General features: G+C 43.6%; 2 protein-coding genes across 4 annotated transcripts; both read right to left on the reverse strand.

The window, feature by feature from the left end:
* Positions 1–29419: 29419 nt before the first annotated feature.
* LOC104349699 (uncharacterized) lies at positions 29420–30699 on the reverse strand. The gene is given in 11 exon segments (XM_086465997.1): positions 29420–29539; positions 29541–29707; positions 29710–29809; positions 29812–30006; positions 30008–30061; positions 30063–30167; positions 30169–30225; positions 30227–30424; positions 30427–30492; positions 30494–30556; positions 30559–30699. Coding segments are annotated over 11 exon segments (1266 nt in total).
* A 3822-nt stretch (positions 30700–34521) lies between these two features.
* On the reverse strand, positions 34522–154429 carry LOC104349698 (histone deacetylase 4). 3 transcript variants are annotated; one of them, XM_086465674.1, is made up of 24 exons: positions 154220–154429; positions 137985–138135; positions 133625–133745; positions 127875–127996; positions 112570–112701; positions 109508–109620; positions 104650–104766; positions 104371–104569; positions 100783–100997; positions 89131–89388; positions 87564–87750; positions 80811–80944; positions 72777–72897; positions 68229–68275; positions 59927–60034; positions 59306–59361; positions 58191–58278; positions 56794–56913; positions 54531–54628; positions 45801–45919; positions 44014–44147; positions 37032–37116; positions 35072–35213; positions 34522–34561 (listed from the first exon to the last, which is right to left on the reverse strand). In XM_086465674.1, exons 1-24 carry the CDS (start codon positions 154412–154414, stop codon positions 34522–34524), a joined length of 3102 nt encoding a protein of 1033 aa, XP_086321800.1. In that variant the 5' UTR covers positions 154415–154429. The 3 variants fall into 3 exon arrangements, with proteins under 3 accessions (XP_086321800.1, XP_009953617.2, XP_086321799.1); XM_009955315.2 differs by having other exon boundaries at positions 100783–101012; XM_086465673.1 differs by having other exon boundaries at positions 100783–101012; positions 112561–112701.
* Positions 154430–288358: the final 133929 nt, after the last annotated feature.

Raw genomic sequence — 288358 nt, forward strand, 5'->3', positions numbered from 1 at the left:
ATCCCTTTCGACGTACTCACTGGGAAGAGAGATTACAATTACAGATATCAAGAAGCAATGCCCACCACCCCGAGAAAGCTTTACCAGTGTTTCCATGGGACTCAGTGTTGAGCCCTGCCTAGATGGCCAACACAGCCAGTGGTTTGGGAGGAGCAAACTCTCCCCTTGGGGCCCTCCTCCATCTTCTTTAAGCAGACAAAACCTCTTCCAGCAGTTGCTTCAGCAGCAGATGGACTGCTGGAAGCCATGAAAGGGAAAAGTAGAGGACAAATCCAGCAGAAGACCCTCTTCCACAACCCATCACTTCATCACTCAGGCATGTTGTCTTCATAATGCATTAAAAATCATAAGTTTAAGTCTCATCTTTAACCCTTTCTCCCACTTCTAGCACCAAATCAGTAGCTATAAGCTGGTGACCTACCCCAATAAGAAGCAAATGCCAGACATTACCAGCATTTCACCCATGTTTTAATAGAATAATTCAAGCTGATGTAGGTTTTTCAGCTGTATCTTAATGCTTTTTGTGGTTTTGATGCCATTCCACTTGCCTTTGTAGTCTCAGAATTTGTTTTGATCGTAGTAAAGTGCACTCAGCCCTTTTATGATTTCCTGTTTTGTTTCAGAGCCCTGTACTGAAAGACTTCAGTTGCTTCCTAAATCTTTTTCCAGAACTCTCCTGTCACTTTAAATATTGGCCAGCATTTTGTGAGCGTCAAGACTTTGAAATAATATCAAAGCAAACCTCAAAGGAAAATAACGAAGTAAAGAGTAAGTTTGGAGCTTAATTCATATTTAAATAAAGATCTTCCACTTCAGCTTGAGTTACTGTGTAAAATGACTGGGAGCAAATGGAGCTTTTAAAGGTCTTATTCCCCGGGGGTCTATTTTGAAATGATTGGTGAGCCTACCAGGCAGAAGAATGAAATTGCCTTCCCATGAAAAATTCCTTACCGCTGGGAAGAAAAAAATTTGAAATTCTCCAGAATCGAGATGGACTTCCACCAACCGCTCCCACAACCTTCCCCCACCCCACCCCCGAACTGTGACCCTGGAGGACAATTGCAAATGCTACTTTCTCCCTGCAGGCATACAGGAACGTTGTCAAAGCCTTTGCAGAAGGAAACAAGGAGCTAGGGATTGATTTGCAAGTCAAAACTTAGCTTTTTCTTTATTTTTTTCTTTTTTTTCTGGGGTGAACGGCACATTTTCTGAAACGTGAACAAAAGACAGCCCCCGCCCAAAATGCTAGTTTTCAGGAAAGAAAGAAAGAACTAAGGGCTGGTTTCCAATGAACCTCAGCACCTGACAGGGATTTGTACAAGGCGGTAAAGGCAGTTTTGGAAGCTGACTGCCCAGAACAGGTATGTTTGCAAGAGCAGCCAAGCACACAGCTCTCCTTGACTTTGTCTGAGGATCTCCTTTGAAACTTACCTTTAAGCTTCATATCCTGCTGCAGTGCACAGCAGAAGTGGTGATGGATTTAGCCTTCCACATACCCTCTCCCTTTATTTCTTATTTCCTATTCAAGTCCCAGGAACAGTGGGCGGAAAGGATAGCTTTTGCTAACGCCAGTAACTCCAGATCTGCCAAAACCCCAAACAAAGGCTGTGAGAAAAATATTTCTGCAGGAAGCATTTGTTGAAATATAATTCATTTCTTTAAGATAAGTCATATTTCCTCCGGCCAACACTTACAAAAGGTTTAGACTCCCTTATCCGTACTCCAGCCTGGATGATGAACACAGCCAGAGCGTGTGCTTCCAGTTAAGCCTTTCCAGTTGCACCACGCTCGACAGCATGGCACACCAGTGTAAATCTGGTCTCATGTAATGGTACTTTGAGGCTGGGGACTTGCATGGTTTGCTCTGGGTTTTTCCTTATTATCAGTGTCATGTCTCCCCCTCTGCACCAAGTCATGTTGCTGAAGGGGACTCTCCCAGTCAGCTTCACACCACCACTTCAAGCAGCATTGTTTTCAACTCGGGTCTGACATCCCTGCCTCAGTCGCTGTGGCTTTTTCACCAGCTACTAGAAACAATGGGCTCCGTGGGTCATTCACAGTTCATCACGTCTTTGAGTTGTCTGGGTAGTTATTTGAAAAAAACATTCCTGCCTCGCACATGGCCGCAAGATATATAATGAAATTTCCTAACATCCCTTATTTCAGAAACCTCTTTCAAGAGTGGCCTGCCAGACTGCAGCTTGCTTTCCCAAATTAGTGATCTGGTGGAAACTCAGCAGGAACTGGGCAAGGGACCAGCTGGCACGGTCCTGGTGATGCGCAAGACAGAGGCTCGCAAAACACCATGGGAGGTGGGGACTCTAACCACGATCCTCCGGCCCACCTGGGTCTGGTGCCAGGGCTGGACTCCAGCACCTGCACTGCTGGATTTTGACCCCAACCCATCTCCTTCGGACAGCCCTTTGTTTCGTCATGCATGGCATGAGGGGCTGGCTGAGCATATTCCTCCTCCTCGTCCCTCTGGGTGCTCAGCAGAGGCTAGAGGCTGCATGGGGCTCTCCAGCCAAGCAGCAGGCACGGGAAGTCCTGGCGGGGTGATGGAACAAAAACACTGGGCAGGGAGCTCCATGGGCACAGCCCCTCTCACCATGCTGGTGTGGCTCATGTCAAAGCTAGCAGATCCCATCACTGGGCCCAGCCACACACCCGCCACACCCAGGCATGAGCCTCACACATGGCCAACCTTTGTCGCTCTTTAGCATCCGTCCAAGATGAGGCCTCTGACCTCTGTATTTGCTCTGCTTTTTCTCCATCGCTTTCCGCTGGACACCTTTATCCTACTCCACTGGTCTCCACCTGACCATGTTTCATCAGAGCTTCCTCTACTCAACAGTGACAATCACAGCCAGTCCCTGTTCAGCCCTGTGGCCACTACCCTGCCCCACCAATGCCACCTTCACTCCAACAGATATGTGGCACCAGGCTGTAGTACCTGGTGGGCATTGAAGCTCCTGCAGAGCATGAGGACATCTGAGCTCAGACAGGTCCTTGCAGTTCGCTGCAAGTGATGCGATCCAAGAGTTATGGTCTCCTCGTGGCCTCATGGCATCCCCAGCACCCCAGGTGGGAACCCAGGAGAGATGCTGCTGGGAGAGTGGGCAGGTAAGCATAGGAATGCCTTTTGCTGCTCCACCCCAAAGAGGGGTGGATGTGAGAGGCGTAGATGCGAAAGAGGCGTGGATGCAGTTGTGCCTGCACTCAATTTTTAACATCTTGGCCATGAAAAGAAGTCAGTTTCCTTTCAATTGTTTTTTTTTTTTTTTCTCCCCCCAGTATACTTGAAGTCAGAGGACTTGGACGGAGAGACGTTTGCATGAGTTATTACCTGGCTTACTCTCCCCGCAGCCAGGTCTCCCTGTGACACGTCATTCGGCAGCAACAGGACTGCACCATCACCACCAGCTACATCCAGGCATCGTGCCCCACGCCACCACCACGCATCTCTAGGCACATTGAAGCAGCTGGGAATGACTGGTGGTCCATGGTCCACTTGTGCTGCTGTTTGGGCTTGTGCTTCAGTTGCCAGAGCATCCCTGTCCCATCGGGGTGTAAGGGCAAGCCAAGTTACTGGGGGAGTTTGCACCACCTAAAAGCCAGCAGAGAAATAAATATCCATCAAATCTTGAGTCTCAGTCTTCTCGCATTATATCAGTGGGCTGATGTGGGGTGATATTTGTCCCTTCTTGAGAAACAACACTGAGCACTATCTTCCACAGCCACAAAAAAGGAACCACGAACATGAAAGAAGAGAAAGGTGCAGAGGAAGAAGAGGATTAGCATGCAGTATGGCAAGGAAGGTAAGCAAAGACCTGCTTGCTCTTACAGACCACACATGAATACCTTAGTGTGGAGACAGATGGCTCATTCAGGCTTCAACTCAGACCTATTTTCCATATATAGAGTGTTGCTCTCAGGTTATAGTTTCATTCATGCTAAACTCTGCTTCTTTGCACTGGGACCTCAGCATCGCCTTTGTAAGCCTGTACTTGTTAATGCTGCATTAAAATGCCAGCATTTTTGTTGCAAACGCTGCAGGAACAATGTGTTCCTACTAAAGGAGTGAGTCTAGGTATTTTACGTTATTAAAAATTGCTCTTTCCTGCTAGTCCTTTGCAAGAAATTCCTCAGGATGTCCATCAGTTCTGCAGAGCTCTCACTCCACACGCCTTCACAACCACCTAGGATGAGTGGGAACGAAGCACTCTGTGGATGTGTCCCTGCCCTACCCTCCAGCTGCCATCCTGTGTAATGTGGTGCATGGGGTCTCCTCTGTCTACATTACATCCCTCTCCATGATGGGTGACGTTAGGGCACTAGGCGAGAAAGAGAATGACACAAAAATGCAAAAGCTCTCTGAAAGGAGGCTATAGCACATACATCCCCAGCCCTGTTAGGGACAGCCTCTCAAGGCAGGATGGGGAGAATCCAGCCCCAGCACCACAGCAGAGTGTGGACTGGGAACTGCTACCTCTGATACATCTCTGCTGGGCTGTAATCAGATCTCACCCCACTGAACCTCATGCTGTGATATGTTTATATGACCAGATCCTTTCCCCTTCATTAGTATTGAGGTCAGGAGAAGCCAAAGGTCAGGCTTGAAGCCAATGATTTCACTTCTAAACAAAACCATTGCTTCCCTCTACCTTCCTCCTCAAAGAGCTTGGCTCATAAATTTTCATTTAGTACCACCAAGCTGACTTCCCCCCCCCGCCCCCCCCCGTCACATTCTCTTTAACAAGAGGGATATTTCATTCCCAAAAAACAGAGGGTAGTTCCTTATTATCCTGAGTTCCAAGCTACCAGGGAAGCTTTAACCAGTATCCTGCTTCATGCTTCAGTTGACAAAGTGCCAGTCAGGACTGCCAGAAAAATAGAGGCGGCAGAGGGGTGAAACCTCACGACTGTCTCTTGCTAGATCAGCTGTCCTGCTGCCCAGTTTTAATGGCTCTGCCACCCATGTTCCCACAGCATCAGCAGCCCGTATGACACACTGGGGGCTGGAAACTGCAAAGCCAAACCCCCACTGTCAGAAATGCACATGCTTGCTTTGCTCTGAAGAGAAAACAAGGAAAAAATAAGCAGAAAGTGCATCTGGCTTTCAGGTTTGATACTTACTATCATTTATATCCTAGAGTCTAGCTAGATCTCAGTGTCAAAGAGCAAACCAAACTACACAAGCCAAAGCATCTGTGTTTCTCCTTGGGAACCACACGTCCCAGAGAAGAACGATGCTGCAAAGCCCCTCTGCCCTCCACTGCCGTGGACAGCTGTGAGTCTCCCCAAAATTACAGACTTACAAATCCTGCACACTCTTACTGCACTTTTTCAGTGGTGGTTCTTGGTGCTTGCTCGTCTGACAGCACCCTCCTGTTTCGAGGGAAGTTTCAGAGCTCAGCTAGTATGGGAAAAGAAATTGGCTCCTGCCATGCAAGTAGGAGGTGATTTAGACAGCCAGTTTCAAAAGAGGTTAAGGGATTTGGGTGCTCAAATCCTGCTGAAAGCAATGAGCTGCTTTTCACACTTGCTTGTGAAAAGCCAACTGGGACAACCTGACCCTTCTTGGAGTTGAATGCACATTCTGTCCTGGAGCTGCAGGTTCACATCATACAGGCAGGCCATGGTTAAAAAGATGTTTGATGGTTTCAGCTGGGTCTCAGCTCCCGTTGACCACACTGAAATAGGACAGTTCAAAACCAGTGGGTGATTTCTGAGCCGTGGGGTTCGACTCCTCCAAAGTCTTACACCATCTTCAGGATTCCTGCATCAATCTGGCCAGGGACCAAACTGTTGTGGATGACTGCTCAGCAGCTGCTGCAATCCCTGCACAGCCCAATGTTTTTATTTATGCCCTAATTATGACATAATCAATGTGAACAAGTGGCCATCACAACTAATGAGAAACTTGCTAACAACAGCACCTATAAATCCCCCGGAACCAGGAGTAAATGTGTGCATCTCCCACCCAACACAAGTGGTGGGGGTTGTACCCAGCTCAACCAGCTCTGCTTTTCCAGCCCACTCGGCCAGAGCTGTTAAGGAAAATTTCCCCCGACTAGGTCACCCTCACCTCCCCAGCCTAGCTCAGCACGAAGGACAGTGCCATCGTGTGGATACAGCTGCAAGAGAAGGAGGAGAAGCAGGAGGAAGAACGCTGAGAAAAGGACAAATTTGGCATTGTCCAAGTCAGGGGCTAAGCCTACTTCCCTCCTAGTGGTATTGACGAGCTTAAGTGGGACCATGCTGCTTCCTCCAGCAGGTTGAATAAATACAATAACAGCAAAAGCATGCACCACCTGCACCTTATCTACCCTATGACATCTCCTAGTGCCGACAACAGATCTTCAGTTTTCCCAGATGATGCCCTAATGAAAGCAGCAGCAGCAGCTGAGATTAAGATCTCTGCCGTGCTTGAAAGGCTCAGAAGCTGAAATGGAGCTGTGAGTGATACTTGCTTCACCTTACTCAGGCTTTCACGTTTGAAAACAGGGCTGGAACACACTCATGCATATATCATCCCCTCCAGGATCTCCAAGACTGTCTGGCCTACCAACACAAATATACTCTTGAACCTGGAGGAAAATCAGGCTGTGGATTTTGGCTGGTAGCAGAGGGTGGTTTCTTTGCTCTGGGCTTGCATCCTGTCCTGGAAGTCACACAGTCCCCAACCTCCAACTCTCTTGCAAAACTGAAAAGCAATCCCAGCCCAGGAAAAAAATAAAGGGTCCAGAGGGACCTGTCTCTCTGGGGTCAACTGACACAGCGGACATGCAATCAAGCTCCTTCATGTAATTTTTCCACCGCCTTTTACAGGCTGGATCTGAAATGGAGCCAAATGATGAGCAGGGGGTAACGAACATGAGCCTGAGGTTTCCTTTGTACAGTCAAAATCCCAAGGCAATTCCTGCTGGCTGGGATGTTCCCATTATCTTGCAGAATAGAGCACTGAACTCCAGTGGGCTCCTTCCAAAACCTCATCCTGTGTGATGGAGAGCAACCTGCCCCGACTCAATGCTTCACTCCCGGGATGAGGAGGGGGGGTGAGCTCAGTTCCCACCAGAGGGGGAGGAAGCCTGTGAGGACTCTGTCCAGGCACTACTCAGCCTCCATTCTCTTCAGAGGAGGCAGTCGTGTCTCTGTACAGACCTCTGTACCTCCCACACACATGCTGTGCCTGTCCACCCTTGTCATATTTTTGGCTTCCCCCTGAATTCACATTGCCAAGGTCTTTGCAGAGCGCTTGTAGCATTGGAGCGGAGTGACTTCCCACTCGCAGGCGTGCTGTCTCTGCCAGGTTGGCTCTGGAGGAGATCTGGAACTTGGCTCTGGAAAAGCTGGCCGCTGGGGACCTACTTGGACGAGGTGTGAGGGACACACAGGTGGTCGGCACTCAACCCTGAGTGCCTGAACAACCCACGCTTGCACTGTGCTGGTTGTCATGGGTCGGACCACCAGCCTGTAGGTGCAGGTGGGACCTCATTCAGCGATCCATCAGGGCACATCCATCCTTAGCTAGCTGGCGCCCCGTTCCAGCTGGGTATTGCAGCATGTGGATGACTGCCTCCAAGATTCATTAATGACCCAACCCCACGTTGCTGTTTCAGATTAAATTGTTCCCAATGCTATGCATTGTTGTTTGGGAAATGTATGAATTTCTCCCATATGTCTTTGACCTATAAAATGAACATCCCTCAAAACTGAAGGTTATTGCCAACTACGACGTGTTTTCATTTCTCGTCTTTAAGCACATTTCATGGTTTGCCAAAACTTTTTAGGAGGTTGAAACTGAAGGCCTTGACTCAGGAAAGCATTCCAAACATGTGCCAAATAGGACTTATGCACATACTTGCATCTAAGCACATGCTACAAGCCTGCGTTGGACTGAGATATTTTCCCAAATTGGTGCCAAAACCATCTTCCTCTTCATTAACCCCTAGACTCTCAGATTCCGTCCTTTGCTTTATTGACAGTCACTTACAGGTGAAATTTGGCTCGCAGATGTGCAGCTCCTAGATCGCAAAGAGCAGCTAATTATTTGGGGATTGCTGGCTGGGGCTTTGGGAAGCCATAAAAAGCCAGAGTAAGTAGAGGTGGGTGATATTTTTTAAATGGATATTTCTAAAAACACAACAATTTGCAGAAATTTCACAGAGTGGTTGGTTTGAACAACAACAGAATCTGGCAAAAAATCAGGAAGGCATATTTCAAGTGTTTCTAAGTGAAAACTCTAAAAGGAGTTTAAATCAAAAGTTATTTTTTAAAAAAAAAATTTACAGTATAAACCAGTCGATATCATAGAATGGTTTGGGCTGGAAGGGACCTCAAAGATCATCCAGTTCCACCTCCCCTGCCATGGCAGGGAAACCTCCCACTAGACCAGGTTGCTCAAGGCTCCATCCAACATGGTCTCGAACACTGCCAGGGAGGCGGCAGCCACAACTTCCTTAGGCAACCTCTTCCAGTGTCTCACCACCCTCAGGGTGAAGAACTTCTTCCTCGTATCTGGTGTCAAACCTGCCCTCTCCCAGCTTCCAACCATTACCCCTCGTCCTATCACTACATGCCCTTGTAAAAGTCTCTCCCCAGCCTTCTCGTAGGCCCCCTTCAGGTACTGGAAGGCCCCTGTAAGGTCTCCCCAGAGCCTTCTCTTCCAGGCTGAACAAGCCCAACTCTCTCAGACTGTCCTCATAGGAAAGGTGTTCCAATCCTCTGACCATCTTGGCAGCCCTCCTCTGGACTCTCTCCAAAAGCTCCATGTCTTTCTGTGTTGGGGACTCCAGAGCTGGATGCAGTGTTCCAGCTGGGGTCTCACAAAGAACAAGCAAAATATTTCATTTCAGGCTGACTCAAATATCTTGTTTGAAAAATAATGTATCTTCTTCCTTTTTTTTTTTTTTTAAAAAAAAAAAAAAATTTTGGTTTGCCAAAAATGTCTAACATTTCATTATTCAGTTAATCCCAAATCGGTGTTTCAACTTTTTGAAATTTTGCTGCTAGAAAAATCAGTGCTCATTTACCTATGTATATCCTGAGAACTGAAAACAGAGCTGGGTAAACGAAGAGGGAATGCAAAAGTCCAACTAAAATTTAAGAACTTGCCAGTCATTCGGGAGAAATTCAAGCTACAGAAGACACTGTAGGTATCAAAAGACAAGAGAATCTGTACTCCGCTTCCAGGAAAGAAACATTTCATTGTTACAAGGAAAAATATTGGATGGAGACCTGCCCGCCCACCCACACCCCTCCCCCCGCCCCAAGTTTGCAGCATTCCTACCTGCACTGCTAAATCCCCAAATGAAGCCTCTTCTGCAGCACGTCTTTTATCTCAGCAGGACCACTCTCTGCAAGACAGAAAACCTATATTCTGTTTCAACACATTTCTAACATAGTTACACCGTTAACCCGCAGAGCACAGTTCTCACAGGAGATGTCTGAGATGGGGAATGGATGACCATAGCTTCCTTCTTGCAAGCAGTCCTTGTCTTTTTGAGGTGAGGTCTTCAGACCAAGACATTGGACAACCATAACAAGGCTTTGCCTGTCCTTTCCAGCTGCAGAGAACAGACAGAGAAGTGTGTTTAGTTAATGACCATACGTGACTTGCCCTACCGTGGGACCTTAGGAAAGGCTGCTATGATGTAAGATGCAGAACAACATAGTCCAAAGCAGCACATAGTAATCCCCCCCTGCAAGAGCATGGTGCAGTGCACAGACCAACCAGAGCAGTGATGGCAGCTCAGGAGAAGCTGCCTACAGTGGCTGCTCTAAAAGACATCAGCATCATCACCACTGAGCATCCCATCCCACCTCTGAGCCCAGTTTGAGCCGGCTGGAGAGGGGGCTTCTTTGCTAAAGTGCATCCACAAGCAGCGCTTTGCAGATGGTCTTCACCATGCACAGAGCCTGTATCAGCAAAGCAATCAGAGCTCATCCACCCATATGGCTATTATACAACAAGATGGCCAACAGAGAGGGGATAAATGCCCAAATCACATTTTTTGATCCTTAAAAAGTTTGGTCGCTCCTGAAATCAATTAAAAATGAAGACGCTTTTAACAGAGAGTTGAAAGAAGCAGTAGGGCAGGTCATTTGTTTTTATTCCTATTGTCAAATGGTAAAATTGTTCTCTTATTTGAGATGTCAAAAGCCTGTGAAGCAAACAAACAAAGCCCAAAGCGCCAACTTTCCAAAATCCAACCACAGTGACATATTCATGGACACAAGGAAACGGGCTGCAAAACTTGCACAAAAAAACCCCAAAAAAAACCCAAAAAAAACCCACCACCTCCCTGAGAAGGGCTCTGCCAAAGTGAAGGGGAAAAGAGGTTATGAGCATTTGTGGGAAACAGTGCTAAAAAAGAAGGATAAAAGAGACAGAAAAAAAAAAAAAAAAAGAGGAGGAAAGAGCAGAGGGAGAGAGGACTGGGGCTAGGGCTGTGCCAGTCAGGAGGGATTTGGCCGGATGATGGTTTTACTGCATTTAAATGTGTAAGATATACTTTGATTAATTCTACTAGACTACACCAAAGTCATACTTGCAACTCCCAGTGTGCTAATTATGGAGAAGAGGCGGACAGTGACTCATGTTGGAAACTTCCCAACTTCCAAAGGGATTAAAAAAAAAAACAAAAAGGAATCTCAGTGCTCAGGCAACCACAATGGTCCCCAGACCGATGCTGGGATAAAGGTTGGGGCAGACATGGCCGCAGTGAAGGAGCAATGGCTGGGCTGTTCCCAAGGAGAGCTGATAGAGGAGCCCCCCTCCAGGAGGGTGGAGGGCATGGGGAGAGGTAGGGGTACCTGGCCGTAGGGTGCCTCTCTGGGGCTAGGTTTGCCCCAGCATGTCATTGTCCGTGCAGGCAGGGTGGATGTTTCCCTTCGTGCTAACCCCACCAACTGGAGGCATGAATGCTGCCATCCCAGAAGAGATGCCCTTGGGAAGATGGCAGTGAGGTCTGCCCTAGGTAGGATATTTCTCCTCCCCGACACCCAAAAAACCTTCTGCCAGGCAGTGAAATGCAAAAGTGTTGGAGCTAGGAGGTTGCTATGCGTCCCTGCCTCTACCCCCACCCTGTCACCAAGCCTTTCAAAGCCAACCCCAGCTGAAGTGCTGGAGCCATGGTCTTGCAAAGACACAGATTGAGCCCACCAGCTCTGGATTGCATGAAGGCCAGGTCTGGTGGGTCACAGAGAAAATAACAAAGTCACAGACCCCATGTTAAGCCTCAGGTGTCCTGCTCAGCTTCTGCATGGTGAGGAGTTCCCTCCCTCCATGAAATATTTAGCAAGAAAGAGATGCGCGCGCACACACACACACACAGATGTTTGCTCAGCAATGATTACTGCCAGCTCTGAAACATCTCTTGGGGTGACAGCCGAGAAACTGAGGGGGGTCCTTGTCTGATATTTATTATCCCATCTCAGCTCCATTCTCATCTACTCATTTTTAGCTCTCTGAGAAGCTGACAGCATCAGAAACTAAAGCCAGAGCATCAGATTAACGTCTTTCTTCTCCAGGCTTTCAGCCACATGTTTGAATTGGTTCAGTCCATGAATAAAAGCAAAACCCCATCTTACAGGCTCAAGACAGAAGCGTGTGTGGGGGGGATGGGGATGACAGATTTAATGCCTTTTTAGCCAATTGTAGTTCCATTTCTTTAGCTTCTTTCTTTAGGGTGAAAAGAAAACTACTTTTTAAAAAAAATATATTTGTATTTATTTTAAAGAAAGCAAGAAAGGAAGCTTCAGGGTGTGACTCCATCTCCATCACCCTGGCTCATGGCTCAGCCTGCAGCTTGGCAATGCCAAGGATGTGTCGCATGGGTACGCATCTCTCTAGACCTGAGCAGGAACCCATCTTGTGGCCTTCAGATGGCATTAAAAGTGAAACAAGGCATTAACAAGCCATTACTCTGCAACACTGTGCTCCTCTGCCTCCCTGACTTCACCACAGACCCAACTGGCTCCCTAACCACTAGAGGGGGGTGGAAGGTAACTAGTTGAGGAGAATATTTCCTCCTATTGTGTCCTCCTGGGAAACATACATGACAGTGGGTTGAGGAGCTCTGCAGTTCTGGGCAGGGTATGGACGCCCACCACACTCCACAGCATCCACGTGAGGAGGTTTTCCCATCATCCACAGCATCAGCATGTTGCTGAAGCAGCCTTCAAAATGGAGAAGCCACATGGGATGTCAAGCTTCTTCTCCAGAGAGGGCTGTTGTGATGCTGGCTGGGGAATGAAGCTCCTTGGGATTCTTCCTTTGGGAAGGGAAAATTAACCAAACGGCAGGCCGGAGAGCTGCAGAAAGAGCTATGAAATGCAAACAGCATGAGAAGGAGTTAAAGGCGTTCTAATTCAAAATGTATGTGATCGTCCATGCCTCGGCCCCCTTCCAGAGAGGTTCCAACACCCTGCAAGCAGGCAATCCTATACTGCAAGCCCAGGGCAGGCGTCTTGTGGAGATACGAATCAAGCTGCTCTGCAAGACTCTGTTTTCTGAGAGGCCACAGAAATGGAGCAACCACTGGATGAGAGGAATGCTGCTTCAGGCAAGAGAAACCCACCACAGCCCCAGGAAAAGATGAAACCTTGGGTCTCCTCTACCCATCCTCCTTTTAAGTGAAGAATAAGCAGTCAATTTTGTTTGGCAACCTCTGAGATCTTCTAAGGGTGAAATAAACCATTTTCCTGCTGGAAAAATAGTTTAAGAAAACAAGAGTTTGGTAACATCCATTTGGCAGAATTTTCCATTGGGAAACATCACTGGAGTTGTGCTTTTGGGCTCCCCACATCTTCCTTGCTTTCCGATTCATGCCATAGGACAGCACCTCCTATCCCCAGCATGCTGCTGGGCTCTGGCAGTGTCTGTCCTGCTTCACCAGCCAGGAGACATGGGGCAGCAAGGTGGATGAGGCTCTAGGCCACAGGCTGGCCACCTGCCTAAGGGCAGATGCTGGTGCTGACCTGGAGCATGTCAGTATGGCTTGATCTCCATAACTCATACTGTCTCTGAAGTTCATTAATGTAAATAAGCAGAAAGCAGATCACTTGCAAACTCCCATAAAGCTGTCCATAGATGAGATGGGAGGGGTCTCCCTGTGACCAAAACACCCACAAAACCCTTCAGGACGCTCAAAAGCAAATCACAGCCCCCTGCAAAGGTCCGACTGAGCCTTCCTAATTGCTACAGCAGAGAAAGGGTTACTCAGGAGCCATGGGAGGCCACCTCCACCTTTCTGGGTCCCTTAGCTCATCCTTGCCTGGTGACGTCCAATGGCATCCACAGGGCACAGGCACTATGGGCTAGAGGCGACCACCACAACCCCATGTCCTCCTGGTCCCTCTGTTGTCTTTCTGTGGGGTCTCAGTAAGGCCCAGGGCCACTCCTGTCCTGCACATGTTGGTCAGATGTTCTCCTAGACCAGGAGCATGGTGGAGCTTGGACAAGAAGCTGTTGACACCTCACAGGCGTCTTGGTTTGAAAGACAGGTTTCTGCTGAGGAAGGCAGGAGCCTCCCTTGAAATGGAAAATGCAACTCCCTTCCCTCCAAATTTTTATAGTTTTGAAATTAAGGGGCCTTCAGGCAAAGATATGGGGAATAGGAATAACAGTTTTTACTAATATAGATATATATATATATATATATATACATAACACAAGGCAGGGAAAAAACCCAAACAACCCACTGGTTTACACTGACAGAGTCAGAAATACAACCTGACACCCTGTTAGGGTGGCAGTAGCAGTCCGATAAGATGCTGGCTGCAGTCCTCCTGAAGTGATGGATGTAGTTCTGTTGAAGCAGCAATCAGGTAAAAGAGTCTGGTCTTCCTCCGAAGGTCCAGTGGTAGGTAGGTAGCTCTTGTCCCCTGGAACTCCAGTGGGGGGAAAAAACTCCTCTGGGAATCCAGTGGAAGAAGGCTGCTAGGGTGTTCGAGATCTCGGTTTTTATTTAGCATGGACTGCTTGGCTCCTTCCCCCCCCCCCCCCCCCGCCCCCGAGCGGAGCATCTCACCATGGGATGGCGAGTCGTGAGGCAGTTCCTTGATGGGCCATTAACAGGAGATAGCCCAGGAGCGAGTTATCGATGGGTCAGGCGATAAGGCATTGTTGTGCCCAGTAACAGAAGATAGTCCGGAGGGGGGAGGCAGGGAGCACCGCCCCACCTGGTCTCAACAGCTCCTGAAGATGGTAATAGAATACTTTTTTTGGGGCACATCTTACACTGTAACCTAGGACAACAGGGCACAGTGACACCTGTGCTGATGTTCTCCTTTCAGTGAGGAGCTGCTACCCGCAGGCAGTCAGCCATGGGGGAAAAACCTCCAGGCTTTCAGAGATGCTGCTTGCTCTGCCTTCCCTTTTCCTACCCTCTCCAGTTTTCCCTCCTTGCTATTGCAGCTGCAGGACAGACAGCTGATGAGATAGGATTAGGTCCAACCCCAGTTAGTCTTTTCCCAGTAATTACTTTGGGTTACCAGAGAAAGGACACCAATGTTTTCTCAGGTCTCTGCTGAGACTCCCAACCACAAGTATGCCAGGGAAAATGGGCAATGCTGGTATGTGGGGTACCGAGCCACACGAAAGTAGCACAGTCCTCTGCTCTGGGCTGGGAGACAGAGTCCTGCTGCGTATAGCACTTCTCTAGCACCCAAAACACCTTGTTGCATTAGACAACATAGGAGCCCACGCCTTTGGTGCCTGGCCCAAATCCCTGTTAATGCTCCCATTGCTTACAGGGATGTTTTGTCTCTGTGTTGCCCATGATAATACTGACTGAAGCGGTACATGCAGGCACACACGTACTGCACCGTATCAATCATCACAGAGCTGACGAAAGATCAAAACCATTTGAAGCTGCTAATGTGTCATTATTTTTCATGTGAAGTTCCTTGAGCCTCTGCTGCCTGGGCCCTATAACCAAAAATCACCCTCTAACTACTGCATACAGCATAGCTCATTTTAACTTCACACCATGATGTTCCCTGTGTTGGGCTGGTCTGAATATCCATTTGTCTGGGGAAAACAGTGGACTCTGGGTAGGAATGAGAGTAAGACAAGCAGATGCTCTGCAAGCACAGCAAAGCACAAAATTTTTGGCATGGGAAGAACCAAAATTGTGATGTGCAAGAGGTACCTCGTGGCACATTTCAGGTGGCATCTCTCAGTTCCACTGCAGGGACTTGGGCCACGCCATCTGCCCGCGTCTCTGAACATGGGGTTGTGCCTAAGCCATTTGTGGCTGAGATAGTGGAGAAAGGGTGCTTTATCACAACCTAAGCCTGACATGACAAATTGCCCTCTGAGGTGCTTGTTTTCCCAAGAAAGTACCTGGAGAATGAGTGGAGGTAGATGAATACATGGTTATATTGGGATGAAGCCCACCCTGCCGTTTATGCACCTCCATGCTAGCTCCCCACCTGCAAACTGGGGAGGACAGGGCTTGTGTTCCCATGCATCTCTCCTATCTTTTGAACCTTTTGGAACACAGGTTGCCTCTCCCCACCTTCCTCGCCTGAACCCCATGCAACGGGGCTGTGCTCTCAGCTGGGAGGCTCCTGGGAGAAATCTTCAGTGGCAGCAAATAGATTCAAAACCAATTCAAAACCAATGCAAAAGCCCATCTTGTGAGAGACTATCGCACCTCGTAGACCACCCTTGGGTCAGCAGCAATGGCCTGGAGCAGCATTTGTAGGTTGGTGGTAAACAAAGCTGGATGATGAAACCCAGACTGGACTTACCTTGTTCAGTAATTACAGTTCTGCAAATTATCATGGTTGAAACAATTCCTGGACAGATGCATGGGCTGTAATGTACATTTTGATCAATTCACTGAGGTCAGTCTTGGCTTCACAAGGGTCCTAGGTCTCCACGGTACCTCATCAGAGATGACATAAAGCCACGAGGTCATCCAAGCACTCATCTCACTGTGGGACTCGAGCAAGCAAAATCTTGTCCTATGCATTCACCTAGGAAGAGCTCAGGCACTAGGGCTTCTCCTTTTCATGCTGGCATCATAAAAATAAATGAATTTTTAAAAAGTTAAAATGAACCCTAAATAAAAGGCCTGTGTTGACCAGAGCAAATTTCCATGTGCAAAACCTGAAAGAAAGGGTTGAACATTTTTTTCAGTCTGGAAGTCCTTGAGTTACACTTTTTTTTCCCCCTCTCCAAATAATTTAGCGTGTGTCTCAGTGTGTCTGAGCCAGCCCAAGTGTTCCTCTTGGAGCACAAAACACAAGCCTTTGGGAAATGCTGGGGACGGTGGAGATGTACATTATATACAGGCAATTAAGTGCCAGCCCCGTGACACAAAGAATATTTCTGGTTTTGCTATTGGGAAGCTATGCTTTACATTTTACTGCCTTGAGTCCTCAACCCACAATGAAGCAATTATTAATGTACTATGATATTAAGATACAGAACAAGTTTAATAGTTCAATTGCCCAAATGTGGTGAGCAGGGAGAACTATCCAATTAATACAGTCTTTCTGTGGTTCTGGGAAATGTGAGAGGGGTCTCTTAGGAGCAGCATCTTTGTACCACCAACACAGCAGAAGCAAAGACATGCTAGCTGGAGGAAGGGGCAATGCAGTGAAACTTCTTTTCAACTTATTTTTTTTAAAAAAAAGATCTTTTGGTTTGGGATGCCACTTTCCAGAAAGCACTGTGCTTGTACTACCCTGGCCCTGCTTCTCTCTCCCGGCACGCTCTCCTTGCTTTGAGGACTCACTGGCAGCCCCCTGGGAAAGGTAGCTGCAAGGAAAGCAAGATTTCTTGCTTGGCTTTTACACACAAGCCCTGCTGTGCTCCCCTGTTTGACAAGTCCTGTCCCCCCCAGAGAAAAGCTTTTATCAACAGCCACGTAAGGAAGCAGGGAGCTCTACAGCTGAGCAGCGTGTTGCTTGGCTTTATTGCTAGCAAACAGGTCAATATTCTGCTTGTGTGGGTGCATCCCCCTTGGGTCACTGAAACATATGCCTTATAGTGCAATTCAGCATGCTCTGATAAGGTCCAGCTTGGTTATGGTAGCTCAAAAAGCTTTGCCTTTCTGGACTGCAGCGTTTATTATCATCATCATCCCCCCCCCCCCCCCCCCAAATTACTTCTTCCCAAGGTGATTGGTTTGGGCTCTGGTCTAATCAGACAGTTTCCCCCTTTTATCTCTCCCCAATCTGTCCAAGCAGCTCTGGAGTCCGTCAACCCTGTGATATCATACCTTGGCACAGCCCCTGCCTGTTTGCTTTTTAGCCAGGATGAATCCTGTAAACACTCGCAAGAAATCACAGCAGGCCCCAGGGGAAGGACTTCTTTTCCTCCCCCTGCCTCCAGAGAAACAGCCCATCCTTCACGGCTCACATAGGATGCCTGGGAGGGAGAGGAAGAAACGGAGGCTGAAGGGAAAGCAGGAGGAAAGTCAGGGATGGAGGACCGTGCCCCGTTTTTTCCTGGAACGATGGAGCGGCGAGGATGACCTTGATAACTACAGAAAATAAACAAATCCAAGGATGAAGGAGCCATCTGGGTTCTCTGCCAGTCACTCAATTTTTTTTTCATCTTTTATTTTGCTCTGTTTGTTGATGTGTTTGTTGAAAAAGCTTTTCCTTGATGTGTCAGTATTGCAAAGTGTAGGGCAGCCAACACCCAGCTGGGACTAACCCTAACCTATCAGCCTTGATCTGGTTACTTAAGTAAATGAGGCTTTTGGGATTAACAAGGAATGTATCTGTCTGGTTGTTTCCTTTCCTCTGCCCTCCAGACAACTTCTGAGCCCACTCCTTGTTTGCAGAATAACCTAAATGAGGGCAGTGATCTCGGAAACATTAAATTTCTGAAAGTTCCTTGAAAATGCTCCAGCAGATGATTGGGCAGCCTTGGGGCTTGTGGAGTCGGGGCTGGCTGCAGCCTGAGCCCAGCCCAGCTTACCCCAGCATGGCAAAAGCCACCTAATGAGCAAACTGGAGCCCACCAAGGGCTTGCAGGATGCTCATAGCAATGTGGGAGGAAGTAGCCCATAGCCATCTCATCCCAGTCACACTGGTGCTGCTGTGTAATGCCACACCATGCAGGCATTCCTATTAACAACCAGGGAACTGTGGCCTGATGCCAGTGAAAATTTTAGTCTGTATGATCACACCAGGTGCCTGTAGCACCGCTGGGAGTTTCCTCACCTCAAGTCTCCTGTGGCTGGAGAGACCCCAAGGATACCTACAGGATAGTTGCTTTGAGCTGCCAACCTTCCCAAGCCTCACACACAACCACCTTCCAATGGACAGAGGGAAAGGAAAAAACCTAAACCTGTAAGCACCATAAAGATTTTATTATAAACAAACCTCTGAGAGCTCTTTGGGAGCTGGGATGATTAACATTCCTTAACGAAGAAGATGGGAGTGGAGCAGGAGCTGGAGGAGGGGAGACGCAACACCCTCCTGCGGGTCCCACCTTCCCACCTAATCCCCCCATTGCCATCTGGCAGATTTACTGGCCCCAGTAATGTCGCTCCCACTGATACAATGAGGAATTGCAGGCTGTGCTATATTTCCTCATGAATTTTGCTTTCCTGCCAGAAAAGTTCAGGGCTGGGTCAGACTTTTATATATATTTATGTATATAAATATATGTATATAAAAATACATAAGTGTATTTTTCTTCTTTCCAGGTGATTTCTACCTTTTCCTATCTGAGGACTCATTCATCCTCATTTTCCATACTCACCAGGTGTTTTTACTGTTTGCCTGGGTTGGGTTAAAGAAAATAATCGAAGGACCAATCACCACACTCATCCACTCCAGGGTGGGGATGCTCCACAGGTGCTGCTTTCCATGGGTGCCGGGGGGCTGTGCCGGATGCGCAGCCCCCCCTGCCCACACCACAGGACCACTGAGCCTGGTGGCAGCCTGCCCTCACTGCGCTTCCAGCCGGGGAACACTAATTCAATCAAGCTCAGCCCTGGCTTAATGGGCTGAAAAGGAGAGGTGGGTGGTTTGGACTTCAAATGGTCCTGTCCCTCCTCCCCCACCGCAGGCACACATCACCTTCACAGAGTCATGATCAGAAAGGGATGTGCACTGGCATCCTAACTCACTGCTCTCTGAGCTCCTACCTGCTGATTTATCTTATGCCTACATCCACCATCCCAGCTCAAGGCAGGATGCTGAGAAACAGATGGAAGATTTAGGGGGGTACCCATCATCACATACCTGTCTCTCCTTTCAGGGATGGGTCCATGTTAGTGTTGCAGAAGGGACAGCCAACAGCCTCTGTGCTGGGGACCAGCAGTGACAGGGACCTCAAAGAAATGAAACTGCAGCAGAAAAATGAAAAGTCATTTGCTCTGCACCAGATCTGGACTTGCTCCCCATCACATGTTCTTCTGGGAAGAGAGGGGGAGAAATGAGTTTTACCCTCTCCATTGGGATGATAGGATAGGTAGACAGGGAAAGGGAGGTCTCAGAGGACACAGCTGCCCTGGGCAGATGAAAAGCACTAAAACCCCTGGGCACAAAGTGACAAAGAACCTTCAAGCAGCAGCATGTTGCACAACCTGAGCTGTGGCACTGGTACTCCACCTGCAGCTCAGACACGTAGCTTTGCAGTCCCATTTCTCCCATCCCGTAGGAGAAAAGCAAACACAAACAGGTGGAAATCACCTTTTCCTTCATCCCTTGTCCAAACCATGCACCCCCCATCCAGCTTTGATGCATCCACCTCAAATCCTCCTTCCTTTGCAAACACATTTCCCTTGAAGATGCAATTGTTTTTGGAGAAGCAACTGTCCAGGCCAGGAGTTCAGAAAACAACCACATCCCACAGATTAAAACTCACCTGAACAGTGGAGCTGCTTTCCCCAGATGGCACGAGGCTGCTAAGCCCAGCAGCAAATGTCCAGGGATGGTCTCAGCTTTGTTGTTCACATCCTTCCTGCACAGAATATGGCCATGGCCAAGCCATCCTGCTGCAGTAAGAGGAGACCAAGCCCCTTCCTTTAGGGCAAGAAGCCCTAAATTGTGTTTCTAGGTGAATTTTGCAATGAACAAAGGCTCTTAGCACTGCCACTTATGAAGGGCTCTCTACTCTTGTTTCACTAGAGGTCTGGCAGGAGCCTGGTGGTGCAGGCATCGTTCCTGTTGCCTAAAGGTTTTAGGACGCTAATTCTGGGTACAGCCTGTAGAGGTACATGCCACCCCTGCTAATTAAGATTTTCCTGGGTCCTTTCTGTAGGTCACCCTATTTTATAACCAAGAATTGCTGTTCTGCAAGGAAGGCAGTCAAAACCTGGGAGGTGAATCCCATGCGCACACAGGCAGGCAAATGAGGCCAGGCATCTGGGATAACTCTCACCCTACCCCAGGGTTCAGGGGGATCCAAATGGCTCCATGTAGCTCTGTTTCATATGACCCAGGGGCTCATGGAAAATTTCAGGTATAATACTCATGGGTTTCCTCTCCCCCTGCTCAGAATTAACGGTACCTGCCTGATGGAGGGATGCACGCTTTACTCACAGGACTTTCTCATTGGAGAGCAGGTTGTCTGGACACAAACAGGGTTTTGCACCTGAATTTCAGCAGTCTTCCTCTTTTAGCTATCAAGCAGAAGCATGGGCGGCATCATTGCCACTTGACAGTGGCTTCATAAGATCCTGTTTTCCCATGACTGGTGTAAGCAGAACCCTTACTGGCTGGTATTTTACAGCCCTGCCTGCTAACACTTTCCTACATCAGCATCACAGGAGAGCTGATTTGGAGCTGAATCTTTGTGTTGCTTCCTGTGCCAGGGAGATGAGTGACTTTCCTTGCTAGCAGCTGGGAGACCTGATGGAGCCAGCCTGGAGGGACTCTCTTGCCCAGGAGGAATGGCCACCACCAGCATCCCTGTTCCTCAGCTGAGACAACATGGACAGGCTAGGTCTGCATCCTGCTCCCAGAGAACAGCCTGACTCCCCCTGCCAGTCCAAACTGGGAGGAGGACCTCCATTCCACCACCAGTTCAACTTTGAATGCATGACCAAGCGCACCAGACCGGAGATTTTCAGCATCCCAAGGAGAGGTAGCATGTTCCCAGTCCTGAGCTTTGGTACCACTGGAAAACCCTCGGGAGGTGATGAAGGATGCCTTTCATGGCTCTTGTGGTGCAGGGGAAAGACAGGAAAGCTGAGGAACAGGACAGCGATGTGCCCTTTTGGCAACAGGAGGGGAAATCAGAGTCTGCATTTCTGGTGGATCACCTGCTGTAGCCCAGGCTGTCCCGTATCTTCGTGAACATGTTCTCAACCATGGAAACCTGGATCACACCCTTTAGGAGGGGAAGGAAAGGACTTGCTGTACTTGAGGCACTCCAGCTCCTTCATAAGAGGGGGTCATCGGACAGTTTTTAGGATGCTTTTGTTAAATACAAGGCTGTTGCCCTGAAAGAGCTGCTGGAGACTTTGCCTTTCCAAACACCATCCTGGAACAAGCTGCACACCTTCTCACCAGAAGCTGGCTCTAAGCTGCCTTTTTCCCACAATTTCAGAGTTTTATGGTCAGCATTCCTCATTTTCCATGTCATTAATCTCCATGGGCCCCAGCTCCAAGCAGGCTGGAAGCCAAATCCTGCCAGACAGGTTCCAAGGAAATCCAAGTTATCTGGAGAAGAAAATTAAACTAAAAATTCGAAAAGCATGTGAACTGTATCCTGGCTCTTCGCAGATGCCCAGCAGGGCAAGTGCGAGGCTGCTTAAGCCAACAGATCGTTTTGGTGGCAATGTGCCTTTTCGCATTCCACTTGAATTTTCCAGCAAATAGACAAAATATGAAGGGTCTGTTTGAGTTAACACCTTTAATTTTGCCCAAGGAGAAAAAACCCAAAAAACCCAAAAAAGCCCAAAACCCAAACCAAAACAAAACTGGGAGATTATTTTTAAGTTTCTCAAGGAAGATTTTCTTGCTTTGAGAGCTGCCCTTGAGCACTGCCAGCCAATGCATTTTTTGCAGAATTTTTGCAGCAATTTTTAATTTCCTCTGTTTAGCATTTGAGCTGTTCTACTGTGCAAGTCCAATTCCCCAAGGTCCCAAATCTGAGGACGAGGCAGGCAAAACCCCTTTCAGAGAGACCAAGGGAAAAGAAGAAACCTGTCCTGTGGCAGGACAAGGGAGAAGGGAGAAGAGCAAAACATCTAGACATCTCCAGAGGTGACCTACTGCCTTCAATACCAGACAGCTTCTACAGGTTGTCTCTGCTCTGGAGGATGAGACTCAATGCTGCAGGAATAATACTGATCTTCACCTCTCCTGCAAGCTGCAGGTGACTCACAACTTGCTGGTTTTGTTTTTTTTTTTTTTTTTGTAATTACTCTAAATTTGAGATTTTAGGCAGGAGGTCTGCCTGTCATTGGGAGGTCATTCGCTCTCAGGGACGTCTTTCCAGCATCTCCACACCAATGGGGTGGCCCTCAGAGTTTTGGTGTGGGCTTTGCTCAACCTCCACCCAGACTGCATGGCCCATGCCGAGGCCACTTCGACTACCTGGCTGGCAGTGACGGCTCCCTTTCAGCCAGGGCTGTGCAAGCTGCCTGCCAGCTGTCCTGACGATGAACTTGGAAAACCAGCTATGTGGGACCCCACGACAAAAATTAAGGCGTCGTGTTTTTCGACCAAGAGGAGGCTGGGAGCCGCGACGTTGCGTGTTTGCATATTATTTTCCTCCCTACAGAAACAAATGCCAGCATGGTTTAACTAGAGGAGCTGTATGGCACTGCACCAGGAATAAATTGCTAAACAGACAAGCAGCACCAGCACGTTGAGCTGGGATCCTTAGGAGTCCATGGTGTGATCCATTGCGCCTCTGTGCCAGCTCCCTCATACAGCAAATCCGAGATGCGCCCTAATGAAATCTGCAGATACTTTGCAGCTCTGGTTGAATTGCTCTTCCTTCCCTCCCCCTCCAAGCCTCTTCAAAGCAGAGCTTGGAAGCAGCCTGTGATACTTAAGTCCTAAGTCCTGCCTTTCGCGACTCACAAAGGGAACCAAAAGGAATTGTTTTGAAATAACAGTGCAAATCAAATTACTCATTGCAGATAAGGGGGAGAGAGGTCAAATATGAAAAGGCTTTAGATGAAAGAAGAATTAGCCTGCAACCCGCAAGGAATAACTCAACTCAAGTCTCATTTTCAGCACCCCCAGAATCTGGCGCAACAGAGGTCCCTAATGAAGCCTAACAGATAAACCTGGCCAAGACAATTTGTTATACCGCCAAACACAGAGCCATTTCACCAACCACATGCTAAGCATCAACTGTCCCCTAAAATGGGGAAAGTATATCAACGTATTAGAAGCCATCATCAATCACCCCAGAGGAAACCAAGCAGCCCTGATCAGGTTCCAGCCAGAGCTATGGGAGGCCACTCTGTGGTTTGAGTTTGCAGATATTCAGCAGCCTCGTGTGTACCTCCTCCTCCCAAGCTGCGTCCATTGGAGGCGGGGTTGTGGACCTGGCTGCCCCAGTCTGCAGACATTCCTATGACACCCAGGCCAAAAAGAGCCAGTGGGGGGACTTTGCAGACCCTCTTCTCTTGGCTGCACCAGCATTCGTCCGGAGCTCCCCAGACTTGGCAGGATTATTGATGGGCTTGAGACACGCCTAAGGCTCCCAGAGGAGCTTTTCCACTGTCTCCGCTTCAACTTTCTTCCCTTTTCACAGAAAAAGTTCTCTCCACCTTTCCCGAAGACATATTTTATCCCCTTTGGTCACAATCTTCCTTCTCCCGGAGCGCAGCAGAAAACAATTTGAGACCAGACCCAACACAGCCCTACCAAGGCAGGGCTTGGCTTGGAAGCCAGGCAGGGACCCTCATCAGCGTTGAGACCCACCTCCTGGAAGAATAAGCTCCAGAAATTCCTGTCGCTCAGCACCAAATGAACCCAGCTGGCTAAAAGGTGGTTGCTAAGCTTGCTCTGGCTGTATTATTCACAGGGATTGGAGAGGATTTCAGAAATTGCTCTATGCAGTGGGATAGGATATTTTTTGTTGTTGTTTGTTTTTCTCCTTCAAACTAAAACACTTAATTGAAGAGTGAAATTCTGAAAGATTACTCAAGGACTCTGGGTATTTAATTGCCTTTAAAGTACAGGAATTTCTCCCCATTCTGTTCCTGATTTAATGGGAAACAGGTCTCATTCCTGCAGGCCCTCTGAAACTGTTGACCATTTGATAATTGTGCCTTAATAGAGCACAAATACAAATGCATGATGCTGTCCCGCATCCCTCTAAAACAGTAAAACCTTTTCTTTTTCTTTTTTTTTTTTTTTAAAATGGCATTGAATTTGCAGACTTCAAACCTTTTCCCCCTGGGGCAGGGGAATGAACTAATGAAAAAAATAGATGAAAATGACTTAAAAGGCCCATAATAAAGCAGATACAGGGCACCGGTCTGTGGCTGGCGTGCACTGCTGTCCTGTCTGTGCGATCTGACATGTTTTCCCAAATGCTGCCCTTCACGTAGTGCAAAAGTGAGCTTTTAGGGTGGTTTTCTCTAAACCCCCATACACTCACTTCAGAGGAGCAGCAGCTTGGCCAGGTAGAGAGGTCCTGCAGTAGGGGAGCAACATGTGCCACCGCCTTTTCTCAGGACCTGGTCCATTACGTCTTGTTGTTGCTCCTGAATTTAAGGTGCTTTAAATGTGGGGATGGAGGTTCTCTTTTACCTACTGCACATCCGGAAGACACCTGGCCTATTGTCACAGTCCCCCCCAGGCCCGAGTAGCAGGGGTGTTTCTTGCACAGAGGTTTGTCCCCAGCCTGGAAGATGCAAGGTTAATGCCTTAGCCAGGAGAGCAGCTCTGAGCCGCTGCCGTCAGTCAAGACCAGGGCCTCATTGCTTGCCCTGTGGGCAGCCCTGTTCCTCTCCAGGCTCAGCCTCCTGGCCCTGCTTCATCTCCAGCCCTGTGTTTTCCTTTCAGAGATAATAATCTGTTTTAAGATGGAAGCATGCGCTGCGCTGCCCACTCCTCCAGAAGCCAGAGAAACGGCTGGCTGCAGCTGCTGTCCTGTCGCATCAGGATGGGGATGTGCAGGATGCTCGGGGACCAGCTCCCTGTGCAGGTGGCCACGACAGAGAGCAGATCCCTGCCATTCCCACTGCCCTGAACAAAACCCCATGGCTCTCCCAGAGAGGTTTATGGTCCTTTTCTGAGCTCAGAAAGCAAAGTATACGATGGCAGTGTCTACTACAAGGCAGCCCCCCTCCTGCTGCTGTTCCTGTGCTGCCGTCAAGCTGGTCCCAAAAAAGGTGGTTCCGTGTCTACAGCTGAGGAGGGTGTGAGGGTCTCCTGGCCAAGCACTGGTTGCTTCTGCTCTAGCCCTGGCTTTTCTGGGCACTGTCAGGTTTGGGTAGAGTAAGAGATTTCAAGAAACAAATCCAAACCCTGTGCAATCACCTCCCAGGTGTCTTCCCAGATTTCCATATCCTTATAATCACAGAGAAACCCCACAGTCCAACCTGCTAAGTCCCTCAGTAAACACAGAGACAATCCCTTTTTCTCAGAGTCTGTAATTAGTTCTTCTAGATTCGTTTTGTCCCTGCTGAAGCCTTTCATTAGTGCAGCCAGAGAGACACTATTTGCACAGCTGTGAAACATGAATATATTCTGAATCCTCAGCAGGAACCATTTTTGCTAAATTATGCTGTTGTAAAAAAGGCAAGCTGTGACTTCCCCACAACCTATAGAGTTGGGTTTTTATCACTTTTACAATTATTAAAATATATTCTCTCTTAATCTGCGAACGGTATTGCATAGCCCTGCTGAGGAGTCCTGGTTTTCACACACCTCCAGAGATTTGCTCCCCACTGCTGTTGCCTGAACAGCTCCCGGAGGAACAGCTTTCCCTTCAGGGACAGCTCACCATTGCTTTCCTCGGCTTTTCCTTCCTCCATCTGCTTTGCAACACTCTCTAGCCAAGCCTTTGTAGCTCGACCCCCCTCCAGCCCCACCTACAGCCCGCCCCTTGACTCAAGCTTTTAGGATCTCGAGTTAAATTCTTTTCATACATGATGCTTCTTTGGAGTTGGATTTGCTGTTGACAGATCTCACACGGGTCACTGCTGTCTGCAGGCAGGACACAAGAACATCAGCTTCAAGGGCCAGCCACTTGTGCTGGCTGGTCTTGCTTGTTTTTTGTTTTTTTTTTTTAAACCTACCACTCTTTTCCTTCCACTATTTATCTGGGTGGCCTGAAGTGCATCCTCTTGCTATAATACTACCTATCTGGGGACGAGACTCTCGAAAATGGCAATTCACACCCTCCCACTTACCAGTTACTGTGATTATATCAACATAGGACGTGAGACTGTCGCTTTTCCTTAATGTTGAGGAGGTCACGGCGGTCACACCCATGGAAGCAGATTCCTGCTGTCTTGGCCAGGCTTCAGCCTTTCCTCTCATACACAGGCAGAAAACTCTTAAATTCCTGGACATGATCATGTTATTGTACCTTCACCAGGCATCACAACACTTTGCTCCAAGGGAAACAAGTGTGAAACACCTCCCAGCCTCTTCCTGCTGGGAACTTGAGCTCAGCTCCCAGCCCCCTTGCAATGTCCCGCAGCACCTGGTCCAGTCCCCTTGCTGTGAGGGCATCAACGTTCCTGAGCACCTGGCTTTTAGCACACATGCCTTTTTTTCCAGCACCATTATCACCAAATGGATGTTTTCCCTAAAGCCATTACTACTTAAAGGCAAATTCATTTCAATTCCCACCTACTGAGTTTCGCTAATAATTCTTCCTTACTTAGCAACATTTGCTTTTGCAGCGGAAAGCTCTAAGCTGAACTTTACCTGGAAAAAGAGCAGGCAGGATTCCTGGAAAAGGACCACAGGAGAGGAAACAGCTTTTAGAGCCAGCCCTGTTGCACAGCCATCCCCAGGCTCATCCACCAGGACCTCTTCCCGGAGCTGGGGAGCCCAGGGAGGGCAGCAGCACCCTTTGCTTACAGCTCCCTGTCCTTCTGCAAGCAGCAAACCCACTCCTGGAGAAAAGCAAATGACCCTCCAGGGCAGCTTTGCAGACTACACTGACATTTTTTGCCTGTAAGATCCAGGCAGGGGGAACAAATGAGTTCCCAGCTCCCTTAGGGATCTTCAGAGCAGCCCTTAAGAGATCAACCATGCACCAGCCTTAGGAGAAAGTTCCCACTCAGCACAAATCCAAATCCCGTCGTAAAAGCAGACCATTTTGCTGGCACCAGCTGAACTCTTGCCCCCTGTGTGCTCAGGCTGTGTATTTAATACCAGACTCTGTTCTTTCCACTGCAGCACTCCCATTGCTACAGACACATTCATTTAAAGCACAAAGCCTTGACTTGTTGCCCAGAGTGAGAAACAGCCTCCTTCTCCTTTAATAAAATTAAATAAATGAAAAACCTCATCTAACCCTGGAAGAGCCTTGGGAAGGGTGTGGAGCAGCACCCACACTGGTGTCCAGCTGTGCATCCATCCCTCGCACCCAGCAATGGGCACCCATCAGAGGAGCTAGGAGGGAACCACCTCAAAGGGGCTGGGGCACATTCATTCCAGAGCAATGTTGTTTTCTTCAGGATTAACAGATTTCTGGCTATGAAAATTTCTACGGCTAAAGCAGCAGTTATTGAAACATGTTATTTCATGCTGAGACCCCGGCGTGGGTGCCACGCCATTGCGTTCAACCCTCCCTGCTGTGTCAGGTTTACTTCCACGTACTCATGGCGAGCAGCGAGCCCAGAGCGTTTCAGGCAAGATTTAGGCAGCTCAGGATCACAGATGCATTTGCAGGCCTGACACATCAACACTCACAGACCAGGTCTCACTCCCCAGCAAGCTGCATGCCTGGGGCTGGACCAGCAGGTTTTAACCTGCAGATTTGGAGAAGGAAAAAGTATTGCTGCAGTTGTGAATAATCAGATACGGTGGGTCCTGGGGACACCAAAGGAAGCCGTGTCACAGGCTGCCCTCCAAAACATCCAGCCCAGCACTTTTAAACAGCCTCCCTCCATTCTCCTGATTTGTAGGGTCTCAAAACCACTCAGCAATGGGTATTTATCAGAGCCCAAAGTGCACATTTGGCTTCGCAGAGCAAGACCTGGGGCTTCATAAAGGATTAGCAGCCTCTGACAAATGCACTGCACAGAGACTGAAATTGTATTTGAAATGATCCCCACTCGCCCCAAAACAAGCCCTCGGCCTCAAGGCTGTAAGAGCTGGGCTGGATCACCCAGTGGTGGGATTTCACACCAGCAGTTGAAGTCCCCCAGCTCTTGGAAGACCCTTCCCAACCTTCTGCCCAGGAAGGCCCTCATGCCTCCTCTTGAAGGAGCTGCAGCCGCCCTCCCAGCTGCGTGTTACAGCCGGCTGCCACCCCCATGCTGCTCATGGGCCCAAAGCAAGCTCCATCCCAGGGCCGTCACCCTGCCTATGGGCTTTGCCTGCTCAGACCTTCCCACGCTACAGCTAGAGCTTAAATGTGAGCACCAAGGACTTGCCTTCTCCATCCAGGAGGGAGACAGTGAAAGGATATCAGAACTGAAGTGTAGCTAGTTGCGTTTTAATCAAGAGGATGCTTCCAGTTGACATAGGTGGAGAAGCTGGATTTTAGATGGTTCAGTGGGCTCCAGGGACAAGCAGGATGATACAGAGGCTAGAGGGAAACCATGTCTGAATGAGACCATGAAAGAAAACGGGTGGATCTGCTTTACCCATCTGAATTTGAGGGCAACACGGAGAACCTCACCTGAGCCACGGACAATGTGGGCAAGTGAGGAGGATGTGCTCAGATGGGGCACAGACACGATTCGTGGGTTTGTGGGAGAGCCTCCTATCCAACCTGCACATCTGGGCAGAGCAGACCCAGACAATCAGGAATGGAAACAGGACTTACCTTAGAGGTGAAGGACGTCTGCTGGAGGGGGGACAGGCCACAGCCCTGCGGATGGATACAGGCACCACGTGAAACAGCAACAAGGATGTCTCACTCCCTACAGAACCAGCTGGAGAGCAGGCAGGTCCGTACCCAGCTGTCTTCAAAGCGCTTGGCTACAGCGAAGTAAAGTACTAACAACTCCACGAGGCAGACCAAAGCCAGACACACAATGTCAGTTCTCCCCTCTGTTGATTTTACTGGTTTTCACTTGCTGGTGGCTTTTGTGGGAAATTCAGCTGCTGTCACGGACTTCATGCTGGAAATTGAATTTCAGTGGGTTTTTATTATTCTACAATCCCTACATGCAGGCACTTGTCAACACACATCTTGGAGCAGCAAGGAAACTCTAGCAATTTTTCTACCATGGACGTCCTGATATACACATGCGTATCTTTTGACCAAAAAGCTGCTTTGGTGCCGAGACCCCCTTCCACGACACCAAGAAAAGTTTTGTTTAAAGTGGATGAAAGATCACATCACACCAAAGGCACCAGATAAAAAGAAGATCAGTAACAGAAACCAAGGTGGTACTATAATTAACTTTTTCTTTTTATTTACACCACAAGAATAACAAGTTGTCATAATGTGGTACAAAATACTGGACTCCTAATAAAGTTGAAATTGAAGTTGGAACTGTCAGAGAAAAACACCATTGGCCAGTAAAAAAAAAAAAAAAAACAAAAAAACACCAAAGATAAAACAGAATTAAAAACAAAACAAAAAAACCCAAACAAAAACAAGAATGTGAAAAATATTCAACTCCAACAAGTAAAAGAAAGGACCATCAGAAAATTTAGCACAAAGAATGCTACAATCACGTAAAGTAGGGTCCATACAATAAGAGTGAAATTGTGTCTAAGTTACAGCATAAACTGGTAGCTGCTACCAATGGTGACATCATACTGAGCATGTATAGGTATAAAGTAGAATATAATATAGTTACAGCTTTTTGATACTACATATCTGTAATAAGCTCTTGGGTGAATAATGTTTCAACCCCTCCCCCCCTTTTATATATATATTATATATATAAGTCTGTCATCCTCATAAATTGGAAAATAGCGCCTCCACTATGGAGCACAGAAAAGTGTTAATTTATTTTCTTTCAATAGGATACTTTTTCATCAATATCAAAGACAAAATGAAGTTGAGCTGAGAACGAGCTCAACTTCATGACAATGAAGAAACATGTTTTCCTTTTGATGTAAAGTCTCGTTTTAAACCACAGTGTTGCACAGTACACGACTGTTTAAAGTGAAACAGAGCAATAATACATCATGTAAAAGTAATTTTAAAAAAGTTAACGCAGCTGTGCTGAAGAGTTAACTCTTTAAAGTCCTCGTCATTCATCTCCTCAGAATTAATGACTACGCGTGTTGACAAAGGGTTGCACCCAATCTCCCCACCCAGCCGAGAAATCAAAACAAAATACCAACCCAAATTAAAAGGAAATAATAATAATAATGACACAGGCAGTTTATTTTGTGTGTTCTGTGTAGTTTCCCTAAAAACACTGTTTCCACATAAATACAATAAACTCTATTATTGGTAAGTCACAAGTGCTAGATAAACATCTTTTTTTTTCTTCTTAAAATGAGAAATGTTTAAGTAGTCCTTTTTATTTACTTTTTTTTTTTAAACAATAAAAAGCACAATTTCTTATTGAGTTCAGTAAGACGCAAAAAGATGTTCCCACTCTCCTTCCTTTGTTTGTAGCTGTGTGGGTGTGTGCGTGTGTGTGACAACAACATCCCAACCTTTAGTCTCCACAAACGCCATGAGAGGAAGAAAAAAAAAAAAACCCCAACAAAAAAACCAACCCAAAAAAAACCCAAACCACAATTTTTTTTCATTTTCAAAGCTGCCAAGTTTGGCGTGCAAAATCTGTATACAATATAAAGACATGCCAACCTTACAGACCATGCAACCTCAAGGTGTAGGAAACTTAAAAAAATATATTCATATATATTTATATATATATTTATATATATCAATGCCCATAAAAGATGTGGGCCCAAAAAAGTTTACAAAAGGAAGAATGGAATGAATACATGACTGTGACTAATAAAAAAAGGAATGTTTTGTATTGAAAGGAAAAGCAACAAAAGCAAAAAAGATCCAACAAAAACCCCCAATGATTACTTGTGTACTGCAAACTGGGCCTTGCTTCGCTGTAAAGAGGATTTAAAGATGCTCCTTTCTTTCCAAGCAGGTCTGAAGGATGCCCTGGGCAGCACCACGCTGGGATGCAGGAGCATCCCAGGCTCCTGCCCCACCGGCGCAGCAGCCCTACAGCAAAGTCATCTGAAATGAAGAAGCTAACGGCTCAAAAGGTGAAAAAACCCTAGCAAGCCTCAAAAAGAGGGCTCCTTCCCCCCTCTCCACGCCTGCGCCGGCCCCAAAGAACATCCCCACCTTGCCTGGGGAGCAGGTGCTGCTGCGAAACAAATCCACGTGGCTGGGAGTTTGGAGGAGACAGGCTCCGATGTCTTACGAAAAATCTTTCCGTCCCTGGCAAAAAGACGAGTGAAACTATGGAAAGAAACGAAGGTGGCATCATGACAAGCTCCTCCAATTTTCATAAAGAAACCGGCCCAGCACGGCCAGCCGGTGGCTCCCAGGAACACAAAAAAGAAACGAAAAAGCTTTGCCACGACAGGGAGGAGAAATACAAAAACTCTCCAGGGAAGAGCTGACAACAGAAACAATCATGTAAACATGGTCACTACCCACAGCATGTACACAGCAAAAGGAAAATTTAAAGTCAGTCACCAGATTCGGCAGCCAGATTCATTTTAGATCACAGCAGCCAAGCGGTCGGTTGAAAAAAACCCAAACCACAACATCTCCAGGTACGTCATGTTTTTACATGGGAAGATTATTTTTAGAATATGCTGAGGATGGTCCTACGCGACCGAAGCTATTCATAATTTTAACACGTACTTGGGTTTGCAAAACTCAAATACAGTAGTGTCTGGTTTTTAAACTGCATTACAAACGGAGGAATAAAACAAAAGCCTCTTACATTTGCTCACACATATGATTACGCTTCAAATTCCTCCTGCGAGCGAGTCCTGAATGGAATGAAAACGGCCGCTTCAAGAACTGGAAAAAAATAAGTTACTGGAAGCGACCCCGTCAGTCGTCATCGCAACAGAATGAAATAATAATAAAAAGAAAAGCTACCCTTGGTTGTTCAGATGAGGGGTGTGCGCTATCCTACACTTACGCACTCTCCTCTCACTGCTCCAACTCGGCGGCAGGGCTTCGCTGCTTCCCCAGCCCGCCCTGCGCAGGAGGTGACCGCTGAGGCTGGCGCAGGGCAACGACCTCCTTGGGGTAGGGAGAAAAATACCTTTGTGAAAAGTTCTCCAACCCTACCAGTGATGGGAAGAAGAAGAGGAGAGAAAGAGGAGAAAGAGGATGCGGGGAGGAGGTGTGCGTGCGTGTCCGTCTGTCCAGAGGAGAGAAAATGCCAGCTGTCCCGCAAGCCTTCCCAATGGTGGGCAGCTACCAGAGCTGCCCGCAATCCTCGCTACTGTCCGCGCCAAGGACAAAGACATCGCCCATTGGAATACTACTGTGTTGAAGGTAAGAAAACTCCTTATTTTCTTTACATAGCTACTATAACAGAACTGAAGAGATATACAGTCGGTGGTATCGGTACACAAAAGAGCCCATCGCGTTCCCTCCTTCTCAATAAAACGCACTCTTTCCAAAAAATAAACTCTGACAATCTGCCACAGCTCCTTACACCTGCAGAAAGCTGCTCACTGTACAAAAGACTTCAGAAAAACGAGGGGAAAAAAAAAAAGGAAGAAAAAGGAAAATAAAGTACAAGCAAGAAAAAGGGGAGGAAAACAGGTTTAGACACTATTGCCGTTTGGAAACGAAACCTGCCAAATAGAAAATAAATGTCAGAGTCACACAAACAAGGCTTCTTTAGGGTTTTGTGAAATATCGATATAAAAATTAACAGCAAATTCATAGTCTTTGCTATAAAAAACTCTTTTTTTTTTTTGTTAGAAAAGGATCACAACTAAAAACCTTAAATTAAAAAACAAATGTTTAGGGTAGTTGCCCAGTGGCTAACGTGTTGGCTTTCTGAAAAACTTTCCAACCTGTTCTCTGAAAGTCCTCGAGTTTCAACCTGGATCCTTTTCCAAAAGCACCTTTTACGTTCCAATTCACAAATCTGTCCCTAGGGAGCTTCCAATGGCTACTGTTATAGTATGCATTTATTATATAGATTTTTCTATAAATGCATCATAAATATTTTTATCAATAATTCATAGGAATCCGGTTTCTAAGCTTGGAATACATTTGGAATATACATTATACACATATATATATTTATACCTAACAATTTAAGCAATATCTCATGCTAGTTGCTTTTAATAAAAAGCATTCCAGTCTTAAACCTGCATTGGTGTCTAATACATGCTTCAACAACCAAATTGATAAGTTCAATTACTAGATAATGTAGAAGAGAGAAAACATTTGAAAATTTGTTTTTAAAAATGGTTGAATTTCAAAGACCCAACAGTATTTGCCACTTTCTTGGCAACTACCTTAATTTTTTTTTTCTTTTCTTTTTTTTTTTTTTGAAACAGCACTGAAAGGAAACAAAACAAATCCAAACTCGTAGACAGTTTTTGGAGACGCTCTGTTCAGCTGATGCCTGCTTCCCACCATCATGCCAGCACAAGCCAAAAAGTCTTCCTTCCTGACGGCAGTTCTTGGCTTTCCCAACCAGAGGAAAAATATTCATGAACTGCTGTGTTCTTTGTGGGTTTGCTTGTTTTGTTGGGTTTTTTTGTTTGTTTGTTTGTTTTTGTTTTACTTAAGGCATTGTTCCTCAAACTTCAGAAAATCCAGCTGCACCAAATCCATCAATTAAAAAAAAAGGCACAAACTCATCTTCAGATGGCTTTGGAGACAATAAAGCCGACTCAATCTGGGCTACCGTTCCCCCCTTCTCTTTCCCTTTCCTTTAGATGTAAGATGAGTCTCTCTTTCCCTGTCCCTCCCTGTTAAAAATACACCATCTCCCATTGTTCTGGTTTCAACAAGAATGTCGTTGACTCACAGGCAGGCAAGAGCCATTTAAAAAATCCAAGAAATGAAACTACAAGATGGGTCGAGTGGTTCAAGCGGAGATTGCTGAATTGTGGATAATCAAATTGTAAGCACCAGTTTTATGTTAAGGTTTGTTTGTTTTATTTTCATATGTGTTGTTGAATCTTTGATTTTTAAATTTTTTTTTTGGCAACTCTGCCAAAGACTTCACAGGCATCGTTCCCCTTTCCGCTCCCAGTGAGGATCAGGGGAAGAGTGCCCAGCATGTCAGTCCTTTACTGCTCTTCACTGGCATTTTTCTTTTTCGGCAAATATATACTGTAGATGCATATAGATATGGAGAGATTTTTTTTTCCGTTGCCTTGTTTTACACCTGGTTGTCCTTCCGTATTCTGGAAAAAACCATGACAGGACGCAGGAGTAACGAGAGAAAGCTTCTTGGCAGAGCTTCAAGACAAAGACGAACAAACAGAACTCCAGCTCGAAGGTTAATGCTACAGGGGAGGTTCCTCTTCCATGGGTTCATCATCGGGTCTGAGTGATTTCACAGCCAGGCATGATGGGAAGGGAGGGAAGAGAGAAAAGAGGGTTGAGCACTACAGAGTCGGACAATTTGTGGTGCTAAGTCTCATGCCTTATGTTCCCATTACCTTCCCACCCAGGCAGCTGTGCTCAGCTGGCTCACCCGGAATTAAAACTTGCCACCAAGAAGGGTTTTTGGACAACCAGTTTTCACTTGTCCAATGTTAACATTTTTCGCAGCAAAATCAAGTTCCTCCCGTGGTCCAAAACCATATTCAGCTCTGGTTAGAGCAGAGGGGTCAGGCACACCATGCACTGTACTAAGGTTGCACACAGAGGTCATGGCACTGCTGTTCTCCTGCAGCCCAGGAGGTCTTTAGAGAACCCACAGAGGACAGGAGATGGGGAGAATGAGTGCAATGGTTAAAAGAAGAGAATTAACCCAGAAGACTGTCCACCACAGCTCCTCCTGCCTGGGTAAACTCCGAGATGTGATGATAAATGAGAAGGAAAGCAACTCACCTCTTCTCAGCTGGCTTCACGCCCACTGACAAAGATGCCATGGCTGTTACCGTCTCTGCCTCCTCGTTCTCGCACTTCTGAGCCTCAACCAGGGAGTAGCCCACCGTGGAGGCGTAACGCTGGAGTGAATGCCAGTACTTGCCTGGGGTGGAGGTGAGAAGAGAGGCAGTCAGGGCACCTGCACCATTATGAGATTATGGGTCCAGTATTGCACTCCTGCTTTCCCGGGCCTAACAGATGGCCGAGAACTGCGCAGGGAAGGCTCATCGTGCCAGTGCAAAAGGCAACCTTGATCCGCACTCACTCTCACTTCAAGGACTGCCTTGAGGTCCCAGGAAGCCGCAGGTGGAAGCGGGTTCCTGGGAACGTGTGGCCAAGGGAGTCCCAGCTTGCAAGGCGAGGCTAGAGAGACCCCTGCGAGCTACATGCCATGCTACTGTACTAACAGAGGAGCTGCTGTGCAGCTGTGTCTTGGAAAAGCTAGGTTTTAAATCCAAAAGGTATTGAGAGCACTGATAAACATGCACCTGTGCATCCCTTAAGGACACCTAGGATGCCAAAACACAGCTGAATCACTGTCTGGCAATGAAAGACACTCTTCTTTGGCTAGGGAAGAAAGGCGGGAGGCAGCAACTGCATTTTCAAAAGGACAAATATGCAAGGAGTGCTGGAGGCGAGGATCCAAGCTCCACAGAGGTGTACAGCATCCCTCTGCCTTGACGAAAGGAGGAATTTAGGGGCTCAAAAAGCAGTAACATTTCCTTTTCCTCTTCCAAACACTCAGAAACTTTTAGACCTAAGGAAAAATACGCAAGAGGGAAGGATGTAGTCCAGATTTGGACCCGACATCTGCATTCAGTTGCTACCTGCCACATTCTTTTTGTGGGCAAATCAGTCTAAGTTATATTTATTTTTTTATGTTGGCAGTTTGCCACCCTTTTTTAGAGAAAAGAGCACAGGGAAGGCTTCAGAGGGAGAGAATAAAGGATGTTCTCTTTGCCACCAGGCAGGACCCACCGAATTTGCTGGTACCCAAGAAGCCACAGCAAAAACCCTGAAAGCAGAACCGGTACAGTGAGGCCAGCAGATGGGGAGGAGGAACTTGTTTTCAAACATCTTCACCACTTCTGTGCTGGGCAGCAAATCTGAGGGTCTTACTTAAAGCCCCTTTCAATTTGCTGTGCTCATTTTAACAAAAAAACCCCAGAGATCCCTGGCTGGCTCAAGGTGCTGCTGAGGTATCCCACTGGTGCTGAGCACTCACTCTACAGAGTAGCTTCTGGAAATGGAACTGAAATTCCTAAAGCCACCAGGCTTTTTTCAGGAAACAAAAAAAAGAGCTTCACTGTCTTTTAAGCTCCATTTTCACCCTATAAAATTGAGACTAGCCCACTCCAGTTTTAGACTACATGTTTGAAGCGGGAAGGTGTCAGGACACAGTGGTGGGATTCCCATGTTACTCAAGCTCTTCTGCTCCCAAGAATGTCCTCAGGAAAGCTTCAACTACAATGATTTTAACCTCCCCAGCTAAACAAACCTACAATATCAGCAACTTCATGCAATACTCTGTTTAACTTTCAGGTCTATTTATTCTTAATTAATGGGTGCCACAACACCTACCGAGACTTATGTCATTCAGAGACACTTGACTTGCTTTTGAAGAGATAAGGGCACGCTAAGTGCAGGACAGCCTGTCCTTTACATAGATTTTATAGGTTTTAACACTAATTCCTCTTCAAGTGCTAAAGTGTTTCCCTGAATCAACCACTCCCCGTGTATTGCTCGATCCACTACGGCACGCACAGTAAGACCGGCTCACGGCTTGCACAAATCCAGTTCACAGTGCAGTGACCACCCGTAAACTAGGACAAGGGAGTTGCCAGGATGATGGAGAAGGCAAACACGTGTCCCACAGTGCAACCCAACAGGGAACCAGCTGGGTGAATGGGGCTATACTCACTGTGTATCTCGATAACTTTCTCCATTGAATGCACTGCATTAGCATTTGCTCTCTGCTGAAAAATCTTTTCTGGAAGAGGGTCAAGCTGGAAAGAGAGAGGAACACCGAAGAAATTCTATCTCAAGTTAGAGACCAGACATTAAGCGTGATTTAGCAAATGGCTCTGCTATATCAAGCCTCCTCTCACCTCCCCTGGTTCCTGTTATCCACATTTAGTTATATATCCAAAACATACAGAGTTTCTAAGTGCTCTTGGGATACTCAGTGCAGTCTCCTCTACCCTGATGCTCCTCCACACACAAAATGCTGCAGCTCCACCAGGCTCGGCAGCCACCCAGCACAGGGGCTGTTCCTAAAGAGCCAGTTGATGTAGGCTGTATGAAGAGACATTATTACACAGACCAGAAAAATAAGGCAAGTGACGTTGGCTGCTTTTACAAACAATCTTTTGAAACTATTGCTCAGATCTACCTTTTTGAAAAGTTTTCACTATTAAACCAGAACAACATGCAAACAAAAGGGACTTAAAAATAAAACAACAGGCACACTTCTGGTTTTCCTCTAAGAAATAAAAGGGGCAGCTTTCTAATTCTTCTAAATACCTAATGCAGTGTATTTATTCACTCTTAAATGAAAAAAATCTGTACCCTAGGAGTACATGATTCTGGTACACAGAAACCGCAAAATACTGCTTTAAAGCCACACTCAGCATGACTACAACTTCAGTCACCATCAACGCCTCTTACCAGCTGCTGGGCTAGTCTAGCAGCACTAGATCTGTATGTTAAACTAAAACAATTTGCGTTGAAGTTACTGGTAAGGCTCATAATTGGGTATTAAAATGCAGGGTTTTTTTTCCCTTGCTCTTTATACAAAAGTTGACAGCAAGAACATGCTGCTGGTATTGAGGTTTCAAGTTGAAAGATGACACACAAAGCCTCCCCAGAAGTGATCAATGCGAATACCAAGTATCTTTCTGGGCTTGGCTGCTTTAATGCTGTAAATGCAAACAGCACGTAGCCAATTTCTGTTTTGCTCTGTCATACATCCCACCCTCAAAAAAGCAGTGCTGCCTCAGTTACCAACTGGCAAAAAAAAAAAAAAAATCAAAGCACTAATAACGATTTACATAACAAGGAACATGAGACAGTAAGAGTATCTTCATTTTTCTAGAGACATGAATTAGGAAACGCCACTCTAAAGAAGTTTCTCCAAGTCCTTCTTCCATTACTTCTCTAGGTCCATCTCCAGTTACACCGGAGCAAAACTCTGTGGTGTGGCTCTACCTGTGAAAGCCTGTGTATGAAACTCAGATGGGCAGTATGATGCTGATGGAGCTGCCTCACAGGACTGTAATGGCCAAGTGCTGGTTTGGATGCAGTTCCCATGGGCAAACCCGCATTGCCAGCAGGATAGACTACTCCAGCCTGTGGCTGTGAAACAAGCTGTTTCAGCAAGGAGGTGGTTTTGCCACCGGAGCTACGTCTCCATTAGAGGTCTCGGCCATCGCAGCTGTACCTGTCAGGGAGCACACACCTCTGCTGACTGAGCGGTGCTGGCTACCAGCAGTAGTGGAGACCACTGAGACCATGCTTTGATCAGCACAGCTCTTTTAAAGGAGTAAAATCGCTCCTAAAGTAATAGCGCTCAAGAGCAAGAAGCTTCTGCAGACTTGAGGCTTGCTATATAGAAAACTAATGTCTGAACTAGGTGCACATATCGCTTGGTTTTGGATGCAAGCTCTCATACCACCCAGGAGTTATCCTTTCAGTCTGCAGTCAGGAGGTTACAAAACTATCAGGGAATCCAGTTCCCCTTTCATCAGCATGGACAAATGCACCTGCGGTGACCAATGGACAGTAACTCCAGAGCTCCCTTCAGCAATGAAGGACATTACTTATCCCGCTTCTTTTTAGAGGCATGAAAGCACTCTGGCAGCCAGGGCAGGGGAAAGGAGTGAGAACGAGAAGAGGGAGAGCAAGAGAAATGCCCTCTCCTTGCTTGACAGCATTTCCTCCTATTTTCTAGAAGATGTCTTCCTCTTGCCTGATAGAGAGCTCTGCCCATATCCATCCCAGCCCCAGCAACCTTTGGTCAGTATAGAAAAAGAGAAATTAGATCAACACCCAGAAACAACATCCTTCTTCACGGTGCTTTTTACCCTGCTCATTTGGGAGGTGGGTGCCACAGAGCAGCAAGCCAAGGCTCTACTGGTGACAGAGAACATCGGTAAGGACAACGGGCCTCAAACATCCTCCTCCATCAAGACCACAGGGTCGCATACCCGGCAAAGTTTGTTCTACATCGGGAGCATGCATGTCCACTCCTGGAAGAAGGCCCCCGACAGCACTGCTGGAGGGTTGTTTCAGTTTTTATTTGCTTTCCTTTAAAAAATGGACCCAAGAAGATGAGAACACCTTCTTCGATTGGGTTACTCCTCTCACATTGAGGAGACTGTCCTCTGAAAAGCTAAAACTGTCCCCTTTGCCTTTTATGAAATTATTAAACCTTTTACTGTTATAGCCACAATGCTTGCTTTGATTCCCACCAGACAAGAAACCTGGGCTCAAATAAAACTAACCCACAGCTATTACTAGTTTGTTGGGTACTTTTTTTCGTGAAGAGCCAGTGAAAGCCCTCAGATACATTCGTGTGGCTCCTGCCATCCTTTGGAAACGATAGGCATGGCTCCAACAGCAGGCAGGAGTTAGGGCTGCCTCCCTTGGTGCCACCAGCACACCTCCCCAGGAAAGGAACTGGATCTGAAGTACAGAATGTCCAAGGGAAGGGGATGGGGTTATTTGCTTTCCACAGATGACACTGGGGAGAATACTGGTTTCCTCTGGCACAGCAGGGGCATCTGCTTGGCAGGTAAGGATGTCTCAGCAGAGCAGCTCTACTTGGCTCACATACAGCCAATGGCTTGGATTAGACTCACAAGTGCTCAAAACATCTCACAATCAACTAAATACTCAAGAAAAAACTTTCATCAGATCTGACATTCTCCAAGCCCATCTTTTTTTCTTTCTTCCCCTCACCCTGTCACCACCCCTGGTTCTCTACTAAGAGCACAAATTCGTCACAGACCTCCAAGGATGGGTATCCAAAACAAGAGATGTCCATGGCTGTTAATTATGTCTGAAAGTAGCAGTCAAGGCTCAGCCAGGGATATTCCCCAGGAAAGAAGCAGCCACAGTTTAATAGTTAAAAAACCCCCAAACTATAGCAAAGTTTAACTGCAACTTCTCAAAGCCAAGAGAAGCTCCAGCCAAGAGATCTGCTCTTGCAACCACATGGCAGCCATTTGATAGGTACTTCATGAGGACTAGAAATTGCTCCATTCCAGATTTAATAATTATGGATTGCACTTTCTATAAATTCTCAACTCTAAAAATTAAATTCTGGTCCAAACTGGCTTCTGTATGACATTAAATGAAGGCAAAAGAAATTCCTGGACAAATCTTTCAGCAAGAGCTTTCTAACGCCTCTCCGTTGATATTAAGCACGCAACATCAGGCAGCCTGGCCACATGTGTGAATCTTTTCCATAGCACGCTCCTCCTCCTGAAATAACACTCCCAGACAACAGCCTCACCCATCGCTCTCCTGGAAAAGGAAGGAAATACCTTGGGGCATTAGGCAAAGGTTTTAAGCAACTGCTTATTACCACTTTCTTGTTTACTCGGGATGTCTGGAGTCTGGTATCGGACACACCTCTGCTAATACTGCGTTTACACCAGTGACAGGCAGCACTGCAAGTGCAGCTGAGCTCCAGGACCACATGCCCCAGCACACACCACCCATCCCTCTCCCCAGCGCTAGCAGCTCCCATGACATAGGAGCTCCACACCCTGCTCCAGGCACAGTGCTGGCATGGGTCCTAGCCTGGGGCAGTGAATGCTGTGGATGTCCGGGAGCTGAAATGGCACCTTTGCTCTCTGGGAACAGACAGTTCACCAACAGCATTTGTCACAGGGCAGAAGCTGGTTTGAAGGGTAAAGGTTGGTGATGCCCATGATGGAGCGAGCAGCTCTGCATAGCTGCTGCTTCCTCTGCCCTCCAGTGATGCTGGCATGCTGCTGTCAGAGGCTGCTTTGAGTGATGAGGTAGGAACGGTGGCTTACTGGTCTAAATTTCCATCAGCAGATCTTCCCTGCATGATGCCCACCTTTGATTTTTCAACTGAAGTTGCATTAGTTCGACACAACTAAATTTGTAACTGAAGCAATGTACGTACCTTTTCAAGCAACCTCGCCCGGCACTTAACTTATTTCACATTAAAATAATCTGCTGCAAAGCTAAAGCTCTCTTTTAATTTCCTGGACAGTTAGGAACAAGCTGGCTCTAGCCTTTTTATAATGCTTTCTCTGAAGCGGGAGTTTTGATCTCCACTGGTGACTGCAGACGCTTTGGGGACTGGCACCATTTCTCTCATTTCCTACCATTTCCCCATGTCACTCCGGCACCGCTCTTCGGCCAGCAAACCTCCCTGCCGCCTGTTGCCCGCCACAGCTGCCTGTCCACGTGCACACATGCAAAATCTTCTAATACGCTGTATATTAAACTTCATCAAAGGGCCATAGGACAAAGCAACACCAGTTCCCTCCAACTTCCTTGCATTAAAAAGATTTTATAAAAGACGTTGATAAAACTAGTGTTTCCTGCTTTTTAATGTGTGGGTAAGTCGGAGAACATGACCATGGTATCTGCACAGCCTTATAGCCCACCTAGGAAAAGTGAGAACTTGTCCATCTCTAAGTATTTTAAAGTGCCTCAGAACTGTCCTGATGCAGCTGATTAAAAACATAAGTGTTTTTTGACCTTTAAGGATCAATATTCACTCTGTTAAACAAAACCACTCAGGCAGCTGACAACATCCAAGCTATCATGAGTGCTGAGATCTCCCCAAAGCTTTGCACTTCCAAACACATTCGTGGCTTGGATCAAGCCCTTATTTGTTGCACAAAGATCCTCACACCAGTCACTTGCCTGCATCATAGGAGCATGCTAAGCAAGAGGAATGACATCTTTCACACGTTATTTCCTCTGTCTCCCCTTCAAAGCACACCCTGCCATTAAAGCCAGCTGCACCCAAAGGTGGACAGAGCTAGAGGAATTGTCTGTGGTCACAGCAGTGCCATCAGCTGTCAGCTTAAGAGAGGTGGGTGCTGCAACAAAAACCTCCATTGCTTCCACGCTGATGTAGCAGCTGGCTCCCGAGTTTTCAGTTGTCCTGAGGGCTGAGCTCAGGCTAGTGTGCTGTATCAGTTACCTATGCTGAGAGCCTTATCAGAACTGCCTGGCCAAGCACAAGGAGCGGATGCTCTCTGGATGCTTGGAGATGGGATGTTGCATGATTGAAGCAGATGCTTTTGATGAATCCCAGCTGTTTTATCTCTTGGACTAGTTAGTGAGGTTTCCCCAGGCACTGTCGTCCTTCACGTGGTGCATGGATACTACAAGACAGAGCACTTCTCCAAGAGGCTGGAAGTCAAACATACCTGATCTGCACCTCCACGCAGATGCAAACTCCCTGCTCCAACTTCCCAGACCTTGAGAAAGGCTGATGGTCACTGAACTGCAACTGAGAGTCAGAAGCAATTCTGCTCATTATGGCTTACCACTACCCCCAGAAGTCGGCTCCCACTGGAGGCAGACCCAGAGTTGCAATACTGCTTGGCTTCTCCTCTCTGTGGTGCTGCATCATCAAGTGTTGACCAGGCATCCTCCCTCAGCTCCTGCCCCCAAGGGGTTCTTCAGCAAAGGGTGGTGATGACAGACCCTGGTTTTGCTCTCCAAGGCGGGTGAAAGCTTTAGGAGGAACCTCCTTCTTTCACCATCTGACAGGCAGGCAGATGTCTTGTGGAAGAGACCACTGCCTTCAGTGTCCTGTTTCTCTTACAGTGGCCTTTTGGGATTTGCTCGTTTCCACAAGGTACCGAGGACAATCTCTTAATTAAACAGGCATCCTAAAAAGATTCAAACACACTATCCAAGCCATTAATGCTGCCCGAGGTTTCACAGCCACCCTCAACTTCAAACTGGTGTAGCTGCTTTCCCCCAAGACTGAATTTTTTAGCTATATGTAGCCCAAAGAATCACATTGCATTGTTGTTTTAATTCATGCTATCAATCCTCAATGATTGTTCTGAACAGCCCCTGCTATACCAGGACACCCACAGCAGATACTGAGCGAGGCCCGTGCCTGGGGTTGCAGGTTGAGCCAGCACGGGCTTCTCTGAGCGAGGTGGAAAACTGATGCAAGGCACTTTTGCAGTTTATTGTGTCTGTCCGAGACTCAACCATTTGGACTGCATGTGGAGAACAGGTAACCAAAAAAGACCAGAAGGAGGGAGGCTTGACCCACTAACCAGTCACACTCAAAACCCCACAGATTATACACAAATATGCTTCTTGAACAGAAGCGTATGCAAAGGTACAGACATAGCAGATGCACAAGAGCCCCTGTGTGCTTCTCTGTCTTGCTCTTATCTTGCAATCACACACCCCGGCCTTTCCAGCCAATTTCTGTGACACAGCTGAGGCTTTTCCAACACAGCAACGTGCAGAAGATAGAAAATACAACAGCAGGGAAAAAATACATTTGAAAACAATGTCAAGCAAGCTGCCCAATGCAGCAGGCAGAGGGTGTAGTACTAGAGGGGGGGTCTGCAAAGAGAAGGGAAGGCTTGGACAACGGCTTCAGAAAGAAATTAAATTAATTAGTTATTTTCCAAAGAGCACAAAGCAAACTATGTGGATAAAGAATACACCCAAATTCAATTCTTAGCTATTTCAATCCTTATCACACGGATTGCCAAACACAGGCAGTTTTTAAACAAATAAAGCATGCACTCTTTAAATCAACGTGTCAAAAGGACCCAAAACCGACAAAAGCTTGGTGGATTGACTCTTTTAGAGGATGAGATGCTCGAATTCAACGGGGGTGGAGGATGTGGCCCTGGCTTTGCCTGTCTCTGTACCTCGTTTCCCAGCAAAGCAGAAACACACGCTTCCGAGGCATCGCAAATGGCCGTCAGGTCGTGGCCTCCTTCGAGGGCCAGGACGACACGCCCCCCGGCCAGGCCCATCAGCTGCTTTGTCAGGTACCCAAAGCCTGTAACAAGGGAAAAGAGGAAATGCAGGAGAAGTGCAAAGGTTGTGGCTGGGATCAGGCTCCTGGCAAAGGATCAAAGAATTGTAGAAAGGAATTACATCATATTAAAAACCCACAAGGGATCTGAAAGGACTCAATGCATAATATAAGCCAGGTTGGATTTTAATACGCTTGCTGCAGAATTACAGCCATGGTTTCCCGCTGGACTGGCTCAGCCGTGGGTGCTGCAGGACAGATCCATATCTCCCCGCCAAGCACTACGCTGGAGTTTGTCCCAGGTGAGAGGCATCACCATCCTCCCTGCCACGCCTGAATTAAATACAGCAGCAAGTATCTCCTTTGGAAGGGTGAAAAAGAGTGGAAGGAGGTGGCTTTTTGTCCTGCTTTGGAAGCTGCAAAGTCAGAGCAGTCACGGGGGAGGGAGGAGGGGAAGGGGAAATCAGTAAAATTGCTGCCGGTGCTTTCAATTGCAATAGCAGCATCGCAGTGCCCTAGAGATATTTGACATCTAGTTCTTAACAGATGTTTCTTCCCGTATATAATATGCTATAAAAATACCTGGGGCACCTGGGACTTTGATCGTATGACACACAATACATTTCTACCCTTTAAACAAAACAGAACCAAGCTGTGAGGATTTAAAAAACGTGTCCTCAAAGCAACCTTCCCCCTCCGAAAAAAAAAAAAAAAAATCCAAACAAAAGAAAATCCAGGGCATTTCTACCCTCCATTCAGGCTCGCTGCCTTCTGTTTTGCAGTGACCCCCATGAGCACCTTTGCAAACTGGCAAATTAACAGCCAGATAAAAAGATTCATGGCTGAGCCCATAACCATTTTGTGAGAGTAGTAGAGCATGGGAAATTCAACAAGCAGGTAAACAAGACCTTCTCATTACAAAGTGTTTCTGGATATCTTAAATAACTTCTCTCGTAAATCTATTCCACTTTATTCTTTATATAAATTTTATAGGTTCAGCTACCTTACAAGATTCTGAAGTTTGCTACAGAGAATAAGTTTCCCGGCTGAAACAAACTCTTAAAAAATTGTAATAAATTCCTTTTGCAGGAAAAACTGTCTTCTCGATTGACTTGAATGAAACAGTGCCAGATAAACCCAGCATCAATGGGGGGGCAGATTTCAGTGCATCTCCTGTGCAATGCAAAACATCACAGATCCAAAGCAAAAAGGAAGTTCTTGTGGGCTTGTATAATTGCTTCAAAGGTAGAGAAGAAAAATATTCAGCTCGAATTTTTAATAAGATATCCTGAAGGAAGAAATACACTTCAACTAGCATTCAGAGCAAGGTACGCTATTTACATCTGGCATTGCCTCCTTTTGCAATTTTCTCTAATTCAGCAGCCGTCTTCAGCAGAGTTGTGACTCCAAATGAATTGGTAAGTTCCTTAAATAATTTATTTGCACTCGAAATCGAAATATGTAATGCTTCAAGAAAATGAAGGCTTCAGCCGACCAGAATAAATACTGTGCAGTGACAAAACACAGGAAAATTCAAAGAAAAAGGCTGAAAAGTTTGCCACTGAAATGAAAGATCTGAAGATAGACCCCAAAATGTAAAACCTGTATTTTAGTCCCTAGGACAGCAGCAATTTACATCAGTTTTCAGATCTCTGCTCTTGTAAACCCGCAACTTACATTTCGCTGATAGATTGTATCCTCCAAGAGGTGTAGGATGGCCTTCCACCGCATCGAAACCAGATGACACCAGCACAACATCTGGGGCAAATTCATTGGCAATGGGCATTACTACCGTTCTGCAACAAAAATATAACAATGGCAGACACATTACTTTCACTCTTGAACAAAAGCAGGAACACTTAAACCATCCTGAACAAACCTGATATAAAACCTTGGTTTATATTATATTTATATTCCACGGTAGTGAAGCCCATCTTGTATTCTCTTACAAGGTAAGAGTCCAGCTGGCAGAACACCTTGCGCCGCCACGCAGTACAGTTTTAAAGTCATGATAGTTTTTTCACTGAGGTCTGTTATTTCCTCCATCAACAGCCTCACGTTTCAAATGGAGAAATAAGCTGCCATACGTCGTGTTTCCCATTGTGATCATATCTTGCTTTACACATAGGGCACGAGGGGATAAGGTGAAAATAAGAGGGCATCTGGCACAAGCTGGCTGCAAGATCACCTAGGAAACCCGTCCAACAGCAACCTTGGTTTGTAGCACTTGTCACCATGCTCTCCTCTAAATCACAGAATCACAGAATGGTAGGGGTTGGAAGGGACCTCTGAGGTTCATCTAGCACAACCCCGCTGCTAAATATCTCCTTGAGCCTTTCCAGCATCTGCAAAGCTATTTATTTTTTCCCTGCTGCATTTCTCATTTACCATAACGAAAGGGTGGAGATGCTACATGGGGCAAAAAGCTTTAATATACAAATATCCCACCCAAATACACCTCTCCAAACTCCACTTCCCCATCCTCTGACATTTTCTTCACTAAAAAATGGACTGAATTGCTTAGCATCCATAAACTATCGTCTGTTATGGCTGGTACTTAAATGCAACAAGAGGTTCCGTGTCTGTGGTTCCTCAGCAAAAGGCCTTTTCTCTCTGTTTTCTCTCTTCAATCTACTCAATTTCTGTTCAAAACCTACACAAAGTTGCAAAGACCCCATTTCCCATGTCAAGATGCCAACTAAGAAAAACTGGAAAGTTGACCAGAGAGCAAGTAATTGCTTCTTTGTCTAACAGCTCCAGCACAAACATGGCAGAACTGGAATTACAGCAAGGAAAAAAAGGCAAAGCAACAGAGCTTCTTAATAAACACGATGCAGACACCCACAATCTTTTCTGATTGAGAAAGCCCGTCGCAAGCACTCTTGGATGAACACCTTCTCACGCCTTCAGTTCACACCGGGGTACCTACGTTCATGGGCTTGAAAGTGGTTTTGAATCTTTTGACTAGGCACTGATAACTGCAGGAAATGGTGGAAAAGTGAGGAGGTGCACAGAGGGTTGCCCTTTATATAGAGTAGTATTTTCCAAATTACGATCTTTTTCCATTATAAATGTACCCACTGAATCTTGGATGTATCCCTAGGGCAACCTGACCAGTACTGGTTGGTACTGAAGATGACAGTATTTCCCCGTATCCCCATCCTAGGAACAGCTACTGGCAAGATTAACTTTCCAAAGCATGAATTGAAGTTATTCATATACCAAAGCTTGAACTTGTATCTCTGCATACATGAGAACTTCTTTTTTACTGAGTATAGTCATCATGTGATGCTCTGAAAAACAGAAAGAGCCCAGAAAGATCTGCTTAGTGCTGAGATCGCTCAAGTGCTATCAAGACACTCATAAAAATTCACATCTCTCACTACAACGATGTTTAACAGCCACAAGACATCTGGTAGTGTCAGTGACTTGTATTAGCTCCATCACCAATCTGAGCTCATACCATTTTGCCCTCTGCAGAATTTATTTTTAATGAAGAATCAATATCTATCACGCAATGAGCTACTTCCAGTGTTGGTCAAACCCATCAAGTAGTTTCCATTGCCACCACTGAGCAGACAGGCAGGGACACCCAGCATAACACAGGTCTGGTCAAGGCACTCAAACACCATGTAGTCCAAAAAAGCAGCCTTCTAGCTTTAATTTTTTGCCAACTATCAATCACAGTAACCAAACAGCCTCCTGTAATCTTCCCGCCTGCCAGTCTCTGCATACAGACACAGAAAAGTATGCAAAAAGGATCTTATTTTCTTTTAATTCTTACAAAATCTGAAAGAAGAATTTAATTTTTTTCCTCAAACGACATAACTGCCATATACATTTTGTCCTCAGGGAGCTGATTACATAAGGAAGAGAAAATAGCAGTTTTTGCTGATGACCTTATAGTCGAAAAAAATCTGAAACCCACAGACATTTTAAGTAGAAGCCACCTCTTCACAACAGACTAAAGCAGCATTTTCAAAGCAAATGCACACGGCAGAAGGTTTTTTTTTCCCTGAGCTCTGAAGTACTGCTGAGCTCTTTAATGTCTAACTGAAGAAAAACTGCTAAAATCACCAGATTTTTCCCCCAACTTCCCCTCCCAAGTTACTATACCATGGGAGTTGCTAGTACCTCCAATGACGTGTAGGATCACCACAAGCTGGTGGCAGAGCAAGCCCAAACCTGTGCCCCCAAGCTGTACACAAGGTGTGTCAGCACCGAGCCACCCACGCAATGCTGAATCGGTCACATCTTTTTGGCCGTGCACAGCTCATCTGCTGATGCCCAAGCATGAATATGCCTGAGGCCCAGGGACAGCTGGACAGAGCAGCACGATGGTGCTGGTGATGCTCAGCTGAAGGATCCCACACGGTGACAGCGGTTCGAAGATACCCTCTAGTGACACAGCCAACACAAAGGCAGCACCAAGAGTCAACCGTGAACCCTGTCTGTATAAATTTTAGGAGAGAACAAGCAGGGGTTGCTGGTAAATCAATGGGTATTTGACAACAGATAGAAGAAGCGATTTTGAGGATGTCCAGAGTTTTCTCCGGTGCAGGACAGGGTGAACTTACAGCCACAACTGGTTACTCCAGCAAGTACCTTCAACTCTGAGCAATTATTACTAGTGGTCTGTATGCACAGTAAATTTTATCAGGTCCCTTGGAGTTTTAAGAAACATGTGGCATGGGTGCCCTGGCTCCCCTATCCAGGAGAAGCCAGGAGGACAGCCTGTGCCCGTGGAGTGCCCATCCCAGAGAGAGGCTGCTCAGGCGCCGTGCGTATTCAGGGACAGCCTCAGATGTACAAGATGACAGAGTGTCAGAATAAATAAGTTAATGATGCTTTTGGTACCTTGACCATCACAAACCCATCCAAATTCAAGAATACTCTCAAATCCACACTCAAACCCCTTCCTTCACCCAGGACTCCTACCCAAACCCTCAAGGGCTGCTATTGCTTCCAACTTTCTCCTAATCCAGTATTACATCAGTACTCCAAAGTTGCAGTCCCAGCTCTATTCGATGCTCACCATGTACGCAAGCAGCTATATCTTTTGCCAAAGCCCTCCTGCCCCTCAGCACTCCCTCCCTGGTTTTTCCCTTTTTCATTGTAAAAAAAAAAAAAAAAGCTCACATGAAAATTTAAGACATGAGCAAACAAACCACTTTCAAACAACGTATTTATGAGATTTCATCTGTGGGCAGCATTTCAGGCACATCTAACCCAGTCTTTTGGTTTTTAGTTTTTCTTGTGCACAGATGAAAACAGCCTCTTCGCTCAGATCCATCACATAAGCTAATTCCTCAAGAGAAAGTAACAATTGAACTGCAAACAAACCTACGGCTTTGCCCTAGTAATGATACTATAAAAGTGACAGAAATTTAAATTGCTGTCAAGAAGGTGAGCAGTTTTGTATGGAACTGGGTCTTTTAACTAATGGCTCAGGCGGCGGTAAAGTTATTCACCAAGGAATGAAAGGGTTTGTAACACTTAATATTCATTCAAGACATGCAGAATTTTTTAAAATACAAGGGTTACCTTTACATTTCCTAAATTTTAGAGGGCTGTTTTGCTTGCTTAAAATAAAGTAAATCCTTTCATTTGACTCTGATTACAGATAAACTGAACAGCTATGTGTTAATCAACACTGATGGCTGCAAACAGGAAAAATTACTGATCACATTCTGCAATCATCCGGGGGAGAGAAAAAGCACCCTATGATTTTATATCTATTTTCCAGAAGACTGAATAATTTTCAGTGTGTTACTAGCCAATTCACCAATTAAATGCCTAATAAATGACAGGCAGATTAAACAATCCTACAGAGGATTTTTTTAAAATGCTCAATTGCAGCAAGCAAATCAGTGAAACTTAGAAGGCTGAACACTTTCTTTAGAGACTCTTTTCCCCATTGTTGTCCATATATCTATATCTATACCTATATCTATCTCCATCTTAAAACGTTATGCACTACTCCTAAGGCTAATTAGACTCCTGAAGACTCCCGTCTTTGTTTCTCCAAGCAGCCATCTCTACAGTCATTTACTACGTCGAAAGGTATTAGGAATTTGGGGACAAAATCAGTATCGGGAGAGCATGAAATGTAAAATACAGAAACAACCATTCCAGGCAAAACATCATCATATTCCCCCCCCTCCCTCTTACTCACTCCTGAAATGGTTTATGGATTGAAGGAAAAAACAAACACCCCCCCCTGTTGGCTCCTGAGCTCATTTAACACTTTCTGAGCAAGGATCTTTCAAATTTGGTCCTGGCTTTTGCTTCTAGGGTAGGTGTTTTAAATAAAAATAAAACTAACATGGAATCAAGCTGTATATGGAATTATAATTGTGGAGGAGACCTCAGGGTAGGGAAAAAAATTGTATGAGACAACACAACTGCTAGAATCATCAGGAAAACTTTCTTACAGTAAATTCAGAGGACAACTCCTGTGGATAATACAATTTAATTTCATTAAGTAATTGCTGTTCTTGTGTAATAAGGAACTAGCCGCGGTCTTTGCATTTTTTTCTGCAGGTCTCTCAGCCAGGTTTGTACACTCTGCTTTTGAAAATGTCACAAGGACTTACAGAAGCAAACACGATTTCTGCTTGTATAACAAGTTAGGGAACAAACCCTGACAAAAAAAACCCAAAAAAAACCCCAAAACAAACCTGAATTTTACAACCGTTTGTTTCTGTAATTACGGAATAACAGTGATGAATATCAGTAACATTTTGATGAGTTAAGAACTTTTAAAATTATACGTTCTGCATTTTTCGCATTAGAGTTTAATACATTTCTGCCTAATCTGTGAAATCTGTATTGCCCACATACTTGGGTGGTGAGTTCAGCTGTGGGACCTTCGCCCAGTGAACGGTCAGCTAAGTTATAATGTCATGTTGTCTCGGGCAGGCAGAGCTGCCGCTACGATGGGGTGGAGAAGCACCAAACTCACAGCAAACTCCCGAAACACCTTCTGCACATCTTATTAGCGACCAGCGTTGACTCCACCCTGTTGTATCCAACTCCCCCCCCCCCCAAAAATACAGCAATCATGGTACCACCCCAACCTCAAGACAGGGCAGCCGGTGATTTCAGCCCTCGGTTATGAAAACAATAAGCAACAAAGTGCACGGCAAGGCTGCTCTACGCTGTGCATTTTTAACTCTTGTTCTCACTTTTGAAACAGCTCAGCGGTATTAATAACCATTAAGAGGTCAGGCTATGCTGTCTAACCCAATGCTGCACTGCAAGCAGGGGGAAGCCAAGATTCGTAGAAGAAATTCTCAGTAGAAAAATCAATGATGTGAGTTACCGTCCTTCCTTCGGAAAGAGTAAAACAACACTGAAACAGGTTTTCAGTGCATGGATGATAGGTTTCATTGGGATTTATTTATTCACTCATCAGAAGACTAATTTATGAGGACAATTATCTCAGTTAATATCTCATTAGAGCACACGCGTTTATCAAATGCAGACACCAGCCCATCCTGAAACAGAACAAAATAAAAGGCAAAAAAAAAAAAAGCATGCTGCTTATTTTTCTTCCGCTCATTTTACATAGAAAGAGGGTTTTCTTCCCTAAAAGCTGACAAGCACGTGAAGAGTTAAGGCTTAAAGAAAAAAAAAAAATAAAAGAAGAAAAGTATATCAGTATCTTTGCCTAGCTCAAAGGATTTCCACTGATTCCTCTACAGACTTCAAAGCCTCACAGTTTGGCATTTGGACTGGTTTGAATTAAAGCTCAGTTCTCCACTGTGAGTTTCCAAGTTCATGGTGAAAATGCCTGCTGCTTCTGGAGTTCATTACGGCCAATTTTCTTATCTTTTCTTCATCTTAGGTTTGATCCCCAGCAAATGCAACGTGGCATTCGACAGGGTGGAATAACAAGGTGCTGCCTTGAAGGCATGCATTGTCTCAAGGGGCTAACTCAAGAAAAAGAAGAAAAAAAAAAAAAAAAAGGATATATGACCCATTCCCTTCACTTTCTAACTCTCAAGAGACTATAAATTGCAAACTTCAAAGCGCTATTTTACATTAAAATCAATAGAAAGATTCGGGAGGGGGGAATGTCTTTCAAAGAAGCTGGTTAAGATTTAAAAAGGTCACTTGATAATGTATTTTATCATGACCAAACTTGGCATAAGATTAAAAAAAGCTTCCAGTTTAACTTATTGACTGAAGGTGTGCACATGGAGCAGGCTACAGGACATGGTACCTAGGAAGACAAGTCACAACATCCCTTGGCTTCCTAATACCCTGGCAAAATGAGGGCTGTGACTAGCTCCAAAATATGTTCCCCAAATAGCTGCAGTCTCTGGGCAAAAAGAGACCAGTGCCTATTAAGGAATGGCTGGCAAAGGTCTTACTGTGCAGACTGAGCAATTTTCCAGGAGCCCTGAAACTCAATTAATATTTAATAGCAAGTATGTCACTCCGTCACGAACTACGAGTTCTCTTTATAATGAAGAGATCAGTCTTGTTGACTGCTGGAATAAACAGACTTCCACTTTGGAGGAAAGTGCTGCTTTCCTGCAACAGGAATAAAACATCGAGACAAATGACAGTTATTTGACTAGATGTTATTTTAAATTGTATACATTTTCTGAAGGCTTTTTAACAGCAGGCTAAAGAGTAAAAGCTCTTTTTGCTCAGTATAATGGAAGCACACAGGGAAGAACAGAAAATAACACTCCCAGATTTAATGCTATTCCATGAAGGCAATATTCCATCTGCCTGTCACCAGAAATTCGCATCCCATGTTTTGGCAAGTGTGTATCTCCCTGAATTTATGTGGGGTGGTCGCCAGAAGTGCACTAAATCTGGTTTGAGGACAGAAAATCACTTCAACCCATAACTGTTGAAAAAGATGCCAGTTGGAGAGGATGGACCCACAGCACAGAGGAGGCAGGGGATGGAACAGGACTGTTTCTAAGAGAAATAAAGCCTATATATCCGGCAGGTCAGAGAATTACATTCGTTCTCCAGTATCAGAAAGTGTGGTCTCACACTGACCTCTATTCACTAATGCATTACTCAAGTTCTCTGCTACCCAGAGATCTGCCTTCGTTTCATCTCTCTGCAGCGCTGGGAGGCAAATGCCTCACTCCAGGCTTGCAGCAAGTCCCCAGAACACCAATGACATACAATGGCCCTACTGGGGTATTTTGCCCTGTAGCTGCCCAGAGCACCATGATGATGTTCAATCCATAATCCTGCAGTGCTCTCATAGTGACACTGCTCAGAGAGACCACCGCCTGGGTGTGCGCGACTGTAGATCAGCTAACATGTGTTTTGCTTCACGCATCTCTTCTGATGATGCCAATATGAGGAGGAAAGTAAGGATCAGATCGAACGATTCCCTGCAGATACCTCCCTGTGATCCTCAGGTATCATAAGCTTCTGTGAGCAGGGCAGTAAGATCAGCAGGATATGAACAAGTAAGTTAACACAGTGTTTTCATCCCCTGCTCCATTTGGAGACTCCAATGATGCCAGTTTTTTGGGGCATGCTTGAATATGCTTGTACAACCCAGCACAGTGGTTTATCTCTGGCTTCATTATTACTGCTAATCAAGGAGGATATCCCAGCAACACATTAATTCAACTCCACAGCTTTGCTTACCTTAATTCACACCCTTGACAGTGAGTGATGAGTAACACTTATTTAAGAGATGGTTGTATTTTTATTCGTAACACACAATACGCTGCTTTTGAGGAGAAATCCGAACCCAGTAAGAAAAGCAAAAACCTGGCATTTCAGATGTTTCAATTTCCAATTGGTTGGAACAGGCATATTCGATATCTGGGGTGAATAATAATAAAATCTAAAGCTTATCAAAACGAGCCCACGTCCTTTTGCTAGGTACACTTAGGAGTGAGCTGTGGCGTAAATCATGAGCAGAGCTCTTGCAGGGGAGGGACTGCATGGCCAACTCGCCCAGAAGTTGGGTACCACCCTGTCTGCAGCACAGTAATGATGTCTCAAGCCTTGGGGCAGCTGCACTCCCAAGTTTCAACTCACGATGACTTGTTAAAAAGTTTTTCCAGGTGGAGTTACCCACAGAAATACTCACCCCAAAGAGGTAAATAGAGTTTTAGCCAAAAGAGCTTGTTCATATTAGTTGACATTTTATATTCATGCATCAATCAGTGCTAAGGAGTGAGTGTGTAAATCCTCTGATGTCACAGGCTCACATCTTATGGCCAGAAATATTCTATTTACCTAATTCAGCTTTATTTTTATTATGGTACTCAAAAAGTAAGTGCAACTAGATGTAAAATTTATATCTCTAAATTTAGCAAAAGAGAAACTCAAGGTTAAGGAGGACTGCATGAAGAAAAAGAAAACTCAGTTTAAGTGAAAAATATGTTTGTAACAAGAAAACTTCAATATTACCTGAAAGCAGTTAAGTATTCTGTGTCTCCCATCGGTGGATCAAGGCCACCAGTAAAGGCCATGTTAACATTGAAACCAACTCCTGCTCCTGTGCCAACCTGAAAAAGGGAGACAGTACTCTTAATTATACATACAGAAACAGCGAACTCTGGCAACACATCTCTGCTGTCCCAATATTCTTCCAGTTGAATATGGATTTTGATTCAGTAGCTTGCTGGTAGTGAGGTTAATTTTTCCTTCTAAAGCAACCTGGTCCCCAATACAAGAGTGAAAACAAAGCTCTGCCATGCTCTGATCTTTATGGGAGCTGTGGACCAGCAGCAGTTGATTGCTGCTCACCCAAAAAAGACCTCATCATGAATAGGATCCTCTTCCTCTTTTGTAGGAGAGCATGTTACATGCAATACCTTTCCTTAATTTGTTTTCAGCTTTATTTTTGCGTTAATTTAATTATTGCAATTACAGTTGCAACTAAGGGAAAAAACCTACAGCTTTAATCAGAGCGAGCTCCCCCTCTGCTGGGGAAAAACATGATTCACAGAGAAGAGATTTTCACTGCTTGAAGGACACATGGGTGGTAAATTTAAGTCCATTCCCCTCCTCGCACGTACTGCAAACGTCCCCATCTGCACTGACTGCAAGTACCTGACAAACGGGAAAAACTGAAAAATAAACCTGCGGTTTCTAGTAATTCGCTTGCCAAAAAGCAGGGCCATGTTTTCCCTATCCATACCAAACCCCAAAATCCTGTATTCAGTCCCTTTGTCACGTGGGGACCTTGCAGCTGCCTGAGCACGGTGGCCATGAGTGTGGGCTGTGGGTCCCTGGAGACAGCAAGGGAGCCAAGCAGTATGTGCTGCCACTGGCCATCAGCAGCTCCGCACAGGGCTCTGAGCTCCTTCACACACAATTTGGCTTTTGTGGGTTTTTTTTAGGTCTTGCATATGAAAAGCAAAAAAAAAAAGGGAAAACTAACATGTTATACAATACACAGCCAGATCATTCAGGCTAGATAAAGCTGCAGGGGTTTTATTGTACATTCTTCCTTGTGTTGGTGCAAGTGCTGCTGGTAGAAAAACACAGGGCGTTCATCCATTCATGGTGGGTTATTTATCCATCTGTGGCTTTAATTGAATTTACTTTGTATTCTTTGTTTTATTCGGTCTGGAATGACACTTCTAAAAACCATTAGAAATGGTTAAATACAGAGTGGATGGTATAGTCTAGTGTTTCCTTATAATACTAGGTATCTTATTAGCCAGATTACTAGATTATTAGAAGGTCAGCAAAAAAGTAGGTCTGAGACCTTTGCGTATTCCAATGCAAAGGGCTGCCATTTATTCACTACACCAGTAGTGCCCAAACAGGGTAATGATGCAGTATCACGTTACAAGTTTCTTTAGAAATTGAAATGGAAACATTAATGTTTGCTGAATGGGAAAATGTAAAACTGACAGGGTATGAACTCTGGGAGTTTTCAGATGTAATCTGGAGTGCCTCTTTCATATCATTTCCCTTTGATAAATCACACTGGAAGGACATTTCCCGCCAACCTAGAGGGAAAGGAAGGATGCAACAGATGTAGGAGCATCCATCCAGTGTTCAGGGAGAAAGGTCTCCCAACTTTATTGGCCCAGCCCCTCTGCTGCAGGCTCTGACGACATCATGAGGAACCGGTGGATTTGGTCCAGCAGCATCAGCGACCGGTGCCTGAATCCCACCATTGAGGCCGTGCAATGTGAACGCAGCAGTGGCACTGAGCCTTGGCAGGGCCAGGAGAAGAGGAGATGGACGTCTCCGAGGAAACCTGAGTGCTGGTGGCACAGCCATGAACAACCTGTTCCTCCTGCATCTAAGTAACAACTTATGCCTGTAAGGGGGAAATCCTGAGAAGTACATGGAGTGCTAGAACAGCTGGCAAAGGGCTCCACTGGAAGGTTGTCCCATAAGGGCTGGAGAGCCTAACTACATTGACTCATTTTCTGCTCGTTAGCCAAGGAACAACACTTTCCTGCCAGCTCGTGGGGCAGGACACAATGCCCACGGCTGTTAGGACTTGGGACAACAAGGAACCAAACATACAAACCCGAGCAACATGTTCCCCGAGGGGCACTAACAAGTGCAAGCATGGGAGTGGTGGCAGGAGCTTCTCTCCAAGCCTTGCCTGGCAGAGGCTCCCCAGGATTTTGGGGGGCACCCGAATCACAGCTGCGAGCAAGTCCTACCAGACATGGACAGATGCTATGCTGGTCCATGCTCTTACCTCATCAGGAGCACCACTGCCTGGAAAGAAGTTCCCATCATCATAGCGATGTAGTGAAATATAAAGAACATTAGGATCATTGTAGAAAGCTTGCTGAGTACCATTCCCGTGGTGAACATCCTTCGGGGATAGAGATTGCATTATATGAGGGAGGTTAGCACCTTAGTAAAAATGCAGATTAAAGCCATCAACTCAGGATTCAGAGGGCTTTCCTTCTCTGTGCTTCTCTGATCTAGCTGAAGCAGTTTTGTTGCACATGAGAGTAATCTGCTTTGCACAGCTGGCTTCAGATTACACTCCTTGTTTAACACACGGGATAAATGGGGGTAAACACAATTATCAAGACTGAGAACAAGATCAATTTACTTGGATGGAGAGAACTGGATTTATACCCAATCTTGGGGGATGGAAAGACTATACTAGTTACCCCAAATGTGCATCTTTAATCGGTCTGTGGGGCGGCAAGTGGCCAGCAAAGCTTTGTTGGACCCAACAAGGTTGAATGACACAAACCCATGACCCAGATATCCTCCTGCATTGCTACTTGGTGCAGAAGTGCAGTCTATAACAGGACAGGTATTCAAAATGCCCCTTCCTGACATGAAAAATGGTTGGTGGGAAGCGAGAAATTGGATGTCCATCCAATAGGTCAAAAAGACAAATACATCCATTTTAACTTGTGGGTCTAGCCCACGGAAGATTTGCAGCAATATAAGCAAAACTCTTGGCTGATATCCAGCAACTCAAATGCCTTCACAACCACATAACTACATTTTTAAATCTACTAAAAAAAAAAAAATCTCAGCCACATTTTTAAATTTGTACATTGCACAGCAAAATCCCAAACAAGCTCTTTCTCAACTGTCCGTGGAGTATTTCACTGTCTTGTTCCAATGTAGAGATCTCTTTTGACTGCCTGCCCACTTGCCTGGAGGCCACTGTGCTGGCCCAGAGGCAGGACACTGAGACCAGCCAGACCAATGGTCAAGCCATGCCAGACAGCCTGTCCCTCTCAGTAACCCACCTTCACATCTTGAAAAGAAAGCTGGGATGGATCGTAACAGTTAAGGTCGAAACCTTCAGAAAAAAATAACTAAAACCCAGCACCGTTTGCAGTTACCCATCCTTGAGACTGTGTTATGTTATTGTTTTAGAAAGCAACCACTTATTAACTACAACTTTATTCTGAAAACTATGGACTCTTTAAGAAATTTTTCTTTTATTAAAACACTTTAATGAAAAAAACCCAAACTTTAAAAAACAAATTTTGACTTGCAGCCCACAGGCAACACTTTTTTCACTGACTTACAAAGTCATGGTTGCCCTTGCAAGAAAAAAAAAACCCAGAAAAAATTTCCACCTGCTCTTCTGAAGGGTAAGAACTGGCATTTACTCACCCAGTCCACGATAAGGATTTTGCTAACGTTCAGCCTTTGCTGGAGCAGCTTGGCTGCGATTGCCACGGAGTTAAAATAGCAGAAACCCCTGGCATTGATCAGAGGGGAGAGACAAGAGGAAAAGGAGAGGTGTTAATTATAGGTTTCCTTGGTCCCAATGCATCTATCGTCTAGAGATAACACAGTGGGAAGAAATTTCTTCCGCTCTTAGTCTTGTTTCCTGCCTAGAAGATGCATGTGTGCTCCATTAGAGACACAAAATAGACATGCAGGAGCAGGCGTCCTGCGATCTCTCTGGAAACGGGGAATGTTTCACCCTTGTCCAAACCCACTGCCATGAGATGCTGCTCAGTGACAGCTGCCCATGGCACTTCCAGCACCTTGTGCGAGGGAAGGGGACAGGAGCTGACGGTGAGAGGATGTGGCAAGGGCAGAGGAAGGGAAAGGACCCAGGGCCGGAGCATCATGGTGCATTGGCTGGGAGGGAGCGGATATGCTTAGAGAGGCCTCAACGTGCCAAGTCAGCAAGCACTTATCTCCCTCCAAAGCATGTTGAAGCACCCAAGACACAAAACTTCAGCATGCATTAAGCCAAATATACAAAGCCAACGCAATTTGTGCACGGGACACTGATTTGAAAACAGTCTGATGGCAAAACCCCTGCTTTATTAAACACGTGCAAGATGCTCGACTTCTGTTTTTGCTTTGCGAAGCCTTCCCACTCTGACATTCTCCTAATTCAGTGCTGTGACCCCAGGACACAGTTATGTTTGCTATTAATACTACTAGTTGCATGCCATTGCTTTCCTCACGTTGGATGAGCCATCAACATTTAATTTAAAACAATTCACAAGAGTAAAGAAAAGCATCAGTGCTTTTTCAAAGCAGGACTGTAATGCTGATTCTTGCTAAAAAATACCCACCCGAAGCCACTAAGCGGGATCTTGCCCTCTTCCAGAGAACTACTGGGAGCTTTGAATACAATACTGTCTTGCATATCAATAAGCAAGAAATTTTGTAGTAATAACCTAACACACCACCTTTCTCATTTCCAGCTGCAGATCACACACAGACAAACACTGAAGCGTGTTGATAAAGCACATACGTGTACTTACATGGGTGTGCTCTCTTCTGCGTGGTGACCTGGAGGCCGAACAACAGCAAATCCATTCTACACACAAAAAATAAGAAAATGAAGAAGTGAGACAGAAAGGAAGGTTTATTGCACAAAGATGGATGTGCAGGTTGCAGCTAAAAGCGTTTCTTCTGCTTTGGAACTATGTAGTTGTTCTCAATGGTTTTCTCCCAAGACCATAGCAGTGGATGACGCTATTGTTTTGGAGGGGGGAAAAAAGTCCACATGAATTTTATGGGAACTGGTTGGTACAGCATTTCCTTCCATTCAGGGGAAAAAAAAAAAATACTCTGCATAGGGTCACTGAAACAGCAAACTAGCTGGCCCAGCTGAAGGCAACAGCAAGACCCTCGGATAACAGTGGAATACTGATTTCATTCACTGCTCTGGTTTCCTTCTTCCTTTTAATCGGTGCATAAGAACATTCACCAGGAGTCTGCTGTTCACTTGCTGATATCCTCAAAGATTTTCATGACTAAAGCCAGATGGTGCCATTAAAATGAAGCTAACTGGACCTCCTGCATAACACAGCCCTGAGCTGAGCCCTTTACAGAGCCTACATCAAAGCCAAGTGTTATTTTCCAACCTTGTGTATACCAACCTTCAGTTCTCCTGTGGCTACTTTGAAGACAAGCTCAATGACACAGCCCACAGCCAGGCGAGCGGCACCGGATGAGTGAACTTCATTCCAAATTGTGTCACTGTCAACCTAACGGATACACACAGGAACCATCTTTAGGAGCAATGAGGACAGCCAGGAAACAAAGACCCATGTTTTATAAAGAACTTACTAATCAGTGTTGAATGAATAAATGCATTCAATGCATATTTATGCATTAAATTTAAATGCATTAATTTTAAATGCATTAAACTGCAAGAACTGATCTTGGCAATACCAGGGCTGGGACCCCACCGATGGCTGTAACATCAGCACTATCAAGTGTCCATCCAACCAAACGACACTCAAGAGATGACCATCTGCAACAGCTTTTCACAGCTGAAGGGTCAGTGCCGTAACTGAGGAAATTTGGCATCTCGAGCACTGTAAATTTGCAGGTGTCTCCTACCAATACTCCTACCAACACCACAGTATCAGTATTCCTCTTTAATTGCTGGAGTAAACTGATCTCAGAGGAAATAAAAAGGTTTATGAAATGATTCAATGAATCTATTAAAAAACACCTGAAACACAACACAGTAAGGAAGGATGTTTAAAAATGGACGTTTAAAAGACGCCTGCACAGGACTGCCAGGGTAAGGTTACACTGATAGCAGCTTCCCTGGGGAACCATAAGATCAACCCTGTCTCATCAAAGCTAACAACAGACCTTCAGTAGCTAGCTGCTGACTGACTACAGACATTTACTTCAATGCTAAATATTTGACAGGACCATCATCCTCTATATTTTCCCCCTGAAAATGTGCAAATAGGCCAAAGGCAAGACAAGGCATTCTGCAGACATCCCCATGTCGCTATTATACGAGATCACATCCTAATTTAAAAAAAAAGTGAGAAGCCTTTGGCTTTTACCACACTCATCCCAACAACTGTACAAAGACAAGATTAGTTTGCAGCCACATGATGAAATGTGTTCTTTTTTTTTTACTGCCATTCAGCTCTGACTCTGCAGAAAGCAGCAGGGGAAGGACGGCTCTCGGGGGGCTGCTTCCAGGCCGGAGCTGTGGATCTCCTCTGCTGCACCCCCAGCAGTCTTGCACGCAGCGATGAAAGCCAATCTTGTTTGACTCTTGCAGTCACAGCCTTTGCAAAAGCCAGACTGCTGGGAACGTCCCCCGTCAGGCCAGCTTGGCTGCCTGGAAGCATCACAGGATAAATGTAACGTTTCTCAACATGGAAGGATCACCAGCTATTTTTCACATATTACTCCGTGTTGAGCATATTTATGGAAACAATGTGAAGGAGAAGGAAAGAAAGAGATCATTTGTTTTGTCTGCCATCCAGTCTGCTCACTGAGCTGTGAGGAGATGCAAGTCACCACACAGGAGATTGACTCACCTCCTTCACAGCTGTGCTAAAGCCAGTGGAAATCATCCCAGGCCTGTTATCAGGGACAGCTTCTGGCAGCATCTGCCCTGAGGATGCTTTTAAAGTCAGAGCGAACAAATAAAGCACTTGGAGAACACCAAAAAGCCATCTCTGTGTGGTAATGCTGCCAAGATGTGCAGTGTCTCAGACTCTGGGGAAAGCCACTGCATCGAAAGAAAAGCTCCACAGTGACTATTTGTGGTACGAGGGCTCCCCCAGACACCCATAAATTTGGGCAGTATCACAACAACAGAAGTACAATGGGGTCTGAGTAATGCACAACACATCCAGGAGTCCTGGATCAGTACTGCACACATGCAGGAAATGGTACCCATCTGACCACACCCCTCCAAAAGCCCCTAGCAAGGCAGCAAGATAATCACAGTTTCTTCTCACTACTGACCAGCACATGAGTGCTCTGCAAGGGTCTGTCTTTGGGCTCCTCATCAGCAGTCCTGTAAAAATGTTATGGGATGGTCAACCTGCTTTGCAATCAGGATAACACTGCTATGTTCCCTCAGGGGGATCCAGCAGTCTGCATCCTCAGATCTCCCCCCAGTATCTGTGAGACACTCATGGTTTAAACAACAGAGGACATCTGCTTGCCTTTTGCTAAGAGCTGACCATCTTAGTGCCCTCGGTCTCACTGTTCAAGTGAGATACAGCTGCACTGCGCAGTCTGGGCTGAGCATATCTAACCCATCTTTCTTGCTCTTGAAAGAAAATGCTGCAGGACACCAGTAGCTAAGAGCTTCCTTCTCTGTCCGGCCACAGCAAGTACCAGGCCCCTTCCACAGATGCAGAATTGCAGAGGGCCATCTTCATTTGCTGTGAGGCACCAGAGGAACGGAAACACAAAACCCTAAAATTAATATGTCCTAAGCACAGCTTCAGCTAAGGGACCAACAGACCCTTGGATTTCCTCAGATGTCTGTTTGTACCAGTCTTCCCCATAAAGAGCACAGAAGTCACCAGTGCCTGAGCCAAGCTCCATCACGTTCAGGCCCTCTGATGCCTGTGGAAACCGGGCTCGTGTTGGCAGCATTTCAAGAAGAACGAGGATGGCAAGACAGAGTGGTTTTAAAGAGTTATTATTTCTGCAGAAAGAAATTAAGTACTTTGAAAAAAGTATTCCACCTGTGATTTAGAAGCAAATTTCAAGGACTCTGCCATGCCCCCCCCATTCAGCTCGCCAGCAGGAGGAGGAGGACCAGATCCAGAGATGTCCGCTGCCACTCACAAGCTCTCCACTGCCCCATTCTGTGTGCAAACATCTTCAAGATAAGGATTTAACACCCAGTCACCTTCCTAGGAATGGATGCCTGGAGCCCACTGGGCCCTACTCCAAGGCAGCACTTCATCACCTGTGTGACTGTGTTTGAACAGTCCCACTGAAGTCATCAGTGCTCTGCAGCAGGGGGGCGTAGACTCTGCCATGGTGGAAAATGTTATTAATGTGGCCCTGAGCTGGACTGCTCTCTGGCTCTGAAGCTGCTGCTGTTTGGTGCACAGGCTGCTGTTGACCCCTCCATCATTCCTGAATTCTGAAGTTTATTACAGGGGAGACGCTATTTGGCTTTCCCTGCCTATGAGCTCTTTGATGTAGCTGCCATCACAGGAGTTGTTGCTGGAACAGCACATCAAGCCTTACCATCTGGAAGGACTTTACGGAGAGAGGAAGCATATTTCTTGCCTTTTGTTGATCCAACAGCATATATTTCTCTTTTTTCTCCTGAGCTGGAGGATACAGCTGCATCAGAGATACTGAGTCTTCCACATCTGCTGCTATTGGATGAGGAGTGGTTGTCCTGGTCAGCATACTCATCTTCTTCAGAATAGTACTAATGCCTTGCTCATTCTAATGAAGAAGCTGCTGTTTCTGCTAGGTGAGCCTGTAGGAAAGGGCTCCTTTGGAGGTGGGGAAAGGGAATTCACTGCCTGGGACCTGCTGCAGGCTCTTACACCACACAGCATGCACCATCATTAGAAAATGACAAGCGAATGCAGAAAAGGACGGGTCAACAGCTTGATGCAGGCTCTGTTCTATGGGGAATGTCTAAGATGTTTCAGGGTGAAACACAATAGACCTCCTCCTTCCTTATAAACTTGAAGTCTTTATTAACATACACGGTGCGGTTCCTACTCACACTGTATACTCTACTACACATTAATGTGCAGCTATTTCAAAATTAAATGAGTGTCCTATAAAATGTCTCATTATTCTTATATTTTCTTTAGCTGAAGAGCTATGCAGATAAGAAATTAAGCATAGATACAGGTAGAGATTAGCACAGCTCTAGCCTCTGCAGGGATGGGAGCACAGGAGTTCCGCTCTGCCCTCCCCACTACTTATAATCATGCTTTGGCGACAGAAGCACACACCGTCTGTGCTGCCAGTGAGTTGTCTTTACCTAACTGCATCTCCTACTGCTCTTAAGCACTGACTAAATAACTGTGCTCACATTCTGTTCTTCTAAGACTTGCTAATTAGTCTCTTCTCATTTCCATTCCACGGAAGCAATTTTCCTTGTCTCTGCTCAACGATAATGTATAAAAATCTTTACCTGTGCAAGCAAAGTACACTCTAATCAACATCTTACAATCAAAATAGAATAACATATTCTGGAAGAGACAATAATATTAAAACCACTTTTGAAAATCCTAGATCTTTAGATATTTTTAGAACATGCACAGAAAAAGAAAATACAATGCATGAAAAAACCAAAGTTGTAAGATCAAGTCTTTGAGTGTTCTGAAGAATTTGGATGCACACATGCTGGATTTTCAAAGCTCAAACTCCTTTCTCCAAAATCTTCTTCTGATTACCCTGCATTAGGTAATGGTCTGGAGCATGCAATTCATACATTAAGAAAAAAGTATGTGCTGCAGAAAAGTGAAGGTAACGTCCTAAGTAAAAATATCGCGTACTGCACTTGCAGATGCTGCTGAAGATCAGCAGGAATAAATTACTGTTAAATCAGAGCTCACATCTGTTGATTTAAATGCTTCTATGCTTTTTTTCCTTTCCCCCTACAATCAGGCGTCTGCAGATGCAAGGAGGTTTGTTAGTGTCAGCTACGGCCATGTGAAGCCTTCCTCACATAAAACAAACCGATGAAAAGAAAAAAACAACACAAAAATCGACAAGGGTTTCCAAGCACCGGGGAACAAAATTACACTTTTTCTCATTGATTTCGAGACATGGCGACTTAGTTTATAAAGAGAGAGGTTGAAAGATGTTATGTGATGAAGTCAGTTGCTCTAAACTTTTTCCTGCTCCTTTACTCTCTTTGACTTGCTTTGTCTTGCTTGCTGGGAAGAACTCATGGTTGCCCAAGCTCCAGACTTCATTCTGGAGCTTAACAGCTCTTCATGGGTTTCTCCCCCAGAAATCGCTCTACATCGCCTGTCACATCCGTCTAGTCTTTTAATCTACATAACATCCTTTGTGGAAGAGAACTGCCTTTTTTAATTGTTTGCAGAAGGACTTGGTTTCAAGCTTTCCAGCCCAGAATTTCATCTGACACCCTCAGCTCCTGAATTAGAAGGAACAGGAATCATTCAGCTTTCACCTGCTCCACGCCAGTCACCCTCCAGCCCACAGGCATTATTTTGCAGCCAACACTGACTTTAATGTGCTATATTACTATTCATGACCCCATCCATATTTCTTTGCAGACAATTTTCACTTTGAAGACCCCAAATAAATTTAATACCATCAGCAAAGGACACTTGCTTATGACTGATCCCCTGCATTGCAACACTTCAGTGAAGACACAGATTTCTCAGGGACTGTGATTCTGATCACTATTTCCTACCTTTGAACCAGTACTAAACCCCAGAGAGGACCGGTTCCACCTTATTGTACTAATTTTTGAAAAGTTTTTTTCTTTCCTTTTTTCTTTATGGCATCATGTTTGCCCCCTGGAAAGCATTTGGCAGACCAGTATCAACGTCTCCAGGGAAAAATCCTCCTTACAAAGCTGCCGGCCAGCTGGAAAGCCGTCTAGTGTCGTGGTGAGCTGAACGCAAAGATACATGAAGCATTCCCTAGACTGCACTTACCATTAAGTGACAAAGTCAAAGAAATAACCTGAAATAACCCCCTTCTCCTTCAAACCTGGGCTACCAACCATTGGTGGCCAAGATGATGTCCTACAGGTGCTCTGATCATCATGTGCACCTGATGTTCCTTCACCATTAGGCAATATTCACAGCATGAAATGACTGGAGCCCACACAAACTTCCTAGAGCACTAAGGCTGCCTCTCTACAACCTTCTCAACTTTTAAGAAAAAGATAAAACAGGGACCAATTACTGCTCAGCGATGAGTGATGTTCTGCCAACCTGGCAATCTTGAACAAGGGAGAGCCTAAATAAAACTCCATCACTCAAAAAAGCTATATGGCCACCTTGTGGCCTGAAAATGGCTTGCCAAGCAACAGCAGAAAAACACCCCTTAAGCTCTCTTACTAGAACAATTTGAAATAATTTCATTATACCATAACAAGCACTCAATCTCCAAGCAGCCTTCACATTTTGAAACTTCTTAGATTTACATTACACCTTCTCTCACACCAAAATTCTTCATACCTGATGTTTACTCTAGGCTCTGCTTTTTTAATTTTTATTTTTTTAATTATTTCCTTGAGAAAGAATATTGCATGCATCTCAAAAATGTCTTGTCATCCTTTTTGGTGCAGAAAATAATTTAGTTTTCATCTCCTCCTGAAAGGTGTGCTCTGTGGCCCCAGCTAAGATCCCCCTATAGGGCTTTTTCCAACAGTTTCCCATAGCAAATCAAATCAAGAGCAACTTGTCTCACAGAACTGGCAGGCTAACAAAAAGTAGAGTTTTCCCCCCTCTACTTCTTCAATAAGCATACCACGCTGCTAAGCCAGCTCTCTTGACAAATCTCACACTTCGAACGACAGGAGAAAGCAGGGTATAAAGGACCCCGTGAGATCACTGTACATCTCTTCTACCCCAAAGGAGACAGTCTACACTTAAACCCATCCAGGACACCTAAAAGCACAAAGCACTTAATATGCTACAGCCAATCGTTCTGCACCATGGCCTTCTTTTCCCTACAAATACATGGCTGGGGTGTTTATACTAACTAGAAATGCATCCCAAAAGCAGTGAAGACCATGTTCGCCTGCAGCAGCCATGAAAGCAGCAGAGTATGCAAACAGTCGGCACTGTATCCCCAGGTAACTGGGGAAAGAGAACCAAGCAAAACAACAGAAAGCCATTTTAATGAAAAATCTGACTATCACCTAGTTGATTACTAATAAATTACTGATTTTAAAAAGCTTTTCCTAGAAAACACGAGAGTTACCTGTTAGGATTGCTAAAACACTGTACACAAGTCAGCAAATGTTTTATTTAATACTTATGGGTCTGTGGAGACAGTCAACCAGGGAGTTAACTGCAAACGCTATCTTTATTCTGAGCGTATCAGTAATACCAGCACTGTGGCATTTCCTGCCTTGACTTAGGATTTAATGCAAGACTTCTGGGACGGCACTAGGCTCAGGCACTGTCTCTACTTGTTACCATTCAGTCTTCATTTGCAAATGACAATTTTTGCTTTGAATGGCATGCCTGACTGCAGGGCAGAGTAAATCCAAACCTTTTAAACTCTAGCCAAAAATTTGCCATGAATTAGGAGACTGCAGCATATTTACAATACAAAATAAAATATCTCTACGAGTGCTCAGCAGTGGTGGTATGAATAAATGCCGTTTATTCTCTTTTTTTTTTTTTGACAGGATAATTTTCAAAGCAGCGATTTTGCAAAGAAGGAAGAAAACAATTTTGTTTCATTTCCATAACAGAATCCAGACCTCTAAATTCAACCTCACGAGCTACAATTATGCATAAGAACTACCACTGTGAATTTTCAAGCACAATGCCTTTTATTGTCTTTTTTCATTCTTTTCCCTTCCTGTTCTCTGAGATTTTCTGTACTGTCACCCTCCACAGAACCTTTAGAGCAGAAAGTCTGACATGAAAGGAAAACTTTCAAGTTTTCACGCTCCAAAGGAAAACAACAACACAAACCTTCAACACAAGGTATTTGGAAGGTATTTGGGGTTCTTTTCAGCCTTATGGGAACAAACAACGAAAAGGCTTTTTATTATATGGAATCTTGAAATAAGAAAACTAATGTACAGCTTTTCTGTGACGGATGGAGGGGTATTTCGGTCAGCCCCCTCAGAATCCATGTGTGATTGTCCTGGAGCTCCAGAAATGAAAGATGCTGAATACTGAAGGCTGCAATTCCCTTGCGCTGCATAACCTGTGAGATGTTTCACTCGAGGACAGTAATGTAGCCCAGACCTAAATGCAGCAACTTACTATTTAGAGGGACTTCCCAAACACTGTCCTTCAATATCACTATTTTCACCCGCACCAGGAGGCAGGCAGCTCTGAAGTACAAATACTGAAGATGAAACACCTATGCAGTGCAAGCAGCATGAAAAGCACATCTTGCTTTCTATGTAGAAAGCATTTTTAGACACAAGGGTTGCTTTCAAATGTAGTAATCTCCAAGCCATTAAACATCACTGCCTGGGAAATGAGGTTTCTCCTCCTCAAAGCCAGAGACGAAACATGCCTATGAATGTCACACACGCTTTGGCTCTCCAAAATAGTTTAAAAATCTTCACGCTGCTTTTGAAGAAATGCACGTGAGGCTGTCACTGCAACCCCACACTGCAGGCAGACCCTGTTTATGGGCAACATCTGGTTGCAATTACCCACTTGATGGAATGCAAAGCAACAATTTCTGTTACCAATGGGACTGGGAGAACAAACAGGACATTATTTACACATTAAAGAGAGTACTCACCCCGACACCACCACATGGAAGCCTGACAAACATTGAGGTTAGAGAACCTGGAGGAAAAAAAAAAAAAACCACAACAGACCCTGTAAGTCAAAAAGTCAAAGTTCACTGGATTTTGGTCCAATTTTATGGCAATGCTGCAATCTTTCCTAACAGACTGGGGTTTTCTTGCAATTTTCAGAAAACACACAGCCAACCCTGTTACGTTACAACACATACATACACAATGTACACACTTGGGCTTGTTCAAAAGCCTTTGCAATATAAAAGCCTTCTATAAATCACATATTTTTATGCAAGATTTGTGTGCTGTCCTACATTTCAAGCAGTCATGCTAATTACAAATGATTGAGACGCTACCAATAACTGCTCAGCATGCCTTCTCAGGTGAACGTTTTAACCTCTTTCAACGGAAGGAGAATAGGAAATCATAACAACACCCTAATTATCAGTCATCTGCAGTTACTAGAAGACTTTGGAGTGCATGAGCTTCATAGAAGAGGAAGACAGAAAATAAACTGGTGGCAAGCAAAGAAAACATGTGCTTTGACTGAAAGAGGAAGCAACATTAAGAATTTGAGAAAAATGGAGAAAACATCTGTAGGGCTAATTTTGCATCTGTAAGAATTGCAACATCACTTTTTTGGCTTGCATATGAGCAAATTATCCTCAATTCAAAATTCTGCAGGTTTAGAAACCATGTACTGAAACAAGAACATGCTGTCTCATATCCATCACCACCCCACATGTGTGACTTGTACATGTGTCTATGCATCAACAGGCAAACAGGGAGAAGGAAATATGTGCACGCAGACACTGTAAAAGATCTGGAGTACACTGCCTGAGATTCATTTGCTTGAGACCTACTTAAAGTTAACGAAAGCTAACGGTGAAATAAACTGGGTTGAGGTTTTTTCTCTCCACCAAACCAAGTTCTTGTTCTGGACACGTCTATACTGAAAGAATCAATTCCCTTTAATGCTAACTACCAGCTTTGTAGAGCATGAATTAGCCATGACAGCAGACAGACGTTACTGGGGACCATGCTGGTGTCAAACGCATCGCAGACACATACGTTACCCCTGTGACCAAAAGCGGAGTTAATGCATCTGTATTATTAATCTGAGTGCACAGCGAGATTCACTCTTTGATTAGATCCACATGAAAGTTCTTAGACCATCCTGCCTCAGACCCCCATCACATCTTTCACTACTAATCCACCCATTATTTCGATATCTATCTTCTTGACAACAATTAATGATGGCTCTACACAAATTAAAAGCAGCCTTATTTGCCTAAATTTAAACTTGTTCAACAGGTCCCAAAGCTTTACATTGTCAAATGAGAGATGGATTTGTATTTTTCATCCTCAGACTTTCAAGGACTGCAGCAACACTTTCAGAGGTAGAGTTGTACAACCTGCCTTGAAGGCCACCACTTTCAAACCAGCCTGATAAAACCCCACAAAGCAAATCTCTGAGATGGTCGAGGTCCTCTGGGGAAAGTAATTTCAACATCAGTGGTGGGCTTCTGTTGCAAGTCCCTTCTACACATGTAAAGAAGGGCTCTCTTAGAGAAAGCAGTAAGACTCGGAAGTAACGAGCTACAGGACAACTGTAGGAGTAAAAGTAATCAGCAGAGGCACAATGACGCCTGCTTACAATTCTGAAAAACCTGAACTGTTTACCCCCTTCCGCTTTCTCCTAAAGAACTGCCAGATGAAGGGACATCCACTTATCATTTGCAGAAGCTTAAAAAGCAACATCCCGTGTTTTCATCCCCCAGCTTTACAAGCTCCTCCTTTTAGACCGAGGTTTCTCATGCTTTTCTTCCTCATAGACATATCAAAGGCAAAGAGTTTACGTGGAGTCAGCCACCAGAGTCGTACACATGTCAAGACGCTTGGGTCTAACAAACTTATATTTGCATATTTGAGCCTCACACAAAGCTTTGGTCTCAGACATCAAACCTGCCATACATTTACTCTCTAACACATTTAAAAGAACCCCACAAAGCTGTTTTGTAAATTTAAAAGCCTTTTAAACTCTCAACAGGAGAGGATGGCTGAAGAAGGGGCCGCTTACAGGCTTCTTCACTTCTACACACAAATGCACACCCTGAGGTTTTTCAGGGAGATTTTCCCAACACATCAGTGGCTGTTACTCTTGCTCAGGTCCAGCACTGTGGAAGTCATCAAGTTAAGAAACTAAATTGCCCTTCCCACCCTATCTCCAAAGGATAACTTCTCCCTGGGCACTATGTAGACATCCCAGCCAGGCTTACTCCTCTTGTCATTTTGGCTTGCCATGCTGTCCCTCCAGATTTGTGGCTGTCAAGCCATCGACTTCTTTTCTCCTGCCTGGTGGGATGACCGGCAGACATGCTGAATGGTGAAGCCGCTCTTCCTCCAAGCTTGGTGCTTGGCACGGGTGTCAGTGCCAGCTGTGGCCCATTCACAGCTCCATGTGCAAGAGGAAGACAACTGTGTGTTGTGGTGGGGAAGAAGCAATCTACTGCTGTCTGGGCAAAGATGGTCATGTGAGCCGGCAGTGAGTCCCACTGCTAGCAGCTCAAGGCTAAAACGGTGCCAAGTGGGTTTAGGAAGCAACATCTAAGCTCAGCTAAGAGCTCCTGGAAAGCCTTTTCTACTGGAGATCCTGTGCACCTGACTTTCTGCCTATGGCTGCATCTCTTTGACAACTTGGTCTTCTTTGCAAATTACACCCAAATAGGCAACATTTTGTACTGGAATACCCTCAGGTATTAGAATTATTTTTCTTTACTATGGCAATAAACTTGATCTCTACAGATATTTTAAAATCAGTGATTAAAAACACGGGGGACACACAGCAAAACTACAGAAGTACTCACAGGCACGGCAAGATCTCCTCCCGCAGGTTTGCTAAACAAACCATCAGGAATGGTTCAGCAAAGCCTGGGTATCCCCAGATCCAATACTAACCAAATAAACCATTTGTATCTCTAAATGTATCTGTGGAACTATGGATAAAGGCTGTGCCAAGAGTCAAAGAGGGAGCAGAAAACTATCTCAAGAGAATCTGACATTTGAACGAGCACAAAACACTCTGTTATCACAGTGCAACCTAAAAACCTCTCTTGCAAAGGGTACCTCCGAAAGGAGAGGGTTTAGGGTAACCCACTGCCCGCTCACCCCCTCCATGCAGTTGATGACCACTGCCAGAGGCAGGGTGCTAACCCTGCCTGCTCCAGGCTAATGAAGCCAATGGGTCAGATGCTGGAGGACTGCCTGGACCCCACCGCAGCAGTTGGGACACACGTCCTCACACACTTTCAGCAAGAACTGGCAGAGAAATCAATCAGTGTGCAGGTGGTGCAACTGCAAACAAGCAACCTTCTCAGATCTACTGGGGAAGATTTACGCACCATTTCTTTGGACTGGTGGACAGGCCTTACGCAAGGTGAGAGTTTTAGACTACCAAGGATATGACATCACAAATTCCTTAAACTTTACATACTAATTGCACTATCATTCAGCCAGAGGTGTCTACTTTTCATTTCTCTGGGTTTTAAAGAGGTGGTAAGTTAGCTATAAATACAGCACTAATTGCATGTTTAAACAACTGGCTAATAGCTTTCCTCTTTAGGGATCTAATACACATACTGAATATGCCGTAAAATCTTTTGCTGCAACTACTACATCATGCAGCCCATCAAGTTAAACCTCTTTTTATACCATCCAAAGTCAGGCTAATCGCAAAATGAACTTTCTCAGCTTTTAGGTTCCAGAACTGTCTTTTTGCTGATCCCCATGTGAGAACCTGCCAAACTGCCCCTCCAGCCTATCACCTACTGCTGCAAAAAGGCACAAAGTAAAGGGAAAATGTGATGTGTCCGCAGAGGTAAGGTGCTAAAATCAGTGTGGTTTGGTTGCTAGGGGGGGCTAGTTATCTGAACAACCAACCATCCCCTAGATTTTTTTCACAGAAAATGTCTTCATTTTACAACAGATGCAGCCCTGTTTCAGAAAGATTCAGTGTCCAGTGAAAGGGATAAACAATCACACTCAAATTAAACAAATATAAGACTATCTAAGAGGCCCCTGCACCTCTCTTGCAGATTATCCATACAAAACTGACAGCTATTTGTTGATGTCTATGCAGCTGATTGGCGCTGTAGATCCAGGTCCTTAGTAGGGTGTTCCAGTTCCCACCTAGCAATGGATAACTTTCTAACATGCAGAGAAGGTGTCGAAGGATAAAATAAAATGTCTGAATTACCTTCCCTTCTCAGGGAAACCTCCTTTTAGGTTTTGAAGACATCAAAGAAAGGAAGTTTTACTATCTGGGGTTTAGGGATCTACCTGAAGAAAGGTATATATATCTTGTACTGCTCTCGAGCAGACGTTGAATGGAGGTGGGAAGAATCCTGTTGGGAACTGCCAAGCGCTGAGGATGGGGGAAGTGCCACATCCCACCTTTCATACTGCTACATGACTGCCAGGTAGGGCTGAGGACAATAGCAGGAGTGCTAGAGGTCAGGAAGGGGATGCCCCGCAACAGGGAACAATACCTAGAAGTTTCTTGCTGTCCAGTTTCTGTCTGTTCAGAGGGTTTGTGCCATACAGCAGTGTATGAGCTTCCGAGTGAACTGTCTGCAGCTCTTCTAGAGTTGCTTTTCTTCCACGAATGCACTGAAAGAGGAAAGAAAAGGAGTGATGAAATCACTGCTTAACCCTCATTAAAGAACTTTTCTTTTTCCATAGCAAATCATAGAGTGAACAAAAAACTAAAAGTGGAAAAATTAATTGTAAAATAGATTTTGGTTTAATCCCTTACTCAAAACACTAGCTTGACTAGTAATTACTAGATATAGAGACATTGTTAGATTTATTTATGTTTGTTTTAAAAATACTTACCACAGAGCATTTGCTAAATTACACGCATATTGCTTGACTACTGAATATTGAGGATTTCAGTTATAAGCCATTATAAGAAAGTGATTCTTGGGTGGAAATGTGTCCCTCCAAACCACTCTCCCACATCCCTAACATGGTTTTTAAGCTATCCTAAAAATTTCTCCCAAACCGAACCTTCAAGCGTTAATTAAGGGTTAGTTATGAACTTTCTGCTCTAAAACTCATTTCAGAAATCCCACAAGACTCAAGCTGTTGTAAATTGTTTTCTTATATGATGATGCAGGTTGAGTTGGACGTATTGTAGCAAGCATGCTCATCCCTGCTTTTGTTGCCAGTTGAAACCCAGAAGAGCAGATACCTACCCAAGTCAAAACCCTGGCTTCACTGAAGAGCATGGCAATGTTTTTACTGATGTCAGCAGGACCCAACTTCACATTTTATGAATTGGGGATCTCTTCCCCTTTTTTTGTCATAGGGGTCCAGAATACTTTTGGGACTTATCTTTTGTTGCCATCACCCATTTGTGACAGAAAATGTGTTTCTAAGAACAAAGTGCTACTTGGAGATGCTAAATCTTGGGCATACAAGGACGATGCACAGGAGGGAGCGCTCCCCAGCAGGCAGACAGAGCCAATGGGATATCAGGTACACCAGAGAAGGCAATCAACTCCTGGCAGCAGCAAAAACACCTCATCTTTTTAACCGTGAACTTACAACTGCCTCCGAAATGTTGTCAGGGGAAATATGCGAGTTGAGAAAATGCTCAGGTTGGGGGTAAGTTGAGAGGTGGCCATGAGAGAGGGGAAGGAGTTATTTAGAAATGAGGATTGGTTTGCTTCAGAAACATGTGTGCCTTAGAATTACTTCATGATTTTTTGGTCATGATTTCATCTAAAAGACTTTAGAAGGAGCTGTCACTTTAGGAAGTTGATTCCCACAGAAGGAATGACAGGATTATTCCCCTCTGCAATAGTAATATTAAAATACAAATAGTTAACAGCAAAATGTTGGAAGGCTCTGAAAGCCTTTTGTAGAGGTCCCAGGGTCACCCAAGACATGAGCCACAGCAATGAGCATCCTGCTGCACAGCCCATGCAGGATGACCTGCACAGCTTCATCGAAGCCAGTTGTTTTTTTGACTCCCACGTTCCTGGAGAAGCAGAGTTTCTAATGATGACAAAAAAAAAATAGCTTAAAGGAAAAAAAAAAAAAAAGAGGGGGGGAAGAAACCACACTCCTAAAAAGAACAGACTTTCGAATAGAAAACTTGTTCTGAAGAGGAGGTCAAACTGTGCCACTCGCTCCTGAGAGCTGCTGCCGCTCAGAAAGCACTGCTGTGCGCTGCTTACTTTGCGGGAGAGTGCTAGAGATAAGATGCTTCAAAGGCATTGGCACTTCCAGCCAAGCAGTGCCTGCTTTCACATGGTGCCGCCATCTCGGGCTGCAGCCTGGCACAACCAGCACATCCCAGGGTGCAGTGCACTGGGGGGATGGGGACTCCTGGACCTCTACCTCTGAAGCACAGTCTGTAGAATGAACTAGATGGATTTTTTTGCTCTCAAACCTTCAGCATAAGCTTCCATCATGTGTTGCAAAGAGCACAGGAAATCACTTTGTGAAACCATTTGAGGTGTAAGGCAGCAGAAATCAAAGCATGGCAGGAGTGATCATGCACTCTGCCTCTCCTAATTTTAGCACTGCTGCTCTCCAGTTCCTCTTTCATTTTCTTCGTGCTCTGCTCCACCACCTAGCTTTCCTGAAGTTAATGATGAGGCAAAAATACAGCATCCCATTTGAAGAGGCAATAATCACAAAAATGCTAGACCCAGAAGGGATGGAAATATCTGGCAAATCCCCCTTGAACTTTTACCCTGTCTTCCTTTTTCGTTCGTGGTAAGCCTTCCTCAGTCCCCCCTTACAAGCTTTTACAGCTTCCCTCTAACCCATATGCCAACTCTTTCCCTTTGAACAAGACGTACTGACCCATTTTCAGCTGCTACATTTAAGGGATGTACAGAAATAGCATGTTGTATTTCTTGTGAAGACACCAGCAATAATGTGCTAGCTCCTCCATGGATACAAACGGCTTTAGCTCCCGGGAAGGGCTGTTCTTGTTTAATAGGTGGCCTTACCCAGGCATCCGAGCTCCGTGCTCTTTAGGAAGGTATCAACACAACCCTCCCCTCCATGTGGCACCCATAACTGAATAGAAACTATGAGTGGACGGAGAACTTCTTTCTGTGCTGCAAATAAAACACATTCAAGGAAAAAACTACTACTTACTGAAACAGCTACAGATCACAAACGTCACAGCAAACATTGCCTGGTTAGAAAGGACTATGCTTGAGAGGCTTTTGCACCTTTCTCGTTTCCCAGCTCACATGCCACAAACTTTGTCATCGGCTCTAGCACAAAGACACCATGAAAGTGAAATTGATCCCCCTCAAATAAGAGAGCACAACACATCCCTCGCTCCTGTTTCCAGACCCATCACGACTTGTATCTCTGTCTACAGCTCAGCCTGCTGTCCACGCTCCTAATTTGAGCAGTTCTTCACTTTCTAAGAGCTCTTAAGTCATGATATTCTTATCCTTGAGGCTTTGCTTTGCCTATTGAGCTTGCTCACTCCTATTACCCCCTCCTCTTGTCTAACCTCCTTCCTGGCTGCTTAACCCCGGCTTTTCAGCTCAGGAGTTGGTTTCTTAATCCCAACAAACTAGTTGGCTCTTCACCCCATTTCCTTTGTGCCTCTGCACGAAACCTGAGCTTCGCAACGCCACACCACTTCTGCTCTCCTACTGCTTTACACACGTCCTTCCATGTTCTTCATCCATTTCCTTGGAATCACCTTTGAACAAAAACCCTCCCAGTTAGCTTCTTCGTTTGCATTTTGTTCACCCTTTCACCTCACGATGTTTCAAAAAGACAGGGGATGAAACTTGAGAGACTGGGAGCCAGATCTTGTTCAAACTGTGACCCCAAAAAGCCACAAAAAGCCATGCAAATTAGCTATAAAATTTCTCTCCAGAGATCGACTTCCCAGGCACCACCGCCACCACCTCCTGCATGCCCTCAGTGATTTGCGATGGGACACCTTGGGCATGGAGCAGCTCTCCAGAGGCTTCACCGCCCAGACCTGTCCTGTGCTCCAACTGGACACCTGCCTGATGCTGTGCCAGCAATGCTGTGGACACCGCTCTGCTCCTACCAACAGCCCAGCCCTGGGTCTGGTTTTTCGTATCAGTGCTCCACAGCTGCAATTAACCTTCAGCTAAAAGTCCTCATGCTTTAAACAACGCAGGATTGGTGCCAAAATGTGCCTGCAGACAGACCCTACTTGAAGAACTCGTTCTTCCCCACCCTGGTTGAGCAGCCTGGGGATTTGATTACCTTTGAAACACATAGCAAAACCTGTTGGTGAAGGCTGGGAGGATCAGTCTATACTGTGATTGTGGGTTTTCATTTGAGGGGGTTGAGTCTTTTATTGAGATTGCCTCAATTAGTATAATTATTGCTTTTAAATTCCAAACGTACATCAAAGTAATTGCTGTATTTTATAAAGCTAACTTAATTAAACCAGCAAAACTCTAAACCACAGCTGTCGTTAAGTTTGGACAACTGCTTTCACTCCAAAGAATCATCTTTAACCTTATGTGACTCTGCCAGGCTCTCACCTATCACACCGCAAATCTGATGCACATTTCCCCCCCATCTAGATGTAAAACAGTTTTTGGACAACTTTAGCATATACGTATCTGTTTCACTGCTGAAAAATGAGAGGCTGAAGGGGAAGCGACGTGGGTTTTTCTTTTCTAAAAATATTCGTGCCCTTTCTGGATCACTTCTATTGCCTCCGAGAGAAATGGTAGGAACTCAGCACTTGGCAGGTTGTCTAGGAGCCTCTCGGCTGCCTGATGAAAAGAGGTTTTCACTTAGTTCGTTTCTGAAATTTCAAAGCAAGTATTTGTTTACATGCATGATAAAAATACTTATCTGCGAGCCTTTTACTGGCTTGGGGCATGTGTACAACAGAAACACCAAAAGAACATTTCCAGGAGACAGACACCAAGAATTGTTTGAGCTTGCACGAGAAAGCAGAGCTGGGATTTATTTTCAGCGTGCAGTCGTCGGGGGAATGAGAGCCGCTAAACTCCTTCTGGAAGAGGACAGGGATCCAGGAGTCTCACCTTATCCCACACAGAGTGTCAGGGATTATTTACTACGCAGGGACCTGTGTTTTTTATCCATGTCGAGTAACCACTTGCAACCAGCAGAATCAAACTGTACCCACCCAGACCACAGCAAAGGGCTGTTAAGGAAGGAAGGGTAAAGGTGAGGATATGGAAATGTCAAAGTTCAATCTGTCCTTTTACAAATATAAGTTGTATGAAATGCCTTAAACTACCTACTCACGAATGATTTTCACATCAGGCCCTTGGGCTTACTGAACTGGCTTATAATGTCTGAGGCACAGGACAGAGGATGACAGACTTGCAGTGATGAAGATAAAAATGAGCATGTACAGATGTGTCCATCAGCAAGACCAGCTAAAAAAAACCCAACATAGAATAAAACAGGAGCTCAGCAAAAAATTAAGTGTACAGCCTGGCATATTTCTGAGTGCTACAATCCAGGTGTTCCTGCTGACTCGCTGCAGATCTAGGAGTATTTCTGAAAATATTCACCTCCTTCCCCGTGCCTGTAGGGCTGCATCACCATCCTCATTTAAACAGCTCTGTTTTGAACATCACAGGCACACTGCTGTGGGTGGGGACAGAAGGCATAGCTCATGCTGTCCTGCATGGAGCTTCAACATCACAGAATCAAGAATGGTTTGGGTTGGAAGAGGCCTTAAAGATCATCTAGTCCAACCCCCCTGCCATGGGCAGGGACACCTTCCACTAGAGCAGGTTGCTCCCAGCCCCACCCAGCCTGGCCTTGAACACTGCCAGGGAGGGGGCAGCCACAGCTTCTCTGGGCAACCTGTGCCAGTGTCTCACCACCCTCACAGCAAAGAATTTCTTCCTTATATCTAATCTAAATCTCCCCTCTTTCAGTTTGAAACCATTACCCCAGTAAAGAGTCCCTCTCCATCTTTTCTGTAGGCCCTCTAAGCACTGGAAGGCTGTTTCAAGGTCTCCCCGGAGCCTTCTCTCCTCCAGGCTGAACAACCCCAACTCTCTCAGCCTGTCCTCACAGGGGAGGTGCTCCAGCCCCCGATCATCTTCATGGCCTCCTCTGGACTCACTCCAACAGGTCCATGTCTGTCTTGCGCTGAGGACTCCAGAGCTGAACACAGCACTGCAGGCGGGGTCTCACCAGAGCAAAGCAGAGGGGGAGAATCACCTCCCTCAACCTCCTGGCCACACTGCTCCTGATGCAGCCCAGGATGCGACCGGCTTTCTGGGTTGTGAGCGCATGTTGCTGGGTCATGCCCAGCTTTTCATCCACCAGCACCCCGACCGAGACACGGGACCTTGCACTTGGCCTTGTTGAACCTCACAAAGTTCACATGGGCCCATTTCTCAAGCTTGTCCGGGTCCCTCTGAAGGGCATCCTGTCCCTCAGGCATATCAATTGCACTACTCAGCTTGGAGTCATCAAAAGGCAACATAAATTTGAAAAAGTAATATAATTATTAAAAGGAAGCATAACTATTAGGCCAGACTCCAAAATTCCTTCTAAATCAGTCCTTTCATGGAATATGTCCCACAGAATGAAGCTTTCCTACTACAGCATTCCTGTCCTTGTAGTAAGGAGACAAGAGTCCATCATCCCAGGCAATGCCAACAGCTCACGCCCATGCTCCAACCTAGCAGCAGAGATCACTTGTGTCTAAAAAGCTATCCCCTTGCCATGCAAGTGTACCTGATGTGAAGGTAATCTTCCCTGAAGAAAAGCCCTATAAGATTGCACTCCGCTCTGCTCACTGACAGGTTCTAACTGAGGAGCTTCAGAAAAACTGTGAAGGGCAGGGAAGTGATCAAATGGCTTTGCAATGTGGAGAAGAATTACATCGGTCAAGGACAACAGAAAGCGAATGAGTGGCTGCAGAAAACACACTATCAAGAACAGAAGAGTGAAGTGAGGACGTAGGAAGGAGATGGAGAAACAGGGAAAGGTTCGGTCCAACAAGCCCATCAGAAAAGTTAAGTTAAAGAGGGAAACGTTAATGTAGGTCTGGGCAGGAGTAGGAGATGGTGGGGGTGAAGGAAAGCTAACTAGAGAGAGAAACAAGTGCAATTACAGCAGCTGGTTATCCTGAAACGGCAGTCAGACCTTGAAGAAAGCCATCAGAGAAGGAAACACCGGAATTAAGGCAGCAATCACTTATCTATTGCTTTCTGAAAAAGGAAGAGTCAAGATGAGGCTGAATGTCACCAATGGTCAGAAGGGAAACAGGTGGAAAGCAGGTGAACATCAAGAACAGCTCCAATTGTGACAGCAACCAAAAATATCAAATTAAGGAAAATAACAGTTGCCTGGATTACACAGTGAAGAACTTAGATATTAGAGAACATCTGTAACACAAATTTAAGAGACAAGGCAATTAGCACTGCACAATTTAACTCCCGTTTCTAAGCAGAGGAGCTAGACAGCAGTGGGGTACTTGGTTTTAGTTGCAAATAATAATCCCAAAATTCAATTAAATCCATCTCTGTAAACAGAAACAGGTTTGAAGTTCTTCCTTGCTCTCTTCAGGAATAAATACGGGTATGACAGGGAACTTCAGCCAATGGCAATGCTGCCACCACGTGGATATCTCTTCTGATTACTCAGAAAATATTTCTAGCCAGATGCTGACATAACTCAAATATATTCTGTGATTCGGTCCCCTCAGATGCTCAAAGAATTGATGAATGCACACTACCATTAGTTTATCATCACTGCTATTACTTATGATTAATAATCATTATTAATCACTATTATTAATCATTAGTCTTTTAATTTTAGTATGCAAGCTTTTCTCTTAGTTTGCCTTGCTCTTAAAATATGTATGTCCAATAAAGTTAATTTAACCTCTTGTGACAGAATAGTGCTTAGTTACATCCTCCTACCCTCATTCTTCCAGTATATATCTTCACTATAGGTTGACCGTTACTTATTAAAGAGTATTAAAAAAGTTATTAAACCACAGAAATGCAAACTTGTTGCTCCACAGCTTTTGTTCTTGATTGGAGTGATAACAAATAACAGTTACTTTATGTTGGCTGCTTCAAAATGCCTCACTTGGTAAGGACTTCCAGTTGATAGGGAATAGGACCAAAAATTATGGAGGAAGCTTCACTGCAACATCAGGCAAGAGCATTCTCCAACGTTTCATGAAATTTCTAAGAGTCATGGCAATGCAATGAAATCAGATTGCTAGAAAAGTACTCGTGACAGACACACACGCACAAGGGTAAGCAGTCATCTACGAATGGATTAAATTTAGGCCGCATATGGCAAAACATTGCCAACAGCTGGAGCTATAAAAATCTCAAGCCAGAATGCAGTATAAAGTTTGCACATCCAGGTAGCAGTCAACAGCCTGAGATGCAGTTTTGGTACGTACGCTATTGTCCAGACCAGAAATCAGCCCCCGCCCCCCCGCAAATGCTCATAATCCAGCAGTCAAATCGGCCAGACAAATCCAAATTCTCCCAGGCCCACCACCTCATCTTGCCCTTTGCTGGTATTTTTATTACCTCACACTTGCCACGGAGACCTGTCTCCTGGAGCCGGGACCAGATGCTCTGGATCCTCCCCGCATGTTCTGGGTGGCTGTTTGTGTTTCCACAGGTACACTGGTGTTTCAGCATCAAGGTGTCATATACAAGGCCTGCAGCAGAGGTTACAAAATTACTGTCAGTTAAAAAAATTTAAAAAGTTAAAACCTTTTTTTTTTCTTTTTTTTTACTATAGCAGTTTATAGTCAACTGAACACATTAGACAAAGACTGTGTGTTTTATCAGGAGCTACAGAGCTCTAAGAAATTGAAATTTTGAGACAGTACCAAACCTGCAACAATTGCTTCCTCTGGAAATCCTCAACAGATATGGAAAAGAACTTAAGTTACCAACACCTCTGCAGTCTGAAGTTGTGAGAGGGACAGAAAGAGGTGACAACTGAAAGCATCAGTACGAGTACAGAGGCGTAGGGATAGGATCTAGGAGGGGACTGACTTGGCAGCTTTTCCACTGGGTACTTTTATAATTGTGGCTAAAATGACTCTAGGTCTTGGGATTAAAACCCACAAGGAATAAGACATTGGCAGGCACTATGTTTCATAAAATAGTTTATGCTGAAGTCTTTGCACCAACATTATTTGACAACTTGCTAATTCAGGCTATTAGCACACACTTGGGCATAATTATTCAGCATGATATGTAGATATTTAGCAGTGTTGTCTCATTTGAACGTGGGAGTCAGGCAGCTAAACCTACTTGCATTACCAAGTATTTATGGCATGACAACAGCATAGGAGACTGATTCATGCTCCAGAGTTTCCCCGGTAACTTTTTGGAAGGGGAGTTATGATTTCATTGCCAATGTTCCACTGGAGGAAAACAGCACTTCCTCCACAGCTATGCAGTCCCGGTGACAAAAGACCTTTTATTTTTTTACTCAAGCAAAAGAGACATAGTTAAATGTTTAAACCTATCCTTCCCTTCAGCCAGAAGCTCCAGGAAACAAAACAAAGGTGTTGTTTATTTTTTTTTACCCTAAAGAGTAAGGTTTCTTGCAAGAACTATCTGTCTGAAAGCACAGTATAAAGCTGCAAATCGCAAGTCTCGACGAGAATCCAAAGCCTTTGAATTAGCAGCAAAGGCAGGAGCTATTCCCAGATCCAGATGTTAAAGGGTCTGCCCTCCCCTAGTGCCCCTCTGCAATCCCAGACGAGCACACCTATGCTGTGGCAGCTGGCGTGAACACAGCTCAAGGAGCTTTCAGTGTAGCCAGTCCAAGTACTGATAAACAGCACAATTTGCAGCTGCATGGAGCTCAAAGGGGCTTGTAAGAAACCAGACTCTGAGAACATACATGGTCACATGCTGCTTCATGTACCCAAACTTGGCTTGAGCTACAATCACACCTTTTGACTGAGTATCGGCATGTTCTGCCACTGAAAAATTTGGCTTTCTCCTCTGAGGCAAACCTTGGCACTGACACTTTCAGGTATTCAGCCTTAGGCGAGGTATCTGGCAGTTCCTTGCTTTGCTGTAGGTGAGTGCTAAGAAAAAAAACCCAACAAACCCCAAACCACATTCAGTTCTAGGAAGAGAACAGAGCCCTCGTTAATTGGCTGCCTTTGGGTTAGCCAAAGTTCAGTTAAAGAAGACTGTGCTGCAAAGCTCTGTAGAGGTCTTCCACATTTGACTTGTAACATCTGACTTCATTAGGAGCTACCAGGCAAAGCCAAGGACTGTAAATGCTACCTGAGAAGAAGCTGCAGGCCAATGGTAAGGCTGGCTGTCCATGAGAACTTCCCAGGCTGAGTTCATTCAGGTCTGCAGTAACCTCGTCTCAGGTTAATTTATTTTTGAAGGAAACTCATCTTCAGGGAACATCATGCATTTGGACAAAGTATTTGTTACCCAAAAGAACCCCATGTAGATGTCCTCCTAGACCATACGGGACTGCACTAGGTTTGGCTTACTCATTCATATTAAAGAAAGGAAAGTGGCTCTGCCTTCTCTGATTTCCAGACATATCTACAGGAACTACAACTAGGTTTTATAGATTTAAAGCCAAAAGTTGCATGTGCATCTATTCAACATACATATTCACAGACAACTCGCCTTGAAGTACAAGCAGCAAGTCATTTCATCAGACAGCTGCTGATCTGTCTGGGCGCAACTCCGGCTTCCTTCAGAACATGGGCACTCTGCTGCTGCCATCAGCGGGGCCTGGACTGCACCCTCTGAGGGCACTGAGGACTAAAAGACGGTGCAATTGAGGCATTCAGCTGATGGCCATAGAGAACGGCAACACGAAAGCACACTGCAGGGAGCGCATCACATAACTCACTAACAGAAATGGGAAAAGTAAAATATAATATAGGAAAGCTATGAACAAGAAGCTGCACCTCATTTGCAAAGGATACTCTAACCTCGAGACAAAGCTGAGGCAAGTTTATGCCATAACTTCCTAAGCTGGGGGAAAAAAAACCCAAGCATTTTCAAGCAAGTATTTTTTAAGCAGCCTTTTCTTGCTTGCCTCCTGGATTCCCAGATGATGCTTAATGCTGTTGCTCTAACAAATCTTTTCGCTACTTGGGAACTGGGCACAACCTGACAGTGAATTATACTGACTGCACTATGAAGTTGGAAGGGGTCTAAAACCATTTAAATAGCTGATACGTGAATCTGTATTGCACGTTTCTTTTTAAAGGGTGTTTTCCCCAAGTCTTTAAGCTTTAAATAGTAATTAACTCCTGAAAAACTATTGTGATGCAACTCTAGGTATATAGGTAAAGCAATGCCTAGCCAGACTGAAAGTCTCTGTCTTGTTATCCATTTTGTACCTGGGCAACCCTAGAGCCTGGTAGGGCAGAAGGCAGCACAAATCAAACCAAAGATAAACACACATGAAAAACCAGCTTTTTGCATTGATCTTCTATTCTTCTGTTCTTCCCTTGTCTTCTTACAGTGCATCAGATCTGCTGGGTACCTCCCAGGTGTTTTGGAGGAAGTTTGGTGTCAGCTCAGAAGTAGGCAGTGGTATTTATCATCTCACCCTCTTTGGTGCCAGCACTGCACCAATGAGGGCAAACACAGACAGTTGTGGGTGTGATCCCCAGCCACATAAACCAGGACCTCCTCATCTGCATGCGCAAGCACTGGAAAGCTCCACGACTTTAAAATACACGTGTACAGCTAAAATGGGGTTTGGTAACTGAGGCAATTCAACATACGTAGATGAAGGGGTTAAAGAAAATGTTTTCAGAAAGGGGGGTGGTAGGATGCCTACTTGTCTCTATTTGCTAACAGAGACTACAGTGGGATTTATAGAATTGGTTGATCTATAAAGTTTTTCCTTTCCAATGACTCAATGATAACAGCAGCGTCTCAATGAAGTTCTGCCGTACTGTAATCACATGTCACTCAACATTTCTCGTTCTTAAAAACTAAACCACTGGAAAGAAGGGAACTGTTCCAAGTTCTTTCCTGTGGTTGGGGACACTCAGAGGAAGACACACACACACACACAAAGGAAAGCTTGGCAATTTAAACTTAAAATACGAAACTTCATTGGCCATTACAAGTTAAATTAAGTGGTGCTGGAAGCAATACTCTTTAAGACATGAGAACAATAATTTTTAAAGGTCAGCACTAAAGCATAACCAACTCGCTTTTCTTGGCAGAACAAATATATGATTTGAGGTTCAGATAATTACATTGCTCTGCACAGGAGAGAATAAATGCCTTCATCAGAAATGAAAAATACTTTAATGCAGAACACCAGAATAATTTGTTGAACCATTTTTACAGGAGATCAGAGACTGGATAATTTGAGCTATGCAAATTAATGGCCTAACCTGAGAAGACTTACTCAAGTGTGCAGAACAGTGCATGCAGAAGTATTCATTAAAGTCAAGGGGGCTACTTGTGCTAGCGAGGGCAAGTTCAAGGACTAGCTTTCTTTTATATGCTGGTAGGAAGGAAAATTAAATGTCATGCTTCGGGACATAAAACTGACTGCCTGAAGGAGTCAGGAAGGGAGCTGTTTTCACTTTCATATGGAGTAACGCACATCATGTTTGAGGGGTGTATTACGTTGTTCTTTCCCTATACCTTTGAAGTCTCAGGTACCTGTCCCTGAGAGAGACAGGAAAATAAATTATACATAAACCCCAGAATTTCCAGCTGCCTGGTCCTAACTCTGTCCAGAGAATGTATTAGCGTTTTGTATATAACATTCTGAACATGAAAGTGATGAACAATTCCTTTGTCTGTTGGACAATAACTGATCTCTCAAGAGCCAGATTCGTGTCTAGAGTGATCACGGTTGGCTTCATTAGGGCCATTGACTGAGGCTTGGTTTCTCCAGCCCTCTCACAAATGATTACAACAATTCAAACCTTAATTCCTCTGAAATCCAAAGCACATAATTGAGTTAGGATCAGTCTCCAAAGCAGCCACTTACTGAACAGATGGATTTTGCTAGTGAAAAAGAAGCCTGACGCACTTCAGCACTGCTTGATTTGAAAAATACCCAAGACTTTCATTTCCTGCCTTTCAAAGAATAGTTCAATCCTAGCTATTAAGCTTTAGTATCCACCTCCAAAAACACAATTTCCGACACACTGCGGACAACTTCAAGAAAACATTGGCAATCTAACTTGCACACACATGCTCAGCAGCTGAAATGCCTGCTTTTCCTCTCAGTGCTTGCACGCCCATAGCAGTAGACTCTTTTTTCCTGTCACCATTAAGCAGACAGTGACGGTTAATTAAACTAGTCCTTCACCTTTTATGCGAGGCAAAGGACTAGTTATCCCCTTTTATGCTTTGCACCTTTATGAGTATCAGTGAATGCCCAACACCTCCTCCCTTGGCAGCATTTTATTGTGTTTTTCATCCTCCGCCTAGCATAAACGTAGAGAACTGCACGAGATAGACAGCAATGGAAAAATCAAGGAGAGTGGAGACTTAACATGGGTAAATTCCATGAAAAGGATATTTTCCAGGTGAATTACACTAAGCATTCTTCATATCATCGCACTGGACTGTGCAGTGATATATAGAGGTGATGCGATATTCCACCTTTTTGGTTTTTAAACCCTGCCTCCAAGGAAAATACAACATAACATTGTAACAGTGTCTTTTCAAAGCAGCACAGTTCTCAAAATCCACATTCTTACTGTTACCTGTAATTTTAAATGAAATTCAGGGGCACATACCTGAGCCAAACTTATATCCTCTAGTAGGAAATGTTATTGTATGTTCAAAGTCTTGTGTATGACTGACAAGGCAACTTAAATACCAGAGGAGGAGGAGAAGGGAAGAAAGAGAAGGAATGAATAATCTCTTAAAGTAGGGCCACACTTCCTTGTCTTTAAAGCACCAAGGTTTGGGTCTAAGTGTATTAGACGCTCAAGTTTCATCTGGTTTGACCGTGAGCCAGGGGGGACTATCCTTCTTTGCATCCTGTCCAGATGCCAAGATCTAGAATAATCTTGCTGTAACTGGCTGCATTAGAAATGCAGTTTTGCTGAAATTCAAGGTTTCAATATTAACAACAAACAGAGGCTTAAAGGGCTGATTTGCAAAAATGAGATACTGCTTGGCCTTTTACAGAGCTGCTCACACGTGCTTCCTACCCTGCAGCTAGCAGCTGAAGAACAAAGTCATATTTAAGATATCACTATTACTATACCACCAGTGTCTGAAAATAAACCAAATTCACAGTGCTGATTTTAATGATGCAAAAAGTGTGGGTTAAATAAGAGTAAATGGGTAAGTGAAAGAGAAACAAAATCATGAGTTGCTCCTATTTGGGCGTTCTGATATTTTTTTTTTCCCCTTCCTTCTTCCAGGGCACACACTACATTGCAAAATGTTCATTCACAAAATAAAGCTTGACATTTGGGGAAGAAAGCGGACTTCAAAATAAGTCCACCTAATCATCCAACATAGGACTTGAAAAGTTGAACATAAATTAACTTTCATCTGTTACTAAGGCTACTGAATAGACAGGATTTTAGTGGAAAAAAGTTAGCTGTCAGGATTCAGGAAGAACAATTATTTTTCGTCTTTAATCTTCGTAGGGAGATTAACATCTTTTTTAAACTTCTGGTTTTCACTAGACAAATGCAGAATTCCGCTCATAGTTCTCCTTCAAGATGAAGACTGAGCAGGAAAGAAAACACTCTTCAGTCTGTTTGTCTGTTCAAGACAACTTGAAATAATCAACTCACCTCATTTTTCCTAACCTATGGGCACAGACTCTTGGGCAGAGAAGGTGTTACAGAAGAAGGGGCAGGTTGGCACAGAGCCCAGCGTGGATAACTGATGGCACGAGATTGCGTAGGGACCGGAGAAGGTGCAGAAAATACAGCCAACAGATACTGCATTTGGCATGCTGTCCTTTTTCAATAACCTTGCCTCTCTCTGCCTTGCATCTAAATCAGCTTTGTCACAGCATATGACTCGTCCTTTTTTTCTGGAAATACATAATTAAAGTACTGTGCTATGCTTCTATTGATTTTTGCAGGTTATTTTCTGTTTGGACTGTAGGGTGTCTGTTCCTCTGGGGAAAGGACAAGCAGAACAACAAGGCATAAGATAACTGAATCTTATCTTTAAAGATGACAGGATATTATGGAGTCCTCAAACGCAGATGAGACACAGACCCCAAACAGATGGCTTTGCAGGGACAGGGCAGAAAAGCACAACTTAAGGCAAAATGGCAATCACAGCCCCACTGCTTCAGCCTCCAGTCCCCCGAGACTTTACCTGTTGTGAACCTTGGCTTAGTGGGTGGCTCCTGCACGGACATCGGGAAGGTGGCTGAGGCAGGCGAGGACTGTGCACGGGATAGAGGCCGATGCCCTCCGAAAGAGACGGGCATGCCAGCTGCCTCCAGTGACGCCTGGTAGTTCCTCAGCTGGTGAATACGTTGCTGCTCCAACAGAAGGGCTTGCTGCAGGGAAAAGAAGCAGGTAGCTGCTGAAAGGCTGTTTGGTGCCTTCACAAAAGGGTTTTTAAGAAATTTCAGAAGTTCACAGGCTTGGATTGCTTTCCCTGATAAACGACCGCGCACACACGTGTGCAGCAAATGAAACAGAGCACTTCCTCTATTTATTCCCTCTCATCTTCGAGGCAAAAGAATTGCAAAGGACATTTTATTTTAAAGACTCCTCAGCTGTGACGATGCATCCAGAACTAAGGCGGGGGGAGGGGGCTACACCTTCAGAGGAATGGTATCACCGTGGTCCATCACCAGCAGCATGTTACACTTATTAATTAATTAAGGCAATGAGGCTCAGATGTGACTAATTCAAGTAACACTTTGTACAAGCATGGCTGGCAATGGCATTGATCTTTCAAGGCAGCGCTGTTATGAAGATAACACTGTTCAACAAGGAATTGAAAATGTAGTCTCTGAGAAAAGACAGCCAGCAACATTCGTTGTGGGACAGGTGAATCAGCTCCACCATTCTAGGGAGACAGGAGGAAGCACCAAGATGGAAATGAGTACAGGGAGCAACCAATTTGCACGAGATCCACAGGCAATGCAACTGCAAACCTGGCACAAATTCACTTTCCTTAGCCAAGGGCTGTGGGTTTACTCAGAGAGCTACACCCTGGCATGGCTACAGCAATCAGCTCTTAGCTGCGGATCCCGTATAGGGGTTGGGCATGGCTGCAGGTATAGTCAGATGCTGAGTGCTAAAGGCTGTAAAGATAAGCAGAGCACAGATACCTTAAAAGAATCATGATCTTCTCACCTTCATTACTGCTACCACCACAGGCAGCTTTTGGGATACTGCCATATAATTGGGATGATTATGCTATGTTATGTTGTTACTGGATTTATTACTTGCAATCCTCAAGCCTCTGGCATTTACCGTCAAAAGTGAGCACAGCTGCAATCTCTGGGATCTCCAGATCCGAAGAAGAAACCCCTTCCAATGAACCTCATCCTTTGTTCCCTTATCCAGCCCTTCTCTGGTGCAGTGAATTTGTTTTAAACCATAAAATCTTCTGCTAGTATTTAGTGCTCAAAAATGTTAAGACACATTTTGTCTTCCCAAAGAAACAAAGTGGTTCAGTGGCTGCAAACACATTGACTGTGTTTTGTGCAGGTGATCCAGATTTTCCACCCTGGGACTTCCAAGTTGCTGTGATAATTCCAGGGAAGGATGGAGCTGATTTTACCTGCAGGTTTCTTCATGTAGCAAAACCTCAAGTTGGGTTTCCCCTAGCTTCTCCCTCTTAAGAGTAGTATAAGGTGACTACCAAAAACCAAACAATCTTCTATACAGAACTAAGTCCCAAACTTCATATTTTGCAAGCTCACCTGACGGAACAGCAGCTCCTGCTCAGCCTGCCTCTGCCCGGACTCCAGCTCCTGCTGCGGCTCTGCTTCCTCCTCATCACTCTCAATGGGTTCTTGCTTCACTTGCACCATGTTGGCCAGCCCTTGGGCCTCCTTTTGGCTTGTGACTCTGTCGCTGTATGGCTCCTCCAAAAGGGCTTGGTGTTCCCGTAACTCTTCTTCTGTCTCCTCAGGGTGGCTTTCATGCTGGCGAGCTGGTTCGTTGGGTTTTGATATAATCTGAAAAGAATTCATGGTTTAACTGATAAATAAAGGTAAAGTTCACTCTGTTCTCCTCAAAGAACCAGCTTCATGAAAAGAGCAATTGTGAATTAGAGCTTTTATCTTATAAACTAGGTCCAAAACAACTGCTCAAGGGAAAGGTCAGGACAACCTTGACATAAAGCACTATGAAATCCTGTGTCCCATGTAGTGACAGCCCCTTCATTTTGCACTTGATTTTCTCTCTTGAGAAGTAAGAGCCTCTTGTGCCTGCACACCTATGGATGTTACTCCATTCACAAACCCACACAAAAGAAGTATAACAACCACTGATACACACGGCAGTTAAATTCTGAAAAAGTAAGAGTGATGCAAACCATCTAAGAGGGTTTCTGCTACCTTGTTTGCCCAGCTGCTTCTTGAATCACCCCCCGAATTTTACTTGTAAAGTGAGAGGCCGTCTTAGAAATATCCCTCTGAAACTTTCAGCCTTATGAGGTTAGTGAGGAGGAAACTGAGGACCCTCAACTTAGAACATCTGTACAGAAGCAAACTGCAAGAGCAGCGTTGTTCTAACCAGATCTTCCTAAACAGAGGTAGTGAACTCTGAAAGCAGCTGGTAAAACAAAGGGAACAATATAATTTTCACTGTAATTCACACAGGCTCAGACTTTTTGAAAATTCATTGGTAAGGTAAAATTCACAGTTCTCCATCTCAGACTGCTTATGACTTTTATTTGGAACAAAAAAAATGTTTTTAAACCTAGCATAGGTAAATAAATAAATTTCCTTCCTTTAAAATAGCTCAGACTGTACCCGTTTCACAGGCTTATAAAGAAACTGCTGAACTTTGAAAGCTGTCAGGGCAGAGCTTTAATAAGGATTAGGTCATTAGTATGAAAAGCAATATTGATTTTAAATCTAATAAAGCTAAATCAAAACACGGTTATTGAAAACATGCAGAAGGAGTGACTACTTGTAAATAACTTGCTCTTTGAAGAACAGTGGGTCAAACCTGAAAATAAACCTTTTTCCCTAAATGTAGGAAGAGAAGTTCTGCTATATAACTTAAGCAAACCTATACAAAGCAGATTTAGGCAGAGAAAGATAATATAAAGGATTAACCACCTGTGCAATATCACAGCAAGGATGGCAAGAGGTTGCTCATAGCTACGGCAGAAGATCTCAAATAACTGGGGCTCAAAGCTTTTACAAAATGGAGCACTGCAAGGATCAGGACGCAGGGCCACAGCTTTCCAGCATTTTGTGGATTACTGTGTTTCAGATGCCTTGACTCCTGAGAGGAGCAGGACATGCAGAAGGCTAAGTGTAGGGTCCTGCACCTGGGGAGGAATAACCCTGTGCACCAGTACAAGCTGAGGGTCAACCTGCCAGAGAGCAGCTCTGAGGAGAAGGCCCTGGGAACTGTGGCAGACAACAAGTTGGCAATAAGCCAGCCATGTGCCCCTGTGGCCAAGAAGGCCAATGGTGTCCTGGGGTTCATGAAGAAGAGTGTGGCCAGCAGGTTGAGGGAGGTTCTCCTTCCCCTCTGCTCTGCCCTGGTGAGGCAGCATCTGGAGTGCTGTGTCCAGTTCTGGGCCCCCAGTTCAAGAGGGACAGGGTACTACTGGAGACAGTCCAGCAGAGGGCTACTAAGATGATGAGGGGACTGGAACATCTCTCTTATGAAGAAAGGCTGAGAGACCTGGGGCTGTTCAGCCTGAAGAAGAGAAGACTGAGAGGGGACCTTATCAACACTTACAAATATCTGAAAGGCAGGTGCCAGGAGGATGGGGCCAGGCTCTTTTCAGTGGTGCCTGGTGACAGGACAAGGGGCAACAGGCACACACTGGAGCATAGGAAGTTCTGCCTGAACATGAGGAAAAACTTCTTTACTCTGAGGGTGGCAGAGCACTGGAACAGGCTGTCCAGGGGGGTTGTGGAGTCTCCTTCCCTGGAGATATTCAAAACCCACCTGGACGTGATACTCTGTGACCTGCTGTAGGTGAACCCGCTTTAGCAGGGAGGTTGGACTAGATGATTTCCAGAGGTTCCTTCCCACCCCTACCATTCTGTGATTCTGTGATTATCTTGCCTAGAAGCTTAAGGCAAGACCCTCTCGAGTTCACATGGCCCCCCAGTACAGACAGGGTGCAGCCCACTCTTCTTAGTGACAAGAGCCCCTATTTTTGTTCTGATCAACAACTGGCTGCTGTTGGCAAGAGGGTTTCAGTTTCTACAACTGTGGAATCATCTTTGAGAGTCAACAGTTTCTTGGAAGAGATGAGATCCACCCAACTGAACAAGGAAAAAGCACCTTTGCCAACAGGCCGGCCAAGCTGGTAGTCAGCTTCGAACTAGAAACAACAGAGGAGGGAGCTATTCCTCAACAGTCAGCTAAGGAAGCTAGGGACAGGATAGGCAGGCCAAGGGCCTGGGCTGGTGTGAGCAGAAAGGACATGGCAATCAATAAAAAAGAGCTGAAGTGGCATCCTTTTAAGCACAGGCATTTAAAGAAGGATGTGCCTGCAGAACAGCCTAATGGGGAAAGTCTAAGCCTGTCCTGGGTAACAGGCATGCTTGGGTGTCTCTGAAATGCTACTACACTAGTGCATGCAGCATGGGGACCAAACAGGAGGACTAGAAGTCTGTGTGCAGTTACAGGGCTATAACCTCCCTGGGATCATGGGAGACATGGTGGGGCACAACACGTGACTGGAGTGCTGTGATGGAGGGGGAATACAGGCTTTTTAGGAAGGACAGGCTGGGAAGGTGAGGAGGGAAAGTTGCCCTTTATGTGAGGGAGGAGCAGGAATGCATGGAGCTCTGTGCCTTGGTACAGAACTGGAGTCAGTCAAGAGCTTAAACGTCAAGATAAATGGACAGACCAAGATAAGTGCTCTTGTGGGTAGACTGCTGTGGACCTCCTGATCAGGTAGAAGCAGATGAGGCCTTCTTCAAATACCTGGAAAAAGCCTCACAAAATTTTGCAGATATTGGTCTTCACTGGGGACTTTAACCACGCCACTATCTGCTGGAAGGACAAGACAGCAGGGCTCAAGCAATCTAGGAGATCTGAGTGCATTGATGACAAATTTCTGATGCAGCTGATCAAGATGCCAACAAGGAAGGTGCTTTCCTGGACCTGATGCTTACAAACAAGGAAGGACTATTCGCAGATGTGGAAGTCACAGAGGCAGCATTGGCTGCAGCGACCATAAGATGGTGGACTTGAAGATCCGAAGAGGAGGAAACAGGGCAAAAAGCAGGACCACAGCCCTGGATTTCAGCAGAGCAGACTTGGCCTCTTCAGGGATCAGTCCCATGGGATACAGCCCTGGAGATCACAAGGGTCCAGGACAGCTGGCTGATACTCAAGGAATCTACAAGCTCAAGCAAGATTCATCCCAAGAAATAAGGCTGCAGAAGGCCTGCATGGATGAGGAAGAAGCCTCTAACTGAACTCAAGATATAAATAGGTAGCGTACAAGAGTTGGAAGCAGGACAGATGACCCAAGAGGAGTAAAGTTGCTATCTGATCTAACATGTATGGTGTTAAGAATGGCAAAGCCAACCTGGACTTCAATCTGGCAAGGGACGTGAAGGGCATCAAGAAAGAAAAGAGGAAAACTAGGGAAATCACGGGCCCACTGCTGAATGGGGAAGGGACCTGGTGCCAAACGACATAGAAAAGGCCATGGCACTTAATGCCTTCTTTACTAGTGTTGCAGAAATCACCAGATCTAGGATTTTAGGATACTGCTTGGAAATCCCCTTACTTTTCCCATCTTGATTTCAATATCAAGAATTCTAATTAGTGGATATTAATAGGAGACACTAATGATTATTTTGGGAAAATGCCTCAAATAGAATAAATGATCAAATATAAAATAAAATCTGTATTGCTAATATTGCTAAGACACCCCTGTAAAGTCCCAGACCTAAGGTATTCATTAATCAATAATCTATTAGTGGTTAGAAACAAGGAAAATGTGTTGTAGTTCAACATGTCTGCTAGACAGGATTCATTATGGTACCCATTGTGTATAATCTTTGAATCATGACCAAAGTAGGTACGAGCCAAGAGCCTATGAGCCAAGGACATGTTCCTTGATCATACATGGTCAATTCGAGGAGTGGTCGAGACCTCTGACCCACAGACCACTTACCCAAATTATACCACCTACTGAAAAGAGAACAATAGAAGACTACGACAGAGGCTACATGCTAATTTGTATCAGAAGCGAGAAAAGAAAAACGAATCATCGAGAGAATGATAATGAATATGCATTGTACAGACTGAATATGTATGAATTTAATATATAAATATTTGTTGACTGCAATGTGCAGGCGGACATCTTTGGGAAGGATCCCATGTCCCCAGTGCGCATTGTTAATAAAGGACGTCTCTACTTATCTAACTTTGTGTAGATAAGTTTTTCTTACCCCTGCAGATTTGCAACACTAGTAAGAATGTCCTTCAGGAATCCCAGACCTCTGAGACCAGAGGGAAAGTCTGGAGCAAGGAAGACTTACCCTTGGTGGAGGACCACCAGGTTTAGGGAGCACTTAAAAAAACCTGGACATACATAATCCATGGGGCCTGATGGGTCACACTCACAGGTAAGAGGACAAGAAGCACTGGGCACAAGTTAAAACACATGAAATTCCTTCTGAATACAAGAAAACATATTTTTTACTGTGAGGGAGGTCAAACAGTTGCACAAGGTGCCCACAGAGGTTGTGGAGCCTCCATACTTGGAGATATTCAAAACCCAATTCCATATGGTTGCCCTGGTCTAGCTGACCCTGCTCAAGCATCTCATCTCTAAATGATCTCATGAGGTTCCCGCCAACCTAAACGATTCAGTGATCAAAACTTCTCAATGATTTTTGTGAGGTACCTCCCACTTCTACCTCCCCAGTTTCATTATTTGTAACACACACTGGACAACTAAACCACATTAAGCTAAAGGTAGTTCTTCCACCAATTTGCTTTAAGCTCCCTTAGGCTTGATGAATATAATCTATTTTAAAGATAATTAAATCATCATAAACCATCTTCTACTACTTTTTTTTTCTTCTTGGATCGAAGGTCTCAAGCTTTGAACTTAATATCTTTTGAACTCATGAACTACGCAAAGTAATTGCTGGGAAAATAACTTACAATGACATCGTCCAATCTAATGGAAATGAGAAGCAGTGTAATTCCCTAGAAGTTTTAAATTTTTCCAACTCCATAAAAATGTAAGAATTAAATGAAAAACACAATGAAGGTTGAAAGATCAAGTGGTCAATGGCAAGGACATTTGAAACATTCAGTTTGTTTTCCTAATACGAAGTGAAACTCTTAGCATGTCATTTGTTCTAGGTGCTGCAACCCTATTCTTCTTAAAGGATAATTATGTAAATAAAGCACTTTGTTATGAATATATTCCATATAATACATGAGTATATGCATCCCAGGCGCATCAAAACTCCCTAAAAATCTTCCATTTTTGCAATTTTATGAACACGTGTTTAAGAAAATTTAAGGTAATAAAAGTGCAAGCAAATGAATATAAAATTACAATAGCACTGAAAATGCTTACAAATATATCTAAAATAGTAAACAATTACACAATGCACCATAAATAACTTCTCCTTCCCTAAATTAGCTCTCTAGCTTCCTCTGCAATGAGGTTACCCCTCTGTTTTCAGTCACCTCTGGCTATCGCATACTGCCACCATAAAACATCATTAAAGGCACTGCCTCTCTAGCCTCAGACAGCTAACTACTTCAGTATGGAAGAAACTATAGATCTCTAGTCACAATCATTTTTACAAGGCTTAATGCAGCTGGCAAGATTTCTTATCTACGCCTTTGAAATACAAAGAACAGAGAAAAAAAATAGCAAACGTCAGATCACAATAAAAGAAAAAACAAAGAATCCATAATTTTTCTGTGGAATGCTTCATAAGTAAAAAAAAAATAATCTGCATTTCTTTGCTAGTAAGATTTCAGGTCAGCTGGCATCCAATTTGTCTACCAGATAAGATACAGCTACATTTTCATGATACCTTCTCAGTAGTGGTAATTTCTTAGCACACCAAAGACTTTGAAGATACTGCTAAACAGGCTAGAAATGTGTGTTTACTAATTCACAGACTAATAAAGAGTCCCCAACAGAAAAATGCTCGAGAAGCTCCCAGAAGGATAAAACTAACGCACTTTTTCTTTAGACAACAAGTGTCACATGACCTGTCTGGTTCCAAAAGCTGGCTGAAGAGCTCCTTGGAAAGCAGAAGCTGAGCTGAAGAACTTCCATAGGACTGCACAGCAAAGCTGCCTATCTGAACAGGCCACCTCTGATGAAGCTGTGAACGTCTGAATATTTCTCCTAAGACAACAAGCAGTTACAGAAGAAATTACTGGTCCTGCAGAATTAAAAGGACAAGGCTCCTTCAACACTGAACATGACAGATCAGATCAGCTGTCAAAGACTGACAGAGATGAAAGTTGGGCATGGCTTTAAGTAAAACTTGAGACAGATCTATTCTCAAGATCTTTTCCAGTTTAGGAATCCAACACAGGAACACGGCATTTCTCCAATGTCACTCATCATGGTAACGATTACTGAAAGAAGAGAGTAAGTTTGAATCACTAAGGGGATTGCTTTCAGATATGAGATTAGTGGATTGCTTTCAGATATGAGATTAGTAACAGTCTTGTGGAAAAGGGCATCTCTGCTGGAGGGAATATCTCAGTCACGCCCTTCAGAGACTTCAGTGTTACTGGACAGACTGGTGGGCATCAAAGGATACAGGCTGAAGCTTGAGAACAACCACACACATCTTCAAAGTTTAGGAGAAATCACCACATTTCCATACAAGTCATCCAGCGTTACCTACAGGTAGTAGAAGCTCAAAGAGATCACACTTGACAACCCACCAAAAACTCATTCCACTTCGCCAGATATGTACAGCTGGTCAAAACTTTGTGCAGACAGGGCTATGCTGGAAGGCAGTTGAGACTGCACGACTGTTGATAAACTATCCAGTTTATATCACAGGACGTGCAGAGCCCAGTGGGGTGGAGAGACTTCCCTGTTTTGGGAACGGGGTGGAGTAGCAGAAGGTACCAGCCAGGACCCAGCCAGTCTCAGCCTCTTCTGTGCTCGTACCATCAACCACGCAGAGTCCTGCTCCCCCTTGAACAGCACTGTGGGGGACACAGGTGTTGCTGGGGTGGCATACCATGCCCACTGATCAGAGGAAGAGAGAAGCCAGGAAGCAAGGGAGGACGACAAACTGGCACAGCCCTGACCATGCCATGCTGTGCAGAAGTCAGCAGAAACCTCCCTTTCCTCCTTCTGGAGATGAAGGACAAACTCAGGGAAGAAAGGGAACAACTATGGATAGCTGGAGACATGGCTCTGATGAAAATGAAGAAAAAAAAATAAGGGCGGGGGGGGGGAAGAGATGATAAAGGCTCAGATCAAAAGCATCCTGAGACAGATGGCCAAACTGTGTTGGTCTTGAGTCAAGGCTGTGGCCAGGAATTGAGAGGTGGGAGGTAGGCAGTGTGGAGCAGGTACACTGGCTGAGATGCTGAAAAAGAAGAAAAGCACCAGTAGAGAGCCAGAGAAGTACATGGCAGGAGTGCATCTGCAGGGGAGCGTGCATGTGGACAAGCACTCATAGAAGCAAACATATTGCTGGGGGCTTGAATTAATTACTCGGAAACAGTAACACAAGCCTTGCTTTTCTGGCTTTTCACATGACTCTTCCCACATGAGGTACCTCTTGGATTCTAATTTTTAACTTTTATAGTGTAAGGAGAATCAAGAGATGATAAGGGATGATGAGGAAAAGCCAAGTTGGGCATAGGCCGTGTAGGGAGCTGACAGAGCATTCTGCAGCCTAGTAAAATCTCGTTTGTTTTTTTTTTTTTTTTTCTCCCCGAAGTGATGAGACAGCAGGAAAAAAATAACTGTCTGAGGCAGCCTACCTGCTGGAATGACCACGAGACTGCTGACCCCTGTGCCTAGATGAGAGGGAACCACCCTACTGTAAAGAATCAAAGAAGAGGGACCGCCTGAAAAGGAGAGGGAGTGAGAAGAAAACACCGTGACGCCAGCAGAAGCTATGTTCTTTCCCCCCTCTCCCAAATGGGATTGATTATATCGGGTACACATGTACATATCGCCAGACACACAGCAACAAACACCCTGCAGAACAACGGCTCCTGGCAAAACCACTTAACGGTATTTACACAGTAATAGGTGTGATGATGCACAAGCACAAGAATGCCAAGCGTCTCACAACCTGCTGAATGGCGTTTCATATTCAACTGACTGAGATGCTGAGCAGGAACGCTGAACGAGGTTTCCCAGAGATTTTTTTCAATACTTGTTCTATCCAAAGTTATGTCTGGGTGCTTCAAAAACAGACTTCCCTGAAACTGTTCAAAGGGTAATAGCCCTACCTGAACGCTGTGCCATACAACCTACTACACTGTAATTTTCTAATATTACAAACTAAACATTACACAAGAAAAGCTACTCCAGGAGTCACCTGAGGCTAAACAACACGTTCCAAAAAAGATAAAAAATCAGGAAATAGCAAGGTTAAATTCTAGGTGTTAATAAAAATGTATCTACCCAATGCTGCTGCACCAGGCAAGTTGTGGCACTGTAGACTGGTGTATATATGTTGCCATATATATGCCAAGGCAGAAGAAACACCTCACTTTCCAGAATGTTGCTAAAAATGGGGTTTACCCAGAAGGACCATAATTTGATCACAGAAGCTCAGTATTAATCTGCTTAACAGTACAATTCAGGGCTAAAAGGGAGATTATCTGTTCTAGTAAGGCATCGTGAATTATATATCCAGAGGACTAATGCCAAAACACTCATCTTCACTACAGAAAGGTAAAAAGTTGAGTTTTCCAGCATAGAATTTACAGAAATCTCGCTTGCATATTTCTTTTTAGAAAGGGAACTGCTGCTTCAAGACCCATCACGCTGAAAAGGTAACACTCAACTCAAAATACTTGAGCCTGCTCAGAGAACAGCATCCAATTTAGTCCGTTCGCTATCACAACAAAAAATACCCGCCCAAATGCCGTCCTCCAGATGCCACAGAGAACCAGAGGCATGTCATGGCTCCTCTCTCTCACATATAAAACACTAAAATCTTAAAGTTTGAAAAAATCACAAGGAATTGAAAACAGCCTCATATTATTTACAGGAAATCCAACACAACCTAAACAGACAGTGCTGTCAGTTCTGATAATAATTAAAAGGCAGCAATCTATTCCATTATTTTTAGTTGTGCCCTTACTCCCCTACACATGAGGGTCTTAAAATATCCACACATCTGGGAAAAGTCTTTTTCCATGTCAGCACTTGGATGCTATCCCACAGGATAAATTTGCCACACGCATACAGTGCTAGTACCAAAACGATTTTAACTCATTACTTATATAAATCAAACACAGGGAAATCGTCCCTGTGCAATCAGTTTAATTATGCTCCCTCCCCGCCTGCCCCTGCTAAGGATGCGATAGATCACAGCACTAACAAAGCTGAAATTCAGAGTGCTGCAGAGGGACTCGCTTGGCTTTGGTCGCACACACTCTCCAGCTCCTGGGAGGTCCAAGCCGAAGTCTGAATGAGTTCAGTGGGTACGTCACGGCGAAGTCTTTGGACGCTTACAAGCGTTGGCAACGGAAAAGCCTTAAAAACCTCAAACAAACAAACCACCGAGCTGACATTTATTTCTGAACAAAGAAACCCTACCTAGCGCCCTGTGTCTGACGATCCTGATCATGAACCATTTGGAGAGGGGTAAGGGACATTTCTATGGCAGTGGCAGCTCCCCACCACCCCGGTGTGCGGGGCTGAATGAGGTCCAGGGCTGGCACATGCAGCGCGTGGTGGCAGCTCTCCAGAAGTACATGATTGACGTCAGCAACTTGTGTAATCATCCTGCCTTAGCTCAAGTCTATAAACAAAGTTTTGGGGGGTTGTGTGGTGGGCTATTTTTCGGTGGTTCTTTTTTTTTTTCTTCTTTCCAATCCAGCTCTTGGTAGTTGTATTTTCTCATAGGACTGGAACAGTGAAAATATTTCAAGAAACCTCCATAAATTAAACTGCAGCAATCTGAGAGGTCCGCCTGCCACCGAACTTACCCTCCTGAGCCTGAAACCTACTACTGGATTTGTTTGTTTCTGAAAGAAAACCACCATTGGCACTCATTGAGAAAACTCTTTAGAAAGCCTCAAACCAGTACAAATCAGAGACACAAAAATATCACACTGATTATGATTGATTTCCCTCTTCCCCAACAGCCTTTTTATATCAAAAGTCTAGCAACAGCCTGTGCCTTCTGAAATCCTGGAAGAAAACTTCAGCTGCGGTAGAACATCGTAACTCCAGTTGTACCATTTGGGATCAGACCAGTTGCACTTAAAAGATGCACTTACCTTTCCCTGGGCTGAAACATCATGATAGATTCTGTCTTTTTTTTAACGCATACTCAATGCAATCATCTCAAAGGAGCTTTGTTTCAGCGTTGGTGTAATACTAGGATGCCCAGACAGATTATTTTGGCCACACAACAATCGCAAAATCTGTGCGCTGATGAATGGGGCTCTGTAATGCTCACCTGATGTTCTCCGAGTGATTTACAGAAAGCAAGGTAATAAACACAGTGCCTGCTTTTTTCAAAGCAATTTTTGAATCACATCTAATTAATCTTCAAGACAACCTCTGCAGGATGCACAGCAATACTGTCCTCATTTTCAGGAGAAGGAATGGGTAGGACACTGCCATGCTTTACACAGCACCATAGTTTGGAGAATCTGGACTGGAGATCACAACAGCTTTTCTCTTTTCAAAGGCAACTCCAGTGAAAAATGCTTCAGTAAACCTGAATATCTTCACTTTCAATTATCTTCTGGTGTTGTCATGTCTGAAATCACTTATTTTTAATTTTTTTTTCCTCAAATCCATATTGCTGCCTTCTCCCTTTCGAAATTAATATATACACAGTAGCTATTTTCCCCATATTCCTTGACACCATTTTATGTCTTCTGCTACAAAAGATCTGACAAAAGATCCTGATGTGGATGAACGGCAGCAATGATAAGTTTAAAAAGTATTACTGGAAAGCCAGGAAGTTTGAACTGTACCGCCTTTCCACAGTCTGCACCACAGGTATTGAGCCTCGCCTTGGTAATGGATGCCCATATCCTTGTTGATCTATTTCTCAAAATCATGAAAAAGAGGTTCAAGGAAGGCGACCAGCTGATTATGGAGGTCGAGACCCAGGTACATTACTGCAGAAGAAACTCTGAAATAGTGTTGCCTAAAGTTGGTATTGATGCTGTATGAGGACGAAAGACTTTAAAAGCGTCATGCCTACCTTGTTGATGTGCAGTTGCTGTTGCTGGAATTGCTGTTTGTGTTTCTCCAAGAACTGCTGGTGCTGCTGCTGGATCACTAACTGCTGGAGGGCCTGGGCATTCTGGGGAAGTGGAGCAGACTGCGTGCGCCCCAGCGGGCGATGCTGCCGGAGTTTGTGTATTGAAGGGGAGACCCGTTCTCCACCAACCAGAGACTGTGCATGGAGGGGCAGTCCTGAAAGATACCAGTCTGAAGATAATATGGAGGAAAAAACAGCAGAGAAGAAAAAAAAGGAAGAAGAAAGGAAGGAAGAAAATGTCTGTTGAGTAATGCTGATGGTGACAACGATATATAACGTTAAAACCAGCCACCTCGCCATTTACAGGTGAAGCATCCTTAAAAGAGAACAGGTAACAATTAATTAACATTGGATGGAGTAATACTTTGCTTTATTTTGAATCCTTTGTTTGCTTGTTTACTCAAGCAAACATTACGGAAATGTTTCATTTCTTAAAATCAGTGATATCTTACGGACACTTCCATCGTTTGGTGGGTGACACGGATTAAGATCATGATGGTAGTTTGGAGAAGTTAAAAGTCTTACAGCTTGCCTTGGGAAGGTTCATTCCTAGGAAAGCACTGACCCAAGCTGCCACCCCGCAGCATCCAGCAATTATACCTTACAGGGGGCTCACTGGATATGCTGAAGGATGATGGATGCAGATGAAGCTGCTTCCCACTCTAGACCATGTAGGGAAGCACATCTGCCCTTGGCTGTGCTATACCCTGCCCTGTAGCAATGACTAGGGGTGAAACCTTCCATGTGATAAACCCCTGACCAGGTTTGCGTTGGAAAAAGGCACTCCCTTGAAGCACTTCAGGAATATGGGAGCCATCAGGCTTCGTTATTTCTGTAGAAAGAAGGTAAGTTAGAAGCCAAGATGACAAATAGCTAGAATTGTTTCCATCACTGTCCTATGTATACATGCTAGTAACTTAATGAAAACCTAAGGTTATTTTGGGATAAGTTGCATCACTTACATGCCCTTGGCAATTTAGGTGTCTCTGATGACAACGAGAAATACCTATCTGAGCTCCGGTAAGGGCATATCTTTAGGACACATCTTTTTAGCTGTTCTTGCGGTAAGCCAGTTCTTGCTCTGCTCTCCAAAAACGTACCTTCACATACTTCTTAGAAAGCTGGGACCTGAAGACATGCCCAACAGAAAGCCAAACCCAAGGGCGGAGGAGCAGAGGATAAGCCGTTACTATTGCATCTTACACCTTGGGATAGAAAGGCATCACTGGTGTGAACTGCTGTCTCTCTAACACGGATAAGGCTGCACACACTTTTAGGGAAGAAGTACTCTTCTGCTTTACTTCATTGTAGAAAACAAACTAAAGACAGCACAAGTGGTCAGTAACATTCAGAAATACTGCCCAGTTCACGGGTCAGAGAAGTTGTATCTTCTCTCTTTCTTCAGTCTTTGGTTGAGAAGAGAGAAAAGCTGCCCAGAAGCCTGCAGCCAGCTGAATACAGCTGTTTAGAAACACCTTGTCATTTCTGTCATCACCTCCTTTTCCCATTAATTCACAGAACTGCCCTATGTGGAAGGATCCGACTCATTCAAAAGTGTCTCTCTTGGGGAAAGATTTACTGAGTTTCTCCCACCCTTTGCTTGCTTATGTGATACCATGTAAAAGGGTATCTGATTTTATAAAAGTGTGTGTGTATATACACACACACACGTTTGTGTGTGCATGAATATATGAATAATTTGGAAAGATGTGGTCCATCTCCCTTGTAGCACAGTTTTGCTTCCCCAAAGTTCAAATTGGACAGTAGAGGAAGGGATCCCATACAGGTTGCATAGGACGCCTTGGAAGACTACCTTCCTCCAAGTGAATGACCAAGGTTCCCTTGTGAAGGCTTTCCAGGTGGATGCCTCGTTCCTACTCAGAACATACATGTCAACGTGAAGGGTATTATCCAAAGTAACCTGTCACAAGAGGAACAGCAGACCTAAGGAATTGTGCTCTAGTTTTCCAAACCCCCCGCGTCTACCTTCCTGCACAGAAAGAGCATGCCATCGTGCTGAATTATTTTGCAGCCACCTCCAGAGCTGAAGGCTATCAGTAGAATGCTAATAAACTCTACTTTGCTCCCAAGGAAGTTTGAAGTACTAAGTGTAGTTTGGCAGACAGTCCACTTAGCGCTTTTGAGACCATGTGTTAGCTTGCTCTCTTTTAGTTGCTGCATCTGGAACGCGTGTTTCTTCTTGTTGCTCTATTGTATTGTGAACATTTCTCCTAAGTGTTGGTTTACAACACGTTTTACTTGCTCTAAAAACACCACACGTAGCAGGTGGACTAGAAGGAATATGCTTGGAAGCAAACACAGTACACTGTAAACTGAGGCAAGCTTTAATAGAAGTTGAGCAGGAAACAGCACCTCTTCCTACGTGTGCTTTAAAGCAAACACCAGCACGAATGCAGAAGAAAGCTTTGGTTATAGGGTAAGAGGGGAAGTCTTCTTCAATGGCTCTTCATCAACAGACGTTGGGTAAAGGACAAGGTGAAGAGCCATGTCATGACTCTGGGTAACCTCATCATGCCACAAAAACCATGGCAGGAGGAGGCAACATAAAATTATGTAAAGGTTCAAGGAATCTGCACACGCCACCTCACGGCTCAGAGTGCTGGCTAAATACCACACTTCTGTGCTTCAGCTTCCCCACGTGTACATGCTTATAAGCTTATCACAATCCCACATATATTCCTGGGATTTGAATGTAAAACCAGACATGAGCCAAACCAGTGAGCTGTGCTGTAATGCTTCAGTGATGGACATCTCTCAAGAGTTTCCATTAGCAACTGAATGAAAGAAATAAAAATCAATACGTCTATAACTTACGCAGAGCATCCTTTGTCCCAACATTACACACTGTAAACCAGAAACACGTCCTGCTGGGGATTATTGCTTTGAATCAACCCTATTTATAGAAATATGCCTTCCCACAGGTACTTAGCTCTGAAAATATGACACAGGGAGTGATTCAAAGCAATTAGCATACTGAAAATGTAACATATGCAAACAAATACAATCTGTTTGAGTGCAGTTGATTTTGCCATTTATAATAAAGATGAAAAGCAAGTATTTTAATCCGGGATTTTGTAAATGCGTGCCTTTCATAGAGAGAATAGAAACCATTTGTGACGAACAGGAAGGGTAATCATAAGACATAATGGTTTTGTCTCTGCTCTAAAGTGGTTAGACCTCTAACAACATAGTTTTAAATTGTGATCTACAAACTTACACTTTACTTATGGAAGTAAATACTATTTATTTTCATTTCCCTAAAATGAGAAGGCAGCTTCCCCCTACCTCTGGATGAGGTGGGCAACCTCTGATTTTGCAAATGTTGCCACTAGCCAACGTATCAATGAACACATCCTAAAGGCTCCATGCTATACCTACCTACGGAATGTATAGATGATGCAGTATCTCTTTTGTACAAGAGACAGACTTTACCAAAAGCCAACAGATGGTTTTGCTCTCTTTCCCCAGCTGGGACTGAGTTTTGCACTTGAGCTACAGAGCGCTCACCTGTGACTAAGGGAGTTTGTGCAGCTGGCTGTTCCAGTAAGACCATGTGTTGCAGAAGAGGGTTATGTGCAGTTCCCCCATCTCTTTCCAACGTTGTAGTGCTCAAGTAGGGAGTGAGGTGAGTGCCAGGAAATAAAGAGATCCGCTGCTGTAAGGCCGGGATAGCAAGTCTCTCTGCATCCTGCTGCGCTGATCCTCCCTGCAAAGGCAGGGCACAGTGGGTTAAGGGACAAGATGCTGCAAGCAACATTTCAAAGGCTGCATCCCCCCACCACTTACACTGGAAGGGCCAGTTGCGGGCAGTCCTAGCGTAATGTTGGGCAAAGAAGGAGATGTGTAGAGTGGAAGCTGCGTTACTGAGCCTTCACGATTCACAAGTCTGTGAGCCAGGTTGGTCTGGAAACAAAAATCAAGAACATTGTCCTGGTGAGAGAGCAGTTCAGATCAAGGCCACAGTACATGTGCCGTGAGAACACATCAGAAACATACGGAGCATGTAACTTCACTGCTGACATTGGAAATACTGAACAGGGGAGCTAAGCTGTGCTCAGATCCAGCCTAAACAGGCACGGAATAGGTGCATGCCCTGAATGCTGCTGTTGTGGCCATGCAGGGGTGGCGAGACCAGGATAACCAACACAGGGCTGGGCTTGCTCTGCAACTGCCACCAACCTCACTGCTCTACAGAGAGACCTTTTACAGCTTATGTGATTGTTCCTGGAGACTAAAGTTCAACCCTGCATCCTCATCAGTACTCTGCTTCTGCTCAGTCTTCATGCAGTGCCCCTGCAAAAAGTTTTTGCAAAGAAGATTTAACAGCTTACTTCTTCTCAAGTATTTGCCCTTTTAAAGCTAAAACAGATTACCTTAAAAAAAAAAAGGCATTACAATGGCTGTTGTACTCTTTAGCAAATCACAGACAATTTATGCTATTTACTGGTGTGCTTTAGCTTAAATCAGACTTCACAATTTCATCAAAAAGCCTTAAGATTGCATTTATGTAGCTATTTCCCGATTTTCAGGGTGAAAGGCAGGATTTACTGAATTATCTTATGGCCATTTAAAGCAGGAACACTTAAGTAAAAATACCTTTAATTTCAAAACAAGATTGATTTGAAGTATGTGCTAGAAAACCCATTATAAAAATTACAATAAACTGTTAGGAAACAAGTGTTCTGATCACCCCAAATTCTCTGCAGGTGATTTTCCAACTTAAATAAGAGTTTAGATTTCAAAAAGACTTCTACAGAATTTCTACTGTTTAACTTAGGTGCTACTGTGAGAAAAGGGATTATGATTAACTTAGTATTACACTATGGAACAATCTATATCTATGTAACAGAGATCTGAAGAATGACTTTATACATTTTAGACTTAAGTTAATAGTCCTGTAAGTCAATGAGACTTTGCAGGTTATTTCCTTTGTAGCAGGGCTGGGCCAGCTCTGGATAATAAAAACCTATTTCTCTCCCTCAAAGGCTCTTAAGGTGAAACTTCCAAAAACCCTGCAACAACCTATGGGGGAAAAAAAAAAAAGGCACGTAAGAACTAATATTGAAAACGAAACACTTTCTACAGAACGATCTTCGAGACAGTTCTTTGAGAATCCTGCCTCCTTGATTTATCAAAATTTAATGGGACCAGCTGACAGCTTTAACAGGACACCCCACCTCTGGATATGAGGTTGGTGTTGCTCAAGCAAGAAGGACGGATAAAGTCTTCCCACAACTGTGTCTGTCACCATTACCAGACATGGTGCTGCCTTGCAAATGCGCCCTTCAATGTGCCACTAACTTGCCAGCCATTCTCCCTGTGTCCAACGGTGCCTAAGTTCCAAGCATTCCAACAGAATGACCTAGTTTTCATGTGACCCTGTGCGAAATTTCATCTGCAAAGTGAACTTCATCTTATTCCCTTTTGCCTTCTTGTGCTTTCACTAATGTCATTCAAGCTTATTGAAAATGTATTACAGATCAGTTCTCCTGTAAAAAGAGTAAATCTGTTTTAAAGATCCCAGCTGACACTTTGCTGCCTTAAAGGAAGAAATTTGCAGGGAGCATTTTGCAGTACCTGGTAAGGACACGTGATTGTGCATACCCACACACCACTTCTTCCGAGTAATTTTGAGTGCCACTGGCAATTTTGCTTTAATTTAAATTACATAATGTTAGTGTGCCACATCAAGAATAAAGATATTGTCAGCAGAGTAATGAAATATTTTACTGATATCATAAATGAAACAAAACTACATCCATTTTCTCTTTGAACAATCAATACTCTGTAGTTGTGCCTCAAACTATCTCCTGGGGATTTGTTTTAAAAACGGTGAAGAAAAAAACGCAGCAGCTTGATGCCATCAGCATATGGTATTTAACAGCATTATCATCACTTTAAATATACAAATCCCATCTACGGGTTGTACACAAACGGTTTTTGAATTGCACAGAAGAGAACAATTTCAGCAGGCACAATTTCTGTCTGTAGTCAAGTACTTTTTATAGTCTTGCATCAACTGCAATGGCAATGACTATCATGTACCTTTCAAAGATGGAAAAACCTTTAAAAAAATCAGTATTTAAAAATAGATATTGCCTATTTTAAAAGGAGGCAGAGAGCTGTAGTCTTTCCACACTGAAGGCAAGCATTGAAACTTAAATAATGAAACTTAAATAATGAAATACTGTCTTCCAACATATCTAATATGGTTCAAGAGATGACCTAGAAAACTAAAAGGCAAATAGACATATTTCTCATTTAAAATAAAACATGACAGTAAGCATGAAACACGTGAAGTTGGAAACATTATTTTTTTAGAAATACTTAAATATTTCTAAATATTTAAAAGTGTGAACATGAGAAAGCCTGGTCAGCTGGTATTAAAGAATCTCCAACACTTGGACTACCAGGCAACACTACTTCTACTGAATAAGATTTTAAAGAAGCCAAAACCCTAGCTTGCCCCGTTATTTTTTTCCCAAATTAACCTATGCAGGCAAATGGATCAGCTAGTATCACACAACAGGAAATGCTGGAACAAAGTGCAGAGTTATTTTTCCCCAAAAAACAAATGCAAAGGACTGGGACATTTAGCTAAGCCATTCAAGTACGCCTGAAACACTGGGAGGAGAACAGTTTGTGCAACAGGTTATCGATGTTCTGTTTGCCATCACACAGTGATTTATGTTTCATTCTGTTCTGTGGTAGCAATGTTCCAATATACATAATACAGTCCTGGGCAGTTTTAAAACTGGAACTGCACAATCATTTGTATGTTATATTTTTCTTATTTTTCAAAAATTATAAAAAGCGGGTGAAAAACCCTCTAGACATTATTTTCAGGGAAATGAGAACTAGATATTCTTCCTCCTTTATGCATAGGCTGTTTGGAGATCATGCATCAAATGTTGCTCTTGTTAAAATTCTAGATGAACACGTTTCTTTCCTCGCATGCAGCAGCGTTGCTGTGAATTACCCACTGCGGTACAGTTGCAAAAGAGGCAAAGATGACTCCCAGGGAAAGGCTTTGGCAGTACAGAATTTTTTTCACATTGTCTGTGCAGCTTATGCCTCAGCCTAACTTACAAAACTGCTGCATTACGAGCAGTTGATGAAAACAGTCTTTCTTACAGTCTGTGTCCATTTTATTAGGTACTGGTGGTCTAGTCACAGATGATTAGCTCAAATTATTTAGTTGAAAAGTAAAATGGTTAAGGAGAGTATCACAGCTTCACAAGCTAACACTGACTTGTGGGAAGCTGCCTGCTTTGTTTATATCACAAGAATTTGTCAAATCTGGTAGTTTTTCCATCAGCAGTAGCTGGGAATTTGTGGTTTTCTAAGTATAGACAAGATTGACAGCTCCTGGATCAGCCAAACTGGTAACTCAGCACTAGTCTTCCCGGGGCTAACACAAACATACCTAAGATGTGCCCTCGGCTCAGCTGATCTTCAGTTCTGCAAACCAACAGATCACCTGTATGTGAGATACATTTTCCCCAGTCTGCTCCAAACTACTACGTGGTCAGTGTGCATCTCAAAAGCCATCGCTCTTTAAAGCGGTTTCAACTCCCAGCGTCAAGTGAAGAGTCTACCTTACAGGGTCTTAATCTTTACAATACTTGTCTAAGTCTCGTAAGGTCTACAATAGACTAGAGGGGATGTAGATACGTGTTGGATAATTTGGCAGAGGAGAGGGTGGAGCAGAAAGCATATCGCCTATAGTAAATGCTGTTAACACTACATTAGAAATAAAAATAAAGTGAAAATCTGTACAAAACTAGAAAGCAGCAAGGGCTTACATTTATACTCTTAAGAAGTCCTTTTCAGTTCTAAATGACAATTTGGGGAGAACAAGCCCAAGGCTGTTTTTACAGTCCTGATGTTCAGACACACATTATATTCATGGAGAGAACAGTTAATGGTAAGCTGGAGAAAAAGAAATGCACCAGTGACATGACAAAACCACACTGGTTTTCTACATGTAAGGCTTATGCTGGGAGCCAGTTAACATGGCCCACACCTCAATATCTTCCTTAGAAAATGGTGGGTTTCAGTAATCCTCAACACAGGAGCCTCTGTGTTGAATTAAACCAGCCCTTGATGTGCATAGCAGATGCCTCAAGTGATGGTGAAAGCTTATGGGATTATAAACTAGCACATGGCATCGGGCATCAAGCTTTCAAATCCCTAAGTGGAGAGCAAAAGGTTAAATCCGTTCCCTTTAATCCAGTTTTGGTTTCGCTGTATTTAGACTAACCTAATGCCCACAACAAATTCACACTATATACAACCTATGAGAGCAGATTTCCCAAATTTTAAAATACTTGCACTTGGCCAGGAAACGATCTTCATGCTTTACCTTGCTAAATCACTTTATCTTTACTCTCTCCTCACAACAAAACCACTACAAGTCACCACAAGCAGCTTGTGAGCTGGCTCAAACTAGATTTAATAAACAGATAATGCATCCTGTCAGCCCAGAGAGAGAGGTAATTCCCAAAGTCCACTCCAAGTCACGATCGGGGTTTTCCTTTTTTAGTGTGGTGTGCACCGGTCTGTACACTCAAATTCCCAAAACTTTGCGAAAACTGATTAGAAACCCAAGCATTAAAAATCAGAGTGAGAAAGGGCTCTGTACCTCTGCTTGAATACTCGTGACTGATCCTGCAATTCCGTTCTCGGCACTTATGTTATTGGAGCTGTTGTTTGGAGAGCTGGGACCAGATCCAGGAGCACTGTTGCATGCAGAGTCTAAAAACACATCCAAACCCAACTTTTAGTGTTACAAACAATCTCTGCGATGGTATTTAGATAGGTAACAATCCCTTGAGTTTTGTTTTGGAGCAAAGCAACCCTCCTCCTCCCCATCTCTCTCCTAAATCTTCCCAGGGCTCTTAAAATACTGACAAACACTTTCAAATGGTCTGTCTGAGTACCTACTTACCATATTTATGTCTTACTCCTTATGGGAATTTATCTTCTAGTGTATTAATAGCTTTAAATACAATTTGAAGATAATATAAGACATGGAAGGCTTCAAGAGGTCAAACTGGAAGATGTCAGATTGTCCCGCTTCATTTTTCTAGAAGTGCTTGTCTCACCCGCTTTAGCCTATAACCCTAACGACACCCTCTTGCCACATGTTGCAGCAGACTTCACGCTGGAATGACCAGGTAACCATCTCAGCATTGACGTTTCCCCAAACAGGCTTCTGGTGCATTTGGATTTACTGGAAATACGCCGCCAGCACCGAGCCCTCATGCTGACTGTGCACGAGAGCTGATCTCTGCTTTTAAAAAGAGGCACCGAGATTTTTCTGGTGCAGGCGAGCAGGTGTATGTGATGTCCCCATCACCTGTGAAGTGCCCACATCGTGCTCGGTCCTCAGAGAAACACGACCTGCCTTGGGCTGCCCTTCACACAGTGCAACAGCTCCCATGGCACTGAGCTCCCAAAAACTGCCTGGGACTGACTCACAAGAATAATATTTTGCCAGGATGGCAAATTAAATGGCTTTAGGAGATTTAAAAGCTGCCTGAGTGACCTAGGACTGGATGGACAAGTAGCCATGGTCGTGGCTGAGCAGATTTTAAAAATATTGGGCAAAACTCTGTAGGGTCCAAAACAGTAAATCTGTTTCAAATCACTGCCGCCTTCTTTTTCTTTATTTTTTTTTCTCCTTTTTTTGGTAAGTCTTCTCAACTCAGGGAGTAAAACACTTTCTCATTGGAAAGACCCAAGGCAGAGTTAATCTCCCAAAATAATTCTGTTACCACCTGAACACAATCCTCTCAGCTTTGTATATTTTAATCAACACATTCCCTGTGAACTCACTAACCACAACCATGGAGATGATCAGCCTGAAATCAAAGCCTCCCATTAATGACACAGAAATATCAACAAACAGGAACAGCGCCTGAAATTGCAACACCCAGAAAAACTTCCCTGAGAAGGTGGCTCACCTGGTATGTGGTACAGCTTCCAGTGCTTCTCCTTTTATTTTGGAAGGCAAATAACTTCAAAACTTTTTTTCTGAACCTTCCTCCTCCCCAAGCACAGGATTTTCTCAGTGCCACAAGAATCTCCCAGCAATGGTTCAGGCTGCAGCAGTCTCATAATTGCTCTACGATGCCCCAGTAGAAGTAAAAGCCCAATTGAGGGGATTTAAAAAAATTATTTCTTTTGTGGCATTATTCTGTGCACGCTATTTTGATCCTTGTCCAGCAAAGTAGCAGAGATTTTTTTTTTTTTTTAAAAGAAAGAAGCCTTGTTGCTTTTTGTCGGCTGTGCCTTTGGGGAGGCATCTCGCTAGCAAGAAAACTCAGCACTGAGTAACACCTAGCTGAGCATCTAACATTCAACTTCTCCACAGAAAGCAACTTCAGAGAGGCTACATGTTTTGAAAAAATATGCGGATTGCATGGAAAATACGTGCTTTTTCTGGAACTGTCTCATTAACTACAACGTATTAGATACCGTGCATACTACCTTGGCATATGAAAAGTACCTGGCACATTCAAACTGTGACTCTATGAAGATGTATCCTTCCAGGATTAAACTTATCTTCTATTCCCTGAAGTGGGGCTTCTTTTAAAAGTTATTTTCCATTCAAAAGTCCCCTCTTACTATAACAGCTCAGATATTTTTCTAGCCAGGCTCCAGGCTGGCTTCTTGAACCAGGTCCATGCTCAGTGTGAAGCAGGAGCTTCCATTTCTGAAGGTATCACTGGGACAAAATGGTCAGCCATTAGAGCCTGATTCATCCTGAAAGCCGCACAACATATAGCAACACATGAGGGGTGAAGCAAATTTGTTCATATCCGATACAAATTATGCTTTGCTGTTGAAATCACCTATTCCCTCTGCAAACAGAGAGACTCTGACACAGAGAAGTGCATAACTGCCCCAGGGTCTCCCAAAACCAACCGGCTCTCTAAAGAGAGCTCACTTTGAGTTTTTCTGAATGATGACAGTGTAACTTAAAGTGAGACAAGTCTGGAAAAGCTGTCACACAGTGGTACTTACACAGAGACATCCCTAGATGGTGCTAAGAATTAACTTTATGGTAATCTATATAATCTACTTTACTCTGATCTCTCCTTAGGAACTTTACTCCCAGAAGAATATTATTTTTCAACAAGAAATTGTCAAATGAGTAGTCAGAAATATCAGTTATATATCTAAAAAAATGCCTTCAATGTTTTAAAGCTTTGGCGTAATTATTTACAAGGAACTATGGTAGCCTGCCCAAAGCCTAAAATGATCAGGAATTGTAAAGCATTTACCGCTGGAGGACAACAGCCATGAATTATGGCCTCCCCATGGATATGAACAGGACCACCTGTGAGAAATTCTATTTCTCAACAACCTGTTGCTGAAAATCATAGAGATGCTTGGGAAAAAAAAACCAGCACACTGGTGGCATACGTCCATCTGTCTATGCATGTCTTAAACTACAAAAAAAGCTCATTGAGTTGGTAACGCTGTCTCCACAGACAGGTACCAATGGACCAATGCCGCTTATGCCCACCTGCATCACCCACTGCTGAACTCTGCTAACTTCATCCAGGTTTCAGGTACACTGAGAGGCGCATGAGAGATCCAGACTGCACAATTAACTGGATGCAGGAATTGATTTTGGAAAGGGACATCTCATTGAGTATGTGACTGCCGGTGCAGGTTTGCTGCTACCCAACGTACCTGTGACATCCAGCGGGCGCTTCTTAAGAGCAGTAACCACCGGACCATCTTTCCTGCGCAAGAGGGGGCTGCTCCGTCTTTCAGCAACTTTTTGCTTTAGTCTGGATCGTAACTTCAGATTGGGTTCAGACGCTGAACAGAAAAAGGAAAAGCAAACAGTGTTTTAGTTAGTATTATTTCAGTAGTTTTTTACTCAACGCAAAGGCTGGGTTGCAGATCAGCATTTGCAGAAGCCTAAACAAAATTAGTCATTTGACAGCATATATTTGGAACAAAGATTTCTTAATACAATGAACAGGTCCCAGCCTATGTGATAACTGAATTCACTGGCAATGAAAATCAATACCATTTTAATTAAAAAATAATGATCATCCTGCAATGTCTTCTCTCAAATGAAAACACAGACTTACAATCTGCTGTGAACTCATTTGGACTACTGGAGAGAGCATCAGTCACATCCCCTAGTTTCCCACCTCCGCCCAACTTGCTTTCAAGCTGATGGCAAATCTAACTTAAGGGATCAAAAAAGAGAAAAAACAACTCAGAACTGGTGAGACAACTGAGATGTTGCTGTTTGGTCAGCGTGGAGCATCACCATGGGGCTGAGATGCTATCTGCAATGTGTTGATGAAACGAGCAGCTCCACACTCCTAGGAGTCATCTGACCCCAGGGTAGGCTGGCTTAGGAAGGTATGCCAGGGGAGGGGGAAAGAAAATATGAAAATCAAACCCCACAACAAACAAACAGGTGAATGTTTTCCTGGTGGTTCACCTCCCTGAAGCAACTCACTTTGGAGTCATATGAGCCCGTGTCAACTGTAGTCAGCATCAACTTAAGCAAAAGGGCATGAGAGCGGGGTCAAGGCCAAAGCCAGCACCAGGGAGGAGAAGGTTTGTTTATTTGGGGAGCAACTTGGTTACTTCATCACAGCCACAGAGTTAAACAATATCTAAACCTACATCAAATGCTTTGAAAATTCAGGGCTGCCAAGTGTAGCTGTGTATGTATTTTCTGAGGCCGTAGTCTGACTTGCTTTGTGTACTGACGTGCGGAAAAGACTCTACAACCTGAAAGGTTATAAAGTAGGCATGTTTATTGCACGCAGATGCACGGGGGATCGCTCCACCACAAACGTGCATACCCACCGTGGCCACTTGTCCAGTATTTATACAGTTAAAACAACACCTATTTCAAAACGCCTATACATATTCATGACCTATCCCTGAAAGGGCAGTTCCTTCTGGTCACTTCATTTCCATAATCTCCTCCTCGGGCTCCTCCTCGGTGTGCTTGCGCAGTTCCTCCTGGCAGTTCCTCCTGTTGGTCGTGGGCAGGGGTCTTCAGGGATGAAGGCCGTAGGTCTTCCTCGCTGTGTACTCCTCACCTCTCCCCTGGAATCTCTAATTTGGCTGAGCTTGCAGTACCAGACTGGTTTCAGCCTGGTCTGTCCTTGTGTGCACATCTGGCTATCTCCTTTTTGTTCTTGTTTAGAGATGGAAGTTAGCTAGCCCTCTCAGCTCTTATCTCGTCCTGCCTTTGACCCCTTTGAGCCACGAATTATGTCCTTGTTTCTGTCTTTTCTGTTTCTCTTATCAGCTTCTTTCTCAAGCAATTTGCAGGGGTTAGTGACTAATTGCTTACTTGCATGCATGTTAGTTCTGGGAATCAAGTTTTAATAGTTTTAGCTTTGTTTTTCTATGTAGCTCCCTATTAATATTTTCATTATATTCTGTTACAAAATATATTTTCTATATGTCCCCCTATCAATTCCCCCCTTTTCTATTGAGTTAAGTAAATTCTTTTACTTGGCTATTCTATCTGATTGGTATAATGCTTCATACATTGAAGTTATTCTTCTAACTATATGCCAAACCCACATATATAGGGTCACTACTAGAAATAATAAAACAGCGGTAGCTATCAACAACACTACTGTTGGATGCATTAGGACATTGAAAAATCCGGTGGCCGAAGGTGACCACCCGAAAAGTGTATCCCACCATTTGTGTTCTCTGTCCTTTTTCACCCTTTTCAAGACCCTACTTACCTCATTTGCCTCATGATGAACAGTTACTAGAGTTTCCTGTCCATTATTCTTGGCTTCCTCTAATATCTGTATTAAGTCTGGGTGTTTCAACAATCTTTTTGTCACTTCTAAATCTATCCCTATAGGTGTGGGTTCTAGTTCAGAAATCAGTGTATAGTTTGATCACAGGATCTGATGAGAAATCACAGGAGCAAGGTAGCTAAAAGTCACATCCTGTGATGGTGGTAAAATTACAAATAAGAAGTTCGAGTGATTCCTAGTGTCTATTTCTACTCCTTCTACAGACACAAAATGACATGTTGTTCTTGAACAAGCACAACCTTTTCCTGCATAGACGACAACTGGTTTTGGACTGGCATTTGGGCGAATTTCAAAGTGACAGACCTTTTGGTCGGTATCCAGGCAAATGTCTTGTGCACTCATGGTATTGCTTTCGCAGAGAAATCCCTGTTGCCCCCGTACAATACAGGATTCTAAATCAACTGTTTGCCATTTCTTCTCTACCTTTCGGGCCCATGTCCTGTGTTCAAAAGGATAAAGCAGAGTTTGACCATGATTTATTCCCAAGGCTATTTATGGGATATATTACAGTCACTGATGCATTGTGGATAGTTAACACGAGGGCAGTGACTGTGTGTGGTGGGGTTATAGGTAAAGTTTACCATTTCCCACCAGGACTGGAGCTCTCTTTCCATATCAGTGGCACTATCCCAAACTATCTTCCGTATCTCTGTGGGGAAGACCCCTTCCTCTCCTTCCCTTATAATAGATGCAGTTATTGATTGCATCCACAGCTGGGCCTGGATACAGCTCAGGGGCAATGAGATATTACTTTGGAGCCCTCCAATTGCATCTATAATGATATTATGATCCCTTATGTTTGTCCGTTCCCAGTCTGGTAAAACTTCCAACACCAACCACTGATGAGCTCCTAGAGCTAATAGGGAGGATTGTAATGGCTGTTGTAATTCGGATAGATCAGCAGTAGAGGCAGCTAATTTGTTCATTATCACTTCTGAGACTATGGCATTTAGAACCCCAAGTCCTGTCCCTAACACTCCAGCTACATCCCTTGGTATTCGCCTTTGAAAAATATCTGTTCTCCTGCGTAGCCAAGTGGTCCACCCTTCATAGGAAGTCCGTAAGAAAGGGGAACACAATGGTTGTATTTCTGAAACATTAATTTGCATCATCAGTCCCACCCTTTTTAGAGACCACTCTGGGTTAAATAATACTTGTTGCTGATCTGTATTTCTGACTACATACGGATCAATCTCATAAATCTTAGATTCAAGTTTGGTTTGGGTTCAGACTCTCTTAACAACTTCTGCTGTACCCAAATCCTGGTATTTTATTTCTCCAAAAGTCAAAGCAGAGCTCCAGGGAAACCCTAGTGCCTCTGGGTTAATGACAGCTGGCACGTTTGCATGGCACAGCTTATCAAGTTTTTATAAAGGCAATGAAGCCTTAAGTCAAGATTCCTCCTGCAAGATGATTTTCTCTGTAAACTTTCTGATCTCTTGAGTATACATGAAATATCTGCTTTGGTGCTTGAGGGCTCCTGACAGTTATGAGATTTGTGAACTGGCCCAATCTTTTCCCTTCCTCAGCCTCTTAACAACTCTGTGGCTTAATCTCTTTGAACCGGCAAATCCTGTGCTCTCACCATTATCTACCAATACGCTCAGCTCCCTACACTCCAGGGCAAATAATATACATTTCTTTACAAGAATTAAAATAGGGTTAACAAACTGATTTGCATTAACTAAGTCTGGCTACAGATATATTTCCCTACAGTTGGCTTTGACCACTGGGTCACATAAAAGATCAAGCCCAACAATGTTAATTGCAAGGCTCAAAAGTCAGAAGGCTGATGAATTCAAGATCAAATGCTTGAAGTTAAGCCATCAAAACAGTTCTTTCATGAAACTTTTGGGAGGAAAAAAAAAAAAAAAGCTTTCCATGAATGTTTTGGACAGAAAAATGCCATCAAGAGATAAAGGGAGCACTAAAAAAGAAGTGTCAGACTCAAGATGATGCTTAAAATGTAGTATGAAGTGCATTAGCAAAGTGGGAATCATCTTACAGGGCATTTGCATACAAAGTGGCAGGGGACTGAATGCAAATCTGTCATTCGCCTGAAGGGCAATATTAGAAGAGTGGACTAGTTAAAATACAAGTGTATGCTCTAACTAGCTACTTCGTAAAGTTCTCTTTGACACAGAAGTTGACTTATTTCAGAAGTAGTCTTTGGGCATATGAACATTCAGTACCTCATCCCACATCCTTTAATTCACAGCTTTAATTTATTCCAAATGTTATTAGTGGCTGTCTTGAAGCTCTGGTCAAGACTTTAAAGAACAAATGGGAGTGTGTCACAGCTAGATGCCAATACATCCATTTTAGATACATTTGCACTGCCAAGCAGCAAGTGAAATACAAGTCTATGCCAGAGATGTTGAAAGGATCTGTTTCCTGACAAAGAAAACCATGACAATAAAAACTGTCCTTTAGCGCAAATTTTATTCATAAGCAATTTATATCCTGCATGGTGCTCATCTAAGTATGTCTTCTGTTGGGAACAGACAAGTAATTGTGCGGCTTTCAAATACAGAGTATGAATTGGTTAGAAGCACCTTAAAAACAGACAGGGAAACAGAAGATCTGGGGTCACAGATTACCCAATACTACCAGATAATGTCCCATACATAAAGGCCCAATAAAAACATTCTTCCATGTAACAGGAGGGGAATGAACATAGAAAATTACAGCCTTAAAAGAGAAAACACCTCGAGAATAAGTTAAGGCAAAACCAGTGTATTATAATTTGTCAGAAAACTATTTTCAAGCAAAACTATTCTGTATATTTCTCCTTCTCTTCCTCAGCTGGAGAATCAAGTTTCGAAAGACCAGTCTATTTAAAGAACTGCATTTGTTTAGTTTGCTCTGATTTTCTTCTATTTACCCCCAGATATAATCCCAAATCTAACATGCCATCAAGACCTCAGAAAGCATAATCCCTACACACATTTAATTGGGTGCTATATAGCCCAAAGTAGGTGAATTAAAATTCAGCACAGGCAGCACGGAACAGTCTCAAATTCAAAGAACTTACATACAGCATATTTTATAATAAAAGATGTAGCTTTCAACAGAGGCATTTCCAAAACTCAAAACAACAATTTGAGCTTATTCAGATGGCTTTTGAACTACTATATAACAAAAAATATTTTTAAGCTGCAGAGAGCTGTCCTTCAAATGTGTAAAATGGGAATTTAAGCAACACAGAACTATCAGTAGCAGACAGTTAACACAGGTTCAATGCTCTCTCAGCAACACCAATTTCACCGAAAATCTCCTGACATTCACCCTATCAGGCAACATGCCCAACCAAAGCCTTGCTCCCCATCACTTCTAACTAGCATGAACTTAAGAGAACTGAAGACTCATTACAAAACTTCAGGTCTTCTACATCTTAAGGTAAAAACTTTTAAACAAACATTGTGAAGTTACCAGAAAATCAGTTTGATTCCTGTTTAGCAAACAAATGAAGCCCATGGCCAAGCCTGAGTCAGCTTCCATAAAGCCAGTGGGATTTCTTAAGCAGTGACATCCTTAATTCAGCCTATAATAAGGATTCATACAAAGAATATTTTGTTTTCCTCCGAGCAAATTAATAACTAGAATGTAAGTCAAAAACTTCCCTAGTTTTCACAGGCTCAAACCCAAGTTACCCCTCTTATACCTCATTTATTGCAGCAGGGCCCATGTAATCCAATTCTTCAACATTTATGTCATTCTCATTGTTTTCTTCCTAGAATTGCATCCCTTAAGCTGCTGAACTAACCTGACATTAGGTCTATATAACTCAAAAAACACAAAGTCCTGGGTAGAGTTTGCCCTGTTCCCATCACCCATCCACATCTATTAAAAAACCCCCCAAAACCCAAACAATGCACCATGAAAACCTCAATCCCAGTCCTTGCACATCCTAATTTCAGCAGCTGATGACTGAGAAGGGCTGATACTCTTTTACTGTTATTTTTATGCTTCATACTAAGCCTCATCAACCAACACAATTGCCTTGTCTGTCTTCTAACACCCAGGTCACCCCATGGGTAAACACAGGAGAGGGAGAGAGTGAGCTATTTGAAACTGGCCTTTTGCACAACCCAAAATTTTAATAAAGATAAATTATCCCTTGCTTAAGTGGGAGACACCACAGGTTCTGCAGCTCACCATTTAGTCCCCACTCTGTGGCTTCTTTGCCCCCTGCCTGGCTCTATTCCAGCCCTTCATTACTGCTCCACCATGTGCACAGTGTGGTGTCTCCTCTCCAAAAAATGGTGGATTGTGACCTAGCTAGTCAGGAGGATCTGCTAAAGCTGGACACGGCAAAGTTCACCTATGGCCAAACAAAAAATTGTTTCACCATTATCCCTCTGAAGCCCAAGCAAGCTGATGTTCCTGATTTTCAATACTTGTAGGCATCAGCATGAAGGGGACAAGAAGAATAGGGTCCCACAAATGTACCTACGGGAGACAGCTACCACAGGGCAAAAGTGGCAGCAGAAAGTTTCCAAACTAGAAAGAAAAACAAGAATAAAAACAAGACAGCCTGTTCTTCTGCAGAAATAAACTATTTTTTATGATCTTCATACCATGTTGGATGGCATCACCTGAAATAATATGTCTAGGAGCACGGGTCCATGATGAGAAAGGCCTAGATAAAGATATTTGCTGGATTTTCCTCCTTTTCTCCTAACTCTGAGTTGGCACGAGCACTGTGCAAGAGCTCTGCGGAAGGGCTATTTATGGAAGCACTGTGTCCTTAAAATGAAACTTATTAAAGGCCAGTATTCAGCACTTTTCATGCTGAAGTTTAGTCATCGCAACATCTCAACAGTAGAAAGAAGGCTTTAACCTCCATTAAACCCAGCACACCATGTTGACATTTTTTACAGCTTCAATCTCATTTGCTTGCCTGACTACAAAACCATGCAAAATCACAGTGTAATGGAGCACCACGAAGGTTTCTGCTGTGCATAGCCAAAACTGGAACTATTAAAACGAACACATGGAAATGCCACACCTCATCTCTGTCTTTCCCTTTCCAAAGTCTAAATAAAGACAGCAGCTTTCACAGTTCAAAGTACTATCTGAGAGGAAAGATGGAAGGGGATAAGGAATAGAAGGGAGAGAATGAGGTCCTCCAAGAGAGTTTCTTCAACCAAATGTTTAAAACAGCACAGAGCTCTGCAGAAGGTAGGAGAAAGACATGCAATTTCTGTACAGTAACTAAACACATGCAGTGCCTGTAGCAGAGGGAGCTCCGGCTGCCTGAACGTGAGAGCAGAGAGCAGCTACAAAACTGGGGAAACCCCAGCGAGTGACCCCACAACAGCAGTGGCCACAATTTTTGAGGACAACCTCCTTACATTAAAATGACCTTCTCCCCAAAAAACCCTATATGCATTTTAAACTCAAGAACTGCACTGAATTTTACTGAAATGTAACTTGTTAATATAGAAAAGTCCAAGGTGGGTCAAAACAGGCACGGTGCTGTTCCCTCCACCCTTTGTCCAAGTCTCATGGACCAGCCAAGCACTTGTTTTTGAGCTGCAATCTGCTCTGTACCTAGAAACCTTCCTGCTACGGCTGTGATGACAGAGTCCATGCCCTGCCTTGCCAGCTCTGGGCAGTTTGCCTTTTTTCCCTCCTCCTTGCCCTGTTCCACAAGGACCTCCCCTCCCCTTGCATGATGCTGGGCTGCTCCTGTGGGAAGGAATGACCTGCCCTACCTCTAGCCTCCTCCTGCCCTGGATGCTCTTCCAAGGAACTGTAACAGAGCAACATGAAACCAGCAAAATCAATCTCATGCCATCACACATGGCCACCAACTGCTGAGGGCCAGGAGGGAAATGATGCGCTAAGAAGCCAGTACGACATGCCTCCAGAGATGCACAGTTTCCTTAGGGCTCGGCTGTTGTGTTTCAGTTTGGAGTAATCACTCCAAGTTACTGCTCTGGATGGCGTTCACGCAGTGCTTGTGGTCAAAGGTGGCCCACAGAGGACAGGCACGCACTCATCACACTCTCCTAGCTCAGACTTGATTCTCCCTTCTGCTAGATGCAGTGGCCCAAAGGCCAAGTGTCTCAACTCTGGCCAGAACAAACCTGGGCATATATACACACACACAGAGAGGTGAAACCGTGTATGCTGCTGGCAGTCCCTGTGAAGCAGAGATGGAGCTGAGAGGACCAAGGAGAAGGATGGGTTCACTGAATGACTGAGGGCTATGTCCTGGGCCTCCCAGAGCCCCTGCTCCCCAGAGGCGATAATAAAGCAGAAGACTTTGGTCTTCTACTGGAAGAGGTTTTTCCTTCGATGCACCATTGACGGTACTCCTCAGAAGTGCTTTGATGGGAAGGGCCGGCTTCCCCCCCCATGAATCCCCAAGCTCTCATGTCAAAAGGGCTCCTGCTTTATCAGAGCCCTAAGCAAGGAAAGGGGGTTTCCCCTCCTTCTTCCTCGAGGCAAACCTCAACACTGGAAAGGAGCTCTGAAGAAAAACATGGGAGCGAAGAAATTCCTAGTGTGCATGTAAACGCGATTGTCAGAAGAAATGGAGGGATCAAAGCAAGCATTTGCTGGTCCTCCAACTGCACTTTGGTTTGCTGCTGTTCTCTCAAATGTCAATGGGCTGGTCTGAAGAGCTGTTCTGTAACATCACAGTAATAAAGTAATTTTTCTCTTTGATAAGTTATTTTTGTATTAGAGAGACTGACGTCCCCCACTTGGAGCAGGAAAGGGTATTTATAACAACAGGGATTTCTCGTGCAGGTCAGTGCCTCCTCTCAGCAGAGCACAGTCTGAGGCAGCATGGGGGTCCCTGGTACACAGCCTAGGAAAGACAGACCTCCAAACATGTCAGCTGGAAGGACAACGTGGGTGGAAAAGAAAAGATGCTCTTGAACTTGAGTGACACTCCACACCGTACAAAGCTCAAAGATTTTCTCTAAATTATACTCCCACACTACACTGGGATTTCAGCCTACTCTATTTTCCGCTAAACAATCTTTGTCATAAAACAAACCACTTAAAACTCTCCGATAATCAGAACCAACTCAGAGAGGTATTATGCCTTTCTTGACAAATGTAGCATTTTAATTACCGACAAATCCTTTCATTTTCCCTTTTCTTTCTTTTAAATGCAAAAAGTTCAGAACATTTTCACCTGCTTAGCTGCAAATAATACTCAAACAACTCTGTGTTTCTGAAATACTTCAAGGAAACCAATAACATCACGGGATGCTGGATGTTTTCCTCGCTCAGGCTCCTCTCTTTTGCATGGAAAAAGAAGACTATTAGCAAACAGGAGATGGTTAGTGCCAGCCCGTGGATTCCCCGTGTTGAGCCAGTGAGCATACACCATGCACAAGTGCTGGCTTGTGGTGCCTGGCAGGGATGTGCAGGCAGGGAAGGATCCCACTGCCTGTTTCATGGGCAGCTCTGGATGGGCAGCAAGTGACTGCGACCCTGCAGCCTAGGTACATCTCACCATCACCCATCTAAGTGCAAGTTGGGGCTTAGAAGAAGTTGTTGGTCCAAATCTGCTCATGCTTGATTCAGCCTGAAGAACAACAGCGACCTTTTCTATTTCTTTTGGGAGGCTGGTGGGCTCGAAGCTGTAGTGGTTGCCAGGACCATCAGCAAGAGCGATGTATTTGTCAGATTCCTTCTGCAGGAGGTCCCAAATGGTGGTAAAATTCAGGAAAACCACTGGCCAGGGCAGTCCTCCAAGCGGCAGATGGGCCAGATTCAGCCGATTTGCACCACATACAGGTAAGTATGAGGAGAGGTCTGTTTTTCGTTGCATCCCTTTACTCCTTGAGGGAAGCCACTACAGAAAAGGGGTGCGTAAGCCATGGGCTGACAATGTCAAGCTAAAAACTTCTCCTAGGACCTTTCCTGCCAGTTCTTAACTGTGTGGGCTGTAAGGTTGAGGGCAACTTTTTCTTCCTTCACCACAAGCCCTAAGACACAGTACTTGACCTATAACCAGTTCTCCTTCTGTATTGGCTTGTGCAGAGGGCAAGAGACATTGCTGTGATGAGAGCGTTTTGGGTAGGATACTCATCCTTCCATGTTCCCCAGAAAAGGAGATGAAAGAGTGGTCTGTGACACTTTCTACTTGTCATTTCTCACCAAGTACATACCACATGCACACACGATCATTTACTATCTAGGCAGGAAATTCAGAGACATAGACTTGCCAAAGCTGTATTTGTAAGCTCCCAGTCTGGCATTCAATGTAGTCCAACTTTGGAAATAGTGGAAACTCACACCCTGAGATGCTAGCACAGCTCTGCAGTGAAAACATATTTGGGACCACAGGAATCCTTTGCCTGCTTTAAAATCTTCATGCCCATCAACGTCCTTCTGATCTTCCCCTCCCCAGTGCAGCCAGCTGTGATACTGGAGGTAAAGGAAAAGCCAGGACCCAGAGTCCCAGAGCTGCTTCACAGAACAGTGACTGTGGCTGCAGCAGTCATGGACCAAGTAGCCCCAGGAACTGAGCCAAAGACACCAAAAAACAGCCATCCGTGGCTCTTGATGGATGCGGGAGGTAGTCTTGTGCGCAACGAACCACAGTGGTTTGGCAAACACCAGAGGGTTGAGAAGCGCAAATAAAAAAGGACAAAATGAAACAATAGTGCATTTCTGGTAACATCAGCTCTGTCAAAAATCCAACCTCTGCTGATAGATCTGTCAGGAGAAAGGTTTAAAGACCAGCAGCCAGCCCATAACTGGGGAATTACGCAGCAGCACAGGCACAGATCCCTGCGGGCATGAGGAATGGGCAAGGAGAACAGTTGTCTTGGGGAAGGTTTGCTTTAACAACAAGATCTGAGCCTGCTTCACAACCTGCACAGGCTCTACAGACACAGCCAGTTTTGCACTTATGACTCTGGAGAACATCTTTTACAAGTACTTCAAAAGCAATGAGCTGTTTTTCTCACTTTGGGGTCAGGTTTAAATATAGATACAGGGAAGTGTTTCCAGTTCATGCATCCCAGCAGGCTGAATGCATGTTGGCCAGGCCAGTCTAGCAGGTGCCGAGTTTGGCAAAACTTCTCCTGATTTGAATGACAACTAATTGAAATGCTGTGGCTTTCATTAGAAATCCTGATTAGCTGTCATGTCCCAACGAACACGAGGAATCCTTACCCTACCCCTATGCAGGATTAAGTGGGAAAGCTAATGTCTGACAAGACATGGTCCAGTCCTGCACAGGTTGTAAAAAAACCCAAACCCAAACAAAACCCTCTATGTAAGCAAGAGGAAAAGCATGTTAAAAAGTTTAATAATTCTCTTTTTACAAATCTTTATGATGGTGGTGGTGTCAGCTTTCTAATTAACAGCATGTTTTAATACACCCACTGCTCAAGTTTCAGAAAGCAGGGAACGCCATGAACAACCTCGTTTCCTGGGGAGGAAACGAGGACACCATATTCCTTAGAAACGCAAAACTGAAAAGCTACATTAAAAATAACTTCAGCAGCCCCAAGAAAGCTGCTGACAAACAACTTTTGGTGTTATCAAAACTGGCTACAAAAGACTGCCCCAACCCAGACTCTAAAATCACTCTGAAAGGATTCTCCAGAGATTTTTCTTAGAGGGTCCCAGTACAGCGCATAACAAAGCTTCACTACATTTGGAGGACACCAACCTTGATCTGGGGGCAGAAAATGTCGTTACATTTTCCCCTCTCAACAGTTGTCGACAAAATGCACACAAAATGTTTATATAGTCAAGGAAACTACACAAAAGGAGAAATAAAAATCCTTGTGCTAATCCAGTTGTTTAACAGCAAAAGCATGAGCAGCACCAACTGAATTTTCTTAGTTCAGATAAAAAAAAAGGAAGAGCCCCAAAGTGTTTAGCTAGACGGAACTGAGTGAAACGCATCCCCCGGCCAGGCTAAGAACAGGATTCAAGCAATTAGGAACTGTACCAGCCAGCAGCCTGACAGGAAAACAATTTCATGCAGAAACCAAGCGGCCACGAAACTGGAACATAATCAGTAAAACAAATCAGACACGGTAGGATTTCAGAGGACAAGACGCATTAGGAGTGCATTGCAAGCATTGACTGTTTCCCACGCTGAAGGTTTTTAAGCACTCTTAAGACATCATTCATGTACACATCTCCCTCTACCAAAGCGAGAGTGGCCCGTTCACCAGCTCTCTCACAACATTCATACTCAGGCTTTAGACTAGCAGGCGTGCACTGAGGGATAACCTGTGACCACATCATGATGCTTTAAATAAGAGTAAAGAAAGGAGGTATTTTGGATACCTAGCACAACGACATATTTATTCTTCCTAAAACCTTCTCAACGTACACGCTGCCAGCTCTGAAAGTGCACCCTAGAACAAACGATCACTCAAACTGCCTTCCCGCAGCCCCCTAAGTCACCCTATCCCTAATGATGCTGTTGGTCAGATTCCAGCCCTGGTAATCAGAACTGGACTCTGTTATTTGCACTGCAAATACTTAATCAAATTTAATAAAATTGGACTACATGATAGGGTGGTTTTAAATTACAAACACAAAGCCAGAGTTTTGCCTGGTGCCAAAAAATCAGAAAAGCTCACCCGTAATAAAGAACTTTATTTAGGACGGGCTCCAGCCTTCCCTGCCTTTTGTTTACACCAGGCTGTTCAGGAGCCTTTCTTCTCCAAGCAACTTAACATTCTTGGCAATTGGTTTTCTGCAGGATATTGCTGTGCCAGAGACTGAAGTGCTGTTGTGTTGAAAGAAAAATAAAAGAAAATAACCAAAAAAAATTCTCCCTTGAACCTTGCTAGTGAACTAATTTGTATCACAGACCAGTCCCCAACAGATTAATGCTGGTGCCCAAAAAGAACAAGCAGCATTGGTCTGGAAAAATAAAATCTGCTCAACATCTTCCTTCCTGTTTTAAAACAACGACTTTGGTTGCTTCCATTTTTAATAATGTGATTAGACAGATTTATCATCCTTAACTCCTCCTGTGTGACAGGGCTTTTATTCAGCCACAGTCTTATTGGAAGTAGCAAAGGGCTGAGATGTGTAGACTCTTTCCTTCTCCTGCAGAAATCCCCTTCCATAACACTGGAAGCAAGAAGGGTGACTGATCCTCAAACCCAATCTGACAAGTCAATTCCACTGAAGTGATGAGCAAGGGAGGTTTTGGGGAAGTGCTGTGGGGATGCTAACACACCAGAAATGGGTCACCTGGTTTTGCAAGGTATAGGAAAAAGCTAAAAATCTCTTGGAATCGTGCTGCCCACAGGCCCTAAGCGATACGTATGGTGCCAAAAGACGCTTCCCTGCATGGAAACGCTGTGATTTCCCAGAGGAGCCTGAAAGCCTTCAGCAGAGAAGCAAAGGGCAGCAACAGCTGCTAGAGGCCCGGGCTTGCATTTCTCCGCCCAGACAGACATGAACGCCAAGTATATCTTTGTGCTTTGCCAGCTTTAAAGCTGAAGGAAGGCTCCTTTGAGGGCAGTCCTTCACCAGTGCTCACCTTCCCTACGAAAGGCAAAGTCCCAAATCACAGACAGCGTCACTTCATCTGTCCCGGGCACGGATGACGCAGCAGCATCTACTGCACCTAATGGGGTGTTTGGTCTTTCATTATCTAGAAATGGAGACTAGAGGATGCCCTAGCCTTCAGCAAATCTGGTCTTCTAAGCTTTTTCTGGAGTCCTCCAGAAAGGGCACAGTCAAAATCACCACCACTAAAGGTACAGGGTGTGCCCAGGAAAAAAAAAAAAACATATCCTGGAGAGGGTTTGCCAATTTTTGATTGACTTCTTGTGCAGCTGAAGTGTTTGGCACTTGTCACCCAACCAATCATGACCGGTGAGGGGGAAGACAGTCTACAGCACAGCAGATGGGAATCCATCCACAGATACATCCAGGAGGCCAGGTGTTATGGTCCAGCATGAGAAGTTCCAAAAAAGGCATTTTAATGTGCAGATCTGGGAGGCAAGAGGCACAAGGCAGCAGTGCGGAGGTGTGTTTTTTTCTGATCAGATGGCAAAAGAAGAAACCCCCAAGTTTACAAAGGTAACAAGAATCGTGTTAAACCATTCACTGCACCCAAGACCTGCTCTACTTCTAAGTCTTAGAAGAAGTGCCATGAGAACACCTACATCCCTCCCAGAAGGAAAAGGGGGGTCTGCCAGCTCTTGGGAACAGATTTAGGGCAGCTGATTGAGCAAAGACTGCAGTAAATCCACAGGGAGATTTGGTTAACACACCATCATCATACCTTATCACAAGTATAACACACTTTTTAACTACTGGTGCTCACCCCCCTGCATTTGAAGAATCACAATGAATACCAGAGAAATTGCTAGACGGCACTTGAAGAAGGTGCAAAATTAATTCACACCCCTGCTTTCCTCTTACCTCCACTCCATCTTTTCAGAAAAGTTTTTTTCCTCTTCTGAGGCCATTTCCAAAATACATCACGGTGTGCACCATCCACGTGAGCAGCATTGCTCCTCAAATCAAGACAAGCTTGTGGAAGCTCAGCTATTCCCTGAAGGAAGCAGCCGAGGATCATGAGCTGGCCAGGTTAGAAGCTGAGGCTGCGTTGGCTTAGGCGTGCGATATGGAGCTGAGGACCACAGCCAACCAAAACAACCTGATTTACATAATATATAGTTGAGAAATAACTGACCTGCTTAGCCACCGTGCAGGGAAAAACCAAACTGAGAAATAACTGTCTAGGTGTGAACCAAACCCCTTGCAGGAAGTCCCAACACTTTGACTGGCAGAAACATTTTTATTTATTTTAAGTACAAACTTGTATATAAAATGCAAATCCCAGAAGAAATGAACTTTTCTTGGTACTTTTCTCACTCAGCAAAACATACTTCGACTTCAGACACCCAGATCTCTGTATTAGCTTTGACTTTGAGAAAACATCTCACAAACTTTGACACACAACTCTGCTTTCTGCTGCCTGCAGCTTTGCAACTTCACACACCCAAAGCAACTCCAGTCTCCCTCTAACACTGCATGTGCAGTGACAGATGAAGGGGGAGCAGGATGGAGTGGGTGCTTGTTAAATAAATCACTCCATGAAACACAGCTTTTTTGGTAACATACCTTTTAAAAAAATAATTTAAAAAAATAAGAGGACCAAGCGTCACAGCAAAGTCAGTCGTCAAAACAGAAAATCGACATGAGCGCTACCTGTTTTTCTGAGTGGGAAGTCATCTTTGGAATCGTACATCCCCAGTACAGGGTGATTGTAGGTGCCGGATACGCCACTTTGGGGTGGGGAGCTCTGGTCCAGAGAGCTGTGCTGTGTTTTCCTGCACAGAAGGAAAGAGAACGAAACGGGAGAAGCTTTACAGCAGTGACACACAAAGGGAATGAGCACAGCTTCACGCTGTCTGTTATCTAAGTGGGGAAGAGTGCAAAAGAAAAGATCTTGCTACTAAGCTTTCTCCTTCTAGGCACTCATATAAAAAGGACACTAAAGTCTAATATACAGGGAGGTAACTAAACATATGCTTAATTTTCAGTATACGAATTACCTTGTTGAGCATGGCTCGACTCATGAAGGTATTTAACCATGAGTATAATTTTAAGTGCGTACTTGGTCTGGGTTTTGCTAACTCATATCCCTGAAGCTAAGCATGGGTGTTGTTATCCCCCTCAGCTGTAGCACGAATGAACACTTTCCCTTCACTGAGTAAAACCCAGACATAGCAGACAAAGTCCAAGGACGAAACAAACCTGAAGGATGAGCACATCAGGTGCCACACCTTTAAATTGGCTAGCAGCAGCCATGCTGCATAGGTGGTCTTATGTCTTTTGCTTCGCTGCCTCCCGATCCAAGGACTTAGCGTAGATAGGGCCGAAGTACTCAACACCTTTCCAGATTAAAGTCTCGAAGGTGATAATTTATAGCTTTGTTTGAGCAGGCTGCTGGGAGTAAATTACAGTCTGTTTGCTAAGGACATTCAATAACGAATGAGTTTTCTAAGCCTCCTACCAGTTTGCTGGCTGCATCTTTCCTACTTAATGACTTGTGCCCAGCTTTGCTGTTTCTCAGCAGCTCTACCAACCCCAATCAGTACAGACTTCATGGACTCTCCAGACTGCACATGTTAGCAGAGTAGCTACATTAACAGAATGACTGATTTAGCCATACAGGGCTATCAAAAAATCTTACATTTTAAGCTTAAATAAACAGAATTTAAACGCTCTATTACTTCTTCAAAATACTAAAGAATATGGGACAACAGAAACCGAGCACTTTGTCAAAAGAAGTGAGTATTTGAAATTTTACATTGCCTAATAACCAGGCGCTCTTGGAGACCTTAGTTAAAAATATTCTTCTACAAAAGGTTCTTTAAGTAACCAAAATGAGCCATTCCCGATTGAAAATGACACCAGTTCATCCAGTTCCTTGAGCAGTATGTTCCGAAAGCTCAAATCAGAAGTAGGCTGTTCGGCAAGATACATAGCACCAGTTCCACTACAAGTTAATACCCTTCAAAAAATGAAGGGCTAATGAAACATCAGGAAAATGCATCAAGTTTTCTACGTTATTTTAATCCAAAAACACTCTGAAAAGTTTCTTTGAACATCCACACCAAAATTTTCTATACCCACAGTTCTTACCAAGCAGTATGACACACTGCTGTTTCCTAATCCTCCTCCCTTTATAGTCCAAACTTCTCTGTACATACAGGCAGAATAATTTTTCAGGCTCATACAGAGTTGTATTTTTCATTAGCATTCGCGCACACCGTGTACTCTTTTACATTCGCACCAATAAATGCCCACATGCACACACAGTTTAAGCATCACCTGAAATCAAAACAGCACCAAACTGAAAAATATTTGAAACCCTCCCGAAAACAGAAGTCGCTTTCTCTACCCGGATCTGCTCATACCATGGGAAGGCAGCACAGAGAGATGTTTCACAAACAGGAAGCCTGGACGCTGCAAGCCAAGAGCCCTCAAACCCATCATGCCACACAATGACATTTTTTGCTCTTGCCTATACAAGCAATAGACTTTTCTTTCTCTTTTTTTTTTTTTTTTAAATCATGACTTAAGCTGCACAATCATGTACATTGAAGCTATTTTCATCACTTTGTCAGGGAATGTGCAGGAACTCAAAGGGCCTGTTTAGATGTGCTTCGGGGTTGTTGAATGACAGATATTTAACTCTGCAAACAGGAATCCATTATATGGCTCAAGGACTGGGACCCAACACCCCATGCTGCTTCGAGCAAAATGCACTGGTCTGCATGCCCGTTCAAGAATTTCAGTGGTCTCAGAAGAGATGAAATTGTATACTAAATAGAGTTTACAGACATTCCTGGAAGCGCATACCTTCACATAACCGCAACCCCTGTTCTTTGAGCTATGAGGTCCTTTGGACCATGTGCACAGCAAAGAACACATGATACATCAAACATATTCATGCAACATAAACTGAATATGCAAACACATGTATCTGCACTAGAAAGTTTTGTGTACAGAGACTGTAGACATGTATGCACACTGGAATAATTTAATGTATAATTATCTCTCTACCTCCTTACCATGCAAATGCTCAGTTAAACTCCATTTCATCGTTGCTACCACATTGAGTAGCTATTTCCCAAGCACATTTCTGACAACTTCCTAGGGAAATAATAGACCTGTTTGCTAAGCCCGAGGGGCTCTGTCTGTGTTCCTGCTAAGCCACTCTTACTTCTGTCAAGTATCTTGAAGAGCAAAACCTCCTGGGAGCAGGGCTGTCCAGCAGGTTCAGAATCCATGGGAGGGTCAGTCTGACAATGAAATTCAAAAGAACCTCTTCTGCTGTTGCCTATCATCAATGTAATTGGAAAATTATAGTCCACAAAGCTATTTTAAACAATTACATATAGACTGAAGCTATATATATTAAACAGTTTACAATGCGGATTGAATACCGTAGAGCTGAAAACTGAGCAAGACCTCTGTGAAAGCCTCAAACATTACTGAGGATTACCAAGTTCCTTTCTTTCATTTAGTAGACCCTTTGGACTATGACTATATTCTGCAAACCCTCTAAAACCAATCCCTTTTCATCTAAAGGGTTGATCCGCACATGAAACAATGCCCTTTAACATCAGTGGTCAATTAGAAAATATTCCCTAACTATAAACACTCACTGTTGCACCAGCAACCGACACCGTTGAACGAAGTACAGACACAAGATACTGAAGGCAACAGCATCTGGACATCTCAGTGGACAACCAAAGCCTGGCCCAAGAGGCCAGGGGAACGACAGCTATTTCACATGTCAATGGGGCATATTTCATGTCATAGCCATTGACGTAGAACCGTCGTGGTGTTCAGTAGCCTAAGGAGATCTCGTTTTTCCAAGTAACGCTTTCAATTTTTTTGAAAAGGAATTCACAAACCTTAATAAGACCAAAGAAAGTGTTCAAAAGCAGGCATGTCATTTAAAAGACTATTTCATCATCTGTTACCACTTAATTGGCCTGCCTGCTCACAGTAGGAGCACCAAGTCTATCTTCTGCAAGCTTCATTTGCGTGTGTTACATTCAAACACCACCCAACAGAATCACATTAGAAGTATGTGCCTACATAAATATCTCTATAACCAAATTAGTAACCTATGAGATGCCATATAAATAAATACTAATATGTAGTGAATTTAAAGGTTTTCTTATTTTTTCTTTTTTTAAAATTAAATAGAAGGGAAATGAAAAAATCTTTAACTTCTGCCTTAATAACTGAAGGGCGCATTTAAAAATCCCCCACTGCAAGATAAGACCCTACAGTCATGCAGACCTGCTGCCATCTGCCCTCCTCAAAGGCTGAGCAGAATGAGCTCATGCTTGTCTGCAACTTATCACCAAGACAGACCCTCAGAAAGATTTGTGAGGCCTCCAAGCCTCGCTCTTCCCTCTCCACATCTTACGTTAGAAACCAGAATACTGATCCTCTCCCCACTGCAAAACAGATGGAGGGAAGATGAGGGGATGGCAAGTCTGTTAAATCCAGAAGAAAAAGGACGGCCCCTTGTGCAACGGTTTGTGCGTTGGCTCTACCTGTTGGTATCCCTTGAGCATCCCAGGAAAGGGATGCTTTGATTAACGTATGCCACAATAAACCTAAAGAATATATTAGTGCTTGGAAAGTTCTCAGTGTTAGCTTAAAGCAAGGCAGGGAACATACTGAAACCTTAAACACAACTCTGCTAAATAACCTCCTGCACCACCCCTGGCCCTGTAACACAGAGGAGTATTACAGACTGCATCTCTTCATCTCCAAATGCTGGATTCTCAGTGAAATATCATTGAATAAAATAATTGAAAACTCTGCAAAACATGAGGAACTCAGACCACTCCCAAATTTATTTTTCTCTTTTCTACATTCACCTATGATGGTAATTCTATGCTGGGTTTCTCTAGAGCCAAAGGGTTTGGAAGAAAGCATTTCTTTACTATCCTTAATTCTAATGGTGTTTATACTGCTTTTGCATTAACAAGCATTTAATCCAACTGGGAAAAAATGGAGAACACAATGGCTCAGAGTCTTCAACCTCCTTTAATAAAATTCCCCAGTTTCTTTGGTGAGTCTCAATTAAGAACAATGGAAAGCCAGTTATCTAAAAAAGCTATTTATGTTTTCTTGACTGAAATTCAGTTTCTCCTATTTCTTCTACTATCCTTTAATACCAACATAGTGGCCTTAAATATCATCTTTGCATAAACTAACATTTCACTGCTTTAACCAGTGCCATAATCATACAATTTTCAAGTCTCATTAGATTTTCAGAGATGTATTAAAACTGCTCAATCTCACCCTACTGGAATAATGTCTGAATATTTCTGCCAACTACACTTCAGCATTTCTGTACTGGCTCATAGCTGGGACATGTTTAAAATTGAATTTCATCTTAGTTTCTCGTATTTGGAAACATCTTCTGGCTATGACCTCATCATCCCTGTATACATGCTTATTTCCTAAGACTTAAAATACTGTCAGACATTCAGCTTGAATACAAACTTCATGGCAAAACTTCCTTGACTTCTGTCATTCAAAATTTCATTAATTTTATGGTCACTAAAGACAACATCCAAAATAGTATTTTTTTTTAATATAGATATTCACAATGTAATAGTAGTGGAAGTTTTCAAACCATCTCAAAATTTCTGATTTTCTTTTATACAACAAAGAAGTGAATTTCTGGAACTGAGACTTTACCTTGTTAACAATGCCATCATTTACATTTCCTATTTGGTGCATTTGAACTAATTGAAGAAGTCACTCTTTGTTCCTACATCATTATGACATCAGGTGTTACCTTCTCAACTCACACAACATTTGCGTTTTTCGCATTCCAACAGTCGAAAATTTTCAGTTGAAAACATAGATGTTGGGGCAATTGCAATTAGAAGTGCAGACACTTGATGTTTCCAGCAGTTTACAGAGAAGAGCCAAGTAAAGAAAACTTCCTGAGAGATGAAGATAAGTAGTAAGCATTAAAAGGCTTTAGAAATGTAACGCTAGCTTAACTATCCTGAGCTGCAACTCACTAAACATAAAAAGTAACTTCTCCATTTTACTAAAGTTCAAGTTTTATAACACCTGGCAGGATGAAATCCTGGGTGAAAAGCTAGAGAACTTACAAAGGTTGATCTTGATGGTACAACTTGCAAGTTTGAATAATCATGGATTAACGATGACAGTAAAGACCTGTACTCACAAAAATACTGTGACCATCACAGAAGAGATGAGAATCATTCACACTGAAACCCTCTGCAAAATGCATTTTGGTAACATACAGCAAAGTCAAATGCTGGTTCTATCACTGTTGTGGTTCACCCTGTAAACACATCAGATCTATTCCCCACATCTCCAGCAATTGTGAAAAAAGGTGGCACCGGCTGAATCATAAAGATAAGCCCAGTACCACTTACCCGTACCAGAAGCGAGGATCACTGGATATACAGTGGTTGAGATTCCGGTGTGCCAATGCCTTTTTCTTATTTAAGACAAATTCTTGTAATTTCATCTTTACTTCTGTGCTTGCCACTGCACCTGAAATGTGAAAAATTAAAAAGGTTATTTCAATCAATTCACATACTTTAAAGAATTTAAATTTCTAAAAAGATTCTGAATTACATCTTTGATTTCCAGTACAAAAAAAGAACTTTTCTTTCAAGGAGAAAAGAGCAAAGTGCCTCCAGTAAGTAGCTCTCCTTCCTCGCACCTCCCCCCCCCTCCCCCCGCCTTTAGCTTTGCATATAATCACAACTTATGTTTGAAAACAGAGATTTAATCAGAGATTTATCATTTCACTATAAAAGATTTCTGAAGAGGAGTTTTACACTTGCATAAAGTACACTTAGAATAAAGCACTTGTACTAGGTATTCCAGCTTTCTTTTAATCAAAGGTATTTAAGAAAAAAGGTCTTGTGTACACTCAAGTCTTTAAATGTCACATCTGCAAGCAGAAGGGGAATGAGACGAACGTCTCATGTAGATTTTGTCTTGGAAACTCTTCTAAATAGGGACCTCTTTGTTCAAAAGTATCTGTGTACAATAAGACCTACATAATATTGCAATTCAGTTACAAGTGTGCAATCTATTGCTTCAAATAGAGAATCTAATATTTAAAGGAGAAAGTCAGTAACTTTGCAGCATAGAGTCAACTGTGTAATTTCTAATCATTATTTCCTACCACAATAGAGACCAGCCTGTTTTACTGTCATGATGGATTAAAATGATCACTTGGTTGACAGAACAGATTCACAGGCAGAGCTCCTGATGGAGTAATGCATAGAAAGTTTGGCAAGCAGAATACATGGAAAATGATGGTTCACCTATACCGTGGCGTAAAGCAAGAATTCCAAAGGAAAATATCTGGGCTACAAGAAAATGAAAAGGCCAGTAAAACTGTCTGCTCTATGGGGAACAAAAACTTAAAATATGACAGGGTGATCTTTTGTCTCCTGGACCCTACTCAACAACGCGGTGCCATTTGACAGACTAGGGAAACAATTTTTTGTGTCTTCCCACGAGAAGAAAATTGTAATATTTCTATAAAGCACTGCCTGAAGATGTAATATTGTTCAACCACCAAAGCAGTGTTCAAAACCTTGAAAATTCACCTTTTTAGGGCCCTGCCTTTCTCACTAGCTCTACAAATGCAGGCTTGGTGTGTAGCCCAACGGGAAGTTCAACTGAGGAGCTGGAGATAAATTTGTATGAGTGTAGCAAGCCACATGTCTAGACCAAAATAGGTGACAAATTCATGCTTAAAGGTCTTCTCTCTCCAAAAATTGTCATCATAAGCATCTTTAAAATAATCAAACGTGGATGTGTTCTGTCAGTTTTGGATAAATCTGACATTATTTAGAAGACTTGAAGCTAGACTTTTTTGGATCCTGAGGTTTACGAAAGCTCCCCTGGCATGTTTTTCTCCTTAATTAGAAGCTGAAAGTTCCCACATACGCTTAACAAGATAAAAACACGTAGGCTTCTCCTTCCCTGGGCAATGCTGAAGCTGTGGACCAAGCTGTCATGCATGACCTTCTGACCATTACTCAGCTCTTGACCCTTGAGTTGAAGAAAGAGCCAATCTAACTCACTTTTAATGCACTGTACTGGGTTATTTTGGACCCCGTCACATTGTTACAGCCAGAAGCAGCGTGCAATATCCAGGAAAGATGTTAAAGAGGACTTGAAAGGCAGAAAGGAGCAACCTGTCACATGTGATAGTACACACCATGTGGGGATATAAGCAAAGTGGACAAGAGCAGAAGTCAGACATCAAAAGCCCATACATATGGAGTAAGTCCACAAGCTGGAAGCAAGACACTCAACCCCAATGGAAACAAAATGCACAGCAAAGTAAATGGAGAATGAGAGAGAAGGAACTGGAGAGCAAGAGCACACACAGCAGCCCTGGCTGAGGGAGCAGCTATGCATGGTGGGGAAAACCAAGCTCTGAAGCCGGCGTATTCACTTCATCCCTAGGGCCTGAGTGTTTTGAGAGGAGCAGGGAGCAAAAAGCAGATCAACTGATAAGCCCATGAACAGAAGAGCGCCACAACGAGCAAAGTACTGAAGATGGGATGGCTCTAAAGAGCCAAAAGACTGAGCTAGGGGACAAAAAAGGTGACATTGTCACAGGATCAAATAGTATCTGAATATACGGTAAGGCAGGGGTAGTGGGGAGAGAATAAGGGAGGGCAGAAGCAGGACCAGGCTCTTGCGGAAGGAGGAGGTCGCACAACACAGAGCAGAGCAGCAGAACAAATGGAAATTAATGAGAGAAAGCCCTTAGTGATAAGTGTGGGCTGATCACAGCTGGCCAACTGGCAGGAGAAGGTCCAAGACAATCCACGGTCCAAGGCTGCCCAAGCAGCCAGGGATTGAATGGTCCTTGTCCAGAAGCGTCTGGAAACACCGATGCACAAAACCGGTTCCAGGTTCAATCCTAACAGTGGAAAGACAAAACGACCAACTATCACTCCTCATCCTGCGCAAACCCCACCTTTACTTTCATATACATTTCACTTCCCTTTGTGGAAGTCATGTTTTTGATCAAAAGCTTTAGGATAGCAGATATCAGCTCATGAGGGACAGGTTAAGGCTCCTAAGATAAGAACACAAGGAACTGATATTATGTTAAATCTAAACCAATTTGTGATTTGCCTTCTAAAAGGTACAAAACAGCGCAGTTTAGCTTACAGTGAAGGAGGAAGGAGGGAGAATAAACTATACATCTATTATGCACTCTTCGTATTTCAGATCAATTTTAGTCATGTTGCAAGTCACAAAATTTTCTGATGTGAGAAAAATAACTTCAGTATTCTTAAGAGCTGAGGTGCTATAATGATTATATACCATAGTACTTCTTAAATAAAAAGTAATTTAAAAATAAAATTGTAGCCATGGGAACAGGATCCTCATCATCCCCAAATTCTGTTTTTTACTCTACGCCTATGTATTTCACCCAAAAGGTGCTTCAATGCCTTCGGCATTTTACAGAGATTCAGGCATTTTTATTTATTTGCAAATTACTTTAACGAGAAAAAACAGATAACAATTTTGCAGAGAGGCTCAGCAAAACATTGATACAATAGCAACAGCTGATGAGAACAGCAGGGTGAAGTGGAAATGCTTCTAGCTTTCATCCATTTCGAACTGACTGCCTTTACTTTGGAAAATAACACAACGCAGCCAGATGACAATGGAAAGCATTGCATGTGGCAGCCAACCAGGCACCAGAGCAGCAAACCTCAGTTATCATCACTTTTACTCACTCCTGAATGTTAAACTGTCTCTTTTTAAGTAGATTCTGTTCCTTTGGTCTTTCTAAAATGACCGAAACCCAAAATGAACACACACAGACACGTTGCATCTTCTATGAACTGCTTTGTAAAGATGCTGGGTTAGGTATGCGCATTCCCTCATTTTGGCTGCAGCTTTAAGTCTTCCATTGCAAGATGCACGTGTAGGGAGTGAGGAATTCAACCTTCTGATAATTTGCCTTTTAGTCTCCTAGACCCCAGTCCTTTCCTACTAGAAAAATTCTTCTTGGAGATTTATCTTGTTCCTGGTCCCCAGACAGCATCCCGTCCTCTGGTACCCTTCAGCCCTCTCCGTTTCTTCCATCACAGGCTTCTTTATTTCATTTGAAATGAAGACCTAACGAGTTGATAGTACAACTTGGTGAGGTATTTTTCCTCCCATTCACTTCTAAAAGAAAACTGAACAAGCAACCAAAGTGTCCTTGATAAGGGAAATTGTGAGGCGATAATCATTTCACTGAATCTCATGAAGTGTATAATGACATGTGGGAAAGTCAACCACAATCTGTAACCTCATGAAAGAAGTACTTTCTGAATGAAAACACTTTAAAACTAAGAACTGAGAACTCGGCTACATCTTAAAAGAGTGAAATTAAGAAAAGTAAAAGAAAAAGAAATGCAGTGTGCATCTGGTGTATTTTATGGGCTTAATATTCTGCCTCCATTAGGAATGCTGCCAAAAATACTTCAAAAAATGTTAAATCAAGTAAAGAGACGATACGCTTCTTTTGAAAAACGCTAAAATGGCATTTAGTCAGACAAAAATGAAGATAAAGCATGGAAATACATTTATCTCTTACCCTCAATACCTCCAAATAGTTTACATAAGTTCCCCGTGCAGCCGAGCTCTGTAGAAAGGCTATCATGAACGTTTCTCCAGCTTTATAAAGCTGTTTTATGGCTTCCATTCATCTGCTCTACCTGTCATCACCGAAACAAGTGAGATTTTGCTACTTACTTTCTTTTCCTTTCTCTTTGTTTTTTAGCTGCTGAAGCTTCTGCTCTCGGTGCTGCTTCTCCAACTCCTGCTCCTGTCGGTGCTGCTCCAGCTTCCTCTGATGCTCCAACAGCTCCTGCTGATGCTTCATTGCCAGCATCTCCTGCTGCTGCTGCAGAGAAGGGACGAGGGGAAAAAAAGCAAATTAACACCATCAGACTTCCCAGAGCTAAACCAGAAGCTGCTATCAGGTGACAATAACATTGCTTAATTCATAGAAACAGGAAAAATGGCATTTTTCTCATCTAGAGGCTCCTGCACCGCACCACCACTTGCTTCACATAGCCCCATTTCTACTTCAGGACAGCACTTATGCTAAACCATAGGACCTAGATGCTGCAGGCTGCAGGGCACGGTCTGTTTACATGCACAAGCATCACGTTCAGAAAGCACCTAATTTCAAAAAGCGACAAAAAGCTTCCACCCAAATAGATGCTTCCCCAAGTGCTTTGCTGCTGCCAATTCTGCTCCATGAGCAGCCTACTGCCATCACTGCCCTGCTGGGGCCCAGTGCCCAGATCCTGCGTTGAGCCAGCGCAAACCACTACTCCAGCTGGATCTTCGTTTTCTCTCCATCACCTCTTTTCAGCAAAACCCCATTAAGATGCCGTAATTATAAATACTCATATATTCACCATGTACAAACCCTATGCTGAAGGAATATTGTTGAGCTCACCAAGTCAGGCACGTGCAGCAAAATATGCCATCATCAACACAGGCTTTGCAAGATTGGTTCAGTTCCCTTGCACATATGAATTTTTGAATAAGCCTTTAATTATACAGCTCATTTCTCCAACAGTCCTTCTCTCTGTGTATATAGAGGAGTTCTCATGGACTGAGACAACTGTATCTTTTTAACTTCATCAAATGCTGGTCACTTCCCATCTGCCATGCAAACCTCAAACCCTAAGCAAAATCCAAAAGCACCAGCTGCCTTGTGGGCTAGACCACCACCCATTTCTGAACCCAATTACAAAAGAATTGATTCATTATAAAAAAAAATTCCAATACTCTCTCATGAAAGGATTTTCATGCCCTCTTGACTCGTACACATTCCTGGGAAGAATGGAGAGGCAGGCTGCCTAATTAAGGTGAAGATTTGCAAAGCTTTCATCAAATGGTATGTTCAAGACTTGAAGCATCAAAGGCTCCTGTTCCCATACACTGTGCAAGTCCCCTCCTTGGGTCTCCAAATCCCAGCACCTGGAAGATGTGTGTGGACACACCAACCTCCTGGGAAATTCGGGGTAGATCTCCCCAGCCCAGAGCATCCTTCCTGAGTCCTAGGGGGAGGACTCCCCCAGGGATTGAGCCAGGGGTTCGATCCGCCAGGTTCTGGGGCAGTATCTGTCAGTGCTCAGAGAACAACTCATGTCTTGACAGCTGGCCAGGAGCAAGCCAGGCTGTGGAAAAGTAGATGACAAGGGTAGGTTTAAATTATATGTAAGGAAAAAATTTACTGTGAGGGTGGTGAGACACTGGCACAGGTTGCCCAGAGAAGCTGTGGCTGCCCCCTCCCTGGCAGCGTTCAAGGCCAGGTTGGACGGGGCTTGGAGCAACCTGGTCTGGTGGAAGGTGTCCCTGCCCATGGCAGGGGAGTTGGACTGGATGATCTTTAAAGGTCCTTTCCAACCCAAACCATTCTGTGATTCTATGACAAGTCTCAGTGGCCTGCAGCTTGGCTCGGGGGCTTGTAAAAGGCCCTTCCCCTGGCACACGGCTTCTCCCTTGATTTCCACTAAAAATTGTTTTTTCTTAAAAAAATGCTCAAACTAAGATTTGCAACTTCCCAGTTTCACTTGCAGCAAGATACGTGCTACAGTCAACTATTTGGGCTGCTACAATTACTCTTATAAACTCCCCTGAATGCAGGAGCATGCTGACTTCCCCCAGTCCTGATCACCCTATGCCCTCCCCACACTCTTTATGTTGGCAGCTCATAAACAAGCAGATTGATTGTAAGCTGGCATCCTCGACCTTCAAAACCCTTACAGCTCTGGTGACAGATGAGACTTCTCTGAGGCTGGACTTAATGGGTGCCTGTGCTGAGACACCACCCACTGCTCCAGGTTCACAAAATCCTGTATGCGGAAATGGATCAGGGCAAGCCATGGCTGTTAAGACAGGGAAACTGCTCCCTCTCAGAACACGTCTCGCTCCATCCTTCTCCAGACCCTGACAGCACATGCATACGCAAGACCCCACATACATTCATTTTTCCTTCTCCTTTTGCCCCTTTTTTTTATTTATGGTTTTGACAGCAATTTCTTATTTTAATTTGTGATATCGTACATTTGTACTATCCAATGCTTCAGCCATGGATTCACTATAGACAATATGCTTCTATGATACACATTAAATTCTACCATTCTATATAAAGATGCAAAAAAAAAAATGTAAGAGATACTTTACAATCTGCCTGGCTATCTGCTGGAAACTCTTGATGGAGGAGTCCCTGCTGCTGCCAGTTCCAAGCAGGCAGACTGTCGTAAAACACCAAACACCAGTTAGCAGAATTTGCAGTGATTGCACCTATGTTTCCCTTCCTAATTCTATTACATTTCACGTAAACAACAAAAAACGTAGACTCTAAAAACCTACAAAAGGAAAAAATAAAAAAACCTAGAGAAAACTAGTTATTTTTGTTTTATAATTAAGAAGCAGCTTCCACTAACACATCTCCATTTGGAGAAAGAGTATCTTTTCAGCCTTCCAACAAGTCCACCACATGGTGGGCTTTTATAACCTAGCCATAGAAAGTATGCAAATGAACAATATTTAATGCACAATATGTTAAAACAGGTTTTGTTATTTTTATGAAATCAGGAGCCTTTTCTCTCCATCTGCAGTCTCCTAAGCTTTGCATGCTATGCTTCCTGCAATGGTTTACATACATTAGGGTGCTTTAGAAGGAACTGTGCTTTCATTGACATCTGTAGTGAAATGTAAATGAAAAGACCAATTTGTATCTGGATGGCTTATAGAAGCTTCATTAGAGATGTATTGTTTCTGCTGATTTTGACCCCAGCTTCCACAAAGCCTATTCTTAATATAGTTTCCAAATCTTTTCAAAGTTTTGAAAAAATAAAAAAGAAAAACAATGAAGTAACCTCTCCAATCCTACCCATGGAAAGCGAAAGCAATCACTTTGTTGGTGTCTGCTGTAGCCTCAGAAAATGACTCAAGAAAACCCATTCGCGTGCTCCATCTGAACTGCAATGTCTTCTTACGGCATGAACATTCCTCCAGAGCTGAAAACAAACCACACAGACAGTATTTGCAGGAAATATATGGTGCAGGCTCAGCAAACTGCAGGGGTATCAGCGATGCAGTGCCTTTACCAGCTCGGGTGATCCCGCTGCACAGACAGCATCCAGGTTTCACTGCCGCTCCAAGGACCTCAGATAAGGATTTTGGGGTGCTCACCCAAGGGGAGGCTTGCATTGCTCGTCCTTGCTGCTACTGTTACGCATCTTGCTATATTAAAGCCAGAGGGAATATATTTATCACATTAAATCACAGTTTTCTGTGCAAAGAGGTCCTTCTTAGCTTTAAACCATAAGTTTCAAAGCTTGTTTTGTGCCAGACTGTGTCCAAATTTTATATTTTGGGGGGTTTACAATTTAAATTTCTTATTTAAAAATGTTTTTTTCTGCTGATGCTTTGTGAAAAAAATAAGCAACAAGAGAACCCACCGACTGACTAACAGGAGAGCAGGAAATCTGCTAACACACAAAAAGCTGTCCTGAGCACAAAATAAACTGAAACCTCAGAAAAATACGAGCTTCTGCTTCAGATAAAGCAATCGAAGCAAATTTTAACAGGCAGTGAGCATTCAGACCTGTGTGTGGTCAACTGCAGTGAGGTCTTATCTCCCCTGCAGCTCCATGCGCTAAACTTCTGCCAGGGTAAGACCCATACATCATGGGCTTTGTCTGACATTTAACCTTCCCTTGACTATCTCAGTGGCAGGCAGGAGGGGAGCCCACTGATGTCTAAAGGCAAAATGCTTCAAAGCTGCGTTTAAATGGGACGCAATCTCCCATGCTTGGGTCTTTTGTAAAGTGCCTGAGTTAGGAATTTATAAGCATCTCTTGAACTGCAATTCACAGCGTACCAAGAGATGCTTAGGTGGCTCTGATAAGGATTATTAATTACTGAGCGAGATCACACTCACGAACCCCAGAATACATTAGAACTCTCTTGCTGGCAAATGAATCAACGCCAACTCCACAACATCCGTGTGTTAATGGGGTGTAGCTGGAGCAGTGTGTTTTTTCCCTAACTGTAACAAAATTTAAATATTTGAGAAAGTGATACGCCAAGGGAAATCCCTTGCATTCAGACTAATTCAACTTATCAATTTGAGGAGCGTGGCGTGTGACAAACATGCACACTGTATTAGGCAGCACAGCTAGGAACATCTGAATTAGGCGCTCTTGCCAAAATAAATATTTGTAAATATTTATAACTATGGGGATTCCTGCATATGTTTAACGTCACTCCTTCCACTATTTATGAAAACTGCACAAATGTTCAACTGTACCTGTAGTTAGTGTTTCTGGTGTTTCTTTAGCATATATTAATAAATGTAATAAGGAGAATGTAGAGCATTTCCAGGTATTTATCAACTGTCAGTTAGCCGTGAGGACTCAGCGGTGCAGTGAATTTCGCCATCACATTCCCCAATTGTTTTCAGTTCTCGAGCATGCCTACCTAGAACAGGGATGGACACCTTACCAGTAAGCACACTGTCAACTTCCACTGCACAAAGAATTCTCTTTTTAAGCAAAGTGGAGCTAAAATGGTTTCCTTTAGTCATTACAAGAGAAGTGGAAAGGTAGTGCTCTGAAATCTTCCAGCAGCCTCAGCCCAGAAGCCTGACAGTGCCCTCCCAGGCAGCATGTGGTGCTGACAGCAAAGATCCCATTGACCAGAGAGAACGAGACCGTATTTCATGGAGACATGTCACATTAAGACTTCCATAACCACTCCTCAATTTGCTAAATGAGTGGCAAGAATGCGGGTCCTTCCTGCATCCCAGTACCTTGCAGACACTACCTTATTCTTCCCCTAGCAGCCAGGCACTGCTGTCTGCCCATGCTCTTCTGCTTTTTACTTCCCATACAACCAAAAGTTTAAAGGTGCTTCTGTCACTTACTTCACATGCCGCAGTAAAACTTATTAAAATCTGCAAAGCTGGAGAGGTTTTGAAGCTTGGACTATGGCTCCTAGGTTTTTGTAATATATATTTTGAATAGCTTACTTCAGTTAGTGGAAGGCAATGTAAAACTATCTGTACCAAGACAGCTCACCCTTACTCATGCAGATAATCACACATGCAAGTCTGGGTGAACAACAGTTGGCATACTTACTGCCGATAAACGCTTCCTGGGATCTGAAGTAGCTTAGTGTTGTGTCCAGCTCCTAACACACATCCTGATCTATGCTTGAGATCAGCTACTGAACATGCTGCAGCACAGTGGGACATCACCCCAAGCACTTCTGCTGTTCTTCAGATTTGCAGGCAATTCTTACTTCCTCCCAGCACAAGGCAGCTGGGTTATGAAGAAACACAGGTGGAAAGGTAGCCTGATCCTCTACCTATGGGTCAGCATTCCTCCTCATACATACACGTGGTTTCCATCTCAGACCAAGGTCATGCTGGCCTGTCATAAGACTGCAGTCTGAGGACTTCTTCCAGGCAAGCTGAGAGGCTTCGTACAACTACATCTGCCACCCCTGAACACAAGGTTTTTTTGGTCTGGTCTAGCATGAAGCTGTTGGGTTTGAAGTTAGTATTTTACTTACACATCCTTACAACTTCTTTGAAGCAATCGCTTCCATCAAAAAACCCCGAAGTACATCTTCTCGGTACCACCTGAACTTGTATTCTTAAAGGCTGAGTTAAGGCATAACACCATAAATGCTTTCAGAAGTTCCATGTAATTGTCTTCTCACCTAGCAGGCAGCAAGGCTGGGGGTTTTGGTGCAAATAGTATTTTTAAGGCAAATAATCCGCCACCCTCTTTGGCAAAATTTTACAGATTTGGGCAGTTAAATCAGCAAATCCTTTACAAGGATCTGGAGCTCAGATTATGTGAAAATAAAAGAAAATTGTAGTGATGATCAAGAAAGAACTCACCAAAACATGTACACATCGAATCATCCCCCAAAAAATCATTAGCTATGGGTGGAAGCAAAGCATGGATGTCGACAGATTTCTGGGAGAACTGTTGTAATTGGTTATTTCAGAGAGATCTCAATGCTGGCTATTCCTTTGGCTGGACTCTCTGCTTCATGGTCTCCCCATCCTGTCTACTGAAGTCTTGGGCTGTGGCTCTAGCTTCAGGATTTGCCCTCTTGGCTCCGTCACAGCGTTTCAGATATCTCCTGGAGCACCAGAGGCTAGTCAGAATGAATCAGTTATACCAGGAGATGGGAGGGGGAACAGTTGTGGTTTTCAGCAGAAGCCAAGACACAAAAATCTGAAAGCACAGCTCAGAAGAATAAATGTCTTACTATCGCTCTTCTCGGACAGACCAGCAGCTGAAGAGAATTTGGTGTGCCCTCTCCCAGCTATCAGGCAGACTGACAGCAGGCAGTCCCATGCCAGAAGCTCCTGCAGCCAGCACCTTTTTGCTACACAGGGAAACGATCCCTCTCAGCCGACAGCTTCCTGGGCAAGAGACTGATCTTGGTTGGACATAACCTCCTGAGAATGTCTGGTGTTCAAGTTTATGAGGTTTAAATGTCTCCAGGAAAGGGAACGATGCTTACCTTCCCTGATCGCCAGCCTTAGGTGAAAAGATCCCATGTTATTAGTTTGGCAGCTTACATACGGATATATAATTTTGTTTCCTTCCAATGCCATTACTGCTCACCTCTCCTAAAAGGCTGAAAGCTTGCACAGCAGCTTCATCTCCCTAAGCCCTGAATACCTGCAAAGCTCTAGTGCTGGAAATGCATTTGCATGTGCCTTTCACTCCCTGACTGCCGCCTTCTCCAGAAGCACAGTATTCGAGTGCCTTTCTAGAAAACAGTGAGCTCCATTTGTAGTATCCAGCATGCTCAGTTCCTTCTCCCATCTTCCCCTCTAAAGGTGAGAAAAATTCCTTTGCATTTGCATCTGATGTGCTTCACGTGGTTCTTACTGAAGGAGAGGACAAATCCGTATACCTTGCACCGTGAGCAAGGAACATCCATCTGACCATGGATAGCAACAAGTAATCAAAGAACCATATAAATTGTCCTATAAAGGAAGGATGCCCAGATGTTTAAGGCTAAATGAGCTCTTATCATGCCATAAGTGATCAGACCTCAGTCCTTGGAGGAGCAGCTATGTTGTCTGTGAACTGTTTCGGGGTGCAGGGAGCAGAGAAGTTGGAATGGGAATGTTATGCTAAAATCAATATTAGGAGTGGATATATAAGACAAAGAGATCCCATAATGGGAGCTGCTAGAGGAGCCACCACTGGGTTTTGGTCATTTCAAAGAAGGAACTATGAATAAAGAGGAGGAGAAGCATGGCTGTATCCACTGAACCACCATTCCTGATCACCTGTCTGAGGGAAGAGTGACCGTACCTGAAAGCTGGCAGTGATGGGAGACCTCACTGGAGTGTTCCTGCCGGGCTTCTCAAACAACCAAGGGAAAAAACGGGTGGAAAAAGCAGTGAGGACGGAGTACTACTGCTGGCAGTGTGGCTGCTGACACACGGCATCAGCCGCTGTTCCCACACGATTCAGGTTCAGCTCCATTTCACAGAGGGTGGACATGGGGGTGAAGTGGACTGCAAAGTGCTGCTCCTCGTCTGACACAAGGCAGTGACAGCCCCAGCACCTGCAGTGCCTGAGGAATGCTAAAAATTAATGTTCACTATCATCTGATGAGAACGCAGCAGAAGCACCGTATTTAAAAGTAACATGCCACCAACTTAAATACCAAATATTTATCAGTTTTTATACACTGCCACTAATTAAACAGGAAACTTAAACACAAAGATTAATCCAACAACATTGTTCATATTGCGTGTAGAGTGAAGGTCTTCACAACATGATTTATGTTTTCAACGCAACTTCATTCTCTGTGTGTTCTCTTTGACTACTTCCAATCTATTTTGTCTAGTTCAAAGATAAGATAAAATTGCAGCCGAAAATTCAGACGAGTGAACTGCAAAATATTCCTTCTTCTGCTGTTTCCCAACTGAATAGAGACTGTAAGGCTTCTAGCTCTAAAAAAAAAAAAAAAAAAAGAAAGAAATCACTGTGCTCCACACACATTTTACTCCACAAACTCATGCTATAAAGCATGAAGGAACAGAAATTTGAATCAAAAGCTGTTTGGAGTCCACAGAAAAAGTGAGCATATGCTACCCAAAAAAAAAAAGATCCTGTATCTGTTTGTCAGCCAGTGAACTCTGCCATTTCTGCCATTTACATCAGACACTCAGCCTTCAGAACACCCAAAAGTCAGCCCAATTTAAGTCCGACTTCAGGAGATTAATTGACAAGAAAATGCACTGGGTAAATGCCTCTCCTTTGGCTTCTCCAAAGGAATGTGAAGTGGCCGAGCTCAGGGGGCAACAGGCTTTTCATCTCCCACTGCCAATGGATCAGAAAACCTCCATAATCTGCTGGAAAGCTGTGAACCCCAAAGCAAAGAGACCGAGTAATGGTGCAAGGAGGACAAGGCTGGTTGTTCCTAACAGACTCCATGGTATAGGATTCACAGGATGAAACCCACCACGTCCACTGACTGCTGTGAGATCCTTGACTTTGCTTTCTGACTGAGGTTTTTGCATCTCAAACACCAATTTACACATCTCAAACCTGGAAAAAAATCTGGAGTTTGCATTCTGCTCCTTCCACCCAACAAATTATGGCTCATTTCAGAAACTGCCAAAAGGAAACACGCCTCTTTTACCAGTTTTAAAGTATGTTTGTAAGGACCAGGGGGCAGACAACCTTCCTGGATGAGCAGTCCAGCTTCCGTCCAGAAACCACCAACGCTAGGTAGGAGGATGCCCAAATTAACCCAGCCTGCTGAATGACTTCTTCAACTGAGAGATGTGGCTTACAGGTTTCCAAGCTGCTATATGAATTTGTTGACACAACCCAACCCCTCTGTGTGCAGATTTGCCCTCATCATTCTTGGAAAAGATTTTGACTTTGAGGCTGCAGAAAGTCATCCCCCACCCTTCAAAGAGAGCAAATGTCCTGATCTTGCAAAAGCTTTCCCCAGGGTTACTTCCATCAGAAGTTAAGTTTTTCAGGATCCAGGTGTAAGTCTTGGAGTCAGCTCCGTGCACTAGAAAAACGAGGCAAGGTCACAGAAGAAGAACAGGAAGCTGTCTAGAAATAGCAATAGAGCAGGGTACAATGCATTCAAATAGTAACAAGGCACAAAATGTTCAGTCTGTTTTTTTACCACTGACTGTACCCAGCTACAGTTTTCTACGATGAATAATCATATCATGTCAGAACACAGACAGAGGCGGACACCCGGTATCTTTGGGCTTTTTAAGTTTCTCTTGAAAACGATGCAGGCTGTGAGGAACAGGCACTCTGCAGAAGAGCAGCACAAAACTGAGCAGGGGGAGTCCCTCTGCACCGGCTGCTGCAGGCAGGAAGGATGGAGCAGACATGCTCAGCAACAGGAGTCAGGCCACAGGACGGTAAAATTGAGGAGCAGGACACAGGGGGAAGGGGATGCTTTGCAGGAATCAAGCTGCCACCATCATCATCCCTGGCATGTGGAAGGTGCCACTGAGCACAGCTGCAAGGAAGAAGCAGCAGATGACACCGACCCTGTCAGCAGATTTGAAACAAGCACATTTTTCCTATGAAGTAGCAATTGACACGGAGAGGCTACTAAAAAACAGGCTCTAAGGCATTTTCAGGGCTACACTGAAAGCAGCCACTCTAAAAGATGATGTGATTTGTGCCCAATGAGCTGTCCCACAAGCAAACCTGCCACTCCAAGGGCAGGTGGCTCCAAATGAAAGCAAAGAGTAGCTTCTCACCTTAGCATCAACATGACACCTATTAAGTCTAGATATCTTCGGAAGAAAATCACTTTTTCTTTACAGCATTGCAAAATCTGTTTGGAAGCTTCCCTGAAAGGGTTTTACTCTCCAAAACAAAAATAAGGAACAGCCAGAGAGTTTCACCCCATGTTTCTGAACAAGGGGCTAACACCTCGGATGTGTCACCACCTCTCAATCAGGGCTCAGAAACTACACTGATGAAAAACTGTATAATTTGAAACCCACAAAACCTAACAAAACTATCTCCTCATGCTTCATCTGAACGTTGCTATATATATAAAGCCAATGTCTGAAAACATTCCACATATTTTTATTTATTGGCATAAAGCCATCAAGCAGCATAGCATACTGTTAAATGCAGGAAATTGCTGTTAATAAAAAGAAAATTTCAGAATCACTCCTCAGCGAACATCCTTACAAAGCTCCTTTTGCTGTTGCTCCTTATATGCTAACCCACAACGTCCCCAACCATCCTGTACACATTGCATGGACAGCCTAGCACTCCCTCTGCTACCGATGCACACAAACCCTCTTTTCTCAGACAACAGGAAAACCAGGAATAGCATTCCATTACAGAATTAACATCTTTGCATGCCTCCAGGTTAGGATTTCAGGTCCATGAGGAGTTGTGAGGCTCAGGCGCTTGCCTATGTGGCTATCCCATTGGCATCAGGACTCTTCTGGTGTCTGCTGTCATGTGCTAATGCTAACATGCATCACCACCCCGAATAAGTTTCCAGCTTTAGCTATAAAACAGCCAGAGCTGGGAAGAGCCCTGCTCTGAGCTTGGGCAGCGCAGGGACAGAAGAGATTAACTGCATTACCCACCACATCCTTCGCTTCTTCACTGAGCTCGCACCGCCTGAGGTGCCTCTCGCCCTGCCAAAGAGCAGATCCTGCCCCTCTTCAATCGTCTCGCTCCGGCCCTTGACCAGCAGGCAAATGGAAAAGCTTGTGGTAACTTCCAGCTGATCTTTGCCAGGAATGAGTGACTCACAAAGGAAAAAATTCACTGTCGATTCCTTTGCAATCAAAGGTCAAGCAGAACTCACACTGTGACTGGTGGAGAGGCTTTCCACCATCTCACCGGCAACAGCTCGGGTGCCAAGCTCCTTATTCCATCCTTGTTTTTGTTTAGGAAGGCAGATTTGAAAGCTATAAATATTGTTACACATCTGGCGAGGCACGCCTGAGTGGAAAATTTGTCTAGCTGAAGGTAGGTGGCTACAGGAGAGAGGAGCAGTCGCCTCTGCCTCCAGCCAGCCCACAACATCCTCCAGTGCTCACCAGCTCCAGCTTCCTTTCCCACTCCGCTTTCGGATGTCAAGCCTCGGCAATCTGCAAAGCTACCCTGTAGTTGTGAAAGGCAGTTTTCCTTATTTCCGTATGGTGTGAAGCCTTCATAAGGCTCAGCTTATTTCCCCTAAACATGTCAGGGTTTTGTTGTTACTCCCCACACGCAACAATCCCATTCCCTCTGTGGTCCAAGCTCTAACTGCATCCATTATACTTCTCTTCCACAAATATTATTTCACTTGTGGCCTGGCTCTCCAAATCGCATGATCTTCTGGAATTTGCCACCTTTATGTGGAGGCCGTTTCTTCCAAAATAGTGTCTATAAAAGCAAGGACTGCGCGGCAGGGGGGACATGACGACAAGGGAAGGGATCGCATGTGCAGGCGGAAAGACTGCAATCATCCCATCGTTTACTCCTCTTGCACTACGTCAGGCCATTAAAACTGGGCTGCTGGAATAAATTCAAGTTCTGGAAAACGCCAAATCTTCAGATTTCAATAGGAAAAAGTTATCTACTTGAACAGAAAAACAAGAAAAGACAAGCCAGCATTTTTAAAGCCAAATTTCATTGACTTAAGAAGACCTTGAGATGTTTCTTACACTAGTGCTTTTTGGGGTGGGAGAGATGTCCCCCCTCTTAGTTCACATTGAGTCAGAACAGTTCACACTGACACCACAGTAATAAAAGAAAGAAAACAAACAGAAAACGTGATTCCTCCTGTACTAGTAAGGGTTTAACATTTAAAATGAGTAATCTCTTTAAAATCTTCATAGTGCTGCTTGTTGTAACTTAGCGATGCTGGCTGTACATATGTCTGTCCAAAATACAGAAGAGCCGCTTAAGAAACGCAGCAAAGCTATTTTTTCACTTTTAGCAGCAGACGCCCAGCCACTGAGCTCCTGTCAACAAAACTATTCAACATTTGTAAGTGGAAGAGTGCAAAGGTACTTAAACCTGAACATCTTGCCAAAACAGTGATCCAATGCAATGTTTGCTCTGCATATGTAACTGTACCCAGATGCTGGTCTCCTATATCCAAAATATGCTTCCAATCTAGGAATCGTAAGCAAAAGGATTTAGAAACAGGCATAAGACTGTGTAAAGCACAGAAATTGCTGCTCCAGTACACACACAGATGAATACATAAATGCATGTTGATTAAAATGGTGGATGCCAGGGTATAATGAAAAAGCCAAATTAATTGATTCTATATAGAGCTAAATATGCAAAACCTAGTAAGATGCAGAAATTCTTCCCCCTTCACAGAAGGGGTTTACAAAGCAATATCAGGATTTAATACCATGATTAACGAAGGCCCTGATCACCTCCAAGGAAACCAGTGCCAGGGAGAAAATCAAAGAATGGCCATTTTGCTTGATATCAGAGTAAGTTTAGAGCTTTCATGTTTGCATTTTTAATTTTTGGTTTGTTTCATTAGATTTTTGAGGTTGTTCAGACGCTGAAAATTCTAACAAAACTGCAGGAGCCCCAAATTTTTTGAAAGGAAGTAAGTTTGCAAGATGCACAATCACCTTGCAACAGCTCCTGAAACTTTGCTTTCTGAATCCAAAAGAAACCAAACCCCAATGTCAGGGAAGACACTGAAGACGTCCAAGGACCAAATCTGGTGCATCAGTAAGGCACGCTGCAAGTTCACCCTAGTCATCAGTCATTATGCAGAGTCTTAATGGAAAATAAGGAGGTGATTGGTGACGGTCAACATGGCTTCACTGAGGGTAAATTGTGCCTGACAAATTTGGTGGCCTTCTATGATGGGGTTACAGCATTGGTGGACAAGGGAAGAGCAACCGACGTCATCTACCTGGGCATGTGCAAAGCATATGACACTGTCCTGCATGATGCCCTTGTCTCTAAATTGGAGAGACACGGATTTGACAGATGGACCACTGAGCAGATAAGGAATTGGCTTGATGTCTGAGTGGAGACCAGTGACAAGTGGCATTCCTCAAAGGTTGGTATTGGGACTTCTGTGGTTTAACATCTTTGCCAGCGACATGGAATCCCCCTGCACAGTGGGACTAAGTGCACCCTCAGCAAGGTTGCCGACAACACCAAGCTGTGTGGTGCAGAGGACACGCTGGAGGGAAGGGAGGCCATCCAGAGCGACCTTGACAGGCTGGAGAGGTGGGCCTGTGCAAACCTCGTGAAGTTCAACAAGGCCAAGTGCAAGGTCCTGCACCTGGGTCGGGGCAACCCCAAACACAGATACAGGCCAGGCCATGAGTGGATCGAGAGCAGCCCTGCAGAGGACTTCGGTCTCCCCAGAGCCTTCTCTTCTCCAGGCTGAACAACCCCAACTCTCTCAGCCTGTCCTCACAGGGGGGGTGCTCCAGTATATATGTTTGTAAAAGTGACGGATGCACAATGCCTTCATTACAATACCATAAATGCAGGCTACAAAACACTTTCAGCTGAAGAATCTCACAACTACATCGCTCAGTCTAAACTATTTCTGTATATTGAACACTTTGCTTTGGAGACAAGAGACTAATGAAATTCTTAATCTTGTCAGTGACACTATAAGCCAATCATCAAATGAAGCTAATTTATTCTGAGCTCCCAAAGAGGATGTCAAGAATTTTCTGTTTCCTTCATGTATTTAGTGTAAAGATTCAGTATTTGAGTAAATAGAAAAGCCGATAGACTACATCCGCACTCCTGCTCTTCCCCATGCTAGAGACATGCCCAGCAGTAACACATTTGCTTATACCTTTCACAAAACTGGGCACTAACAGATGAGGAGAGAAGCAGTATGAAGCACTTCCTTGATCCAGTGTACGTGCAGGAGCAAGCCCTCCTTTACATGCTTAGCACAGCACGGTGTGCATGCATGTACGTCTGCACATGTGATGTTTACTATTCAACCTGAGCAGCTGATTTCTAAAAATCCCAACCTGAATTCCTCCCAAAAGAGCTCTGCATCTCCATTTAGGACTATTTCTACACCATATATCACCATTCAAACCCTAGTGCTTCACTCACACACGATAAATGTCTTTTATTTGCTTTAATATCCCCCCTGTGTTTTCACGAGCCATAAAGGAGCTGGGCAGCTCAAAGTTCAAAGTCCAAATATAGGTCACAATTTTTAGTTCCCTGGACAAAACAATAGCTTCCCTGAACCTACAGTCACTGGACTTAACACAGTTACCAGTTTCTGAAAGTCAGTTTAATCTAAGAGTCATCTAAACGCGAGCTGACTTACGAATACAAAAAATTTGTTTTCCCAAAGAAAGTGCATCATAATTACATGCTGGTATATGGTTTCGGGTTTATTTTATTTGTGAGACATCATAGGATTTATTTAAATAATGTGCTGTTTTATTTTTAAAGCAACTCTGGGCACGATGATACACTTACTTACTATGAGAGATCACCTTTCAGGTCATCCTTTTTCATACAGGATTATATCATTCCTATTTTAAGTTTTTCATCTAGCCAAGCTTACACATGAGAGGCAGAACTTCATTACCTAATGGTCTAGATATACTGTGCTAACTGGCTTCTCAAAATTAGATCTCTACTTCCTTCTAACACAGACTTTTACCAGAAGCAGTCATAGCTTTAACATAAATAGGAGCAAATACGTTCCTATCATCAGTGCTTAGGGCTTGTCCATTAAATCTGAACGACCCTTTCTTATTTTTGATAGACAAATATCTAAAGGCACATGTAATTACAAGGATATAAGGGAAATACTCGTCACAGATATTTCCTTTCCTTTCCTCTTGAATGTACTATCTGAACTACACAGACACATGTGCATACACACCTAACTACACACATATACACATTTATTATGCATAATATGAATGTACATATAAATGTATTTACATGCATGTGCCTCCCGACACCTTTGTCCTGAAGAGAGCACAGAGGACCCACTAAGGAAAGGACACAGGCATTTGCTGTTAATCAGCCTTCAAACAGCAACTGTTCTTACAAACCCAGGCTCATATCTGTGTTTGAAAAGTCTGTAAATAATACACCGTTAACTTTTAATCCTATCTTCCCCACGCTGACATGTATTTTGTATTAAAATGGAAGTTATATAAGGTTGAATTGAGGTTGCTTTTCAATATTACATTAACGCTATTTACCATGTGCAGGGCTAATCCCCCTTTGAAAAGGGAGCATATTAGCGATTCTGAAAGCTTACGTTACCATAGCAATAGTCTATCACTGTGAAATATTTATATAATGTCTAACGTTTTCACTATGCAACAGCCATCTTCTAAACTGTACTTCCTACTTATTCTGCGCATTAGGTTTCCTCTCTGTCCCGTGCAACAAAGTAGCACGAAGTACAGGCCGGTGCCTAACTTGTACCATGCCACACCGAAAAATCTACCCGCATCTGCCACACCTGCATTTCCATTCCTGCAGAAACACTAAGGTCCAAACATTTGGTTTGTACCTTGCACTGATGGCATATGCCCAGTGAGCAGTTTATATGCCATTCTACTCCCAAATATGTGGTATTAGCAACAGGTAACTTAAAAGCCCTCCTGTTGGGTTAAATTCTACTGATATTTCCCAAATCCAGGGAAAGTAAGTCACCTGTTCGCAGTGTGGTGGAGGACTTCTGAATACACGCAGATGGGTGGATAACGTTTAACACGACACCATCTTACCTTGGTTCCTCTCCTCCACCCTATCCCCCCTTTGAAACCTTGGTGCTTGCATCCCTTTACAAAAGACCATTTCCCAAACGGGGGTTACCAAGTTCAGTACAGTATCTCCACCCCCAAAATAAATTAGCTGGTGCATCTCCTCCTGGTGAGGGGGTGCTTTTGCACATCACCCAAAGCAGGGCTGCCCATCGCTTACTTTGATGTGCTCATGCAGCTGGGCCTCATGCTGCCGGGAGAGCTGCTCATGCTGCCGCTGGAACTCTGCAATGAGGATCTGCCTCTGGATCTGCTGTTTCTGCTTGAGTGCCAGGAGCTCCTGCTGGAGCTGCTGCTCCCGCAGCGTCGGCTCCGTCACGGGCATGGAAAACTGGTGGTCCAGGCGCAGATCCATCGGGACTGAAGCTGGTGCAACTTGCAAGGGCAGTGCTGTGGTCACATCAACTACAACGTGAAAACACAAGAGGAGAGATGAGTGTATTCCCCCTTCACACAGGGATCTAGCTCTCATACTATGTCCAGCAAAGACCTTGAGGAACTACGGACCGTATCAAAAATTTTTAAACACTTTTTAAACGCACATCATTCTTTAAATGGTGAAAAAAGCACTACAGGAATTTGTAGTCCATGCAGTTTTCCTTCAGCCACCACTTCCCATAAATACGTGTGTTTTCTAAAAGCAAGGGACTTCAACACATTGCGCATGACCCTTCTTGGTACCATTCTACATCTGCGTATTCAAAACAGACCTCCATTTCACTCCTCCAGCATCACTTGAAATATGAAGGGTAATGATTAATCTAAGACTTCACAGAAAGGATCAGTCTTGACAATGGATCAACTGATGGGCTCCTATGGTCAGGAACACGAGGGTCCTACTTTAAGAAACTTATGCACAAAACCACAAAGTGCTGTATCCTTTATAACTGGTTTTGGAAAGGAGCTTAGCCAAAAGTAAACTGGTAATGAAGCACTTAGTTAAGGGCTTCCTGTGACAGACTACACTTAACTTGCTGCAACCACCAGAAAACTAGTGCAGTGACACTGCAGCGCAGGCAGCAATAGGAAGCTGGTGCCCAAATGGTGACTATGCAAAGACTTGCCTCTGTCATTCAAACTCCAAGCGGGATAAACCTAAAGCACAATCAAGACTAAGGCAGAGAACAGTAATGTGCACCAAGAGATGTATGCTAAGAGAAGAAAAAAAGGGAAAACTATCACCTTGATTACCTGTGTAGTAAAGATCAGGTCTTTGCTTACACAAAAAGCATCTCCCTGAAAACAACGGGCTTGTTGTAAAAAAAGGGGCAGCAACAGACATGTCCCAAAAATACCTCTGCAGTAACTGAACTCAGCTTGTTTCTGCTAAAAAAAAAAAAAAAAAAAATTTCTGCCATCCCATAAATGACCAAAAAAATTTCTAAATTCCACCTGAATGACTGTTCTGTGTTTCACATGTACTCCATACACTTGCCACATTCAATGCCTTACTCTACAGGGCAATCACTCAGTAACTCTTCTGATACTGTTGAAGGAACATCGTCTGCAGAATAGAAGAGGCTAACCCTTCAAAAACATTGAGCTTCAAGAAAATTGGAAAATAAAGGTTTGGGTTATTTTCCTTGGTTGGTTGGGGTCTTTATCTAGTGTTTACTTTTTTAATATTTAAGATGAGTTTGTGCAAGGTTATGAGGGAAAATTAACAGCATCACTGAAGTTGGATCAATCACACATCTGCTAAGACATCTAGCTCTACATGAAGGGGTTACCCAGGGTTTGCCCAGGGGTCTGCCTCCGGAAGGCCATGAGATCTCATGAGGGTAGAGATGCCACCCTAGTACAAAATCCTCAGTACAAGCCACCACAAGGCCAGCCCCAGCAGGTCAGACATCCTTCCAAAGTAAAAGTAAAGGCAGATTTACTACGCAAAAGCAGCTTTCTCCCTGCCTACAAATGAACTAGCTGGTGAAATAAACTCCAATCCAAAAGCAAAAAGCACAGAAGACATTTAGGAACTATAAAAGGCTTAAGGAAAAGTTTTATTAAGAACACACCACCAGCTTTCACCACTTGTATGTCACCCATGAAAACACTACTTGAAGACGAACTTTCATTTATACAAAATTAAACTCCTATTTCACTTCAGGCCTGATCATTAAACCCTAGGTCTGATTTCAGCCACCTCCTCAAGGATGTGACAGAAGCCCAGAACAAGTTGACTCTGTCCTTCCAAGCAGCGTGTCCCTAGAGGTCACCTAAAATCAACTGTAAATTGTTAGAAATAAAGGAGGACTCTGTGCTGACCATGGCCCACAGTCCTGGTCACAGAAGCCACTCCTCTGTCACCCTCCTGTGCCATCCCCCAGAAAGCGCCAGAGCGATACCCAGCAAATGCCCACACGTAACCTCTATCAGGACATTAGTATCATCAATTCTAGAAAAAGAGTTTTAATAGGTTTTTTCAAAAATGCTATCCACTTATTTATTTTTATCAATAATTTAGAAATGCATAAGAAGTTGATGCTAGCAAAATCAGAAGCTAAGTGAAGCACAGAGGCACAGAAAAATAAAATAATTTAAAAAATAGTGGAGTAATTCAGAAAAATCTAGGGTGTTTTGTAAGGTGGCCCAATGTAAACCAAAATGCATTGCCCTGCTGCCAAGGGCAAGGTCACAACACAGGGACGGGGATCAGCAGAAAGGCAACTCCATCCTAGATGGCAGCATCTTAGAAAGGGGGGATGCTGAGTAAAGTGGTGGAGTTTTAAAAAGCACGGCCATGCCAATACTGCTGGAGCTGAAGGCAGAAAACAAACAAAAAACCAGGTACCACGAGATGAACATGGAAATTTTGCTTGGTCTACGCAAGACCAATTTCAGGGAGAACATCATCGCTTCTTCAAAAGCAGAGAATTTAGTTTAGTAGAGAAACATAGCTTAGTGTAGGAAATGGAAAGTGCAGTAGAAAAAACTACCATTGCTTCTATTTGAAAATAAAGATGCAAAAAAGGAGGAGGACGGTGTTACAGAGACAAAATTATCTGAGTTGAGCTTCTTAACATTTCTGGAGAAGAGGGGCTGTGGTTTTGTGCACCCCACAGGTGGTCGTTCCTCTGGAAAACCCGGGTGCCCAGGCCCTCCTCCAAGGCTGGGACAGCAACACTCCCCACCCACTCACCCACTGAGCCCAGGGTGCACCCAGGGTGCAAGCAGGTACCCGGTGCCTTGCCACGCCATCCCTCCAGCCAAACACTCTGCGGAGCCACTTCCTGATCCCCAGCACTGGCTCCGTCACATCGGACTCCCCAAAGCAAGGCAGCAAGGCCGCAGGAGCGCGGTACACCTGCAAGAGCATGTGCTTCTTCCTCCCTATGCTCAGCTTGTGCTGAGGAAGAGAAGACTTTTTTTTTTTTGGATGGAAACATTTTCTGCAAAAGGTCACATTACTGGAAGCATTGCTATTTTTCAACCCACAAGCTCTTCCCTCCACTTCCCTATTGTGTTCCTCCCTGTGGCCTTTCCCCTGCTCCCCTCTCTCCCCCGCAGGAGCAGAGCTGGGATTCCTCACCGCAGATCGCCAAGCCACAGCCAGGGATTTCGGGAAGAACACCACGCTCTCGCTGTAGATAACCACTCAAACCCACTGAAATACTATGCTCCTAAGCCCTCCTTGGGAATGGCCGATGCTTTCCTATGTGGTCGATGGTGTGGTCAGCCCCTTCCCATTCCTGCCCACAGAGTATCCCTATGGCAACTACTGCAGTCGCTCGCACAGAAAAAACTCTTCATCCGTTTTCCCCGCACGCGAGTGGGAGCTGACAGCTCGAAACCAGCCCTGCGGGGGCTTATCTCATTTCACGGACTATCGCTTCAGAAACTTCTCAGCTTAGATACGATGCTTTAAATTAGGTTTGCCCGGATTTCAGAGTGATGGAAGAACATTTTGGATTCTTCCAGCACTGTTCAAGCTCAGGCAATCCCATAATGGCGCTAAATCTATACAGTACCTGCCCCAGCAGCACGGTATATGGGCCAAAAGGTGCAATCTGAAACAATCAGGTGTCCCAAGGACTGTGGGAAACGGGACGTGCCCTGGAAAAGTAAGAGTAAAGTTTCCATGCCAGCAAAAAACCCATTATGACGTTGGATATATATAGAATATGGGGAGGGAGAGAGAGATAGAACAACAACAACAAAAAAAACAGTTCTAATGCAGACTCACATGTATTTGTACAAACCAAGCAAAAAAAGCCCCCAAGAAGCAATCCATCTTCAAGAATACGATGCACTGTGGCTATCAAAAAATCTTTTTTAACCATCCACATATGGGTATTACTTCCTGAGCATTACTAATGTAATTTCTGTATGTTACAAAAGACGTACAGTGATTATTCCTGGGACAGCAGCAATTTTATCGTGTGGCAAATCTAGGGGAACTCCACAGGCTGCCACACCATTTCACCAGGGGCAGCAGCTTTCCAGCACGAATTAGAGCCACCTTTAAAAGAAGCCAAAACAGAATTGCGCAACTCAGCTTGGTCTTACCCCACCGAATCACTTCAGCATAAGGATGCAGACACACCTGACCATCAGCAACGCACAGGAGTCATGTGGAAATGATATCCAGGTAAGCACTGGATACGGACATGAGCACAGCATTTCTGGAGCTCTCCTGGTACTCACTCCCTCCCAAATTTATCAACAAATACCCCAGAGCTCCAAAACTCCCCAGAGATAACCCTGAGTATGATTTAATGCAACTTTATATCCCCCAAGGCTCCAAGAGACTCGAAACAGTTAATTCTAGAGGATCAAACCAAATGAGTCAGTAAACCAAACAGCACAGAGGGCTCTGTGAATCACAAGCCTTTTAAACGCATCGACTATTTTTATGGCCAGCTGAAGATTTCTGAGCACCTGGCAATAACGTCTCCCATCTTTTATACATGTGGACTAAAGGTCAGCATTACTAATGCAGAGGTAGCAGGCACTCACTCCCCCTTACCCGGTTCTTCACATAAATTTGTTTATCTTCAATACAGCTCACTGCATTCGTCAACACTATTTAGGCTAAATGCAATTTCCCTCGCAAACCCCGTGTGTTTTCCTACATGCACCTTTATGATCCAAACACTGTGTTTCCTAAAAGCAGAAAATAAAAGCTTTCAACATGTTAAACTAAATCCAACGTCAGCCAGGAGGAATACACTACTACTTGTGATTGTGTCTTGTAACAAACGACTCCTCCTTTAGTCCCTAATAAAAGCCTTAACACGTGCTGTGCCGGATAACGGTCCGGAGAAAACATAACAAACCTCCCATTTCCCACCCAAAGGGACTGATCCCCCTTGAAACGCCCGACACACAGGCACAGGGCGCCAGCTGCAGAGATCGCAACCACAATTCCCATTCAGAGCCTCGGCAGAGGCTGCGTCAGCCCTGATTCTTACTATTTCAGTCTCAAAAAAAAAACCCTATTTGAAATGCCATGAGCTCCCCACAGAAGTAGCAAGTGCTTCTGACCTACAGAGCCCTCCTGAAAACAATAAAACCTTCTCTGCTTAATGAACACATCAACAACACAAAAAAAGCCTGTATTCTTATGAATATTTTATCGTAGACTAGAAAATTGCTTTTATAAGTTCTGCCTTGAGAACATATTAATACAATCAGATTCATGACGTTAGCAAAAGCACAAAGACTATATTCAGAGTTCTAAGGATAAATGCCAAACCCATGAATTAGAAGACAAGATCGCGATTATGAATAACAAACTATCTCATGTTCTCCCTGCCTTTTCCTTCCCTGTAAGAACAGAAAGAGAAAATAGGAGGAATTTTACTTTTTAGTGTGTATTTTTTAATCTATGCATATAGGGACTTTTTTTTCGTGGTCATATTACCATTACTTTTATACCACGTTAGAAACACTCTGCTGGTTCTTCCCTCCCAAAATAAATAAAACATGGCTATGCATCAAAGAATGCCTGTGTATTCGACGTTAACTAAGACCTAAAGCATTCTCGTCCCCATTGATCGTCAGCACAGAGCGGCCTCATGGTTGAGATTGTAAATTTGACATCTCGCAGCTTGCCTGTAACACCACTGAGTGGAAGCCATCTGAAATACACTGAAGTTGTTCAAGACATTTGCCGTAAATAAACCGATAAGCTGAAACCTGAAAGCAAGGGTGTGTTTCCTACAAAAAAATGTTTATCATTTCACACAAAGGCTGCAGATAAATAGATTATCAGATCAGACATATGCTGCATTTCTTCCGTGCTCCAAAATGGAAAATAACTTCTCCACAAGTCCCAAGCATTTTGGAAGGGAATAGCAGAAGATGACACTACTTAAATATGAGCATACATATTTAAATAAAACTAACAGTAATAACTGTATTTTCTTCCCCTTCTCTGATACAGCATCCTCATGCAAGTCCTTAGAGGATGAAAATACAAAAAGATTGAGCCCTGAAAACACACTAAAACGTATGTTAAAATGAAATTTCAGCACAAGACTGACATGGGATATTTGAAGCAAAGATTTAAACTCAAATCCTGCTGCAGCACAATCTTTACTTAAGCTGAACTTCAAAAATATTTCTCAAACTAGTTTTTTTTCTTAAAATCAAACACTGTTGCCAGAAAGACACTTTTTTTTTGTTTTCTTTTAATTCAAGCAGCACAGAAAACTATCTCTCACATTTTAAATATAACATCACCTTCAAATGGACAGTGCATGAAACGTTTTCCCCGAGACTTCCCTCCCTCCGGCACAGAGTGAGTCCCACTGAATTTGCACAGCTCCTTCCCAGCCACCCTGCTCCTCTTTACTTCGCAGTTCCCTTCAGCTTGAAGGAAGAAATCGCATCAACCTCCCCAAATCTGCTCCAAAACCCTGGGGATGAGTGTCAGTCAAGGCTGAAGGAAGAAAAGCAGCAGCCCCCCGCCAGCCCTAATAGTATATAAAGTGTGAACATACCACCACGTGTCTGTGACACAGCCAGCTTAGGAGACAGAGTGCACAAAACCCCCAATAAAAGAGCATTTCAGCTCCTACAGTAACTCTATAGTCCCTGGTGCCTTTCCAAATCGCTGCGCACCAGGGAGAGGATGCTCCTCTGGACGGCTGTGGCTGAATCTCCCTGGCCAGGGCTTTCCAGAAACCATTGACTCAGCTTCTCCCCCCTCTCCCCATCTCCCATCCTCTTCAGACTTTATTTCCAACTAATGAGTTCGCTTTCTAATTACTGGTGGGCAAGTGTTGCCCTCCAGACAGATTCTGCCAATAGCGGTATGTAAGCCTTTCAACATGCACAAAAAATAAATACAAAGCCAAGAGCCCATGCTCAGCATCCCCAAGTGCTCGGCTGCTGCTGGCAAAGACAACCCCATCCTACCCTGCTGAACTAGCGCCATTCCGGCACAGCATGAGTTGTGGGATACTGAGCAAGCATGTGCATGGACCTCCCCCTTTAAGCATTATTTTCAGCTGGTTTCATTGCTGGATAGAAGCAAAAAAATCATGTGTTTATTCCACCAACTTTATTCCTGGGGGCTGCCCTTGCTGTCTGGCAACAGCTTTTGGTTTTTAAAAAATTTCCTAGACTTTGCAAAGCCTTCCAATAGCAGGTCATTGCTAGCAAAAACAACTTCGGTGTGTCGGAAGCACAGCGCAGGCAGGCTTCAAAGCAGCAAACCACTGTTTCTGAAACCCACCACCCTCATTTTTGCTTGAAATCAGCCTGGAAAGGAGGTGAGGAGCAATTGCTTGCTTCAGGCACAGCTCAGGGAGCGTTTGCAGTTGTTTATTCTGGAAGGAAGACTTGTGTTATTTGAGTGTCTCTAGACTATTTTGAATTAAGTCGTTCCCCCCACCACTCCACCAGGAACTGCCTGCTCTGCCTGAGCAATGCCAGCAGAAGTGGGCAGGGGTGCCGGCATCCTCTCCACCAGCCAGCACAATGGATGGCTGGGCAGGCAAGGCGCTCTTTTCCAGTGGGACTTCTGCTTCCAAAAACGTCAAAACTTGCCGAAACACTAAGAGAGATGGTGAGATCAGAGCTATTAATAGAAACAAGCTACTGCAGTATCTGACTGCAGTGCCAGGATAAAAGATGTGCATTTTGTGTGTAAAGCGGAACGAAGTGGATGAAGACACGGCACAGCACCCTTGGAGCACCTGAGATTTAGTTGGTTTTAATCTACAGCATGCTAGATGCCCCAATAAAAGCAGAAATTAATAGCTGAGGTGAAAAAACTCCACATTACTATCTATATTCAGCTTATTCTCTAGAAAAGTTTCACCAGGCTGTACTAAAGGAGCCCCAAAACTTGCCCAGGACCTCACACAGGCAGTGGGAGCAGGAGGTCTGCAGCAGCACCCAGGACACCAACATTATCTGCAGCCCATCACGAGCACCATACGGGGGGCAGGATGAAGGCATGGTCCTGTCATGCTCCTCTGATAATTTGTACCACACCAAGGCAAACTAAAGAACTATGTGCAGAGCTGGTAAGGTGGGTGCTGTGAGACAGCAGGGAGAAACACTTCATTAGCTCCGCTTTACTTAATTCTTACCTCTACTCTCCTAAACGCAAGGACCAGGATCCCAGTGGGGTTTACTTTGGGCTGGAATTACATGAGCTCACGCATCGCAGCGCAGCTAGTGTGAAGGACAGCAAGATGGAGAAGTCAGACCTAAGATCAGAAGGTGGTCCTCACCTATGGGGAAAGGCCAGTCCTCTTTTCACAACAGTCGGTAAAGAAAAGCAAGCTGCAGTGGCACAGGCAACAGAGCCATCCCTCGAAAGCAGGCAGGTCAGTACACGACAGTTGCTGGTATTTTTGCATAGCTTGCTACAGAGCTGCGTGGGTGAACCCAAACGCAGCCTGGATCCTTTCTCAGCACACAAGCTAGGAGTAAACAGCAGCTGAGGTTTCCTACAAGCACCACACATGCTGCAGTTCAGCAAGGGCTGGAGTCATTCCCCACTATGAGAATATTTTGTGCGGCATGAACGGGAACCAAAATTAATCATCCCATCACCCATTGAAACACATCGTGCGGCACCACATCGTAGGCAACAGATGGAGCTTTAAATGTCACTCATTCATTCATTGCAAAGAAACTTTTTGCTGATTACTACTGAGACCTGAAGACATAAGGGCACAGTGATTCTGGATTTCTATAACCAGCTTTTTTGATCCTAATCCCTTCCCTGAAAGGATCTCATTAGCATTTATTAGAAACCTATGAGACATCTACGTACAAGTTTTATTCATGACGGTAAGAAAACCAAAACTTGAAGAGCAGACCACTTATCCTACTTTCTCCATCTTAGATTTAAAACATTAAAAAAATGTCTCTCTACTTGAAGAAAAAGAAAAAACCACCAAATTACATCAACAATAGACAGAAACCAACACTTTGAAGTGGTTTTCTGCTCACAGCCTCAGAGCAGTCTGGTCCCGTCTGAAGTACTGCAACATTCTTGATGGGGGGCTGCAGCACCACCCCAATCTCCTGAGCACCTGCAGCACTCTGTCCTGTTGCAGCAGGAAAGCCAAACACTTCAGAAATAAAACAGGGTACTGCCAAACACAAAACATATAATAAGTTCTTAATGAGAACATGAACAGTTCATACCACAGCACCTGTGAGAAGGGATAGAACCTTGATTGCACAGATGCCTCCAACAGGTAAGTCTGTGCAGGACAGAAGGTCCAAAGGGAGACACTCAAGTTGCCCCGCCTCCTTTTCTATTATCCTGCTCTGTCTTCTCCTTGTTTTAATGAATGACATCTTTAACAAATGAGTGTCTTGGATGATGCCAGTGCTTTTATTAAAATCAAAGATAATGGAATTAAAAGAGTCAGCTTGGATTATTTCTTACTTTAGACTGAATACGATTGTGGTAAGCCTTTCCTTGCATGGTTTCCTCACATGCTGGGTGGTAGACAACAAAAATCCACCTGAGTTTCCATGGGGAAAAAAAGCACTTAAATAAATAACAATAAAAAACAGAAAACAAAACAAAACAAAATATCCCTTCTTGAAAGGCATTCCTGGAGACATAATCTCATCTGCTGCCTCATTTCAAGCATCATCCAGCAATTGAACCTCTTTGATCCATCTGTCTTGCTGCTGGTACAAGAAACTCCTCACCTTACTAGATAAAAAAAAGACAGGTTGAAGGAAGATCTGATAAGACTTCTGAGGGGACAAACCCACATGGATTTCTCATATGCTTCTCTCTAATCTCACCATGAACTTCCTTCAAGGGAAAGTGATACTTTGGAAAGGAGAACTAAACATGGAGGAGATGGAGCAGGAGCCTGCAAGTCTCATCCTGAGATTACACAGGAAAAACTCCCTACAAGGAAAAAACCCCACCAGAACTACCAACTAGATATGCATGGGTGAGTTTGAGGGATACACTGAAAAGGTGGGGTTACACAAATGCCCGGACCTTCTTAATGGGATTCTCTCTGGAGCCTGCAAAGCAGCGACCTCGACATCATCAAGAATAAAAGCTAGCAGATGAACAAACGTCAGAACAGGAGTGCCAAGAGTTAAACAGTGAACTTTCAGGAGGACAGCAGACATCACATCTCCTCCTCGCTTGGATGCATCAAGGAAGAACTGTTTTCCCATTATAACTCCTGTCAAAGCACAGTGGTGCCATTCACATAGACCGAGGGATCCTGGGGCAAAGTGGGCAAGATGATGTGATGAGAACTGAAGTGAAGGTTCGCTTGCAAGCAGAGATGGTGCCAGCTGGTAAACAGCCAGGCCGTTTGAAAGAGTTGTGTGATAAAAGCAGTTATGGCTACAAGGAAATGCTGTCAGCTTCCTAAAGACATCGAGAGGAGCTGGGAGATCAAAGTCACCTATCTACTGCTGAGAAGGAAGGCTGGTCCTCTGCCAAAACCATGTGGAGAACCCACGGCCAGCCCCTGTTCTCCTGCACCTGCTGCATCCTACCAGGTGGTGAGGCAAGGGAAGAGAATCGTTATCATTAAAAGAAGAAAAAGCAGCAGCACAAATGTTGCTCAAGGCAGGGCTGGGCACCACCGAGGAAAACTGCACAGCAGAGAGGCAATGCAGCAGTCTCCGGGATCAGCAGCTGGTGACTCCATGAGAACAGGAGCTTTAACAAACAGCTCAAGATCTAATGTACCAATTTATTTAGAAATTAAGCTATGGTACGCTAACTCCCTCAGATCAAAAGAGAAGGTGAAACAAAATTCTTAGGCACTACCTGTCCCACAGCATATGCTGTAATTTTACTAAAAAGACAAATCCTGGTCATTTTAAACAGGAAATAAACGGATCTTAAAAACAGGCTAGTGAACTCCTTTCTGTCACCAGCCAAGGGACTCCCAGCCATACAAAAAGCCCCAAAACATGCAACACAACCTCCCCCATCATGAAAAAAAAAAAGTAAAAGCAGCAAAACCAGCAGCTAAATAGCAAACTGTAATATGAAAGCATTCAGCAGCTCTCCAAAAATCTCATGGCTTGCTCAAAGGCCGCAGCGTTCTCAGCATTTTATTAGAAACCCAGACCCTGGTCCAAGAAGAGAAGCATACGTTCAAACAGGCAAGTAGCACACAGCTTTCCGTAGCCCCCCCTTTCAGGACTTTTGCTTTCAAAGAAACCATGAGGTACCTCAGCTGCTTGAGGACCCAGGATGTTACTTGCTAGCCATTCAAAATGATTAAGACGCACAGGAAATAAAAATACGCTATTTGAGAGAATGTTAGATACAAGTAGTTTAGTTCTAGAGAAATTCAGATAACCTCAAAATATTCAGATTCCACAACAGCACAAAGAAATTACACTAAAGCACTTTCTCATTTCTGCAAACGCGCAGGTGTTGCTTTTCAGTTCCTTAACACAAACACTATGAAACACATGCCCGAGATAGGATTTCTATTAAAAAACCCCAACTCTTCTCTTCTTTTTTTTTTTTTTTTTTTTAAAGCTGCATCAGACTAAAGTGAACAGACTTAAAGATAGCAGGCTGAGAAAGGACTGTGAATAATTACAAAGCCCGTTTCTGAAGGAAGCCTATCGGTGTGAGTGTAGGCTAACAGGAAGAATCAGCCTTTCCACTGCTAGTGCCAAAATCCTAAAGGACAATGGCAGATTTTCCCTGCGTCCCTCACCCCAGCAGTACTCCATGCGTGATAAGGTTTCCCAACATCAGTGATGACTGACTCAAAGCAAGCTTTTTCTTGGCATTTATGCACAAACCACTGACATCAGCATGTCCTTTTAAACATGGAACAAAACCTCAGCACTCATTCTGCTGAAAATATCCCAGTCTGAAGAGCAGAGCACCATTTTCTTTTATTAGTATTGGACAGGCACTGCTTCCTATGCACGTGGAGAGCCCGAGTAACATAGGGAGGAGTTTTAACACGTGAGTTCACATGCTACACATCCACAACAATGCAATAGTTAAGATCCACGTTTAATCATAACAGTTCTACATACTTTCATAGGGAATAATTTTTGTTAAACCCCATTTTAAACTTGCCTTCTTAAGGAAAAAAGTGTAGCAAAAAACCCATCTCTATGAATGACTACATTCTTTTAAAAGGACAATTGAATTTTGTTGCTATAGGCTTCTAGAATTAAAGTTCTTATTTTTTTATATGAAAGGATACAAGCTGGTTGGTCGCCTGCTGTGTCTGTTAAGCAGCTTCACAAACCACCTGATGAGCAGTATTTCAGAAGGCAGTAAGACAAGTGTCAGCACTGCCTGCCCAGCTAATGTGTGTAAGTCCTTATGCAGCCAGTCGCAATTAAATGTTGCTTATACAAATGGTAGGTCAAACACTTAAAAATAGCCATCTCCCACTTTTCCCAACATCAGCCAAAGGTGGAGCACAAGATGGCCATTTCCACATCCTCCCCAAAGACAGTTCTTCAGCAGGAGCAAAGAGCACTGCTACCAAACACTAACGTGTGGAATCAAGGAAATATTAAATGTCTGCTTTCTAAGACTCACAAGGATATTTGGCCTAAAAAAAGAACACTTTCTCCCCTCCCTGCATCCTTATTATATTGGATGACCTAACCCCAATTGAAGATGAATGAGCACGACATTCCTGTACCCCGCCAAGGCTCTGTAGAGAAGGTGGAAGAGAAGGACAGCCAGTGTTCCCTCACTCTGAGGTGTACTGCTGGAGAAGCAGCACACCCTTTTTCAAACAAGGATGGATGAACAAGGACAAACACCCACACAAGCTCCCACTTCCCCTCATATTTCCTCCATTGTACTTTCATCACCTTCTCTGGGGCATCCATCACTCCCAAAAGCCTTGGTAGTATGCATGGAAAATCAGAAAGACTGGCATCAGTTGGGTACAGAAGTTAAAAAGACTCACCTTTATGTTGACCCCGCTATTGGAAACTACCTAACTGAGCAGCATGCAAGAGGAAGAGAGGTCATTCACAGTGGTGTAAAATTTGGGTTATGTGACATCTACACTACATCTACTACAACCAAAGCAAGAGGCAAGTAAGTCTTCCATCACTGTTCCCATGAATAAGGCAATTCTCATTTATGCTGCTTAAAAACACAAGTCAGTTCTTTAGCATCCAACTCCATTTAAATTGTAGTTCATGCAAATACAGTGTTTTTACTAAAAGAAAAATGGTCTTGATATAATTAACTACAAATGCCATCATACCTAAAATTGGACTCTGTCAAAACACTTCCACAAAGAGTTGTTTTTCTTCCATGGAACACAAGAAAGAAAGGTCAGGAGGTTTTCTCACCATGTTCATCTAGGTAAGCTGTTTCCCTAAAACAAACCGTTAATGCTAAAGCACTCCTCCACTGTCTGTTGCTATCTGGAGAACAAAATGGCCCGCTTCTCAGAGCTTGAGCTCCTGCACAGCACCTAGCCTGACCACAGGGCCATGGGGGAGCACGTATACCACCTAATATAAAACCTAAATCACGGTGTGCAGCTGAAGAACTTCAAAACTGGTAAACCCAAAGAGAATGAAGAGTGACACAGTCTCAGTGAACTAAATATTCTAATTTATGAAATTTTCAGTTGTATCTAGTGGAAATCAGGCTGATCAAAGGACAGGGCAGAGATCAATGAGTTTGGGAACACATAGCTGTTCTTGATCAAAGCATGCAGAGCACAGACTCTTGCACGGGGACCTCCCATTGTGGTCAGGCATTGCTTGTGGGCCCCATCCTGTATTCACATTTAAGCTCCACATCAGAAGAAAGACCAGCAATCAGATGTTTTATGTCTGTTGGGTACCTACTTCAGACAGCAAAACCTGGAAATAATTACAGAATTTCTGGATTGTGGCAAATTAAAGGATGTCTACCTACTTATCTGATAGGCTACAACTCTGCTCCAGTTACGTTCAGGCAACAAACTTTTCTGCCTAGGGGTTAACTGTAGCCTGTTTCTTCCACAAAGAGAAACAGGATGCTGTGAGAAGCCTGAAGGCAAGAGACTTAAAATATATATAAGAACTGAGATCCTATATGTATCCTTACCTAAAATAAAATAATGATGACTGACTTTTCAGAGCACTTGAAAAAGATAAAAGACTTTGGAAAGAATCTGAAGAGGGTTCAGCGATTCAGTTGACCAATGCTTAAGAGGACACTCGGTTATGAAGGGGAAATATGCACAAAAGGTATTCAGAAAACTGGAAGAGACAAAAAGGATTTCCAGGCAAGTGACTGAGGAACAGGTACAGGAGGTAAGCTGAAGAGGAATACTTTCAAAAGCAAGTTTAAGAATCAAGTTTAGTTGATTTAACAGTAACTAAGAGTCAAGCAGAAATAGAAATGATTTGCCTATCGCTTCCCTGAAATAATACACACCTTTATTATCAAGAAATGAGGTTACAAACGAATCTCAATGGCACATTCGTTTTCGCATTCGGGTTGCTTCCAGAAGCCACATACTGGGCTCCCACATTTCTGCTAAATACTGAAATGCACAGCTGGAGACAGCAACAGCCCTGAAACACTTCTCAGCTGACGACAAAAGGCTTCAGAGATGAGGACAAGGCTGACCACGAGGGAGAACTTGCACTGATGCGTCCCTTCACATCCCCTTTTATTTTAAAGGTTTGGAGGAGGATTAGTATGAAAGCCCCCACCCATTTGCCACCACTTGAAAAAAGAGAAACCAGAGTGGCAGAAGAGGGAAGGCTGGGTCCGAGCACAGAAGGTACCAGCCTGAAGCAGGATGCAAAGGGCACATAAACAAGACTGGTAGAGGAAAACCAGCATGACACAGTGACTTTGTGGATGTGGCAAGTCCCTCAGCAATTGCAATCCATGGTGTGACCAGTGCTAAATACAACCTGGTTAAATCCCAAATCAGCAGCACGAGTTTTACCTGCTGTCAGCCATTTTCTGGATGACTTCTCCCACTACTTTAGTCAAAACCATCAGGGGTTAGAGTTGTGCCTTGCCAGAGTGCGACATTGGCATGACAGCACCCAAATCTCCACCTTTGGACTTAAAAAAATGGAGAAAGTAGCAGTCTTCAGCACACATTCTCAAACTTAGCATCTTTATTGGTAAAGACTGTGAACAGCAACACATCTGGAAAATTAATGGAAGGCCATCTCTCCACAGATCAGGGAAAGCACAACAGACCGTAGGGATGATGTGGCTCTGTAAGGTCTGTCTGCAGACCCCATATCTCCTCTTACAGCCCTCCACAATAACTGAAACATGACAAACATGGGGCATTCAATTCTTTTATTCACTTCAAACGTTCCTATACAAAGAATTATTTCAAAGAAGGTATCCAAAGCTAAACAGATAATCACTACCAAAACCAAAAGTCATCTTTTGATAAAATTCTTGTTTGATGCAAATACATAATTAATCCCTTCTCCATCAAGCAAATCACATTTTACATGACCAGCATTTTATTTTTGGGCAACTTTAACATGTGTGTGTGCTACAGTGGTTTTAGAATGTATTCATCCCTCAAGTGTACGAAACCCATTCTCAACTGATGTTTTTCAAGAAATGTTAGAAAGCCATTTGCATAGAATCACTTTTTATAATTTTTATTTTGTGCAACACAAAGTTGCAAAAAACTAGCTGCAACTGAAGAGGCAAACAGCACCTCTGCAAGTTCCATGAGACCTTGCTTAGCTCTGGGGTCACTGGACCTACTGCTTTTGTAGGATCATTCTGTATTAAAGCTACCAATACCATAGTTTTTATTTCTAAAACACATCAAGTTATGGGAAACATTAAGTCAGGAATTTCTTCTTTCATTTAGAGTAAATATTTTATAAAATTATTTCATCTTAATGTGTAGTTGTTCAAATGACATAGCACATTAAAAGACATTCTGAACTTAAGGTGAATTTTTTCTTATACAGCATAGAATTTATCCAATAAAATGTATACCCAAAAAGGTTACAGAAACAAGTCATCCTTGCAAGAAAAGCCAGACCATTTGAAATATTCATAAAATACAACAGCATGTGTAAAAACGAACTGCTTAGCTCTCTTCAGAGCATCATCCTCTGAAAAAGCTATTCTTGCTCATAAATTCTAAAACCAGAGTGAGGGCATAAAGGGAATTTCACTTCTAAATAGTACCGATAAAAGCTTACGGTTCCAGTAACTGGTTTTGAGGATGTGTGAGGAACTGGAAAAACCGCAGAGAAAAGATCACAATGGCTGGAAGACAGCAAGGAAGACAGCAAGGAACACACCACCATGAAGGATGAGTCCACCAAAACTGTGAAGCCACTGAGTTACAACATATAAGCTCTAGATAAGAGGAAATACCAGGTGCTCAAGGGCCCCAAGGCTGCAGTAAAAGACCCGTCCATCAGCGGTGAGAAGCCAAGTTTAACTGAGGCCAAGCTAATTGCCAAGATGATTAAAGGCCATGGTAACTACCACAAGAAGTGGTGGATCTTCCCCCTTTCAGTTCACAACTCTGTCTTGCCAGACGACAATCTTTGGCAAAACACAAGGTATTGACCTAAATGTTTCTGCGTGACATTTAACTTAAAACACAGTGGAAAGACAGGCGAAGTGATCTAATGGCATTTTGTGAGAGACTGCTTGTGAATATTTGTGGTTGCCAGACAAATCCCAAACCACACATCTCCTGATGTGCCAGAAGCCCACGCCTGAAGGCCACACAAAAATCTCTCGTGCCCCACAGGAGACAAAGCCTACCAAAGCCCCTCTGCTCTCACAGCTGATCAACTGAAGGAGCCAACCCACAGAACAGCACATAACATTTCCAAAATGCCATTGTTACAATTTTTTGGTTTACAGAAGCTTCTAGAAACAGACTGAGTTTTGGGTTCGCCTGTGTGTCGGACCACCCATCTTAACTGTGAGGACAATGAGCGCAACTTAAAGTACATTAAATCCTGCATCAATGTTTCCATACTGAAATAAAGCTGTCTTAAATCACTACAGCCTAATCCTCCTGTGATTTAGCCTGCTTTAATTTGCATGTTTCCACTTCACAGCTGATTGGCCTCAAGCTTGCTTTGCTCAAGGTAGCAGGCCTTAACAGCAGAGCCCTGCTTTGGTGGGTACCATGAGACAGCACCAGCTCCTCTTGACTGACCCCCAGCCCTGTAAACAGCCTGGGAGATTTATTACAGGCTCCATCGCTCATGCACAAGGTGCTTGGGGGTGCAGAGGTGATGCTTGAAAATGGAGGAGGGATGAAGCTGCGGGAGCTGTCATGCCCCCACATCTTTGATGGCTGGATGGGCTGAGGAGCTCCTGCCACACACTTGCCCCATTGGTGCCGGGATAACTGGCCAGGGTTTTAAGCAGGATGCAGACACGATTCAGGTTAAGCACAGTCCTTCCCTGTGGCATGGAGGAGCTGGGTTACTGGGATGACTGGAGCAATGGATGCGGTTCTGCAAGAGGAAGCTACAAAACTAACTTAGATGCAAACATGTAAGGATGCATACACGAAGGGACTATTAAAAAGTCCACTCTCTGCAGATCACAAAAGTAGCACATTATTTAGAAAGCTGTTGGGCCCTATTTTCAGAGAAAAAGAATACAAACAGTACAAACCAGTGCTGTTCTCTGTGAGACACTGAGATCTGCAGACAGACAGAGGCGTTTTCAGAAGGTTTGCTGTAAAAACTTCGTTTACAGATAAAATAGAACTAGATAAAACTGATCAAACAAAGTTACAGGGAGAAGGAAACATTAGGCTGAAATACCTTACAGTCAGTTTGATCACCAGTGTGTATTTAGAGGTATCAAAATTCACTCTCGGCCTTACCCAACTTGGACTTCCTTGTACAATCATCACTTTGTCAGAAATGCCATCTCAGTATTTTTAGGTGACAGTACATTTGTTTGTACTGTACATTTCTGGATAGCAAACTTGTTATATTTTGTAGGTCAGTTGCTTTTACCATCTGCCTCGATTTCTGCTTAAGGAAAGTGTTTCTGAAACCCCTGATGACATACACAATCGTAACCAGCAGCAGTTTGATTTTGTTTCACTCGAATGTAAATATTCACGGTTAATAGAAAAAGTGACCATCAAAAGCTTATACTACAGCTGTACAAAGTGGTTCTGTCCTCATTCCCCTCAGCCCCACACTGGCTCAGAGGATGATTACTAACTCTCATAGTGTGGGACAGCCTGAAGGTCAGAGCCAGTGCTGGGGACAGTTGATGCTCAACAGAGAACATCCCAGGGAGATGCCTGTCCACCACCACCATCTCCTGCAGCAGCAGGTAGGGACCTGCATGTGACTGCTACTGTAACCATCCCTGGAGAGCCTCACAAGTGGGGACACAGGCCAATTATCCCTGAGTTAAAATCACAAACGTTAACATTTTCTCCCAGAAAATACCTTCCAGGTTTGCACAGCCTCAACCTCTCACAGGAAACATGCTGCATCATTTTTTTGTTGATAGTGTTCAAAACTTCAATAAAAGACAATTTTTTAAAGCTTAGCATCATGGTATGCTGAAAATATTAGTCCTGGCCTATAAATAAAATCGGACACCAGTGCTCCCTACCCTAAACTCAACGCTTCTGCATACTGACATAGGCAGCAACGCAGAAGAGCACTGATGTGCACCATCCTCTGCTTCCAGAAAGGGCACGGAGGTAGATTTACACAAAGCCTACACAATAGTTTGGCAATGCTCTACAATGACCTTTTTTAAAAAAAAAAAATTGAGCTTATTTAAAAAAAATTGAAATAATTTTTTAAAAGATTTGGACTATACACATCTATTCTCCGTATTTGCTCCCAGTTGTATTAATCTGCTTCCCTCAAACCTTGAAGACAATAATCAAGGTACCTTTACATTAGTATAAGTGAATCTTCTATAGGCAGTTGCACATGTTCATTGCTTTATGTCCGTTTGTAATCAGAATACGTGTTAACAGAGCAGAATGCCTGTGCAGTTCACATGCCATTGCACGCTGCAAAACTAAACCTGTGGTGGGAGAGATCCTTTATTGCAAGACTTTGGCTCCCAATGAGAGGAAATCTCAGATGCCCCAAGAAGCTTTTCCAGCTACTGACAGCAACAAAAATAAGGCAATACAACAACTGCTGGCCCTTAAAAAGGAAAACACAAAATTCAGTAAGGTCTTGGAATTTTATAGCTGATTCGTCCTTGTTTTGACCATAATATCACAAATGATGCCAGCAGCAAACCCATCCGGCACATGTAACACTAAATATCTGCTGTTTGTGAAAATGTCTTAAAATTAGCATTTGCATGAAGATCTGGTTTGCAACAGCTTAAAGAACAAAAAAGTTCCGTTTAATTTAAAATCCTTTGCTCCTCCACAACAGCTTTACCAAGGAAGGCTCAATCTGTTATAGCTAAAGGGAAGGTACCGAAAACCAGCAGTGCTGAACCTGGGCACAAGCTTAACATGGTGCTGGGCTGCTTGGATTTGCTTTAGTTGTTTATCTCATTTGTGGGAGGCAAACAGCTTCCTGACCACAACTTTTCCAGATGCTCGGTACCGGAGGAAGACAGACAACATGACATTCGTGACATTACAGGACTGACAGTGACAGGTAACGAGGCAGAAACCCACAACTATAACCATATTATAGATGGTGGAATCCATTAACTAGGTGATACCTTTAAGAAAGGTTTAACCTTCACTGTCATCTGTGTTGCAGTTAGAAATGTCCTCAATACTCGCAGACAGCTATATGCACCAAGAGATGCACAGCTTAGTCTTCTGGATGTAAAGTAGTATTTAGATATAAAATAGCAGTTAATATTATAACTCAAAGGTGTAAAATAATACTATGCACTATATAATAGCTACTTACAAGTCAAAATTTTTGTCATACACAAGAACTGATTTTCTGGGATAGAGAATAAAGTGCATTTTAAACTGCACACCAACTTAGTACCTAATATGCTGTAGGACTGTCTGAAAAACACAATTAAAACTGCTTTAAAAGGACTGGAATTTTTCTTAATATTATAGTGAGTTTTACATCACATGTAATTCTTATTCATCTGTCACCTCATGCACCTCACTCAAAACTGGTTTTTCTCAAGCGCAACAGAACTACAACGTAGCTCCTGCACCCTATCCCTGACCAGCAATTTCACTGGCACACGTACATGTAGCCAAATCTCTACACTAAAGCTCAAATTCTTCAAAAATAAAATAATTTTTAAAGAAGCAGCAAGGAAAAGTATACACTGATAAGCCTGTGAGAAATAGTGCAAAGGAGCTATTGCTTGGCAGAAGTATACGAGTATTTACAAGCTTCAGGGATTTGGTGGGGTCCAGTGATGTATAGAGACAAGTTGCCAAGTAACTGCACTTTCTGCTTCTCTCTTGGCATGGCACTGAGCAAGCATTTTCCAATCCAGCAAACAGCATCAAAACTTCAAAGATTCCTCCTCTGTGCAACAGAACGCAATTTGTGGTGAAATTGAGTTCTTGTAAAGAGAAAACAGAGTTTATCCAACGCATGTTTTTTTCCTTGAATATGAATAAACCACATTTTTGACCCTGAAAATGTACAACTGGCATTTTCACTCATGGAAGCAGGGGAAACTGTGTCTTTAACCAAGTTCCGCTGATATCCTGCCCTTCAGAGTAGGGCAGAGGGCCAGCTGCCTATGCCCTACCTGAAATGGCTTTCAAGGCTGTCGTTGGCAGCCCAAGGGCACCCATGGAGAACAAAATCAAGCACACCACATAGAGGCAACACACTTGCACAGCAGATACTCAGTACCCAGACGGCTGCAAAGAACTTAAGAGGCTTCACTGAAGAGGGTTGTCTTATATACAATATTTTGAAAACTGCTGCACAAAGTTTTTCAGGAAGATTATCTGAATTCCAGGATGCTCTTGCATCATTACGCTTGGGTTGAGCACATGCATGCAAAGCGGCTACAACTGCAGAGGCCAAGTGAGACCTTCTTTGAGTGAGCACTTGGTGAAAGCCAGGTGGGAACAATGCTCCAAGATGACTCTTGGCACATGGAGTTTGAAGGCTTCCACTTGGAAAGCAAGCAACACAGCTGAGACACCTCTTCTCCTGGGGCACAAAACGAGTGGAGGTGGTGGCAACATCAGCTTTGCACCCAACCCTGGTATGTGAGCCAGCAAAGGGAAACTGGATTCCCAGTTGAGGCTCCCTTTGCTGCTCTCCGTGAGAGCATCAGGTCTGCAGAAGGCTGCAGAGGCAGGAGGTGGCAGATCTTGAGGAAGCCTGTGCTCTCCCAGCTGCTGATCAGTTTAAGCGAAGATTTCACAGCTTTGCTGCTCAGCTGCCATCTACAGGAGCAGCACTCGCTGGGAATCAGGGCAGGCAGTCACCCTCCTACCACTTTGTGCCCCTTTCCAAGCAGACCCTAAGTGCTGCTGCTATAAAAAGTGTGAAGATGGTACAAGAAAAGGTGTAAAAAAGAAAGCCAGAAACAGGAATCCATTAGACACCCAACCTCGGCAAATTTTATGCATCATAGAAGGTGCTAATCACAATGCCATAATTAAAGGCTGAGCCAAGTCATGGATCTCCAAAGCCAACATCCATTGAGATGCCCTGGAAAGGCAGAACAGCATCTACAGACCTGCAATACATGGTTTGACAACAGAAGCCTTTTCCTAAGATCTAACTTTAATACTATTGTTCAAAACACAAACCAATACAATCAAAAAAAAACCCCAAAACCCAAAGAAAAAAATCAAACAAAAAATACATATATATTATCTGTGCCATTACTGTGAACATCTCTGTCCTGTGCAAAAGGGTAATTTGTGGGCTGTTTTCTTTCATTTTAGTATTTGTGTCTACTGCTCTTATTTTGACAGTAAATATCACCTTATTTCTTTTTTTTTTTTTTTTTTTGTACTGAATGGTGTGTCCCCACTGCCTAGCTTCAGAAGTGAACAGTTAGAAGCAGAGCATATTAATCCATGTGTTCCCAAATCAAGGTGAACTGACAATTTTTATGGCGGCTCCCCTAATTTCCTGTTACACTGAATGAGGTGAAATGACCCCATGGCTCTCACTCTGCTTCCAAATGAGCGAAAGCTCATTACAAACGCCGTACGTATTTGGCTTCACATAAAACTAGATGAAGTTTCTTGGCTGCTTATCCAGGATACTTGATATTTTTGTCAGCATAGCCAATGTCTTTCCTGCTATGTCATTTCCATCTCTTATCAGCGTCTGGACATTGCTATATCATGTATCAAGGCGAATGTAAAGCAATAGTCTAAACACAAGTTAAACCTTTTCCTATGCTGTCATTCTAGAAAGGAAATTCTAAAGAATTTCATTCTCTGCAATTTTAAGGATTACTTTATTACTTTTTTTTTTTTTTTTTACTACTTATTTTTCATTGTAACTACATTCTCTCCTCCCACAATAAAAGAAAAAGGAAAAAGTTCCCTTTGCCCACCCACAGCATACAATGTCCTTGTGCTGCAGCCTGTACCAGGCTGTGATGATGCCTCATGAGCTACCATGGGGTCACCATGGTAGGTCTTCAAGGTCCCCAAAGGGATTTTTCAATCTATTTATTTGTTCCTAGCATCATTAGGTAAAATAAAGTTCAACCAGTAGCCAAATAAAGTTTAGCCATTCCAAGTGCTCTGCCCATTGCAAGAAATTTTGGGGCATCATCTCTGAAGGTCAGTAACTTGGTCATTGAACACCAATGACCACCTGGAGCTCTACCCATCTGAAATGGCTCATGAGGAACACACAGTTGTGGATCAGAGCAGCCACAAACTATGTTTTTCTTGATAATCAAAGCATCTCCTAGGTTTTTCCCCAAATGTCCGAGATATCCTTCTGTGTGTTTTACATGATTTATAGTGTATTAATGATACATAAGGTTTTTGCTACAGCTACCACCAACATAAAAAACGGTGATGTACTGGTAGCACACTTGAAATGTACCCTGCACCCAGGTAGCTCATATTAACCTTGGAGAGGTATTTGTTAAGGTGCTATTAACTTTCTGCAAAATTGCTTTGCTTTAAGTAAACAAGTTCTCTATGAAATGACTCAGAACTGGGAGGAGAAAGATGGCATGGCTTTGCTTGCCACCAAAACACTAATCTACTAGAACATGTTCCATACTAGAGTATTGTCAATTAGTCGTTTTATACAATGCTCTCACATTATTTGGTATTGAATTGGTAAATGCAAAATATATTACAAGTGGCAATATTCCCTGAAGGGTGTTCACAGCAAAGATTAAAGCTAGACCACTGCATTTCCATGTCAGAGGGACCCGGTGTAACTCCCTCCCATAGGCTCTTGTCCCCCAAACTCAGGGACCATCCAGAGGGAGGATGATGGTGAGCAGAGCAGCAGCAGCTGAGTCCTAGGAAGGAGAGTCAGGAGACGTGACCACTGACAGCCAGGTCACCTCCAGCCCTGCCCAAAATGAAAATTCTTTCCAAACCCCAGCAGATTCGGTAAGATTTCACCATCCTCTTTCTCTTTAGTTGTGGCAGAAGTGCAACATCTTCAGTCCTACTACCAACAGGCTTTTCTGTTAGTCAAAAATAACAACAGATGTATATCCCCCCAACACGGCCTAGATGCCACCACCACCTCACTCTGGAGGTGAACATCCATCGCAGAGACACAATTTTCTCCCACAGAGTGCCCCAGAGTACAAGCCACACATTAGAGGAGATAAGAAAGGAATAATTTGGAAACTGAACTCTTTTTGCTGCAAACATTGTCCCCCACCCCAAGCACCATTAATACGCTGCCGGCAGTCACAGTCCACACTTTATGCCACACCAAAAAGAAGTTCAAGCAGCGAAAAAGAAAACTTCCCATTCAACCTAAATACACAGTCACCATTATTGAGACCATAATGAGTATGTCCTTATGTCATTACAAATTTCCAAGGCAACACAGGCACACCACAAAGTGAAGCTCCCCACCAGATGTCCCAGCAAGCCACAGTGACCAAGAGGTCATTGCCTCCGGCAATGAGAGGGTTTTTTTCCTTACACAGTGCTGACTGCTCCAAAGGACTACACGTAAATGTCCTGTCATGAAGCGTTAGTTATGCTAATTCACATTCCATTAAAGTTTAGACGTATCAAGCCCAGCCCATTTTTTTCTGTAATATCACCTGGAACCAGTTTTGGGGCTCTGCCACTCCAGCAGCCTGGGCCAAGGTGGAAAGCCATCTTTATCATGTATTGGCTGCTTCATACAAGACACATGATTCTCGAGCTCCTCACAGTTTGTGTTTGGACAGAAATACATCCAAGCCTGACTCAGTCCTCCTCCCCTCCAGCCTTGTCTTCTGGCTTCTTCACAGTGTTATCTTATAACCCCCCAGCTCCTATGGGCTTTTAACTCCTGAGCCTAAAAGCACAGCCAAGGATGGGGGATGCAAATGTAAATTTTGTTTAGCACTGCTTCAAGACAGGAGAAATCTCTGTAACAGGGATTTACACTTAATGGGAAAGAAACTTTTTTTTTTTCTCCTATAAATGTGGGTTTGGGGGTATTTTTCACTAATGCTCCACTTGCAGTTTGACAGCACATGTTTGCCAGCTAGAAAAACGGGCTGCTTTTTAAATCCTACAAACTACCACAGGTAGAAAATGCAGAAAAGGAGACATTCTCTCTGGAACATTAGCTGGATGTTAAACGCCCTTCCAGTGGAGTGGAAACCTGAACACCACAATCTGTTTGAGTTTCAGGGACAGAGCTGGGAGTCTCTCCCCAGCTCCCCACCTCTGCTCCCCCCCAGGAATGCCCCATGACTGCCACTACACAGCATGGCCAGTGCTCTTCAGTGTCTACAATGATAACAGTAATAAAGTCTGCTCAAATAAATATTTTAAGGAAGCTCACGCAATTGAGAGCAGGATTCCTGAAGTAGCTTTTTTATTCTTGTGTATTCAGAGGTAGGAAGCGCATCCAGCTTGGACTGTGATTCAGTGTACATACACAAGCACACACAATCCCACTGAGAAGGGGATGTTTAGCTGATGCTTTTAGATATCTGCCACTTGTTTAATCATGATATTTTCTGAATATTTGGAGGTATCAAATCAACATATTCCTGGACCCCAGGACTGAGGCATGCTGCATTTGAGAGGGTAGCATGTTTGAGTGCTACAGTGTATTATGTGAAGGGAATTACTGTCACTCTGAGACTGGTTTTATCAGCAGAACTTTACTGCTTGGTTAAGCAAAATCCCTTGTCATCTAACCTGGGCTGAGACAGATGGGGCAGGTCTAATACCATCTTAAGAAACATCCAATTTAAATGAAAAGCACACCAGCTCCCTGGCTTACTGTCGGAAAAGCAAGAATTAGTTTTGCCCAATTCTGCCTCTCAGTGCATCACAAACACCTTCACAAACCTACTGCTGATCCTGAGACCTCAAATCACTACCTTTCACTAACAAAAAACAAACAGAAAACCCCACTGCTCATCAGAGAACGATTTTGGAAAGGAAGGAATTAAAACTCCACACGCTGGCTGATCATATCTGTATCTTGGGCATTGGAGTTCCAGCACTCTCTGGGCAAACACCTTCAACTCTGCCTGCCACTTAGAGGTTAGCAGAAGGAGGGATTTGTTCGCTGTGATACCAGACCTGGCAAGACAAAGCTGTGTTACGTGATGATAGTATACTGTCTCCTCCTAAAAGGAGATCTCTGCTCGGAACAAGACTAAAGCAGCACCCTGCTTTCACAGTCCCCCATCCTGCAAGCCCTACAATATCAACTGTACAACAACATTTGAAAGGGTCCTGCTCTGCCCTCATCCTCTTTCCTACTAGTAAAAGACATCTTGCAAATTAAAAAAAGGCCATATGATACCTGAGCTAATGATCTTGTGTCTAAATTTCTGAGTGTTTCTATTACAATTCATTAATTCTTCTCTATTCCTAAGCAGTGCGAGAAAAGAATCACTTTTAAAAAAATGATCTTTGAAAACTATGACAACAGCACACAAAATGGAACAAAATCCAGTGTCTTCACTTTCAAGTGTCGTGGCTCAGCAGGGTCAAAAGGGAACAAGAGCATCATTTAGTGACCCTGAGGATTAAGGAATGTTTTCTTTGCAACTGCACACCAAAATTAAAAAAAAGCAGCTCTGTATTATAAATATTTATCACCAATACAGACAGCAAAGGATGATCAAGCAGATAGGACTTAGGACACCTGACTTCCATGTGTTTCCCTGAAAAGCCTCAACTGCTCTGAAGAGCAGCATGCACAAGGGACATCCACTCCCCTAATATCTGATGCCCAAGACTAAGCTCTGGGGACCAAACAGACATTGCCTGCACAAGAGGAGGTGACCAAGTGTTGCTGCTGCGGGTCTCCAAGACCACCATGACCATGCACATCCACATTTGCACTAGGAGAACATCAGGGCTGTGGACTTGCACGGTGAGGAAGCAGTATAGGGTGAAGCGGGAGTATGAGCAACTCCAGGCGGGGCTTATGCTGGGACAAGTCACGGTCTGGGGTCAGCAGCCCTTTGCTGTGGAGCTGCCTTTTCATCTGGGCTGAGCCCTCCTGACAATGGCTGGGAGAAGCCTGTCCACAGGTGCAGGCAGCCAGGCGAGGCTGAAATACACTGAACCCAGAGCTGGTCAGTCACAGCAGACTCTTCTCTGGTCAAGCCTTGCTGTACAGTGCTCCCCAATGCACCCCTTAGTGCCCATATGGTCCAGATGTTCCCTCACCTGGAACATCCAGGTCCCCTTTGATACCAAGGCAGCACACTGCGCCAATTCCCTTATCCACCCTTACCCCTTCCCCAAAGGCAATGCTCGCTTGTGCCTGAGGAAGCCTCATGACTTGCAGCCACCACGCTGCATTTCATGGTAAGAGGGAGCAAGCCCAGACCCTGCTTTGCTGACACTGCACACAGGAGAGATAACACTTCTCAATCCCCAACCCTTATCTCGACCCAGGTGACACTGCAGTCTCCTTGCAGCAAGCTAGAAATAGGGCAGCTTTATTGGAAACTCAACAAAAAGTAAACACTAGCTACCAGTGGTTGACCTGGGGCACTAGAATAAAATTTGGATGGCACCAACTGCCTTTAGTTATGATTAATCAGCCATGAGATGCAAAGCTTTGGCCTCTTATTGGGTTGCCAAAAAAGGTATGAGCACAATATTTTGCTCAGGTCTCCCAAGGGCCTCCATGTGAACAGCCACAAGATTATGGTTGTTTCAGTTAAGGCTAGAGACTATCAGGAGGTCTGGTCAAAATGTTCCAAGTTCAAAGAAAATATAAGAACAAAGAATTCAGACAGCCTGTATCAAAATGAAAAAAAGAAAAACCAACCAACAAAAGAACACACTGAAGCGCAGGAAACTGCCGCCACTTCTCCTTCCCCTTCACCATTTCAACTTTTCCTTATTTACAACTCCCACGGTGCTGATTTTGCATTAAGGATATCCTACACATTCTCCAAATGCTGTTCTGACTTTCATCCCCATGTAAGGGGTTTTTTTTTCAGTTCTTGTTGTTTTCCTGCTTTCTGGTATTTCCAAGACATCAGAAGCCAGATTATTCCCTGTAAATCCTTTCCTCCTCCATTCAATTCATTCACTCTCATAATACATTAGTTGCTCAATAGGAACTCATTCTGCAGGTGCATACAGATACAACTGTACAAGGAATTAGTCAATATACAGGTTTATCAGAATCTGTACTATTTAAAGCAAAAGCCTGCAAGAAAACCAAGGGAAGTGCCCTTACTTTTACTGCACAGAAACCTTGATTCTAATATGAGGCTTAATAAGGAATAACTTCCTTTCTCAGACAACCAACAGCTTAAGCTTCACACTTCTTATGAGAATACTGAGGTTTCCATGGATGGAAAGCAGACCAACATCTGCTAACACCTCCTTCACCTTGGGGTCATCAGGGGATCAGGCAATCACCAGGACTTGACTAGGATCTGATTTTTACCAAATTAATTTCATTTTCCTACTATCTGCTGCAGGTATTGTGCAGGCAACCACTGTGAGGATGGGCAAATACAGTTATTACCTGATTTAGGGGAAGGCAGAGGAAAAAGAGGCAACCAATTCGCCAAAGGTCAGAGAGTAAGCTGGCAGAAGAGGCAGAGCCTCCTCATTCCAGAGCAACGAGCCTGCTGGGATGAATCACAAGTATCTTCTAAGTCAGGTGAGGAACTGTTCTGTTCCTTCAGAAAAAGACCTGCATGCCTTTTCCAATGCAAACACCACAAAGTGCCATCCAAACAAGCCCAGTTGTGATGCAGAGCTCACGGGCCAAGCCTCAAGGTTGCTGTTATGCAAGGAGAACCTCACTAAACCCATGCATTTCCAAAGTGGGGTTTGCAAGGCTTAGGCTTACACTTGCAATCACCTGTGTATTTATTTTTACTATGGATGGGAATATCTGCTTGTCTGCGATTCCAAATTGATAAAGCAACACAAAACCCAAGATGACTGCAGAGAACCCTCCCACACTCCAGCTTATGGGGCTACATTTCTAATTTCATCTTTACTGGTGAAAACCATAACATCCTACCTCCTAAATATCTGTGCATCATTTGGAAACACCTCTCCATCCTGTGACCACTGGCATGTCTGGACATCAGGCCTGACCTTCTGCCAGATGTGCAAGGAAAGACTTCTGTATGTCATTTGCCCGCTCCCTGGTAAGAAGCTTGTGTCAGACGCAGATCATCCAGTTTCTTTCAACAGCATTCATTTACCTTCACGACCAAATAGGTGCACCATCATTAGTTCTGTGCCCTGTTCAGATGACTCCTCCTGCAGCTACTGTATCAGCATCCTGGTGACACACTTGCCATGAAGCCACATCCCGGCTCCAACAGTCACATGGAAGCACTATCACTGAACAAGGTGCTTCTCTGCTTACCCTGATACAGTCAAAACAACCAGTTTCAACTAGTCTTCCAGTATAAGATTTCAATGAAAGCTGGTAGCAACATCTACACCAGGATCTGGCTCACCAAGAACGATCCTGATGAGGTACAATTATTCTTCAAGTACAAAATGAACTCGAAAGTACTGACCTCAAAACTTCGAGTCTGTCCATCCCTCCCCCGTCCTCCCACCAAAACGTATGAACAAACCAGAACTGCTAATTTCATTCATGACATTTTTCTTTCCCCAACTGGAGGAATTCAGTCTACCCAGCAAAACTTAATGGATATCATTCAGTCAGAACATGGATATGCTTCCTTCACAGGTACATTATCAAGTAAATGAGCTTGCTTTGACTAGTTTTGCATTACATATATTCCTTTTCTCATACATTATACAGGCATCAAATGTTAAGAAAAGTACAGCAGAAAATAACTTGGTCTGGTATTTTTCCAATAAAACAATTTCCCAAAATATTTAAAGCACAAAAGCAAGCTCTTATTATATCCAACTGAAAAAGCATTTAAAAGCTTAAGACAGTTTTGGAATAGCAAAAAATAGAGGATAAATCTAGTCCCTCCATCAATACTACTTTTTTTTAAAAAATACCTTATTGTAACAGCTTAATCTATTTTTGGAAGAAATTGAAAAAATCTGGATTAATTTATTAGATCAGAGAAACAATTTGCATACAGGTGGCAAATCACTGTCCTTAGTGAAAACAAGAGCCTTCCATATGTCATGTAACCAATGCACATGACATCCTGACAAGTCAGGATCTTCAAGACCTTCATTAACAAAACTACAGTGTGACTGTCTATGAGCAGAACTACAAACAGGTTAAGGAAGGCAAGTTTTGACCTAAATTTCACCCACAGTTTGGTCTTCACTACAACCTGGAGAACCACTACAATAGCTTGAGAAGAGTTCCTCTCTCCAATGGAAAGGTCAGTCGTCGAATTTCGTTAGAAACTTTTAAACAAATTCACCTTATGCAATTCACAAGGAAGAAATATAACAGCTTAAAAAACACCTAGCAAAGTATCATTAAAATGTGGAGCAGATTAATTCTTTATATTACAATAATAGTTCCAAGTCAATGCCTCCAAAGCCTTTTATTAGATCATAAAAACTTAAGACCAGCTTATAATGAAATCTCTGATCACATATGAATGAATCATCCAATATGACACAATTTCTTGAATGAAAAACAGATGAAAAAGTAGTAAGGATTGAGTGGTTTAAATCACAAGACATTAATTAAGCCAAAGGAGCAGTTATTTAATCATAAGCACTTGTCTCAAGTTAGAGGAGACACTGGCTTAAGGCAGACTTCAAATCAAGCTATTCAAGGGGCAAATGCCAAGCCAGCACCAACCATAAACACAAACGAGACTGCTTTACCATGAACGAACTTACTACTGCATCCAAGGCAGAAAACGCCGATTTCACATTTGCTTGGTGGCGAGAGGAATTAGGCGAGGACAGAGGCGGCCATCCCTGCACGGTTCTCTTTCAGAAGCCTGGAGAGTCCATGATTTAGGAAAGCACGGGCACACAGAAGGAAACAATGCAGGTAAAGCTGAAACGTTCACGTTGCAATCCAGCTCTCAAAAGACTTTATTTGCCGAAGGCAACGTTCCATCTTTCAAGGTCTAAACAACTAAGAAGTCAAAACAAAGTGAAACCATCACGCATTGGCAGCACTCTCACACTAACTTGGCACGTCAGTGTTGCTAGGGCTTTTTAGCTTGATGGAGCTTGGTTACAATTTTTATTTGTATACTTGGTGAATTATGTCTCTGTCCTAATAATTTCTGGGTTTGAAGCAGGTTTTCTGGGGGCAGGGTAGGATAGCAGCAGGGGGGAAGAGACGAAAAGGGAGAGGAAAGGTCTATTGAACGAACCAACAGCAGTTCTCCAGGTCAGCATCTGGAGACTGCTACAATATTTTAGGCATCATCGCACAAGCCATTCACCTGATATTCCCTCCACTGCCCAAAGACAAAGAAGAGCCAAATATAGCCCTGAAAATCAATATACTCTGTGGAAGAGCCTCTAGGATCTTGATAAATGCGTCTCGTATCAGAAGAGGAACTCCTAAAATCCTAGGAACGCAGGTGGCTGCTGAGCACGGACCTATGGCATCTATTTCCCCTTTAGTGACAAACTACCCTGAGTTAATTTTGGCATACAGCACTCTGGGGAGCTCCAGAGCACACCAATAACAAAAAAACGTGGACCAAAGCAAACACACTGCTAGCGCAACAGTCCTCAGCAACTCCTCCACTCTCATCCTCCAGCTAATGCTCACATCCATTAGGAGAAACTGATGGAAAACAGAAGTCGAGTACAGGGTGCGTCGGACCACTCCAGCCATAGGACAAGTATTATCTTGAAAAAGAGAGTAAATTAAAAATAAAATAAATTGGAAAAAACCCAGTAAGATTTCATCTTGATTACCTCTTTAGGGCTGCAGATCCAGGCAAAAAACCCAAAGTGGAAACACACGTGGCACACAGGACACGACACAGTCACCAAAAGATCGCATTTGAGACACGTAGAATTGTTTTACCATGAAACGCCTCAATCCATGATCAACTTTCCATGAAATATGTATCGCTTTTCATTTATTGCACAGTACTGTTATTTTTAGAAGAGCCCGAGGCAACGGGAACAGATTACTGATTAACAATTCAAGGATTGCTTTAAATGTCTGGTCGTATCATGCCATCTCCTCCTTCCCTAAGAAATCAGAAAGCTTAATGTAAATACTGTCATGCGTTTAAAGGCTCTTCCCTCCATCACCTGCTTTTATATAAAAGCAAAAGCACAAAACAATCTTTCCTTTCATAGGGAATTGGTGAGAATTATTATTTTTTTAAAATAAAACTTTGTGAACAGTCAGGACTAAGCAAATTCAGTGAAACCTATAGTTGATCAGTGTGAATTAATAAACTAAACAAGGTGAGGGAAGAATAAAGAAGCAAGTCGGGTCTTGCAGTAAAGCAAACTTGCCTGCCAGTTACCTTTCATCTAAGAAAACAGCTCTGTATTCAAGTGTTTAAGATTTAAGTGCTGCTTTCAGTTATTAATAATTCATCCCACCTCCTCCGTTTAATAACCACTTCCTTGTGGGTATAAAAAGGAGGTGACAGCTAAGTATTTTTTCTGAGACAAAACACAACAAAACAGAGTTGAGGAGCTGTAGGCTCCTGCTCTTCCCACCCCACAGGATCAGGACATCCACGTTCTGGGCAGACAACAAAGCAGTCCCCATGCCAGCAAACCCAACTCAGCAAGAGAAGTGGTTTAATACCTTGCACCACACGGATGCTGAAGTTCAGGCAAGAGACTGTGCCTCACCACGTCAGCCAAAAAGTTCATCCCTCTTAGATGCATCCCTACACATGCACACAACCCTGCAACAGGCATGGGCTGATAGAGTTGGAGAGTCATTGAATTACCCTATGACTATGACCGACAAAACACGAGTTTGGGTACAATATTGTTCACCAAGGAGGTCCTGAAGCTTGAACTTCCCTGCTGCTCTGCAGGGAGCTGCCCAGAGTCTCTAGATGTGGCAATTCCCTCCCCCATCCTGCACAAATAACCCCAAATTTGCCAACCACATTCTGGGCATGCTGCAAAGGGCTTTTTATAAAAGTACAACAATACAGCAAATCATCCATGGAAACCTGGGAGCTGGCTCAACCATTATGCAACGCTTCCCTTGCTGAGCAATGGGTCACAAAGGTGAACTTTAGTAGTACCTCTAGCTGGTAAAACACCTTTTATTGGCATGGCACGGGCTACCTTTTCTACGTCTAGCTTAGGGTTGGAAACAACAATTTTTGCAGTAAATACAAGGTTAACTTGATTTAAACTCTCTAGGCTCTAAGCTACACTAACCTTCAGTTTCTCCACTATCGTATGCCAGAGCATCCAAACAGTGGCAAAATCAATACATTAAGCCTGACAAAAACAGCTGCAGCTTCTAAATAAGCTAACAATAGGACAATGAGCAAACAACTATTTAATCTGCTTAGTGTATGGTTGTCACATTAAAACGATTTCTCAAGAACTCACTTTTAATGATAATTTGGGGTTTTCGAGGTGGGTTCCCCACCCCAGACTCCATGGAGAAAAGATCAGTATATTTTTAATGTTAAAGAACTAGCCTTTCTGCATGTGAGCTACACTTCTGGGGCACGATAAAACCCTATGCCGTTCCCATATTAGCAAGTCCCAGCATGAACAAGGATGAATGGGCTCCTGTCTGCGGCGAAGCGAGCCTGTCGGGAGCCCTGAATCCTAGCTGACGGGCCAGCAATCTGAACTCACTTCAAAGCCCCACTGGGCCACGCTGATTTGGTACCTTTCTGAAGGAGCTTTTGAAGCAGACACGCTATAGAAAGCAGGCAAGTATCTGAAAACACAGTGCAGGGAGAGGGCACCCCCTTCCTTTGAAGGGATAAATTAACAAAGGCACAGTATTTGGCTGTTAGACCAACTGCACTACGGCTCCTTCCTCTTGGAGAAGGGAATTAATCTCTGATTTCAAAAGCCTGTAAAATCATGTAACAATATTAGTCCAGAGACTCTTGCAAACCATTTAGTCATACATACATCAACATTTTTTTTTTTTTTTCAAACGAATGTGGAAGTGAGACTGGATAATTAGATCCAGGAAGAAGAAAAAGCAGGGAGTTGAAATCTCATGCATAATCCTCCGGCTGCCCCTGCCATGCTGCCCTTGCTCTTGCCAGTGTCAGATTCAGAAGAGCCCCAGCACCGTGCTGGAAGAGCCATCCTGAGGGCTGAGCAGCAGCAACATGGTAAAGGCAGCAGCAGGAGGTCAGCGTGGCCAGCGGCAGCGGCCTGGATGGAGAGCAGGGGTGCAGCCATGCGTAGAAGAGCCATTTCGAGCAGCGTCATGTAGAGGACGCAGTGTGCTTATCACTACCATTAGGACACCCCCAGTCAAGCCCCTGTTGCTTTTTATAGAAATTGCTCAGCAGCAGCCACCTCCCATGCTTTGTTTAACCCACTAATTCCTAATGTTTTGCAGGAAGCTAGTATCAACACTCAAAAACTCATCAGAAAACCACCACTGATCATTTCTCTAACATGCACGATGGCCTCGCAGACCACCAGTGGTTTGCAGATGACAGACGGAGAGCAACCTCAAGAAGGCATGTAGCAGCTTTCCACCTGATCCGCAACAGCAGTCAGAGAGAGGTCTTCACCTAAGGGGCAAAAAGCCCTGTGTCTTTTCCTCAGCCTCTCCATACATCTGCATTCTGTAACGGATACTTCCCAACACAAACTATTTGTCAGCTGCACTCAACCAAGCAATAAATTATATGATTTCACTATTACTTTTATCACAACTTGTGAACACATCCCCGAAAGGCCAACGGAAATGCTGTGGGAAGGAGATGATCTTTCCTCATTCAGTAATTGTACTGTACACAGATATCCCCAGAATTAGCCCATGACCAGTATACAGGGGAAACACGATTGGTTGGCTGAGACTGTTCATCCTGATTTGCAGTTTTATTACTTAAAGTAAAGCTTTTAAGTTTAAAAAGGACTAGTTTGCACCTTATTTAATTCTAGCATTTATGTCACCGTTACCAAGTATTTTCACATTTCGAATACTAAAGAAATTGCTGAATATTGCATTGTAACAAAATGAGCAACTATATACCAAGAAAAACTAAAAAGACTTACAGGAGGTAGTTACCTCAAGTACTGTAAACACAGCCTTACAAAGAAAGCAAACTCGTTCTATAAAGTATGCTTAACAAAGATCTATTTGATAAATCTCAAAGATGGTATCAACAGCACACAAATGATGTTTTTAAGAGGATTATCTACAACATAATCTAGATTTTTACACAATCTTTAAGACTGGCCCCCCAGCTTCACACTATGGAGAAGGCATAGCACTGCTCAGTTGAAAAGCATAAGAAGAGAAAGTAAGGGGACAAGAAAGCTCTGTCCCTCCCTCCCTATGTATGAATCAGTCCCCTTATGCAGACTGCAGCTAAGTTCATTGCTAAAAAGAAAAATACCGTAAAACACAAAGAATACTTAAAGTCAGCATGTTAACTTGCAGGACAGTTCCTTTACTTTTCTGCAAGCGATCCGCTGCCACCTATCAAAACCAGGCAGTGGCCACCTCTGTGCCCATGTAACTGAGAAGCTTTCTCTCCTGCTAAACTCTGCCCCTTCATCATCATGAGGTTTTCCATGAAGCATTAACTAAAAACAATGTGTAGTCCTTGCTCCAATGATCTCTGGATTCAGCCAGTAAAAGTCAAGCAAAAGCAACATTGCACAATAATCTCAACAATTTATTCCCCTTCCTCCCCCAGGTCAAATATGCAGTAATATTCTGAAGATAGAAAAAGAGAAAGCAGCATTATCAAACAGATTATTATATTCCTGTGCAAGACATGGGTTGCGGGGGTTTTGTCTTGTTTTACCTTTGCAAGCAACTAAAAATCAGAAGCACCAATTACGGGTGATACATTTTTGAAAAGACAAAAAGTTTCCCATCCTCAAATTAATCCTTAATTTATGCAAAAAGCAGAAAGAGAAATCATTTTCCTAAAAAAACACCTTGCCGATGACTGAACTCCATTCTACTCAACCCAATTCACTCCTAAAATGGTTTTGTAAAAATGCTCTAAACATTTTGATTTTGTACTTGAGATACTGCCACAGAACGAAGCACGTTTAGGACGTGGGTATTATACATCCCTTTCTCACCCCTTTACATCAGAGAAGAACAACTAACAAGGATCAAACTTCTCCTTCACTTGGTTCGTGGCAAAGTGAAATCATTTTGGTTTCCTACAAGTACACCGCAATGATTTTATCTTAACTAGAAATGTAGTTCTGGGGATAAAGGCTCATCATTTGCTCAAGTTCATTCATCATGAGGGCTACAATCATTCCTTTACCATAACCAGGACAGGGTAAGGTCTTAAACAGAATATCTCAGGACACATGAAGTATTTTTTTCCTTAAGCTGTTTTTCAACACCATTATTTTAGCCATGCCAGAGACTCGGAACAACACCCTACAAACCCACACGCAACTTGTTTTTCCAGAGCAATACTTGATATTACTTCTCCTTTCTTCTCTCAGGAGGATCTGCAGCAAACTCCTAAAGGTAATAATGATAAAAAACAGACATGGTAATGGTTTGCCCAAGTGGGTAACTCCCTCAAATTGACAGCAAGTTTTAACAGTAATTTTAAAACCCCACCAGGATACATAGGTACAGGCAGGCACCACACTTGAAAGCCAGCTGATGAGCTGCTTCCAAGATCAATGATATTTGCTTGCATTTACAAACATGCCAAAACATCTCTTTGCTTTTTGCCAAACACTGTGCTTCCAGGTTTTAATTATCGTTCTGCAAATCAAAATACAAGACAGACATTTCCAGCCTGCATACGCGCTGCAGGGCTGAAAAGATTTCTCTAAAATTTAGCAGAAACTGAACAACCGTAGGGTCTCGAGTGAAAAGTACCTGGGGGGACCACTGCCCAAAGCCAATGCTGCTTCTTGCATAAGGTCACATTTTCATTCCCAGTCGCTCCTGCCCTTCACCCATTACATGCATAACCAGCCTGAGCTTTCCAGCATGAGACAGGAATTCCCATGGCTGAAACGCCCGCAGAAGTCATTCCACTAAGAGACATTGCTACCTATAATCCCATCCTGCCCACTTAGCATGAGCACAGCTCCCCAGTGACGGCTAGCTGTTCAGCAGACATGCAGGTAAGCCATTAAAAATACTCAAAATGGAGTCCAAACAGTAAGAATTCCATAAATCCTGTATGAAACTCATAAATCCTGTATGAATCCCTAACGCCTTAAAAAAGCCTCTTTTCATCTGGGGAAAAACAGAGCACACCAAACTACCATCAGGTTACCCAAGTTGTTAACCAGCATCAGCCTTTGTCCTGAAATATCTCAAAAGAAAACATTAAACGTAACCAGCAACAAAATCAATTTTTAAGGAAAAAAAAAAAAGAGTAAAAGGACTAAACCCCATCATACCCACAATACTGGCCATTGACTTACTGACAGAAAAGAGGATTGTGACTCCTCTTGTGCAGAGGCACAAAATTCAATCTAGCACATGGATACAAAATGAGGAGTAAAACCTTTACATTGACCTGTGTTACCACAGTAGGCTGAAAATAAGAATCTCTCTCAGAGTTAGGAAAATACAACTTCCCTTACCTGACGGACAAGTTCTGGAGCCATAGCGGGAAGAGAGATTTCTCAGAATCCGAAACCAAGCACTTGTACCTGGTAAACAAGGATCTCTTCCCTTTTTTCCAACAAAATAGCTCTAACTCCTTAAAAGTCTCCTTCCCCAGATATGCAATTATGTCCACAAAAATCTAGGTTAGGTCACAGCCCATTCCCCCCCCTTCCAATCTACTGAAGTTGTTTTGAATAAGCTTATTTTACATTTTTCCAACTTGCATTACCAGAAGAGCTTAGATCTTCTGCAAAATCTTTTCCTCAATAGAAAAGGACCTAAAAGCATTTTGGAAGGCAACAGAGAAAGGAAAGTTGGGTTTTTGAAAAACCCAAGCTCCTACCTGGAAAGCAGATAAAGCTTCATATATCCTATCGCCCCTAGTATAAGTATCTCTATCTGTTTGCACCTGGAAACAAAACACTTTTAGAAGAGAGAAGGGGGAAACAACAAAGGACAGCAGCAGATTGCTTTCCATAGCACTTCATGTATTGTGACCAAAACTTCAGTTTCCATCACCCAAAGTGCTGCGACTGCGAGCTGTAAGATTTCTCTCAGCTCCATGAGCAGCAGAGTCTCCAGGATGAACACTGTGGCTGCTGTGCTTGCTTCATACCAGAAGGACAAGACCCAAGAGACACAGTAACAGGATCATTAGAAGAAGGAAGAAAAGCAAATAGCCCAGAGCCCAGCATGATATGCTTTGATCAGCCTGGGTTTAGCTCCTCATTTCAAAACAAGGATACTACTCCTTAATGGGAGCAGCAACCCAAAAACCTACTTTGCTTCACAGTGCTCCTTTTAGGCTGTGGGAGAACTCTAAGGTGCTGCTTTATTCTCCTGTCCTCTCCTTTCTAAGGGACAACAAGTAGCTCCAGCTAGGTTACGCTCTCCTTAGCCCCTTGCCAAAGGTGAGGGGTGAGCTATTTAAGACTCCCAAGGCTGCTCCATCCTCCCTTCACTCCCAAATCCCACTTGCCCAGCCTGGGAAAGTAGATGTTTGCAAGTTCTAACGCACTTTGTTCCAGCATTTTACATTTGCATTTTCCTCTCCCACTTGCAAGACAGAGCTGCAGAATATTTTACTGCATTCCCAGAATAGGAGCAACATTTAATAAAAGTTTCTTCTTACCAGAGCTAGGCATGTGGTTCACTCTAGGTGGATTCAACAGCTCTACTGGCTGGTCTCTGCCAGAAAGTCCATCTAGAAAGAGGAAAAATATAAAATCAAATCACATCCACTCTTTGGTTAGCTGAGCTATTTTTAGACAATCCAAGCAGGGGAAAAAAAAAAAAAAATCACTCACAATTATCAATGTAAAACAGAAACACAAGTAGCACAAATCAATAGAAACAAGAACCTTAACAGGACAGCTGCATAACAACTGCTTACACCAAAGCGTAAAATAAAAAATCCTGTATCCCAAAGTGCACTCAGGTTTTCCCAGTCTTTAAATCCACAACTGGTAGTGATCCCAGTCCAAGGAAATAGGAATGTTATCTTATAAACCTTACCATACAATAACTGAATTGTAATTCATTCCTTGCTTGGAGAACTGAGTGAGTTAAGACAGAAATGTAGCCCTTGTGAAGCAAAGTTGAAGAATGGCTGTAATATGCCAGGGAGATGTTAAGGAAAACTGACAAATCACTGCAGGAGATTAAAATGCATAGACATGCATAACAAGCCCCATTTTGCATAAGTTTGGATTTCAGAAAGGCGTTAAAAACATACTTTGTAAATGATATGCAGAAATCCATCTTGCTGAAGCAGTTCTCTCTTTAAACTATTTCCAAGATTGTATCTTGCATGCAGGTAGAGTTAAAACAGAAGAACATAATACCTACTGGTGAAGATTGCCAGACCAGATTTTCTAGTCACCCATTCCCTTCCCATCTGCCCCCCGCAATATAAGTTGAACCAAAAAAATGCTAAATTATGTTTTCAGTATTTAGATTATGAATACTTGACTGCAGAAAACTCCTCAAAACCCATTTTTTCCACTGTAAATATCTCTACCTTTGCCAGTTCTGTCTCACTCGTTCTCCTCTAATGCCCTTCTGCACTCTGTGCTGCAGCACAGATACAATCAAGCCAAACCCTGACTGGAGACATCAAAGAAGCCAGCCCATCTCTCTCTGTCAAAGCAAAGGGCAGTATCATAAAATAAGTGAATGTGTCAGGAGAATGTTAAAAATACAGATTACTCACATCATAATTTTTTTGGCTTTTGGTTTGTTACTTCTAGAGCCAAGACAGCGGCTGGGCTTGCTGTGCCAGAGTGGCAAACCTACAGCATCAGCGGGAGGACACTTGGCTATCTAAGCTTCATCTGCACAAGCAGCAGCTAGTGGCAATAAATGAGGAGGCAACCAAATTGAAGGGGTAGAACGTAATTCACTATTTTAAATAATATTCAGCCATCAGCCTCTCCAGAATCATATCCCAGTGGTCACTGCAGATCAAAGAGTGAAAATGGATAGCAAAAAAATACAAACCTCTCTAGTTACTAAAATACCAGGTTTTACAACCTTGATTTTTCTATAAGACAGGCACTTGCTATCTCAATCCTCATTAGTAATTTTTTAATTCACTGGCGAACTGCACTCCTACTTGCTGCTGAAGTCTTCACTATGTTTCTGTGCTGAACACGCCAGCGTCACCCAGAGACCATGAGCAGCTCCCAAAACTCATCTCTTCAGCCTGCCAGCGGCTTAAAAAAAGGAAAAATAAAACTGTATCACTCTGCTGGGCTCTCCTAGCAACGAAGCAGCAGTCGCCCCAGCGGCCAGCTGGCCCAGCACAACACACATACCTGCTCCAGCACATGCTCTGGCTCAGCCAGGGAGAGCAGCCGGGAGAGGTGAGAACAGCCCCAGGAGCCCCACGTTTTCCCGGGAAGCAGAGTATTTTTGGCTTCTCTGCTATTTCAGATGAAGATGTGCCTTCAGAGAAGGACCCATCTACAAAACAGAGTCTTGTACCAGCAGCTCAGGCTCTCTGCAAGACAGAATCCGGGTCAATTTTGACAAAAATACCCATTTGCAGCGAGGCTGACTGAGCGAAGGTGCCCTTCCTCATGCTAAACCCAGCAGTTTTGAACAAGTGATGTATTAAACCCACACCTTCAGCAGTACAAAGCTGCTGACAGTGAACAACTGACAAGAGCCCACTTATTCCTAGCACGAGCGCGCGGCACCAGCTATTTCAGCAGGCTCACCTGGCTGGCCAAACACCACGGCTGAGCACCTGCATGAAGCAGGCAACTTGCTCTGAAGCTGACCAGTCTGATACAGGTTATTTTACTGTCCGTGGACTTCCTCCCCCACTGTTGTGAATTTTCAGTCTCACCAGTGCATCAGAGATCACCAGCAAAAGCATCGATTAGTGGGGATTTTTAAGACTTTTTTTTTTTTTTTTTCATTCTAAGAAATGAAGTACCTACACTTTTCAACTGATTTTACAAAAAACACAAACCAACACTCTTCAATCTTTGTTTCAAATGAGTAATACACTAATCACAGAAGAACACTTAAGAACATGTTTTAAAGCACTGATGCCTTAAACACTGGAAGTGAAGTCAAACTATGTAAGACTGAGGTTCTGTATTTGCTGTATTGAGTGATTTAAAAAATAAATCTCCATTAAAAAAAACAGAAGCAGTTTATCAGGAAATATTTGTATAAGGCACCTCTTCTCCCAGGCTACTAGTATAGATTAAAAAAAGGTTAAAATAAGATGTAAACACACAAGCTAGCACATCATTCGCCTTCCCCTTGAGAAGCAAGCTATCCCCCACCCACTACGCTAAGCACACGCACCCAGCAATCACAACACAGCAAATACTACACTTGTAGAAGTTGGTTACCATAAGGAGACTTTTGCGTAGGTATGTCCTGAGCATAATCATTTCACCCTACTTGTTCTCGGTGACCTACTACCTTCTTTCTGAGGCCTCTCTATCCTCCTCTCATACGACTTGCAGGAGGGTACTGCAAGGTGCATCACCCTCCAGCCACAGGACAGGAGTCTGCACATCCAGGCAGGCCCATTCAGCCCCATCGGATGCCGCAGGACATGCCTTGGGCACCTGCATTTGCTCCTTCTGCAAATGCACCTCCAACTCTCAATGGGGAGGGGTGAACACACAAGCCTGCAGGTTGCTGCGCAGAGGCTGCAGCACCCAGCCGTCCCAGCTGTGGCACCTGGGCATCCCCATGCCGTGGCTCCAGGCAGTAGCTCTGCAATGGAAACAAGCATCTCTGGCATCTCCACAGTTAATAAAATGCTGACAGAGAAAGCGATGTTGAAGACATTTCCATTTACTCGCTTTCTAGCATCTAGAAGAGTTTTGGGTTTGGTTTTTTTTTTTTTAATTGAAGTAGCTGCAAACAAACACACATTCTGTTCCATTGCTCCCCATACACACACCTTCTCTGTTACTCCAGAACATGAGCAGCACTGAAAAAGCCAGGACCCCAGAGAGATTTCAAGCTCATTTTATACAGCTACAATGCCTCACTGCAGAAGCAGCACATATTTAAGACAAGCCTATGCTCTGTAACCAGTCTCTCCAAGCTGGAACTCGAGTGTTGTCCTTTTCCCAGCAGCATCCCAACAGCTGCAGGCCAAAGCAAAAAACTCCTACTCCAGCCACCTCCATAAACGCAGGCAGTCTTTCTGGTTTCAGACATCACTTGCTGGCAGTATACTGCAGGAGATTCCCCAAAATCAATACAGTCCTACATCGGGTCAGCTATTTAGGATGCAAAATATTCTTTTTGCTCTGGGTTGTAGTGGTTGCACAGTATCTGTATTACTCAAAACTGTGATGTTCTGTACCATCAATGAGCTTCACTCGACAGAAAACAGAGTGTCTTGGACTCAAAACTTTGCTGCACATGAAGAGTTAGTTTGGCTTTTGAGCCCAAAAACAAAGCAAAAGAACACCAGAATACAAACTTGGCCTCTCAAAGTAGTTAAACATTCTTGTTGTTTCCTCACCTTCCTACAAGCTAAAGATGCTACAAGAAGCCAAGAAATAATTTAATTTCAAGAGCCTAGACAATCAGTTTGCTAGGAAATGCAAAATACCACTCCATTTAATGAAGCATCGTACCTACTGTAAGAGTCCCTTACATTGGTTGAAGGAAGGCTTTAAAATCGTAACTGTGCTACATCGAATTTTTATGAAGTCCTAAAATCCATACACGCAATATACCAGGATTCCTCCTTGCTCAGCGATACTGCTGCCCACAAAAGCACTTCCTTTGATCAATTCCTTCTCTCTAACAGATGAGCTAAACCGATGTCAAACTTTTAAAGAACTATCTGTTAAAAAACCCTCAAGAACCAACCACTGAAAGATGGTTTGGAGCCCTAGGCTGTGATTACATGCTCTGTATAACTTTAAAATAGAAAAAAAATCCCTAGGTTTTGCATATTCAACCATGTTGCTTCACAGATCCTGTTGCACCATCACAGTGAAGATAAACTAGTCACCTAGGGGGATCTAAGGCTCAAGAAAAATGTGTTTTCAGCTACTGCTGCACTGGGTTTTCCTACCGCTGTTTACTGGAGATTCTCTCCTAAATCCATCGATGTGCAATTGACCTTTATGTGACAACGGAAAAGCACAATGGTTTACGCTAACACTTAGAAAGCACTAAGCTGGGTCTGCAAATGCCAAAATTAATACAATCAGGTTTCCATTACAAAAGAGCTTTACACCGCTGCCTCCACCTTTACAAGTATTCAGCTCCAATCCTCTCCAAGCTTCACCATGTATCTACAGAGAAAGCTTTGGCAATCAGAAAACTAAAAGAAAAACACTGAAGATGCTAAAATTACCTGTGTCACCACACACAGCTCTAGTTTCATCCCTGTTCCTGCCTAGAAGGGATGACAGGGGTGCTTCTGCAGTTCCCCAAAAGTGGACGGGGATGGGAAGCAACTTGTCTTACTGCCATGGACAGGCAAAGAAAGTACAAAGAGGTCAAACCACGCAATCACAATTTGACTCTTTTACAAGCCACAAACCTTGGTCTGAATAGTACTGAGACAAACCAGATTAACTACAAAATATTTTCAAGCTCTCTACTAGCTGAATTTTTCCTAAGCTACTATAAATAATTGTCAAGAAAACGTCCTCTTGAATTGGTTCTGTATGAATCAATGTAATGATTTCACCAAAAATACCAGAAAAGTGCCGGGGTGAGTTATCCCAGCTGTACCAGGGAGGCTGAACTGGGTAGATTAATCCCAAGGCTGACAGCAGCCGGCGATGAAACGATGCCTGCACACTGTCCAGTCCAAGACGCTTGCGAGGGAAAGACAACCTGCCCCATCCATCAAGCCTGGAAAGACACAGACACCCGCCTGTCTGATTCATGGCTCGAGTTAAAGAACATTTAGTGGTAGCTTAATTTCCATATGGGTATTTCTACTCATTGATTAATAAGATGAAGCTATTATTCATTGCTGAGAACTTCAACACTGTATTTTTATCCTAGTCTGTTCCAAAGAGTTGTTTAAGTTACTTTAAAAATATAGTCAGGACAGGTTTGGAAGTAGCTGGGTTTGCAGGATTTAAACCTGTCGAAAATAGCAAAATGAAGACAAGATGCCTACAGTATGCTCCAGAATAAGACTGAAACGTGCACAGCTAAAAACCCTCAGAAAATATGAAGCAGAAAAATGAACATCAGCATCATCCAAGGCAAAACCAAGGCGAGGATAGGGAAGTACAGCTTCAAAAAAAAAAAAAAAAGACAAATAATGAACAAAACCAGGAGGTTGAAGCATTCGGTGAGTTCTTACAGAAAATTCTAAGCAGCCTTACTATAATTAACTCTAATAAGTTTAAAAATGCAGGGCTGAACTGGGAATAAAGAGGTTATTTAAACAGTTTCCCATGTATTCAGATCTTTCAACCTGATGCAAATCACCCTCCTTGAGTAAAGTGATGAACAACCAACGATTATCTTTAAAGGGCACCCAGAGTAGAGGAAAAGTCCTACAGAGCCATGGAAGTAATACTTTAAGAGAGGCAGGGGAGAAAGTCAGGAACAAGAGGTACAGCATCATTGATGAGGATTTGATTTCCTGAAAGAAAGGACAATTTCAAGAGGCAGAACAAAAAAAATCAGGTAACAGGAAAAACAAGACAGATGGATCAAAGTGAAGCTGAAGGCGGGGAAATTATTTGTTTCTCTGTCAGTACATCTGCCCGGCAAACTGGCAAAAAGAGTTTTGATTTTACAAGTTTTATAAAGAAACCAAATTTAAAAAAACAAACAAACAAAACAAAACCCAAAAATAACAATCCACATTGAGAGGCTACATGGGGTAAGTTAGTAAGAAAATCGAGTCTGCTTGAACCACCCTAAACCAAGTACACACCTGATTTAAAAAGCCCACTCAATCACCACCTGCTTCTACATCTATTGTATCCAGCGTATTGCAGTCATTCACAATTTACTGCATTTAAAACTCATTAAACCACCACAGAGATCCCCCTTTGGAGCACGAGATGCAGAATTCAACAAGCTGGAAAATGGATGGACGCAAGCTTTAATGACATATGCGTACAATGCTACCACTTCAATGACAATGATAACAACAACAATAGTCAAATGTACAATTACAAATGAGAAATACCTGGCAAAGCAAGGATACAACAAAGAAAAGCCAAAGGACTTTACAAAACTGATCATCCACCATTTGGCAACGATGCAGAAGACATAAGTTCATTCCAGGCTGCAACAGCAGGTCCATATGCAAGGCAGGGGAGGTCATTACTCAGGGATATGACAGCCTCTGTGGCCAAAGCACTGCCCTCTGTTTTAGATTCAATACCAGAAGATGAATTGTAGGCAATCAAGTAAAACCTCTGAGAAAATATTTTTAAAAATGAGATACAGGGTCTTCAGAACTTGGTACTTTTTCCAACATTAGCCTGTTCTCAGTTCAGGGAAGACGATACACTGGCCCCAAGACTTTTTCAGGATGAGCTAACACAGGAAATTCAAGATCTCTTAACAAACACGTCTCGTTGTCTTTAGTCAGATACTTTCTGGACAACACTACATAGCAGCAACTAGTTATTTCCGAGAAGGTAAGGAATTATGCCTGCTGTAAGCGACAAGTCCTAAAACAGAAGACCTTGCCATTGAACTGCCAGCCCATATCATCCATACAAGGCAGCTACTGTCACTTGCCATTCACTGCTTCAGGTTCCTTTCCGAGCTGGTTTTGGGGTGGGCTTGGCACACAATTTGTAAAACCTCCAATGGACTCTACTGAGGGTTTTTTTGTTTACATATTTCCAGTTCCTAGGTAAGAAAAAGGAGTGCAAAGGAAAACTATTGAGCAATAAGACATGTCAGTACGACACCTGCAATACTCCAAGTGACTGGTGATAAATTCAGTAATCGTTTCTTTGCAAACCACTCTCAAGGCAGTTACCAGATTATTTTGGCTACTTTTTCCCCAGGAAGACACAGCTTAAGACCTTACCCCAATGCCTTCTAAGCAAAAATAGAAAGAAGCTGTAATTTTTCACTGCCCATCGATAAAAAGCCTCAGGCAAAACAAAGCATCTGACAGTAAGCCCAGGATAAACAGCCGTCAGTTGGCATCTGAGACTACCCCAGCCACAACCTTTCACGAGCGTGCATGCATGTTTAAAATTAAGCTTTTGCTAAGGAAATGGGGACGTTTCGGGATCAACGACTCCTGAATTTGTAGTTGTCATCAAGCAATTACCTTGTTCTCCTCACTGCCTTCTAGTAAAACAATTAAGAACTTGTCTCACAAAGAAAAGGATGAGAGATCCATTCCCCTTCTCTCCAAGCATACCACCTTCCCAACTGCTTCACGGTACAACTGAAAGACACTTAAACACAATACTGCACTTCTCAGAAAAGCTCAAAGACAGAATCAGCCTACAGACATCTTCACTCAAGAGATCAGCTAGTGGGTGCTTGACCAGGGTTAGCTTCAAACCCTGTACGAAGAGGAGCGGTGGCAGGATCAGCTTTCACTTTGCAACAGGAGCAGGCTCTTGGAGCATCTTTCCACAGCCCATCTTTTTGGCTGCATTCTTCTTGCCTTCCCCTTCCCACAGCTCCTTCCCTCTGATTAAGGCTGCCCAGTGCTGGTTCATAGACCACAAGACTCATCGTCACCAGGCTGCTGTCAGCAGCTTACAGGAAGGTACAAGCTGAGAAAAGCGAGAGGTCTCCACTCTTACTGGCACTGCCCAGTGAGTTACAGTCCCACTACGCGCTTAAGCCCACAGCAATTCCATGGACCTCTTCCACGCCCCAAAACATCTAGGTTTTTCCCCACTATCAGTGTATATGCACTGCAGTCACATTCTAAAAAGTATTTTGCATTTTATACACAAGTTTGGGAGTTGTTTTGCTGAACAACATGCAAACAGTATTTATCTGTGTCACTTCTTGACAGGATTTACGGTGGGTGAGTAGGTGGTTCTTAACAACTGTATTGCCGTATATCTAAAACCAAACCGTGCACTAACCTTGCAGCCTTGGGACACCAGGCAGCTACAACAGGACTTCTGAGGAATAAAAATCTCCATCCCTGACCATTAAGCACAGTCCACTAAAACATCCTGACTCGCATATTAATGGCTGACATGCAACAATGAGTTAAAATATTAGTAATGGGAATAGTAATTATCATGGACATATTATTTATTTGTCTACTTATTTGAAATTTACAGAGAAAAAAAAGTCTTCAACATTTACAAGAAAGCAATTAAGGCAGCAAATGGATTATTTCTCTTTAAACCTATGAGAAAATGCTCAGTGCATATTTCCTCTCTAATTTGTCTGCACTCAAGAATCTATTTTTGGAAGTCTCCCTAGACTGTATTGTAGCACCACATGTACTGTAATGGCATTTTAATTAGCCCAGAGAGCTGGAAGATGCACTATGCATCCAAAAGAGAAGCAGCCTAACAAAATGAGAGCATCTTTCTCTCCCCTTCTTTGAGATTTACAGCAGCTATCAAGTCGAAATACCAATTATGGTTTCCATTGGAATCGACTGCGATTGCTATAAAAATCCAGTGCATTGCAACAGCCTACAGAATTCAGCAAAAACAAATGTAGTATTTCATCACTATTTACTCATACTGTAAAGGTGGATGGTAAAAATAAAATGCTGCAGATATCCACAGGCAGAACAGGGGATAAAAGGAGAGGAGACAATAAAAAAAATAAAAAAAATTATTTGGGGTCGAAATATATTAGATTTTGGCCTGCACATATAATCAATAAAACACCCATTCAGATGAAAACCAATCCGATTCTGTTTATATGGGGCTGTATGGGGTTTTTTAACTATCATTATTATTATTGCTACTACTATATCCAATATCCAAGTTATCACTCTCCATTGCCAGTGAGCGACATAATACATGAGCCATCAGCATGGTCTTGTATATGTTTAATTTGCCATAATTCTGACTTCTTACTTTTGATGCACTAGAAACTAGGTCAAGGCTGTTGTCCATCTCAGTTACAGAAGAGGCTGACATATCTGGAATTGTAAGCCTCCTTCATGTCCTTGACAATACTGATTACTCCAGAGACACTCATAGGTCCAGATGTCAGGTGAAGCGATCCACTGAAGCCAGCAGCGGACCACAGCACTCAGCACTTTGCAAGCAAGAACTATGATGGGTTTCAAGCGTTCATTTGCATTATAATCCACAGGAATATTTCACAAGAGTCAGATGATGCTCAGGCATAACGTCTACGAGAACTTCATACTGCTTTCCTACCCAGAACCTAGTAAAGATAAACCCAGCAGATCCCACTTTACCGTCAAGGTAAAAGTAACACGCAGCAACAGCTAGTAAGAAAAGCGACCATTAATTAATGCATTACTAGGAAGTTATCCTAGAAGCCAAATACCTAAGATGTGTTATAACAAATGCTGTGGTCCTCAGGGTGTTTACAGATTAATATCCAAATGACAATTCACTACTTTTCAAATGCCAAATCATAAAAGCATTGTGCTCTACTTCCTATGCTATTATTTTCCTTAATTCTTTGCAGTGGGAGGATAAGGCAACTCCTACTAAACATGACAATCTTCAGTCTCTTCAGCAGACTCTGATGACTTCATCTGCACAAAATTTGAGAGATACGTCATTTTGGAAATGCACCGTAATAAAATAACCCTTTATATGTAAATGCAAGTAATCTAAGGTCTATGGTAACCTATCCATTAGATCAAAGAGATAAAGCTCACTGAAAATGGTCTGACATAATTACAGCAAAAAGAAACAGCTAGCCATTTCAGTAGACCTGCTTCCCCCTTTGAGCACGGGAAGTCAGAACCCCCTACAGCCAGCCTTTCCACCATCCCCGAGACAGACAAGGCATTAAGCGAAGAAAAAAATAAAATAAAAAGGAAAGAATTACCACATTAAAGAAACAGCATTTATAGTACACTTTTGATTTGTATTTTTCCTTTTAAGCCAAAGATATCCATATTTAATGTTATTTTTTTCATTCCATTCTTCTGTAACAAGTTTCAAAATCAGCTTATTTGGTACACAGAAAATAACCAAAGTCTAATTAGGGACAAGCTTGAGCATGCACTTGCAGAAGCAGCAAAACAAGTATTCTACATCCTGATCACTTGTCACACCTTGGTTATCTGAGCGATTACTCAGTCTTACTCGGGCAAGATGGAACACCAAGAAATGTACCCGCTCCCATTCAACGCCAAACACCTACCTAGTAGATGCCGCCCACCACAAAGTGTGTTGAACACCAGCGTCCCAACTGCTCACAAAAGTGCCCCAAATCCTGAGGTAGGAGCCAGCTCAGCCTTCGTTTGAGAGCTTCAACACCTCTTGTGGGCAATCTCCTGCTTGCAGCCGCCAGGCAATCTGAACGCCCGATGGTTTTACTTCTCCAGTTACTGGCAGGAAAGACCGCAATCTTATTTCACACACACAGTCACCACTAAGCATGCCATACCAGGATAAGTACTATGTTAGAGACCTGGCTCTATTTTAGGTTTAGCTTACCAATCATTTCCCGCAGCCTCTCTTCTGCAGCTAACACCAGAAGGTATTTGGTGGTGGGCATCCAACACCTTCTCCTGCCTAGCGCTACCTCAAACACCCCCTCAAGCTCAGGGTTTCCACCACATGGAGAATAAAACACATCATTCTGTTCCTGTCTTCCCAGAGCGCTGTGAGACTCTGGGTAGGGTCTGCAGCATCCCTCTATGTCCTGATGTCAAATCCATCTCAGATGAGATGCTGCACACAGAACCATCGTGGTACCTTGCAGAGCACTTCCCCATTATCTGATAGAAAGTCAACAACTATCAACCCCAGGCAGCAGGAAAATTGTCCCAGTCTATCCATTCCTGATATAATACCAGCCATTACCCACCAGCTTTAGATAGTCCCATATATAACATCTTCATGTCAATTCACATACAGATTTCTAAAATTTGGACTTCAGATATTTTTAAATCTTAGAGGAAAAAAAAAAAAGACTACCATTTCAAAGCATCTAAAAGTAGATTCCACTTTCACAGACTTAGAGAACAGCAATTTCCCCACTTGCAACGGAGTGAGACTACGCTGTTTATTACTATAAATATATTCATAGATATTTTCCCTGGCATGAAGCACTTCATTTTTAAAGGCGACTGATTCATCAACTCTTATGGGTAGCTTCATCCTTACTGCTTTTATTCTGTCAGTGAGCACACGCTCCCGGCAAGAGTGGAAGAGGGTGCAATCTGCCACCATCTGCAGGGTGCTATTCATCTGCAAAGGTGAGTGTCCTCAAGAAATTAGCACAGTCCAAGCATTAAACTTAACTCTGGAATATTATGTTCAACCAACAGACTCTTTCAAGAGCCATTCTGCAAAAATGTTCCTGTTCCCTGCCAAGTGCATGGAAGGTTGTTTGCGGTTTTTTTTAAGTTTTAATGTAGCCTTTTATCAAAAGTGAATAAAACTTTCTGTCTTTCTTGGTATGTGAATTGGGTAAAGCCAGTGTTCACAATCACAGATAAATATTCCTACAGGAAATCAGTATTATCAGTGTGAGGTGCTTAATCTACTGAGACAAATCCCATGAACTTCAGCATACTAAAAATAGCAAACTCCCCAGGACTCCCTTGGCATTCAGCAGGAGAGGTGCTGCTGGCACCCGGTCATTTCACAATCATGGACTATTCAGAACACATGAATTCACATTTGATAGCTACAAATTCACAGATATAATGCCACTTTAATCAAAACTAATATTTCAGTAGATTTTAAAAACTGATTTGCGATACAAAAATGAAGCAAGGAAAGAAAAAAAAAAAAACGAACACCTTGGAATTATCTGCAATTGTCAGCAGAAGGAGACGTGCGAAGAACATTTTAAAGGCAGGAGAGAAGGTTCAATAACCTGCTTAATTTTCCCTTCTCTCCGGTTGAACAAACTGTCAGGAAGAAATCCAGCTGAAAGATAGCCTGGCTCTTCTACAGTTTCAAATGAGATTCCAGCTCCTACCCACACGCTCACAGGACACTACGTTCAAGCTAGTGATACACCAAGTGGAGAAAAGGCTTGCCTCAGGAAAGAGGGAATAAACTGTATGTTACACGAACCAAACAGCATGGGTTTCCTTCCTTACCCCAGCCCGGCATTTAGCAAGTACACACACACTAAATAAGACTCATTCACAAAACTATTTCTAAGGCAGGCTATGTCCAGAGGCTCTGATCCTTTCCACAGCAGAAACGGGAAGTAACAGTAATTACTCAGTCACCCATTACACTAATGCTTTCAGAAAGCAAGCTAACCCAGGGAAAATTCCTGGATGAAGAAGAGGGCAGGAAGAAAAGAGACAAAGGAAACTGATGCTCAGACCCCTCCCTGGACACTGCTGGCAATGGGAACTATCTACGATTTCACTACTAAGCAGATGCCTTCTCACCTTACGAGCTGCAGCTTCTTGAGTGGATAGCAGAATTGGAAATAGCAGAGGAAAAAATGGAGAATTTTTCGTTGAGGAAAATAAATATGGAGACATGGAAACAGGACTGTCAGTAAACAGAGCAGGACTAGGGTTTGGTGGAGCAGCTGGGTCCCAGGTGGCTGTCAGAGTGGAAGCCTTCCAGTTCCAAACTTTCAGAGTGCTCCACCAAGCCTTCCTTCTACAAAACAAGAGCTAAAATACTGGGGAGAAATCCCACACAAGTGTAAAAATCCTTCAGAGACCCAAGAAAGCTTCCAAAGGCAAAAAACAAACAGCACAGTGAAGGAAGCTGGACTGGCCACGTCTGCTTTATAAACAGCTTGTTGCAGACCTACAACTCCAGAAGCTTGAGCAAGCCCCCCGAGAGGGCTCTTCTCACCTCCCTGTGTCGCATCGACCTTAATTCAATGTGCATCAGGACAACACACTCGGAAACCACAACAGCTCCACGGGTGCTGGTGCTTCACATCTTTATCCCTCATGTATCACAGTAACCACAGCTCCCCTCTCCCCCAGGGCTTGAATTATGTAGGACAGTGTAATTTGTTTAAACCCAGCTCTCTCTCTTTTCACATCCATCCACCAGACCAGCAGAATTTATAATTAACCCACCCTGAATAAGATCAGCCTGCTCCCCACCCACCCAGTGCCAGAGCTAGCTCGATTAAGTATGAAAGCAAATGCCTTGCTTCCTTCTACCTGTTTTATCCATTAGGTCAAATACTTCATCCCAAGAACTTGTATTTAGATATATATATTTGAACTACAGCAGGCAGGGGCTCATTGCAGCTTGTACCACTGGAGGGCTGGCCCACTGCCAACTCACCTACCCACACATGTCCTCCTTGGGTACCTGCACAGCCTCTGCAGCTCTACCTTTCCAAAAAACTCACCCTCACATGTGGTACCTTCTCTGCACCCAAGCCTGTTACTGTCACAGCATAAAATCCATTGCTTGCCAGTGAAAAATCCTTTTGGTCAAACATTTTAGGGATCAGAGACAAGCTGACCACACTTATTTGCAGCCTAAACTGCAATTCACTCTAAGCCCACTGAAGACATCAATCACATGTTTAAAATGCCATCACCTCTCTCAAAAAGGGAAAAAGACAAGTTTCATTTCCTTGCTCTGCTCATGTTTCAAGTAGGCACACATAAGAGTTTAAGAAATTGGTGTATAAAGTTAGGACAGTTATTTCTGTGCAGTCATATAATAGACCATCAAGACAAAGTAGCTGCTACCAGAAATATTCCAGAGAGGAAGAGCTGCCATACCATCAGCATGTGAAAGCACAATCCACGTGAATGGCACAAGTGCCAGTCTCCAGGGTTTGACGTACTGAATTCATGGTGCTGCTCTCGGTGAAGACACCACGTGGCACCCCAAAAATGCCTGACATCAGTGCCCAGAAAACAGCAACTGTTTAATCAAAATCATCAGTTAGACTCCGAAACAACCCTGGAAGTACGCAAATAAACAGCAATTAAAACAATACACGCAATTCAAAACAGCTGTGCCCAGCGTGACCATATTCCAAACTTCAAAGCTGGCTCTTCACTCTCAAAATAAACAAACCCCCAAAAAGTACCAAAGATAAGAGCTTATTTTTAACTGAAGATAAGAACGTGAAGCCTTTCATCAAAAGACTCTTGTTTTACTGTAAAATACTCAAACTAAATATTTCTGTGGAAATTACTGTCTTTATATTAGAGCCGTGAAGACAACACACACTTTGTACAGATAGCACTGGATGGAGACCACAAAAGCCAGTTAGACAGGCAGGGGTATATCTGCCTGCACTTGCACAAGAGGAGGATGGCAAAGGACGACTTGCCTTTTGCTTCTTATCAGAAAGGCAGAAATACCAAAGGCATTAATGTACTTTTTGAACTGCTCATGATTGAATTTTGATAGAGTTCATAAAGCAGCTCTTCCCAGCTGGCTCTCCCCAGCTCACACTAGAGCTGTGGCAGATCCTTCTAGGATTATGGAGGGTCTTGTTTTGGTTTTAGGCAGATTTCAACAGGCAGACCTTCTGTTCCAACAAAGTATTTAATGTTTCCTTTTGTTGCATTAATTACTAGCACATGCATCTAGCAGTCATTTCTAGCCTTGTGCCATTAACTCAGACCAAGGTCCTCCAGCAGGTAAGGAACACAAATATCTGTTCTCTGAAAATCTTACTTGCCAAGAGGAAAAAGTGCAACTTGTACCACCTCACAATCCCTTGAAAGTCAAGGAAGTCCCAAGCACCTGACCTTCTTGCTGAACACAGTCTGTGTTGCAAGTCCAGGCTGCTCCTCAAGCTTGAGAAGCAACCCCAAAGGCAGGCTCCCTCGAATGAGGCTCTCCAGCTTGCTTCCAGATTTTCTTCTCCTAACAGGATGCACTATTGTAACTGCTGGCTGTATAACTGGACATCGGAGAAGGTGCTAGGCACTACTCAAAGAAAGCAACCTTGATGGGAAGGTAAAGCAGAGCTACACTGAAAGCCAGCTGAAAAGGCACAAGACCTCAGAAGCACAAAGAGATGTTTTGTAGGAATGCCACAAGCAGTGTGCTGCCAGTGCGTTATACTCCAGGTACCTGATTTTCAGCCACAAGGTTACATGGGCTTCATCCTGAATGCTTCCACCTCTGACTTACTGCCAAACTCAGGCTCTTCCACTGCAGCAATTCCTCCCACCCTCCACATTTTTCGCAAGGCAAGTCTCTTCCGTTCTGCTCTGATCAGGCGATCTAGGACACTTGCCTTTGTGCACCTCAGGACACTGGGACACAAGTTCTCATTTGGATAAACTGAGTGCATTTCAAATGGTACAAAATCTTTATCCTCAGTCTCAAAATTGTTGCATTTCTCAAACCTGAGACTCCCCTGGACATATTTTCTTGTCTAGGAGAAATGCAGGCTGTTTTACACTCCGTCAGTAGTCCCTGTTGCTGATGAAAGTAAAAGTAAGTGAGACTGCTCACAGAAACCAGCTTCAGCATGTACCTTGGGGATAGAGGCAGTGACTCACTCAGAAGGCAGCTCCCAGCACCTAACCTTGGCATCTGCTTCGATTCACCATGAGGATGGAAAGCAACAGAAAGCTCTGGCAGATGAAAACCTCAAGAAAGGCACAATCAACAACTTCTCTCGCACTCAAAATGTCTTATTTTCCCTCTTCTGTGGCAAACAGGGGGTTAACATGAGCTGAAATGCTCATGTAACACAATGTTTTTTTCTTATCGCTTTACCACAATGCATTGTTATTCCATGGTTATCTAATATTACTATCAGATAATATTAGTAATACAGATTGCTATAGTAAAAGGATCTTAAACTGCATTAAACACAGTAACATGAGAATAGCATATATTGAAACAGAAATTTCCAATCCTTGTTCTGTTGAGGAGCAGCTCTCATTTCCAAGCCAAGGAGAAGCAAGTCCATCTTATCATGGGGCCAACCCAAAATGCTGGGCTTTGCATATGTTCAGAATAACATCAGGCCCTCAGTATCGGGGCGGCAGATTGAAAAAAAAAAAAAAAAAAAAAAGAAGAAGTAAAAAAAGTATTATCCACCATCCTCCCTCCCTTTTACCTTAAGATTAATGTTGCTCAGTGGCTGCACACAGCCAAAATGCCTGCCCAATGTGCAGGCACCCTCTTCACTCCGAACAGCTTGTGACACACAGACTCACTTAACTAATGGTGCTGAGCAGCTTCAAACACAAAAAGGCATGTTAACTTTAACAACAAAACGCACCAAAAGAAATTCACAACTCTACACCAAAGTTTCCTCAACAAATAGGACAAAAGAAATGAAAAAGCATATTAACGAGTATTACTTGTCCATTCCTTTGGAGCACGTAAGCTTCAACCTGCAACGGGCAGTCTCACAGGAGACTAAAAAGCACCAAACCACCCCACGGACCGCACTTGTGTAAATGCTGTGGCCACGCAGATGTGCACAGTGCACGAGGTCTGTCCAGAGACAGTGTTAATGAACAGTAAGAAATCTGAGGAATTTGAACACCCAGCTGAGGTCTGAAATCAGTGAGGATTTCTCTGAATGCAGAATCAGATGACTGCATGACAAAATGTATTTTGTGTGTTACAAAAGAAAAAAGAAAGTTCTAAAAAAATATTCTGTAGAGGTCTCCAAATACTACAGCAGGTAGAAGGTTTGCTGCATGCTTTAACATCTGATCCCTCCTCCAACCAAATGCACAGCTTGCTCCAATGCAGTCACCACATTTCACCTTCATAAGCAGAGAAACTATCCAGATGAACTGCAAGCAACACATCACGAACGCCCTAAAAATCACGGAAACAAAAATGCATTGGACCAACAGTGAAGTCCCCATTCCCAGCTCAGGAAAGTCTAAGATACCAGCTGCAGCGTCCCAAGAGCCCGTGTGCCATCAGAAGATTTCTTAGGTTGCCCTAAGGGTCCTCCTAACCTCTCCCCCATCCCCCCCCCCCCTCCCCCCAAAAAATCCCCATTCCAAAAGTGAAGTTAATACATTAGCTTCAAAACAGAATTAACAAGGATAAGGCATGAGCAAGAACACATTTTTGCTTTTAAAAAACCTCACTCCTGAGTTCAACCAAAACTAAACACTGATTTATGACCACTGAAAACATCAGGCTTTAAGTCGCACACGAGTTGACACGAGCTGCTGCAGGTTATGCTGAATATAGCCACATGCTGTCAACTCACACATCGAACTGTCTGTGAAGCAAACGCCGCTGTAACCCAGGATCTGCGAGCGGAAAGGCAAGCCACACAAGCCTAGCTAGAGAGCATTTGACAAACACGTACCCCACCACAAGCAGGAAATTAAAAACCACAGCTAAATAAAGACTGAGAGTTGCAAGCGATGCAATAAGCCAACTTGTAAAAAGAGCAATGCCAAGAAGTGTCATCATTCCTAGTAATCAAAAAAAAATCTCAAAAAAAAAAGGAAAAATCTAGGCTTTTTAAGTAATTTCTGGTTTGTTATATTGTTTTTTGTTTGATGGCTGCAAGTAGAAAAGTGTAAATTAAGATACTTGTTTTTACTGCTTAAGGTACTCCTTAAGGCACCATTTATCTAGAAGCAATCAGAAAGAAAAAAGGATTTCAGGTTTTGTTTTGTTGTGGGGTTTTGGGTTTTTTGTTTTGTTTTTTTGTTGGTTGGTTGGTTTGTTTGTTTGTTTTTTCAATCTGAAGTTATTTATCTCCCATTTCTCATCTTAAAGCCATACCTCCCACAGCTAAAGCCAAGCAGCACCACCCAGAAAGCCATCAGAAGTCCATTAGAGCTTCTCCCAGTCGAGGGGTCCCTCCTTCCCACGGAAGAGGAAAGACATTCAAAAAAGATAATCAGCAAATGAGGGAGCGGGCAAATCAAAATTAATGTCTCATACTATTGTGAAACAAATTTTCGATGAGCAAGATGGATGTGGCCAGGCAGTAACCTATTCCCAACGCTGCAGGAGTCTGGGGCCTTTGCAGCCAGTCTCGTGGACAGGGCATTGCCTGGGAGGGGCCACCCCAGCCCACCAAGCTGCACCAAAGCCCTACAGACAACGAAATGGCCAGAGAGCGATTTTACACATAGATTTAGGAAAGCCACAAAACAGATTCACGACTTCTTGGAGCAGGCAGGAAGCATGTAGGAAGATGGCAGCTTGAAATCAGCAAATTATTAATTGGGAGCTGCTAGAAAAAGCATCCAGAAACCTCATGCTGCTGCAACCAGAAGTGTCCATGCCAAGTCTAAGCACTCACTCCTCTCCTATGCTGCTGGTGAGATTTTTTCAGCAGAAAATACAGATATGAGTCTCTGGGTTACACTTCTGGCTCTGCTAAGTAGCCACAAAGATGAAAAGGCTCTGAACTAGGGCAGATTGGACAAAATAACCCAGTCTTTTTCAAGTCAGTGATTCTCTCCCTCACAAGCGATGCTGCTTTCACAACGAGGACTCTCTGGAGAGCAGACATATGCTGCCTGGAGTTAGAAGATAACATCTTTAAAGAATATTTTTGTTTAATGCACAACGGGTCTTGAACTCACTCTCTCTTCAAATAAATTTAAAAGTAATGCATTTTCCTTCATAATGCCTTTCCAAATCCATGTTATATAGGTTAAAGATCACGAAATAGAAGGCATATTATGCAGAAGACAATGTTATCACATTTATATAAATGCATGTATATGTATTGATTATATACATGTATATAATAATTATTGTCCTAATACAATAATATATTCCATTGGTTTACATGAACAGCAAGTAACAGCATGTTCAGTAGATGTACCACGTACCAAAGGACAGTGAGAAAAACTCAAAGTGGTATAAAAGAAGACCCGAATCTAGTTGGAGATGTTTCAGCTGGAAATGCCTGTCTGAAAGCTTTATCCTCCCCTCTTTCAGGGTGGGAAAGAATGACTATAAACCGGCAGTTTCCTTAGATGGTGGGTTCCCGGTTTCCCACTACAAAATTGCCTTACCTACTTATTGGCGACACTGGTGGCCCGTAGGAACTGCCTCCACCTGCACCATGACAGTGACATTCATTTTGTCCACTGCACAGCCTGCAGAAGAAAAGTCCAAGGTGGGCACCAAATACAGGTGAACAGCCCGTGTATGATATGAAGTCAAGGCAGGGGAACAGGGGCACAGGGGTTTGCTCTCCCATCATGTTCAGGGAACACACCCATCCCTCTGCCCAGCTCAGGAACCACCTCATGCAACCCACTCGGTCCACAGTCCGGAGAGGCACCAGCCAGCTCCCGGTAGTTAAGGCACGCAGTAGTGCGCAGCAATCCCCAGCACTTTTCACCCTTCATTTCTAGCTTAGGTCATTCCCTGAAGTGATTTAAATACCATAAGGATGGGATTTTCTCCTTGTGCCAAGTCACTTCAAGACAAACATCAAAGTGGGACTCGGGATGATGAAGCCAGCAGTGCCTAAGCAGCGCTGGCGCTGGCAGGGGAAGAGGCGTCTGCTGGCATTTCCCATGCTCCAAGGCATTCACCACTAAGAAAACATTCAGATTCTCAGTTTCTAATTTCCTAGTGCACATAATTATCCTGAACATATTATCCTACCTGTACGTTATCCAAAACAGAAAAACCCCATGATTTCATACCTTGCTAAATGAGATATGCTCCATGAGCTCTGACTGCATCTTTTGGTGGTTTACACCGGCAGCTGTTTTTGTTTTGCTCTCCTCCAGCCTTATCCTTGGATAAGGATGATCAGCTCCTGGATAATGATGAACCTTCTTAGATGTACAATATCTTTGGGCTGGGCTATTCAAAGCATTATCAAAATCAGGCCTCCTCAATCCTAAATGCTCTTCAGCGTTATAAAACACCCACGTCCAAAAGTGCCACCAAGGACCCAAAACAGAAAACACCACCAGCACTATTATTAAGTTACAGCATGAGGGAGTTTTCAGGAGGAAAAGCGCCCTCTTGGTCAGTCATTTTACTAATGACAAGTTAACCCTTTTTAGCTATTTCATTTTTTAACATGTTGATCATTGAAAATAACAAGCACAAAGAGGAAGAGATGGGCTAAGTTCAAGGCACAGCAGCATCCCCCAAGCATCTTCTCCACAGATTCCCTACGTCAGACGTGCCACCTCACTTTGTAGCTTGCCATGCTGTAAATCATGGTCCACCTACAAAATGCTCAGTCTCAAAATAATTCCCCCTCAAAACAAATTTCTCTGCAATGTATAATGAATTGGTGAGATTTAAAATATTTTGTTTCATTACTTACTGATATTTTCAGCACTGTACACTGCACAGACAGGAAAGACACAACACAACACTATCAAGAAATCAGAAGCACTTGTCTCTATTTTTAGCAGGTTTTTTCCTAAACTACTACTACCATGCACAGTCCATCCATCTTGTCCTCTGTCAATAAAATCTATCAGTCAGTGTCAGCCGCAAAAATCCAGCAAAAAGGTAAAGAGAGCAATAAGAAATTGATAAATGATTGCAGAGGAGACAGTTCACGGGACACAGTAGACAGGGAATTACTGTGAGAAGGGAGACGGGCAACACAGGACTCTAGGAAAGGTGCAAAGTAGGAAAACAGGACACATCTGGTGAAAAATAAAACCACCTTGATAGTCCTGCTTGGGGCTAACAACCAGCTTGCTTTCAGCATTTCTTTGAAAGCTCTACCTGTGAAAGGGAGAGTTTACAATAACCACAAGCTTTTGAGCAAAGTAGCAGAAGAAATGAGAGCCATCAGTAAGAGTTTTGCCACACCACAGGGGCGATGGCCTAGGTATCAGTTGGTACTACAACTCCCTGCCCTTCCAAAACCAAGCATCAAGACAGGGCCCGCGTGTTTTTCTGGCAGCCTGAGATACGCTGTACATGCTGTGTTTGCAACCCGAGTGCCACGTCCTGAAAAAACACCCGAGGAAGCAGAAGCAGCACCTTTAAGTCCTTAAAGGATGGCTGATTCTTTCACTCCAAGAAATTAAAAATTGTAGTGCACCAAGAAAAGAACAAATTATCACCAGGCTGCAAAGTTATTTTACTCATTCTTAAATTGCGATAACCAGAAAGCCCATATTCGATCATCTGTGGCTAACTGGAGCTCCAGAGAGATGTGTGGGAAGAAGCTGGTGTGTGTACCTACTCATGAACCCCTAGCCAAAAGGCCCCAAGCAGGCTGTCCTGCAGCAGCTGGCCATGTGTCACCGCTGTGGGGGGTGACACCTCAGCCCTGCAGGGCAGGGCAGCACAGCCCAGTGACCTACGTGCGGTCTCGCAGAGAGCAGTTAAGGAAAACAAGATGTTCTCCACAAGCAAGGAAAAACCATTCTGGTGTGCCTAGAGATTAAAAAACACCACTTGGTCTACATCACCCTAGACTTAAATCCATAGAAGAAGTATATGGAAGAGTTCAAAACCACCCCAAAAGTATTTGCTCACCTTCTCTCTTCTTGAGGTCATGTCTCATGTTGCAAAGTATCTGGCCTGGAATGAAGCTGTTGACTCTTTGATATGAGCCTTGAGATCACATAAAGCTGCCGAGATTTCCACAAGTTATAGGACTGAGTTTTCTGCAGACAGTCTGCATGGTTTGTGTTGTAATGTAAATTTTAAATCACAATTAAATGGTTTTTTTCATAACATCGTGGGAAAACACCTGTCCCAAGAGACTCAAGACAAAACCATTTACAGAGTATTAGCAACACCACACACCTGCCCACTTTTTGCTAAATGCTTAGAAAAAAGAAGTCACCAAATAGTAAGTTCTGCACCTCTTCTGGTATTTAAAAATTATATAGGTGACTGAACAGTTCCAGCCATTTGAATGATTCCCCCACATGCTTTGGTGAGCTTTAGAAGAGAAGGGGGTTTTGGGGTGGGGTTTTTTGGTTTTGTTTTATGTGGTACCTGTTGGAAACATGAGCAACAGCAGAGCAGAGAAAGCTTATTTCACAGAAACTCAGATTTCACCCAAAGGAGTAAACAACAACGCAAATACTTTGACTTGAAGCCCATAACAAGCCCTGAGACACACATGCTGTCAGACACGGGGTCAGGACCTGCAGTGATGTTTGCAATAAGATGTATGTATTAGAAGTGTGAATACATTCCCTATGGCCAGCGAGTCAGGAAGGAATAGCTTCTGCATCCCAGTCACAGGTGGAAGCAAAACCAAACGAGCAGCCAATAAAACCGAGCTCAGACCATGAGCAACCATCACTAGCAGGTGACATGGTAGGTTCTCTAGGTGCTTGCTGTCCTCAGAAAGGGGCCGTCAGCCTGGTTTCTCCTTGATTCACTTCATTTTCACCGAAACAAATCAAAACCATTTGTGGGTAGGAGCAACTTCAGAGGGCTAACTCCTACCTTGGGGCCATAAATTCGGAGTCTGTGTCTGCAGCTGCACCATGGAGCAGACCTGAAACCTGGAGCCATGGGCAGCTTTAGCGAGGCAGAAAGTTGAACTGCTGCAATCAAAATCCTTTAGTAGCAAAGCAGGATCAATGAAAGACAGAAAAAAACTTGCAGTTTTCTTTTCTGTAACCGTCGATGGCAGCTGTGACCATACAGGCACCTCCATGCCCCAGAGCAATGGAAGCAAGCAGCCCTGTGTTTTGGCTGAGCTAAGTGGGAAAGGACAAAGCAAAGAAACACCAAGAGTAGGGCACATGAACAGGGGTTCTTTAGAACAGGGCTTCTTCGGAAGCCCACAAGCCTTGCACACAACTCCATCCAGACTCAATTATTCCTCTACAGAGAGCACTGATGCACGAGTACACAGCAGACAGGTAAATACTGCAAGTCAGTTTGGGTTTTGGACTGCTGGGGAAGAAGTGAAAAGAGAGGGTTCTTCAGGCACAGCTCTGGTGGCTCTCAGAGGCGGGGAGCTCAGCCAGCCCTTGCCTTGAGGCAGGGCAGTCAATCTGCTCCTGCTACACTAGTTATGTTATGCCAGGTTCCCTAAACACACAGCAAATGATTAATAAAACGACATAAGGCAAAGCTATTTTCACTCCTGTAGACACTATGAGAAATGCAAGCCATCCCCTGCAATACAGTAGTTTTTATTATGCACGTAAAATTATTATCTGTCCTCGGAAGTAGATACTATAACATAGAAATCATCAAAAAGGACTTTGACCACGCAGTTTAGAAACACACTGATCAATGGGGCTCTTGTTTACCCACAGTTTAGGAATCTTCCCTCTTAAGGGGACATTGCACTAATCTGGGTGTTGGTATTACATGGCCAAGCTTTTACACACCTACTGCCAGGCAGCACCCAGCAGCAGCTCCTCTGCATAGAATAACATTCACTTGCTACATGAGACTGTGCTCCTGCATATATATACACACAAATGTGCATAATACAAGCTACAACTACTTAAGGCTAATAAAAAAACACCCACCAGAATATATACAACTGAAATTCACAGCCATGTATTCACGTTTGCCACAGAGAGACCTGCTTTGAAAAAGAACACAGCAGAACAAGGAAAATGCGGCAGGCAGATTTTTGAACACACAGGGCTTTTAGAGAAATGAGTGGTATGGAAACAAGTAAGTTTCTTTTGCTTCTATCACCATGTGTTTCACCAGAAAACTGCTGTAAGAAGGGGGGGGGGGGGGGGGGGAAGCACGCGGATATGGGTAGAGACTCAATAAAAAGATGCTAACCGTGAGGTTGGACAGTACCTAAGCCTAAGAGGGAAAACTTGAGTGCCTAGTAACATTCAGGGCAAGATTTTACTGTCATTAACCACTACCAAAACCAAGGTAATTCCTTTCAATGCAGAATGAGAGCAGCCCCACTGCAAACCCTTTCTACTATAGGGCCGCTGTCACCATGATAACCCGAGCTTTAATGTCCTCTCCTCCACAGGACAGCTACCTGCAGCTAAGGGTACCGCACACCAACACTTGAGGCATACATGGAGCCCGGGGCATCAGAGCAGAAAGCTCATGGGTTGCCCGACTGCCTTTACCACTAATATCTCCTCTGCCATGAGTACACATTTCAGCAGGTCCTATTTCCTTCTGCGTCTTTGTCCTGGGTTACAGTGTAAAATGTGCCAAAAGAAAAAAATATTCTATTACCATCTTCAGGAGCTGTTGAGACCAGGTGGGGCGGTGCTCCCTGCCTCCCCCCTCCGGACTATCTTCTGTTAATGGGCACAACAATGCCTTATCGCCTGACCCATCGATAACTCGCTCCTGGGCTATCTCCTGTTAATGGCCCATCAAGGAACTGCCTCACGACTCCCCATCCCATTGTGAGATGCTCCGCCCGGGGGGGGGGGGGGGGGGAGAAGCCAAGCAGTCCATGCCAAATAAAAACGGAGATTTTGAACACCCTAGCAGCCTTCTTCCACTGGATTCCCAGAGGAGCTTTTCCCCTCACTGGAGTTTATTAGTATATTAGTAAAGAACTGTTATTCCTATTCCCCATATCTTTGCCTGAACGCCCGTTAATTTCAAAATTATAATAATTTGGAGGGAAGGGGGTTGCACTTTCCATTTCAAGGGAGGCTCCTGCCTTCCTCCACAGACACCTGTCTTTTCAAACCAAGACAGATTTTGGCGCCCAACGTGGGGCCCGAGGGCATCGAGAGATAAAAGGAATAAAGGTTCTTGTGCGTTGGATATAGATTCCTCATTAGGTGGCATCATGTGGGCTAGCTTATCCTGGTTCGTGTGGCATGTGGTGGTGGCTGTATTTCTCCCAGTTGCAGGCCCTTATCTAAACATGGATCCTATAACTAAGGCTACTGTAACTGTTATCCAGTTTGTTTTATGGATTAATAAGGTGAGGAATTCATGGCTTATTAACTTCCTCTGGAAGGCGGGCACATGGATTCAGAGCTATCACACACTAACTGTATGTTTTTGGGGTTACTTTAATAATGGTACCTACTGTGAGGAAATGACACCGGGAGAAACTTTCTCCCAACCCTTAACCCAGCTCTTTGGGTCTACTCCACCAGTTTTCGAAGGATTCAGATCTTTCCTAAGTGCTAATGATATCATACAGTGGCTGGTGTTGCTGATAGTCCTGTTTTATTCAGTATTCAGAGATCAGGGGAGATTGGCTTGGATAACCACCCTGACTAGGAATGCTGCTCCAGAACCTGACCCTGCCTCACAGATCCCATCAGAAATGAACCACCCGGACTAGGTGAAGGAGATACATGAGATAGACCAGATGCTGAAGGAGTGCATTCTCTCAGCTGCTGGGAATCCCTCCTCCTGCCTTGAAGAGGGAGAGTCTAATGGTGCAGCAGTAGAACCCACAGACGTTACAACCGTCCAGGTTCCAGCTGAAACGCAAGGGCAGTCAGAGCCAGCAGCAGTCGCCCCTGTGGAAATGAGGAAATCTAAGATGAAATCAGAGCGCTCAGTTAAGAAAGGAGGGCCCTCAGAACCTGCAGGCGAGCCAGCGGTTGAAATAATCACCGAGTCCCTGTCGTACGACAGTCTCCGTAATCTGCACAAAGACATCGTACGGCGGGGGCGTGAGGCTTTTACAACCTGGTTACTTCGGGTCCGGGATCTTATGGGTACGGGTGTGCAACTGGATGGCAGTGAGGCAAGGAATTTGGGACCCTTGACTCAGGACTCAGGTGTCAATCTGGTGTTTGTAAGGGAGCCAGGGACCCTTTCCCTCTGGGAGCGGCTTTTAATGAGTGTGAGAGAAGTTTGTCCACAGAAAGAGAATGCAGGAGCACCATCACAGAATACGCTGGAAGACCCTTGAGGAAGGGATCCAGCAGCTGAGAGAAGTGGCAGTATTGGAGGTACTCTTTGGGAGGGATGGACAGCATGGTAATGACCCTGACAAAGTCAGGTGCACAGGGCAAATGTTGTGGAATCTGGCAAATCTAGGGCCATCTGAATACTCCACCTTCATTGCAATGATTAATGCGGATAACGACCGAGAGACAGTGGGTTCTGTCACGAGCAAGCTTAGAAATTTTGAAAGCATGATCAATGGCCCAATGCAGGCTAACATCTCTGCTGTGATTAAGAGCCTACAAGAGGAGATGAGGGAAATAAAGGAGGAGGTGAGGAGGAGCAGTTCCCATTTGACACCGGTACAAGTCACAGGCCCCAAAGTCGGAGCCCAACGTCCCCCAGCTAGAGGGAGAGGGTACACCCCACGAGCTGAGCTATGGTACTTCCTGCGCGACCATGGGGAAGACATGGGAAGGTGGGATGGGAAACCCACTTCTGTCCTGGCAGCACGGGCGCGTCAACTCAAGGAGGGAAACACTAACCGGGGGAGTAACACTAAAGTGAAGGTAGCCTCAATCTCCCAGGACCGAGCTGCCAGATATTACAGAAGGGAGGATGATCTGACAGATCCCCTTGAAGGAACCTCTAGTATGTATGTCCAGGAAGGAAATGATAACCAGTGCTAGAGGGGCCCTGCCTCTAGCCAGGGAGAGGCACGGGAAAACCGGATATTTTGGATGGTGTGGATCCGACGGCCTGGCACGTCAGAGCCACAAAAATACAAAGCGTTAGTTGATACTGGTGCGCAGTGTACCCTAATGCCATCGGGACATGTGGGGGCAGAACCTGTTTCCATTGCTGGGGTAACGGGGGGATCGCAGCAATTGACTCTGTTGGAAGCTGAGGTGAGCCTTACTGGGAAGGAGTGGCAGAAACATCCGATTGTGACTGGCCCAGAGGCCCTGTGTATTCTGGGCATAGACTTCCTCCGGAACGGCTATTACAAGGACCCAAAAGGTCTCAGGTGGGCATTTGGGATAGCTGCTGTGGAGGCAGAGAGCATTAGGCAATTGAACACCTTGCCCGGACTATCAGAAAACCCATCTGCAGTAGGACTCTTGAAGGTGGAAGAGCAACAAGTGCCAATTGCCACCTCGACAGTGCACCGCCGGCAGTATCGGACGAATCGAGATGCCGTGATCCCCATCCACAAAATGATCCGCGAGCTGGAGAGTCAAGGGGTGGTCAGCAAGACCCACTCACCCTTCAACAGCCCCATTTGGCCTGTGCGCAAGTCTGACGGAGAATGGAGATTGACTGTGGACTATCATGGCTTGAATGAAGTGACTCCACCGTTGAGCGCTGCCGTGCCGGACATGCTGGAACTCCAGTACGAGCTGGAGTCCAAGGCAGCAAAGTGGTATGCCACTATTGACACTGCCAATGCTTTTTTCTCCATTCCTCTGGCAGCAGAATGCAGGCCTCAGTTTGCCTTCACCTGGAGGGGCGTACAGTACACCTGGAACCGACTGCCCCAGGGGTGGAGGCACAGTCCCACCATCTGCCATGGACTGATCCAGGCTGCACTGGAAAAGGGTGAAGCTCCGGAACATCTGCAGTACATCGATGACATCATTGTGTGGGGGAACATGGCAAAGGAAGTATTTGGGAAAGGAGAGAAGATCATCCAGATTCTCCTGGAAGCTGGTTTTGCCATCAAGAAGAGCAAAGTCAAGGGACCTGCCCGAGAGATCCAGTTCCTGGGGGTAAAGTGGCAAGACGGACGGCGTCAGATCCCCACCGAGGTCATCAATAAGATCACTGCAATGTCTCCACCAACCAGCAAGAAGGAAACACAGGCTTTCCTAGGCGCCATAGGTTTTTGGAGAATGCACATTCCTGAGTACAGCCAGATTGTTAGCCCTCTGTACCTGGTTACCCGCAAGAAGAACACTTTCCACTGGGGCCCTGAACAGCAACAAGCTTTTGGCCAAATCAAGCGGGAGATCGCTCATGCGCTAGCCCTTGGCCCAGTCAGGACGGGACCAGAGCTGAGGAACGTGCTCTACTCTGCGGCCGGGAACAATGGTTTGTCCTGGAGCCTTTGGCAGAAGGTGCCTGGAGAGACTCGTGGTCGACCACTGGGATTCTGGAGTCAAAGTTATAGAGGGTCTGAGGCCAACTACACTCCCACAGAGAAGGAAATCCTAGCAGCCTATGAAGGAGTCCAAGCCACCTCGGAAGTGATTGGCACCGAAGCACAACTCCTCCTGGCACCCCGACTACCGGTGCTGGGGTGGATGTTTAAAGGAAAGGTTCCCTCCACCCACCACGCCACTGACGCCACATGGAGCAAATGGATTGCCCTCATCACACAGCGCGCCCGTATTGGAAACCCAAATCGCCCTGGGATTTTGGAGATAATTACGAACTGGCCAGAAGGTGAAGACTTTGGCCTCACTGACGAAGAGGAGCAGGAACAAGTGATGCGGGCTGAAGAAGCTCCACCGTACAACCAACTACCAGCAGAGGAAACACGATATGCTCTTTTCACTGACGGTTGCTGTCGCATTGTAGGGACGAACCGGAAGTGGAAAGCAGCCGTATGGGGCCCCACACGACAGGTCGCACAAGCTACTGAAGGAGAAGGTGGATCAAGTCAACTTGCTGAACTCAAAGTCGTTCAACTGGCCCTGGACATTGCTGAAAGAGAGAAGTGGCCAAAGCTCTACCTTTATACTGATTCGTGGATGGTAGCCAATGCTCTGTGGGGCTGGCTGGAAAGGTGGAAAAAGGCCAACTGGCAGCGTAGGGGAAAACCAATCTGGGCTGCTGATGAGTGGAAAGATATTGCCACTCGAGTAAAGAAGCTACCTGTGAGGGTCCGTCATGTAGATGCTCATGTCCCCAGGAGTCGGGCTAATGAAGAACATAGTAACAATGAACAGGTAGATCAGGCTGTAAAAATAGAGGTGTCCCAGATAGACTTAGATTGGCAACATAAAAGAGAGTTGTTCTTAGCTCGATGGGCCCATGATGCCTCAGGCCATCAAGGCAGAGGCCACTTATAAATGGGCACGGGACCGAGGGGTGGATCTAACCATGAACAGTATCTCCCAGGTTATCCAAGACTGTGAGACCTGCGCTGCGATCAAGCAGGCCAAGCGGGTGAAGCCTCTGTGGTACGGTGGACGATGGTCGAAGTACAGGTATGGGGAAGCCTGGCAAATTGACTACATCACTCTTCCCCAAACCCGTCAAGGCAAGCGCTACGTGCTGACCATGGTGGAAGCAACACTGGGTGGCTGGAGACCTACCCTGTGCCTCATGCTACTGCCCGGAACACCATCTTGGGTCTGGAAAAACAAGTTCTTTGGAGACATGGCACCCTTGAGAGAATTGAGTCAGACAACGGGACACATTTCAAGAACAGCCTCATAAGCACTTGGGCCAGAGAATATGGAATCGAATGGATATATCATATCCCTTATCATGCACCAGCTGCCGGGAAAGTTGAACGATGCAACGTGCTACTGAAGACTACCCTAAAAGCACTTGGAGGGGGGACTTTCAAAAATTGGGAACTGAACTTAGCAAAGGCCACCTGGGTGGTCAATACCCGAGGGTCCATCAATCGAGCTGGTCCTGCCCAGTCTGGACCTTTGCACACAGTGGACAGAGATAAAGTCCCTGTGGTACACACGAGAGGTATGTTAGGAAAGACTGTTTGGATTAATCCCACATCAGGAAAAGGCACACCCCTCCGTGGGGTTGTTTTTGCTCAAGGACCTGGTTACACTTGGTGGGTAATGCAGAAAAATGGGGAAACCCGTTGTGTACCACAAGGAGACCTAATTTTAAGTGAGAACTCCGTGTAAGGTTTCATTGTATATATATATATATGTATATATGTATCTGTAAGGGGGCACTGGGTTGGGTATGGTGTAGATGGTAACAGAATAAGGGGTGGATTATGTCCTGGGTTACAGTGTAAAATGTGCCAAAAGAAAAAAATATTCTATTACCATCTTCAGGAGCTGTTGAGACCAGGTGGGGCGGTGCTCCCTGCCTCCCCCCTCTGGACTATCTTCTGTTAATGGGCACAACAATGCCTTATCGCCTGACCCATCGATAACTCGCTCCTGGGCTATCTCCTGTTAATGGCCCATCAAGGAACTGCCTCACGACTCCCCATCCCATTGTGAGATGCTCCGCCCGGGGGGGGGGGGGGGGGGGGAGAAGCCAAGCAGTCCATGCCAAATAAAAACGGAGATTTTGAACACCCTAGCAGCCTTCTTCCACTGGATTCCCAGAGGAGCTTTTCCCCTCACTGGAGTTCCAGAGGACAAGAGCTACCTACCTACCACTGGACCTTCGGAGGAAGACCAGACTCTTTTACCTGATTGCTGCTTCCACAGAACTACATCCATCGCTTCAGGAGGACTGCAGCCAGCATCTTATCGGACTGCTACTGCCACCCTAACAGGGTGTCAGGTTGTATTTCTGACTCTGTCAGTGTAAACCAGTGGGTTGTTTGTTTTTTCCCTGCCTTGTGTTATATATATATATATATATTAGTAAAGAACTGTTATTCCTATTCCCCATATCTTTGCCTGAAGGCCCGTTAATTTCAAAATTATAATAATTTGGAGGGAAGGGGGGTTGCACTTTCCATTTCAAGGGAGGCTCCTGCCTTCCTCCACAGACACCCATCTTTCAAACCAAGACAGTCTTGCTCCTACATCTTGTCTCTGCCTCTGCACTAGCTTTTTGGTTGAAGCATAGCAACTATTCCTGCAGACATACCGTGAACCAGCCCAGGAAGCAGATTAAATAAACAAAGACACACTAACACAAAATAAGACCCATATTTTGAGGTACTACTAACTGATAATGTCAATCAAGGGTAAATTTAGATTTCCAAAGGACCAACCCTCCACAACCTATATTCAGAAATAAATCACTTTCACCTAAAGTCAAAATCCCAGCTAGAAGCTCACATCATACATATACGTACAATTTCCACCCATTTCTGTCTGCATAATCCTCGGGGAGATCAAAGAGCCAGGCTCAAGACTGCACTCAAAGCATTTCAGCTGCTATGCTGCCGAAGCGTAAAAAGGTTTTTGAAACATATGTAGTTATCTAATAAAACCGAACTTCACTCACTAAAACAGCACAAACCAGGAGGCACTGGCCTATGGATTTTGTGTTAACTTCATATCGACAGTTTTCAGCTCAGAAGTATTACTTATAAAGACTTAAAAAAAACACAACATGAATATTTTTCATTGCAAAGACCTTCAAAAGTTTGACGAGCAACTTGAGGACTGGCAAAGCTGGTGAAGAAGCAAAAACATTGTGAAAAACAAACTGCAGTGTTAGTTTAGAAAATGACAGCATCCCAGAGCATTTAACAATTTCCACTTAAGTCAAGCTAATAGAAAGATTTAACTTTTATTTCCACCGAAATACTACCAAAAGCTTTGCTATGGTTTAGGATAGAAAAAGTATTTCCCTTCCTACATTTTCAGCTTGCTCAGGATACAGTTAGGAAAGGAGATTAAACACAAAGGAAGTGGCAAAATTAAGCATGGTTTGACTGATTGCAGCTTTCCCCTTGCATCTGGCTCTTCTCAGGGAGGTTGTTCTCTTCCTCAGCACAGCTTTCTGCCTCTCCCATCTGCCGGGCCACAAGCTATCACAGAAATAAGGCCACCCTGAAGCACATCCCGCTTCGACTGCGTGCTTCGGACAAACACGGTAAGATCTTTCATGAAAAACCTCCTCTCTTCCCCTGCCCTAGATTTTCCTCGAGCAGACACACTGTGCCAAGCAGCCCTCCTCCAGAAAAACCTCTGGCAGGACTGTGGGAGCCTGCTCTAGCACCCATCTCTGATCTTTTTTTGGAGGCAGAAGTGTCATTGCTGCAGCCTATGGTGGCAACAGAGCAGAATCAAAGCCTGGGCAAACTCACCATCATAATGAAGTCTCACTTGTGTCACCAAGGCCGCCGTTTGGCATGTGGCACAGAGAACAAGCAGCCCAGCTGCCTCCTCCAACTGAGCAGGCACCACTGGCCACACATCTCCTCTTGTAATGCCAAGTTCACAGTGTAAAGGAGATACTGAAACATGCTCGGGAGGTGATCAACACTGTGCAAACACACCTAGCGTTTGCCAAATCAGACATACACTTCATCACAAAGCAGCTGCTGGGTTAAGACCTGCATTCTTAAACGTTTCAAAACTTGGAGTGGTAAAACACATTTGGAGATAGACCACTAAACGCAGCCTAAAAAAACGCCCACCCAATACCACGCTGGTTTTGTGTGTCCTCCCTTTTCTATGTCCAAGAACAGTCTTGGTTTCTTCAAAGCCTTTTGTAACACACTGCCCTTTTATTCATTAGCCTCAAGTGCAGCAATTTCCTAATTTCAAAATGCAGTTGTTCGTAAATCAAAGTTCAAAAGGTGCTTAAAAACAATTTAGTCACTGCAGCTGGTGACTGTTGATCTTTACAACTTCAGTAACTTCTTAGCAGGGGAAATACCCTTCTAACAACAGCATCAGTCTACTCTGTTTTCATCAACTACTCTTTGTTTTCAGGCTATATTCCTGGGGTTTTGTTAGCCTGCAAAAGCAGGGTTAGGTAGCCAAGTACCTGTGACAGTACCAAAGATTAAGCAGCCACTTGTCAGCTAGCAAAGTGCTCAGCTAGCAAAGACCTGCAAGACAAGGAGAGTCAGAAGGTGCTAGGAATCCACATATGTACTTCATTAAACAATTGGAATTTGTCAAATATCTCACAAACCAGAGGAGAACTTCTGCTCTAGGGAACTGCCTGACTCCAGCTGACTTTCCTTCATGTCTCCCACCCCACACATCTACAAGTACAGGCAGATTGCTTAAAGACACCTCACTGAAGTGCTCCTAAACATCAATGTGGAACACTGCAACTTGCAAATACTTCCTTTTTCCTTATATAAAAGGAATATCTGCATGTATATCTGCATGTGGTTGTCTGTGATAAAACACGATCATAGAACAGGTCCCTTCTTAAAGTCATCCTCCTTAAGCAAATGGAAACAGGATGCTGTCACTTAAAAGCCTGAAGAAAGGAAAGATACAGTTCCCATACACACCCCAAAACCTCCTCTGACACATCTTTAATCAAAGAGAAAGGATCAGTACAAGTTTCCAAACAGAGGAAGGACCTATTTCCCCCAATTTCAAGAGGAAATTTTAATTTTTTTATTATTATGTTTAATTTTATCTATTTTGCATTTACCTTTCCTATACACAATAATTGAGTTTGAGTAGCAGAAACACTGCAGAGGAAACAGAACCTGGACAGCAGCACCCCAGTAAGCACCAACACTGTCCACATCATGGCTCTGCCATTACTAGACCTGGAGGACCAACAGAGTAGTTATGATCAGGCTCTTCAACCAAGCTACTTCTATTTTATTAATAGTATATGAAGAATAGCAGGTTTCTCAGTCATATAACCCACATGCATTAGCAAATGCACGGAACGCTCCTCTGCCACCATACTTAACGTGGGCAAGAAGAGTCCATCACGCTGATCAGTGTAAGGATATGGAAGAGCACAGGGGTGACTGTTGTAACATGTCAAAAAAACAAGATTTGCATAAGAAAAAAAGTGGTAACAGTTGGGCACATGAGGGTTCTTTGCAACATTCAGAAAGACTGTTTCCTCTCTACTTTCACATAAATTCATAGATGCTATGAACTACCATACCGCAAATATGTGATGTAAGTGATAAAACAAATATATGTAAAAAGTGATAAAACAGCTACCACCTTGCTAGTCTGCCTCTGAGGATTTAAACCAGCTAGCATTGACATCCTGAAGTCTGGAGACAGAGGCAAGCAGGCCTGTTAGTGCTCATTTCCACAGGCAAACACTAAGGTTGTCCAAAAACCAGTCAGTTAAAACCAGCCAAAATTTACAATTGGAGAGTTCAGAGGAAGAAAATATGGATAGAGGAAAAAAAACCAACCCTGCATGCTCTCTAGTGTTTTATCAACATTTATTGATTCATTTTAAAAGTTGGGTAGAACACGTGAAATTATTAGACTGCATATGCCTATGTGCTGCATCTGCTACAGCCATTTATTCTTATAGTTATTTTATTACCTTCTTTGGGAACTGAATGAGATAAGGATCAGCATCCTGACACTTGGAAATTAGCTCATTTCCATGACTGTCAGCAGGAAAGCAGGAATTAATCCTCTAATTTCAGCCTGAAAAATAGCAAGAGCAAGTCAAATGAAGAAAAAAAAAATTAAAGTGTTTCTGTGTTTGTAAGAGGAGGGGAAAAAAAAAAAAAGGTGTTTGGAAGAGCAGTAGCCTTATTATTCTGGCAAGCCTACAGCCCATGAGATCAATCTTTTGATGAGCACAAGGACTGGTGCCAGAGGGGGACAGGAAGGAAAAGAAGAGACTTCAGTGAGCTGAAAGCATGTAGAGAGGAAGAGGCAGGGAAGTGGTTTGAGAATGAACTAGGTCAAGGGTGAGTTTAGGACAAAGGAAAGCAGAGCATGGTTGCACAGGAACATCAGAGCCAGGGAGGACCTCAGCTATGGGTCCTGAAGGCTGGGAGGACACATGAAAGGAGGAAATATGGTAGCTCTCACCTACAAGTGAAAGGAGGATATCAAGAGGTGGAGGGAAGAAAAAAAAAAAAAAAAGGAAAAGGATTTACAGCGGTCCTGGCATACAAGAAGACAGCATGCACCTTACAGTTTGCCTAACTGCTAGGCAAACCTGCACCAAGAGGGCTTCAAAAGGGAACAAATAAAACCTCAGCATATGTCTAGGAACAGCTCTGTAACTATTTTAAGGATCTCTAGCTAGGTAACAGCAATTTTAATTGAAGGGCAGACAAGACTGTTGTGGGGTTTGGGTTTGTTGCTTTTCTTGTAACATGTCTCCAAAAGACTTTCTGCACACAGGCAGCAAAGTCGTGTCCCACCCCAAAGCTGAGATTGCCAAAGGGATTTATTTCTGGACTTACAATCCGCTGCGAGGTGGGAGCTCCATTTTGGCACTGACATTGCCTGGCTTGTGATCCTGCTGCAGTCACAGTTTCTAGGTCAGAAAGCACAGACTTACTGCCTAAAAGTATAGATAATTCTGCAAGAAAGGACTCCCACATTTTGATATGGAAAGGTGATTCTGTAACGAGTTTAATTTGATTGAAGTTGTTCTTAATAAAAAATAAAATAATAAATGTAAAGACAAACCTGTAACCCTTTATATAAAAACACTCATCACAGCAACTTTGAGAATAAACTCCATGCTTACACAAAGAAACCTCTCGAACACAAAGCTCTCAAACACAATCCCAAACCTGTACATTCTAAGAGTTCAGTGATAACTCAGCATACCAGCGGGAGAGGTCTGGGGCACTGAAAGGAAAAGAACAGCAACTTCTCTTCTCCCACTTAAACCACAGGGTCTCTCCCCAGAGTTTGAGCCTGGACCATTAAACTCGGTTTCAAGAGGATCTGCTCGAAGCAGCCACTCACACACTTGCCTTGGTCTTGTGTTCCAAACGGTGAACAAAGCCTCTCTTAAATGTGGTTTGATTGACGCAAATCAAGAGCTGAGCGGGTGATTCATACTTGTCAGACCGTAACACTTGCATAAAAACAGCATGCGGACAAACTTGCTGATGCACTCAAATGCTCAGCACTATCATGACAGGCATTAGAGTCAAATGCAGACCAGTCATGATCAGGTGGCTTTTATTCCCCTTCCTCTCCTCTAAAAGATGCTTTTGATTTTCCTAGGTATCAGAGTTGTAATAAATCTTCAAGCCTAACTGTGTAAGTAGCATCTTCCCTACAGCTTGGCAGGAAAGATTAGATGTCAAACAGAGTTAAGGCATAATCCCAGCAGAGTTAAGGGATAACCCATAACCAGACCCCACTGATTTCCTCCAGTTTGACAGCAGGGCTGCTGCACTGTCAGACATGCACTCTGACCTTTCTTTTCCCAACCTAACTCTACTCCCTCTCCCTCCATGGTAAAGACATTTTCCCCACTCTTTTCCTTTCCCATGAGCTCCACAGGAGTACAAAGAGCAGGACCAGACAGGTCTGTGGCTGGGGACACAGCCCCATTTCATACGGGTGCCTTCAGGAAAGAGCCAAAAGCAGCACCTGATCTGACACCAAGTACAGCTCTTCTTGCTGACCCTGAAGTAGTCCCACTTTCCTTGCACTTCATGCCGGCTCTGCACAGGGTATTTCACAGATGCAGAAAGAGCTGGGATCTTTCTATACTCTCCATGCATCTCAGTACAACTTACCTAGAAGAGACACCATGAAAAAGCAAACGTGACCTGACGCCATGGCTTCATCCTCAGAGAGTCCGGTTGGAAAGTCTGCAGTCTACAGCCACATCATCGAGACAGTTGCAGCCTTCTCTTGAAGGAGCTGACACACTTTCACAGGAAGATAGTTGAGTCAGAAGCACACTTCCTACTTCAGTAAGGCCACATCTGCCCCAAAAGTAGAGATGGGTATCCTACCACCTCAACCACAGCGCTTACAAAAGCACTCAAGGAAGTCAGACCTTCTGACTAGACTCTGGATTTGCAAATTTGGGAGAAACAGCACAGATCACAAAGACCTCCTCACTGATGGAGGGTGGAAATTGGAGGAATAAGCTGCTGGGCAACAGAAGGCTCCATGCCACCAGCGGCAGGCTGATGCTGTGCTGCTGTAGCGCTCTCCCCACCACACACAAAGAGAGCATAAAAACTTCTACCATAATTAACTCATGAAAACGACACCATTATGTTCCTGCAAACAATTAGGAAACTAAAGAGAATATACAAAGATCCTGCCAACAATACAAAATAAACTGAAGATACGGTTTCATACTAATCTTTTCATAAACCATTCCAAGACAAACGCAACTGTAGGTAAGATTCAAACAAGTACAACTTCTGAAGTAACTCTTTAAATCTGAGATGCGCCTTGATGATACAGATGTTTCCCAAGGTACCTAGAACAACATCCATCTCTTCTCCAGCCGTCTGCCTAAATGAGACACCATCTTCCCCTCTGAGGGGCTGGAAAAGGGTGTCAAGCTCTGCCCCGTGGCCTGTATCAAACCTCCGCTCCCTGATCTCCAGCTCTATGCTAGCATGGCAATCCATCCCAAAGCCTCTGGATCCTGAGCTGGCTTTGCTGGAACAAGCTTATGTCCTGCAGCTGAGCTCCCAAAAGAGACTTGCTGATCCATGCATCACCCACAGCCCTCCGGCTCCTAGTGTTTTGATCTCTCCCCTATCACCACCTGCATTTCCCAGCCCCGCACCTCTCCTTCCAGCTGGAGTCTGGACCCAGCTACCTTGGAATGACCAGGCAAAGTAGGTCCCCTAGCTCCATTCAGTAGTGGGTAAAGAAAAGGCTAAGCAATGGAAGTGCCCACTGTCACAAGCCCACAAGACTCACCTCCCCCCACCATTTTCTCAATGTTAGCTAGAAAAAAAGTCAACACTAAACCAAGCTGGCAGCAGCATCCAGGATCCTGGGAGAAAACAGAATCAAAACAGCAAGTACCTTAGACGCAGGGTACATAGAATCACAGAACCGTTTGGGTTGGAAGGGACCTTAAAGACCATCTAGTTCCAACCCCCCTGCCATGGGCAGGGACACCTTCCACTAAACCAGGTTGCTTCAAGCCCCATCCAGCCTGGCCTTGAACACTGCCAGGGAGGGGCCAGCCACAGCTTCTCTGAGCAATCTGTGCCAGTGTCTCACCACCCTCACGGTGAGGAACGTCTTCCTTACACCTAATCTATATCTACACTCTTTCAGTTTAAAGACATTACCCCTCACCTTACCTCTACATGCCCTAGTAAAAAGTCCCCCACATCAACATCTCAGTTTGGGCCAATGCACTTCAGAAGGGCATCTCCTGGGACACACCACTTAAACCGTGTTCTGGTTTCTATCTCAGAGACATTTCAGTGAACAAACTACATCTCTCAGCAGAAAAATTAACGCAGAAGAGGTATTCCAAGAGCACACCTAAAGGACTTCCTCCACTCACGGATATTCAGTCCACACAACTAGCTTGGAGCCAGCACGAAGTTAGCCCCTATGAGATATGTGCACACCTTTCAGCACCAGCCCCTTCCCAGCATGGACACAGCCAGTGTCACCAGGTCTGCTCCTGCACCAAGCTGCCTGCCCAGAGCCCCTCCATCAGCCTGGACCCGGTCGTGCCTTTACCACTTACTCGTTGACATATTTAAACAGTGCTGCTCCACTGCAGAGAAGATACTTTAACTGAAGGGTAAGACCTAAGAGAACTTTCAGTAACACAGCCCTTCCAGCTGGCTCAAAAAGAATAAGTCTTAGAGGTTGGAGGCACTCAAGTTCAACATCCGCATTCCTGCAGTTGGGACCAACCTAAGGAAAAGTCATTCCACTAACACAAGAATATCAGGTCTAACTTGCCAGGATGAAAATAATTAGAGAGAGTGGGGCAGAAAAGAAGGAAAGAAGATTTCTCAGAAACACATTATCATGAGAGAGTGAACTATAGCCAGTTTAATACCATAGCACTGCAGTTGTCACCCCTCCTTGGTTTCTGGTTTAGTCATCATTAAAAAACACAACTCAAAGCACAAACCCTTGTGAAGTTAGTTATGAAGCACTGCAATATGTTGCTGAGAAGGAAATTAAAAAGCTACTTTGGCAAGATATTTTTCAGTATAAACACTGTCAGTCTCATGTTGTTTTTAAGCCCTATATCAAATACACAAGCCAGTAGAGTTGAACACACTCTAGATCTCCAGGTATTACAACGCCCAAAAACCTTCTGGTAGCTCATACTTGAGAGTAGATAAAAATGCAAGTAAGACTGCAGACCATGAGGTGCTATCAAAGGGACAGCTCTAGAACAAATTATTTAATCTGAGCTTCAAAAACCTAACAACTGTTATTTTTTTATAGTTAGCTCCCAGGAAACTCCCCTTTCTCTGTTTACAGTTTATTATCTGGTTGGAAGGCTTTTTTTAGGTAGTGTTGAGTTCTCAGTTGCTGTGAGCAAACTAGTAAGTGCCCATGCAGTTATGGCAGGGTTTTTTCCTGGGTTACATTGCTGCCCAAGAATCTGGCAGGATGCAACTTCAGCTGTGCTCTCCAAACAACAGATTGCTTATTTCGTGGGCCAAATGAAGAGAGGAAGAGATTTTTCAGTCAGAACCCTACATGCAGCTGTCTGCAAGTGTCAACAGCTGGAAGCCAAAGCACACTATCTTAAAAATAGAGGGCAGCAGAAGATCAACATGTGAAGATCAGGACAAGGTGAGAGACAAGAGCAAATAAATACTTTCAAGCAGAGTAAATTTCTATAGCTCTTGGGGTTCGGGTTTTAGGAAACCATCAGCATGACTAACATATTTAGGAAGTCCAGAAATGAAATCTTGCATTGTTCTTGGCTTAATGCAGGAAATCAGCTTTAATGACAACCTACAGTTAGCTCTGTAGTAATTTTCTTTCTGCTTCATTGACATACATGACAAGACTTTATTAGCAGGGCTAAAATTAAAAACAAAACATTTTTCCCAGCTGCAAAGAATGCTTAAGCATTCATTGACACCTCGTGAAAAGAGGCCAAAAAAATTATTTCAAAGCAATTCCGTCACCTTTTTGTATTTCAGCTTTTCCTAGTATTTTAAATCTTAAGTTTTCTACTTTGTACACCCATGATCACCGATTTTTCATCATCGACATCAACTGCTGTGGAAAATGACTGTCATAAAGGGGAGTATGTATTGTTATATCACAAATAAATCTATTACTTCTAACTCAGAAAATCAGCAAGAACACACTCAAAAGAAACACCACTGGGCAATACGGATTCTGACTTTGCTCAGCATTTTTAGGATTTCATACAATCCAATTACTGGCATTAGAAGAAGCATCTGAATAAAGATTTTTTTTAATTGGGTAGGAAGTGATTTTCATTTAAACCACTTTCCCCACATTTGTCATCTAAACACCATGCAATTTGTGCTTATGTATGGTAAGTGGGGGAAACACCAAATACCATTACTACCATAATTTAAGTTTGAAGTTCTGCCCACTCTCCCCTGTCTGGGTTTCTGCATTCTCACCCCAATGACTTTGTCCTTCATTCCCTCCCAATCAAGCTCATTACTACACATTTTGTTTGCTATCATGTCAAACACCTCATTTTAAAAGCTTTTCAGGGGTTTGGTGCTACGCCCTTTTGGTGGGACTCCACTGAACAGCCGACCCTCAAAACCTCCTGCCCCACTCATTTTTCCTTTGCCCTGGACACAAAGCATGGTTTAGGGAATGCTGTTTGCAGAAGGATTTTTTTTTTTAAAAAAAACAACAACGCACAAGTTAAACGGATGCCTGACAGGCTAAAGCCTTTGCTAGCTGCAGCTGTCCCCTTTAAATATTGTGGAAGGATTATTTGGTATCAAACTAGTTCAGAGTGGCCTATAATCATTTCACTTTTTAAAACCTTTATTTGTTTGTTGTTTTTTTGTTTTTTAATGGCTACTAGTCAACAGAGAAAAGACATGATGAAATCTGAGGTGATTTCTCCAAAATTTGATTTTTTTTTGAAGGCTTACATCACAAGAGTTTAACACTGTTGAAGAATATAATTCAAAAATAGTTCTCCCAAGCAAATCCTACTTGGGCCATGCTTCCCAGTGCCCTCAACACAGTCTTCCACGCAAGACTAGCATCCTAGTACTCTCACCAGGGGAGCTTCTTGGCACACTATAAAAAAAGGCTCTAGAAGCACTGTTCACAACCAAAGAGAGTCAAACAGCTCACTACCAGCAATTAGGTTATGGCAACAAGACCAGTTTCCAACTGGTGAATGAAGCAGTCTTGCTTATTTAGAAAGGGTCTCATTTCTGGCAGAGATTTTCTTTTTTAAATACTGTGCAGTTACAACCTATATTCCTCTCTCCCAAGTACCCAGCTTTTTGCTAATGGTCTTGAATGTTGAAAAAAAAAAAGATGACAGCAAATTACAGCACTTAGCCAGTAATGTGGTCAGAGGTTTTATTGACACTTGTTTGGCATGACCAGAATGGCTCTTAGAGCTTTACCACGTGTGAATAAAAGACATTTTAAAAATAAAGTCAGTAAAACATGTATGCTACATAAATATGAGAAGCATATTCAGAGCGCAGATTTTTTTAGGGTGGTTCCCCCCACCACCCTAATTAACGTTAAGAGGTGGCAAAAACTGGTTAAGCAGCAAGGGCAGCACTAGATTATTTATTGCCACATTAGATATCTCAGAACAACAAACAAGATGAAAGACACCGGTACAAGGAACTGTGCTCACACCTCCGGAAGGGTTGCACATGGATCATTTCAAATTATCAAATGTGAAGCAGAAGAAGGGGTTGATTTTTTGTTCTGTTTTAGAAATTAAAACAGGAGTGAAGTGAAAACTGTCAGATTTGGAAGAAAAAAAAAAAAAAAGGCAAAATCCTAGTTTTGCTTGAGCCCTTCTGTCCAACAGTAGAGAACCTCTGCTTTAGAGATAGAAAAGAGGAGGAATAGAGAAAGGAATAAGAACGATTATGGAAAGGCAACTTGGTTTTGCTAAATCGCCAAGAGTCCTGTTGGGGAGAGAAGTGATCCTGCAGCACAGCAAAATCCTCCCAGAACTCCCCAACCCAACTTCAACAGGAACACTGACGTAAGAACTTCCCAAACCCCTGTTACAGTAAAGAAAAACATCCCGATTTTCTGGAAATCAGCAAAAGCAGAGTCCTTGACATCGTCACCAGTGCCTTCATCTGGCTCCAAAAAGCTTACTGTGGAAGTATGGCCTACAGTACAATCTAGAAACAAGAAAACTTTACTGTCTGTAGTGAGTTACTAGGCTACGAGGGAAAAACGGGATGAAGCAATTAAAAATCAGGGATCATCATAAATGCTGTGGCTCGAGGCTGCAATACCTTGACTCCTCTGTTCTTCATGTAGCTGAAACCCTTAGTATCAGTTGGTTGATTTTAATATGCTTGTCAACAATTCTGATTAAAAACATGTCAACTCAAATAAAGCCAGTATTGCGACTGCCATGCAGAAGCCTATCTCCAGAGCTGACCTCAAGCACATTCCTGACACATGCAGTTTTAATCATGACTTAAAGAATCACCAACTCCAAATATTTCATGTAAACCTGAAATGAATTTTCTAGACGCACTAGGAATATGAGTTGCTACAAGAGTCCCAGAAGAGCTTCAGCTGATAAATCATTTCTATTGCTTGAATTTGGCAATTAGGTGAAGAAAGAAGGAGGAAGGGGTATTTTCTGCAAGGAGAATTCAGTATAGCAGAGCTCCAGGTAAGGAAGGGCACTTTTCAAACCCCGCAAAACCAGAATAGGAGCAGCAAGACTCTCACGACACTTGCTTTCACAGCTGTGGGAACGACTCTCACTTAGAGCAGTTTACCACATCCCTGCTTGCACCAGGAGAATACAAAGGCGCTCAAGTTGGCACTCCTGGGAAGACGCTGCTGCTCGGCGTGGCAGCTATTTATAGCGAGTGCGGTTCAAGGTGCACGCTGCTGCAGATAAGCGAACGGCTTGTTTTTGCCGTAATTGATCTATACAGCACAGATTATGCAAACAGTTGTTTCTTGCTTATTTCCACTCCACTGGCATCTCCCATGATAAAAATGCGCTTGTCAATATAGCAGCTGCTATCAAACTGCAGAACTGTTAGCAGCTGCAAGGTCTTTAAGTGGGAACTCTAGGTGAGTTTTGTAAAGATGTTCAGAAAATACAGCTGTGAAGCCTTCACGTGCAGCTGTATGCAGACACAGAAGAGCACGGTAATCTCTTTCCATGCTATTCTTCTGTGGTTTAAAAAAAATCATAAAGCAAATTTTCTCAGTTTCACTCGCTATAAATCCTTGTTTAAGCTTATCTTCAGTAGTCTTTTTGAATATTTTGATGGTAAACTTGGTATCCAGATTCTGTTTTCTGAAAAGATAGTCAAATTTCTTTTAGAGCTATTACTTCTACTTCAATAGTTTATTATTTTCTGTGAATTTATCCTTACCTTTCTGCATCTCTGCATAGAAGACACAGCTATATTGTGCCCTGGAAGCAAATGCAGCGTGTCCAAAGCTGACCATCTCCCTCTTTTCAGTGCTGTAGGACTGTAACATATCGCTCTGTGGGGTTGTGAACCAGCCTGCCTTAAACAGTCTTGACCAGGACCAACACTCGAACGTTGAAAGAAGCGTTGTGCTTCTTAAGACCCTGAAAAATCCCCTGCAGCAGCGAGAAGTCGAACCAGCATGTGCGAGACACCCTTCCTCTGGGGACTGCTGCTGCTCAGGCTCGGAGCAAGAGAAATAGCTGGTGACCGGGCAGAGATCAATGGGTGAGGTGGTCAAAGGTACGTGATAAACACAACTCGCTACAGCAGCAGCTCACGTTTAGTGCTGAAATACACACGCACAGACCAGGGCTGAATCTGCCTTTGCAGTTAACACCAGTCCCCAAACAAAATGAAATGCAGACAATCCCCCTTTCTTCTCCAACTCCTTGGGAAAAAAAAAAAAAAAAAGGTGACTTCCTGCACCTATTTATCACTCCCAGCTTGACTCAGAGCTGGCAGCTGCCTTTACCACCACTGCCATCCTCACACGAGGAGCAGGACACAGGGCTGGAGGCACGTCTCCTCCTGCAGGGACAGCCCAGCAGAGCAACCACCTCTGCTGCTGCTACCCTGCACCACTCTCCAATGATTATATCTGGGCAAATGAAGGCTGGGAAAGTTGCTATAAACAGGTAGAGAAGAAACAATCAAATTGTTCACCACACATGTGAGTACTTTGTTTTATCTGACATCAGCCAGGGCACACCTCATCTCTTTTAGGTTAATCAGATCTTCAGAGCTTCACTGAAGCAGGACCCAAAAGCTGTAGTTTAACTCTGGTATGAGGAGTGTCCCCTGCACAAAGATTCCTTATCCCTTTTCCATTTCATAATTTAATGACAACTCAGAGAAGAGAAACAACGCTGGAACCTGGTTAGCATACATTCAGAGCTTGGGGCCCTGAAACTCACTTTCATCCACAGATAGAAGCCACTAGAAGAGAGGGGAAAAAACCAACACCAAACCTTTGTTTTCCTATCAGTGATTTACTCAGTTTAATTTTGCTAGCTGTCCATTGCAAAATCAATGCTTACCTAAAGAGCTGCCTGCCTGTTGAGCAACACAGTCTATAACTCTGTTGCAACTGAAGTTGAGAGCACGGGATAATACACTCAGGAACACCCCCCTCTCCTCGCAAGCTGCCTCTCGTTCAGCTCAGTAACTCAATTCTGCTTTTCCGGACTACAGAGGGGAAGGGCAGAACACATCTACTGTGGAGCAGGCTGCGATAAGCACAAACCGCTCGCTGCACACCAATGTCCAGCTCTGCATTTAGCAACTCGTTTCTCTGCCTTTATGGACTAGCTTTGCTGTCCTTAACCGCGAGCATATGTTTTGTGGTAAGTGTGCGCATCACGCCTGGCCCTAGCAAGAAGTCCATGGGCCCTTGCAGAGCTCCTCAGAGGAGAGAAGTGAGAAGCCCATGGACATCACTGCTCAGGAATGGCATTGCAAAGAGACAACTGAACCTCCTTTCTTCGCTATGTCTTGAGACTGGAAGCCAACCCCACAGAGTCAAATCAAGTCCCGACTCTATCCTGCGACAGCACCGCTGAGATGTTTATTTCATAGAGATTTTAAGGGATTCATACAAAACAGTAGCAAACAACTAAACACAAAGGTTAATACTGGGTGTTGCTAGAGAAAACTCACCTCTTCAAGTTGAGGCAGCACTGTACTACATTAGCTTAGAGGAGGAAAAAAATTGTGGAGGCTCACTTGCAGTTAGTTCAAATGTAAACACCCTCTAACAGGAACTTATTCCAAGATGCGATGTGGAAATCACAGGTAAATTGCAAGGCTGTGCCCCACAGAGAAGACGACAGGTCAGAGGTCTAATGCCCAAACCCACCTTCAGTAACGTCACAGTTACACTAAAGTGCCTTTGAACAGACAAGCGAAGAACGCCATTTTACAGGGACTGTGTGATCGCTTAAACATTCATAAATCCCTCCATAAAAGCTGGAGGCTATTTTTTTATCCATTTTAAACACAATAACACATTCCTGGCTGATTGTATGCCTTGTGTAAAGGAGCTATTCTGTTTAACGGGTGTTGTCCCTGCACATGTCGCTGCCAGCTGCTGTCTCCCTCTGGGCAGAGTACAGAGACAAGATGCTTGTTCCTGCACAGGAGATGCATATATGAATTTGTGTGTGTGTGTATATATATATGCGATGAATTTGTATATATATGCATATATGCGTATTCAATATCTATTTGAGATATATATATGCATATTTAACAGCAATAGTAATAACATGAAAACCCCATGGGCCACTGATACTGCTTCAATTCAGACAGACCCTTGTATCTGTGCAAGCCAAACAGCTTGCACAGATATCAACAAATTGTTATTTCCCCAATCCTTTTCCTGGTACCTGCCCCAAAGAGCTGTAGCAGGAAGCTCCCAACTGCTCAAGCCCCTGAGCTCAGCAGCAGAGGAGACAGCTCTGCATTTGCCTGCACCATGTTCGCATTTGGAAGGCGCTCTCTGCATCCATCACAGCAAGGTGGTGTTTCCTCCCCTCCTCCAGTAAATGATGAAACGTTCATTTATTTAGGAGCTGACTACAGTGAGCTCTAGCTTACCTAGGAAAGCTTCCCATTCACCACAAGCAATCAGAGTTTTCAAGATACGAATGTCTGTTTTATGAACATCTGCACTCCATGAATGCTCAGAGTAAAAAATATAAAAATGTGAGGATTATGCACACAGGCAATACATTATATCTTCAAGGAAAAAAAAAAAAAAAACAACCAAAAAACACACATGAGAAGCAAAGCAGTACAAAAGCCCAAACCAGCACTGGCGGAAGATCATACTACCTCATCTTCTAAAATTCACCAGAGAATACCCTTAGCTGCTCCCTCCTTATGACATCTTTCCAATATACTCTCTCAGCACACATCACAGTCAAAAAATCCTCCTATTCCAGGTGTGCTGCTGATATCCAAAGCACAGACTACAGTCCCACCTTGTGCAAGCCTATTCTATGCCATGCCGAGTAACTAAGCACAAGGCACAAAGATCCTCCAGTGAAAGATGTGCAGTACAGGAAGCCCTGTATCCTTAATAGCCATCCAGAATACGTGGCCCTGACCCATTCTTCAGCAAGATAAAGATTTACCACTATGCTAATCTGCCTAATGCCCCCAAAATGGTGCACTATTGACTTATCTCACAGTCTTCATTCAGACACTTACCAAGCAAGATAGTGGAAAAGCTGGATTTGATGGGGGGATGGTGGTGAGGGGATGAAAGCAAGTCCCCTCCCCAGCATGGATGCCACCAGACAGCAGTTTCTCTGAGCTCCCTTGTCTTTTTAGTGGAAGATTAGAAAGCTTTAGAAACCAGCAGCTGCCTCAGGGTGAGGTGTGAAACGATCGGCTCGACTCTGTGCCATGCTTCAGCTCACAGAGAACACAATTTTCAGCAGAGCAGCAAGCCTGCAGGTGACTGCAGGTGAAAGAATTGCTATTTGGAAAAAAATCCCCAAACATATAAGGATTAGCAACAGAGATAACGGTATTTTACTCATCAGGTTTCATCCACTATGAAATTTGGGGGAAATACTCCACAAGCATATTACCCACTGTCTGAAACTAGCACCAAAATTTACTCCTGTACCAGCAGGCTCTGTTTACAGGGCATTAGTCAGTATTCCTTTCCCTCCTGACAAAGGATAAAAGCCAGTGAAAAGGTATGCAAAAACCATCAGCGCGATTAATCCGCTAAATCTGTGATTCACCATCCACCACATAGGAGTGAAACAGTTAATTTCAGAGCTTCAGAAGACAGCAACAAATTTCATGCCTTCCTGAAGCAAGCAAACATCAGCTTCCCTTTCCCCTGTAGGGCTGAAAAGGCTTACAGATTTAAACCCACATTTCATTTGAAAATAGACTGCTGCAGCACTGTCCTAGTATGATAAATTGACAAGACCTGCAAGTTAATTTGTATCGGCCTTTAATCAAGTCCGTTTCTAGTGGTTTTCCTTTATTATTGTCTCAGTGTCAAGGACAAATTAAAACTTACAACAAATATGCCAAGTACATCCCCATAATAATAAGCATCTTTGAGATCCATCACCACCAATATCCATGGGTTTCCACAGCACGGCTCACAAACATGTAAGCAAAGGGCACATACACAAGTCCAAATAATGTCATTACCTTTCAATTACACATACAGAAAAGCTTCTCCTATCCACAGGATCTTTTAGCTCTTGCCTGCAGACAGGGGCTTTGACCTGAGGCTGTCCAGAAGAGGGCAAGAGACCGACAGCCAGAGCTGTAGCCCAACTGCTGCAAAAATTAATGCTCTCCTTAAAGTCTGAGTAGGCAGAACCTAACAGTCCTTAAGTACCATCCACCGGAGACACCAGCTTTAAAAAATTGCCTGGCTTGGATCAGCAGTTTGAGTTAACAGCTCCCTTCAACAGCAATCTACAAAGCAGTCCCCCCTCGATTATTTTTTTTCTTAGTCCAGCTACAAATTTCCCTTAAAGGCCAAGACTTGCAAAAGCAGATAACAGCCATACATCCTCATTATTATAGCAGCTGATCCGAGACTACTTTAAAGAAATAAAATTCTATGCATTTCCTTGAATTTTTAATAAATCCTCTATAACTTTTTAATATATACTTAAGTCTCCTCTTATTTTGCAGAAATTTAGATCTTCTATGATAAAAAGAGATCGTAATAAATAAAAAGGACAGAAAAATCAGTGGGCTATATCAGATCAAATGCATCCTTCAAATTGCACTTTCTTGCCAGTTTTCACTGGAGGTTATATGTTCTTGTGTGCAAAACACATGGTATGTCTTGTCTGGTTTGCGAAGGGAAAAATTCACTCAGGACGACAGTACCATCTTGACAGTTCATGCTGCATGGATTAATAGTGGGAGGTGTGTTGAGTCTTTCACCCTACAGTTCTGTAGGGTATCACCCTACAGAAAGGTGATAGCAAAAAAAAAAAATATTAAGACACTATTGAATTCACACTTCCAGTTAGATGGAGTGAGGTTTGGGGAAGCTGTGATAAGAGAGGGGTTTTCTCTCTGCTTTCACCAACATCCTTAGCTCCCCAGCCACGGCTGGAACACTCCAAGCCCTGAGCAGCTCTACAACACAAGGTGGTGCTGGACTCTTTTCCAGATGAGGACCAAGGGACCCTTGCTAGACTTGCTCCTTGGGGATTAGGATTATACCAGCCAGACACCGGGAAATCAGTATTGGCATTTTGCAGGATGGTCAGAGCTGATGTGGAGGCTGCACACTCACCTGCTGAACTGTGCGATTATAGGCTGGGGTGGATATAAGAGGACAGCTTCTGAATTTAAAGCCTGGAGCACAGGGAGAAGCTGCTCCATAACTAACGACAGCACATGCAGCTGAGAACAAACCTACTCAACCTCAGAAATGTGGGAAATTGTTCTGAGTTGTGCCTTCATCCCCTCCAGCTATGAGATCAAAAAGCAAAACCTCCATATAACAAAACCCTTAAACCAAAGGATGGAATTGGTGATGAACTTTTTGGAGGCTAAGTCACAAGCCTTGCACTTCTTAGGGTAGGCCTACATAAGAGCCCATCCTATAAGCTGCTGCCTAACACAGTTACAATACCAAAACCCTGGAGACTATGCTCCATTTCTTTCAAGCTTCAACTAATCAACCTATCCCAAGTTAAGAGCACTTTTAACTTTAGCTTTTCTTGTGGACAGGAAACAATGAAGGTCTTATTGTTTCCTCTCTATTTTCTACGCTCATTTTGGCAAGACAACAGCCCCATGGGGCCCAATATTGCATTTGGTTTGCAACAGCTCTCGCCTACAGATTTGCCAGACCAGGTACACAAGCTGTGACATTAAGATCATGACCCATACAGGAAAACTTATTGCACTCTCCTTTAAGACTGTCTGCTGGAAGTGGGACAGCTTTTTCTTCCACCTGCCAAAGGATACAAGACTCCTGCAGTGACCACTGAAGTCATACATGCAACCACTCTCTCACCCTGCCCTGCTGACTGTAAGGAGGCACCAGAGCTTACAGAGAAGGAGCGAGCAGGGCCAGCCATGAGTTCCCTCCATCCAGGCAGAGACTGAGCACAGAGACCCTGGGACATGAGGACACCATGTCAGTAGGACAGCACAGCCCCCAGGCCATGCCCACAAGCTCCTCATCCCTCAGTGGGTTTAAAATTTAGATTTTAAACATCCAAACAGCCATTCCACCTCTATCTGTTCATGTGCTCGAGAGCCTACACATCTCTTTATTCTTTCCCCACTCTTCAGTCAAAACTATTTGAAAAGGGATTGCAGTACCAACAAGCTGCCTGTCTCAAAGGTAACAAAACAGAAAATGGAAATGTTAACAACAGGTACATTGAGACAGCATTGCCCATTTAGTCCTAAATGCTGCCCAACCTGCTGCAGTGGTACTCTGGGATCTGTCATTATTTGGTCTGAACTGCTGCATATGAAGAGGACCGACCTATTGCAGCAGCACTTTGTTTCCCAGATGATCATGACGGCACTGGAAAAAAGTATTGGGGCTTTACTTGAAGGGCAAAGACATCCAAAATGGCACCATTGCCAACTAACCACAGCACCTCATTCCACAGAGGCATCGTTCCCCATGCCACTGCAGTTTACAGCCTGAAGTCTGAAAAACATAAACCAGTAGTAATTTTACTTTGTAGTGGAAGGTCAGGCTGAGCTGCAGCTGCTCCAGAGCCTCCTTGGACTATGTTCAGCTGCACTCATAGCAAAGCTGGGGCATGCAGCCGAAACACTAACCACTCTTGTCTCACCATCAGTAACCTCCACTCATGAGTCAGAGCCCTTCCACTGCTGGTCACGCTTTCTGCCACAAACACAAGCCACCAGGGAACAACATCGTACCTTCCTGTGTCACATAGCTCCCTTACGTAGCAGCATGAGAAAGCAAGAGCCAAGTTCTACACAGATACTCAACAGTTACACCAGCAATACACATTGCTACTAACGGAACAACTTAAGAGTATTGCTCCTCTGCCCTTCCATTTCAGCTGCACAAACATCCCCAAAAAAGTTACTTTTGGGAAACCTCATGCTCCAGGAACCACATTTTAGACAAGAGTGCTTACAGAAAACTATTTAGTGACTTTTGCTACTGTTAAAATCAGTGGGATTTGGGGCTGGGGAAACCCGAAGTGTTGCTTTGAGGAGAGAGAAAAGAGGGTCCGAGAAGCTCCAGCAGCTAAGCATCCGACTGAGATTTGACAGATAAACAGCTTTAAGATCTCTTTTTATAGGGAGCCTGAACATAACTTTGGAATAATTAAAGCTAAAAAAAACAACACCAAAACCAACCAAGAATCAGTGTGAATTACAGCAACAACTCCGAATAAAAGCATTAAATGATAAATGGCAGAGAAATACAGGTGCTACACTCAAAACCGTGCCGATCTGAAACCACTCATTGCTTTTCATTTGTATTTCACATTTGCAGAAGTACTTTCTGAAATTCCTATTTGCAGAATATCCCTTACCTGTTCATTAATGAAGCCAGCCCATAAGGACCCATGTAGACTCATACTTTATGTTATACCTCGTCAAGTTCAGCACTGCTCTACCAGCGTGCTTCTCCACTGAGCCACCACCCTACTGCTTGGACATTCATGGCAACATAAATACCTAAAACTCTATCCTCCAACACAAAAAAATCTCTCCTGCCATCCCAATAGAAAAATCAAGCAGCAGGAAAGAAAGCCAGACTTCAAGAATACTAAGGGCAAGGATACAACTTGAGCAGAGTTGTTCCTTGTTTCCCTCTCAGTGGACAGAAATATCCCCATTTGTGTAAATACAGCCTTAGTCAACAGGGCGATGAATCTGTACATAGATAAATGTCACACGCTGACGTCAGTGCCAGAGCAACCTAATCAAAGCACAGGCTTGATCTGTTTTTAAATCTTGTTAAAGTATTTTTCTTTCTTTTTTTTTTTTCTAAAAAAAAAGATTTAAGTAAAAGTCATCTTTTAAAAAAATCCCTTTAAAAATTCTATAGAGCAGTTAACCAGACCTGAAGTATTTTTTTTTCTCTCTGGTAGTGGAGACATAAAAGCAAAGCTATACCCAAGCCTGAAATGAGCTGTTCCACCCGATGCATCACTGCACTAGAAAGCAGAAGATAAGGATTTGGGGAACCATACACATCAGATTGGCACTAGCATTCGTATTGGAAATTTACCCAGACAGGTTAAAAATAACACCACGAACGTTCACAGTCATGCTGAAGGTCGCTTTCAGCAGAGCTGCTGTTTTTATAGTAAGAGCTCCTGGCGACATGTGACTCGCTATTGCTAGTATTTTTGTCCCCAGAAAACATGCTGCACAATCAGGTTCCCTTGGCTGAGAATTAAGGTCACAGTGGCTGGTCACAACCAACATGACAGTGCCACAGCAAAGAAATCAAGCCCAGCATCTACTTGATTGACTTGTTTTCCTTCTTAAAACTAATCCTCCACTGACTTACACTGAGGAAAGTAATTTCTCTCTACCAGCATACTCTGGCCAACATTCCCGTTACACATTTCCATGGTTTTAAGCCCCATTACCACAGGGTCCAGCCTCAATAATGCGACAGTCAGCATGGCACAAGAAGTGTTTACGTGGACCAAGCTGCAGAGCTTCCCAATCTTCTAGCCTTAAAAAGCACCACCGTAGAGAGAAGAACTTCATTACCTTCAGAAAGGTGCCTTTGTAAGTGAGCTGGCCGGATGACCATGATAACTAACCTGAGGGGATGTTCTCAATGGTGACCCTGGGGAGTCAGGCTGGGCACCACAGTCTGTTTAAAAAGGAAGCGATTCCAAGCAGGAATGCCTGATGCTGCCTTCAGCTCTGGCTTCACTGTCATCTCAAGTACTTCACAGGTGCAAAAGCCCTTGCTGCTTCCTTGAAGTTGTAAAGTTTTCTATAAATGCTTTGTGTGAGAGGAAAGAAAGTGTCTTCAATAGTTAAATCTTCAATTTAGAGGAACAGACTCTATCATGAAGCTTCATCCTTAATGGAGACAAGAGCAGGAGACAACTGGCCAAAGGGCAGGAGAGAAAAGGCAGGCCATACAAAGCTACAATACAATCCACACTGCAAATTAGTATGTCAAGGTTGAATCTAAATACTCAGATGAGAATCAAGTTACAGGAGGAAGTGACCAAATACCTTTCAACAGCCAAGTCTGTTCCCATCAGGGCTTCTTTAGAGGATTTCACATTTCTTTTTTTGAAGAGCCCAGAAGGAACACAGATAATTTTTTGCATTTTCATCCCATCCAGCCTCCTTTCCTTGATGTTCACTACCTTCCATATAAGCCACGCTCAGTACAGACTCAACACAGGATAAAGCTTGAGCATATACTTCTATAGGGTAATTGGAACAGAAGTAAAACTACACCAGGTCCTCAAGTTCTCTCTGTCCTTCTCTCTAGCAGTCCAGGTACAGCGCTCATTATCTCATTACCACTTCACATGGTAGCAGTCTCATTTTCAAAAGACTGCTTGCCCAACTGCCCACAACTTGGAGCACTAGCTACAAAAGCCTCCAAAAGCCTCGTGCCCTGAGACAATGCCCATCTTGCTACTGTTTTTCCAGGAATGGAAGAATTTTCTATTTTGCTTTCTAAGGGTGGCTCGTTCACAAATATTAACAGCTTCTTCACATGTGAGCTTACGCCCCTTGTCACTGGAACTAGCCGAAGTCATTACTTCATGTTAGTAGAGGTAAGTAGTAACGACATATAATGAACCCAAGTCCTCTTTGCAGGTGGTCCTTGAAAGGAAAGGTGGTAAAGATTGGATGCTATTTGTAGCAGCCAGCAGCAAGCGTTCACACTGATCTCTTACCCTCGTTCTTTGCTGGGTTTTAAAGATAGAAACTTGCTGTTTAAAAGGACCAAGAATCTTTACCTTATTGCCAGCACTTCTTTCAGCTGGAACGTACAACTGATTTAAAAGCTTCTTGAAGTTATCTGTACTTCAAGATAACTAGATAAATGAAGATACCAGCTTCAAGAAAGATTTCTGATTTATTATTCCTCACAGGGACACAGAAAGTAAAGGCCTGTTTAGCATCTAAGGTACACTACCCAGGAGCCACCCAGAAAAAAGCTGTCAGTGTGCAACAGGAGGATTTTTATCCAGTGGAACATGAAAGCTGCACCTGTAACATACTTGCGGCCGTCAGTGAAGCAGCATACCGAGGGGAGCCACAACTCAGCAGTACCAAACCCAGCCCACAGGATGCAGCTGGGATGCCCGACAGCTCCTGGGAAAACTGCATCCCCAGCCCCTGTGGCCTCCTCCAAGCACAAAACCCACCAGCAAGGTACTGCTGGCTTCTGAGCTTGACCAGACAAAGCAACACAGAAGTAAAGAAAAGAAATCCTCAGTAATAAAAAACCTCAGGAGGTTAAAAAATGAGAGAACGAAAGAAGAAAATTAAAATCAGCTACCACTCGGTGAGATCATATGTATGTCTCGACTTGTGAAGATGCACATGAAGATGAAGATAGATGTTTATTGATTTCTCCCTCAACCAAGGGGTTACCTTATTTAATAGAAGACAGCAGAGATAAACCTCTTGGATAAACTAGCAGTGGAAGAATCCATTTCCCCAACCAAAAGGGTCAATGATTATTCATTTTCCCTTTTCTCCTCCTAGTCACACAGCAGATTTGAGAAAATTAGCTAACCACAGCTCCCATTTGATCTCCTCTCAGATGTTTCTTCAGCTAAAGAATCCACAGCAGGATCTGCACCAAACCTCTTTTGATAGGATTTTTCCTAGAAAACTCAAAGATAGTTAAAGCAGCTTCACTTTGCTAAATTTAGTGCAAGTCTGCAGCTTGACTGTATAACCCATAGAGCCGGACATGCAGAGGTGGTCTGTCGGGACCAAGCAGTTTTGTCCAGCTCATTTTAAACTAGAAATATGCTAGCTCGCAGATCTGGAGTAGCAGGCAGACCTTAATTATGTGAAAGAACACAAGAACAGAATAACAAAGTCTTTAAGCAAGAACCATGCTGAGAGCTCTGAAGTCCCCTGCAGCACTTTCCCAACCCTGCAACAAATAAAACTCCGTAGTCCGGGGCGGGGGGGGGGGGGGGGGGGGTAAGGAATACAAAGTACATTTACTGTAATACTCACAGATGAAATATTGTAATTGCTCTGCCTTGACATCTGGTTTTTATTTCGCTTCCATTTTATCAGATTACATAACAAACAGATGATGCACTAGAGCTACAGAGTTCTTCTGCAAGTCTTGTGTGGATTTGGTGTTTACATTCTTGTTCATAAAAATTTTAGCTATGCCACACACAGAGGCATGTTTGAAGCAGACAAAGGCAAAAACAAATGTGCAGTTTTCAAAGGAAAAAATAAGACTGATTGGGGGGGTGGGTGTGCTGTGGGTGTGCTTAAATCCATACAGAAAATATTCCATTTCACAATCCAGTTCAGAAACTGAATCTGCACATTAACAGCACTTGCAGCTGTGCAGACGAAGTTTATACAAACAAGCCACAGGGAACACACAAGTTTACACCCTGGTGAAACAGTTAGGTAAGCAAGTGCCAAATTTAATGATGCAAACACAAATTCCACTCTGCCCTGTCACGTTACTGTTATCTAATGAAATGCAACTCCACAGCACTTGTGTGTCCCCTCCATCTTCTAATTTGGGTCTGTAAAATGATTTATTTTTCTTTTATTTTGCAGACAATGGTACTTTTAAATCACTTATGCTGTCATGGTGATTCACAGTTTTAAGAGCATATGGCAGATGTGTAACTTTCAAAATCAGCCATCTACTTTGCTGACCTTGTCCCTAGACACACATTATAAACTTTCTTCTGAGTCAACACCACGTCCTTCCTTCTCAGCAATTCAGGAAGTGATGCAGTTGTTATAAAGCTGATTCAGCTGAATGCAGGTGATCTCCACATGCCAGTGATGTTTCAGCCCGTCTTCACTACCCAAAACCCATAGCATACCTTAACAGAACAGATTACAGATTTCTTTACAGAGTGTGCCTGCACGTGCTTCCTTCCTCAGCCCTGCAAGTTGCAACAGAACAGCTGTACCTGAGCATACTGCGTTTCAGGAACAGGACATAATAATGCAGCTGTAGAGTTAGAGTATTGTACTATAACATCTCTGAAGCTTCTAAACCATATGCTCAAACATTCAATTTTATCCCCATCCCCTGTTAATCAGTTCAAGTGAATATCCCCTCTCCAAAACACAACATACAGGAATGAAAATTATGCAGCTTGCAATCTCTCTACAAGATGCTCAAGTTTTATCTGGAACAACATGAATCGCTTACAAATCAAATATTCACAGAAAATCATATCCATAAAATACTTCCCACAGTTACAACATGCAGCAAGTAACCCCAAACTTTAAGTTACACCCAAGCTTCCCATTGCACATTTAAGACGTCAGCTCGGCCTTCTGTACCTACACTTTTGCATACATTTATGTCCTGCAAAGCACAGGTGGAACATTTGAGCCAGTAAAAGCACCCAGATTACCAAGCATCATAACAGCAAGAACTATATACTCATCTAATCTATATATTCATCTAATCGCAGAATAGCAGGGGTTGGAAGGAACATCTCAAAATCATCTAGTTCAACCCCCTGCTAAAGCAGAATAACCTACAGCAGGTCGCAGAGGATCGCATCCAGGCGGGTTTTGAATATCCACAGAGGAGACTCCACAACCCCCCTGGGCAGCCTGTTCCAGTGCTCTGCTACCCTCAGAGTAAAGACGTTTTTCCTCATCTTCAGGCAGAACTTCTTATGCTCCACTGTGTGCCTGTTGCCCCTTGTCCTGTCACCAGGCACCACTGAAAAGAGCCTGGCCCCATCCTCCTGGCACCCACCTTTCAGATATTTGTAGGTGTTGACAAGGTTCCCTCTCAGTCTTCTCTTCTCCAGGCTAAAGAGCCCCAGGTCTCTCAGCCTTTCCTCGTAAGAGAGATGCTCCAGTCCCCTCGTCATCTGCGTGGCCCTTTGCTGGACTGTCTCCAGCAGTTCCTTGTCCCTCTTGAACTGGGGAGCCCAGAACTGGACACAGCACACCAGATGTGGAGGAGAACCTCCCTTGACCTGGTGGCCACTCTTCTTAAGGCACCCCAGGACACCATTGGCCTTCTTGGCCATAAGGGCACATGGCTGGCTTATGGCCAACTTGTCTACCACAGTTCCCAGGTCCTTCTCCGCAGAGCTGCTCTCCAGCAGGTCAATCCCCAACCTGTACTGGTGCACAGGGTTATTCCTCCCCAGGTGCAGGACCCTACACTTGCCCTTGTTGAACCTCATGAGGTTCCTCTCTGCCCAGCTCTACAGCCTGTCCAGGTCTCACTGAATGGCAGCACAGCCTTCTGACAGGTCAGCCACTCCTCTCAGTTTTGTATCATCAGCAAACTGGCTGAGGGTGCACTCTGTCCCTTCGTCCAAGTGGTTGATGAATATGTTGAACAAGACAGGCCCTAGTACTGACCCCTGGGGAACACTGCTAGTCACAGGCCTCCAGCTGGACTCAGCACCACTGATTATAACTCTGAGCTCTGCCCTTCAGCGAGTTCTCAACCCACCTCCCTGTCTCCTTGTCTATCCCACATTGCCTAACCTTATCTATGAGGATGTGATAGGAGACAGTGTCAAAAGCCCTGCTGAAGTTGAGGCAGACACTGTTCTCCCCTCATCTATCAGCCAGTCATGCCATCACAGAAGGCTATCAGGTTGGTCAAGCACAATTTGCCCTTGGTGAATCCATGCTGATTACTCCTGATGACCTTTTCCTTCACAAGCTTAAAGATGACATCCAGAATGAGCTGCTCCATCACCTTTCCAGGGATGGAGGTGAGGCTGACTAGCCTGTAGTTTCCTGGGTCCTCCTCCTTGCCCTTTTTGAAGACTAGAGTGGCACTAGCTTTCCTCCAGTAACATAATATATACTATATATTATATAGATTGTATATAAAATATTATACATTATGTTACTCTATACTCATCTTGGGTTCTATGTTTTGTTTCTTAGCACCCCTAAATATGTCCTACTGCTTGCTATCGGGTGGGACACTGGACTAGATATGCCTTCAGCCTGCTCAAATACAACACGCTCTGTGATTGGATTTATAGCTTCAGTAAAGACCAGTTCCAACAGGGACCTTCGCATTTTGTTCTACAGCAGCCTCATCACCACAAGTTAATTTCTAAAAGAAGAAAACATAGGACTCACTTTGTTACTCTAACCTCTTTTATTCTTGTGCAATCACTACAATTTGAGGGTGTAAATTTTGTCCTGTAAGGGAACTAACAGGTCTTACATGGAGAAGGCTGAACACACAGCACAGGCTGCATAAATCTAAACATATACTCCTATCATTCAGCCTTTAACTTTGTATCATGCACAACCATTTATAAGAATCATCATTTTTCTCTGCACAAGCTTACCCACAGGACTGCAAACCCCTTTGATACCTGAAGATTTCAGTGAATGACGTTGCAAGCAACTCCTCTTTCATACACCCTAAGAGGGGTTCAAGCAAATGACCAACTCCTTCATGCTGTTACCCACATGCAGGCTTGCAGGCACTTAACATTGCATTTAGTAGAAGCAGGACAAATCTCGTTTTTAATCGTTAGAACTGACAAAAACTTTCTAAGAATATTTTCTGTCCTCTGTCTCTACTGAAACAACCTGCAGTCTCTACAGGTCCTAAGAGCTGACAGGTAACCCCAACATCTGAACCTAACCAGCAACAGCAGGTACAACATCCCCGCGCTTTGTTTGGAAAACGCCTGCCAAGACTCCCTGCAGATGGGATCTGTCCAAGTAGGACAATAGTGACATTTAAGTTGGAGCCAAATATGAAAATAATAAAAGCATTGACAGATATCACCTTAATGCTTTCAGATTTCCAAAGGCCAGTTATTGGCTTTTCTCCCCACCTTCTTCTACACAAATCTGCACACATTTACATTACGTGGTGTGCAGATGATATCAGAAATGTTAAAGGCTTTAGTCAAGGGCAGACAAGTGGAAAAAAGCTCCAAAATACCCATTTTCAAGAAGCCTGTCCCTCAGGTACTACAGGTATCTGCTGCCAGCCTGGCAAACAAAAGCAAAAAGGGTATTTTGCCAGTGATTCTGGTCACATCTTAACAGGTTCACCATCAAGCAAGCAATTAATAGCATTAATCTTAGAACAAAAAGACAGTGCCAGGTGTATTCAACTTCTTCCCACGAGTTGCTTTTCCCCCTCTGAACATTTTCCCACTGGACTAGGTTCTTAGCAAGCCCAGCAAGAACTACTCAAAGCAGCAGCTTAGGGGAAGACAGAAAAGGAAAAAAAAAAGAAACAAAGAAAAATTAACACTGCCTCCCATTATAAACACCAAACACTAAGATATTTAAGGTCTCCTAAGGAAGTTCCATGAAAACAAAGCATAGATGCATCAGCTCAGGGGAAAACAGCCCACAGTCCCAGCGTCATTCAGATAAGACCACAAGGGACAGTAGTTCCTCACTCTAGCACATAGCTTATACCTACCCCCAGTGGTCTTGAAGCATCAAAATGAATATGCTTATTCTTCCATTTCACCTTCCAGAGATCTTTAGGTATCCATCTATTAAAACACATCAGGGTTGCATTACATGCCTAAAACAATTTATCTGCAACAGCTTTCTTACAAATACAAGAAATCCCAGTGGCTGGGTATATTACTCAGGGATAGTCTGTTTTTTCGGTAGTTTCCTAAGGCAAAATTTGCAATCAGGGTAAAAATCTGTTATTAGACTAGGAAAAAGTTAACTGCCAGTTCACAGAAAGTTAACAACCAGACACCCTGTGTCAGCAAGGAAAGCTGCATTTACACTAGCCACTATCTTGACTGCAAAACCCACGATGGACCCAGCTTTCCTTTCTGCGAAACATTCACGCTCAAGACAGAAACACACAATGAACGCCTGGGGGAAGCCGTCGCATTGGCAAGAGGGTTACCACCAGCTAGCCAAAAGGAGAAGCAGCTTCTCATTTCAGCATGGATAAACTAACACCGAATTTGACTCTCTCCAGTTATCCTCCAGATGAACTCTTGCTTACACTAACTACCTTAACTCACTCCCAGTAAGAGACTATGCCTACACGTCTCCTAGCCCATGCTGACAAGATGTTTATAGCTGGCGAAGAAGTTCAAAACAGTGAATTCTTCTTTGAATACCTCCTCCTGCTGATGGGGGTGTGGGAATACAGGCAGCAAAGGGGTCCCCTCCAAAAAATCAGCACACAGCCCTGGGCATAACAAGTCCTTGACCATGCCAAGAGCAGAACAGTGAACTCCACAGGGAGGACAAAAGATGCAGAGAGTCTTAATTTTATGCTTCCTAGTATTTTTATTTAGGGGCTACATGGCTCTGACTTTCTTGGAGGGCAAGATGAAAAAGCTATTTCTTCAGCACCAAAATTTTAAGTGCTTATTCACTCCTGCTTGTCATCTACAAGCAAACTACTCCTCCATTCATTACAGAATGGCAGAATGCAAAGGCGTAGCGCAGAAGCCTTCACTTTTATTATTATAAATGATGCTATTTTTGCCTTTAAGCCTCCGGTATCACAAGTCACATACCCTTCATACGGATCACCCCCAGCTCACTCCACTCAGCTATTGCGTCTTCAAGAGCTGTAGGTGTTTTCCTCCCGTAGCTTTAGCTGCTAAGAGCAATTGGGAGAGAGTTGTGACATCTGGCTGCCCTGCTACAGTGTGGCAGCATTGCAAAGAGTTGCGTGTGTAAGGCTGCGTATGACTGCTTATCTATAGGACAGTTCAATTAATAAAGAGCTGCATGTGGCCAGCAAACCGCAGCTGACAACATAGCTATCACAACGACTGTCCAATCTGTGCTTAACCCCCTGCCAAGTTTTCAACATTAACATCACCTTTCAACACAGAAGAACAAACTGCCTTGGCTGTTCACCATCAGACAAAGCTAGACATCGGCACACATCACATTTTCTGCCCTCTCATCTGTTTTCACCAGCAGTAAGTTTTCACTTCTGCACAAATGCCAGACAAAACATCTTTAAGCTGCCAGCATGCTTCTCTGCTGGCACAGCCAAGGGCACTCTGCAAAGGTCAGCGGTTTGAAGAATCCGCACAACGTATCAGAAAGCCCTATGAGCATGTGATGCTTGGAATGAGAGACTGATCCATAATTAGACGTTTCAGTGTTTGTTATCCTGGAAAGAGGTCCACAGCAGCATTTCACAAGCCCAAGACCAGGGGAAAACAAAACCATACAGCTGAATTTATTTTCTCAGCATCTAAAAAAAGGGCTTGAGCTGAAACTAAATTTTGGAGACCAGCAACGATGCATGCAGCCCAGCATTTGCTAGCAGAGGCAGGGCTGCCTGCTTTAGCTGTGTTTAAGAGCCTTACAGCTCAAATACCTCTGACTGCATCCAACACATGAATCAGGTCATGTGGAAGCTCCAAGTCAGAAACCTTCTAATTAAAGCAATCAGTGAGCGATCAGGGAAAGTGACCAGCAGGCTCCATTAGTTTCAATTTGGGAGGAGGAGGGAGGAAAAACACCCCAGCCTGAGTTTTCCTCCCTGCATCTTCCCTGTGCACAAAGGTATCCTCTGCACAGCTTAGTCAGCAAAATTACTAACTTGGAATTGGCAGAATGGTAAATAAAGAGGATGTAAGCCAATAAAACACTTAAAATATGCCAATACAAAGAATATATTAATGAATCGGGATGTTATTAACAACTTGCAAATGTGACAAAAACAGTCAAGGTCGCAGACACAATAAAAATGCAGTCTTGCGGGAAAACTGTCAAAAAATATATTAAGAGAGTGAATACCACTTTCAAAATAAGAGCCAGTTACGATCTCACTGACAACAGTTTCTACACACTACTTTCTCCTTCTTAGTGCAAAACAATTCTGGTTCAAGATATTGGGAGGAAAAGCCACTCAGTTCAAAAGAAACAGTCCCACACTTGTTTCTTGCAAGAGAAAAGTATCTAACACAACAAAAGCCATCTTTCACTGTCTCATACTCCTGCTCACTAAAGCCACAAATACATATGTGCCTAAACCAACTACAAGCATCATTATATCAATATAAAAACAAGCTCTTTCTGCAGAGCTCTGTAGGTTTTAGGGCCTCGAAATGCAAAACAAAACACTGCAACCACACTCCTTTATGTCAGCCCTGCTCCCAAGCTCACCTTCCCCAGGAGGAAGGGCTCATCCCACACACCACGGGCTGGCAGAGTCAGGCTCCTGCAGCTCAAGAAATCCAGCTCTCTCAACTGGCAGATCCTGAACTACTATTCCCCAGCCAGCCTCTCCTGAAGAAAGCAGCTTCAATAGTAAAATACAAACCAAAATAAGCAGGAAAGAAGGAATTTTTAGAGCCTATATGAAGCTATTTTAAAATTCCTTCCAGAAGGAAAGAAGCTGATACAGTTCTAGGCTACAACGGCCCCTTGCTCCTGCTAAAAGTCCCCATCAATGTGTGGGCTGCTGTGCGCTGCCCTTCTTACAGCTCAATATTGATGAGAAGCTGCTGAGGGTCTGACAGGTATTGTAGCCTTAGGACAACAGCAAGGCAAATAAGGCCTGGTTTTCAATGAAAGCATCTACTCAGCAGCAGTGTGATCTACTCTTACATTGAGACCAACACATGCAAATGTATAACTAACTCATTGGCTAGGCAAGGGCTGCACTGTGTGTGTCCAGTTTTAACTTGCTTACCCAGTCTAAGTCTTACCAAGGCTGGCATTTCTCTAGATAGTGTCTAGCTGGCCCAACTCCAAAATTTACAAAGACATTGCTAGATGCATCCTGCCACACTCTGTGCATGCTGTGATGGGCACTACCAGCACGCAAGATGCTCCAGGAGCGAGCACCAGTGAAGTTGATACTGCAGCAGCCATTAGACAGGGCAGCGACTTCTCAGAGGTCACCTCTTGGGACTTCAGGCACAAAGGAATTCAAAGAGACAACTCAACATGTAACGGGCAGCACTGGGCACCTTCCATCCCTGCTCAAACAGCAGCCCAGAAAGCTCCACGAACCAAACCTCACTTCCGCAGAGTGAAGCCACCATGCAGTGTCCCAGCCTGATTAACAGGGGTATTTAATCACCAGCTCTTCGGCAACCAGTCCCCAGGGAAACGGAAAAGCAAAGCACACCTTGATTTAACACGCAGCTTTACCCAGCAAGTAGGAAATCCATCTTTAGGCTAACATCCCTTACTGTCTATACCACATCACACTGATACCTCATTTATTTAAAGGCTTGTCAGACACCTGAAATAGTGAAAAAGAGTGTGTGTGTGTGCGCTAAGTGGGCTACAATACCCCAATCCAACATCAGGCCGCAGAAAAGCACGGCCCGAGCAAAACACAGCCTTAAGGAATAAACTTTTGCTGGTCCAGATGGGAGAAGGAGCTGGACAGACAGGTATCACACACATTAGTGAACAGGAACTGATCTGTACCCACTGCAGAGTCGGTATCTGAACCAAAAGATGACTCCATAGTCAACTTCAACAAAAAATCCTTCAAACACTCAAGTTTTAATAACCAAGGCAGAGTTAGACACACACACACACTCATACACACAGACATATATATATGCACACACATGAATACACATTACCCCACATCCCTGAGCCAACTCAAAACAGCCTTGTTGCTAACAGCATCATACACTTCTGAGCAGTCACCTTCTGCCAAGATCCTCCAATTCAGGCTAGGCACAGGCTCTCACTAGAGGAACGGCACAAGAGCATAAACACCTTCATCTGACTTTTCATTTAAAAGAAAGAAAAGCTGCACACAGGCTGCACACCAACACAGATATGGCCAAGCAGCTACCAAAAAGCCACAGTGGCATAACCATTGCTGCCTCTTCCTGTGACCATCAACATCTTGTGGCTTCTCTGGCACCACCAGGCACATCTCAGATGTAGGAACAAACAAACTACACAGTGAAATATTTTTAAAGAAATATTTTCATTCTCAAGCCTCGAGCTCTAATGGGAAAAAGGTGGGGGGGCAAGGAATATTCTCTGTACATATTATGGATTAAACTGGACCAAAACATGAAAATCTTCATGAGTATTAGTTTACAGCTCAAGAGCAGAGGAGGAAGGGAAAGGGGAGACATTGATGCTGTAGCTCCAACACTTGGCACAAGATGAATGATCCTGTACTAGAAAATACAGAGCTTGTCAAATCCCTACTTCAGACTGAGAACAAGCCACACTTTCCTTTCTGCCAACAAAAGTCAACTTTAAGTGGACAGTTTTCTCAAACAGACAGGTATTGTATCTCTGAAAGTATTTAAAGATACAAATCCCATGAAGGCCTGTCCTTTCAGGCTTCCTCCTGCCTGCAGTAGGCTGATACAGGCATTAGGATCAACAGACTGTTTGTTTTTCAAAGCACAGAAAGAATCTTTGCAGAAGTTTACTATGAAACAAACAATTTGTCTGATAGCACCTAAGCTGGTTTCTCAAAACTGGCAAAAATAACTTCAAAAGCTTTCATCCAGGAGTGGGATGCCTAAGAATTTTCCTCTGCCCCTCCACCAGCAGTTTTTGATTGTAATTAGATACAGATTAAGAGAATAAAAAAAGAAAATAGATCTAAACTTTGGAAGTATTCTTAACATTTCTCTGCCATTTGGTCCAAGTCTGCTCAATCACTCAATTTATGTGTAGGGGAGCTGTGGCAGCATTGGTACAGTGATGCAAGCGGGCGGAGGAAGATACTTCCAGAAAGACCAAACAGGCTATTTCATCAGGGCATTCTCTCCAAGGAGAAACCACTGGAGTCACAAGGAACTGGCAGGTTTTACCCCAACCTCTGTTTTGCACTGACAAGCAACTGCACACGTATCATTTCAGCCTCTTCAGCATCTCCCTTAAGCTTCTCTGCAATAATCAAAAATGCAGAAAGATGACCAAGTCTGAAGTTTCAGACCACAGCTACTCTTTGATGGGGGGAAAAGTCTTTAAGCCCATCACTTATACACATTTCTTTAGTGTGCCTTAAACAGCAGGACAACATTCCATAGTATTCAGTCATTTCAAACACCTCACATTTTCGCTTTGCTCCTTTCCTGCTTTACTGCGAGTCAGGAGAAACACTCAATAAGCTACTGACATTTTTTGCAATGGCTTGAGCGAACTACTCTAGCCAAGAGGTAGCTCTCTTAGCCACTGCCATACACTGACACCAAGCTGCAGGCGTCCACAGCACCCCACAAGCCAAGTGGCACAACTTATTCTGCCACTGCCACACGGCAACATGTGGATTACATTCAGTACATCCTGGTTACCACCCATAGGAAACTTGTTGCAGAGGAGGCTCTCACTTCACTCAAAGGAAAAGAAGAAAAAAACAAGCCACACAACACACAACAAAACCACCAAAAAACCCCACACAAAACAAAACCACCTTGCACTGCTTTTCACAATAGAAAAACAACTTGAAGATTAATATTTGCTTTACTGTTCAGTTGTACTTTTTTTTCCTCTCTCTTTTTAAATGCAACCAGGTTGCAAATGGATCTCTTAACTGAGACAGGTGTACTGATAGCAGTGACTGGCATACCTGAAATGTGCTGTCATCCTTGCAACTAAATCCAAGTTTTCTTCCTCCTACCTAATAGATACGGGCACTACATTTCCTGAAAATTAAGCCCCAACGTATCTTTAAAAATCTGCTAAGTCATTTACCAGATTTCTTACCTTACATTTCATGAAACATTCAGCACCCAGTTTGCACAACAGTAGTTGTCCAAGCCAATGTCCAAGCTTCTTTTATCCAATTGATAAAACATCTAAAGATCAAGTAACTGTTGCCCAATTACTTTGGGCAATTATCCCCAAACATCTTGTTGTTTTGTGCAATGCTATCCATATTCTCCCTGAGAAAAGCAAACACCAGTTCTGCTTTGCAGAATTACCAGAAGAAAAAAAAGCAGTCTGAGCAACCAGCTCAAAAGCCAGCCTTCCCAAGTGACCAAAGGTGAAGAAGTGAAACGAGGCCTCGGACTCACTCAGCAGCCTCCCTAAAGACAGTGAGCATGAAACAGGCACAGCCATGAACCATCGCTGACGTACTTCTGAGCTCGGCTGCATTTCCAAAGTGACAACCCCACAGGTAGCCTTGGAGCAGAGGATTGCAGCAACCAAGCTGTGAAACAACTGACACATACCAGGATAGCAAGAGGTAAGCAGGTGTGAGGAGCACTCAAGTTCACTGAAGAAAAATCAGCAAAGCCTCAAGTACCAGGGTCACGGAGATCTTCATTTCATAACTACCACAAACATCACCCAAGCAACTGAAGTATGAGAACAGCATTTGGCTTGCTCATAGCTCTAAACACACACACACATTTGTTCTAGTAAATAACACAAATGCACCTAAAAACATCATCCTCTAAGATAGCTGTAAACCAGTATCTTTTTATATAAAATACAACTCCAGAACCTAAAAAGTTAATGGCAGGAAAAGGGGCCCAACTTGTAACCTGAAATGCAGCATGTCTGACACCCCACCTAGCATGCACACCCCACAGCAATCCTGAACTTGACCACTTTGCAGCTGCAAAATTAGCAACCTCTGGCCTACTTTTGGGCATGTTAGAGTCCAACTGTATTTACGCTGACAGGGACAAGCAAAGGTTGTGATGATTTATTGACGCAAGAGCTATTTCATGCCCCATGCCAGAAATTAATCAGTTGAGGAGGAAGAATTCTCTTTAAGCACCCAGTTAGAAAGCACATAGGTGAACTGTTAAAAACAACAAGTTGAGGTCTTGCACGACAAACAATCAAAAAAAATTTAGAAGAGGAAAATTTTACACAGAAACTTCTTCAGAAAGATTTTCAAAATCATAAGAAGCCAGTGCCTGAACAGAACTATTATGCATACCTTTCCTCATGAAAAAGAGCACACATGAGAAGACTAATTCAGAGCATTCCCAAACCTTTGTCAACATAAACTGATGCTACGTTGTTCAGATCACCCTGTCCCAAGCATGTTTGGGGGAGGCGGAGGTGACAGTTAACGTGTAGTGACTCTGCAAGTTGGCTCTACCCGCTGCAATTCTGCACCGAAGTAGTAAACCAGAGGCAAAAGTCCCATGACCTATTTGAAACTGCTACTGCACGCAACTATACTTCAAAGAAAAAAAAAACAGAACATTTAAAGCAGACTGAATGAACGGCATCACCCATACCTGCCAAGAAGCCATCACGATAAACCTGTCAAGAGTTATGAGCCTGCAGAACAGGCCTTCCACCTGCTGAGGAAAAAAAAAAAAAAAAAGAAAAAATCTAATGCCAATCAGATACTTGCTGCTGGCAGGGAACAGATGCCAAAGCCGCCCTTCTCGGTTTGTTAAGCTGTAAGGATTGCATGCCTTCTCCTGGCAAAGGTTGAAGAAGACCAGCGGTACCTTATTTAGAATAAAGCAAGTACTTGGAAGTTTCAGAGATTTTTCCTAAAGTGACAGATGTCCAAAGATTCAATACTTGGGTGGACTACCGAAGTTTGTATGGGGTCTGGTCTTTTTATCGTTCTGGGTTATTTTTTGACCAGAGAGGAAAAGGGGTTGGTCTAGTTCAGGCTTTTATGTCTTCCCCCAAGAGCAGCTCACGCATTTTACAGAATGAGCACACTAGTGTGAAAAAAGTTTTAAACTAGGATGTTAAAAATAGCCAGAATAAAACAAAGGTCATGAGTAAAGGACACTGTGAAGTGTGTTTAACTAAGAAGTGCAAGTTTTGAACACTGAAACAATAGGAAAAAATCCTTCTCAACGGATTATCTTAAAATCACCAAGCTTTAAGGGTTTTCTGCCTGAAAAATTGATCACAAACACTGGAACCAACTTCACAAAAGTAGTGAAAAACCCTGCCCTGCAATCTCTCAACAAATAAACCAACCAAAGGGGGCATCACCTATCTCCTAGCTGCACCACGTCTGTATCTAAAGTGACCACACAGAAATAACTGCATTGATCTTGGTCTATTGATTAGAAGGTGAAACCTGACAGCAGTCATTACACAGTAGTTCATGGACAGCAACATCTACTAAAAAAACGCCAAAATACACAATACAATGAGTATGCTGCTAAATGAGGCAGCAAACCCCACACCGCCTCGCCCCAAGGGTCATGCTCCTTGCAATTACATCGTCTGATGGGGTTACATGACTACAGTAGCCACCTTTCACGACAAAATGGTTACCCGAAGCCAAGGCTAGTACTTCAAAGCTCACAAACTAGACCTCACTCCTATTACAATTTTCCCTGTAAAGCTATTTATGTGGTTTGGCAACATAACAGCTACAAACAAGTAGATAGATTCTTGAATAGTGAAAGGGTCAGGATTGATTTTTTTTAAAAATTATTTCTTTGATTTCATCTGTCATTTCTCCAACATCCTGATCCCAGCCTTATCACAGAGCGCAGCTGTAACACAGGGAGAGTTTCCTATAGTGCCCTCCACTACAAGCAACTCTACCTCACCCATGGTTAGAAGTTTCTCCTGAAGGAAAGGATGGCACTGGCAAAATACTGCTTGCTCATGTTCAAGTCAGCAAGTATCAATACACAAAGGAAGATTTTATTTTTTTTTTTCAGTGCTAGGATTATTCAGCCCTTGGTACAACCAAAACAGTGCAAATCAGAATGGATAGAAGAGTTTTGTACAACTTATCTCCATCGGTATTGCAGCACCCAGCTCTGGCGCTTACAGAGAAGAGCTCAGATGTTACCACTCCACTCCTCACTCAGTGGAAAGAATCAGACCCTCAAAAACATCACTTTCAGCCACACGAGCTGTGAAGCAGAGGGAGACAACACAATGCTCCTCATGCAACAATATTCAATTGTGCAATTCCCTGCAAATGGCAAAGCTTAAGTAGCTTCCAAAAGCAACTGGGCAGATGGCAGAAATAGAAAAAGTACCCAGCTCCCAAAAAAAAATAAATCCAAGTCACACATGACTAGAGGTTAAGATGGTATATTAATGACTGTTGCCACAATCTTACCTGCTCTTACCCTCCTTCCCAGGCATCCACAGCTAGAGGTAGTCAGGCCCCTGAACCCAGTCTCCCCAGGGCCAACCTTGCACAGCCATCCTCACAGAATGTACTCAGACTTCACAAGTCACGCCTTCAAAGTAAATCTGATGTTGCTACATCAAAGCTAAGCAGACCAGATACAAACACTGGGAAGATTAACCCTAGTCTGTGGATTCCCTGGCAAAGCCTGTGCTGCTGGGGTTCAAGGGAGGATTAACAACGGCCCACTGAAGCCCTCACACATGCATGGGCTTCTGATAGCTGCTTGGAAGAATTGGTGCCACCAGTGGTACCTTCAAGCTGAGTTTATCCAGAGATGCTGGCTGACAGGTGGACAGGGAAAGGCCCTCACAACCAGAAGGACACGTTGTACCACCCCTTCAGAAAGTTAAATGACAACCAAAGAGAAACAGCTTAGCAGTACTTTGTAGGCAGATTTAGCTGCAGAACCTGTCAGTATGAGTGTATTAACTAGGAAATATTCCTAATTATGGTCTTAATACAGGGTGTCTCCCCTTGGGCAGACAGCAGCGTGAGTGGGAAGTCAATGAGCCCATGGAGCCAGGTGAAGGCAGAGTATGGCTGTGCTATAATGTTCGTAAGATGCAAGAGCAGCTTTTCAGGGTGTTGCTGGACCTGGTCTAGTTCTGATGGGCTTTTACATACTACTTATCTGGTTTTTAAGCACTAAGAAGTTAAGTTTGAATCCTGCTTGAAATTCAAGACAAATCCCTAAATTGTTACAGCCAGCACACATTTCGTTGGTTTGAGAGAAGATACTCAGTAATCTTGATCTAGTTCAGTTTTAAAGAGATCAGAGAGACAGAAGGGTCTCAAAAAAGCCCACAAGCATTTTTCTGTATGTAATTCAGCTTTCAATAGGTGCAAAGTTTAATATTAGCTTCATCCTTCTAAAAGGCTAAAAATTTGCTTCAACATTTCAGCACATCAGTCTATCAAGCATCATTTAGCCAAACCATGACAGTAGCTCCCAGAGGGAACACCAAGAGCTGTTGAGGATTTCAAAGCAAACAAGGGCTCTGCAGGTAAAGCACCTGATTTTCACAGTAACTGATGAAGCATCAGTGTTTTGACTTTGGTTATACAAAGAAAACGTTTAAAAGATCTGCTGACATACTAATTTTAGTTTTCTTAAAGGAAGAACGAATTGTATGCCCCGTTTCTCATTAGTTAGCACATCAAAAATGTTAATGGAAATTCACTTGCCTGTTTTCTTCTTGTGAGGAAGTCACTGGAGCCATGGCCCGGGCCCCAGCCAGCCTCTAGCTCTCAAACAGCAATGGAAAAGGGAAAGGAAAGCAAGCACTACGAGTCAGGAAATTCGAAAGAAAAAGAAAGAGAAGGAATAAGACTAGAAAAAAAAGACACCAGCAACACACAGACAAACAGCCACAGTCTCCATTCAGCCAGACCATCACAAGTGCTAAAATCCAAAGTGGACACTGCAGTTTTACTCCGAAGCACAGCTGCAGAGAGGGTAAATGCTGCTCATCCTACCTCAGTAATTGCACAACACTACCAGTTAATTAGTTAGATCAATTATTTGAGTTCTAACCCCACTGAGCATCTTTTAAGTTCCTAAGTGCAAATTCATGAAAAACAGAAAACAGCCATATAAAACTACCCTAAAATCCATACACTGTTTGTTATTTCGTAGGTGTCACCTATGACTAAGATCATTCTCATTTATTTGTAACAACATACTTCTGCCACCACAGTTCGTCCAAGAAACGTATTCCACACTTTACTGAGACTTTTGACCACTTGGTACCTCAAACCTTGTAGGTGTCAGTTCACTTCAAAGGCCTTTCTTCCTTAACAGCCTAAATAGAAAAGAACAAAGGGTGCAGAGAAATTCAGAGAAATTCATGGTATATTGTGACCCATGGGGGGAAAGGGACTTGTCAAACCTTTACTGAAGGATGGGAGAACTAACATATCCATAATTCTTGCTTCTCCAGTCAGGCATCTGGTACTCCATGTTCAGTCACTCCTGGATATTTTCTGACTGTAAAGTCAGTTTCTACAGATGTTGAGGGATGAAAAAAATATTCTAAAAACTACACTAAAAGAAGGAACGTCATTGCAATTGTTTCTCCACTCTTCTCCTCCACCCAATAATATGAAAACTTATTTTTTTAAAAAAACCCCAAAAGCTTTTGAACAAGAGCTCAAAAATAAGGTGTAATGGGTCTGCCTGAGATGCAGCCCTCACCGTGCTGTGCAGTGGTAGCTAAATAACACACTAGTGTTTTGACTACTGCTGAGCCGGGCTCACACAGCACCAAGGCTGCTTCCTCAACATTTCCCTAGTAGGCTGGGGGTGGGTAAAAACTTGGGAGGGGGTATAGCCAGGACAGCTGGCCCAGACTGTCCAAAGGGATATTCCATACCACATGACGTCTGCTCAGCAATATAAGATGGGGAAAACAGGAAGAAGGGGGGGACATTCGTTTTGCGTTTGTCATCCAGAGCAACTGCTATGCATACCGGGGCCCTACTTCCCAGGAAGTGGCTGGACATCACCTGCTGATGGGAAGTAGAGAATAAGATCTTCTGTTTTGCTTTTGCTTCCACGCGCGGCTTTTGCTTCATTAAACTGTCTTTATCTGACCCACGTGCCCGTTGTTATATTTTCTCTCCCCTGTCCAGCTGAGGGGGTGAGAGTGATAGAGTGGCTTTGGTGGGTACCTGGCATCTGGCCAGGGCCAAACCACCACATAAGGCATTATTTTTTCTTTTGCAGTGAAGGTAAGCAGTACCTGTTGAAGCACAGGCAGCCAGACAGCCAAATTCTGAGACTTAAAGGATGAAAAACACTCTGTATGGCTGACATTCATCTGAGAATAAGTGGATTTTCGCCCCTGCTCTTGAGTCACTTTCAGAACCAGTGGGATGATAGAAATATTCCTTCAGCATCAGCTCTGTCCTAATTGATCTGACCACAAAGGCACATAAACAAGCCTCAGTGTGAGAGCTTGGCGCAAAGACTACTAGCTGAATAATTTAAAACGAATGCTGACAATATACTCCTTGTTACAGCCCAGTAACAAATTTCATTTGGAGAAGCATGTATGAGATATGATACAGGTCAAACTGAGGCTGACCAAAAGTAAGCAACAAAAATGTAGTAACTGTATAGAAAAAGGTTTCTCTCCAAGTGAGACGCAAGGTCCCAAGGACTATCTCAAACATTATCATCTGAATTTAAAAGTACAACCTTTCTTATATCCTTTTCCTACCCTGTAACCTCATTCAAAATAATTTAGAGTTCTCTACCTCTCATCATAAGTTCCTGCTTCTCATCTTTGCACTGCAAGATATATCACAGGCTAAAAAGCTTACTTTAGAAACAGGCTTTTAAAGAACTCCAAAGTGCAAGAACCACATTTAAAGAAAAATTAGAAATGAGAGGAATGTACTTAGCAGGGACACTGACCTAGAAGGAACTTAAACTTGAACCCCAAGTTGAAGCAAAACTATTCTTCTCTTTTGAGGGTACAGCAAAAACCTTGCACAGAGAAGTCTCAACTATTTGATGCTCCAGAAAGGGAAAACTTCACAGCTTTCATGGTAGCAACGTTAAAACTTCCCAGGCCCTCAAAATGATACTGTTGTTCTTAGAGGAAATCCAGGACAGGCTCAGCTTACACATACATAGGAACCAGAGTGTAGGCAGAGTAGACAGTCTGTAGTAGGCTGAAGAAAGAAAAGTAAATGGAGACATACCCCGTTCCCATGTGCAATAGTTTTCAGCTCTTCTAATCAAACTTCTTACTGCCAGATCTGTTGCCAAGTTTACTTCTCAACCAACCTCAAAATCCCCCCAACCTGGGGGACCAGACTGCTCAAGGCAACAGCTTCAAGGCACAGCAGTAGCTCTTGCTACTGAGTTCCTACTCCACACACTCAACACACACCCTACTGCTGTAAAGGGCAGGCGGCAGCATTCCTTCAAAGGAGTTCCTGTCACCTCTGCTGGGCCTGCCAAACAGATGAACTTTTCACCAAAACTTCAGCTTCCCATGAAGTGCACACATAGCAGTGTGGGAAGAGGACAGGTCTGGAGAAATCTTTCTATTTCCATGTAGGGAAAAGTCAGCATCAGAGATGAGGTTCTGCCTATACTCACTACTGGTAGCGTTTTACTTGTAAACAAGATCCTGAATATCCAGTCTAGAATAATCCAGCCACGATGAACTGGAGCACCAGACAGGTAGGGGGAAGCAGGGATACAGAATGTCCAGATGTCCTTCCAGGCAACAGCCACCAAGCATCAGTTGTACCCCAGCCCTGCTAAAGGAGGACTGGAATTTACTCCTCTAGTCCTTATGTTTATTGAAAGAATGCTCTTGCCCCCAGATAACTTACAGAAACAGACTCATTACTGCCAGAAAGTAGGTCAGTGTCATTTAAAGCCAGTTTGAAATGCATCTCCACAGAAACTTCTTAATCTTTAAAAAGAGAACACATGAAATATTTATTGGGTGGTGCAAAATGTTTAAGAGACTAACAGGGAAAGCTCTTATGTACATTGTATGAAATGGCTTTCCACGCCTCATTGAGCTATGGAGTATGAAAGGAGAGTGGCTTCTTGCACTCGGCAGATAAAACGCCATGCAGAAGTACTTAATCTAGCAAATCACAGCACATGACTTGCTAACTCATTTTCCCAGTGTTGTGTGATCATGAAGCTTTCTGCTTTCTCTGGTATCTCCTCTCAGTCTTAATGATCGTGCTGCAGGTTTTTCCATATCAGATAGTCAGCTCATTCTTAGACTTCAATATTCCTAATTATCAAACATTCAGCATTTCAAAATGTAAATAAAATTTGCATCTCTGCAAGAGTAGCTCTGAAGAAAGAATATAGCATTTGCATTCAGACTGGCTAATTCCTGTAAGATAACATTTCATAAACAAAATGCTTCATTGAACATGGAGATTTTCAGCTTTTACAAAGGGAAGTGAACTTTAAACAAATACAAATCAGTTGAGTGATTAACTTTAAGTGTTTTGGGTTTTTAAACTAATCTTTATGTATAACTAGTATCAGCAGAACAATCTTTACTGATTAAAGAACCAAATGACAGTGAAATTCAAGCCACTGAAAATTAAGGGGTGAGGTAGAAGGTGACCTCAAGAAACCATTTCAGGTCAATAAAAAGAGGAAAAAAAAAAACACCAACAAAAAAACCCCACACATAGTCACAACCCAGTCTGCCTCAGTAAGATGAGTGGCATCAGCCCACAGGTTACATAAGGTAAGTTTGAATTGTGGACAACGTAACAGGTTAAGAAGTGAAATTAAACATGGTCTCCTCTGCTTCCCCCAAGCTTTGTCACAATCCTAAATGTTATCTTAATTAGCCTAATTTTCTTAATTATACTTTGCAGCAACTTGATCTTGTATAGCACCATTTCAGCATTTTTCAGCTTTGTTCCAGTGCTGGAAGAAGCGGTGACTCCTCTGCTGAAAGCCAAAATGGTATGCAATGCCTCTCAGCTTTGTCTTGACTTAGTCTACATCTACGTAGCCTCCTGCTCCCATCACTGCAGGGGAAAGCCTATCCTCCTGCCACCCCACCCTCCAATTTCAGCCCCTTTCCCCCCACACTCTTCACCCTGCCCAGCAGTTCCACCAAAAGCGATTCCCACTCCAGCCCAGGAGTCCACAAAACCTACGGACACCTGCAGAGAGCTGGTCATTCCTCCAGAGCAGTGGGCACCACACAATGATGGGCACAGGGTGCTTGTGGCAAGAGGGACACCAGCAGCCACCTGGCTTCTCATGCTCCTCACGCACACATATTTTTGTGGCGAGTTAAATTAACAAGAGCTGCTGGTCTTAACCCAAAACTCAAGTAGGAGACTGCGGAGAGAGCCTTTGGCCCAGAAAACAAAGATCAAGGTCTTTACCCTATGTCTAGGGCTCAAGACAGATTGATTTACGCACTGGAAGTTCTTGAGGGTTAACTTCTTCCACCTGGGAATTCTTCTCCAAAAGCTGTTTCTTATTCTGAGACAGTTTACTCCAAAATACAACAAAAGAAGGGGCAGTGATGAGGGAAGAACGAGGTGCGGGGGAAGACACACTTTTCTTACACACCCTAGTCTTCTCCACATTTTTTTTCACCTTGTTCAGTGAGAAACCTTCAGTACCCAACGTTTCTCATGAGAGACCTTTGCAGAGTGGAAGGAAAAGCAAAAGAAAAAACCAAACCACTTTTGTTCATCTATGGTGCAATGATTTTATGGCACTGTTCCTAAAACATCCCATTAGTGATAGATTTGGAGAAGATTAGAGAAGAAAGCTTATATCCACTGAAGCAAGGTTTAATAGGCTCTTGAGTTAAGCCAGAGCCTTCCTTTAAACAATGCACATCATTAGTAATAATTACCTGTAGCCGTATAATCAAAATAGCTATCATAACTGACATGAGAAGTCCAGATGTCATCTTTGGCAAGGTTTGGGAAATATTTCTACCAATTACTATAAAACTGACTCTAAAAGAATAACAATCAATAAGAATACCACAATGTAAGCTGGGGTACAAAGCCACCATGATACACTGTAGAATTTCAATTCAACGCTTGGAAACACAACCCAATCAAGACCCCAATACCTAGGGAGGGCACAGGGAGAATTTCTCCAGTATTTGATGACAGGTTAAGAATTTGTGGAAATTGATACCATTTAAAAATATTTTCATACAAAGCCTACCTGTAGAACACCATCCTGTAAAGAAGAGCACCACAGGATCACTTGCTCCACTTCCTCAGTTTTATGAAAAATTTTTCACCCTTTAAATGATCTCCAGTGAACCAGTTGACAACTGGCCTTGAGTTTCTACCACATGTCCTTCATTTCAAGGGTTATCATTAAATAGGAAGTTTGAGCTGTATTTCTAAATAACAAAACTGCAACATTTTTCTCATTTTTGAAAGGGTTCACTACCAGTCAACAAAACCTTCCCCTGTTAGTAGTCTTATTTTCCACCTAACACTCATACAGTAGTACAACTTTAATTCTTACTGAGCCATCCCATACCTCACTCTAAGGTGTTACATGTCAAGGGCCAAGAAAGGTTTAGGAACAGCAGCACAGGAGGACACACACATATCCAAAGACATCCAGCTGAGCTGCTACTTCTCTGGGTTTTGATTAGACCAGCCTTCCCAGCAAGAGCCACTGTAGACACAGCTGTTAGAAAAGGCAGGCTCAAACCTATTTTTAGCATTACAGAAGCACTTCTTACAGAAGGAGCTTCTTGCTTTATGTCATTAGCCCTTCTTAACTCCTGCTACACCATCAGCACAGAATTTGAGCAAAAGTAGCAGAACTAGTAAAAAGAGGCAAGACAAAAAAAAGGAGGGGTTAGCAGATGAATTAAAAGAAAAGACAAATTACCAGCAGCCTTCCAATACTCCTGCATCAACAGAACAGCCCAACTAAGAAACACATCCCCCTTTTCCAAGCATCTAGAGAAGTGCTCCTTAAGTACAGCAATATCAAGTTAGGCTTGCTGGTTTTTGAATATATTTAACCGCTCCCACCACCACAAAAAGAAAAAAAGCAGGCAGCCGTTAGCTCCTCAGTCTCACTAACATTTGACCCAGGAAAGTATTCAAAAAACAACTATCCACTTGATTTGAAGAACAGATCTCTTGAAAAACATCACATTTCAAGAAATGTCACAGGTGAATACCTACATGCTCTCTACTCATATGAATGTACGTAGTTTCCCAGCTCCCTATAGTACCAGAAGCAAGTTTCAAAACCTAAGAGACTGCAACATTATTGGAGAAGCCACTTTTTTTTCTTTTTGATAATACTGATAATTTTAGAGACTTATAAACTCATTTCAGTTCCTACACAAGAGTCAGATTTTCAACACTTCTGCTTGTAATCTCCAGCATCCCTATTTACTGCAGCATTTCTTGCTCCCAGCCTCAGAAACACAAATGGGCTGCTAGAGCTAATTCTGAAGCAAATACCAAATTCTTCCCCCACAAATATACAGTTCCTTAAATCTTAGGAACTGTTCGTTGGCTTCTAACACTTCGTTCTCATTTGACTATTAACCCAAAAGTGATTAAAATGAAGTCACAAAAGTAATCTCTCAAAGGCATAAATAAGTACTTTCATGTGCCTTGTCGTTGCTAGATTACTTGCTTCCCAGCAGTCATTTTCTCTAACAAACTGAAACAGTCCAAGCAAGCATATCAGAGCACAATTAAAATTCTTCTTCCAAAGCACAAGCTCACAAAGCTCTGCCTAACACAAAGTTACCTGAAACTTACTAAATACAAATGTCCAAGACAACTTTAAGCTAGAAAGTAGGTAACTGAGTAGCTACAGATCCTCTTGACAGATAGGAATGCACAATTTTGCAGTGATGAATCATAGTTCTTAAATTGCAAGACACATTAAGATAATCCACCAGACAACACCGAGATGGATCAATCAACTTTTTTTCCAGACTATTCTTTCCTACCAAAAAGTACTTTAAAAGTCAAAGAGTTTTCTTATATATCAATAAAGACACAGCAGCAGAACCACGAATGTTCCTTAGAGGTACACTACATACTGTTAAGACTTATCAGCCCAGATCTAACAAATGAAACATCTGGTTAACATTTCAGAAAACATCTCCAGCTTTCAGTGATAGGTAATGCAACAATTAGAAACCTAAAATGGCCAGATTTCCTTGTAATATAATTTTCCATCTTCATGCAAAGTGTCAGTTTTAAACAAAGTAGTAGTACAGGACTATCATTTCAACACAATAAAAAAATCTGTTCATGCAACAAATACATGGTATTTTGAGGTTGTTACTAGATTTAAAGTTGTTTTGCCCTTACCTGGATGGCTTTGGGAGCTCATTGCTAGGAACGTTTAGTCCTTTGGAGAAGGGATTCAAGACAGATCAGTTTCCACGCAAGTAACAGCACCTCTAAAGAGTTCCAATACTTCACCAATACATAGAAAATTAAAATGGGGATTAAATCATGGCCACCTTATAAAATCCAGGGCACAGTGACACGCTGAGTTGTACAGAAAGTAATCCAGTAGGGTGGCAGAATATCTTCTAATGACTTTCAAAATGGGAACCTGCAATTAAAGAAAAAGATGTCCACATTACAGAATTAAGATTTACAACCATTTAAGTTACACATTACATAACATATTTATCCTCAGAAGAAAAGATTAAACTAGGACACTATTTTAGGCATTAAAGGTTGCAGACAGAGTAATTTTCAGAGTTATCGATGTAATTTTGATTAATAACCATAAAAATGCAGACCAATATTTAAGACCATTAAAAAAAACAATCAAAGCCTCAACTTTTCAACTACATATTCAAGTCTTAAAAACTCAAACTTGTGTGTTAATTTTCATCTTCCAACAGTGCCATATGAATCCACTTCAGTCCAACAGCTTCCATATTTTAAAAGCCGTATGTACGGGTGGTAACTGTACTTCACGCATCTGTTCCCCAAAGAAGTCTAAAGAAAAACTCCTCAGCGCCAAGAAGTGGTCTTGGAGCAGGAAGGAAAAAACACCCACAAAATCAATTCTACTCCCACTCTACCCAAGCCTCCAGCAGATTATTAAGAAGGAACTTCGTACTGCTCCAGGGGAAAAAAAATCCACCATTCCAAATTATTTTTAAGTTGTATATTAGAAGGAGAAAGAAGTGGAAACAAAAACCCACTGTGTTAGCAAGCTAGCATACCCCTGCAACCCCCTCAAAATAAAAATACAGAAGCAGTAGATATCCTAGCTTATAGAAAACCCCCTCCTCAGAGGCCCCCATGTGTCTCTGATGCAACCAGGAATACTTACACCAAAAAAACCTGCTGCAAGGTGTCCTGAAGTTCAGTTTTGGGGGTTCAGGGTTCTTTTGCTACACCAAGTGGCACCCAGTATTTCTAAATAGCCATGTTTTACAGGCAGGGCATCTCAGGGAGATAGCTCTAACACCCATAGCAAGACCTGCCACTGATACATGCTACCAGCTAAAGCTACTGAAACAGATTAAACCAAATTGTACCCTTTATGCAAAGTAGTTCACGACCACAGGTTGTTTCCTTCTTTGCACCGAAAAAGTCATCAGCATTCAGGCTCCCAATAGATAACTCCTCCTGGATACGGAGGCTGACGTGTCAGACAGCTGAATCCGGAGGAGTTCCTCGCTGTCCCAACAAGGCATTCCTGCCCTTGCAGCTCGGCTAGCAAGAACAGTTCATATCCAGCACTCCCTAACCCACTTCAGACACGAAGTCAGCCTGCTGGCAGGAGTCAACTAGTTAACCCATCTGAATTAATCCAGCTGACTCTGCTCAAAGCAGAGCAGAGAGCACTCACCCCAAACTGCTCCACCAGCAGATCTGAGGGTGTGGTGACCTCCAGCAAAGAGACAGCAATATTCCTTGGGCGGGGGATGATTATGATAGTAACTACTCCTGCCGCTTGCACAATGAGCATCTGTCTACAATTTATCTGTGCCACTACATTTCAAGCAGTCCCATCTATTCTTGGGAGAGCTCTTATGCTCAGATATTCATGCTCCTTTCCAATAAGGCAGCAAAACCACGTCTAAGACTTTAATACCACCACCATCACTTACGATGTACCCTGCTTTATAATGGCACTTCCCTGCTTTGCAGAATAATGCCCAAGCAGACGCTGTTGAACAAAGAGGCCTTCCTTGCTGTATTTAATTAAAAAAACCTCTTTAATTGGCTGTTTCTTGCTACCCCAAGTGTCTCAGCACTGCTACTTCTCCAAGGTTCTCTGCCCATCTCGCATTTCAAGAAACGTGAAATGCTCTTTCACGTTAGGCATCCAATTCAAGAGAAAATTACTTAAGTGTCATTTCTAATCCCTGCAGGTCTCTGCCTTCCCAAACGTTCAAGATCTTCCAGTTCCATTAATTTGTACATCCTGTTGAAGAGAGTTGGGTCATCTTAGACCAGGCTAAAGATTAACATCATTCATTTCCAATAAAAACAGCAAGTAATGTTATAGCATAAGCTACCTCAGCTGTACACAAGAAGGATTCGAAATGGAGTTAACAGATTTCTGTCTACTCATTTTCACAGTCCAAGAATTAAGTACAGAGCATGAACAGTAATAAGACTTGTGAGCATTTCCCAAAAAAACCTGGATTAGAACACTAGCAGCAAATCCATTTAACAGCACCACCAGTTTACCTATTCCCACTTCTGCCCCCAAAGGTCTATCTAAATTCAGTCGGGCACAAGACACCCAAAATATTAAGCTTCTGCATGTTTTAGTAATATTAATGCCTGAGAAGAGGAGAGAACAAAATAACCACACTCAGACTGGACAAGCTACAGATTTAGTTCATTTATATTTTATTTTTTAAAATGTTTCCTGCATTTCTTCCAGAAGACCGAGTAAAGCGTAAGCAAAACAAACCTTTCCAGGATACAGACAGCAGTCATTTCCCAACTTATCTAACCACCAAAATCTTATTTTCAGTTACCACTTGCGCTCTTCTCAATGTAATCCAAGGAGACATTTCCAAAGCAGTCAAGAGTTGTTGTCAGGCCCATATCTGCAACAATTCTTACGTAAGTTTATCATTTTGCCACTAACTCACAAAAACACTTCTCAAATCAGGAGAAGCAAAACGTTGCTTACCCCTATATGCCTGGATATTTGGAGGTCTATAGGGTTTTCCAAGCAAATTATTTCATTTAAAAAAAAAAACAAAACAAAAAAAAAAACAACACAAACACCACCACAAACCCAGAGCTGGTTTTACTTCTACTGGACTGCCTTCCAGGACAAGGGCAACCACCTCTGGCCTGGACACCTCAGTCATAAGAACAGCAAGTCCACCCCAAGCATCATCTGAAGGCACACTACTCACGAGCTCTTCAGGAACAGACAAGGACTGGGTCATGGCTTGGACGAGCTGCTTAGGCAGCCTGCCCACTACTAACCCAGACCCATGCCATACGTGATGGGGATGAGTACATGTTTGTTTATACCAGCACAATCCTCTCATGACTAACTTCATACCCAACTATTTTGGCCAGACAGGTCACTCGCCTTCCTTTTTTCGGAGTGGGGGGAGGGGGGGGGAATCACAGGCACAGCAGGCTTCACTGCACATGTGCTCAGGTCAACCTCGCTGGGCTCCAGTGTGCAGAGAGATGGATGACTGCTGCCATGGGAGCGTTTTGCTTAGCCTGTCTGTCTCCAAGCAAGCCCCAGGATTGCCTGCAGGCTAGGTGAATTTTCTTGGCAGACAACAAGCAGTGGAATACTGACCGTGTCAGCTTTGGCACTTGACATGGAGTGCTTCCCTAAGTACAAAGCAAAGGACATCTGAAGAGCCTCCACAGACAAGACGTCAGACGGCACAGCACATTTCAGACTACAGGGCAGGACAACAGAGCAGAACTGTAGGCTAAAACAAGCAGGTGTGTAAAAAACACACTCTTACTTCATCAGGACTGGTATGATCAAGCTTTCGGCCTTGCAAGAGAATTGTCCAGTCTGGTCCCTGCTGGATTCTCAAAAAAACTCTAGAACAGTAGCACAACGAGCAAATTAATGCCTATTTATTTCAGCCTGCTTCTACCAGGATATGCCCGAGAGCCCATGCCCCCTAAAATCATGCAGGCTGGTGCATCTGCAGCTGTGTCCTCATCACATCCCTGGTTCAAAAGGTAGCCACGGCCTCAGTGTGCTGTCACTCCCTGTCACCAGCTGATAATGAGCCTCTATCTGCAGTCACCATACAGTAAGAGACAGACTGAGGGGCTGCAGCCTCAGCAAGAGCCCCTTGTTTCTCGGTTGTCTTGGCCTCAACAAACCACCATCCCTTACCATACACCTTCCCTAGATTAAAGGCACTATTGCTCATTTTAGCTCTTCTCCTACTCATCTACCAGCAAACACATCAGACAACACATTTGCTCCTCAATAGTGCAGCAGGCAGATCCGCTGTCATTTGTGTCAAGGAAGGGATGACTGCTTAAATTACTTTCACAAGGCTTCAATTGCTTCTTCTAGATGCTGCAAAGGAAACAGTGGCATATTCATCAACAGCCTGGGTCAACACATGTGCCAAACAAACCACCTGTACCCAGAAATAAAAGGTATAGGGAGAAAGCATATTGCTTTAAGCACAAAACTGTTTAATAGCTCTCTAAAACAGAAGTTCCCTCCCCTTCTTGTTCTCCAACTGCATGACCAGACTTGCCCCCAAAAACGACACACATGACACAGCTCCACAGCTCAGTTCTACACTATTCCTTCCACACACTTTCCAAGACCATTTTTCCCACTGGGCATCTAGCCAACCATTAAGAGACAGAATTACATGTGAACTAGGAAATGTAAGTAATCTAACAGTTTTCCAAGTCTGTTTCCATACATTATGCAGCTACTGAAAGCTTTTTTTTTTTAATAAGTTACAGGAATCTTACAGTTCCGCCTATGAATGTTGACAGTATGAATGTTCACCTTCCTCTTCTCAGCCCATTCCAGATGTGCCTCTCTACTAGTCACAAGTACAGATGTGCAGTAACCAGTAATTAAAGTTATGATAGAGCTTTATTTACAAAGCTCAATTTTTCAGAGCTTAAATTGCTACAGTACTTCAGCCAAGATAAAAATCTTGGCCTAAGGGGGAAGTTTCAAGATTGTTTTAAGCCAAGTCAGTCTGGTTGCTACAGGGTACTCAGTTATTGATGACCTCGCTTCACCTGCAGGCCCTCTCAGACACATACCATCAACACCCCCAGACAGCAACACTATAGCCAGCTGACAAGATCACTTGAAAACCTCAGTTAAATAAACCTAACTGCCAGCTGACTCAATGCATCAAAACACGGTGTAATTCATACACCTACTATACCCGTTGCTGTGCTTTGAGGTTTATTTCTAGGTCCAGAGAAAGCTGCTCTGCCTTTCAGATCCCTGAATATTAAAAGCTTTGCAGAAGACACCGCCTTTTAGCAGGACAAGGAAGCCAACTCTGTGAAGACAACAGCAGAAGGGATGCTAGAAGAACGCCTTCCACATCCTGGCACTTCTTTAGCAGCACTCCAACACCACAGGGTTTGGTCTCCAAAAGTCTTGGAAACAGTCAACTTCCAAAAAGCATTCTCACCAATCTTGCCTGAGACTGTAGATTAAATACTGGTAACAATTTTTTTTTCCCCTCCAGAATCTACCAAGGTGTTAAGATTCCTTGCTGCATTAACAGGCAAACAGTATAAAGTTTAATCCCCCATATGCCACATAAGATGACAATGTTATCTTGATGCTTGCTTGGATTCCTGCTCATAACATGCAGCCTGTGAACGACCCAACACTGCAGCATGCATGTGCTTTGCACAGACTCACAGACCCAATGAGAGGCAGTGCCTCTGTCAGAGTTTACTGATTAAACCTCTTCTTTGACAACAGATCTCAAACTTTACACAGAGGGGAAAAAAAAAAAAGCTGCCTTTCCTTTCCAGGGGTTGTTTGTAAAATACTGCCAATATAGAATCTGTACATGAAAGGAGGAGGGGACAAGGAAGAGGCATATAGCTGTTTGAAAACAATAGTAATTTACTGTGAACACAAAATGATTTACTGCATCTTATTTAGAGCAGTGTGAAACAGTCTCCCAGGTCGATTTCTCCTCTCTAGGGACTGTGTCTCCAGAGCCACCACTTTGCAAGATAATGAAAACAGTGGCGGTAGTCCTGAGGACCCACACAAACCCTTTGACATCATCACTTCAATTTTGGCTTCTCAAGTAGGACACATATTCACTAAATCTGTACCAGGAGACCAAGCTCCACAAGCATTGCCCACTTCCAGAAGTGCTGGTTTTCCTACGGTTTCAACAATACTCAAAACAGACCTCACCCAAAAATGTATTTGCAAGCCTCAAACATCATCAGACAAACTCTCAAAGAGTTTTAGGTCTCCTAAGGCAGTGTTTCTATCTCTAAACACATACTGCAGGAGTAACAGGCTGCACTGTAAAATACACCATCAGCTTAATGCTCAGCTGTGGACAGAAGAGCAACTAGAATATCATGATAGTAATAGAAAATAAAAATACAACACTGAATCTTCTGCTGTATTTGCCCAGTTCCTTCAAAATCATGAATATTTTGTGCAAATCTGGACACTCCTCCATCTCCAAGTACACAGTGTAAGAGTTTCAAAAGCAGGGTGAGAAGAAAGGTCATCAAAAGGTGTGCTACAAATTCCTCATACAGGTGAAGCAGATTGTAAGTCTTCAGCCCAGGCAGAGATGACTTATGGATATTACAGCGATGCAGAATCATAATTACTACAGAGAAGTCACCAATCACTCTGTTTTCCACCTGTTCCTTTCACAGCAAGAAGTTTTTCCCATTCTTCTTCTGGGAGAGAATTTGGGTGGACACAGAAGTGAGGGAAGGTATCAGGAAAGATACTTTGGGTGGCAAGCTGAAGCAGAGAGCATGACATGCTCCTTCTTAGCTGTGCTAAGAAACTGACTCGGGGTGCTGGAAAAGGCAAGTTTTCCTGAATTCCAAAAGCAAAACGGACAAACTTCTTAGAAAAGAGGACAAACACCAAGCGCTTCTGAACAAGGCCAGGAAACCTGAGACAAGTCACTGGCTCACAGGAGAGTTTTTCAGAGAAAAGCCACCATGCGCATGTCCTGTTGTGAAATGCCTCCCAAGATACATCACCTTGGATGCTGCTGAAGAACATGGCAATTGAGTACCTTTAAAGACGAAAGCTCGCCTACACAACCACCTACAGTCACCAAATCAACTCAGCTCTGCTTTGTTCTACACTGATGTGACAGTCCCATCTTGCAAAATATAAAGTTTACTCCTTGTAACTTTCTATACTGCACTGAAATCACATATCAAACTCTTAATTAGTTTCCACACAAGCAGTGAGTACACCTGCATTCATTAACTTAAAGAAAATACTCAAGTGAACTGGCAAGTGGAAGTATCTACATGGCACTTGGGTATCCACACGGAAGAACAGAGAGCAAAATTGTTTTGAGTACCTGAAGCCTGCATTACAGCCAGAAATCATAATTAATCAGAAAACCCAACCTAATACAGTTGTTACAAATAGCTTCTCACCAATAGTATACGAGGTACATACATGCCACAGTTAGTAAGCTCCAGACTGACCAGTCTAACCCTTAGTAATAAGGCATCCCACCTTTTTGTCATTTCCATACTCTTATCTTGCAGCAGCAAATGCAGAGGTACCTGCCTTTAAGATCAAAAGCTCACCACAGTGATTCAAATGTACTCACCATCTAAGAAATACAGAAGCATTACCCAGTACTTCAAGGAATCAAAACACAGTACGTTTGTTCAGCAAATGCTGACATTTCAATGCCAGCCATTACCAGCGCTATTCTCACATGACAGCATAAAGTAGAACAAATACTGTGTTTCCACCTTTCCCTTAAACTTCCACTTTCAAATACACACTGCGAAGATTTATTGCTTATACGCTCACACTAAACATTTTAACTTTGTGACAGGTTTTGTATGGTATCATGTTCAGAGAGAGATTCAATCTCTAAACACATTTGTCTTAAGAGTTAAATTACAGTGTATGTGCATTAAGACTTCAAGAATAACCGATACCTACTCTGTACTTATGCAGTTCCTTCAGGGAAGGCTATAATACATTGCTAGACAGTCCCTGGTAGTTGCTTTTGGAACAATTCTGCTACTATTTCAGGCAGTGTCTCGTTAAGCCTCTGCAATATAAGCAGTGTTATGCATGTACTGAACTCACCATCAGACATTAAAAGAAAACAAAATGAACAACAGCCACAAATAGCAAGACACTATTAACTAACAGTGAGCTACTTTACTAACATGGAACTAATTCACAGCTATTCAAGGGTAGCAAACCTATATAGAAATAATTAATCTAATTATGTGTAACAGAAATTCTCAATAAAAATAATCAAGAAAAATTGCTTTCTGCAGTTTCACACCCCTTTGCTTCTTATTGTCAAGAAACACTCCACTAATGCCCACAGCAGATTCCTTAAGCAAGGCTGCCTTTCCCAAGCTCTCTTCAGTTGTGTTTCAAAGTAAAATCAGCTGCTCAAACTGATCTCCGGTGGCAGCCCTTGCACTTCAGTCATGTAAATCCAAATTCTGAGACACTAACCCAAACTGAAAACACAGGGGGCACACCTATTTCTGTAGAAGTGAAAACCTCTTTACCCATTTCAATGTTAAATTAACACATACCTGCCACTTATTAGAGCTTGCTCCTAGCAGAAGTCTGCAAGTTTTCTTCACTAAGCTTTAAACCAAGGGCTACTTGGAAGAACATGCTATTTTCAGAGTTTCTTAGTGCAGCTAAGAAGCAGCATGCCATGCTCTCTGCTTCAGCTTGCCACCCAAAGTATCTTTCCTGATACCTTCCTGCCCTTCTATTTTGTGCATATTCTGTACAAAATCCCTCATGATACCATCTATAGACACCTTTGCAAATCACCACTTTGATCAATAGTTCCAGATGCTTTGAAAGCTGAAGATGCCTCCATGTCCTAAAAAACCCAACAAACTTAGATCTTCTGGTGGATACCATGAGACCCTAAAAGTTTTTGTGGCCCTTGTCTTTCATTGTTAGGAGGAGACAAGAGCATTGACATTATTTCTACTTCCACAGATTTCACACCAACAGCAATGCTCTTGGGTAGCTGAAGACTGGATCTCCTGATATCTCCTCTATTTTTAGACCTCGACAAGTATTGCTGTGAAAGCAGCACTGCAGGTACCTCAAATACACGTAGAAACAAAAAAACTAAGGCTTTGGGAACAACCAAGTGGATGACAAGTGGACCTAAATCCTCCAATGTATAATCCAAGACTCTGAACAAAGGATCATCTTTAGGAATCCAACCGAATCTGGAAATACCACCTCATGTTCACTCTGTGGGAGCTCCAATTTGAAGTGGTCAACAGCTTGGGAAAAAAAAAAAAAATATCTTTAGAGTCAAGCAGAAACACAGCTCACAGAAGAGCTGCAGATTCAGAAATGCAACTGACTGTAAAACTTGGGAATATGTAGATTTGCAGGATTACAGAGCCCCCCCCTTGACTAGCAAGACTCTGGCAGAAGGTCTGAAAGAGCAGGATGCTTCTGAGCTCGATCCAGTTTCTCAGCAAGAGCAGCAAGAACAAGCAGTCTCACAGATGGATCCGCGTGGGAGGGAGAAAGGATAAAAGTCTGCCTCAGGAGCCTGTTCCAGCTGCTACTGAAGCCTTGGAGGAGTCAGTACAAACTGGGCAGTTACCTATAAAAATCTACCGTCTCGGCTTTTTCTGAAGTCCTCTTCTTCCCGCATTCCATGTTTTCCTCCTTCCTAGTATTTCTGCATGGGGAAAAGTTCAAATCACATCACCGAAAGTAGCACTTGACAGACACCAAGGTGAAGGCGGGGGTGCGGGGCAGGAGATCAGATCACGATAGTTCACAGACCCAGGCTTGCTCAATAACACAGCTCTCAAACCAAATCCTATTTTCTTCACCTGCTTATGCCACACACACAATCTTCCTTTCTCTTTCAAAACAGCTCAATAAAGCCTGAAAAAGGATACTGACACCTTCATGTAATTAGTTTTGGGACACTACTGAAAGCCCTCAGCTTGCCAACCACATTTTCATTCTAGCTCAGCTTTCTCAACTGCTAAAAAATAACCAACCCACAATTCTCTACGTGAGGTTGCTTTTTCAAATCCTTATATATAGGTAGGGAAAGGCAGAGAGAAAAACATCTACTTTTTCTATTCATGTACTTCAGCTGTTACAGCCCACATCTGAACTTTGTGTTCCTTCTGACAAAGAATCAAAATTGCTGGTCACTAACTGTGCCTAACCCATCTGGTTTACCAGCATAAAATAGCTGAGTACATGTGTCATCAATCACCGTTAATTACTTCATTAACTTGGAAAAAGAATATTGACTTTTTTTCTGTAAAGAACAAACATTGTTTAAGGTTAGTCTAGTTTTTTGGGGTTTTTTAATTGAATGCTATCTGATTACCAAGAGAAAATAATTTAGTCTGAACACTAAAGCAACCCTGTCACGTAACTTGTGCAATTCCTTTGTCTAGTAAAACATTTCCCAAAGTTTCTTTTGGAACCGACTACACTGCAATGCTAGTTTTAACCAGCGTTAAGTTTAACCAGAAACTTAATTACGCATGTTCTCAAATACTCTGTGCTCACTGCACGATGTTAACCGTGCTGCCATTCCCACCTACTCCCACCCTGCTTTTTAAGTTCTGACCTTTGTCATGCTCTTGGAAAGAAACATGCCTCAAGGTCTCCACAAACAAGTTGCATCATTTTCAAGTGGACATTTAGCCCTCTGCTGTCTGCTGCAAAATAGGGACACAGAAAGAGAGATATTACAACGGTCAGTGCATTTTAATCTGCAACATGGACCCCCAAATTTTTTTTGGCACAGAAAACAAACGGAACAGAAAACCTCAACAAGTGTTATGCTAACAGCACAAACTAAAATCAGTTAAGATTCATACAGCATGATGCAAACTTCCCCCAGGACTCTCCCAGCACTTCAGAGGCTGGCTGGACTGGCTCACCCCTGAACACCTCAGCCCTGGTTCACCAGCTCCATCTCCCTGTACCCAGCACACGAGCTCACCTCCCTGCCAGCCAGAAGGGTGCCTCTGTGCACCCATGCCTGCTCACTGAGCCTTGTCCAGCCACGTGCTCTGGGAAGAACCGCTTAGCTCTATTCTTTCTTACATTTTTTCATGTCCCAGTTAAGTGGCTTAAACACTCATTATCAACCTTCAAAAAGCTATTTTGTTTGAGAACAATCCAATGCCATTTTCTAAACCCAGAATGACACACACCCCCCTACAAAAAACACCTATTAATGCAGCCACTGGCAGCAACTGACTGCCAGCTACCACAGTTCATACACACATCCCCTTTCGCTCCTAAACTCCATCTCCCACAAGCCTGCCCACAGAAACAGGGCTGTGCTTGCCAAAAGAGGGCTGCAGGAAAGTGTGCAGACCTCATGTAAGCACCCTCTACTCCAGCTATTGCCCAGCTCATCAGAAAACATCACACCCTCACCCACAAAAGCTAACATCATGGGATCCAAAGTTCCAAAGAAGTTTTACTACTTCTGTCTTACACTGAATGCTAATACTGTTACCAAACACTGCACTTCCCCCAGCAAATGAGGAATCCAGACTTCAGTCCTAATGCACTTGTGGTGTCACTCTTCCATTTCTCCTTTTAACATGCCTCTCTGCCTACAGCCGATGAAATGTGTTACAAGGTATAACTGTAGTGCATTATGTATTTGTGCATCTTCTTACTCAAAGTATCTTAACCAAGGCATCACCTAAACCCAAATTTTACATATGAGCATAAAGGATACTGCATTGAGCAGGAAAAAAAATAAATACAAGTTTGCCTTTAAAGTGCAATATAACTTGTTGCTGTTGGGAAAACCTTTTCTCCTCTCATCAGCACATGAAAAGTGATGCTGACATACACTGTAAAAGGTGACAGAGCTGGCAATCAAACACAAATTCAGGTAACTGACGGAGTACTAAAAGCTACATCAACAGTTATTTTTGCCATGTAAAGAGCTTTAAACAGTAGCTAGTTTTTTTTTTCTTCAAATGATATGTAACAGTTAGCAGGGATTTTTTTTTTTCCTTTTGGAAAAAATCCAGTGAATCGCCTTTGCTAAGACACACTGCTTTCAAGCTGAGGTCTTTCAGGCAGGGAATGCCCAGTGACCAGCACAGCCAGCTCCCCTGGACCATCCTGCCGCTCCTGGGTTATGCCTGAAGCTCATGGGATCACCCCTCCCAACGGGGCACTCCTGGGCCTGCTGCTCAGCCCCTGGCTTATCTGCCAAAGCTGCTGAAGCTACAAGCACAAGTCTGCTGGTAACAGAACAGGCAGCAACCCCCACGGGAAGCCAAAGCAAACGTGTGCCTTTATATTCTTAGGGGTTCCAGGCTTTCCACTTGCTCCATTTTTAAATTAAAAGTCACTCATGGCCAAAATAGAAAATTAACTCAATCGCCAGAAAAATGTAAATTCCTGTGTTGTACCTCTCTAAGTAGGGTTGAATTTTTAATGACCAACATCACTCTTCGGTCAAATTTCCAGCTGACAAGCAAGAAAAGCAAGGGAGGAACAACTAGCATTACTACACTTGAAGGGGTTTGGGCTTGTTTTTTATTTATTTTATAACACCAAAGTCAAAAAGAACAAAACCCTTTAAAGAAGTACTTGCACATTACCTCTAGAGAGACAGAGGCCATCAAACTTTTGAGAGTTGACGTACCATGTGTTGCTTCCAACACCACGGCTGTTACTTAACTCAGTGAAGGAAGAGCTCCATTTACTTTATGATTTACACCCGATTTTATATAGCCCATTTCATCTGTTTGCACAACATGAACACAGGAAGACAAATCAGAATTGTTCCTTGAAATAAGAAAACCGGATTGTACAGCCACAAAAGCAGGGACATATTTCAAGAACTGTACAGTATCTGCCACGGGGGTGTTTCTAAGACAGGTTTTAAAACGCTGTCAGTCACCAGTGGAAAAGACAGACTTCAACTCAGTAAGCTCAAGGAAGCCTTAGAGCCCTAGCTTAGGTATGCAAGGATTCACATTCGGTTAACTTTCTATGACCAGATTAAAATTTATATCGCCATTTAGGGCTTTACACACTAAACAGCATAGACACAATATTCTTCCCTGTAAGACATTCCTCTTTCAGAGCAGGAATCAAGCAAAGTAATTTAAATCTGTTTTTATCCTTCTTCAGCCTTCTCTACTTTAAAACACCATAGCCCAAATTTCACGGTCTGTTATTCACTCTTCTAGGTTTTGGGATTTTGCACCTGTGCATGCTCCTAAATATCCTCCTGAAACCTTCACACTAACAGTTCCAGCTACCACACCAACAGGAATTGCTCAGCTTTCAAGATGAGCTACCATTAGCCACCAAAGCTCTGCTGTGCAGAATCTCCTTTTGCTTTATCACCTACTACTTGGAATACTCTAAAATAAATGAGCAGGAAGAAATACAAGATACTTTCAAAGTCTTTGGTTTTGTTGTTTTTAAATGTTAATCTGGACACATCTTGTGTTACCACGAACATAATGATTAATAAGTTAAATTATGCCAAGGGAAAAAAAAAAAACACCCCGATAGCCAACACTAGCAACCACCGCTAGCTAACACTGCGGTGCCTTTCTGCAGGAAGCCAGTGAAAATGCAAATCTAGCTACCATGCACTACAAAAGACAAATAACTCCTTTGGATTTTAGACATCTCTGGAAATTTACATTTCAGCACCGGTTTTAATTCAAAGCAAACATGACTCCCTGTTACCCTTGCTTGCAAAGCACACTCCAAGGCTGGGGCGGGGTGAAGACTAAGAATTTTTTCCTGAAATGGAATGGGGAGATAAGATCAGGTGAAAAGGAGCAGAGGCTGCTGACATATCTAGATGCACAGAAGCCAGTAAACATTCAAATAAGCAGCCTTTTCCACCAAGGGTGCAAAAAGCCAGTAACATTCAAAACCAACTCCAATTCTGCTCAAATATATTGCATTAAAGCGAGAGACAAGTCCAGCACAGAACTATACAGAACAGTTCCCTCTGACCAAGACAGCTTTACTTCTCATTCAAGCAAATACTGAACAAAGGTTTCTATTCAAAAAAGGTCTCCACTTTGAATATCACAATATTTATGAATAATTTTGGACATTTACGTTTTAGTACTCTAACCTAGAAGCACTATAAAAAAAGACCCTACCTAAAGCTGTAAACCACCATGACAAAGCTGCATTAATGACCAGTTACAAACCCTTCCACAAACCAGGAAAGAGCTTATTGCCCCAAAGCCACAAACAGCAAATTTCACACAAGATTTCAGAGAGAGGAGAAAATAAAGGCTGTATTGACCGTGCATCCCTGAAGACAGGTATTACAGAGCAAGAACTGAAGTTTACGTGACTTGATAGCAAATTACAAACTCAGGAGAGCTGTTTTGAAAAGGCAATACTTGGACATACATCTGTTGTCCCTGCAGTTTTGAGACACCCCAACCAGTAATCCATATCTATGAAAATATGAAATACATAAGTGATTTATATATGAAATAAATAAATACATATTGAAACACCAGAGCCAAAGAAACCATTTTCCCTTCATTTTACCCGCATACCACCTCTGAATCAGACACACAAGCTCAAAGGCCAGTGTTGGAGCCCGAGACACGCATTTACAAGCAAGAGTGAAACCAGCTCTTCCCTACTATGGCAGGGACTGAACTCAGCTTCAGTAACTTATTTGAATCAATGAACCTGTTTCCTAAAAGAGGAAAAAGAAAGTACTCTAACAGGACACCTGCTTGACAGCCCTTGGCTTTTCTTCTGAGACGAAGTACACTGGGAAGTCAGCTACCTAATGAGCAGGGAGAATTTCAGCACTTACCAGTATCAAAAAATAAGTATATACAAAAGCTAGCAAGATGTAAAAAAAAGAAAAAAATCAGACCTTTCCAGGCTGAATAAGCCTCCCACATATGGCACAATACAACAGAAACAATTTCCCCAGAAGTGTAAGCCACTGCAGAGAGATTAAAGCAACTACAACTCTCCAAAAGCAGGACCTGTAGCCAGCAGGGAGGATTCAGGTATTACCACTTGCAGGAAATTATCTCTAGACCTCTCCATACCCATGGTAAACATAACAAATAGCAATTTAACAAAAGATCGCTCAGCAAAACTCCCAGCACTGAAGCTCCTGCAAGAAAGGTTATGACAAAGCACATTTGCTGGCAGGGAGGCTAAATGGAGACACAGAAAGGGTTCGCGAGGGCTCACTCTAGGAGAGAAGAGCCACACGAGGAGGAGGGGAAGAGACGAGCGATTGCAAAACGCCTGTGCTCACAAGTACTCTTCCCATCACACCCCCCCCCCCGCCCTCCCCCAGCACGGCCCGGGACGCTAATTCCCTACTCCCCAGAAAGCACCCAGTGACACAGTTGCAGCCTTTCTCATTTTGTAGTCCTCCTGCAGCTGCAGGAAAACATTAGAACCTTTTCCTACGTTTGCTTGAATTTCACACCCATGCTTGTTGGTTCGCTACAGCATATGTTCAGAATTCAGTTACCCGTATTCAGAGACTGTGATAATTTAGATTTTCATTGCCAGTGTTAAGAACGAGCCTCAGAACTATACACTGAGGCCCTGGAATTTAAATATACGATAACACTGTAAATAAAAGGAAACAAATTCCTTAAGGAAAACCTTTACACATGCCAAATCAGTTCCCAATAGTAACTGCTCTGCTTTGACAAGAGATAAATATTTACAGTCTAGAACAGAGAACACCTTGTGTTGCAATACTAGGAATGCAAGCCTCATCAGTCCCTGGTATACTTAAGAGAATATTTTGATATTTAAAAAAAAAAAAAAACCACCAAAACACAAAACACACAACATAGTACTTAGAAGCACACACATTAGTCTGCTCATTTACATCACCAAAACGAAAAGCTGAAGGTAGTCATACAGAGAAATTGTCAAACATACTGAATCCAGAACAGATTTTCACAAAAGGAGACCTCATCCCCCAGGGAATGTAGACAGTTTACAGCAAAAGTCTAAACTATTGCCAAGAATATGCTGCCTTTTTCTCTCCACAGCCCCCCCCCCCCCCCCCCGCCCTGTTTCATTTAAATATAACCTAACTTGTTCCTCTTTCAAGTTGCTCTAGTGACTGTACACACTGAACATTCTTCTTAGTGGGACAAAAAGGTAGCAAGGAAGATGAGATGTCCATATCACACTCCTGGGATGGAGGGGGGCACGTACCACACTGGGAAAACCCTCGAAGAGGGAAGAGACAGCTCAGACTCTAGTTCATTAGGCTATCTCTCAGCTTCCAGCATGCCTCTCAACCTCCGGGCTTGATCAGCTCCTTCCAGAAAAGGAAAGAATGTGGGGAATGTCATTCATAATGGCACTTGGGAAGATCTAGGAATGGAAAGCATACAATAACTGGATATCCTTCTCATGAGGAGGGGTGATAAGCCCCATGCAAGGAAGATGCTCTCATTTTCAGCATTAGATGGTCATGTCTCAAGTTGCTTGGGTTTTCTGCCATTTTAAATGAGGTAAATACCTAATTAAACACAAATGTCTTTTTTTTTTTACTGTCTATGAAGTCCTAACCCCAGTTTCTGACAAGACCTGCACAAGGACAGCCTGGTTTAGCTGTTACACTACAGGACTTCACCCCTGGAGTACAACAGTCCTCACCAAGTTGTTATTTGGGCTTTTATGGCACATACCCTTTGAAGAGTGGCAGCCTGGCCACCAGCAAGCTAATGGAACAGATTAATGTCTGTCTCTGTTTTCTTATTTCCGTCTCCTCTTACAAGGGAAGTATTACCTTGTGCAAAACTTTCCTGCCTCGACCTTCTCACTCACACCATGCTCAGCATTACGCTGTGATACTGTCTCCAAAATCAGCCAAGCACTTTGCCTTATGTTCTGCACACAAGTTCTTCATTTGCTCCCCTACTTTCAGCATCCTTGTACATCAGTTTATTTTTAGACCAGCATTTTTAGAGCAAAGACCAGACGCAGCACACTTTCAGCGCCAAACTGAATTCAGCTGAAATTTCTAATACCATCAACAACTCATGTAAGTACACTAGTCTGATGGTCACAGAAAATTGGTACTAGCTGCATGTCTGCTGTCCAGGCCCACTGTCAACCCCCAAGCACTCACTGCAGCGCTCTGCCAACTGCCAAACACCACCGCCTCCAGCTTACCAGTCAGTAAGTAAAGATCAGCCCAATATAGCCCAAACAGGATTCATACCATTCACCACTCCATCAAAAGAATGGATCATGCTGCTTTTTTTTATGTGCGTGCAAGCTTTCTGCACTGAGAAGGATTTGACACACACTCCCAAAACCAGACCACCAGCTATCTTTACACTTGCAATGCCAAGAACTAGACACAAGAATCAAGAGTCACCAGGTACCACCACCACCTATTTCTGTTTACAAAGCACAACCTAGTATAGGAAACATCAGCACAAGATAGCTACATCCAGCCACAGAGGTGAACAAGACCATGTGATCTGTGTAAATCCACCCAAACCCAGCACGGATTGCTCATAAAATTGCACAGTAAAAGTCTTTTCTATTGTCATTGATTCACAGTATGTGCTCACAAACAAGATTTCAACTTAAAAGGCCACCTTCTTCAAGGTATACTGTAGCCAACAACAGAGCTACTCTTTGACCTGAAATCACATCAACATAAGTCTTGTTGCCTCCTGATCCAGAAGCACCTAGCTCTTCTGCATTATGCTAGGTTTGATAATTTATAATGTATATATATAATAACTCAGATTACTGTTCTCTGTCATAAGTTTGTTGGTTTTGCAGAGCTTCAAGCAAGAAGTTTTCTTTGTAATGCTAAGATTTTATTCACAGTTATGATTAAGCCCATCATCAAATGCTCCATTCAAGGCGCGGGGAACAGATGAGGCAGCAGCCTGTCTTTAGTGCAGTGCATAGCACTGAATTCTGCACAGGGATGAAGAAAAGCCCAATAGAAAGACAGGCAAGTACAGCCCCCAACGAAGCATTCAATATCTATGATAAAAACCCTGCTGTTCACTTCTAGCCCTCTCCCTCCTCCTTTGATCATGCTTCCAGGCTAAAAATCCTAACAGTTGCTGTCTTCACTCAAATGCATCCTTCAGCCTCCACCAGGATCAGACAGCAGGTAAGGGTTGGGGGAAATAAATCAGTAAATAAAATTTTCTCCCAATCAAAGCATT

The sequence above is a fragment of the Leptosomus discolor genome, chromosome 5, assembly GCF_034619465.1.
Source record: "Leptosomus discolor isolate bLepDis1 chromosome 5, bLepDis1.hap2, whole genome shotgun sequence".
NCBI lineage: Eukaryota > Metazoa > Chordata > Aves > Leptosomiformes > Leptosomidae > Leptosomus > Leptosomus discolor.

Bases quoted from the DNA above. Each gene is read 5' to 3' on its own strand.
- LOC104349698 (XM_086465673.1), bottom strand. From the start codon at position 154,414: ATGGATCTGCGCCTGGACCACCAGTTTTCCATGCCCGTGACGGAGCCG. The intron at 101,013-104,370 runs GTGAGCGCTCTG...TATTATCTTCAG, and splicing joins ACAAACTCCCTTAGTCACAG to ACTGGTATCTTTCAGGACTG. The intron at 87,751-89,130 runs GTGAGCTTGCAA...TTTTCCCTGCAG, and splicing joins AGGAGCTGCTGTTCCGTCAG to CAAGCCCTTCTGTTGGAGCA.